The 288358-nt window shown below is 40.7% G+C and overlaps 10 protein-coding genes across 16 annotated transcripts; 5 read left to right on the top strand and 5 right to left on the bottom strand.

Moving 5' to 3' along the window:
• Positions 1–18030: 18030 nt before the first annotated feature.
• Positions 18031–35995, top strand: tshz3a (teashirt zinc finger homeobox 3a). The gene is made up of 2 exons (XM_042496294.1): positions 18031–18416; positions 31786–35995. The coding sequence occupies exons 1-2, from the start codon at positions 18377–18379 to the stop codon at positions 35088–35090; spliced, it is 3345 nt and encodes a 1114-aa protein (XP_042352228.1). The 5' UTR covers positions 18031–18376; the 3' UTR covers positions 35091–35995.
• Positions 35996–67516: 31521 nt separating this feature from the next.
• LOC121950162 lies at positions 67517–100348 on the bottom strand. Its single transcript, XM_042496080.1, has 5 exons — positions 100306–100348; positions 100032–100192; positions 87349–89008; positions 77988–78908; positions 67517–67925 (listed from the first exon to the last, which is right to left on the bottom strand). Exons 1-5 carry the CDS (start codon positions 100346–100348, stop codon positions 67690–67692), a joined length of 3021 nt encoding a protein of 1006 aa, XP_042352014.1. The 3' UTR covers positions 67517–67689.
• Positions 100349–104675: 4327 nt separating this feature from the next.
• Positions 104676–113579, bottom strand: uri1 (URI1 prefoldin like chaperone). Its single transcript, XM_042496600.1, has 11 exons — positions 113201–113579; positions 111517–111551; positions 108897–108975; positions 108495–108630; positions 107246–107337; positions 107085–107148; positions 106741–106936; positions 106411–106648; positions 106125–106276; positions 105775–106015; positions 104676–105388 (listed from the first exon to the last, which is right to left on the bottom strand). Exons 1-11 carry the CDS (start codon positions 113270–113272, stop codon positions 105200–105202), a joined length of 1494 nt encoding a protein of 497 aa, XP_042352534.1. The 5' UTR covers positions 113273–113579; the 3' UTR covers positions 104676–105199.
• A 2179-nt stretch (positions 113580–115758) lies between these two features.
• zgc:112052 (protein C19orf12 homolog) lies at positions 115759–117761 on the top strand. Of its 2 annotated transcripts, none has more exons than XM_042496631.1 (3): positions 115759–115872; positions 116551–116711; positions 116793–117761. In XM_042496631.1, the coding sequence occupies exons 2-3, from the start codon at positions 116552–116554 to the stop codon at positions 117056–117058; spliced, it is 426 nt and encodes a 141-aa protein (XP_042352565.1). In that variant the 5' UTR covers positions 115759–115872; position 116551; the 3' UTR covers positions 117059–117761. The 2 variants fall into 2 exon arrangements, with proteins under 2 accessions (XP_042352565.1, XP_042352564.1); XM_042496630.1 differs by lacking the exon at positions 115759–115872 and adding an exon at positions 115883–116015.
• Positions 117762–118674: 913 nt separating this feature from the next.
• On the bottom strand, positions 118675–120808 carry LOC121950490 (cytochrome b-c1 complex subunit Rieske, mitochondrial-like). The gene is made up of 2 exons (XM_042496506.1): positions 120596–120808; positions 118675–119399 (listed from the first exon to the last, which is right to left on the bottom strand). The coding sequence occupies exons 1-2, from the start codon at positions 120705–120707 to the stop codon at positions 118789–118791; spliced, it is 723 nt and encodes a 240-aa protein (XP_042352440.1). The 5' UTR covers positions 120708–120808; the 3' UTR covers positions 118675–118788.
• Positions 120809–121083: 275 nt separating this feature from the next.
• rxylt1 (ribitol xylosyltransferase 1) lies at positions 121084–124145 on the top strand. Its single transcript, XM_042496414.1, has 6 exons — positions 121084–121281; positions 121431–121613; positions 121711–121813; positions 121939–122253; positions 122382–122552; positions 123114–124145. Exons 1-6 carry the CDS (start codon positions 121131–121133, stop codon positions 123514–123516), a joined length of 1326 nt encoding a protein of 441 aa, XP_042352348.1. The 5' UTR covers positions 121084–121130; the 3' UTR covers positions 123517–124145.
• Positions 124146–125162: 1017 nt separating this feature from the next.
• Positions 125163–221936, top strand: srgap1a (SLIT-ROBO Rho GTPase activating protein 1a). 6 transcript variants are annotated; one of them, XM_042495666.1, is made up of 22 exons: positions 125163–125773; positions 161385–161580; positions 168814–168976; positions 175856–175918; positions 181175–181354; positions 182736–182864; positions 184602–184823; positions 185369–185470; positions 191596–191793; positions 192333–192417; positions 194706–194733; positions 197338–197371; positions 199179–199239; positions 200005–200082; positions 200221–200355; positions 203626–203731; positions 203909–204133; positions 206643–206722; positions 211531–211711; positions 213294–213431; positions 218074–218443; positions 219261–221936. In XM_042495666.1, the coding sequence occupies exons 1-22, from the start codon at positions 125710–125712 to the stop codon at positions 219666–219668; spliced, it is 3246 nt and encodes a 1081-aa protein (XP_042351600.1). In that variant the 5' UTR covers positions 125163–125709; the 3' UTR covers positions 219669–221936. The 6 variants fall into 6 exon arrangements, with proteins under 6 accessions (XP_042351600.1, XP_042351598.1, XP_042351597.1 ...); XM_042495664.1 differs by having other exon boundaries at positions 218071–218443; XM_042495663.1 differs by lacking the exon at positions 197338–197371 and adding an exon at positions 196593–196698.
• A 2871-nt stretch (positions 221937–224807) lies between these two features.
• On the bottom strand, positions 224808–256423 carry LOC121950716 (coiled-coil domain-containing protein 113-like). The gene is made up of 9 exons (XM_042496799.1): positions 256277–256423; positions 255554–255689; positions 227450–227605; positions 227198–227347; positions 226560–226670; positions 226310–226408; positions 226062–226169; positions 225657–225812; positions 224808–225540 (listed from the first exon to the last, which is right to left on the bottom strand). Exons 1-9 carry the CDS (start codon positions 256366–256368, stop codon positions 225415–225417), a joined length of 1134 nt encoding a protein of 377 aa, XP_042352733.1. The 5' UTR covers positions 256369–256423; the 3' UTR covers positions 224808–225414.
• Positions 256424–257402: 979 nt separating this feature from the next.
• parp12a (poly (ADP-ribose) polymerase family, member 12a) lies at positions 257403–264843 on the top strand. Its single transcript, XM_042495784.1, has 11 exons — positions 257403–257858; positions 259809–259944; positions 260061–260325; positions 260443–260583; positions 260677–260866; positions 261034–261208; positions 261354–261586; positions 261721–261808; positions 263297–263427; positions 263615–263766; positions 264044–264843. Exons 1-11 carry the CDS (start codon positions 257542–257544, stop codon positions 264298–264300), a joined length of 2085 nt encoding a protein of 694 aa, XP_042351718.1. The 5' UTR covers positions 257403–257541; the 3' UTR covers positions 264301–264843.
• On the bottom strand, positions 264667–274986 carry tbxas1 (thromboxane A synthase 1 (platelet)). Its single transcript, XM_042495785.1, has 14 exons — positions 274933–274986; positions 273581–273731; positions 273053–273146; positions 271014–271066; positions 270734–270830; positions 270498–270614; positions 269594–269682; positions 269362–269510; positions 268914–269044; positions 268450–268803; positions 268184–268272; positions 267839–267976; positions 266780–266942; positions 264667–266218 (listed from the first exon to the last, which is right to left on the bottom strand). Exons 2-14 carry the CDS (start codon positions 273679–273681, stop codon positions 266105–266107), a joined length of 1689 nt encoding a protein of 562 aa, XP_042351719.1. The 5' UTR covers positions 273682–273731; positions 274933–274986; the 3' UTR covers positions 264667–266104.
• Between the last annotated feature and the right edge of the window lie 13372 nt (positions 274987–288358).

The raw sequence follows: 288358 nt of genomic DNA, 5'->3' as shown, positions 1-288358 counted from the left end.
GCCACTTGATCAATGATCCCTGGATTCGATATTGTGCCGGGTGTGTGAGGCAGCTGCGTCTAAACTTCAAATACATATGGAGGGACAAAAGGTGTGTGTCTGTAAACTGTAACTGTCTTTGTGTGTGTGTGTGTGTGTGTGTGTGTGTGTGTGTGTGCAAAGCCAGAAAAGTAACTACCTTTACTCTCTCCAACCTTACCTCCCCTCTCTTCCTCTTTCTCCCTCTCTCAAATGGGTTATTCTGGCGATGGCCCTGACAGGCCATGGTTTGGATTTTGATTTATGTTCCTGTGAAGCTCAAATCAAAGATTCCATCTACTGCTGCTTTATGGCAGCTGGGATGATGAATGGTGCAGTCTCTCGGTCAAACCAAGCCTCTGTGTCTTTGCCCCACATTTTAATTGCTAAAGTAGCCAGTCATCGCTCAGCCCTCCTACCCTCTCCCTGCCTCCCAACCTCATCCTTTCTCTGCTTTTCAGCCCATTGTCTCTCACCCTCTCTCATTCACACTCAATAATGTACCTTTATCCCGTCAAAATGTCTGGACGCCATAACTTTCCTTAATATAACTTCAAATTTGCCCCCAAAGAGCAGCCACGTGAAGAAATTCTAATCACGCCCTCAGTTTATCCAGATATTTAGGCAGTGAAGTCTAACAGATATCCCTTAATATTTAGAAACAGCGTCTGTCTTTTCATCTCGCCTACATTATTTTACACCTCCAGCGTTAGTACATGATATACAGCAAACAAGTCTGATGAGGGGGAAAATTCATTCCTGCATCAACATAAAAAGCCACTTTATTTGGAGGAAGAATGCGGAGATGTCAAGCTCTGATAGAGTTTATGTTTTCTCACTATTTTTCAAAAGTAAACACATTCTGCGGTACATGACATTACTAAGTAGGTTAAGTATAGCCCCGGGCCATCATCCATCAGTACAGAATGAAGCGAGCATATTCTGCTCGATGAGAGGTGAAAGTTTTCCACTGTGCCACGATGACATTTAATTTTTCACATCTCCTGCGTGTTCCTGGGATGAATTTTGGCAGACCTGGTGCAATTTAGCTGCTTGGCAGTTTGAAATTGGGCGATGAATCACAACGTGGATTCAATGGGAGCCAGTCAGTGTACAATATTTTCTCTGTGTCAGAATGGAAAGAGAGAGAGAGAGAGATACAGAGGTAAAAAAAAGAAAGAGAGAGAGAGAGAGAGGGAGAGCTGCCGAGGCTTTAGATTGTGTTCTCCAATCATCTTCCGCTCACAAAGCCTATCATCCCTTCCTCCCCCTTCAAAAAACAAAGTGCAGCGAGTCGACCATTAGAAGAGGAGCCGTGTGTGGCTGCAGATGTCGAGCAATGGCGGAGGTCTTTAAGGTCTGCAGTTGGATATTTTGACAAAGAGCAGTGAAGAAAGAAATCAATAAAGTCAGGACTTTGCCAGTCACTGAGCAGAGCGGCGGAGAATGCAAAGCTCCACTCCAACCCCTAGACAAACTCAAAATGAGCAACCAATAGACTGACACTGCCTCTGACACAAGCCATTTATTAGCCTGGCAGCAGAATATGGTGGATTGCACAGCTGATGGTCTGTATCTGGGAGGACCACACCTGAGGAGGAGAGGACAGCTTGTGTGGTGGCACTGGACTGTGTGGTAATGACTAAAAGTGTGCAACACACCGTGGTAACCACACTTTATATGACATTTGTTAAACTAAAATAGCACGCTACAACATAATCCATATAACCAGTGAGCACTACGCACTTTTGTGTGACACGAGAGACTGTGCTCAAGCCCCGTGTTTGCATCATCTGCTCCACTGAGCACTGAAAAATTATCACCTCCAGTGGTGCTGTTGTGTGTGGGACTGTGCACTTTGACCTCCTCGTGGAAAGGGCAAGAAAAAGCAGCAGACCTTTTCTCCAGTGATCACACACATTTGAATGCTCCTTTGTCATGTGTGACAGATGTGAAGAGAAAAATAATCACAAGTAACGATAACTGTGCAAGTGAAATACAAGTCAATACAATATACAAGTCTGTCATTAAATCTAGCATGCAAAATAACTATAATATGAGTTATAATGGGTTGCATTATTATAGTACAATCAGCATGAACCAGGTGAAGCAAATAATGTTTTAATTAAAGAACACAGATTATTCAGATTATTCCTAAATTCCACATCTTGGTGCGAGAAAATGCCTGATCACTTTGTCTTTGGAAGATTCATCAAATTAAAGGGGAAAAAAGGAAAAAAATCTCACAAAGATATTGCTTATCAAAATAGAGAAGTCCCAATATATTAATGGTTTCTTTACTGCCTGTTAATGAAAAAAAAAATATCCTTATCACAACATAGTCTTAATTTAATTTAATTAGAACTCCACCAATGCCTAATGCCCTATTTTGCGGTGTTCACAAACGTGAAAAATGATTTATGTATCTGCCCCGTAATTCAGATCTGCTCCAGAATTTTTCCTTTGCTCATGCTACATCTTTTCAAATTTCATGAAAAAAGTGGTTTCTTTGTACTGACAAATCAACAGGCGAAGAAAACAAACTGAAAACATAACTCCTCAGTGAAAGTAAAAACTGCATTTGCAAAATTATTTCCTGCATATTTTTTTCTTTTTACATGACAAACACAACTTTTTTAGCAACAATTAATAGGCAGGCCTTTAAGGCCCAACATTTAAACGTGTATGCTCAGTCAGCTTCTTACTATGAGCGACAGTGTAAATCAACTTGATCTTTCTTGGTTAAATTGCCTCTGTTCTGGTTAGTTCTGGTACAAAGACTGTATTTGTGCTTTACTGTCCTCTTTTCACTGGTTTAAAGTGAGCTACATATGACACAGAACCAACTAAACTATCTCTATCTGTATCTGTACTCAGAATGGGCGGAGTCTAAACTGAAAGCATGCAGGGCTTAATGGGAAATAGAAGTTGTTATTTTAAGAGATTGATATAGGTTTATCAGAAGTTGCTATATTTATTATTCATTAAAAACAATTTACAGGGCTCAGATTATAACTCCAGTTATAAAAGGTCTTCTGCTTTTTCTTGCAGTTTTCATGTGGAGGTCAAAGGGCACCGTCCCATACACAACAGCACCACTGGAGGTGATAGTGTAAGATTATTTTGGATTACAAGAATAAGAAATTAAACACAGCTGCCCAGATTTTCCTTTATTATGAGTATGAATATTGAGTATTCGACTAGATCCTGTAAATCAAATCTGATTAAACCAAACCGTCACAGCCCTGATGTGAAGAGTTGATGTGTAGTATTTATGATGTATAGTATTTTGTTTCAGCTATTAAAAAAGTAATATCTTAGGATGTTTTTTTCCAAAACTTAAACTTTACATATCTAGTTGTGAATATCTAATTATGTAACAAAAAAACTGTCAGAGTTGAAACACAGTTTTCATGAGCTTTAATGCCCTTTATTCATAAGCTGTAGCAGTGTATGAAACTTTTTTTTAGAAGTTTTGAAGCAACAGATGTCACAAAAGAAAACATCGTTACTGCATGTTCGAGGTGGGAATAATGCCCCATTATGCTTCCCCCCCCCCGTACATGATGTAGTAACAACGCTGAAACAAGGTCTGTGTTAAATGTAAAGCCAGATAGGCGTGACTTTGGGTGTGGTGGGTGTGACGTGTTGACATGGTGTGCGACCCACCACGGGACATTTTAAAAGTAGCTGTTAGTGGTTAGTGGCTAGTTCAAAAATGAAGAACAGCCATAAATGTTCACATGTTGGGAAAACAATGAGGCCCAGGAGGTCCAGGAAGTCCAGGAGCATCTTACACCCCAAGCAGAGGACAAGTCAGCCGGCACATAACAGGACCAGTTAATGATAGTTTCTTACAGGTTAAAACCCTTGTTGTTGATTAGAAATTGCTGCTGACGCTTATGTTTTATGTCACACTTTAGGCAGACACTGTTGTGTACACGTCACACCCGTCACGCCTGTCGCGCCTCTTTCAATGCCGCAATACAAAGTATAATCACACACTGGAGTGAAAAGATGCCGCCGTCATTTGCGTCTGTGTAAAAATGCAAGGGAGGTGTAAGGGACCTCATAGCGGCCCTTTAGGATGGCTGTTGCCAACTCGTCACATGTTGCAGCTTTGTCAGTCGACTTCCGCCTCTACATTTTAGTTAAGTTAGGTATCCTTCTGCATCTATTGTTTAAACTCCGGGATGCCGCTATTGTGATGTCAAAAAATGCACATGGTGGGATGACGTGGCATGTGGTTGTGTTTAGGCAACAACTGCACATGCAAAACAGCACGAATGGTTGGTTTTAGGCGAAAAAGTCACAGATGGTGAAGTTTAGAGCAAGGAAGCACATGTAGAAAAAAACATCACACTCAAACGAGTGGCAAACACCGGACGTGGCAGGTGCCGTATGGCCGTCCGCCGATATATAATAACACTGCGCCCGGTTCTGTCCAGCTGCGTTGACAGGCGGTGTTCCACGCTCACGCTAAAGGTGCCTTTTAGAGCTGCACACTAACAGAGTGGCACTATTTGACGAGTTTGGAATGAGAATGACTATTGATACAGACACCAAACATAGCGTTCAGATTACTGAGAAGTATACGTGGTTTTTTTTTATCTCCTCCGGTTTTGACGTTGAATACAAAATATTGGGATGTTGCCGAATTTCTGAATAACTTTCTCAACTTCTTTCTAGACATAATTGTGCATTTGAATGGCTCAGTGAATTCTGTTGGAGGACCTCGGTGAGAACAGGAGCCACCACATTGTCTCTTATTTCTTGTGCACCTCTCAACGTGCTAGCCACATCTGGCCCGTCTGCTCAGCTCACTGATCCCCCAGTCCTGGATGTGTGAGAGCCCCTACTTCCACTGTGTAAAATCACATTACCCTAAAGGGGAAGGCGAATGAAAGGATGGTGCTGTGGAATGGCCATAGACCAGTGAGTTGTCAAAGCCATTTACGTTTGGGAGAAAAAGACAGAAAGGGAAAGCGAGGACGGAGAGGAGCAGAGTGAGCAGAGTTCTTTCAAACAGTGTGTTTTTGTGTTACAGATGTGCTCATCTTTCTAATTCAAAGACACCTGCTTTTATGTCTACCCCTTGAGTGCTCGTGTATCGATTGGCCATGTACACAGACACACACACACACACACACACACACACACACACACACACAAAGTGACCCTGTGTCTCCTCCCCACCTCTAGTAGCTGCATACTTTATATGACATCAGGCTGGAAAATGTGAAGTGAAATCTCATTGTGCGTGCATGTGTGTTTAGATGTGTTTGTGCGTGTCATTCGGCGTACACATCTGGGACGTGAGGATGATTCAAAGTGCCATTTCGTTGTGTGAGGACAGCCTTCACAAACACACTCGTCATGCAGAAGATGTTGTCATCCTCCGCCTCATTGTTTGTGTAAGTGATGTCTCCAATCATCATCAAACACGTGGAGGTTTCACCCTCCCTCTGTCACTCTCCTTCTCTGCCTTCTCCTTCGATTGTACAAATTGTCCCATCGTCCTTCGGCTCCTGCAGTCTCACATCTCTCCTATCGCTCACTGCTCAAGAGGTTTGACTGAAAGGGACTCAAAGACACACAATGTAAGGAGTGATGTTAAAATAAGTGCTGGGTCCAAGACGTTTACTGTGAATGTCTGTAGTGAAAGGCCTGTGAAACAGAGAAAGTTGAAGATATCATAAAAAGGAATATTTTGAGACTATTTGGGCCACGATGGCTGATATGAACATGAACATGAACATATGCACTATGACAGACTGTGAAATGAAACCAGGTGGACAAATTTCACACGGAAATTGCCGCATTCGAACCTCTTATGAAAACATACATATATTCAGATATTTACAACAATAACTGTGCCCTTTTTTCTAGAAATTATGTTTATATAAAACTAATCTGAAACTATACATTTTGAGGGAAACATAATGTAGTTCAAATTTCGTTTTCTATGAACATAATGAGGAAATGTTGCTAATGAACGTATCAGGTATGTTGTGAAAAAGTTGATACTGAATGTAGCAAAATTTTCACCGTCAACAGATTTAATTTATTTTCTGCGAGAACAGGCATCTTGCAATACACTTTCCACTTTTTTCCACTTTTGATCTTACCTTAATTAAACTAAATGGATTTTGTTGCCAAAACCTAAGACAGGAGTCTGGATGCAAACCCGAGGTTCTGGTGTCGTGGTCCTGCACCTCGTTTACTCACCCTCCTCCTCCCAAAGCCTTCTTTGTACATGAATATCGTGTTTCATGACTTGAAAGAAATGTTGTCTCTGAACATAAACCCGACAACAATTACGTTGCTACAACATTTTAACATTATACAAATGAAACTTCTAGGAGACATATACTAAACTAGCTGCTACTATATGATACATATATCATATAATAGTAGCTTTAACAGCTACAACATAAATGTGGTATTTTAACATTATTAAGTCTGTTATATAAACCCAATCCAATATATAAGAATGTAACATTGAGATTCCTCTTGTTCTGCTGTATATAAACCCACATATATTGCTCTGCATAAGTGGTCATTCTGTCTTTCTATGTGAAACTGAAAAGAAATATATTTTCTGTCTTTTAAGGATCATTTTAAAACATTGCTCTTGTCCCGTTTTGTGGACAAGGAAACCTGATAGCAACCTGTTAAGGCTTTGGTGTGGTCGTCATGCAATTTCAGACATTTGATTGTCATATTTTGAAAGTCTTGCTGGCACACTTCCCCATGTTTGTTACACATTACTTTAAAACTGGTGGAGAGCTGCTTGGCAGATATTGCCCAAAGCTTTTTGCTGGAGTTGCCAGCGTGTGCCTAGCAGCAGATATTCAAACATTTGTCTGATGTGTTGGCATTTTCATGTGGATGGCAGAATTCTAGATAGTAATTTGAAAATGCAGGTGTACACAGAAAACTTTGGACACATAAACATTGTTTTTAAATGTGTCCGCGTTAGTGAGGACAGCTTTAAATAGGACTGCGCTTAATTGGCATCGCAAACACATTTGCAGCAAAAAGGAGAAACATTCCAGTCGTATGCTGTTGATTTCACTGTAGCTGTTTTGTATCTCTGTATAGGTGAGTACTCCATTAGCGCTGTCTCTAGCTGTTATAATGGAGCCAGTGAAGGCTTTTGGCAGGCCCATTACAGCACCAGTCCCCCCCACTCCACACCCACCCACCCAAATATCTCTTCTCATTACCTGATCGACCTGTTAGCATTCGTTACCAAAAGCTGTAGCCGCTCCCCGCAGAGTACTTCAGATAGATTTCCCATTTTAGATCAGAGCAAAGTGGAGTCAGCTTCGATTGGAGCCGACATCGGAGGAGTTCTTCAGGGCAAACCAGCTGTGACTGGGCTGATGTGTAGCTGTCACTGTGTCGTGACATGATATAATATGAAATTATATTGAACAACGCCGGTTTGGCACTAAATTGTTAGCAGGGCTTCAGGTCTGACAGCAGCCAGTTTATGGCTTTAATCCCAAGGTCCTTTAAACCTTGTTTGACATAAATTGAGTTTGGCTTCTTGACGGAGGGAAAAAAGAGCAATGACAGAGGAAAACACTTTCCGTTCTTCCGTCTTGTTTGGTTCAAATGGAAAGTTTTTTCTGTCTGTGAAGTTGCATTTACTCATGTGCCACGGTAAATGTAGATGTTAACGTCAAAGCAGAGCAGCGGAATTTGGCATCGTTGCAATCTGACACAATTTTGACAGCATATAGGTCACATTACCATGTCACAGATCACATGCCTATATCCACATACTGCATCGCCCAGACCTTAAATTACAATACTGAAGCCAAACAGCTTTAGATGGTCATCTCATCTCATTGTTAGGCCGTTGACATCAGCTAGTGATCTGTGATAAATCTGCTATGTAAAGCTCAATGAAAACCCCGAACACAGGTCTGAGGGACCCGTTACCATGACTAATGCCCCGACTGACAGCGAAAGATAAGACTCATCCTTCACCTCAGCCGAGCCCATTTCTCAGCAATAATGTTCATAATGGAGTGCTCCGGTGTCGTTATTGTGTGAATAATTTAAATGGTGATTTAGGTTATTGGGCACCGAGGTCACAGCCACAACATAGCCTGATCCAGATGAGATACAGCTTGTACTGTACAGCATTGAGGGGGGACTTTACTATACACAAGCAAAATGGCTGGAGATGACCGAGAGGCAATGATTTGGTGTGTCGCTTAATTAGATGTTCCGGCGACATCTGTTTTTAAGGGGAAACTGCAACTCTGGCACATTAATTCACTTTGTAATGAATGACTGAATGTCAATGCAGGCCGTGAAATCACCAAGAGGGAAGTGTGTGTGTCTGTGTGTGTGCAACACAGTGATGCTTTTCCATCTGTTTGGCAAAAACATTCCCCCTCCAACACTGGCAACGACGCTGCGCAGTAGCCAGAACGAGGAGGGATTCAAGATGGCCTAATGCTGATTGGAATGCCTTTTGAATGGGAAAAATGAAACAAAGATGGAGTGGACATTATGCCGCTGAATCTTAGTTAAGGACGCTTCACAAGTATGTGACAGTGTCATTAATCTCATGAAATTACAGACAGAGAAACCAATACAACAGAATCAGAGGCTGCTAACTGAAAATGTACATAGAAAGACTTGCTTTTTGCTGCAGTGAAGTCCTTTAAAAATGCATGCAAAAGGATGTTCATACTGCCAACATATACATCACACGAATGGAGAAATATTACCATGAAATAGTCATTTTCATACCAAAGCGTTACGTTTTTTTTCAGCCGTAAAATTTTTATATCTCAGCTAGATATCGTGTTCTGTTTTGGTGATGGAGCTGAAAGAACCAGCCACGTTTTCCTCTCTAGCAGGATAAAAATGGGACGCTGCTTCATCCCTGAGTGACTGACCGCAGTCCAAGGAGACCACTTGGCACCTGGAGTGACAGGCTGCCATCAGCGTGTAAAGATGCTAATATGAATTCTGATCACTCACTCATATAGGCAAGGGAATTACTGCCCATCACCAGCGTCTAGTGATTTTCCACACATGGCAAAGTCAAGGGGCACGCTGTAAAACCCAGGTAAATGGAGTTGGCACGACAGTCAAAGCCAGATTCTGCTTGACACTTCCTTTCTAAGTGATAGTGCTACAAGATGTGCTCTGTAATGTAATAAATTGGGAGCTCTGCCCTCAAGATTTCAGGCTGATGAGAAATTTCGATGACAAATCCATCGCTTAAACTATCTCTGTCCTTCAATATTCACGCCTGCGTGAGCCCAGGCGGGTCAAAGGCTAATTACCAAACAGGATAAGAGGCAGAGGAGGAGAGAGACAGAACCTGCGCATTTTTAAAAGGTGTAAATTTATGCAGATTATTTCTCAGACTTGAATGTCTTTCAAGCGTAATTCAAGAGGAAGGGGCGCCTCGCAGAATGCTTCCACAGACGTGAATCATGTAAAGTTTAACACTCTGTTTTGAAGCTTACCTTTTGTATATACAGTGATGGGCAGTACTGCGTGACAGTAATAATGTTACTTTTCCCCGTAACAAGCAGTTTAACAAATTACCAATGACATTTCAGTAATAATAATACATTACAAAATAAACAATATGTTACAACATTTGCTTTTGCAGGCAACCCCCTACTGTATATATATCTAACAATGAATCAAAACCCAGGATACATTTTTATTAGTCTTGTGTTGCACTTGCACAAGGCAGCAAGCTAGTTTGGAAGATGGAAATGCTAACATTCAGCAGCTGAAAATATTCCCCTTATTTTGATTTTGTCCTGTGGAACGACGATGCGAACATTGTTGTTCCAGATAGTGGCACTAAGGCTCTTTATACTGCAAAATCACAAATTCCTCCTTAAACACCCACTACGACGGCACAACAATATAAAGCTTGTGAAAATACACCCCAACCAAGGTGAGCCCTCTTCGGCCATGGAGGACGTCTGTAGCCCTACACTGGCCTAAAAACCAAAACTGGATTTTAATCGTGGGCGGCTGCAGACAGGCATCAAAGAACTAATGACGCTTGTGGCTTGATGTGTGATAGATGAAATGTGGCTGATCCCCATGATTGTCTCTTTGTCTTTCACACAGATCCTTCGGAAAATACTGGTCAAAGACAAGAGAAGACCACCAGGTAAGAAAAACTTTCAAGCTATCTACCCTGAGCAGCTTTTACTGGAGATTTGCATGTGAACTTAATTTTGCTGAGAAAGGACACAGTTACCAATTTTGTAGGATGTAACAGATAAGTAATATAATGAGTAGTGTAACGAATAACTGCTAGCAGGGAGTATTCATTAAAGTTATAATATTACTGTCCAACAGTGTGTTGAGTAATGAGTAATACATTACATGTTAAGGACCACAGCACTGGGTATATCTAATGTAAGAGATAAATAAAACAAGGGAAAAATGTATCCAGAATATTACTGTATCATACCAACCCATCCATTGTTATAATATGCTGCCAAAGCAAGAGTTTGACTTTTGGGAATTACGCTCATTCACTTTTATTGGATGAGAAGATTGGTGCCACTTTGCACAATGAATATAAGGCTACAGTCAGCGGGCGCTTAGCTTGGCTTAGCCCAGGCTTCCTTAAAATCCTTAAAAATTCTTCAAAGGCATTGAATTCAGTAATCTAATAATAAGGCCTTGATTGGTATTCAAATGCCTTAAATACATCTGTCAAAAGTCTTAAAATGCAAAGATGCTTGGAAGCAGGATTTTCTATCTTTCTTTGTGATGTTGCATTGTAAAATTTAAAAAATAATTGGTAACGTCTTCTTTTTATATGTATAATTTAGCAAATGCCTTTTGCGTCAACGTCACACAGATCAGTACAGTTGAACCAACAATACTTGTTTTGCTCCTAAAGCAGTGGGAAAAACACAATGGCCAAGTCATGTCATATGTTACAATGCATATTTTGGACAAAATTGTCCCTAACTCTGAATAATTTATGTTGATTTGTGTGTGTGTGTGTGTGTGTGTGTGTGTGTGTGTGTGTTGGGGGGTGTTTTTATAAGTTTTAGTCATGGTAAAATTGGTCTTAAATTAATTTAAAAAGTCATAAATCTAACTTGCCTTGAGCCTGACTAAGTATAGAAGAAGTTATGTGTCAAACTATTTCCAGGAGCAGGGATCTCTTGCAGTCTTGCCTGGCAATCTCATTTGCATCCCATTTATTTGCGTTTTGTTTTTCCTAAGGATTAAAGAAACAATATAGGCCTGTAACGTGCTAGTTAGTGAACTTTAGAGGTGCTTGTAGGTGGATTTTGTTATTTTGGGACTAGCCATGCTAACTGTTTCCCCCTCTTTCCATTCTTTATGCTAAGCTAAGCTAACCACCTCTAGGCTTTAGCTTTAAAATTAGCCTCCAGACACAAGACTGGCATCATATTTCTCATCCAATTGTCTTGAAGAAAGCTAAGCCTATTATGTATTCTTTTAAGAGTGCTTCATGTGAGCATTAGTATCACTTTATATCAGTTTGGGATATTTTACTTTATTTTTACAAATAAAAACTTGCACGCAAATGGTAAAATTATACATGGAAATGCCTGACACTATTATTTATGTTAGTTCTGTTAGTTCTGTTAATAGATTATTTAACACATATATTAACAGAACTGTGAATGAGCAAGGTAGCGTATAGGTAACACAAGCAAGAGTGCAGGATAACAAAGAAAAAAGCCTAACCTGACACAAAAGTAAGGCCAACATGGCAGAGACGACGCCCGCTCTGCACCACTGTCCCTCCACTTCTCTCCTCCCCTGCGAATTCTTGCTTCACTCGGGAGAGTGATGATACTGTCTACTCTGCTAAGAGTCCCCCTGCTTGACATCTCGACACGGGGAGAAGGATGTTCCTGTCTGTCTCGTCACATCACAGCCGTCCTGATTCGGATCCCTCCCATCCAACACCCTGTGATGCTTCTCTTTAAAAAGCTGCCCGTCCATCATAAACATCCTCCCTTTTATGTTCCCCGCCTGAGAGGGAAGGGGAAAGAGAGAAATCAGCCCTCTCTCAAACACAAGCTGACAGCACTAAGCAGACTGACGTGACATCAGAGGAGCGATGTGCCAGACGTAGCTTTGAATTTCCATAACAAGGTAACACCACAATTATTAGTCACTCAGTGAGACCATAGCTCTGGAAACTTATTGAAATATTCCTGAATTTCCACAGAATTTGCAAATACGGGCAAAACGCTGCAAATCTTTAATAGTTACGACTGATCCTTAAACTTTTTTTTTCCCCTGAAAAGTGTTAATCATATAAATCATTGTTCCTTAATCAGTCTTCTAAATATTCTCAGCAGTTCTGCAAGAGTCTTAAATTAAATCCCTCACCTTGACTCCATATAAATGTAATACTGTCAATAAAGGAGATATAAATAGATAGGGGTGTAACCATTCATAATCTACCTGAATATTTTAAGAGGGTCTTTTGGGCAATGAGGCAGGGAAAGAGAAGAAGAGAGAGAGAGAGACTTGATCAATCGTCTGAGTTCTGCCTCTACAATCAGAAGTGCGCTAATTGAAACAGCGTGGAGTCATCTACCTCCCCTAAAGGATGAACTTTATAAGATTTTTCATAATAATTTACCACAAAATTATAAAAATCCTCTTTCGTTAAACACTTTGTCTCCCCTCTCCCGTCTGGACAATGATTGAGAAAGAGTTGCTTGTCTGTGGAGAGGCAGCGAGAAATGTTAAGGAGACCTTTTCAATGCCCGACCCATTCATTTTGTGAATGTTAATGTTATTTAATGAAGACATGAACTGAAAACTGAACTATACAGCTTGATAACAGGCGGAGAAGGGTTGAAAAGCGAGAGGAGAGTGACAACATTATAGCTGAAAAGTGATTTTTTTTTTTAATAGTGAGTGGTTCATGCTCAAGGGCACAAATGGCCCCAAAGAGAAATATGTAGCGTGTCAAAACCTTTAAAGAAAGATCATGAGTGTTTAAGGTGGATTGGTGGACATATTTTAAAGGTGCTTACTCTAAGCCTTCATCACATGTCCACCTTTCCCTGAGCTTTTTCTATTTTCAGTGTGAAGCTAATGAATTGGGATCTGGAAAAGGTTTCTCTGCAGGCTTACAATGAGAAATGATAAGAGATTATTTTAGAATGAAGATCAATGACAAAGTCCAAACGGTATGAGGAGGAGCAGCAGCAGGAGGAGGAGGAGGAGTAGCATGTGCCCTAATGTAAGATGAGTGTAATGTGCAACCCAAGGCCAAAGGCAAGAGCTTCATCTAACCAATTCTCTTTACAGGAGTGGAAATTACTCTGTGCCATACATAGCTGATTTACACAAATTAATGACTCGGGTTATTAATAGGCAGAGATGCATATATTAAACACTATGAGTAAAGGTAGCTTTAATTATGCATCCTTTATAAAACCTGTTTGACTTCAGCGCCTGCCGCGTAGGTGCTTCTTTTTTCTTTTCTTTTTTTCCAAAATTAATCCAATTTTGGAAAAATGAGCATTAGTACAGCAATCGTGCCTCCTTTTGAATGCCTCTAATATATCTATTCTATAAACTAAACATTGACAGTAAATTATGAAATTGTGTATTCACTTATTTATTTGTATGCCTTAGCTGCATTGTCAGCCAAAGCACTTGTAATAGTATTTTCTGCTTATTATTTATAGTGCGGATATTGTCTGAGCTTTACAGCATATTTACACAAATGCTGCTCACATTTCACCGGACACTTTGGGGCCACCGTATGAGCGAGAGTTCCTGCCCTGCCCCTTCTGTTGTCCGAGGGGACCGCTGCACTGACAATGGTGTCCCCCGCTCCCCCGGGGGGACACCTCCGAGTGATTTGTGGTCGGGGAAGACTGATGAACTGCTATTGCCACCCTGTTTCTTTGCAAGATCAATTCTACATGTAGGAGTGTGCTTTATGAATGATGGAGACCTCCTCAAACCATCCATACAGCTGCCCAAAGACACGGCCCTGGCCCCCATAGCACCTACATGGCAGGAATAAAGCAATCACTCTTCTCAACAGGGCCATGCATTACACACACACACACACACACATGAACTTACCCACATGAATACACAGATGAGACAACAAAGCAGAGACAAACACTTGTATGTGTTTGCAGGAAATAAATAGATTCAGTGTCATTTTGCTGCCTCTTATTATTGCCTTTATTCAGGAGCATTTTTAAAGAAAAACTTTTTAGGGATTATAAGGGATTGGTCCTTTGTTGCTGAATGAGACTCCTCTTGAGAAAAAAAAACTGTCAGTTTGCACTCTGACACTGCACTGCGCTGCCTTTCTGGACAGGCCCATAACTGGGCGCATGCCAATAAGAGCGATCTGATGGTATTGAGGGATCGTTTGCAGCACACATCTGAAGGTTGAATAGCATTGTGAATAGGAGCAGCATACATAGATGTCATGAGTCCTGCCTCCCGCAGTGAGGTTGAAAGCGAAAAGTAGAGCGCAATGAATACTTGAGTGTTCTGGAGGCTATGAAATTGAAAGGCCTCTCCCCCCTTTTTTTTGCCAAAAAGATTTCAATAGGAAAATAGAGGCAGCTCGTGCTTTTAATCGTAACTTTGAGATTGATTGGGCGAACTTGTGTGCAAATCAGTGCAGGCTTGACAGACGTTCCTCTTTTATGATAATCCTGGTGTCAAGCACAAAAAGAGGGGAATAATGCAGCAGGGCTACCTGATACAAGAGACAATCTCATAAAAAAATGAATATTTTTGTAAGAATATCCTCGCTTCCTATATTAAATTGCATTCCCTACAAAAATGGAGCAATCCACTCTGTAGGAATCGTATGACTTCTTTTTTGTTCTTTAATTAAAATTAGGGCTTTCAAATGGTTTATTTTTTTATTTTTTTAAGTCATGATTAATCGCAGAATTTCAATAGGTTATTAGCAATTAATTGCACTTTTCAGTCGTCTTTACAATTCCATTATTTTGCATTTCAAAACAGTTTTGTAGTCCATATTGACAAATTAAAGCAATTCTTGAAAGATTGTCTTGATTAGCAATCAAATGACAGAAATTAGAGCAATAGAATTCAAATACAGCCCTGATACAGCCTCTTAAAGACAGGAATGTTGGCCTGCAATTTAAAAAAAAAAATTAAGAAAAAACGTTATGTACGGCCCTTAATCGCATCGTGATTAACATGTCGATGCCGACAGCCCTAATAAAAATAAATTGAGTTTGACACTTTCATCAGCAGAATAATGGTAAAGCACTGGAAGCATCCAATTTGCATTTCACAAATTTTGTGCCTAATGTCCTGTTTTTCATGACGTGCTAAACACCAAACCAGGTAGCAGTCTGCTGATGTCGGGGTTTTAATGCACAGAGCAAAGCAAGACAGATGCACAGCTGAGATAACTTCCATTTACAGTGTAAGCCTGGGAGAGCCGCAGTGTAGAGGCCATATACTATTTATGGGTTAATCGATACAGTAGCTGGATGACACCATGTCCCCGCTACTTTCTGTCATGATGATGGCTCACTAATTTTGGAGCGGCTGCTTTCTCCTCCTGCCTTCAGCAGCCTGCAAGACGGTTTAATTTGGCTGTAAAAACGCCAATCACCGGGTTACTTCTTGTTCCAGGGGGAGGTCATGATGGGGGCAAGTCCATAGGAGGAAATATATTCACATAGTTCTCTTAGAGACACTGCTAACCCCTGACATCCCATTTGGGTTGTAATTTCATGTTGTTAAAGTGACAGGGACCCGGCCTCTGTGCTCTTAGAGACGGGGAGGCGGGGGCGAGTTCTGATCAGAGAGGTCTTTAATTCTTGTTCTCTGAGTGAGGACGCTTGTGTGTGTGCATGCATGTGCATGTGAGGGAAGGAAAAAGGAATAGGGTGTGCATATGTTGCCTTTTGTGCGTGCATAATGTTTAAGATTTGTATCTGAAAGAGTGAGCAGATCCTTGCACTCTCAGCTGTGTGTAATATGTGTGCAGCATTGAGCACCCACACACAGCATGTTTTGGTATTTGTATGTGTCTTTTTGCTGGCAGGGGTCAGAACACATCAGAGGCACAGGGGGAGACCCAGGACCATCCCACACTCTGCAGAGATACCGCTGGCTCGAGAAAAAAGCAAGCAAAGTGCTGAGGGAAAAAAACTCATTACCTTGGCACTAAGACTTAACACTGCTTCCTTGAACTGGCTTTGATCTCTACCTAATGTGGATATATGGTAGAAGTGATGCTTTTACTGTGATGAAAGCTAACATTTAACTGCTCACATTAAATTAGCGAGGAAAGGGCCCCAGGCATATGTTTGCATTTTGGGTAAGGGGGTTGCTTGACAAATTTTTGCACCAGTTATAAGATATATAGACTTATGTGAGCATGTTGTTTCCTCCCAACAAATAAAATTACAAAAATGAGCGAAGCAACATATATAAAGGCGATTCCACTATGGGGCTCATTACCTCCTGAATTAGCACTTCCTGTTATTGACTGTATATTAGACTAATTGCTTAACTCCTCATTATGGACTGTACATTTCACCTCTTTTTGCATTATTACAAACATGCTTGTTGTTTATAGGATTCGTTCTTCCGTATATACGGGTTTCTTTACACACTGTAATAGATACATCACAGCTTCCTACTCCACATGTTCTACAATAAGTTTTTTTTAGTAGGCTCAAGGTCAAAGGTTTCATTTCAAAATTGGTGGGGAACACATATTGGTTTGGGGCTCTTGCCAAGGAAGTTTTTAGCATCACATAATTTGCATCCTGGTGATTTTTTTTCCTGCTTCAGGTTATTGTGGAGATGTCTTAAATTTCCTCAGAATAAAAGTCTTAATAGAACTCAAAATATTGAGGGGGATGTGCCCCCTGTATCCCCCCAAAATCTACGCCTGTGTATAGGCTATATAAAAATCTATCCCCTCCTACAAACATGACACCAGTGGCTTCTGTGCATTTGTTTATCTTTAAATATATCTATATTAGGGTAACGGCAGTATCGTTTTCAAGTTATACCGTGGGATGAAAACTGACGGTTATCATACTGTGTAGATTTGCTGATCTAGGATATTGACAACAAAATGCAACTGGACGGAGAAGCTCGGCTTTTTCTTTTAGCAAGTTTCAAAGGATAGACTTACTCATAATTAATTTTTTTAAAAAGGTTTCAAGTTTCAATAATAGTACCATAAAACCTTTGTTTGACCAAAAATAACCCTTTTGTTTTCATTCCTTTAAGGTCATTCAGACTGTATAATGATAATTCCGTGACACCGTGATACTGTGAAACCGCGATGTTTTCTGAGACTGTTGTACTGTGAAACTCTCATACCATTGCAACTGTAATCTGTATGCATATTTGCTATCTGGTTGGATGCTGAACTGCAGTTGCTATGTGCAATGACAAAAAAATGCAATAACATTAAAATACAAAGAAATGTAAATTTATAACATCAGGATAAATAAATTAACTGTAATAAATACTTTCCGGTTTTCATTGCACCAAACAAGTCAAATCTAATTATCAGCTTTGGAAATGTGACATTTAATAAAATATTATTAGTGAGCGTGTGTAATTTGCATGTAGATATAAAGCCTGTAACGCTAATGCGTCGATTCTAATCACTTAAAATACCTTTAAAAAGCAGTCATTAAAAATAGGTAGTAAAGTCATGCATTTCTATATAAATAAAACCGTTACAGATGCAAACTAAAAAATGTGATTAAGGTTGAATTCAGCTATGGTGACATATCTGGGGACATTACCAGAATATTACTCTGCTTGTTTGTGGTTTTGTTGATCATAATCAGCCTGCTGTGTTGTAATAATCTACTAATAGCTCCTGAGCTGTGATTCACATGAAAGGCAGAGGTAGGAGGACACTCGTGCGAGGTGTCCGCCCCTCTCTGAGAAGTAAAGAGTTAACGGAGCGGTGGGTTTGCCCATTCTCCTGCTGTGAGTGACGCGATCATCTCTCTTATCCCTCAACTTTGCCTGTTGCCAGACCAGGCAGCCGAGGTGGACGCTGGCTATCACCGCTGACATTCTCAACGCGATCACAGCACCAAAAGAACCATCCCCCCTTCTACCTCGTTTATTTATTTTTTCCGCTGACTTTTCCCGCAAGCTGCTATTCCGTAACGATGATTTTTAGTTTTTCTTTCCATCGGACTCCCCGATGTTGTGCAGTCTACTACACGAAGGCGTGAATCTTTTTTGAGTAGAGGTGGATCTTCCCGGATACGGCGAGGGGGTATATTAAAAAAAAAAAAAGAAAGAAAGAAGAGTTTGACGGAAATCCCCACAAATAAAAATGCCGCGGAGGAAACAAGAAGCGCCCAAGCGCGCAGCAGGTATGTGTATCCATTTATATTGTGCGTAAAAAGATCAGATTTACTGTCATGAATCTGCGGATGTTACCTTTGCTTTGTAGAGCTCACTTTACAGTTACTGCATTTCCGTTTCCACTTTGTGTTTTTTTTTTCTTTCTCTCTCTCTCTCCAACGATCCGCTTTGTCACTCTTGGCTACTCTAGTAAGACCTCATAGAAAGTGTTACGCTTCATAAAAGCGGATGTACAGTTTGTATACAACAATCTGCGTTTTCGCTCTCCACGCTGCACAGCTACTGTCGTCCCGTCGGATGAGTTGCCTGCTGTAAACTTTCGCTTCCTATTGTTCCCAACTTGAATCCCTGACAGTGTACCGATCCCAACCGCTATCCACCTCTGATCAGTAAGAGTGGAAATAAGCAGTGTTTTCTTGGTGGTGAGTGCCCGAGGCGTGCCATAAGGGGGACATAAGGGCTTTGTGCGCATTTGATCCGAGCGCATAACTTCTTTACACAAGCTGTGGTGGAAAAAAAGCCCTACCTCTGAAGCTTTATCTTCTTTTCTTGGGATAAGATAAACAATTTGAGAGCAGACAATGGGGTTTCGTGGGCTGGAAGGAGCCATAATCGACAGTTGCCATGTCTGATTTGACGGTTGATTGATTGGCTGTCATGCGGCTTTGATCTGATCCTTCCCGATTTGCATCAGAAAATCACTTCCCACCATGTGCTGCAGGCCCCTGACGTCACGTTTAAACCACTTTGAAAGGCCCTGTGTACTTTTTACCCTCTCTCTCTAGCACACACACACACACACACACACACACACACTCGCTCTCTCACTGTGATGGTCAACTGACTCACGAAAAAGTGAAAGAAGGGGGGACAAAGTGGTTTCACAGTGAGACATCACACACACACAGACAGACACACACACTTCCAGCAGAGAACATCACACTCCTATGTGCACATGCTCACTTGTTCACTTTGAACACACACACACACACACACACACACAGAGTGGGTAGAGGAGGCGGGAGGAGTGGGTTAGAGGTTGTAAAAGGAGCCGTGTGCTATGTAATGGAGGGGAGGAATGGGTTTGCTCTGTCAGACCGGGCCGTCACAACGGCTTTGTTTCATGTTTGATTTAATTGTCTCTCCCCTGACAGGCCCATTCATCAATGGCTTTAATGGTCAATCAGAGACAGGCTGAGTGAGTGCTCCCATTCTGTTTAGCCATAAGCTGGCCTGGGCTTTTATTTCATCAAAATGCCCCAGCCTAATGTACATGCTCACTGGCTCAGAGTGGCCGCGGGGAGCACATAAAGAATGACTGAAAGCTTTCTGATTTCAGATCAGTGAGAAGGATGGGGTGTTTTTTTTTCATCTCCTCCTCTTCTCTCCCCTCCCTGCTTCACTGCTGTTTCTCTGTTGACGAAAGGGAATAAAAGGCTGTAATATAGATCGTTTTGTGTTTTTAGAAAACAACTTTTTCTTCCTGAAACCACGCTTCTTTGTTCATTCATTCATCTATTCATTTCTTCATTTTTTCATGCTCCCCTTCCACCCCTGTCAGTCAGCCCGTGCAGCTGCAAGTTATAAAGTTGTCAACTGTTCAGTGGCACACAAAGGGTGATGATGAATTGATTGCAGCACAGAGCATGGTGATAGAGAGAGCAAAGAAAAGGATGACAGATGATGGGCCTTGATTAGGGACTTAGGGGGAGAGTCAGCCCACTGCAACCTTGAGACTTGCATGAAAAATCTACCCCCCTCCCCTCCACATACACACACACACACCCTGCGTTGCTCTCTCATTGTCTCTCCAACACACACTCTGTCAGCTTCTCCCTCTCTTTCTTTCCTTCCTCTGTCTGAGAGGGGTTCTCTCTCCACAGTACAAAACTTGTTTTGCCTGCTTCATTAGCGTTGGTCCAATTAGCCGTGAGGCTGATGGAGTCCTGACAGGCCCTGTGATTGGAGATGACAAGCTCGGGGTGCCCAGCCCAATGAGGTTTGCCACCACTTTGATGTAATCAACTTGATATTACACAGAGCCGTTCGCCTTTGGTTGTGCTGTAACTCAATTTTCCGCTGCAGGTGACAAATGGGCCTGCCTACCTGGGTCAGGTCTGAGTGCTCTTAACAACCGAGGGCAGCTGGCCACGTAAACAGCCGAGCAAACATGAGAAACAGACTCTCCCAGCTGTGGAAATACAAACCTACTTCCCTTCGTGGCTGGCGATTAGCTGAACCGCAAAACCGAGGCCTGAAGCTATTGAAATGGCCGCAGAAAGTTGAAATACTCGGGCGACTTGATAGGAAGTCGACACCGGCTTTACAACATGCGGGCAAAGACGCGGCTATTTCACTGGAATGTGTAACATGTACAGTATGTCTTCAGTATCTGTTTACAATATCCGGAGTGTATCAGTGTGCCGTCAGGCCATGTCATAACCTGCCATCAGGTCATGTGTGTATAAGAGTGAGTCGCACACAGAGGGAGAGAGGTGGAGGGGGGGCTAGTCTGATTTGGACCTGGCTCCACAGCAACAGTCTCCTCTTTCTGCAGGGTCAGGATTATAGCTGCCAGACTGGCAGCCATCACTCACGTCCGTCTGTGAGTGTGTGTGTGTGTGTGCCCAAGTCGGTGGGCATGCACTTTCTGATTTGTTGGGTTTCAGTGTGTGTGCGTGCAGTTTAGCATGTGATAGTGATGAAAGGAATTGTAACTGTAGACCACCTGCTGGGGTCGGACCATAATTCTCTGAGCTCTTTAGGGCCGTCTGCGTTGCTCTTCTTCTCTTCCCTTCTCTCTGTCTTTGCACATGCATGTGTTGGTAAAGACACAAGCACACATTGCAGACACATGCGCACATGTTGCAACCACGTTGTAAACGCAGCAAGTGAAATGAAGTAAGCCGTTTTTATATCTGTCTGCCTTCCTGTTGTTTATGTGTGAAAAGCATGCCCTTACGGAAGCAGCGGGGGAGCTCAAGTTGGGACTTAATTGTTCGACCAACATACGGGCTCACAGCATTAGCGAGCCTTAACAACAATACGCCTCCGCTGGCGTTGTTTGCAGGTGTGAGCGCGGAAAATGTTTTGGCCTTGCAGGCCCCGTTGCTAATGAAAGTCCTGTGGCTGGATTCCGGTGAGGTTGAGTCACGTCTGTGATCTATGTGTCTGATAAGTGCATACCTAATGAGGCTGTGAGCACCAGTGGAAGGAGGAGGAGGAGGGAGCCTGACAGAGTGTTTCCCACAGGTATTGACAGATGCCTTTTTGTTTTTGCCATAGGCCCTGACTCCATAAATCCTGCCTGTGTAATGATAACAGTGCCACCCTGCCAGCAAGTGAGTGAAAGAGACAGTGTAAGAGAAAGAGGGCAGAGGGGGAGGAAGAGGAGGAGGCTCTGGTGGTGGTGGTGGTGGTGGTGGGGACGATGAGGAGAAGAGTGGGGGCGGTGAAGTGGGCCTTCTCTCCTTTTTAACACACACTTGGCAGATGTCAAGCCATAGGGTTGGGCTTCAGGAGAGAAAGAGGAGTGTAAGTGCTGTAGTAGTGTCACAAATAGAAAACCGTTAGCCATCCACTCTTCCCTTTCAGCTCTCAGCGTGCTTTCAGCCGAGGTTTTCAGCCTGGGACTGCTGTCTGGGCACTGAGTCGGAGGCTTTGTAAAAATAGTCCCACCGCTGTTGTGATAGATGCAGCTGCACTGTAGCGACAATTGGGACAGGCTGGATCCCTCCAACCCCACCTCCCACCCACCAACCCTCTCTCTCTCTCTCTCTCTCTCTCTCTCCCTTGTCTCCCACCCCTCCCAGTGGTAGAGAGCGTCAGAGCCTGGTGGGATGTGTGCTCTTTTCGGGGAAACTGAGCCGCTCCGGTCTTCAGGGGTCCTGAAACCCAATCCAGGAGGAGAATAGCCTGGCCATGCCAGAGAGCCGATTTCCTTTTCAACAGAGTCATTTATCACTGACCCACCCTTCGCTTCTGACACGGTGACGTGTGTCATTTATCAAACAGGCTTTACCAGACACACAGAGAGGGGAGGTGGATAGGGGGCAGAGAGGAAGAGAAAGAGAGAGTGAAAGAGGGGAAAACAAGACAGAGAGTGGACTGAGAGAAACAAAGAGGAGGAGAGGAATGGAGAATGAGGTGCAGAGTCAGTGGAGAGAGACAGAGGAATGGAGAGCTGGGAAAAGAGACTGTCGTTTGTGTGTGTGCGGGTCTGTGTGTGAGAGTTTTTCCAGGGAAGAGTGAGTTTTCCTGAAACCCTTGAGGAGAAGCGTTAGGGAGGGGAGATTTTTTGGAGATGACAGGGAGGATTGAGTTACACTGAGTTGTGTTTTGATGAGTGACAGAATGTTCCTCCATGACACGTCTCTGGATGTCTGAATGAAGCGGAGAAATATGCTTAGTGAGTACACATAGTCCGACAAGTGTGTTGGTGTTGTTTACTCATAATATATGCGCGAAGAACGCACGTAGGGGCGCTGTGGAGATGTGTGTGTGTGCGCGTGCATGTGTGGCCATATGGCGTCAATGTTTAATGCCGTACCAGTGTGTGTGTGTGTGTGTGTGTGTGTGTGTGTGTGTGTGTGTGCTGCTCCCTGATGAGCAGGGCTGACAGGTATCACTCATGCAGCAGCCTGGCCTTTAAATGAACCCGAGCTGCTCTGCTCCCCCGTGGCCCTAACAGGCTCTCTCCAAGATGGATGCTTCTTTAAAAATCAGATTAATGATGGATACCAGGCTTATAGTGCCATTTATCATGAAGAATATTATTTAGGCCGGCCGTGTATGGCTGTAACTGGAGAGCCAGGACGAGAAGAAGCAGGGTGGAAAGCCTTAGACAGACACTCACTGTGTGATGGATGGCTGAGCGCTCTCTCTGAGTGTTACTAGACACCAGTGCCGCAGCAGTAGGCCATAATCAGATAGCCCAGGGATGTTTATTCCGCAACTACACTACCCAGATTGCCTTGCCTGGAGGGTTGCTTTATGAAAGGTATCGTCTATCATTATTATCATCTTTAAAAAGTTAGTAGAATCATGAAAAAACTCGAGACACTGAAGGGCACGTAGACGCCTCAATGGAGTTTATTGCAGTTGTACATTATAAAATGATCCATTGGATTCAATCTAACTGACTGTAATGATTACCTAGAAGTTTCCATTAAGCTTTGCCCAGAAGAGTCCCCAGCCCCGCGTCATTCCCCGACAATCATGAATAAAAGAGTACAGTGGAGAGGTCAAGGCAAGGCCAGCTCTGCTACAGAAAGGGGGAAAAACTGTTGTTTTGTTTTTCATCGTCTTCTTGTTCCCTCTCCGTTTCTCTTACCTCCTCCTCCTCCTCCCACTCGCTACTGTGATTTATGGTGGCCATCCATCTTCAGGCTGCGTCCATCACCTCCTCGTTGCTAGGCAATCATGGCAGCAGCTGTGCGTTGTGAGAAGGGGTTTGCTCGTCTCACTCCCAAGCCCCGACTTTAGTCCCCTCACCCAGTGTTGTGTAAGTTCAGACTTCCCAGGAGCTAGCTCAAAGTTCAGTTCACACAGATTCAAGTGAACTAGTTCATGTTCATAATAAACTATTTCGAATTATGAACCAAGTTTCCAGAAACAACAAGTGAACAGGTTCACGTTCATTTCTTTGTTTTGGTTTTTTCAACTTGATGTGTCATTGTTATAAATTTGTTGTTGATGTGGCTGACTGGACTTTATTTGGACTTTTTTTTCAGACTTTGCGGTAACAATTTGCACAAAAATGAGAGTTTTTTTCCCATTGGAATCCGTACTGATTTGACACGGACTTGCTTCAGCCGTACTGGTAGCTCTTTTGTCGAAATTTCCAATTTTACTCGCGATGCAGGTGTTGTGTTCAAGTTTGAACACAACACAGTTTCAAATAATAAATGTGTAGCTCCCACCTCCGTGGTGAGGTAAAAGAAAATGCTTAGCTCAGATTTAGGTAAGTGGAAACACATATTGAAGAGGAAGCAATCTTTGACGTGACACCGGCATGCTGGGTGCCTTCAATCCGCGGGTGCGATAAAAGACAGAACTTAAGCGCTGTTTACAAGAGTTACTGATGCTCATGTTGATGTTCAATAGTTTCCCAATAGATATTTTCAGTTCACTGTTCACCAAAAACATGAGTCAGCAATTTAACCTAAAATCAAACAGTTGCATCTGAGGCTGAAAAATGAAGTCGATGCAGAAGTGTCAAAAACTGCATTTCATTGAATGGCCACTTGAGGCTGGCTCCAAAACAGACTAAATCCCCATAGACCTCCACAATAAAATTCCCAACTTTACAGCAGAAATACACGTACACAGCCTGATACAAAAAAGGTTTGGTCTCTATAGCTAATTTCAACCCCTCGCCCTCCACAGTTCAACTTCTTGTTCAAATATGGTCACTTCTGGCTCCAAAAATCCAAGAAGACAATGGCCAAAATGTTGAACTCAAGGCTGCAGAATGACAGTTCACAAACCAATGTGTGACATCAGCATAGCTACGTCCATTATTTTTATACAGTCTGTGCTTTAAGAACAGTCCCAGTTTTATTTCCAGCTACAAGCCACAGACTTAATCCCAGTTTAAGACCTGAACGCATCCCTCATTCTCAACCATAGCCCCAGTGACAGCATTCATACATTGGGTCTGACTTTAGACCTGTACTGAGCTGCCAAACTGCAGTAACACTTGTTTAAACCCTAACCTTAATTTCAGACCTACAGTAATGCAGGTTTACATTCAGTAGTTCAAGCACATGCAGTTCTGCAATGTAGTTGCAGGAATTTCGCTTTGCATGAATTTCACTGGGGTATTCAGTATATAGCGTTATCATTGTGCAGTATTTAGTCTACTTAATACACATTACAGTCAAGAGGTGTCAGCAAAAGTTACTAATCTTACACCTGCTTTCCTTATTAAAGAAAACGTAGAAAGACCATACAGTCACTTTTACCAAACTAAGACTAGCTTAATTGCCTTGTTAAATTATTGTAAAACACACTTCATGCGGGCTCAACAGAAACAAAGTAAAACTCACCAAAATTGTGTTGGTCAATCTTGATAGTCATCAAGTTAGTCACTCCATTGTTCTAACACTCAGCAACTATGGTTTTGGTCGAAATAGTAATAGTAATTCATTGGGTAAGATGTGAAAATAAGCTGTTTTTACTGTGGTTCCTCTGCTCTCTCTGTTGTTGTTGGCACAACACGGGCCCTCATTGACCGGCTGTTTGCAGTCTTATAACGTTCTTTACCCCACTTGCAGTCAGCTCAGCTGCCTGTTGCACCATACTGACCTCCAGAGGCACATGATGCGCACTACATGTGAAACATCCTCATTACAGCAGGACACGAGACCGTGGTTGACAGCACGAAGTTAATAGAAATATTAGGGTCTGTATCTTTGACAGAATTGAAAATCACCTTTGGGATTTTTAAAATCCCCTGATATTACCGTGATACTGCTCAAGCCTAGTTCACAAGAACAACAGACACTTCAAGTATATTCGGTCACGTTATGGTTAAAGCTGTATAAATCTTGTCTGATTCAGTGAAACTAGCGCTTGTAAGGCCATGTGTAGTGTTGCGTCAAACTTTAAACATCATTCTCATATGAGGCCTAAACAGTTCAAGGATTGGGCAAATAAACAGAAGTTCTGCTTCATGGAGCATTGCGTAAAGAAAAAGAAACAGAAAGCAAGAGGGAGAGATGTGGAATGGTTTAAGGAAGTCCACCTGACTACATATCATCAGACAAGACAGGCCTTGTGTGCACGTCGGACTGGAACGCCGCCTTCCCGTGGCATCTCGATCCTTATTACTGCCCTTGGTTCTGCACCTGGGGAAGCTGTGTGTGTTGCTCTTTTGTTTGTTTCCTTTTTTATCGCTTATTGTGGCTGTGTCAAGTTTGAAACTGGGACTGGAACTGTGAGTCACCTCGTTCTCTCCTACTTTGGAGTTAGTAACGGGAGGCCTTTATGTGTTTTCTGGCTCGTCTCATGCCAGATAAACGAGATGAATTTTCAGGTCTTGAAGGTCTGTACGTGCAGCTGGCAGCTTTGAGGTCCACTCATAACACAACAATCAGCCGAGGGTTAAATCTATTCTCTCACTCTCACTCCCTCTCTCTTTCTCTCAGCCTTATTTTGTCTTTGTCTCTCTTTCTCTCTCTCCTCTTACTATGTGCATTGACAAGGTTCAGCCCTAAGCTTTGCCTGAGGCCTGAATGATCTCTCTGTTTTTCCCATCTCCCATATCACACATCCTGCACTACAATCGGCGGACACAATGTATTCACAATGCCATCAGGGGGTAGAGAACACACACAAATAAAAAACTGACAGAGACATCCACAATCGCTTGTAACATGATAGCCTGCAGAAGCATAATGTACTGTAGCAGGCAGCAGAGTTATATAGTAAAAACCTAAAAAGACGGCCTTCTCCGGTCATATCCGAAAAAGCGAATTATGTCAGGACTTGTTAATTTTTCAAATGGCCGCAGATCACCTGTTACATATTTTCTCGTGGGACTTTGAGCCAGCCTGTTAGGATCAAAGGGAAAAGGAGGGAGAGAACTAAGTTTGATTGAGTGTGTTGCTTTGATAAATGTGTGCAACAGAAAGGCATTTTAGGTATGTTACTGATCTGCTGCTATTTTGACAGAATGGGGCTGTTTTGGACTAAATTATTCTAATCTATTTAAAGAGTTTTAGGCTGCTGGGAAACTTGAGTGAGTGAGTGGAAGTCGGTGGTTTGTGGGATTTTTTGTTTTTTTTGTTTTTGATTGAGTCTGAGGTGACATCCTGTCCTGTTGCGTTGTGGATCTGTTTCCTGTCAGCAAGAACCCCCTGCTGAGGGGCTATGTTGGTTTAAGGGCGTCGAGGTCCGGTTGAAATACTGTACACATGTCAAGAAACACTCTTCATGTTGTGACACAGTTTAACTCTCTCCTGTCTGAGCTCCCCCTATCTGATCACAGACTGACTTAGAATATCTCAACCAATACCTTCCTCCCTCTGTTCTTCAGCTGAATAATAAAAGTGATAATAATAATAAAAATAATGATAATAATAAAATGCATTTATATGTATTCTTTTATACAAGAAATTCAGCTCAGTGTCTATAGGATGAAATCCAATTATCATTCACTGCTGCATAATTTAATTAACCATAAACAATAGACAATAGCAAAATCAAGTTTTTTTTTTCCTGTTGCTTAATTTTATTTGTTGTCTTTGAACAATACCATAAAGCTTTTTTTAAGCTATAAGGGACCACCCATGTGGACAATTTCCTGTATCCTAGCTGTGTCTGTGCACGGTACAGTTCTCGATGTGTACAGTGATTAAATCATAAAGAGATCAAGCATTGAAACCCATAAAAACATTTCTTTTGCAACAGCGTTAGTTATCTGTTTTATTTTCTTAAAAATCCCCAAAAGATAGTAATTAAGCATTGTTTTTCCTCTCTTCTATCTGTGTAATGCACATAAATGTACCCATTGAATTTACATTATACAAGACACTGGTTTATGAAGTAGCTTGCACATTATTTCACGTTAGTAGCTTCATATGGATTTGAACAGATCCTGTTTTTACCATATATTTGCATTCAGGGAAAAAAAAGAAACAGATGGAATGTATTTTTAACAGTAATATACAGACATCTGCCGTCCATGCTATTTTTTAGTGTGAAAAAAAGCACGGATGAAATACTGTACTCGTAATGACCGCTCAAAGGACCCACCTTTTTTTTATATCAGGAAGCCTGTGGCAATGTTGGATGTTGTCCCTTTTTTTTCTCCATTTACAGAGACCAAGCAGTCATTTAAGAATGAGGGTCAGACTCAGGTAGAGTTTTTAATGACACATCCTGTTTACCCCGCTGCTGTTGGGTGTGATCTGACTCCCAGACTGTTTTCCCAGCTGTGGAGGCCAAAACCAAGAATATGCACTGTGGTCAACAAGGGGACAGATCTAAGAAAAGGGAGGTATAGGGTGAGATTTGAGGCAGCGATAATCTTGCAAAAAATGAGGTGCTAAGATTTCTACTTAAGAAACACATGATTAATTTTTTTTTGGTCCTCATATTATCACTCTTGCATATGATGCCTATTTAAAATGCAGCATCAAAAACAGAGTGCTTTCAGCAGCACTTGAGGAGAAATAGCCCATGGGACAGAGGGAAGGAGACAGAGCGATACAGACACTGAGAGGCTCTGCTTTAGAGGCAGCCACAGCACCTTCCTGCTTAATCACCCCCTGTCCCTGCCCTGTCTGTTGTTCCTGATCGTCAGAGCAGCACTGCAGTATTTCTATCAGATGATCTCTCCCTCCTCGTCTGCGGCCCTTATGTTTATGAAAATGATACTCCACAGGAATGCCTCCTGCATGCCAAGATGTCACTGTCTTTCCTCATCGCTTGCATTTACGTGCGTGTACGAGTATGTTTGTGTGTTTGAGAAGATTGGAAGGGGGGGGGGGGGGGGCTGGTGTCATAACTGACTGACTAGCTTTATTTATAATTACGTGGGGGTATATTTGATGTTCTCAAGGTGAAGTGTGCTTTTTGCACGTGAGACTTCCTTTCCGCAGCTTTTTGTGTTTGTGTGAACGTGTTATTCCTATTTCTGTGCGAGCCGTGACTGAGATGTTGATTGTGCGAAAGTGCACCTCCTACCCTTCTTACCCTGCCACCCCACCCTGAGGAATCAATCATGGAACCTAATGATTCTTGTCTTTCCCCCACATGGCATCAGCTCACTTTATCATAGCATGAACACACACACTCTTTCGCTCACACACGCTAGGAAAACTCATACATTGGCCCAACACCATATGCTCAGATATAGTTAAGACTGCAATCCAAGAGTATTTTTGTATTCATAATCCCCTTCTTTTTTTTTTATTCTAAGGGAGCCTCTATACTCCCATCACCTTTTATTAGCTTGATAAATCACCTCTGTTGTCAGTCAAGCCAGGGAGAATAATTGGATGTGGTTGTCGCCCAGTGTGATGGATTATCAGTCATTGGGGATTAAATTAACAGATAGTGCTCAGACATAATGGTTTTTGTTTTGCATTTTAAATTGCCTGGGAGCATGGCTAGACTCTGTAGGTTTTATAGCCGGTCCTTTTCGCCCCCCCTTTGTTATCTAATGACAAACGAACAATAACCTACAGGGCAGCAGTTCTATTAGTGTGAAATGTAAAACATTTACTAGCAAGTTAAGGCACAGAGAGAGCAGAGGGAAGGTTTGTGATAGCGTGACGTGAAATTGGATATGGCAATAGTTTGATGAAATAGCTAGACAATGTGAAGAAATATGTGGAATAAGAGAAAGGTGACCTGACAAGTTGGTCAAGCGGTGTGCCAGGCTCGCCTGATGCAAGCTGACATCCGTGACCAGCTAGTGAGGACACAAACACATTAACTACCTCATCCTGGCTGGATTTCCTCTTTGAAATGAGAGTCTGACACGAATATCTTCCAGAGGAGAAGCGGAAGAGAAAGTAAAGGAAAGAGGGTGTGGGCAGTCGCTTGGTCGCAGTGAGATATCTCCCTTGCGTGTTTGCCCGAGCATAAGCGATTTACCTCCTCGCCCCCTTCTCCATCCTCCCAGACCCCTCCCCTCCCCTCCACATCCACATTATCATAATTGTGTCCAGAACATGAGGGGCCGGGGAAGTGATCATGTCATTTTATTTACACCCTGCTTGGCCTTTTTTACAAACGACATGCCACTGACTGCCAAGCGGACTGGGGCCCGACGACATCTTTTGATCAGGGCTGTCGGGGCCTATCAGCGGAGAATGGCAGGTAATGGATACCCAGTGACAAACCAAATCTCCGGGAGGACGGAGAGTGGGCTGCACCTGCCAGGTCTCCATTAGGCTGGCCTCTCAGTGGGGCTGCCTGCTGACTGTGCCCCCAGGGCCCAAATCAGACCAGCGCCAGCCGCATGGCTGCCTAGAGATTGGCTGTTAGCACTGGAAATGAGAGTTATTTCAGCTATGACATTTTTGTTTAGACTGGACGTGAGTGCGTGGGGCGGTGGGGGGAATGAAGGATTTAGTCACAGTGTGTTTGTGTGTGTGTGTGTGTGTGTGCCTGTTTGTGTCCACATGCCCGAGCTCAACTGTATGAGTGCCTACTATTAAAGCTTACAGCGTCTTTCTGTGGCATTTGTCTTAGCTTACAATAATGTCCAAATGGCCGCAGACCTGTCCACAGGCCGTCAGCTATTTTCAGAGATTATTTGTTTTTCCTAAAGTTGAGCGGTTTCATGAGTGAGGTGGACAGGAAATGAGGGAGGGGGCATGGTGACACTGCAGAAGAAGGGAGTGAGCGGTGGGTGAGTCGGCGTTGGGTGGGTGGACACAGGAGTTTGTGCGTGGGACTTAGCAGTACACATAGACACAAACATGTGCACTCTTATCTTCTCTATTCGTGTAAACAGTGGGAGTCAACATGCAAAGTGACAGATCGCTTATGCATTGCCATCATGTTGACGCTCCTCATTCTCACCTTGTCCTCTCACCTCTGTCTCATTTTCTTCCTCCCTGTTCAGCTGTTTTTATGATCAGGGAAATGTATTTGTGTCATGTTTGCATGATATTCAGCACCTGTTTAGACCAGCTGAGATTCGCCTTTAAGAATGCAGCTTGAGTATTGACTATCCGCCACACATTAAGAAACTAATGAACTCACTTTTATCCAAATGACACCATAGGATCTCTGTTCAACATGTCAAAATTTCATCAGCAAAATCCTGACACCCCTTTCTTTAAATTCTCCAAGATATGCTCTTTGTCTCTGTGCGCATGTGTATGAGTGTGTGTCTGTATGTATGTGTGTGTAATCAGAGAAGAGGCAGATGAAGAGGCGTCAGACATATTAACTGACAGATGGAGGTTGATCCAACTCATTTATTACCCCAGAGGAGAATGCCACAGTGAGATTGGGCTTCATTAATTTCAGATTTAGTTTTCATTTCAAGCTGTTGCGCCCTGAGATAAATAAAATGGCGCATTATGTTTTTGCCAAGATATTTCTTTTTTGTTTTCCTCCAATAGAAGGAGTGAAAAGAGGGGAGGCATAAGTTCCGTGTGGCTGGGGTAGTATATAAATACAGGCTCGCCTAGAGGAAAATAACACCTCAACGGTTGATGAGGTGAAATGGGATGACTGTAATTTCTCAGCTCAGCTTTAAAGGCTCCCACACAGATGGCTCATTTATCCCTGGGAGTCCTCGGGCACACATAGCAGGGAAACTTTTTCTCCAGTTATTCTAACATAGCGTGTTCACTCCCTGCAATTTAACTCATCTCTTTCTTTCTTTCTTTGTCTCCATTCTCCTCGCAGCCTATTCTCCTGAGGAGCTGACAGAGCACACTGTGGAGGATGAGGAGGCGGAAGCAGACGACCTGCCCTCAGCCCCTCAGGATGACCTTCCCATGAAAGATGAGTTTGTGGAGCAGGGCGCAGGGCCTGCCAAGGAGCAGGCATGTGACCAGGAATCAGCTGGGGCTGCAGAGCTCTCGGGACAAGAGATGGACAGTGAGTCACATGTGAGTGAGACCAGTGACCGTCTGTCAGACTTTGAGAGCCCTTCCAGAAAAGCCGAGGGCAACTTGGTCACAGCACCTCTGAATGGTGGCACTAAAACACCTCCCATAGGCATGGACACCTTAGAACAAATGAAGGTTATCTACTCTAGCTTCCTGACCAGCCCCTTGTGGTCACCGCTGAACTTTAATTCCACAGCACCACAGGCGCAGACGTCGGCCTCTACAGAAAAGCCAGCTCGCAGCAACAGCACTAGTAGCAGTAGCAGCTGCAGCAGCGGCAGCTATGACTGGCACCAGTCTGCAGTAGCAAAGACACTACAACAGCACCCCCCCCAGAGTCGTCACCCTGCTCAGTCTGAGCCCAGCCTCTTTAGTACAGTCCAGCTCCACAGGCAAAACCCAAAGCTGTTTGGCTCAATCTTCACTGGGGCCAGTAAATTCCGCTGTAAGGGCTGTAGTGCTGCTTATGACACCCTGGTGGAGCTGACAGTTCACATGAATGATACAGGCCACTACCGTGATGACAACCAGGACAGGGCAGGCGGTGGCGCAAAACGCTGGTCTAAACCACGTAAGCGTTCCCTGATGGAGATGGAGGGGAAGGAGGATGCCCAGAAAGTTTTGAAGTGCATGTATTGTGGCCACTCGTTTGAATCGCTCCAGGACCTCAGTGTCCACATGATCAAGACCAAACACTACCAGAAAGTGCCTCTGAAGGAGCCCATGGCCCCTGTGGCAGCCAAAATCATGTCCTCTAAGAAAAGAGGACACGTGGGGTTGGACCTCACCGCCTCGCCACGTTCAAGAGAAGGAACCCCCAAATCTAAGAGCTTGCAAGCAGACCTGAGCGAACCCTCACAGAAACCCTCCTCCAGCCCCTACACCACCCCTAACAACCGCTACGGCCACCAGAACGGCGCCAGTTACACCTGGCAGTTTGAATCCCACAAATTGCAGATCCTCAAGTGTATGGAGTGCGGCAGTTCACATAATACACTGCAAGAGCTGAGAGCCCACATGATGGTGACAGGACACTTCCTGAGGGTGACCAGCTCTATGGGAAAGAGAATCAAAACGCTCCCCGAGGCCACTTCCCCCAACCCTGGGAGGGTTACCACACCTACTGAACAGAGGGTCCAGTCTGTCCCGCTCGCACCCTCCACCTTCTCTCCTCCGCCTCTTCAAACTACAACTACTCCCCCAGCCACCTCCCCTCCTCTTAAAGAGATCAAAAAGGAGGAGGTAGAGGAGGAGTGCACTACGCAAGAGGCTGTTGGAAATGAGAAGCAAGTTTCAGTTGGGAAGGAGGAGGATGCTGAGAAGGAGGAGAAATATGACATCTCAAAGTATAGCTATCTGACTGAAGAGGACCTGAAGGAGAGCCCTAAAGGGGGCTTTGATATTCTCAAATCACTGGAAAACACTGTGACGTCGGCCATCAACAAGGCGCAGAGTGGGAATCCAAGCTGGGGAGGCTATCCTAGCATCCATGCTGCCTACCAATTCCCCAGCGCCCTCAAGCTCCAGCAGGGCAGCATGGAAAAGAATTCCCCAATGAAGTTCTTGTTCAACGGAGGGGACGGAGCGTTGTCCTCCCTCGCCAAGAACCAGCCCCTCGTTTCCCCGCCTCTTAGTCAGTCCTCCCCCTTCCCTAGCAACAACTTCCAGGCGATGGAGGACTTAGTGAAAAAAGTGACTGAGAAAGTAGCAAAAGTAGAGCAAAGGGTGAAGCAGTTGTCTCCAAAGATGGAGAACCACCTCTCTCCCTGTAGTAGCGAGGCTGGAGAATCGCACAAGGGAGGAGACTCGCCTCGGGAATGGAGGGCAGTCACCCCGGCCAATAGCGACAGGGGAAGCCACAGCGACAGAGCATCCCCGGCAACAGAACCCAAGAGAGAGACAGCAGTCAAATCCCCGCTCGCCTCCACGCTGAGAAGCAGTACCGCCATTATCACTGGCCATACTCCTCCCGAGCAGCCCTTTGTCAACCCTCTAAGTGCTCTTCAGTCAGTAATGAACATTCATTTGGGGAAAGCAGCCAAGCCCTCATTGCCAAACCAAGATCCCCTGAGCCTGCTCTCCAGGCTCAGCCAGAGCATGGCTGAGAGGGCTGCTGTGGCTGCTCCTCCCTCACAGACCAAAAAGCCGGAAAGTGTAGTTGATAATAGCTTTTGCCAGCCGAGTGACGACCAGCCTATGGACCTCACAAAAGGGAAAAGCGATAGAGGAGGCTCAGTAGGCTCGGCCCCCCTAACCCCTTCATCCACGGCTTCCTCCATCTCCCCCTCCTCCCTCGTTACCCCTGCAAAGCTAACAGTTGTCTCTCCCTACACATCCAGCAGCCCCCTGCATGAAAACGCTTTGTCAGATATCTCAGACATGCTGAGGAACCTGACACAGTCCCACCATGTCCCGAAGCCTCCCTCGCGGTCCCGGGTCACAGACAAAGCCGAGATCGTAGGCTCGACTCACGACGACGACGACGCCACCCTGCACGGCCACAAGCGCAAAGGCCGTCACTCCAACTGGAACCCCCAGCACCTCCTCCTCCTGCAGGCACACTTTGCTTCTAGCCTGAGGCAGACATCAGAGGGAAAGTACATCATCAACGACCTCAGCCCACAGGAAAGAATGCACGTGTCTCGTTTCACAGGCCTCTCCATGACCACCATCAGCCACTGGCTGGCAAACGTCAAGTACCAGCTAAGGAGAACTGGCAGAACCAAGTTCCTCAAGAACCTGGATTCGGGTCAACCTATATTCTTCTGTAGCGACTGTGCCTCGCAGATCCGCACCCCAGCAGCGTACGTATGCCACCTGGAAGCCCACCTAGGGTTCAGAGTCAGGGACCTGGCCAAGCTGTCCCCCAAACAGACTGTCAGGGACTCCCACACTCTCACTGAGAAACTAGCGCCCCTGGAGTCCTTACTTTCTCCGCAATCACAAGACGACTGCAGTAGTAATGGGTCAGTGTACCGCTGCCAGCTCTGCGTCCGTAAATTTGCCACTAAGCACGCCATCAAGCTTCACCTCAGCAAGAGCCATGGGAAGTCTCCAGAGGACCATCTGCTGTATGTGAGCGAAGTAGAGAAACACTAAAGGACTCTAAGCAGTAGACATACCGGAAAACACATGTAGAATGGCTGTTAAAAACAAAAAAAAAAACATTTCAAAGTGTGGTAATGCACAAAGATGGCATGAACTACTGTTTAAAAAAATGTCAGCACAAAGTGTTTACATCTATTCGGCCTCTAAACATTTCTGATTTCTCTGTATTTCAAAAGACATTTATTTCACATCAAAATATACTGTAGGTCAAAGATATTCAGCCTGATTTGTCGTCTCCCTCACTCTGTGTACACCCACGCTAATGTGAGACAACAGGTTTTTTTAACGATCACGATGAATCTCCTGAATAGAAGGTCAGATAATAACTTGAAATGTATTAACTTTATTGTATTTATTTTTTTTTTTATTTTTGTGACTTTTGGTTTTGATTTGCTGGTAGACTGCATGTTCAACAAGTTTTCCTGTTACATTTTGTAAAGCCCTGTCCTGTCCAGATTTTAAAATCCCCTTTCAAACCGGTCATTTTTTAACACCTTAAAACAGCCAAATACCTGGAAAACGCTCCTTTAAAAGAATCTGCCAAACAGCAAAAGTTCCCTGCTTGTTTTTATAGTTTCCTCTGTACAGCCTATTGATTTTCTTGCTGATTGTAAAAGCCGCCTTGTTCTTTATCATTGAGTAAGGGGCACTTAAAATCCAGGTCTGTGTAAAAATGTATATAAAGTGTATAAGCTTACGACTTGCTGTTTAAATTATGCATACTTGTTATATTTCCTAATTTAAGAGGACTATGACTATCCACTGGTGCAGAGCCTTTGAAGAAGATTAAAAGGACATTGTTTTGCACAATAGTTTTATAAATGTTATTTGATAAGAAAAAAAAAGAATACAAATATGTTAATGCCTTGTGCTTCTATGATTAAATTGAATTAACTGCTGCATATAACATTTGTTTTCTTTCATATACATAAATCAGAGAAATATGTAGATCAAGGTGCAATTTGAAAAAACAATATTTGAACAAGCAGCTTTTCAAAGCTAGAGATAACTGACACGTCACAGCTTTGTCCAAAATGTAATTTCCAGGCTAATTTTTCACCTGGCTCACATGAAAACCATACATCTTAGTGGCAAAACTCCCCTCTCCCAGGTGCTGTCCCACAGTGTAATGACTAAGCACTTACAAATCAGCTGACAGATTACTCACAAGGGCTACATCTGCAGAAACACTGAGCAGAACTTAAAAAACCCTCAGCATTTTCATCTGCCGTTGTCTCCGCTGCCACAGTTTGTCTAGATATTCCTGGTGATTTCTGTGTCGTCGCGTTGTTGTTGGGGCGGACTCGAGAGGTGCGAGCGGTGCCACTGCCTGCGAGGCGTCTGGCAGGTGGTGTGTGCTGCATGTAAACCACCAGATGTTTCTGAAACGAGCCACTGGAGGAGGAGGAGGCAGGCGGGCTGCAACAGCAGGCAGAGTGGGCTGATTACCACGGGGGCTTGGATGCCATCAGGAGCCCTGGGCACAGACAGCAGATCTGGCACACACCTGGACTCCGAGACTGTCCCTTGGAAAAAATAAAGCGGATCCTATATACGCGCGCTGAGACAAGCTGACAGTGGTGCAGAATGCACAGACAGGTGCTATTCCCTCAAAGCAGGCTTTTGGATCTAACAATATTACTGGCAGGTGTTGATGCTATCAGAGTAGTCACAATTCAGGCTCAGTGCCATGTAATGAGAAAAAATTTTTTTAAAATGTTTTTCAGTATGCATGATAAAGCCTCAAACACACGCACACACACACACACACACACACAGACATCTCTGATTTTCTCCCATCTACCTTTGTCTTATTTGAAGATGCTCGGGGACACCATGTTCTCTCTGTTTGATGTTCCCAGGCTTTGCTTGTCATGACTGACTGACTGAGTGACTTGGGGCCGGGGAAGTTATCTGGTTACTATGGTGACGGCCATTTGCCCAGCCTCTAACCCTGCTCGCTCACTCAACAGAGGACAGCTCGAGTGCAGCACACCCATTTACTCTCTTAAATCTCATCATCTCGCTTCAGTTCCTCCCACCCGGGAACAGATTAATTAACACACACACACTGTGTCCTGACCCCGTCTTCTCACACAAACTCATTACCGCCTCAGACTTGCTCCCGGCCCTCCGACGTTTAGGATACATTGGTCTAACGTTGTGGGAGAACCCAGTGATGACTCACATCTGACAAGCAGAATAAAGCCCTTAACAAAGGATGATAATTGAAAGATGGGATTCAGACCGGTAGCCATTGATAATGCAAATGAAAAAGGCTGAGCTGCCTTATTGAATATGTTGTGAGTTTTTAAAGCTCAGAGTCCTTGCTGATATAAAATTATCTTTCAGACATGATCAATTTTTTTTCCCCCAACACTGTATGTGTTGATGAATGCTTTGGGCTCGGTGATGGACTCGGGGTGAGGATGGTTGGGGGAGTTAATGAGATAGTTGACACTTTGGGGGTTAATGAGGGGCTGGAGGGAGAGGGCTAAATGATTGGACTTCTGCTTGGATGAGCATTATAGTGGCTGCTAGAAGAGAGCAATGTAGAAGCTGTGGATCTGCTGTAGCCAATTATCTAACACGAAAGACACAAAACTCCTCTCAATTGTATTTTTCGGCGATAATAAAGAGGAGATTAGATGTGTTATCCATTGTTCTTTTGTCTTGACTATCCTTGAGGGCTGGGTAGTTATAGACGCCGATGCGCCTCAATGCTCCTAAAACAAAGTCAGCAGTGAAGGGGGAAGAAAGGAGGCGGACAGGACAGGGATAGGATAGGAGGAGAATGAGTCCCCCCACTCCTCCACTCCACAGATCTCCCATCAGCTCTTGTCATCCCTCTAATGAATATCAGTTAAATTGCTCTGTGGATCTGAGGAGTTTGGATGTCAATGTGATTTGTGTGAGTGTGGCGGATGGAGGGGCCCAGACTAATGAAAGGCGAGCCCAGCCTGACAGAGTGATGAGCATCAAGCCCATCAGACCAATCACACGAGAGTGGCTGACAGCACCGACAGACAGACAGCTGAGGAGGAGAGGCTATGTGTTTAGGAAAACAAAATGGCTGCCAAAATAGTGGCGGATGTCTTTAGAGCATGTTGATATATATCACTCCTGTCTCCCTGTGCTTGCGCAGTTGTGTCAGCTGATACAGGCAGCTGATATGTGGTTCTGAAAATACATAAATTGTGATTTCAGGAAGATTTATAGAAGGCGTCTCTCTCGAGTGTTTAAATGCTTCACGTTAATCAGAGAAAGTCTTAAAAATATCAACAGGTTAGGAGGATAAAATGGGTAAACTGCTATTAAAAAGGAACGACAAATCAAATGTTCCTCTGAGTGTCTCCGGCTTGACGTCCTAATTTGATAAACAACCGTGTCGTTGGCTGCAAATAAGCTTCCCTAAACCCTTGCATGCCAAGATGGAAGACAGTGTTAGAAGTGTTGTCCATTCTTGCAGCCTCCGTAGTTGGAGGTGACATGATGTCTTATGACAGCAGAGAAGGAGTCATGGGTAGAGCCAAGTTAGCTTCACCTTCGACCTCTGACCCCTGTCTCTAATTTATTTGAGCAGTCACACGCATCTATGACAGCCGTTATAAAGGTCATCCGCCTATTTTGCACCAGAACGAAAGTATTGCCTTTAAGGGGATAGTTAGGATTTTTTGAGGTGGGTTTGTATGCGATACTTATCTATAGTCAATTTATTGTGTACAGCAAATGTCAGTCAGCACGCCCCCTGTTTGGAGAAGCAGGCAGGAGTGCATCATGGAAGCTAAGCAAACTACTGCTGTGGAGGGGTAAGCGACAAAACATACTTTAGTCACCTAAAAAACACAAAAACACACAATATCAGTTTAAGTGTGACAGCCCGTTCAGACGAAGTTCCCCATCGATGCTCTTGTCAAAGCCACCGGACTCCATTGGCAAAAACATAGTTTTAGCTTGCTGAACAAGTGAACTGCTGGTCTACCGCTGCTTTGGTCAGTTAACTAGTTTGTGTTATCGTGTGACTTTGGTGAATCTGAACTAAGCCTTTTACATGCTAAAGTCACAAAATAACACAAACAAACTAAGCAACCAAGGCAGACCAGCAGCTAGTGTTCACATATGTTGAATTATTGTTTTACTCATGGGAGTCTGGTTTTGAAGAGAGCAATATAACAGACTCATTTTCGCCTTGGAAATCACTGTCTGACAGCAAGATAAAATGGTGAAAACACTCTCAATGAAACACACATTTAAACGGATATTAATTTTTTTTTAGGTGAGACTTTTTGAGGCAGCTAAAATACATTTTATTGCTGACCCCTCCACAGCAGACGCTTCGGACTCCAACCTGCAAACTGAGGATGTCGGCTGTCTATGAATAAGTATACGACCCCAATTCAAAAATATATGAACTATCTCTTTTATATAATTTATGTAATTGGCACAAATGATTTAAGCCAACAATAGAATGCAGAGATTTTTGAGAGAGCAAGTGGAAAAGAGATGCAGACAGAGACACAGAGAGGAAAAGACAGAGAGGTGAGTTTAAGGTGGTCTGATTTCCAAAAAGTGCCTTCACTAGTGAGCGCAGGTTTTCATGCTGCTGTGTTGCAGTGTGCTGCCGCTGCCTGAGATAGCTGTCAGAGGCATTTTGGTGTGATATCTGACAGATTTGCTAAAGACACTCGTCTCAGGGCACTACTCTATATATCGTTAGTTTAATGCACAATGACATGACCAATTATAGCGAGCTCCATGCTCAAATAGCATGTCAAAACCTGTGTATCAATCCATTAGATCCTGTCTCCCATCACATTAAGTGGTACCTTTAGCTATCTGTTCAGCACGTAAAGGAAAATGCTGACGGAATGGAAAATCTGCCTGTGCTGTTCACAGGGCGGATGTCTTTTGGAGAAGGAGGTTTGCCTCCCTCTCTCTCTCTCTCTCTCTCTGCTTCTTTGTCTCTCTGTCTCTCTTTGCCGCTCTCTCGCTCACTTGCTCATCCCAGCCACGGAGCGAAAAAATGCATAAACAATACATCTAGATAATGGCCTGCATTGTTTACTTAGCTCTGAAAATGTATTTGTGCAAAACTCTAAAATGCATTTAGGAGGAATCATTCACTCTGTGTAAAGCCTTGTTGACATTGGGGGTGCTCTAAAAAGCAGGGGAAGTGTCATAACAACATCATATATCACTGTATCAATTGGAATAAGAGGATGTGATGTGTATTACTCAGAACAAACCAGTAGATTCGACCAGTGGCTGCCTCCGCCTCGCCCAGTATTTCTGCATCCAACCTGCTTTGTCGGCCATGACAGTGGGTGGGAGGAGGTATGTGATTTAGTGCGGTTGGTCCTAACGACCTCTCTGTCCTTGTGACGAGGACACACAGCCTCGGGGCGCTGGCATGGAGGATGTGCCTTGGACCGCCTGGCACCTCGCCTGGCACCACGCGTGGCAACACGTCCACAGTCTGCCGCCGTTCTGATGGATTGGCCTGTCTCTGGTGCCACCTTCATGAAATCACTTTTTGATTTGTTGTCATGTTTTTCTCCCTTTTTTCCTGCTACTTGGGTTTTTTCACGGGTAAGAACACCCTCTGGTCAGGTATTACAAGAGTGATTAAATTAACCTTCAATAAATCAGCATAATAGAGCATTACCTGCAAGTGTGTGTGCGTGCCTGCCTGCCCGACGGTATGAAGGTGTGCGATCAGGAGGTCAACCTCAAATGTCCATCCATGACTACTGTATGAAACACAGTTGCCCCGTGGCTGAAGCTGCTCTTTCCAATGTGCCATTTCACAGGAAACACATCAATAAGGCGCGATTACAAGGCTGACAAAATTAATCTCAACTGTCATTTCATACAGCTCCGGTTTGAGAGTGCTCTGATCAAGTTACATTAGTGGGAAGCTACTGAATGATTTGGAGAGGAATCAAAATCCATTTGACTTCCTTTCTGTTTGCCAAGGGCTTATTATCATCATGAACCATTTCTTTTCAGAAACAAATGACATTTATGAGTGCATTTTAATCTAGGTTCCTAAATTTAATACATATAATGTTATAACTGTGGAGCTTTGTTTTGTCAGCTAGTGGGACTGACATTTGAGGCAGAAAATCAGTAACATGACTTTTTCCAGTGTGGGTGTGCACAGGCTTACAATGCAAAAAGTCCATTGTGCTTTAAAGGTCCAGTATGTAGGATTTGGGGAGATATATTGGCAGAACTTAAATATAATGTAATATAATAAGTATAGTTTCCTTGGTGTATAACCACCAGAAAATAGGAATCATTATGGGGGTTTTCAATACCTTAGAAGCAATTGTTTATGTTTAAATAGGGAGCAGGTCCTCATCTACAGAGATAGTCATGTTAACAGCTATGTGTCTACAGTAGCCCATAATGGACAAACCAAACTTTATTCTGATTTATTATGTGTATTTACTGATTTTAATCATCTGATCTGTTTGTTTTGCAGATATATTGGCTCTCAGTAAAAACTTCCTAAATGTCTGTATCAGCAAAAAGGTGAGCACATATAGCTGGGCGAGCAGCCCCACTGGGACATACCAAACAACATAAAAGAAACACTCATTTGTAACTGTAGACTGCTTTATTTTGAGTTTTTACTTCATTTCATCACATGATGTATTTCTTTTGGAAAATGAGACCTCTGCTGATAGTTCGGCTCTCGTTAAAAACCTCCTGAACAATGAACACTTCTGATCGGGAGAAGTTTCAGCTGGATGAAATCTGCACTCCTCACCACTAAATACCATTAAAAATCCCTAAATTTTAAACTCTGTTCCTTTGCAGGCAGAAGAGATATTGAAATGATCTTCCTATTTAAAAGTAGAAATACCAGAGTTAAACACCTGCATTCAATTATTTATTTAAAGTCATGACCCATAAAATTGTAATTAAAACAAATACTGTTTGTGATACTGTTCCTGGTCTACACTTTTTGAGCAACAGCCATTCAATTTATGATATATTCAATGATTGCTACTCAATATCATTTAATTGTTAGTGGCAGAGTCTGCAATTTCTGCACTGAATAAAAATGTCCTTCATGCTCAGGAGGTAGTGAGGAGTGTTTCACACTGTATTAAACTGCATTTTTACTACCAGTAATCACAGGTGTCACCAAATCGACCAGGATTACAATTTAAAGTATATGCTCAAGTACTCATTATGGCACCATTTCAATTGTTATATTACAATAAATATGACTGAAATACTTTCACTGATGTATTTATGGTAAGCAGCATCTTGATGTTGTCAAGAACACAACATTTCTGACAATTTTATAATTTAGTCTTTAATGCATCAAATTTTATAAAGTGGTGTTATGTTTACTAAAATCTCAATCTGAAAAGTTAAAAGTAACTATAGACATGTAACAAGTGACAACCTTAAGTACTTAACTACTGGCACCTTAATTAAAAATGTACATTAAAATGTACTGTTCTCAAATGTACTCCACCACTGGTTTTTAGTGTCATATATTTAAATTTGTAAATAAATTAATGTTTTTTTCCAATATTTGACTGGACTCATATTAAGCAGGGGGTCTGGGGGTCCAAGATATTTTGAGCGTCAACCACTTAATTTCTTACATTTTGATGATTTTTTTGTGTGCTAACGTGCCTTTTCTGCAATCATTTATGGTGGAATTGTCATGGTATGCTACTTCCTGCCTCACTTGCTTCATCTTCTTTTCATTTTAATACAGCCACCGCCTAATTTGCTGAATCCCTTTTTTAGCAGCCAGACAAAATACCTGTCCCCTGTCTACCCCCCAACCCCCAAAATTTACACCTATGAATATCATTGTGTAGATAATACACTAATAGATTAAGGTAGGTGGCTTGATATATTGAAAATGTGATGCCATATACAGAATAATTCTCAAAACAAGCTGAGTTGGCAGAACTGTTTCATGTAAAAGGAATATTTTTAAAAAGTGAGTGCTCAGCTGGGTGATTTGTTAAGATGAAAAAACCCTGTAACAGAGCTTCCAACACTATTTTCAACACAGACCTTACTGTTTCTCAACTGACAGAGAAACAAGCTAAACCTCAGACAACTCATTCTTTCCATCTGCGCTGTCTTCGGTGTCCTTCACGAGCAAATCTTGACAGCTCTGTCCAGAGGAGGAAGGCAAACTCAGGACATCTGCTTCTCTGCTTCACGGAGACATGGCAGGGATTTTGACACAAGGTGTCAGGGTAATCTGACAAGACAAGCCTCATGTTTTATCGGAGCGTTCAAAAAATGTGCCGCCGTCGCTCTGGCTCGTGTCTTCCGTACATCATTCTGTCTTCTCCTTGACTGTTATGCATTGCGTAGGTGGCATTGAAATGGAATGTCCTGTAAAACAGACGAAAGAGGGGTGAGAAGGAAAGAGAGGGACAGAGAGAGAGAGACGGAGAGAGAAAGAGAAAGAGAGAGAAAGAGGAGTCAGACCCGTGACCTCTTCGGCCGTGCGATGTGTCTGGAGCTGGCAGGGGACGCAATTGAGAGTGACACTCCTGGTTGGAGCTGCCAAACTGCCACTTCCTGTCCTCTTTATTCACACATAGCAGGAGTTTAAGCTGGACGTTTGAAGAGCAGAGAACAGACATGTGTCTCCTTGTACAGCATTGCTTCTGACTGTCATTATTGTGGTTCATGACCACTCCATCAACGTCACAGTCCAACACCCATGTGCCAGACTGGGACGGAAAAAATGGGGAAAATGAAAGGAAAGCAGTGTAATGGGTCAAGACATGAGTTTGTGTGTTGTTTTTTTCTTGTAATTGACTGAAATATAAAACTTTGGTTGTCAGCATAGCTCCCTTTGTTCAACTCTTCATGCCTCCTCTGGTGTATCATTGGATTTGGGAGTCCTCGGTGGCTCAGCACGATCAAATTGCCGAAGAATTGGAGAAATTGGACTCATAATTTTGATGTTTTGTGTTGAATAACCCTTTAACTTTGTTAGGATCAAGTTTGTCACTCTCCCTCTTCTGCTCTTTCCTTTAATGGCTTTGTTTTTCTCCTCTCCAGCATCCCTAATAATGCTTTCGCCTGAGATGGGTCACTTTCACCAATACAAATAAGATTCAAAGTCATGTGTCCAGCTCCAGGTTTTCATTGAATTCTGTCCCCTTAGGTCAAGTTTGTTTTATTTCTCTGATATTCTTGTCTTTCCTGCCTTTGTCTTACCACTATATCCATCTTTGTTTCTGCTCTTTTCTCTCTTTTTTTTCAGTCTCTCTCTCCGCACAGGCACACACTCTCTCACTCGCACACACGCATACACGCACACATTATCCTTGGGCTATTACCAGGATAAGTCAATTTGATCCATCCAAGGCAGTGGATGTCATTTTATTCATATATTTTCAAGCCTGGTGACTTTATTAAAGGCTACTGCTTCAATCTATCCTGAATGGATGAATGCACCCACTGATGAAACAGAGGAAAAAATGAGGCCCACACAGCCTGAAATGACCACAGCCAATCAGCCTGTCATTTTCAAACATGTTCTCAAATTCTGTGTTTTATATGCAATCGAAAACAGCTTGGTGATTCCAAAGCTTTTGGCACAATGTTTTCTATTCATCTGTGAGTGAAGAGACAGAGAGCTGCCTGCCCGCCTTCCAATGACAAGAGAATGGCTGTTGAGACTTCCAGCTTGGGGGAAAAAATGAGATGTTACAGTCAGTGGAGGCACGGAGCAGAGAAAGTTGGAGACGAGACAAAAATGTGTCTATTCATGCCAACTGGTGTCCTGACCCTCCTCCAGGCTGCCATTGCCTTCTGTCAGGAGAGGGAATTAAAGGGCCATTCACCAGACATGAAGACTTCCACTTCTTTCTATCCAGGCCTCATCCCATTCCCTTTCACCCTGCTCTTACTCCTTTTAGGTCAACTCTGATACCTAATAGGTGCTGAAAGAGGAAACTTCCCACTAAGGTTCATACAGGAGAAAAATGCGCAGGTTCTGTCTCTTTAAGGTGAGTATGGAGATGCCAGAGTGCACACAGCCAGCTAGTCTTCCAGAGCAGAGGGGAAGGTCATATGGAGTTCAGAGTGAGAGTGATGAGTGATGGCTGTAGAGGGACTCTGGTGTCTGCTGCTGCACCTCAAAGACCAGGCTTCACTGACTGTGAACAGGCCAGGCCGAGCTGGGACTGGACCAAGGACAGCCAGGGCTGAACTCGAAGTCTCAGTGCGTTCAGACTGCCATTAACTGGATCAACAACTCATGGAGAGCCTGTTCTTTCTCTGCTGAGACATCAACACCAAAAAGTTTTTGACATCAGCGAGCTTGTCAGCTGTAAGAAGTTGTACTTCTGGAGGATGCTGAGCATCCACAGTCAGATTTCATGTTCAAATATAGAAATAAAATAGATAATAATTTTGCAAACCAAAGACAATCCCCACCATTCTTTTTTAATTCATGTCTTAAGTCCCACGAGAAATGACAGGTGTCACGCCACTGTCCTAAAGGCTTAATTATCAGACACCCCATTACTCTGAAACTGGACCAAAAGCCCATTTCCCCAACAGGTCATTATCACAAAAGTAAATGGCCATTACTCTGAAGGCCTGTTGCTCAAAAAAATGCACACTTTCTTGAATTAGTTTCAGTTTCCCAGCAACATTTGAGCCACTGATCCAACATGTTTTGCAGCATTTCCAAGCGGCATTTCTACTGACCCTTTGTGGCATGTCCCAAGGGCATTTGAGCCACTGATTCTGGGTATATTTACCGACCCTTCGAGGCCTTTCTGTGCAGCATTTGAGCAACAGAACGCTGTTGTTTTTCACTGACCCTTCCCTGCTTTTCCACCAACTTTTCTGCCACTAAATGTAGCTGTTTTACTCCAAAAAAGATCTTTTCCTAACCATAACAAAGTGTTTTTTGTGAGCCTAAACTTTCACACATTCAGCACAGCTGGTTGACGAATGTAAAGTGTCTGCAGTTTATAAAAACGCACAATGCAAACATTTTTTTCAGGTGTTGGGTTGTTTTACTGCATGGAGTCTGTATTTTCAGAGCATAGAGAGCGATGGCTGTTTGTTCTGGGGAGAACAGACTGTTTTTATGTGTTTCCTTTTTACAGAAACACAATTTATCTTAAAATATGGACTGGCTCATTTGTTTCTGGTGTCTGATAACTTAAATACTGGGAGATTTAAAGTTTTGTAAGATGATGAAATATCCTATGTTTTGAGAAGCCCTTGAACGTCTCAGACCCTTTTTCTCACGTGTGGCAAAGTTTCAACTTAATCAGTGCCAATCACAGACTGCCATCTTCAGAGGAGGTGGCACTGAAAAAGAGGAAAACCAGTCAAAGAGTGAAGAAAGCCGGTGAAAGTACAGAGATATTAGGCGCTACTTTTAAGTTGAGCGCTGTCGTGGAGCCGTTTTAGTGCGATATTTTTTTTTTTTTTTTTTGACGCCAACGGCCTCGCTACGTGTGGGACTTTATCGGGCCTGGATATCCTGAAGGAGAAACCACCGAGTTTGTCACCGAGTTTCTGAGTGAGTATGGACAACGAGAGCTGTTAGGGTGTGCACATTTCTGTTTAAAAGTGTGGAGGTTCATTATTTTCTATGAATGTCTGGGTTAGTGTGCGTTGGTTGCTGCTGCAGTGGAGGTGCTCAGGACTGCATGCCGGAGGAGGCCGTGTTTTCTCACGCAGAGCCAGCGGAAGGGTTTCTCAGCGGAAGGGTTTCTCATGGCAAACATCACCGGTTTTAACAGACTGTCACCAACAGTGAGTACAGACAATGTTTTCCTTGCGGATTTCTGTGAGCTCCAACAAGCGCGCAAATGTTGTACCACAAGCTGAATTATAAAATTCTGGGTTTTTTTTTTTTTTTTTGCTTTATTTTCTTTGGGTCATGAGGCAGGTTGAAAGCTGTGTTATGGCTGTCACGGGATGAATATTTTCATTGTCATTTCATTACATCCTTCTGGTTTTAGGTTCATTCGTGTGTAAAATATGTTTGATAAGTGAGCTCATAATAACAGTATAGATTTCCAATAAGTCAGAGGTGTCTGAAAGTTTTTTTGAATGGCTGCTGGATTAGATCATGTGAATTTAACTGGGGCCAGCTGTTTTTGTTGTTGTTGTTGTTGTTGTTCGTTTTTCTGCATTATATGGATCATTTAAGGCAAAATCACATATAGATAAGACTAATGCAACAGGTTAATCTTTCATTGATTTTTTTTTCATCACTCCTAAAAGCAGCGGCCCTCACTGTCTATGCTTTTTGGCTTTGGTAATGTCCACCACCTACTAAGAAATCTGTGCTGTAAGATATCCGTATGTTTGCTTGTTTATCTTCTGATTATGAAAACACATTTGCTCTGCCTGCGTTGTTGCTATGTGGTGCATGTCTATGACCTGTATGATAGTCTTGCTATTGTGAAGCGTTGCACCTTCAAATCAGTATTTTGGCTGTAATGTCTGCAAACTTCCTGTGACTTTGCACATGAAATTTCATGTGCAATGTCACAAAGAAAGTGGTCATATATGAAGTTGCTTTGGTGACACTCAGGTCACACCTTTGCAAAAGTGGTGCTGTTACAATGAATAGCAATATTTGCAATGTGCACATGGCAGTTTGGTTAGATTGATGTGTGCTCCTCCAAGTTGCTTCAGGTCTGTATTTTGTAGCAGTGAACACAGGGTGATGGTTTGAGTTTGCAAGTTTCCAAACAGTAGAAAAATTACAGACGAGGCAGGTTCACACAGTTTAGCTTTCATCGGCCACAACTAGTGAGACTCACTAGTTGTGACTAATGGCTCTTCATGTTGACCAAAATATGAATAGCACTATAATATATCGTGGACATTTTGATAGAGTTAACTTCCAACACCAACTCAGATTAAAAGCACCAGAACCTGAAATTTCCATCTGTTTTCTGGATTCAGGAGACCCAGTGTGCTCTAACAGGTAGTCATATCCAGCAGACTGCTTCCTATTTTTCTGTTTGGGATGATTTCTAATGAGGTAAAGCTTTTTTAATGAAGCTGTAGTGGGCTTGCAATTGAATCCATATTTCACAAATCTTTAGATTGTGGTGATATGATGAAAGGTTTGGAGGAAAATATTTATTAATAATTTAGATAGGACGGCAATAATACATATTTTCAAATGACATGTAGGGCTCATACCTGACTAGTCCCGTAACCCCCTTCACGATCATGTTTGTGAGTTAAGACTTTGTTGCTACAAGAAAGAAAATGCACTGTAAGTGAACAAACAGGCAAGGAGTTGAGGGACATCACAAAGATTTTGCATCCTCCGGGTGACACAGATCACATCATGCTTTAACGACATCCTGTGGTCTTTCCAGTGCTTTCTGTTTGACTTAACCACACCAAGCGATAAACCAGAGGCTCCCACAGCTGTAGAGAAGAGAGATATGTGCGAGCGCATGTGTGTGACAGTTACGGAATCAAAATTCATCCCCTCTTGCCTCCGAAAGCCTCCCGCACCCCTCCACCGCCCCTCTCCACCCTCCTCAACTATCAGAGCTGTATCGTTTTGCAAACCTCTGCGGTGATGTTGTCAGGCTTCTTTCTGTGAAGTGGCCCCAGCCATAAAACAACAGTGACGTGAGTGATTGATCCAGCAATGAAGATGGCAATACTCCTCTGCATCAATATGAAGGCAGCCTGCGGGACTGGAGCCCTTTCAGACAGCTCTCTGTTTCTCCTCAGAGGAAAAATCCATACACAATTGATGGCAGTTCAAAGAGAGGCTTTATTGTGGGATATCAAATAAAACATCAGAGAACACAGAGAACGAGAGAGAGAGAGATAGAATGAAAGAGTGCATGTGAGAGAGTGAGAGAGTATGGGCGTGAAAAAGGGGGAGACAGAAAGAGCGATCTGCATTTTGCTTTATCTCCTTTTTGCACCTGAATGGTAATGAAGTGGCTTAGATGAAATGGAGAGACTTCGTTTCCAGAGGACTTGCAAACAGCAAGTGGATGTCAACAGTATCTATGGCACAATTACACTATATGATCCTACACAGAAACGGTATGCAGATACAGAGACCAGGTGATTGTGTGCGAATGAGGACAGCCTAGATAGGCCGGTAAAGGTGTTAAGTATTTATAGGGTTATTTCAGGGTATAAGGGAGAAGTATAAGTAAGAGGGAGAGATATCAGTCGTTTCCTGTCTGTTCTCTGCAGCCTGGCCTCCGGCAAACCCCGTTATGATTTCATCAGCACTGCTTCTAATCCACTTACTTAATGAAATACATAATTAACACAGCTTAATTGTGGTAGGGACAGTTTTGACTGAAATCATTTCCTGTGGCCACTGTTGCTGTAATTGAATGTGTTCTTCACACCCCATCGAGACCTTCTGGTTTCGGCAGAGGTTTGTTGGTTTTCTCATTGTTTAATTTGTGTCTGATTGTTTATCCGTAGTTCCACGTGCAACATATCAGTTCACCTCCAGGGATCAGATTTTGATTGACGTGTAGGTTTTGTGACATACAGTTATACTAATTAAAGCTGTAGCTGGCAGTGTTGTGTGTAACGTGTTACAAAGTAATGCATAGCATTTGTAATGCAGCGATGTAACTTTAGTGTTCTTAAGTCATTTTTTTTTTTGTATCTGATTGTAGTGATAACATTTTGAATCTTCAGCGCGTCTACTCAGTCAGGTTTTTATAGGTCTCTTTGACAAGCCCCTTAAAGTACAATCATTGGTCAAAGCTCCGACCTGAAAACTCCTAAAAGCTGCAGAGTAATTCCACATAAGTAGAGAGTTTATATTTTTAGTATTAAATTAAAAATAAGTCGCAGAGTTGAAAACACAAAAAGCTATTCAGCCCGAACTCATCCTCCCCTGATGCAACCAACTTTAAAGGATAGTTTAAAATTTTTTTTTTACAGTTACTAACCAAAAAGTACCATGGCTCTGTAGAGCAGCAGATTTGAGAATCTCCTCCTCCTGAGATGTAACTGCTGCTTTAGTGAGAAACACATCAAATAAGCTGGACAAGTTATGTACTTACGTTAGTTAGCCGCCTAGATCGCATAATACAACTACAAATGTGTACATTTTTGTCAGTATGGACATGCTACACATTGATAGCTCGATTAGATTCTCCATGTCAGTCATTCAGTTCATTTACTGAAATCATGAGCACTAAAATATAATTTATTTACCACAATACATCGTCATGGTAAACAACAGACACGAAAAAGGGGTGATTCCCGACCTCAGGTCATAAAGTCAAAACATACGTTCGTTCCTCAAGTATATTTTCCTTCACTATGTAAGGGTGCTCAATAAAGGAATCAAAACAGTTTTTCATATAAGATAATCTAAGTTGTGAATATTGTTTTATCAGGAAAAGGTTTTTTTTGTTGTGTGCTGGGTGCCATAAAACTGCCGTCTCTCTCTCTCTCTCTCTCTTATACTACTAATATTCATACTGATTTAAATAAACAATTTGATAGTGGCCTCTATTCCATCAAGTGACAGTATGTCTTAGGCAGTGTTGCAGAGTAATGTAACAAGTAGTATAACTAATTACGTTCCTCAGGGAGTAAATAAGTCAAGTAATGCATTACTCTTTTAAAAGTAATAAGTAATGGATAGAGCGACACCCCATATACGCAGGTTGTATCCTTGCCGCAGCAGCTGCGAGTTCAATTCCAGCCTCGACCCTTTGCTGCATGTCGCCCCCTTTCTCTCTCTCTCTTCCTTTCACGCTTAAACTGTCCTGTCCATTAAAGGCAATAAAAAGCCCAAAAAAATAATCGTAAAAGTAATGAATAATATAGAATACATTACTTTTTTGGAGAGTTAACCGCTGGTAGTTGGTCGCTTTTATAAATAATCTTTTTCATATTTGCTGAACCTGTCACTGTATTTACTCAGCACTAAAATGAGACGGATAATCTGTGAAAAAAAAAAACACATTCCTTTGCCTTTGCCTACTTTATGGCCTTGTGGCTCTTCTAATGGCCTTACCACATGTAAACGAAAACAACCAATCAGAGCTGAGGAGTCTATAAGACAGCTGTGAATCATGTCAGTCACTTCTTGCTGCGATCAAACTAGGCAGTGCTGATCAAAAATGAATCAAGACTCTGTAACAGCATAGCCTGTTTCCCACCTTTAAATGTTTTCAGAACATATTTTAGTGTACTGTTTGTTTAAGTGTAAGTTTGCTCGAGCCTGGTGGGCGGTGCTTGGTATCTCGGTCAACTACCAACATGTTGGCTGGATCACAAACCTTATAATTTTACAGCTAAACAGTACACTAAAATATGTTTCTTAAACATTCAGGTTAGAAATGTGCGGCAGTTACAGAATGTTTATGGAAAGTTCGACCTCAGTTCACGAGCTGCACTCCTTGGCTCTGATTGACTGTTTTTTGTGTGCAGTGGTCGATTCTTACGAATGTCCTTACAACATTTAGTAAGAGGAGAAGGGACATTGTTTTTTTTTTTGTTTTTTTTACACACATTACCTGTCTCATGTACTTTGTTCAGAGCAAAGTGACAGCTTTAGAAAATATGACGCAAAAATATTTTCATAAAAGTCATCAACTGTAGCTTTAATCAAGGGTGAGACATAGCTTTAATTTTCCATGCTGTTCTTTCTTATTTTTCCACAAACAGCTGATCAGATTTTGACGAAATTTTGCCAAACGATGCAATTAACTGCTTCAAATTCAGTCTGTTTTAATTATACTAAATAGTCCAGATGAGATGCCAAAATTACAAGTCAAAACGGGGGTGATACATTGAGTCGTAATTGGCTGTCTTTGATGTTGTTGTGGTTTGTTGTCATTCAGACTCTTCGTGCTCTCGCGCTCTCTTTCTCCGTCTCTCTTTTGCTCTTTGGCCATGATTGATCGATGTGTCAGGTATGATGGGGCATCATGGCGTTAGAGCGGGTTTGCAGCTCAGTCATGTGACTGCAGCAGATGGCACAGCTGAGTATTAGAGTGGGTTCACCTGCTGTTTGCTCTCCTGCTTCCTGCTTTACTGCTATCAAATACCACCTAGGGAGAGCAAAGGAGGGAGGGAGGTGAAGGAAAAGTTGCAAGCCAGCCAGGGAGGGAGAGCAGGTTTAAGAAAGTAAGAGAGTGAGAGAGAGGGTACAAATGTAAGGGATGAATAAAGAAAAAGATGAAAAGAGATGACGAGTTAGGATGAGGGAGGGAAGTGTGAACCGGCAAACAGAGGGGGTGAAAAAGAAGGAGGTGCAGAAGAGGTACTAAAAATGAATCCGTGATATTCTTTCTCTTAATTACCCTTTGCGTTGTGCCCCCTCTCCTTCTCTCACAGTCATAAGGCTCAAATCATAAGCTCATAATGACGGGATGCGGTCGAGGATCCATTCAACACTCGTTCCAGACCAGTGGATGAGTACAGATAGAGGGGCTTAAGAGACACACAAAGTAACTATGACTGATCGCAGAGCCTGGTGACTCCAAGGGACATCCTCTTTGTAATTCTTTTAGTGTAGCATAATATCATTTATCCCACAAATAGACGTATGACCCTGCAGTGCCCGTGTCACTCAGAGTTCAAGACTCTGGGAGTGCACTCGAAGGACAGAACAGGACACACACTCATAATTACACACAATGCGGTTAAAGCAGAAACACACTTCACGCACATGCCCGTGCTCGGCACAAATGGTGCCGCATGAGCACAAGCGCGCATAGACACAGATAAGAAAAAACATTCACGCGGATACACACATGCTCATTACATATGCATAACCAGCATACAGCGTCGCGGGCATTGCTGACTAATAGAAGCACTCTATGTGGCCTGCAAACACGAGCGTGTTATCAGTGATGAATTCCACCACACCTACCCACCTTGACAGCAGTCCAACCGACAGCCTCCTCGGCTGCTATCTGCCCTCTCCAGCCCTGCTTCTGGGCTGTTTGGGAGTGAGTGGCAGGTTTGTGTAAATGCTGGTGCCGATATGTCACAGGCACCAATCTGCAGTCCCACGGGGATCCTACTGGGAGTTCAGCCTGAGTATCACACCGCGGAGAAAACAATTTCTGCTGCCAATACTCCCGCGCAGATGAGAAATGTTTTAATATTTGCTGCTGCTTTATGGCCGCGGCTGTGACAGTGATGGAGAAAATGTCAGCTTTTTCCACCCTTAAATGCCACTCTTTGTCTCAGTCTGTTTCTTTTCATTGATCTCTGCCTCTGCCTCAGAATCAATAAGGTCCACCAAACAGTCGCTTGTCTGAGAATGCATTGCCGCTTTCCCCCTCTCAAACCTTTCAGCGAAACAGGATTTCGCACTTTACTTTCTTTGCCTAATTAGTTATCCAATACGGGGCCCAGCTTGTGTAAGGCAACATGTACAAAGGGAGAAATAGCATTGTAATTCCACAGCTTATTTAGTTGTCAGTCACTGGAAAGAATATGTGCCCCCCACCACCACTAGAGGATAGGCTAATGCAGACATTGTGTTTGGGGAAATTTGTATGCTCTTTACTTTCTTTGGCTCTGAGTTGTGTGTGTGTGTGTGTGTGTGTGTGTGTGTGTGTTTTGTCTAACTGCAGTAACATTTACCCCGGTAATAGCAGCCCAAAAAAAGGGACAACAATACTTGCCTTCTTCCCTCCAGCTACTCCAGAGCTCAGCAGAAGCCTGTCGATAGTAACTGACCCAAACTTGCACCCTCACGGGGTGAAGGGTAATTCAGTCAGTGTTGCCACTCAGCTGCAGTCCCTCTTCAGCTCTCCCCTCTGGTGCTGCCGCAAAGAGGAGAGAACAAAAGAGATAGAGCAGTCACAGTTTAAGGCTCGAACAGGATGGTGGATGTTCTCCATCGACCGTGGCCCTTAGGAGTAGACTGCAGCTGGAGCCCGTGTCAATCCAGATCAAATATCTGTGATGTCAGTTAAATAGACACAGGAAGTGATTTAAACAGATGTTTTTTTTTTTTCCCCTTCTTTTTAAGTCCCATACATATTTCATCAGATGACTGAAAGGTTAAGATTAAAACGTGAGCAACAATAGTTCCATTTAGCTGAATCGTTGATCCCGGGGTCATTCAGGGGACGTCAGGGAGAGTGATGATATAATATAACGCATCACTTCCCTTACATGTCGACAGGGCAGACAATTAAAGGTTTGTTCTCACAAGAAATGTCTTCCATTCCTGAGGGTTAAAGGAGGAGGAGGAAGAGGAGGGGACGTGAAACCGATCCCTCCTGGGACTTACCGGACAATGTATTGTCTTTATAGACATGTGTCGATACATGCACACACACTGTGTGACAAACACACGGTGAATTCGTGCTCATAAAATGTAACAATGGAGTTATGGTTAAGTCTTGTAATTCATCCTTCATTAAGAAAGGAAACAGACGTACAATACCTGGAAGCACCAAACTCTATGCATGCTGCAGACAGTTACAGGTTAATGTTTAAAGCAAACACACCACTTAAAGGGGTTTACAGCTCTCTTTAACAATTGGCATGATTTCCCCTATGGCCTGCTACAGTTCAATCAATAGTTACAGCACGAGCAGCTGTCTCCCAAACCTTTTTTTCTGACCTTTCATTTTATCTTGACAAGCAAACAAGCTGTACTCCTTCTGTACAATGAGGAGGAGAGAGCTTTTTAACAATAGATGGCTGACCGGTTTCAGCAATCCAAAGAGTTGCAGTGAGGTTTTACACCCAGTGAACATTGTTTTAAACCTTTAAAGGGATCATTCCACATTTTGGGGAAATACAGAAAAAATGCTCAGAAAATTGATGCCATTCTCATATCTGCCTGTGAAACATAGGCTAAAACTGCAGCCAGTAAACAGTTAGCCTAGCATAAAGACTGGAAACGGAGGGAAAAGCTAGCCTAGCTCTGTTCAAAAGTAAAAATCCTCCTACAGCACCTCCGAAGCTCACTCATTAACATGTTATATCTCTGTGTCTGTAATTCATGACCTGAAACTTTTCTGGTGTCAACAACACATTACTTCTGGTAGGTGCTGGTAGGTATATTTTTCCTCTTTTTATAAAAAAAAAAAAAAAAAAAAAAAAAAATCTTTGGACAGGCTAGCTGCTTCCCCATACTTCCAGTCTTTATGCTAAGCTAAACTTAGCTAACAGTCCCTGGCTGTGGTTTCATATTTGATGGACAGATATGAGAGTGGTATTGATCTAAGCATCTAACATTCTGCAACAACCCTATTTCCCCAAACTGTTCCCTTAAGACCTAGCCCTTTATAGAAACCCTGCTGTAAGGCTTCAGGAAGGGCTGCCTCTTAAATGTCTGAGATTAAATCAGTCGGAGGCCCCTTTGTTTACTGAGATTGTTTCAAGTCAAGCAATCGTTTTGTTTTTGTGAGTCAGTGTGCTTTGTAGTGTATTTCTGAGGACCTTTTGGTCCCCTGATTTTGGGGCAGAGTCAGCGCTTTTGACTTTCACACTACTCTTTGGTACAGGCTGCTGCAGAGATGCAGGCAGCGGCACAGAGGTAGAGCCCCCGCATCATAAGGCTCAGAGGAAATATTATTTTCTCTCTTCTGCTGAGAAGTGGTAAATTTCTGGCTAACAGCAACTTTAGACAACAGTCTCTGTTTTTTGTTTGACATCTAGAGTTGGAAAAAATTTTTTGCACATTTGTGATCTGTTGTTTGCCCTCTTAGCTTTTTTACAGTATGATGTGAATGCCACCGTCAGACTGAACGTCCCGCTGAGCCCCATTCAAACTTTGAAACTTTGTATGGGTTAAAAAAAAAAGGAATTGTTGAATATGTATGTATGTATAATTGTGAGTCAGTATGAGTCATTTTATGACAGGGCACAACTTTTTGGAAAATGGACACAATAAATGTAAAGCTAACAATACTTAAAATACACATGGAACTTCTCATAGTATTAGCAGGGAAAGTTATACAAACTGGCAGTGGGCTCGTGAAAGGTTAGTCCGCTTGGAAATTTAAATCTCAAATGGCAGGGACCCTTGTAGTCATCATTTTTATATATTTCTTGTAGATTTTTAATAGACCTACACCGACCCAGCCGCCAGAAATAATGTTGCCATTGTACATTTCTGCTAACAGTGGATATATTAATTTTGTGTGCTTCATATGTAGCAAATGTACTGACGCTTTACAATTCTTTATGTTTCAGTCTTCAGTGTTATGACTGACAATGCTGTGGTTAATGTGTGGTTAGGAATACGCTCAAAAACCACTTGGTTAGAGTCCAGAAAAGATCATGTGTTGGCTCAGTACTCAAAGTACTCAGTTTGGTTGCCACAAAGACAGCTGGAAATGTGTCATTAAAAAAACGCCCAGTTTTGTAGCAAGAGCACAGCTGGAAATGTCCCAGCATATCAGTAAAAATTAGGGGTCGACAGATTATCGGCCCGGCCAATTATTGGAGCTGATATTTTGATTTTGGCTGATTATCTGTATCAGTGTTTTATTTTAATGATCGCTAATAAAATTTATTGATTGATTAAAAAGTGCAAAGAAAGTGTCACCATGGGAGGAACTTTTACTTTGTATAATCTCAGTGACATATTTGTATTTATTCATTTTTATTTAAATTTCCACTTAACTTTATAAAAGAAAGTTGCTGGGAACTTGGGATTTGAAAATTTTTATTCAACATTTGCTAAAGGCATTTAAACAAAGTTATGTGTCGGAGTTTGTTAAATTCCAAATTCTAAATATTGACAGAAATTGTAAATGCATATCCAAATATTGATTATCTGTCTCATTAACTGCTAAAAATCTGCATAGGCCCTGAAAAAACATTATTGGTCGACCCTTAGTAGAAATACCTGCTTTTTTTGTTTGTCGGTCACAAACAGTAGTCTGCTGCTGTCCACAGCTGTTTGCCTTGTCACTTATTCACCATAACTTGAGCAACGTCACTTTAGAAATGTTGATATTCAATGTACAAATGTTACATATCTGTCCTTTGCAGAAATTAAGAATTCCAACATTTTATCTTTCAACTAGGAGAACGATTACTATTACTAGTTGAGGCAGAATTTCTCTGAACTTCATAAAGGTAGCTCATGTTTATTTTAACTCTATGATATTATTATTTTTTTTTCTAAAATGGACTACCTCGTAAATCTTTGAAATCAAAAATCGATATAAATCTTGTCTTGTTTTCAATGAAATTTTACACATGATCATCCATAAGAATTACCCTAAATGTTAAATGACTGAGAAAGCCCATTTTATTCCTAAAAGTCATTGATATTGTCTTTATCAGTACTTAATAATTCAGTAAAGTGAAACAAATAGCCACAGACACACACACTACATGAGGGAGGTCCTCGAGCAAACATGAGTAAGAGAAACTGATGGTGTGTGTACGCGAGGTCTCCAGAACGCTTCAGCTCAGGTGCTGCAGCCTGTCAAAGCAGCCCAGTGTCAGGTGACAAAGCATCACGCTGCCTCAGACAGAAATGGCCCAGTAATGTCCCAGCCGATGAACCAGGGGCCGCAGCTTTGTCCCTCCATCACAGCTGAGTCCAAACAGCAGCCTGCTGCTGTCACTGTCTGTTAATGTGTCTCCACATAAACACCTGCCTTAACCGCATCAATGCTTCACTTTCATGTGACCCGTTATCGTTATCGCTTCGTTTCAGCTCATTTTGGGACTGATTTTGGTCGAGTGCTGGTCAGCGCTAATGAGAATATTCTGCATTGTTTTGGGTCTATGTAGGAAGTGGAAAAAAAAACACATTTTAAAACTAAAATAATCATCATCTGCATGTCTTTTAGATGTGTAAATATACATTTAAAGAATAATTCCATGTTTTTGTGGTTTATGCCATTTTTGGTACCATTTCTATTTTTTTCTATTGGTAATAATAGCATTGTACTCCAGCAGTGAAATGTAACTAAGTACATTGACTCGAGTACTTTTTAAATTTTAAGGTATGCCTACTTGAATTTTATGCTACTTTACAGTGACACTTAAATATATTTATTATGTGACTTCATTTTTCTGACATTTATAGTGTATTCATAGTTCATACAAGGCGGCCTGCATAATATGATATATTATGTATGCGTGAGAGATTTTTGCTGTTAATGCGTACTTAATAAGATTTTGACTACATGACTTTTGCTTGCCATAGAGTATTTTTTGATTTGTAGTATTGCTACTTTTACTTTAGTTAAAAATCTGAATACTTCCTCCACCACTGATGTACTCATTATGCTAACTGCTTGAATTAACTTGGTGATATCGCTTTAAAGATGTCCACTGGGACAAGAAACACAAGCATTCAGACAACCAGATTTGAAACAAACCCCCAAGGTTAGAAGACGAGAACAAATCATAAATCATTACTTTAACTGCCTGTTATAAACATCCGTTACAGTTTACAGATGGGTTTCCTGGTTCAGCCATGACCTACTGTACTCACTGTAATTGTGCGTCGACCCAATTTTCCTAATAAATGAAGGATTTTGACTGACTCATCTTGCTTGTCATAGTCAGTCTTACTGTCTGACCACTTGTGGTTTTTGCTCTTTCTCACTTTGTTCTGGTCCTAGAGACAACGGACAAAACTATGACAGTTAGACTCTGGTTGTGATTAGCAGGAATTGTCCTTTAAGGACAATTGTAGGTGGTCCTTTAGGTAGGTGGTCAATTATAAACTGGCTTTAGTGTGTTTGCTTGACCGCTCCCACTCCCACAATAGCAAGCGCAGAATATGCCCAAATATAGTCCTGATCTCTGACTTGTGACAGTCTTTGACATTTTCATTGGCTTTCGCTCGACTATGAACGACAACATTTTTCCATTGATTTTTGCAACTAAGACAAAAGGAAACAATGGCAATCTAGTTGAATCTGATCGAGCAAACAAATCATCTCTCAGAGAAAAGACTAGTTGAATAGTGTTTGAATGCTGGTATTGTACAGCATGTTTTCCTCTGACACACATCTTCATAGTATTCTGCCTAATCCCCTTTTCCACAGTCTAGTCTGAAAAAGGCCTTTCACTCTGTGGCCTAAGGGACATGAATAATTGTTGATACAGAGGCTGTTTCATAAACTCCTAACACTGTAATCGCACTCTGACAGATGTAGGCCTACTACTAATATACACACACACACACACACACACACACACACACACACGTGCGCGCGCATACGCATACAGAATTAACCCCCTCTTTTCCTCTCTTTGGCCTCTGGTTCCCTCTTTCTTTTCCCAGTGACTCACTGCTCATATCAGCATAATGACCGCAGACTGATCCAGCCCACAGGGGCTGAGGGGTCGGAGCAACACTGGGTTCTGAATAAACAATGAATGACGTGCGAGGAGAGGCTGGATGTAGTCATAAACCAGTGTGCATTTCACAACGTAAAAGGATACTCATAGTCCACATACGCTAGACATACTGCACTGATTTCAAAACAGGCCTGCTGTTGATTGCAAGACACATCTGATTCCAGATAAAGCTTTTCACATGAAGGGTCTTCAGTCCCAGGCAGCATCTGTTCAGTCCTTCACGCCTCCCAAAACTTCACATTTTCTGTTATTGCAGCTGAAATGAATGACATTTGACCAAATGCAGAACAATAGCTCGCAGCCTAACCTTTTGTCCCTTGCTAAGTGGCAGTATCCTGGTATAGATTCCTGCGACGATGAAGCATGAATAGTAATTGTTTACCTGCAGTTGGTACAATGTCAACAGACTAATCCATCACATGCACCCTGTCTACTTATTTATAGACAAGGGGAATAAATCAGGCGAGTGGATGAAAGTTGAAAAGACAAACACAAGGACACAAATAGGAGTCCCATAGATAATCCTTTAAACATTTTTAATCAAGACGTCAGCAACAGGAAAGATGAATGAAGCATCCATCTATCTGTAATTAAACTTGTGCATCATCATAATGTAGATATAATGTGATAAACAGCCTGACGGTGATATACTGGTACTAATAGTGCGGTGAATGATTTGAGCTTCATCGTCGCTTGAGGTTTGCATTGTAATACTGAAGGTAAATAATTCGAGCTATATTGGCATTAGGGGTTTACATTGGGAAATTTTGTGCTGAAGCATACAAACTACTGTATGTGTTGGGTGTAATTTAGTGCAGCTGTTCGGATGATTTTGATCATCAACACAACTTGAACTTTCTGATGAAGCTCAAGCAAGCAGCTCCTGTAAATATAACAGGTAGGATAGGATTCCTTGCTGCAAATACGTCTGTAATTCCAGGGGTGGCTGGCACAAGTAAAAGCTCATTTACACTCCCTTTACGACGAAAATATACTAGTCTGTTTCAAGTGTTGTAAATGTTACTGCCCCTATAGTTCCATGTGTTCTTTAGCCCATAAATAGCCCTAGAGGGCAGAATCAAAAAAACAACAAATGAAGCGATGGTGGAGGAGGTTGTAATACTCTACCTTTAAACGGAGGCAGCGTTGTAGACAGCGGTGGTCTCTGCGACCATTATAAACATCGCAAGAGGTGGACAGAGACTTCTTTTCACTAATTTCACTATATGTTAGTATATGGACAATTGAAGTCAGTTTAATTTATAAAGCCCATAATCACAATTTGTCTCAGAGGGCTTTACAGCATATGAAATCACCCTGTCCCTGAACCCTCACAGTGGATAAGGAAACCTCTAAAAGGAGAAAAAACTCGTAGAAACCTTGAATTAACAAAGACTAACATATATATTATTATTATGTATTACCAATTTGTTCCGTCCCAACATTATTTTATTTCTTGCTCATCAGCTTTGATTGTGTCCTGCTTGACCTGCACTACACTTCCTCCATGACCTCCAGTGTTACTGCTCAGTTTCATCCGTATCTGTAAGCTCTCAGAAAATGTGTATAAATATGCATGTAATGAGCACAGAGTCGGGACAGACGGCTCCATCCATCTACGTCTGTAACGTTAGGCATAAATGAGCTCTAAGTTTCAAGTGTTTGCACTCCAATCCCAAGTCAAGTCCCAAGTCAAGACTGACAAGTCTTAAGTTGAATCCCAATCCTTAATCTTTGAGTCCTAAACGAGTCAGAATTCACTCTTCACCAAGTGTAATGCCGTTTTAACAACAGAGTAATAATATGTTAAATTTACAAAAGTTTGAATGATTTATTTATTTATTTTGCATACTGAAATTCAGTGTCGAGCAATGTGTAGTTTGTGTGAATGAACAAAATAAGCTTTGGCATAATTTTTTCCAACTGTTATCATAATGTTAGTTCTTCATGTTTCTCTCGTGCAACTTGATCGGATGCCGTCATATTGGTTTTAACAAAGTGGATTTGCAGAGTTAATTGTAAACTCCAGGGCATGTAATAGCGTTTTGTTTGTTTCGTGACACTTTATCTTTGGGCTTTTATCTTTGACTCTTTCAAGTCAAAAGTTAAAATCCAGATGAAGTCACAAGTTATTGGTCTTGAAGTCCAAGTTACAAGTCTTTTTTGTTTTTGCCAAGTTGAGTCTAAAGTCATCAAATTAATGACTCAAGTCTTGATCGAGTCCAAGTCATGAGACTCGAGTCCACACCAGCAAGAAAATTTCATTTAAAATATCAATATATCTACTCCATGTCTTCTTTTTTAATGTTTCTAATCATCTGACACTTCACTGGAAGACAGTGTTAGACAGGATTCTGCCGAAACGATTATGTGCTTGCAACATGTTAATCATCTGATCCTCTGATGGCTTCAACAGTATTGCTTTCACTGCTCTCACACCAGACGGCCCTCCATCATTTACTGAGAAAATTCCCCTCATTTGTTTATACATGAGAGATAAGGGCAGGAGTTCTTATGAGGAAATCGAAGCATGCGTCAGTATTTTCCACATGAGCCTCATTTTGAAATTTAAGAGAAATGCTCTGTGTCACTCTTTTTTGCGTCTCCCACACACTTTGGGATGTGCTGTCAGGAGGTGTTCTCTCCAATGTCTTTTTCATCAAATTCAAGGAACGGGAGACGGCACAACACCTTCAGACACTCAGACATGCGGTATGACGGCTGGAGAAGGAATGCAAAGAGGCAGGAAAACAAAAAAACCCACTGTTAATCTCTGCCAAGTGTGTTTCCTTCACAGCAGATTTAAGCTGATGGGCCTGATTCTATCTGCTCAAAAAACTCCTGGTACAATACTAACTTTCAATGTCATCGGATTTGTCTGCGTGTGAGGAGAAGGGCGGGGTTGGGGGTAGGGGTGTGGGTGTGGGAGGTGGAGGGGGCTGAGATTACAGTGAATGTCACCCTACCTCCTCTCTCAATCATCCACTTTCAATCCATCGCCGTCCCGGGGTTTGCGAGACAGCTTGGCGATGATGCCAGTAAAATGGGATCAATAGCATAGGGAAAAACGGACCAGACAATCTCTTACCCCCTTGAACTTCTGTACCCGTGATTGATTTGTCCCCTGCCACAGCAGAGGAGACATTAGAGACAAGGAACATGTGTGTGGCCGCACATGTGTGTGTGGGCCCGTGCACCTGTGTACGTGTGTTGAAAGCATGTTTTTGTAAAAGCGGGATGTCTGCGCGCGCGTGTGTGCGCTCGCTCCGTGATTGATGATCTGAAGCGCACACACATCATCAGCAAGGCATTTGCGAGGTGTGTGAGTCAGGAGCTGTCATCCCCCTCAGTCTCCCCAAGCAGAGGCCTCGGCTGCTGATTTATAGTAAATCATTAAAATCTGCTTATTATTGCAGCAGCTCATCACCCAACCCCCCCCCTCCCTCAGTCCCCATAACCAGCCCCTCCCCCACCAAAAACTTGCCACGCCACTGCAGAGACACACAGAGAGGAGATTCTCTGACCAGCTCAGCGACACTAACGTTTACACACACAGAGTGATGGTCAGCAGGTTCTGGCACATTAAATCCATTTTCTGTTAGAAAATAAATATACCAGATGTCTTGTTTCATAAACATCGGCTGAAGAAGCCAATGAAAGAATCTGGCTGCGTTCCTGAACAACAGCTGGAGCAGCGTGGAAGTATCTATCCACCAAATAAAAAGGGATGAAGAAACTTTCTTATGGGCACTCATGCTCACATGTGCATAAACACAAACACACACACACCTGCACACCTCTACTGTCTTCCGTCTATGAAACTGAAAATGTGATGTGACTTGAACAATGACAGGTGTGTTTGTCAAGGATGTGGCTGTCACTTCAAATCAGTGGACGGGAGCGTCTTCCCAGGGAGACTTTCCACTTCTTAGGGTTTGACTGGTTACACTGCGCCTCAGTGCAGGTTGGGAGAACAGTAAGTTGTCAAAGTGGCGTTTAGGGAGCCCCGCTTAGGTGTCATCAGATCAAAAAAATAATCCAAAAGTAGCTCATTTTAGCTTTTTATTTCATCAGCGATGCTGCTTATAGTTTCCAGTGGCCGTTATGTACTGACTCGTGGCAAAAAAAAAAAAAAAAAAAAAGGAAATCATTATCTGGGCGTCTATCCATCTGAAGATCGTTAGCATGAACAAATCCGAGAATCACTGTTTTAGAGACGCTCTGTTCGAGCAAGTTGTGCAGGGCACAGGATGAAATGATGATAATCATTTCCACTGAATAACTCAAGTGAGAATCACAGCTTGTCTATTGTCGCTTTGCGGTGCGTGGTTTGTCAAATGCTTTTCAATTACAGCCTTTAACTTGAGGCACTATCACATCCCCATGAAGTGATTTTAATGGAGTTTGGTGCAATTGTTTGTTATGCGAGACAGGTCTTTTCAGCAGAAAGCAAAGAGAAAGAGAGAGAGAGAGCGAAAGGCTTGAAACTGAAATGAACTTTGGGCGATAACACGACACGAGCGGCTGAGCAGGGGAGTAGCTGTGGGCTTAAATCTAGTCACTTCCTGTCACTGGTATTTAACTGAACATGTGTATTGTACGACACGAGGGGGGTGACTCTCCTACACATGCGCCTAAAACTCAAAACATGGGTGCAGGCATCTGATTTGGCAGATACAGCATTCTGGGGCCTGATTGCTGCCTCCAACACCCCCAATCAGTCTGTCCTGTCCCACTTTTCTCTCCAAACCCTCCCTGTTTTTCCCCTCCCTGACACATACAGTAGAACAGCCTCCTTTCCATTCTGTCTCTAAAGCTTCTGGATCCTCGGAGCACAGGTGCAGGACTGCGGGGCTACAGCCCACAGGCCCTGGATGCTGAAACAGGAGAGGCGAGCCGGCACACATGCAGAATTACAACGCCTCCATTTCTCACACTGACATAATCCCCATGTTTTATTTGTCCCCTTGTAATTCTTTTTATATCTTGGGCTTATGTTCTTTGGCATCCGTTCAATCCCAGCCTCGGGACACAGGGCTCTACCAGGCCCATATGTGTGCCTTGCTCCAGTTAACGCATATTAGTTCCTTTGTAACTGTGACTAAACTGGCACATCTCAGCTGGGAGATGCGCCGGCTTTGACTGACAGCCCATGTCTGGATCCTGTACTTTGAGTCTCACGCAGACTTGTCAAACACGGGCCCTGTCAAAGCATCCCTCACTCTGCTGTCAAGCGCAGGAACCACGGCGAGCTGCAGAGGGTTCGCAGCTCTGACCACATGTCTCTGAATTACCCTTCACTCTCTCTCTCTCTCTCTCTCTGTATATATATATATATGTGTGTGTGTGAGAGAGAGAGAGGTAAAGAACGAATATTATCTCGCACTCTGCTGTTCCTCGGTGTTACTTTTAGCAAAGCTGAGTCTCGGGAGCATGTTGCTGGCGTGTTCCTTTTTTTCCTCAGTAGAGAAAATCCTGAGGGATAAACTAAGTGAAACATTTTTCATGCTTGCGTTTTGGCAAGATTGCCTGCAAGAGAGGGAAAAAAAAGGGAGACTTGTATACCCTGATCAGATCAGTCACTAAAATTACATCGAGAAAGCTTTTCCAATAACAGCTTGATATTAGGACTTCAGCGCTGTGTTGATGTATGTTGTCGGCGGAGAAAATCTGTTAAGTCTGTGCCATGTGATGCCAACAGTCTTAAATATTGTTTTCACAACTGTGCAAGCTAATTACCTTTAATTTTTCATCTGTGCTCCAAGGGTTGTAAGAGACTGTGATTAGTGATTCATTACTTCTCATTACCTGGCCTGTCAAACTGTTTCCTTTACTTATTCAGGCTGATTAGCTGTACATGGCCCGCCTCTCTCAATGAGGCTGAGAAAGAGACCTCAAACATGGTCTGCAGATAAGCAAGTGTAAAGTGTAATGATGATAAGAGGGATAATGATGAGGTGCATGAAGAAAAGAGGAAAGCATGAAGAAAACTGGAGATAAAAATTATTGTTTTCATAATGCGGAGAAAAAGAAGGAAAGAGAGGAAAAAAGACAACTTTCACATCATCAATTAAAAAAGACACGATTCTGATCTGGGGTTAATAGATAAGCAGACATATGAGATGGCATGTCCACCTTTTCTCCAGAGAAGGGTTATTTATAAGTGTCAGAGAATGCGGATTGATTTACTGCAGGTAAACAGGATGTCATTCTCAGCAAAAGGTCAAGGTGAGCCAAAGCTTAGCTGGATAGAAAAAACAGGAAAACTTGGCTTCTGTGTATTTCACTTGTCTGTCAGGCCAATCAGGCCGTGAAGGCATGACAGAATCTGATCTGCCTTTTTAGATAAAGCGATGACACGATGAGTCCTTGACTTCAAACGTAAAACAACACTCGGAGCGATGGGAAAAAAAAAAATCAGCGCTGTATGCTAGAAAGATGAGCCCTGACAAAGCAGCAGAAAGCATGAGTATGACATTGACTATGGTTTGTGAGACGTTAACTAAAACATTCATCACCGTTAGGAGTAATTAACAAACTTCCGAAGCATTAATTAAAGGGCTCTGCTTTAAGGGAAACTGCGCTTAATTAGGAGGTTTGACAGGATGAGGCCTTAGGGGATGATCCATATCCAGAGGGCTGTTGGAGGGGTACAAGTGACAGAATTTTCGCAACGCTGTGATTGTTTGGAGCATTTCCTGCATTTGCCGCAAAACTCTGTGCCCTTGGTCAACTCACAAGATGGTCTGGTCCAGCCTGATCTGGCTTGGCATTGCTCTGAGAAACTATTGATAGGTATGACAGGTCTCCGATTAGCCAGTCAGCTGGAGGCCCAGACCTTGTCACCTGTCAGGCAGAGAGATGAAGGGTGAGTGAGCAGTGGAGGAAGAGGGCGGAGAGAGGAATTTAAGGGAAAAAGAGAAAGGACAGTGGTGTACAGCGCTGACGGGCGCTACACAAAAATACACGAAGCCAAACCACATGTATATCAGGCCTGAGTCACCTGCAGAAGTGTTTGTGAAGCACTCCATTACAAAAACCAGAGGGTTTGAGGATGACAAATGTGTACCCAAAGAATCTGTGATTGGATCGGGGATTAAGGGGCTGGCGTGTCTCTGAAGGGAAACAGGCAGGAGACGGACAGACAGAGAGCGGAAGAAAGAGAGAGAGATGGAAGGGGGACAGTAAACGAATGTCAGACTGCCCAGGCACGGAGACAGAGTGGCAGAGTGGGTGGGCTTTGACAGACACATCTCACACAGGCTGACAGCTCCGTCAATAGCCCCAGGATGGCCACCCTGATTGACAGCTAGCAGGTGGCGCATGAATGGAGTTGTCAGGCCGACTGTCAGTCAAAGTCACATCGCTGTGGCTACAAGGACCCGGCTGAACAGGCACACAGCTGCCCAAGGTGATCTCTGGGTGTGCAGGCAGACTTTTGGCACGGGAGGCTGAGGCAGCTCAGATCATGCTAAAATTACCATACATGGCAGTGGCAGCATACAATAACCGTGTTGATTGGGCTTATTTCATACTAGTGGGCAGATCTGGTATATACACACATGGGTGGTTCCACTCGATTTACAAAAAGAGTAGAAAAAAAGAAGGATTTGAATGTACTATCAATGCATCTCTGCAGTTTTTCCATTTCCTTGGTTCCCCTTAATTGAGCATTGTTCCAGCACGAGGGCATGAAGCAAAGGAGTTAATGGGCAATAATTATATGTGAGAGAGGCTTTCTCCCTGGAGTGGAATCCAGAACAAATGGAAGCTCCGATGTGCAACATTCTACTTCATTACATCTGCCGCGATTAAAGCCCGAACATCTGGCACCATATCCTGACAGATAGACAAGACTTCTGGACTGGAAGGGAAATCGAGCGATATTTACGAAAAATGTAACACAGGGTATTTACTGGATGAAAGAACAAGTGCTTTGGGCAGGCACGGTACATTCTCCCTATCAGACAAGTGTTGAACTGATAGATGCATGTAAACACTACTAAATCGTTTGGACACTTTTGACAAAATGAACGGCACTAAATACCCCCCGCTGCACTTTCACATCACAATGGACTTTATTATTATTATAGGCAGCTTCTTTGCTACAGATAAATACGTACTGTGGCTCTTCAAGTAAACACTGGAATGTACATCAAGGTTGGCTGTTAACTTCTTTTTTTCTTTTTTAACAATTTCAATCATCCTAACCCCCTTTGAGGTGAAGCTAAAACAATAATCATAACTGTCTGTATCTGCTGTTGCCATGACAACATCAAGTCCCACAGAGTGATGTCATGCTGATCTGGTCTCTCCCCTGTGTGCGATTGTCTCCCGTGATGTTCTGAGGCAGTCTGGAGGACCTCTGGGGCGCATGCGAGCGTCGGAGGCGGCGGTCGGGGTAGAGGCTGTTGTCAAAGGGCTTGCGGTGGACACAGAGGACGTGGGTCTTCAGGTTGCCCTTCTGGGAGGCGCTGTAGGGGCAGTACCTGCACTGGAATGGCTTCCGAGCTTGAAAAGACAAAGAAGGCAGAGAAAACAAACTTAATACAGTTACAGTACTCAAATCACAGTGAGGCATTAAAATGAAAGCAGACAGCTCTGGCTCCAAACAAAACTTCGCTAAATATTTCAAAACAGGTTTCTTTTCATGAAAAAGCTTTGTAAAAATGGGCAGGGTGAGATTAAGTTCTGTGAAGAATGTATGTTTATAATTCTGGATGTAAAATACAATATTATTTTTCCAGTATTGTAGACCAGATGTCGGCAGGTGAGAAGTTAAACTTTGACTGAGCCTCTGACATACCACAGAGGGAAATAACACATTGTGTTAGTCTCAATGGGGCTGAAATATTTTTCCTATTAGTATTGCTCGCTTAAAGGTATACTTCTTCTCTCACAACTTGACCATTTGTGTATCAGTTACTTACCTCATATTATGTTAAATTCATGAAGAAACGTGTGCGTTTCTTGTATATCTCAATGGTGAATGAAGAATCCAAAAATGGTGAACATTCTTTATGAATTGAAGTAAATGGGGCAACAGCAAAACTAATTTATATCCAAATATTCATTCACAGACTCTCACAATACTGCAGATGTATACTCAGTACCTCCAAAACACATGCAATTCTCCTCAAACCTTATTATATAAAACACTCTTGCATAAAGAGTTTCACTCAAGGACAAGTAGTGCAAGCACTTGCCCCGTTGTGCTACTTGTACTTATGTTTTTATTATTAATGTTCTAGCAAAAATGCATGTGTTTGGGAAGTACTGAAACTTGGATTATGTTGCACAAGTTGTGTAAGTTTGTAATTTGTTCTTCTGATTTAGCTGTTGTTTAACACAGTCCCCCTTTTACTCCAACTCATGGAGAGTGTTTGTTAGTTTTGGATTCCTTTTATAGTGAAGGCATCCTTCAAAATTCAACAGAACACAAGATGTGTAATTAATACACAAGTGGTCTTTTTGTGACATTTTCCTTGAAGTCACAGCAGAAAAATGTCAAAATAACAGTGTAAAAGTGTGAAATTCACATGGCCTCGTAATAACAATTTGTACTCTTTAACCCTCCAACTTTACCAAAACACAGACATTTTATGGACTGACAGGCTTTTAGAAAAAGTCCAGAAAAGTTGTAATTCATTGTAACATATTTCCTGCTCGAAACACAAATACAGCCCCTCACACACGCATACACACACAGACAAATAAACACACACACACACACACACACAAGTGTTGAGTAGAGGAATGACAGACGTCTGCAGCTGGGAGGCAAGGCATGCCAAAACTTCCTGTCTGTCCCCCTCTTTAGCGCCCGCTACATAACTCCACTACAAATAATGTGAACCTACATGACATTAGCACAGAGTGTACCTTTATGACACAAACAACAAAGCATAGCGTTAATAGCTTCCAGAAGTTTATCTGACCTCAATAAAAATCAGTATGACACCAAAGCCCCAAGGTGCAGCTAAGATCAAAACAAAAAGTGTGCTGGATGAGTCATTTACCTGTCTACCTAGACAGCCATGTGTCCTTGTTCACTGCTGTGCTATTTTTGAGATGTTACCTCATATAATGACTTTCTCTTTTCCCCTCTGTCTAACACTCTAATGTGTTTTTCTGTGATTCATGGTTACAGTAAACCATTATGTGCTGATGTCATTTGACATCACTTCCCAAAAACTGAGGGCTGTCTCAGCCTTTTCACCCCGCCCTCGCCTCTTCCTCTCTATCATGCTCCTCATCAGAGCCGAGACAGCTGTACGCAGCTGAACACTCACTTTCACATCTACATAAAAAAGGTGTTTTTGGGAGGGAAAAGTGGGAAAACTCACAGACGGTGTGAGCAATAAAAGGTAATGCTCCATCTGTTGGTGTATAATAACCTGATGGCCGTAAAGGACACACACACAGGCATTCACACACCAGTCAGAGAGAGGATAAGGCCTGACACATCTGAATATCATCAGGATGGCACAGAGGGGTGTGTGTGTGCAAGCGTGCGTGTGTGTGTGTGAGAAAGAGTTGGAGAGAGTACTCTTATTGAGGGAGGGAGGGAGGGGGAGCTGTCTGTGAGGAACAATAGTAAAAAAGAGCAGTTTGTGGTGTTAAACTCCACCTGTCTCACTTCAACTTCTCCAAGCCTCAGTCAGTAGAAGTGGAGAAACAGGAAATAGGAGAGCAAAAAATAAACGTCTTTGATTCTGTGCATTTCATAATCTCACTTATTTAAGGTAAAGTGTGTAAGATTTAGGGGATATTTTGGCAGAAATTGAATATAATTAAAGCTGCAAGCAGCGATGAACAAGCCCTTGCACCTCCACGGATGTCAGGGCTACTGGCATGACGCTGATTGATGCGGCTGTGTCTCTCAGTGAAGGGGGAACACTGTGAATCAGTGTTTTATCCATGTGGTACTGAAACTGGATAGGTGTCAGGTTGCTTCAGGAGGGGTGTCTGTGTGTGTGTGTGTGTGTTTGACATCAGAGCTTCTGGAGTGAGAGGTGTCAAAAAGGGGAGGAGCCAGCCTATAAGGTACAGTGTGTAGGATTTAGGAGATATCTTGGCAGAAAGGGAATATAATATATATGTATAATCACCTGAAAATTAAGAATCGTGTTTTCATTACCTTGAAATGAGCCACTTATATCTGGACTGGGAGCTGGCCCTCATCCGTGGAGATTGCCATGCTGCACCACCATGTTTCTAACGGTAGCCCAATATGGGCAAACCAAACCCTGGCTCTAGATAAGGCCTATCACGTTTTCGTGTTTTCATGATTTTGCAAGGTTTTTTGTGTCGAACCCTGCAGTCAAAATAGCACTGATTTGTATTGTCAAAATGGTTTATTAAGTATTTTCACCGGTTGAAATCACTGGGTCCGTTTGTTTTGTAGAGGAATAGACAAATGGTAAGCACACATTAGCATGCGCTGAGCTAGCATAGGCGAAACACTGATTTGTAACTCGAACCTGCTTTATTCAGTGTTTTTACCAGTTTGAAACACCTGGGCCCAGTTGTTCTAAAAAGATGTAATCTGGATCAGAATGATCCAGATTTGGAAATCCAGTGTTTTGCACTCCACTCCTAATCCATTTTTTGTATCAGTTTTTCAAAGCAACATTCAAGATTATCAGATCCTGATAATCTGTGCTCAAATAGGCCTACACATCATATTGTAGGCCGCTGACTATGTAAAGGACACCAGTTAATTCATAAAGAACATTAAGGTGTTTTTATTTGAAGAAAAAGTAAACAGCATCTGTTAGAAACCTACTGTGTTATTATAATCAATATGAGGTGATGAATGGAGGTTGAAATTATACTATTAATCTGAAGATTTTCATTCAACCAAATGTCTGTAAAGTCACTATCTGTCACTGAGTGAGGTAATACGATGACAATTGAACTTGCGGCCCACTGATGAGAGCCCTTGCATTTGTAGTATTATTCATTATTGCAACTGGAGATCATTTTTGTTTAATATTGGGTCCTGGTCCACTTGTTTTGGGGAGGAAGAGAAGACCTGAACATCTGTATCTTTAGTTAGCAAAGAAAAAAGGAAAGCACACGTAACAGGCGCTGGGTTAGCAACCCATCTGCGATTTGCCAAACACTGTAGAAGAGACACTGATTTGTAACATGAAACTGCTCTATTTAGTGTTTTTACCTGTTTTAACCACCTGGAGGAGACGTCTGTGCATAATTTAACTCCTGATAAAAACCCGAACAATGAACACTGAAGGGATTCGAACCAGAAGTTTAAGATGATTGCAATCTGCAATTCTCAACACTAAATGCCACTATATCCCCACTTTGCCAAATTTTTTACACATCATCACTAACTAGAGAGACCGAATACATTTCCCTCAATCTTGTTAAAATCTTGTAAATGCACTCGGACGATGTGAACAATCCCGTAGCCCATTACAGTTTCATAACGTGGCTTAATAATAAGCCAAAAGGTCTCGAGTCTACATCAGTCGCTTGTTGCCCTGATCGTCTCCCCGCTCTCTCTGCCTGTATCGCCTTCCTTTCTCTCCCTCCTCGACGTCTCCCTGGGTCTGCTGTTCTTTCTCCCCTCCCACCAGAGGAGAGGGGAGGTCCAAGAGAGGGCAACCTCCAAATAAGTTCCATTAATCACAGGCCACAGTCTAATGTAACTAATATTTTACAATTAGAGGAGACAGCAGTGGGCTCAGAGCCATCCATCTCTTCACCACATGATCCTCCATTCATAGGCTGCTCGAGCCACAGCTTCAGACCAGCCGCACACACTCAACAAATACACACACACACACGTACACATACACTGATGCACAAATAGACTGGACAGGAAATGAGAGGGGTGGGATTGTGTGGTGTTGAGAGAAAGAGTGAAGGAAGAAAAACAGAATGAGTGATTACTGACTTTGACTCTGTGTAGTACTGACATTGGACCGCATTAAAGGACAGTTCTGCTTTATTACAACTTTGGCCTCATGTAATTTTGGAAATTATTTGTATGTTATCATAACATTGTACTCACCAAAGTAATTGCTGAGATCTGGGAATGCGGCAACATCACTCTAATGAAGTCAGACAAGAAACACGGGCAGTCAGTCAGATTGTGAAAAAAGCTAACAATACAGCCAAATTTACTGAGGAAAATCACACAACCATAGCCAGCGTGCTGTAGGTCAAAGGTGAACCAGGAGGTCAGTCTATAAACTGCGTTGGATGTTTTCAAGGTGAAGTTTTGGTAATAATTCTATTGTTCACCTTATTGACCGAATTACTGTGGCGCTGCACTAACAAAAACAAACACTTGCACGCAGACAACTGAAAATAAGGAAACTTGATGGTCTGACTTTTTTTTTACATTTCTGCTGGGCGTACTTTATGTACTGTGTGGCTTCACCAGCACTTCTGGTAAACCAAATCTCTAATCTATCGTGGACGGGGCATGGCCACAGCAAAATGTATTTAAGCCACCAAAAAAGACCCACCGAAAAACAAAACTATCAATTGAAGTGAACACATTTAAATTATTTTCACAGCTTTAATTTACACACCATGCAATCAAGGCAGCAGGAGACCAGAATCTCCTGTGTTCTGCTTTATAAAATTAGTTGTTGTCAATGGAGTTTTGTGACTTTGAGATTACTGCTCTAGTTACTCGTTGGAAAGTGCTGACTGACTGTAAGGTGAAGTGGTGAAAATATTCTAAATACAGCACACACTTAAACTGACGCAGATTTTCTTCGGTGGAGCTTTTTTAGGAGGCAGCTTTTGTTCAGAAGCATTTCATGTAAAAGCGTGACACAGGGGTTTTCTGCCCAGAAGTTATAGTGAACAAACATTGTGATTCGGTCTATACTTTGTCTTCAAAAAAGTTAAGCTAACCTAGGATTTAGTTTAAAAGCTGTTTGATCATTTGATCATTTATTTGTGTTTTTAGTCTTCTTTTTTCACACAGCCCAGGCCCCAATTGCCAGAATAAAATGTTGCCATTGTGCGTTTTTAGAAATGTAGATACATATTTTTTCTGATTTGCAAGTGACTTAATTTAGATTTCATGCGTATAAGCTTGTTATGGTCTCTTGTATGAGTTTGTCCTCATGAGGAGGAGGGAATGGTGGACGGCGTGACACCCAGGCGAGATAGCTGCCAAGCAGCATACAGCAGCGGCAGCAGTGGACCACTCAAACAACAATAACGTTTTTTGTTTTTTTTTATGAAACATGTCAGACTATCCCTTTAAGTGACCAGAGGAGGAAGAAGTATTACAACTTTTTATCTAAGTAAAACTTGCAATACTGCAGTGCACAGTTCTTTTTCTACTAATTCAAAATCGTACTTAAGTGAAAAAACGCAATAGCATCTTTTTTTAAGTGCCAAAAGTAAAAGTTCTGATAATGCAAAATGACCAATTTGGAGTCGTATACTGTATAATATTGAATTACAACTCATGATGCATTCATATCACATGTTGCAGCTAATAAAGATGGGGATATTTTGATTATTTCAAATATTGCTGAGTGGCTTAATTTATGATATTATAACCCATTTGTTTATTTTTAAGTGAATGTGTTGTAAAGTACAATATTAGCCTCTCAGCTGTACGGTGTAGAGGTAGAGAGTAATAAAAAATGCCTCAAAGTACAAATGCCTCAAAAGTGTATTTAAATCCAGTACTTGAGTAAATGTAGGTCTACTTAGTTCCATTGTACCACTGCTGTGACTGACCGCAGTATCTTGTGGAAGCGTACTTACCGAAATGTGTCAGTAACACAGTCTGTAGTCAACAAACATTGCAGCATTGTTTCCTTTTTTGTATTCCTTAAACAGGGTTCCAGGGGATTCTTAAAAAGTCTTAAAAGGCATTGAATTCAAGGCCTTCAATTTTATTAAAATGTGTTAAATCAATCTTTCAGAGTCTTACAAATTGCTACAACATGGGGAGTAGAATTTTTTTTCTTTTTTAATTTTATCTTTTTTACTAATGTAGCATCTTAAAATTTCAAAATAATTGGTAACATTTATCATTATTATTAATACTAAATAATAAAAAAAATTGTATTTATTTATTTTTAAATATATAAAATTTACTAAATTCCCCTTTCACTAACATCACCAAAAAGGTCATATTTGCATTACAATGAATATTTCCTCAAAATTGTCCCCAGCCCTAAGTAATTGATGTTGATTCATGTTTTCTTTACTTTAGTTTTATTGTAAAATTGATCTTAAATTTAATTCTGAGAGGCATTAAAAAGTCTTAAATAGCCTTAAATCTAATCTGTCTTAACCTTTAGGAACCCCATTAAACAGATGTCTACTAATATTAATGGTAATAAATTTGCTTGATGTTTTTAATTTGCAAACTTAAGATTTTTATAAATTCAGCATTCTTGTATGTGTTGTGTTAAACCGACATTTAACTTTATTTTGATTGATGGAAAAAAACTATTTATATTTCTCAAAGTAAAAATTTCAAAAAAGTTTTGTTATGGTTTAAAACACTTATCTTGTATGGACACATGGACACGAGTATAAGAATATTTCAAACCATAATCTGCCCTACATAAGTTCGTATTTGCATGAGTTTGTACACAAGAACATGTTTGCACCTGCATGCATGTATTGCAGCGTGTGTGTGTGTGTGTGTGTGTGTGCGGTGGGAGTGTGTTGTGTGTCACAGGCTGAGATAATGACCATGATGACAGTGGCGGGGCCGACGGGGGCCAGAGGAGTTGAATAGTGACGGATGACACAGGGCTGAGCTCTGATGGCACACAGACAGTGAGTGATGACTGCACATCCTTCCCAGTGCTCCACCCTTCATTATCTCTATGGGGAGAAGCACGGCACAAAGGCAGGCCGCGCTGCCCTCTCGCTGCCCTCAAACGACATCTGCTCATGGAGACAGCCGCACTACCGCTCCTCTTTCACCTCGCTGTCGCTCCATCTATCTCCATCTATGGTGATCTTTCTCGTTCCTTTTTCTCGCTCCTTTTTCTCTCGCTCTCTGTCACCCTCTCCGCGGAGGGTACACAGAGGTCAGACAATGAGATAATGACTCAACCCTTTCAACCTTTCAAATCAGGGCCTTTTCTTTCTCTCCGTCCTCTTTCATTCTTGATCCTTTCTTTATCGATCTTCTCATATTCACGTGTTCTCATGAGTCTGAGGGGCCTGATCTGATGTCGCAGAAGACGCAGCTGGTTTGGTTAACCGCTTTAAAGTTAGATAACAGTCTAAACCTCAAGGCGCCACATGACTGTGTACTCAAAAATAGTTGTCCCAATTGTGCCTGTGAAAAATGAAAGCATACCTGGTACAGAAATATTTAGACGCGATACAGCCACTGTTAGAGTGGTAAATGTTGCCATCTAGTGGTTCAATGGAAGCAGCACAGAGACGAGAGTTTCTGTTTAAAAACACAAGGGAGGGCTCAGTGAGACTAATGAGAATGCAGACAGGTTCAACCAGAGGTCACCATCTGGCCAATTACCACTGCTGGCACATTGGAGCCGACCTGAACTGTCATCACAAACACATCACTCCATGTCCAAACTGCCCAGCAATATGTCACCATGCCACTCGACGTGCCATACAGTATGGAGAGGATGGGGCAACAGGAGACAACCCCCATGACAAAGCCACCTGGTCAGCACTGCAGACAGGACAGGCTGCCGGGCCACCTGCTTAGCTCGCTTTTAGAGGACACTCGATGGACTCTCAATGTCAGTTGCTCGTCTCAATGTCCAGTTTGACTGACAGGTGTTTATTGTGTCTCTGTGATCTACCTCCTCAGGGAGGAAGAAAAAAATATGGAGGATCAATCTGCGGCAAACAAAAGGCAATGGATGCTGGAAATAACTCCAAGCAGAAATTGATCAGATTGCCGAGAAACAAAAGCTACAGTCACAGTATAATTTGCTATATTTGAGATTTGAAATGGTTAATGATGATATTTAGATTGTTAACCCTTTGAAACCTGGGCAAATTGGTTTGATTACTGTCAGAAACATGGGGAGAGGGCAATGAGCAACCTAACAACACATTGCCCCAAAACTTGCAAGAAATATGAAATAGTTAAATAAGAAAATGACCTGAAAATAAGCAAAAAAGAAAAGTAAAAAAACAAACAAAAATACGAAAATGTCCTGAAAAAAGGGCAGAAAAAAAGAAATATAAATATATATATATATATATATATATATATATATTTTTTTTTTTTTTTCTGAACATAATATTTAATGTAAATTATAATAATTATAAATAGAGTTTTCTGGACATTAACCTTTAAAAAATGTATTATAAAAAGATCCCCTTCCCTTTTTAAAACAAATTTTCTTGTCATCTTTTACTAATTTATTGCAATTTAAGGGACATTTCTTGCCAAGTTGGTCACTGCCTTTTTTTTTTCATATTTTCAAAACAAATCAAACCATTTTGCTCAGGTTTAACGGGATTAAATAGCTTGTGAAAGGCGTCTGAACGCAGCACAAGAAAACCAATGTCGATCCAGGTTGCAAAGGGATGAAGCAACTGAAAACACGAGTTTGACTTTGAACGACCAGCTTCTCTATCTGCTATCTACTTTTGAAATTCAGACAGCATTATGCGCGATAAAAAACAAGAAAGAAACATGAACAGCACGATGGCCATGACAGGAGTTGTAGGAGAGGGGCGCTTTTCGGCATATTATAATAACCATCTGTACAATCAAATAGCAAACTACATCTTGCTGTTAGAATCATAAAGAAAGGGAACAGATGTTAATCCCTAATGGAGTTGACAGGCACTTTCCTGTCTTTCACATGAACATATTGAGTTTCTGAATAAGAGGGGGATCAGAGGGAAGGTGTATCATGTTGCACTCATAATACATGCATATCAAAGACCCCAGCTGTTGGATTCCCTCTCTTGAGAGACAGCATTATTAAATCTGCACTCAGCAAGCATATCACACCAGCACAAGAGCTTAAGCCTCTCCATCAGTGGGCTTCCATTGGCTCGGGTGATTTGTAACCTATCACACGAGGAGATTATATCATCCTTTAAAGTGTAGGGGTAATCAGTGGCACACACCTGTGTCTTCTTTAGCCCTTATTTGAGACCAAAGATAAGATCTAGAGAGAAGAATGGGAAAAAAAACCCTACAGTGCTATAAAAGAAGTGTGTTGTTTGTTATTTGCGTGATTTATTCACACAGTCACACTCTTCACACTTGCTCTGTCAGGTGATGAGGGCGGAAATACTGCCAAAAACTTTTTGGGGGATTTCTGTGGCAGTGTCCTTGTGGCTGACACATGCTAGTCATCCACTTATATTTAGATTTAAGTTAACCAGTTGTAGTATTTTTATCAGGCCATCTGCAGAGGTCTATCACATTCAGACGGGGTGGTAAAAAGCATCTGAAAGGAGAAAACAAGATGCTTAAAAAGAGAGAAGGGACCAGTCTTTGTCCACTAGGTGGCAATGTAGACCTTCAAATCTGAAGGCAGCCGAGGCTACATCCTGATAACACTGACAGCTGCATTTAACATACATGATGTATCAGCTGATGCTCACCAGATGCAACATCTTTCTCCATGGTCCCCCCATCGCTCAGACCAGCTTTGTGCGCGCTGGCAGGTGTACCGCTCAGGTTCCCCTGGGATCTGAGGAAGGAGAGCAGGCCGCCCTGGTGCTGGAGTTGATCTGCCTGTCCTGGAGTCAAGTTCTCCAGAGACGAGATGGGAGATTCAGCCACAGCTCTGCCGCCCCAAGGTGCTGGCTTGGTCTTCTCGCCAGGGCTTTGGAAATCAGCCTGTCCCAGCTCCTCTGGCTCGGGGATATTGTTTTTCGGCATCTTCCACTTGGCAGCATCACCGTTTTCATCCTCCCTCCCTTGCTCGGATTTCTCAAATTCACCTTCACCGTTGTGACCCGCGGAGCCGACATTCTGTGCGTTCATCTCTTCTTTTGTTCCCTGCACCAAAAGGTCACACTGATATGCAGGTTTCACACCGAGTTCAGCCGCGGCATTAGAGTAACTTTGTAGCCGGCGGGTAATGGAGGAGGAGAGACCATTGCTAAAAACTCCAGACATCTGTACCAGTACAGCTGGAGACATGCCTGAATGAGACATGACAGATTCAGGCCTAACTGACAAATCTAGAGGCTCATACTGGGACTTCCTGGTTTGAGCAGATAGAGAGCTGTCGACACCTCCGTCTTTTTCAGTGAGGTCGGGGTGCTTGTTGATGAGCAGGGAGTTTTCGCTGTGGTTCTCCAGACCCAGGTAGTGGGCTGGGCTCCAGTCTTCCCTGGATCTGGGTCTGATCTTGGGGTTGGGGCTGGAGCTGCTGCTGCTGGTGGGCTGCAGCGGAGAAGAGAGATCCCTGCTGTTTGGCCAGTGGGGGAAGTGGTAGCGATCCAGATGGAAGCCGAGGGAGGCTGTCTGTGCTGCGGTGTAGTCACTGGAGAGTGGACACCTGTAGACTTTTTCACCTAACACAGACAAGAGCAAGAGCAAAGACATAATACAATCCAAATCAAATAAGGAAACCATGTGTATATGAAGCACGCTAAGCTTTCTGTTTGTGAGAAAAGTATGTAGCCACAACCGTTGTCTAAACATGAAAAATGTTGCAATCCCACACCAGGCTGAGTTGAATGATTTAAGCGCTGCCCTGCAGTAAATCAAGCTTGTAATCAGCTTTCAGCTCCAGTGATCCATCATTTTACAGTATGGACGCCACCACCATGTGCAATAAATACACCCAAAGATGTTAACACCAAACAAGATTCTTCCAGAAATAATAAACAGTCAAATTCAAAGCAACTAGAACAAGGCAGATGTCGCAGACAAGAACCTCATTCCATCAAAACCAGTAAGTGGGTTCCCCAGTCAAAAATAACGAAGTCCAACATGTGAGCGGTTCTGATTAACCGCACCATGTACTGTAGCTGAGTTTGTTTTTGCTTCACACTTGAAAAATTGCGTGTTGGAACCATAATTCAAAAAGTACAAAGTGTATTATTGTGGAGAATGACAAAGGGTAATTTTTCTCCTTTTAGCCGGTGAAAAATATCCATCTGGAAACTAGATTTGATCCCGCTCACCATAACTTTTAATTAAAGGTAATTTAAATGTCCTCTTCCCTGTGTTTACCTACAGTTTAATCATTATAGCTATCACAGAAACTCCCTCCAGGGTTAAACACACTCCCTGTGACCATTTTGAGTTAGTGATTGTCTGAGACCTCAGCCTTGCACTGTCTTTAAACAGCCCAGCTGTTTCGCTGCCATTCCAATTACAGTAAAAGTCATCCGACGCCATTAAGCCACAAATATTGGCAGTTTATTGCCCAACACTCTCCTGGCATTTGAAGGTCAGGTCATACATTATACTGTGTCTTTTAGGGATGCGTCTGGGATAGGGAGATAAACCCACCACCATTAATTTAATTCTATGCATATTGATGCCTTATTGTTCTTCTTTAATGGACTAATATCTGAGTTACAACAGTGATTCATCCCCGCCAGAGAAATATCAATTTCATACACCTCAGGATCTGACCCTGAGGTAATTCTCTGAGGTAAATCTAAATCTAATGATCTGTAGTTGTTGCTTTACTTTGTTTCCAACTTTAATAGAAAAACCACCTTTGTGAGGTGAATGGTAGTAAAAGGGGGCTTTTTTTGGACTATTTCGAGTGTACAAAACCATAAAATAACACCCCTGTATTATCTAAATAGATCTGAAGCTAATGAAAATGAAAAATCACTGCTGAAATGGCAAATCTGTGCCCCTGAAGTGAAGGCAGTCACCCCTGTTTGTACTTTGTGTGTGTGTGTGTGTGAGAAAGTGTGTGTCAACATTATGTTTGATTTAATGTCTGCGTACATTGAATGCGCGTGGCGACGTGCGTGGGCGTGCAAGAGCGGGAAAGAGACTTCAACAGTGCCACACCCTTGTCTCCAGTAAGAGACAAAAAAAATCCAAACAGCTTAATGGAACTCTTTCAGACACGCCATATATCTCAATTATTCTGTGGCTTAAATTACGATGACATTACCGGCCAGCTCCAAATGCAGAAAACACATATATCTGACCTCATCTTTCAGCGTGGACCTTCCTAAACCCATTTGCCTGCCTACATGAGAGCTGTAAAACAATACAAAGAATGAAGAGTCTTGCCTTTTTTTTTTCTCTCTCTCTCTCTTCCTTTGGACGGGTGCCATCTTTGTGATTGCCTGGTTCATGCTAACTTAATCAGTTTAAGATTTACTTACACTGCCGAGGCTCACATTATGTGAGGGGAGTAATTTTAGAGCTTAGATTTATCAACCAAAACTCCAATTACTGCATCATTACAAACCCCAGCCTCTCTCACCTAACACAGAGCATCTAATGAAGTGATGCGTATGAGTTATCCGCCCTTACTGGATGTGCAAGGCGGAGGAAAAAGGTAAATAAATAAATAAATGCCTCAAGTGAGCCGTGTCTATGGAAAAAACATGCAGCTGGGCTTGGACGAGTGATTCATTTCATATGGAAATAGGCTTTAAGATTTACAACCATACATCACCGTCAATGCAATCACAGGCTCACATACTATATGCTTACACAGGCATTTGGCAGTTATACTGTAGATATCAAACTCCATATACACTGAGGTTTTTTGGCTGTTCTTTCTACAGTATATATGCAATCAAGCACCTGAAATGCAAAGCAGAAATACATGGTGGCTGGTTCGGTTTAAGATGAAACAGAGTGAGAGAGAGAGAGAGAGAGAGAGAGAGAGTCACACACAAGACTGGTGAGAAAAACAGGGGCACCAGATGTTCTTTGATGTTTATAATAGCATATATTATTAATATTAATTAGACCACATAGTCAATGACGCATTTGGGACGTTTCCAAGTCAATTAAGCCAAATGGCATTCAGGAGACGGTGGAACAATATTTCAAGGCAGGTGTTCAGAACTCCCTGGGTAAATCTTTTTATCTGCATGCTAGGAAAACAAGCATTTTGAGCTTAATTTGAGCCTCATATCTGCAATAATAATTAAAAAGAGGATTAAAAGACAGAAGTGAGAGGGAGACAGAAAAGCCAACAGGTAATCAGTTTAGACAAACCAGTCAGAGTGAGTGTGATATCGCAATAAGAGTTTGTTAAGCCAGACACAGGAGTTAGATAAGGTTTGGTTTAAAAGACGCCACTGTCAGCAATCACAAAGAATAGACCGATGTAACTGGAACAGCCGAACGGAAAGTGATACTGTGTACAGCAGCTTGCTTTATCTGTGTTTCTGGGTAAACCACTGCTCATATTACCAGTCACAGTTTTTACAGACGCTTATCATTTCTCTCGACGCTTACAGTAAAAGAAGTGTAAAAGCAAGGAATGAGGGACAAAACACATGTGGACGACATCATTACATGGTGTCTGCTTGCTGACCTTGAGGTTAAGAGTATTGAATGGGACTAATTAATAACTGTCAGAGCATTTTATGTTTGTTAGGCATGTTTTTATTCTGAGCCGGGATCTAACTGGTCCAATGTAGGTCAGAGGCCTGAAGCATGCACCCTTCATTAGTTTATCATTTTAAGAGGAGTCGTTAGTCTTAATCTGGGATTATAATTAAAGTCAAAGTGCATTTTCAAATCTGTCCTGATGAGACACTGAAAGAAGTAACACGCGCCTTCTATTGAAATCAAAGCGTGATTTCTAATTTGAGATAGTTAAAAATCTAAATCCAGCGCTGTATCTGGATGTATCGAGCAAAAAAGGAGCCGTCTCTCACTCTGACAGCCATGACTGTACTATATTTGCTATCCATATTGAGGACATCAATAACTTCATGACCACCATAGGCTGACTATGAATAATGCAGCCAGTAATTCTGGACTAATCAATGTTCCTCAAGCTGAACATCTGGCAGTGGTAATTCTTCCTCAGCATCTCCGCTCTCCTGAATTAGAAAACACTCGCTCTCTCCCTCTCTTCTTCCTCCACGTCCAACCGTCGAGGCAGACAGACTTGATCAGTTACAACCCCCCACCTCCGAAAAAACTTATCCCTGTTATTAAACCCTCATCAAGTGGTGCGTGTTCTCCATATGTGTAGGATTTACCTATCTGTCCCGCAGCAGACCTGTGTGTTGAGCCAGGGCCAGCAGCGTGTGATTGTGTTAATTAATCTGTCATTGTGAGCGCAGGGAGCAGCTGCAGAGGTCTCTGGGATATATTGTCAGAGCTAAACAATGCGGTGCTAAGCCCCCAGAGTGAGTCTACCATTACACAAGACTAAGAACAGAGAGGAGAGGAGGAGAGGGGGGGAGAGAGAGAGCCTGCCGGATCCATCATTGACTAAAGCAATGACGCCTGACCTTTACAATGAATTAGTTTCCATGCTTAATATTGACTGAAATTAGAGTCTGATACTGAATGTGCCATCCCAGAACTGTGTGCACTCAAATCCTCAGCTAGCCAGCTATCATAAATGTTTCTGGAAGTGACACCGTATGGTCTCGGAGATAGGGGAGAAGAGGGAAAGTAAAAACAACAGAGCTTGAATATGTTTCTTAAAGAGCAACCAGAGAGGGATTTGGCCATAAACGGGGAGCATTTACATGTAAATATGCAGATACCAGTATTTGTGTACAATATGGAAACAAAACATCTAATGAGATTAGACCTGATCCATTTATCTCTGCTATACGGCCATCATTTAAGAGGATGCTGGATCAAATCCCATAACAGCGCATCAGACTTGGACGTACATAACAGCAGCACTCCAGTGGAAAATAACCACAGTCGTAAGCTATGAGGCAACAGAACCAAAAGTTTGAATTTATTTTTCTGCTCTTAACAACGCTGTTATAGCAGTAATTTAGGCTCATGATAACATGTTAGCAGGATGCCATGACAAGAAAGGCATTTACCCAGAGAGCCGAATCATCCAAATCACCAGGTGGAACAGAAGACTATCAATAAAAATACCAGGTGGTAGATCAAATCATAAAAATCACTGGGTGGTATATATCAAATCATTAAAAACACCAGATGGCATGCATTAACATCTTGTGCCCCCGTAGGCAAGGGGTGGGGATGTGACGGATATAAAATAGAGGGTACTAATTATCCCTACAATTCAACATGATGCCATTATCTTTTAAAGGAAGACAAAGTCCTTGTGGATGACAGTAATATCCATGGTGGTGTTGCTGACCCTGCGCTTCATGTCCACCCACTTTAAGTGGGAAGAAAGATAAGGCCACAGCTGTCATTTAGCTACTGTAATTTTTTTAAGATATATATATATATAAAGTTTATATTCTAAGCTGATTTAATTAGAGCACTGTGATAAGGTCCGTCTGTAGGTCTGTCACCTTACCTACTATTAATTCTTAGAAAAGAAATGTGTTCCTGTTAAAAACTAACAAAATATGGTGTACTCCAGCAGTGGTGGGCAGAGTACTGAAAATATATATATAGTAAAAGTGCCATTACACCCATAAAAAAAATGACGCACACAAAAGTGAAAATTACCATTTGAGAATTTGAGAATTACCTTACTACTTAAGTAAAAGTTAAAAAAAAAAAGGTAGGTTGTGTGGGCAATTGCAAAATAATGAAAAAATATATAGCATTTGTTGATTTGTTGATTTGTTGATTTGATGAGTTTTTTTATGAAAGAGAGAAGGGAGGCTAATCAAAGAGATAAGGATAGAATTTAAAAAAAAAGAAAAGAAATATAATTGGAGAATAAAATTGAGATATGCACAATCTCCATTTTTTTTCCATCTAATCTCTTCCTCATTTATCCTTCTCTTTCTCTATTTCCATATCCATCCCAGAGTGGACAAATTAAATAACCTCACTCAAAGGTTCTGTGTGTAAATTGTACCGATTTTATCATTAATTGTTTTTATTGCCAATGTGTCAACAGGTTGTAACGTAACTAAAAAATTTAAAAATAATTCCCAGTCTTTCTCAGTTGACATTATAAATAATTGGACATAGCTAGTGTTACATCACCCATTGGTTAGTGGATTGCTAGTTTGAAGCCCTGATTTTAGCATTTTGGCCGTTGCCGTCTTTTTTTTTTCTGAAGCCAGAAGTGACCATATTTAGACTAGAGAGTGGAGTTTTGGAGTCGTGTTGAAGAGCAAGAGGTGGATCTGACTCACAGACTGCAGCGAAGCCTAGCAGACAGCCTGTCACTTTAGTGGCCCCAGCCTTAAAAAAAGTATTATTTTGGTCCTTAATAATTGTGAAGGGTTGTCATGATTGTTGAAATTAGCTACAGAAACCAGAACTGTTTTTTTGTATGGGATGTGAACATTATTACAATATTTCAGTTTTTGGCACATTCACATTGGCTTCATTTTTCAGCCTCAGAGGATGCCATTTGCTTCTCTGTAAAACACTCGAGTCAAATTTTTCCCTGAAAAACCTTAAGATGCGATGTCATGCACAATCTCATGCCTTGCCTCTCAGTGTGCAACAGTAGCTAATGGTAATGATGTCTGAGAATGTCAAGAAATTACTAGCACCCACCACAAAACAGAGTCCATACATGTTATTTATGTTATATACACTTTGCAGCGGCAGCCCAGCACAGACAGACCTTCACTTAGCGTCCTGTAGCAACTCAAATTCAGTCAAAGCAAGACCAAGCGCCCAAGCACCAGGGGTCTGATCTCGCTCTGAGTCCCTGCTGGGACAGAACACTTTGTTGCGTCTGCTGGCCACCAACCCACCATGAACCCTGTTGCTGCGGTTTGCGCTGACTGAAATCGAGTTGCTACAGTAGCGGTGAAGGTCTGAGCTGCCGTTCGCTCTTGTCCAGGGGAAGTAGTTTCCAAGATGCAGGGAGTGAGCAGGAGGGTCCATAGGCTGCTAGCTAGCTAAATAATAATGTAGCCAATGGTCCAAAGTAATTATAGGAACATAGCAGATAATGACATTATTCTAAATATGATTGAAATATATTTTCAAGCCTTCTATCAACGTGGCGATAGTCAATCACAGTCAGTCTTGTGTTTGTCACTGTTTTGGCCGATGCTGTGGTGTTCGCTCACGGCTACCAACAAGATGCTGACTGCAGTTCATTTAACGGCCTCAAAAAAAGGAGTCACTAATAACAGGGATTTTTGGAAAGATACATGCAGGACCTTAAAAATAATGTTAGTGAGCTAAATAACATTACATCTCCACCTACAGTATGTGCAACTTACTTCACTGTGTTTGCAGAGGTTAGGATAGGACCCTTTTTAAAAAAAAAAAAAAAAAAGCGGAGATCTCAGTGTTTTTCAGGAGGCACAGCGAGCACTGTTCCAACTGTTTTATTTTTTATATTTTGGTATAAAAATGTAGCCAGATGTGACCGGGGATTGTCGCCGGAAGCTGCCTTCTGGGTTTCACTCTGTCATCATTGCATCGTGGTCAAAAGACAGGTGGTGCTTCTTTTTTATTCAAGGTGGCTGGCAACTTGGCATCTGCAGTAGAGGTGCTCCTCGAATCCTCCCCACACACACTTGTACACACACTTAATCCCAGCACTTAGAGCAGACTAAACGTAACAAATGTATAAATGGCAAATGTGGTTAAGTATTAAGTCGATTACTAGCTCAAAAATATACTCAGGTAAAGAGTAGAAGTACAGTTTTTAAAAATGAACATGAAAGGTATTTCCATAAAGTTGGGGGACTTTCCTCACTCTCCCTGCATTTCTTGTCTGCCTCTCTACTGTCAATTAAAAGCAAAATGCCCAGAAAAATTTAGTCAAGAAAAGTATATGGTCGAAGCAGATATTCTGAATTTTAATTCCTAGTATGAGTCAAGCTCCATAAACCAATACAACTGGATGTTGCGATTTAACTTGATAGTGACCCTGATGACATCATCAAGGTAATTTTGTCAAACTTTGGAAAATTCACTCAAAGCTCACAACATAACACACAATCCTGCTATGGTCACAGGCTGTGCAGTAGTTCTCCAGTCAAGTTAACTCAACTGAAATATTGACCAAAATATGTGAACTTGCTCACTGAGTCTCCTCTTTAAAGGGATAGTTCAGATTTTTTGAAGTGGGGTTGTATTAGGTTCCTATCCATAGTCTGTGTATTACTCTCAGCAGGAAGGAACCTGTAACATAGTGGCAAGAATACTCTGTACACGTGTCACAATACAGTATATTCAATGGCCTCACAGGCCGCTCCCGTCTAGAACGTTACCTCTGTTAAAAGGTGCATTATAGAGTGCCTCATTTTTCTGTAGGCCAACCTGGAAGTTAGCGGCGCCCTGGGTCCCCTTGTCTAAAAATCTATGAGATTTTTCAATTTGATTTTGGATAATTGCAGAAAATAAGCTCTGTGGTAAACAAATAAGCAGTACAGTCGTGTTGCCACCGCCATTAGGCTGTAAAGCCGTGTTTAGCGAGGTTCGGCACGATGATGTTCTGTAGTCCAATTTAGCCACTTGTTAGCAATTGCTTTTTTAAGGCACATAAAAGCTTCAGAGTTTGCAGGTGGGGTATTTACTGAATTATTTTATGTTGTAGAACAAAACCTGAAAGTCTCTGAAGGTGGTGTTAGCCGCAGGCTTTATATCAGGCATCTAACCAAAAACCCATTGACTTGAGAAGATGGAACTGGAGGTGCTGAAATGCAAATTTATTTTTCAGGTTTTAGGACTCATTACTGATGTTCTCTATTATGACCTCCTCTCCCGTCACCACCTGTGTTGTTGTCAGAAACTTTTATAACCGCCCTTTAGTTTATTTGCTTTATCTATGCTAACATAAAGGACGCATGGACATATGTGGGCAGTGATTATTGCACTGTTTGAAATGAACATGTATTTTCATACGTAAAGAGAGTATTACTCAGCCTTAAAACAACATTCACAAAAAAAAGTTTTCCTTGACTGAATTACCTGTAGCTGGAGAAGAAGACTGTGGTCGATGGTCGAGGCCGCTGCTTGAGTGGGAGCTCCCTGTCTCCGTGATGATCTCTTTTGGCCCATGACGATTCAGGCTACTTGGACTACCAGGTCTACTGATTGCCTTGGCCTCTGGGTCGCTGAGACACACTTTTCCATCGTCTGATGGGAGACATCTCTCAGGCAGGTAGGAGGAGCACTGCTGCTGGTCTTTTGGGCCGAACATTTGCTGTTCAGCAGGCAGCCCTGGTGTCATGATCTGCCAGCCTGTGTAGCTGCTGCTGCTGTTAAGTGTGTCTCTGTTAGACATGACCTTCTGCAGATATTCCATGCTAGTGGAGCTCAGTGGAGGGTGGAGATGATTCAAACCTAGTAAAGAGGGGTTCTCTGCATCTGTCAAAGGGCCAGGACCTGAGGAAATCATCCTCCCTAACATCTCCCTAACCTTCATGTCAACGCCTGCTGTGGCAAGCATCTGGTTGTAGTCTTGATGGTCGGCTCTCTCAGCCGTGAGGAACCTGTTGTGAATTCGGGTGATGTACTGCGAGTAGAGGTTGCTCTGGTGGTCTTGTGTTAGGTTATTCATGTTAACCGCAGTGTCATGCTCCACAGGGAGATTATGCTTAGCAGCCAGCTTATTGAGATGGACCTTCATGTGGTTCTTCAGAAACCAGGGTTCTTTGAAACGACGGCCACAGATTTGACAGCAGTGCTCAAAAGAGTCCTTGTGTTTCCTCATGTGACCCTTCAGGAACCAGGCCTGACTGAAGGTCTGTCCGCACACCTCGCAGGGAAATTCGCCTGCAGGTTTCTTCTTGTCACCTGCACCCATTGTGGGCCTCTGCCCTGAGCCCGAGTCAGCAGTTATATGTGTTGTCTCGACATGGCTGATGAGTTCCTCCTCTTGCGAGGCAGCAAACTCGCACAAGGTGCATTTGTAGGGTTTATGTAGAATCCTGATGTGGCGCTCAAGCTCCTGCTGCTTCCTGAACTTTCCCTTACAGAAAGAGCAGCGGAAACCGGTGGGTTGGGGCTGGGTGGGATCATCTGGGATAGTAGTCGCCTTCGGAGATGTGGATGTGTGTGGCTGGCTCTCCGCAGCACCAGAGTTGGTTAAGAACAGGGGTTGTGTTGGTACAGTTTGTAACATTTGGGGCGGTTGAAGTTGGTTTATATTAGATGTTTGCTGTTGGTTGACATGACTAGCTCGCGTCTGCCTGTCCCTTAGTATTGCCCTTTCCTCAAGCTCATGAAGCAACCTATTCTCCTCCCTAATTCGCCCACGGCCTTTACCCAGAATGCCTTGCTTGTGAGTACGAAGGTGTATCTTCAGGTTGCCCTTCTGCGCGGCCCTATGGTCGCAGTAGGGGCACTTGAAGGGCTTCTCACCCGTGTGTGTGCGCATGTGAAGGGAAAGGATGCTGTTGAAGCGGAAGCGCTTCCCACACAATGGGCAGGGATACTTCCTGTTCTTGCGGCCGTCATCCTGGGTGGAATTTACCTGGGAGACGATGCTTTGATTGGTGACTCTCAGGAACTGGGAAAGCTCTGCTCTCCCGTTCATACTGCTGAGAATCCTTGCATCCATGATTTGATTGGCCAGAAGCGCCATCTGGCTCCTAATTGGGTGGGTGGATGGGGTAATGAAGCTGTCCTTTCAGGGACTGGCTGATGTTACAGTATGGTGGTCAGGGGAGCCTGTGTGAGACGGTCGGGGGGTTAGCAGTTAACTGAATGCTGACTGTTTGCACTTATTCAGTTGAAACAGGATGTGGATTCATGCTGTTGAGATGAGATGTCTGTTTGTTGTAGCTCAGACCTAAAGAGAAGAACAAAAGGAACATTAAATTCATTCTAATTCTGCCAAAACAAATAAGTTACTCAAATACATGAATCTGCAGCTCAGAAAGCCCAAGAACAGGTGAGAATAATGTCAGTGGGGCTCTGAGCTGTCAATTATGGGGGTGAATCTGTACGTTTGCAGCTGCTTTATGATGCCAGTGATGCACCACAAATAGGTCAGGAAATGGAGCAAAGTAGGTTCTGACTCTCGTCATCCTGTGTTAATGTATACCTGTGGTTTTAGATTATTGTTGGAGACCGTGAAAATGCTGATTAAGTCTAACCACAAAGGCTTCCTCAACAAATATCTCATCTTTACTAAAGGGCAAGGTGAAAATCTTTGTCTTGATCTCATTTTGTACTGACACACAATACTAAGGCAGCACAAACATCAAAGACTGTCTGCCTCTACTTACCCTTCTTTTGCATTTCACAAATCTGCACTTAAAAAAAAAAAAGATTAAAGTTAAGCTTTTTCAGCAGGTCTATTGCATATTTGAATAAAACCTTTACCAGGATAATTATGTCACAGGAGTACTAAGGGAAATAAACAACTTGATGATGCAAAAATGCAAACTAAAGTTGAAGGAAGAATATCCAAATAGAAAGCTAAAATATGCTTCACTTCTCCCCGGCCCAGTGCCGCCCCCCCCCCCCCCCCCCCCCCCCCCCCTCCACCCCCCCATCTTTTTTGATTCAACTGCAGCAGCAAAACAAAGCTTCAAATTCACATCGTGCTACAATGGTAGAGGTCACATAAGCGAGCCCTGCGCAGCTCTAGTGCAGCACCAAAGGGCACAGAACAAAGCCTGCACTGTCCACACTGAATTAACACAGGCTTACATCATCCTGGACTGCAACCTCAGTCAGTCATGAAAATGATGTACACAAAACCACACAGATAAAAAAGCTGGCAGGCTGGCAGCAGTAGTTGGTGTGAGCAGCGTGTCTGCTCTGAGCTGTAGATCAGACATCAATCTAACCATATGGTACTGACCTAATCATATCTGACAGGAAAAAGAGAGCCAATTCTATTATAATATGGCAGATCCACTTCATAACCTGGTATTCCTTAGCACTCATGCCAAAACAGAAGGGGAAGCAGAGGATGTTCAGCCTACCTCACACCCACTATCAAGGATTACAGTCATTTGAGCTTTTATCGCATTTGCCTCTATTAATGTCATTACTGTACTGTAGCCTTGGATGTGTAACATTGTACAGCGTATCTAATTTGAAGTCAAATCAATAAAACTGATAAAACTCGACTTCAAATGGCTATGCGTCTACAGCATCAAATAACTTCTGACTACTTTGTGTGCGTTTCTTTTATTACCTGGGTTTTCAACAAAGGGTCCACCAACCTTAGGGGGTCCGCAGAGTTACAGCAAGGGGGCGGTCAAATTACTGCTCGATCATTTTCAAATTTTAATTATTTTTTTTGGTCAAAATTAAAACATGCCTAAAAATACACATTAACAACTATAACATACTATTAATTAAAATAAATTGGTCTATTAATAAAAACCCATTTAATTTGCAGTACGCAACATTAATAACAGTTGCTGACTGTTGTACATGCTTTTAGCCTATTTTATCTTTACGACCCTTATTGTATTCTTTTGTTTTTGTAATGATTTGTATGAATGTGTCTCGTTTGTTTTTTTTGTTTTTTTTTTTTGCTCTTTCCCTCGTCCAAAAGCCAATGGGATTTTTTTCAATGGATTTTGGATTACCGCAGAAAATAAGCTCTGTGGCAAACTCACATTTATGATGCCTAATTTAAATGTTTTGTTCAGCAAGATAATCTCTACAGATGAACACCACTTTAATGGTTTTGATGCCTAAATGTAGTCGCTAGAAGTAATAAGCTAACGCTAGGCTATAAGCGAACTACACTATGGTCGCAACAAGGCTGTGAAGCTGCGTTCGGCAAGATGACGCTCTGTAGTCTCATTTGGCCACTTGGTAGTAATCATCTTTATTAAGACACATAAAAGCTTCATATTTACAAGTGGGATATTTACTGATTTTTATTTTATTTTAGGTAGTAGAACAGAATATAAGCCTCTTATGCTCCACAGACCTTATTTCAGGATTCTAACCAAAAATACATTTAAAAAAAAAAAACAAAAAAAAAAACAAAAAACATTGACTTCAAGATGAGGGAACTGAGGTCAATGTACTTTTTGGTTTTTGATTTTTTTCTTTCATAAAAATAAATGTAAAAAAACAAATATTAATTTGATTTTCTTTTCAAAATAATTCAAAAAATAACAAGAAAAAGAAAAACAAACCATGTTTAGTTTCCAGGTTCAGAAATGGAATATACAGAATAGAAATTCCCCCAATTTTTCTTTTTTTCCTATCCAAAAAATAAAATAATATCTTCCATTTATGGTGCACAATCTCCTGACAGGCTGGCAGAAAAAAAATGTGCAGAGATTTCTGTAGATGATAGACCTACTAATTTGATTTTTGCACCCATGCATTGAACAGTTTTTTTTCCCCCCTGGACCACTTCAGCTTTCAGTAAATGAAAAAATAAACCTGGGATTTTCTCTGTTTTCTCTGTATTTTTTTTACACTGTATATTCCATTTGTGACACAGAAAAAATATGGCTTGTTTTTCATTTTTGGATTTTAAGATGAAAATCAAATAACTATTTGTTTTTTGTTTGCTCATTTCTGTTTCTGAAAAGAGAATTCAAAGACCGAAAAGTACACTGACTGAGTGCTAAAATGCTAACTCATTTCTTGGTTTTGGGACTCACTCCTTGGGGACACTATTAGCTGTGTTTTTATTACCAAATGTACAGACGTTCTTCATGCACACTGTCAACCTCACAAACCGCTTGGCGAAAGTGCGGACGGTGAGGTTTACTCACCCAGCCATGCTACCACTGCTGCTGACTTAGCAGCAACAGGCAAGCACAAAAGAGAGAAGACGCAAAAAAATATCCAGAGAACTGTTTTTACAGTATATGTATCAAAGGGTCCGTGCTCTGTTTGTCTTTCAGCAAAGGGATCCTTGGCCTAAAAAATGTTAAAGACCTGTTTTACGAAGCAACGCCCCGTGCTCTTTCTTACCTGTCTGTCACAGTTAGTTAGCTGAAACCACGAGAGAGGCGAGTAATAACACAGCAAACTCAGCTTTACAACTTTACTCCAAACCAAAACACCAGATTTAATGTAAATAAAGGCCTTCAGAATAATATTTCTTACGAGTCTGAGCCACCTGCTGCTGCTGCTGCCTATGGTCCATAGAAACCAGTCAGTCAGTCATGAAAATGTTGTACACAAAACCACACAGATAAAGAGCTGGCGTGCCAGCAGCCTTGGCTGGTGTGAGCAGCCTGTCTGCTCTGCACTGAGATCAATGTAAGGATATGGGCCTGACCTAATCATATCTGACAGGAAGAAAGTGAGCGAATGATATTAGCATACACTAGATCCACTTCATATTTGTTAAAGTGGTATTCCTCTGATTAACTAAGCATAAGAAGGAGGCATAAAACCGTCATCACTTGTGTATGTGCGTGTGTGTGTGTGTGTGTGTAAGAATTGTTGGAGACGGTAGCGGTATGCAGAGCCATCAGGTGTTTCTCTGTCAGAGTGGATTAGACTCTTTTTGGAGCAGATTGAGAGAGTGCTTGATTGTTATTAAGCATCATGTCACACAGTAGCGCCTCTTAGGTGTGGCCGCGCGTAGACGAACAAGGAGCAGGTGTGATTTAGCACAGCCAATAAAAGGAAAAGAAATGTGACACATACACAATTAAACCCGCCATGGGAACTGTGCATTTTGGATGATTTTGGATCTAATGCTATCAAACATCATTAGTTCTTCTTTTCTTTTTTTTTAAACTGTATTCTTCTGTCTTTCAGTATTTAACCTACAGGAGGGTGGAAGTGTAATCTTTTTACTTTGTAGCTGCAGCATATTGTCAGCATGGATGGATGGACAATATAGTAAATCCATAAAGAGGTGACACTGGAATGAAATTTATAGATCAGAAGTGCATATTTCATATTTCTTTTTAGCAGCAGTTAAAAAGCATTAATAATTTATGCGCATGGTTGAGCTGAAAGCTGCAATGAATGCACCACATGAGCCTGCAACCAACCGGTACACTAACCTATCTAATGTAACCTAAAATATCAATAAAAGAGTAGAAGTGGAAAAACTAGTCGGCAAAGTGATAATATAAACAACACATCTGATGATAGTCAGACAGATAACACATCATGTATTGCCTCTGAATTGCACGTTATGATGATTTAGGAGCATCTGAGTATTTTCCATTAAACATGAAGACAAAATCCTGATATATTCTGGTGTCAAAAAACATAATGGCCATAGGGGTAGATTCTGAGGGGGGCACAGGGGACACCCCCTGCTCAATATTTAAAACATGGGCATTTGTCTCCACCAGTAAAAACATTCAAACCTCGATCTAACACTTGGGAAAGTAATCGAGGGAGTTTCTTATTTTAAATGATGCCTAGTATGAACAAAGACATTAAAAACAATCAATAATCAAGCAAATAACCAAATTACAAACCAGTTAAAACAGAAATGAAATAATATAAAACAATATAAACAATTACAGCAATAAATACAGTACAGTAAAATACAGGATAATAAGCATGCTTTGGAGTACATGTATTGTTAAAAGCATTTACTCAATTAAAACAAGATCTGAAATAAAGCATTTGAGCAGCTGTGATGGTGTCAGTGTCCAAAGAAGAAAGTAGCAGAGAACTTTTACTTTGACACAATCAAAGACATTAACATGACAAATTGATGCAGGAAAGGCAGAAATTGGTGGGGGAAAAAATCACAAAATATTAGAAAAATAAGTGTTTGACACTTCAAATTTTCTGGTGGAGGACCCCCCAACACTGAAACTAAATCTAAAACCTTGATACTGACTTTTTAGATTTGATGTTTGTTAAAGCTGGTCAATTTAGCTAGTTTACTATTTTGAAATACATACATTATTAATATTACAAATACAAATGTAACTTTTGGTAACACACTATAATAAAATGAAATGCTTTTTCAGTCCACTAGATTCATTTTGCTGCAATAAAAATTACTTTTTTAACTTTTTTTTTTTTTTTTTTTTTTTTTAACTTTTTCTTAATAACTTTATCTTAAACAGATGTTGACATTTTTTTCCTTTGGGGACATGATTTACAGTTGAAAAATAGGTAATAAATTGTGATACATCGCAATACATGTTATGGCAATAATCAGTATATTGCAAAACATTTAAAATCACAATAATATTGTGTCATGATAATAAAGTATTAAAGTATCATTTGGCCTGTGGTGGTTCCCACCTCAAATATTTATATTTATATTTATGTCTCTGTTTTTGCAGACTGAGGGTTGTTTGCAATACAGATGAAGTGATATGTGATGATATGCCCATGCAATACATATGGAATGAAACACACATATCCATACCTCATATACACTAACTAATTATACAGGAGGATGCTATACGTATTTGTAGATGTCCCAGATTCTTTGTAATCTATTTCTGCCGAATTCTAAATAACATAACAAGAGATCATGACTTTCAACATTCCTGGAATTCCCTGACTGTCCCAGTTTGCGTATAACAACAGTTTTATTCATCATTACAGAGCAGGCTTATGTGCAGACAGTAAAAGCCCCATGCCATGCATTATGCCCTCTGTGTCTCACTTCACCCACCACGCGCCCACCCGCCAAATCAGCCAGCCAACCACCCCGCCGACTGCCCTGTCAGGGGGGATGAAGAGCCAGTACAAGGAAGAGGGCAGTGGTAACACAGCTGCCCACCATGACCTGTACAAAAGATAGCACCCATATACTTTCTGACAGCCAGATTAATGAAACCCTATAGGAGCTTCTCTGTAGGCCCCCCCAAAAGCCTGACGGAGACAGAATAGTCTAACCAGCACCATTCATTACTGCGGGAGTACAGAGCACAGAAAGAGCACACACAGCACTGACAAACTAGCTCCTTGTGAGTAATAGCTAAAGAACTCATAAAGGAATACATACACATTTGTTGTGGATGCAGTAAATCTATGCCACTCCTTTTACAACTATCAAAAAATCTGGCTTGTGCCCCGTAAAAATAAATCTGCCGCGCATGTGGTGCAGCAGTGATGTGATGTTATTTGGGAGTCAGCTATTTCACATGTTCAGTGAAAGGAGGCTTTCGATTAATTTTGTTTGTCTCATTCACTAATGCAGATTAGTGGCATTGAATGCAACAGAGGGGAAATGAGAACCTTTGGCAACATAGTAAAAGCTACAGGGTATAGAACACCGCCAACAGCAGGTCTGCTCAGTGGTGACCAGCTGTGTTTGTACCTGTACGAGTTGCTGGAAAACCTTGCTTTTAATAAGGCTTGAAAGCGACAAAATGTTCTCAGATTGCATTTATGCAGTCGACAAAGATGTGGAAGTGTGTATTCTGTATCATAACCTCATTACAGTGTGTGTCACATATAAACATCACATTCATGAGATTCCCCTGATGCTTTCAATGGAAGGAAATATAAACACTGCTAAACTAGTCATGCACATGCGAAGACACCCACTCTCACATGCTGTCTCTAACACACACACACACACACACACACACATACGCAGGCACGTGCATATAGAATGTATTTTAAATCACTAATGTGTAAACAGTTGCTCTTGTTTGCACAGACCACCTGTTCTTTCTGGACACAAACAAAGCTTTGGCGTACGATGGGGTGTGTTAACAGTGTGGGGTGCGTAGGGGATGCCTTGCACAAGAGAAGCCTATCCACATGGTGTAGGCTGCATCAGATGGTTGGGCCCTGCAGGACGGCAGCCAGCTCCAACAGAACTCACACAGATCTGAAAGAATGGAGCTTCTTCAGTCCGCAACATACTGACATGTTTTGCTTTCTTGAAAAGTACAACTTCCCCCCCGGTGCAAGGGGAAGCAGGCTTGCCAATGCAAACTACTGTCACTATATCATTTAAAGAGACAGGATGGAAGATTTTTTTTGTCTCTTACATTGTTCAATATTTGCAAAACTGCACAGAGATGGCAAAAAAAAAAAATTGGGGCAAAACTACATGTGTCTACTTTGAGTTGCTAAAGCACTTGGAGGCACTAAAAACAAAAGTCATTAAACGAGTCATCACAAAATCACAGCAGGAGTCTGGTAATGCCACTTACAGTATCTCATTAAGCTATGGCATCTACAGGAAAAAAAAACTGACAAACAAAGAGCATAATCCAAGGCACATTAACTGGGCTGATAATTCAATGAACTCTCATTTGGCAGCCATCTTGCCCTTATGATGGTCTTTTTTTTTTTCAGCCGCAGCAGCAGAGCACAGACCCCTCGTGAAGTTCCTCACTCTCTCTCTCTCTCACACACACACACACACAGATATATATTCGTTCTCTCTCTCTCTCTCCCGCGCTCTCTAAAACAACAAAACATCCACCATTAGACAACGGGGTACCGGCGTAATTAGAAAATGACTTCCTTTGCAATCCTAGCTAAGTAGTTTACACACTGTAATTACAGGGACAAAATCATCTTTTCATCATTTCACTGATTGAGCTCATCAACCCAGTGGGATCCCAGGACTGTGCTCAGGCAACATCTGGGCTAAGAGAATTAGCCCTTAGTTTAGCAGGCCTTACACAGTGGCAAGCAACGCAGCATGAACACCGGACATGGCCGTGGCACACGTCTCCAGTTGAGACAGTTTTTTTGGATAATGTATCAAATTGGATGTTGGATCACAGGCCTTGTCAAACAGCCCTTGTTCACATTCAAGATGCACTCATTTTAAAACAATAAGGCACAATTCAAGAGGGAGGCAAGGTCACTGCGCAGCAACTATCTCTATTTCCCACACTTCCAAAAAATGCCATATCAAACTTTTCCTCCCCCTCAGCGCGCTCCTGTACTTGTGAGTTGAAGCATTGAAGATTGACCTTGGCGCACAACAACATGCCTTTTCATGGGGCGCTCTGTTTACTCTAATTCTCCGTGTGCCCTGAGCCTTGACTTTCTAACAAACACATGTGGTCGCGGTGTTGAAGGTGAAGTGCTTTCGTTTCGTCTCTGTCCTGTGGAAGGGCTCTGACTCTGTGTGTTGGCAACAGAGGCAAGTGTTTAATGTGGCAGCTGTTAGCCTCGTGGATTTTCACTAATCACTCTCTCCTGATTACTCTGATGAGTGTATGATGCTCTTAAATAATCAACCCGCAATGAAAAAAAAAAAAAAAAAAGAAAAATAATTATCATCATCTCCCTAAGTAGTGCAGCTGCACCCGCCTGCAATAATTACAACTAGAACAGGGCGCCTTCTCTCGTCACTTACAACCACTTATTATTAAAGATAACGCTAATTGGTGCGGTGGTGGGCGACAATTCTTCATGGGGTTCATCATAAAAAGCCAAACCTTGGAAGTTATGGCACATTAGAGGTCCTAAAGCCAAGGTACGGTATTAAACATGGCATGCTGAGGCATGCCGATAATCTGAGCCAGGGGAGTAGTAGACGTCCTATCAGTAGCCCCTTGGTTGCCTCCCTGCCTTGCCCTCACTCCACCCTTCCCCCACTCCTGGTATCAGCCTGGCAGACACAATTAACATTTTCATAAAAACAATTCCCTGCCTCCAATAGTCCAATGTAATTTGTTTTCCATCTCTGTTCATTAATCATTGTTTAAATCGGTGAGCCATCCCCTCCACTCTGCCATCTGCACTCAGCTGTGTTACAGATATGACACCTTCCCCCTTAATGGGAGCTGACAGCCAAGAGAGGAGGCCTGTGGAAAATAGCTTCCTGCATGTGCACTTCCACCTCACATACTGCCAGCAGGTGAGAGAGGGGTATTTAATGGCCTCTGATTAATCTCAAAGGCAAACAACATTACACTACAATATCAGGCGGTATGCGACGCTACAGTATACAACACAGCAGTGGGGAAAAAAGAGTGCAAAGCTACCCAAAAAAAACTCATGCAGACATTCTTCATAACAATGGCGATGCATTCCACATTTTGTCGAAGTTGTCGACTGTTTTTTTTTTTCTTCTCCCCTAGTTAAATTAGTGCAGTGTTCCTACAATATGCTATTGTTTTCCTGGAATTGGGAGCAAGGTTATTAATTATTCACTGTTGTGTTCTCATATGAGGGGGCTATGCTTTTCACTGTATTGCCTCATAGCTCAAATACTTAGGGCCATGGTACTCGGGCAAATTTCATGAGGCAACATCACAGAGATATTATTATCACAAGGCAGACACTTAGGAGATTAAAAGTTTCCTGAAGAGTTTTCAGTGATTGGAAAGGTTCAGATTTTTCTCTGATAAGATTTCAGCATTTCTGCCCCCCCCCTCCCTGCATGGGAAAGACAAATCAAATAACTTTTGCCTCATTTTTTTCCCTTTTCTTTCAAGGGATTTGAAGCCTAAGTCTAGGTTAGCTTAGGCATTTTTGAGGGGGGAGAAAATCCTACTCAATGTGGTGGTAAGAGGGTGCCAAAAAGTTCATCTGGCCTGTTGATTTCAGCATGGATTACAGATATTCAAATCATGAGCCTCATGTTCAAACAAGTGCCTCTATCAGGGGAGAAAGTTGCCAAGCAGAGCTTTGTCATGTAAGCTGTATGAATTTACTGCAGCATAATGAGAAAACGGCTGTGGCGCTACATTTAATACAGTTTCATCCACTCACCCTCCCTCTCTCTAATTTCCTCTCAGTTGTGATGATAATAATTCCAGATACCCCTCCAGCCTCCATACAAGCTTTAGTTTTTAAAAATGAAAAAAAGATGGTGTCACCTGAACATACACAGGCCCAATTTTTCATCAGGAACTGTGTCACGGGCGCACACATGGTCCCAGTTACAAAACGCTTCAGACAAACGCCCCAACTCTTTTTGGGGTGTTTCTAACAAGGACAGCAGCAGCAGCAGCAGCAGCAGCAGTAAATGATGTGTATATTCAAAGCTGAATATTTCATGTTGATTGATCGAACTGACTGCCACCCACCTGCTCCTCCTCCTGTCCCACCGGAGCTGGCATGAGGAGAATTCAGTAATTGAGAAGAGCAGAGCATGGTCTCTCTTTGCTCACATATGACAGATGGGGCATCATCGCTTCAAAGGAGAGCATTTGGAAACAGGAGGAAGGAAGGGGGGGGGCAGAGGGTGAGGGTGGCTTTGAAAGTAGCTGTGCCACTCTGTACAGGTGACAGTAAAAAAAAAAGGTTATCTAAAACATGCACTTAAAAAAAAGGTTAAAGCTGTAAAAGGTGTAAAAAATCATTTTAGTGCATTGCAATGTGCAGACACGTTGTATCATTATTCTTAGTCACACACAACTTCATTAGTCCTTATTTTGTATGAAATCGTCATATTTTTTAATTTGCGGCTCTAAATTATAATGAGACATTAATATGGAATTAAAAACAAGCCGTATGGCTTAAATATGACATGATAGGAGGTCGTATGAAAAACATTACGTGGAGCATGTTCACGGTCTAATGTACACACAACATATGTAAAACACAAAAAACACACACATTTGCTGTTTTCTACATAAATCTAACAGACTGTCGCTTTTTATTTACATTAACGCATCAAATTGAATTCCACAGTCGTCTTTTAGCCCTTCGCCATTACTTACTTTTTCACCCCCCAAAAAAAGAAACCAACAGTGGTAGCTCTGGCAAACGCGTCTGTCACAATCCGACATGTCAAGAAACTTAAACTCACTTTTCGCAAATGACTAAATGTGAATGGTGTGGATTATTTGTCTTACCTGGCTGCTTCGGAGGACACGAGGTGACAGCTGGAGTTCAGAGGAGAGTGATGTTGAACTGGATGACTGACTGCTGACTGACGGACTGTTCGCTTCACACGCTTTATCATAAACGCCCAGTCGGACCCAGATTTCCCCCCACTTGAACCGCCGCTTCCTCTCTTTAAACAACAAAAAAAGAAGAAATCTGTCTCACCAGACGAAGGCGGCGGTGCGCTTTGCTCTGTAGTATTTCCAGTTGAAGAAAGAGGTAATGAAATCTTTAAAAAATTACTCGGGATACTTCGACATGTCCCGAAGCCGTATGTCTCCCTCATCTGGCCGCTGGTGTGTAAGTGTAACAGACTGGCACCGTGCGTAAAATGTGCTCTGCCGTCTCCAGGACACAGACCTTGTCAATCCGTCTCCTGAGATGCATGCGTGTGAACGTGTAACGTGGTGTTATGTGTGTGTCAAATTTGGTACGGTGATTACCTGGAAGAGTTGTACTTTTATATTCTTTGAAAACTTCTCTAAAAGTATGATGGATACGCCTGTGATGGCATGAACTTGCTCTCTTTGTAGATAATATGCAGATTTTTTACACCGGTTGAGTGTGTGTGTGTGTGTGTGTGTGTGTGTGTGTGTGTGTGTGTGTGTGTGTGTGTGTGTGTGTGTGTGTGTGTGTGTGTGTTACAGCAATGTTGCCTTATGCACCCAAACTGTTTGTTGGCATACTGTGTAAGAGAACAAAGGATGACTAAACCTCAGTGATTCAGCATTTTAGTTGGTAAATGGCTCTATTAAGGAAGCTTAATTGGATGCTTGTAACATCCATCACATTTCTACCCATCCTGCTAACCTTCAATGTAGATTCGCCTCCAACAAAATGAGGGAGCGTTTTCTTTCTCTGACGGAGTGATTGCATTCCAGACATTTTGTCCTCCTCAAAGAAATCCTCGCACACAATCTTAAGTGCAGATATAAAAAGCAGAAAGAAAACATAAGGCGTATCAACACAGCAACAGGTCTTTGTTTATGATGTTGTGTTTTGATTTAATGTTTACTAAAAAAATGCAGCAGGTGCTTCTTCTTGTTTTTCTTGTATTGAAATTTAAAGCATATACAGGCCTCTAAAGGTAGTCATATAATGGTTGAAGTTGAAAAGGTTATTTTCAATATTTGCTTTAATAATTAATGAATTAAACAGGACCCTCTTCACAACTACTCTCCCCTCAAATCTACATACCAGCTCACTCACTTTAACTGCCTCAACTGCGTCTTATTTTATACCTATTTTAACTGATTGCCAACCTATTCTCTGTTTCTTATGATATGTTTTATTTATGTGACGTAAAGTGAGCTTTAGTGGCATTTTATTCTTTCTATTATCAATAAGAAAAAGCAAAACCACATGTCAAAGTGATCCTTTTATTTTGCTTTAAGCTGAACTCTGACTTTGAGGATGGAAACAGTAGTGTGAGAATCAAAGTGTCATGCAGCTGCAGAGCTGTAACATCACCCTGGATCACCTGAACGTTTATTTCTCTCCTGTGATTTCCGCCAGTTTCTCTTATAGAGTGTAAATGATGTTGGTACGAGACACTTTGTGGCTGGATCTTTGATATCATACGTTCAAACAGCGCTGACGCTGATATGCTGGCTGCTGTTTAATCCATTCCTCTGACATTTGGAGCTAAGTGCAGCTCTTCCTCTCCCTCCTCTCAGGCCCAAGCACCTGTCTGGACAACAATACCTGCTTGAATCCTTCATCACACAACTCTTAAAATCCCTTTTAATCCCTGAAATGTAGATCTTGTGTGTGTGTTCCAGCGCCGTTACATAGTTGGGATGCTAGATTTCTTTATAATGTAGTTCTGCTATGTTCCAGCATATACCTTCACAGCTTAACCTACATAAGACCATTGATCCGTGTCTCACCAATACAACTCCAGTATGTTAAGCATTGCCTAATCTGTCTCATGCTACCTGGATTTTCATATTGGAGAAATAATCCTGATGAAGAGAAAGGGGGGGCAGAGTCACCTCAGGACCTGTTTAAAAGCTTCTTATCAAAGACCTGCACTCCCACCATTTAACTAAAAGGGGAGTGATAGCCTTTCAACTCACAAGCCGCAGCTTTAATTAAAGCTGCTTGTGGGGGAGATGAAGTACAGTGGTGTGTATGAGTTGCCCCGCAAAAAAAGTCAAAATTACATCAAACAACACAGCTCAGTCCAGAGTGATTTTCAAATTCACTATTTAAGAAAAAATGGTTTGAAACATATTAATCCGGCCTGAAAACGGTTATTGTGCACAACTCCAAACATTCACAGAGCAAACCAAACTGTCAGCAGCCCGAGACAATAAATTATTAGTCAAACTATAAAAATGTAACAGTGTGTAAAAAAATTTAAAAATAATACAGATGTATGTATCACTCAGGGCAACTTTAAGTAAATATAAAACAAGAACTTAGATCTTTCTTTATAATTATTGTTTTGAATTTGTTTAGATTTTTTTTAACACTATCTTATTGATATTTTTCATTTTATCAGAGAAGACATTACCATAAACTGTAATCTCAAGATACCAATATGTACGGAAATGTAAAGAAGAATGGAAAGAGAAAAAAGAGAAACAGACTGGTCACAAAACAAAACAGAAAACAACACCAACAAAACACATGCATTATAGTGTTTATAGGTACATATAGGACAGACCAGTACAGTTCCAGGACAAGTAGACTATTCACATAGTTTATTAATGGGTCTCAGGTAACAATCATAAAGATCAACACCAGTAATATAACACAAAATAACAAACAACAATAAACAAGTAGATGTACCAGGGGTGGAGCTAGGCGTTTTAAACATTCGGGGCTCGGCCCAAACGTAGGGTGGCCGGGGGAATGATTCACCAGGAAGATTTTTTCATTCATGGCAGCTTTATGAACTATTGTTTAGTGCCTAAAAATCTATTCATCATTTGAGAAAAACATAATAACTGCCACATGGGGGAAAAATCTCATCTCAAAATCTAATTGTTCTCCAAAAGTCTTTATTATTCTGAATCCACAACGCAACAATAATTGAGGATGACTAGTTTTCACTCACGCCACCTTAAAAAAAAATACCAAAATTTTCTGACGTAGCTTTTTATTTATTTTTTAAACTATTTTTTTTAAAGTTTGGGGATTAGGATTTTACATAAACTGCATAACTAATAGAGAGGTAATTGAACTTATGCTCCATTGATTTCGCGGTCCAGTCAGAGAGACATAAAGCTGATGGCTTCTGAGAAAACATTTTGGGACTGTCGGCCCAGAAGTCCCCACCTTTTGTTGCCCCATTCCCCCAAGTACTGCATACTATGAGGCTTTACAATGAGGTATTTATACTTTTTTTTTTTTAAATGTCTTTTACTTTCTGCTTTTTAGTGTACTGCATATATTTGGCAGCTATAGGTATTTTAAATTGAAAATATAAATGATAAGTTCCTAAAATATAGCACATTATTTAAGATGATTAAAGCGTTTTGGCTTATTAACCATAAACTGTGTCTGGTTGGGGCTCCTTGTCATGTTTCAGTTGTCTATGAGTTGGAAGCAGTGCCAACAAAGAGACATTTCCCCTCTAGACTTCTCAGATGGTTTTATTTGATTGTTTGCTGTGCAAAGAGGAAAAGTTAAGCAGCATTTGACAAAAAGGCAAAAATTAGAGAAAAGTTCAAAATTTACATGGCAGAACATTTGTTTGTTTTTCTTTTCCCCACTAATCATCTCATGACCTTTCAGATTTATGAGGAACCACTATATGGGAGTCACTGGACTTAACTACCCACCTGTATATAAAGTAGTTAAAATAATCTACACCTCCATAAGCTACCACAGTAAATGGCTACTCATACATGGATAAATATGTGTTGAGTATAATTATGTAATATACAGTCAGCTGTTTTTACTTGCAGTACTTTTTAAGTACATTTTGCTGTTAATACTGAATAGGAGTTTAAACTCAAAACTTTAACTAGTAATGGAATATTTAAATGTTGGTACTTCTACTTAAGTGAAGGATCTGAGTGCTCGCCATCATCCAGCTGTTTGAACTCTAAATCAGACTTTTTTGCTGGTCCTTTTTTTCTGGTCCTCAGTAGTTACGTTTTGTTTTTGGGCTCATGCTAAACCTGATTTGTTGTCGGGGTGGTCGGCTCTCTCTCTCTCTCATTAGGGCTTCAGTTTGATTGTACTTTTGCTAACTGGAACAGGCATTTGGTGTTCAGTTTGCTATACTGCTTTGATGAAATGTTACTGCTCGCTTACAGAGTTTGGCTGCAATATGGCGTGGGGATGGTGCCTAACTTAGTTCTTCAAATTTGAATGCACAACAGGAAATTCACAGCGAGTAACAATAATTCATTAGAGACCATATTCGCTCAGTCAGTGTCTGGTAATAGCTGTTTAAAGACCAAAACAATTTGCACTAGGTATCAGGAGCGAAAATGTGTTACTATTAACATCATTATTACTATGCAGTGTGACAACAACAGGAAAATCTTTTCAAACTGATATTCAGATACAGAATAAAACCTGTCAGCAAACACAAATGAAATACAGACCTGGAACAAGATAATACTGTCTCTCAAGGAAGAAAGAGGAAACAAAACTCGTAGCCAAAATCATTTATTTTCCTTTTAGTTTCCATCAATATTCTTTTTTTGTCTTTACACAAAGCTCGTCACAAAGGAATACATACATTCGTTATGCAGGTCAAGTGAAGGTAAAATGAGAGCTGATTCTGTTTAATGATCAATACTTGGAAAAAGAAAGAAAAAGCAACTGATCCTAAGTGTAGCCCAGAGTTTTACATAAACCCACGATAGTATAGATCAACAGAGAAGCAGAAGACGGGTAAACTTATGACAGACAGCAATCGTTTTAATCAATCACAGAAAAATGGACATTTATTAATCGCCATTTATTCTGTGGGAGTGAATAGGCAAAAGAGACAGCGTAGCTAGTGTTTGGAGCTTCAACAGTCATAATAAATGACTGCATGTATGCATAGAAGTGAAAGACACGTTACAGAAAGGAGAGGATTGTTTGTGTCGGTTATCAGTTGTAGAAAAGAAGCAAAGGCTTAAAAAAAAACAACAGTTATTGTGAATTATGGATATTTGCTCGTTAACAGTCACTTCTGCTGCAGCCTGGCAGCTTTAAACTTTGACACCCTTTTCGGGGCTTCCTGGGGCGGGGCGACATCAGGCGCCACCTCCTCGTGTTTCCTCTCCAGTATTGTGGGCAGAGCTGGTGGAGCGATGGTCAGATGAGGGACAGCAGAAGGCATTGGGTCCTTTTCTACGACTGTACCCGAAAAGGCCTGGAGAAAAAAGAGAGGGAGTAAAATCATTAACTTAATGTGGTTTTACATGACTAATAGTGAGCGTTTGGGTCACAAAAGAGTTGACACTGTTTTCGTGCTGCGTTGTCTTGTTCATGATGCCTCTTGTGACAAACATTTCATGACTGTTCGACCATATGCAGCTCCCATTAGAAGTTAAAGAGGCTTCTGTGGGAGTTTTATATTCTCATTAAGGGATCTGAGGCTCAAAGGTGCCGTTTTCATAAACTGTTTCATAATATAAGCATATTCCTTCCCACTGTCACTGAGATGCAAGACTGTACAAAGAAACTTGACTGAGATCTATTCTGACAAAAAAAAAAAAAAGACAGTGAGGAGAACTGAACTGAAAGACAACCACCCACCTCAAATCTGGTTGCGGGGTGCAGTGGGACCGCCGTGGGACTGTCCTCCTCTGTTATGCCGTCACTGGTGTCGCTGTGCGTCGCCTCGTCGTGGCTGAAGCTGCGTCCTATCATGCGTCGCTCTTCAAAGTCTGCCGCGCTGCTCTCGCTCGTGTCGCTGCACACGCTGTTCTCTCGGCTACGAGACTTTAGGATAGACTTTCTGGGGATGGGTTCCCCGTTTTTCACATCCACAAACAACCTGGCAAAAACAGCAGACCAGTTTCACACACCTCGGGAAACAGATCTCAGAACTGCAACCGACTTTCAGTTTTTAAATGTGATGTGTCTGAATATAGTGCCGCGTTTACCTGTAGATGTCCGTTGGTGTTGTGATTTTGTAAAGTTCGTGATGAGAGTGTCCGTTATTGTGGCCGTTTTTCTTTTTCCTCTTCGAGTGTTCCTTTTGCTCTTTCCTTTCACTGAACTTCAGCATGGTGTTTTTTCCTGTGTTTATCCTCACCTGAAGCAAAAGACAGAGAGGGTAAAGAGAAAGTCACCAGAACAGAAATCAGCTGCAGAATTAAAAGAAAATAAAGAGAAGATATCTAATACAACATATCTGTAAAAAAAAATTCAGTTATTTATCTGTCTGACCTTCTTGGGTTCAGTTGTGTGTGAGAAATAGATGGTAGGCAAACAGCTGCCCTCCTCTTCCTCGTCGTCTTCTTCCGCCTTCCTGTCTGCGCTCGGCGGCGCTTTACTGTGAGGCGCAGACGTCCAGCTTGGCTTCAGACTCAGTCCGTTTACCGGAGGCGCAGCATCTCCCTCCTTCTCCTCCTCTGAGGAAAGGGATGATGTGTCCTCACCGTTCATGTCTGCATTATCGTATAATCTGGAGAAAAAAATTTCCGAAAGACATTTAAATTCACCCGAGGTTAGAAAATGTGCAATTATTAAGGCAACACCCTGAGTGTGTTCATCTACCTGTCCTGCTCATCTTGTAGCTCCTCCAGTTTCTCGAGTTCATCCAATCTAGCCCACAACTCCTCCTCAGTCATGGTGCCTTTTCTGCTCCCCCCGTCTCCGGCCTCTCCTTTATTTTCTTCATCCTCCTCTCTTAAATCCAAGACAGCGTCCAATTTGGGCTTAGAATTTGGTTTGTGAGCTATTCTGTGCTTCCCTTTAAAACAGAGGATATGGGGAAAGAAACTCCTTAACATTTTAGCCTAAATGTTAATCTGAGTTTGGTGCAGAATTAAGGTTTCGTTGCTTTTTGTAGCGAAAGATGAATAAACAAATGAGGGCAGGAGAAAGGCTAACAAAGATACCTTTGCTGACGACCACGTTGTTGTTTCCGGTCTCCTCTCTAATGTCAACATAGTCCCCTTTGCTCTAAAACAGAAGCAAAGTCAATACATTTGTCTTATCTTATGTACACTGCCTTATGCAATATCTCATCTGTAAGACGACTTTAAGTTGTGCAACATACGGATGACATGGTTTCCAAATCTTTCACAAGCCCAACTCTGGCCTCAAAGTTTTTCATCGTCTTCGACAGATCATCAAGCTCATGCTTCACATCTGCAGAAAAACAGGTACATTATCATCAAAATGTGCCTTCAGAGTCCAAAGCAGACTGACAATGTGAACAAAACTGGCTTCAGGCTAATAGAGATCTAAATAAATAATTTAATTGAACAATAGAAACCAGCTACTGAAGAGTTAAAAATCCTTAACAAGTTGGGGGGAAAAAATTGAAAAATGATGACACAAACAGTTCATAATATCTTCTGCCCTGAATACTACTCCGGATCATTAAATCTTGACAACAATTAAGCCCTTTTACTAATAGCGGCAGAGGGCCCTTGTTTCCATGGCGATCGGGAGCCCCTCCAGTCAGTGCATCAACTGGAAGTGAGGAAAGGTCAAACACAGAAGGCCTGACAACTCAGCCGCTGTCTGACACATTTCAGCCAGCTATGTTTGTATTACAGCACTTAGCTCTGTAATAGCGGGGTGGGCAGGGTCAGGAGATAGGAGGAGGGCGGGGGAGGGGGGCGGACGACTGCGGATGGGCTGTGGCAGCATGTTTCTGCTTCACTAAACACTCTAATAATGTTCACATCAGAGATCGTTACTCGGGCCCATTTGACTTGATATGAGATTTTCAATCCTAGAATGAGCAGCAGGGAAAACACATGAAAACATGGCTGAACAGGACCCATGTTAAAATAAACACTGTTTTTTGCTTGCACTCGATCAAACTAATAATGTTGCATTTGCAGGATTTCACCACTGGGTAAAAAAGGGTATGATTTGCTATCACAAGATTCAGGCAGTGACAACAGTGACACATCAACACGAGTGCAAGAGCAGCACAGCAAAGTGCTGCAAATGTGCTCTGCAGCTTGCAAACTTTTAACCACATGTGAAATTAAGTCCCCTGTGTATGAAAGAATCATGCATGCTTCAAGGTTTCAGCACAGTTACTAGAAGTGGCATTACAGTTCACTAAACACATCCTTAAAATAGACTCAATTCTACCACTATATCAAAAGTTTCTCCCCCAAATATTCTGGTAAATGACGGCTCAGTTGAAAGTAAAGTTTTTCATAGACAAATTTAATGCAGCGACGCCCTCTGCTGGACAAAGAAGAGCAGTGCTGAGCATTTGCAAATTTAGCAGTGCTGTCTTTCTAAGAAAGGACAATGAAAAGTCTTTTCAAAAACAGACTCACATTTCATCCTGTGATCAACAATTTTCTGAGCCTGCTTAGCAGAACACTTGGCGAACCAGTTGTCGCCGAGCAACGCTGTGACCTCGTTTGTGTGCACCAGCTTCCCTGGCATGAAGGCCAAAGGGCCAAAGGGAACCTGTTTTTAGCACAGAGGGCGGAAGAAAGAGCAGAAAGAGAAACAGTTAATAAAGCAGGTGGCAGAATGTGGACATGAAAGTATGAGAAACTAAGAAATACATCTCTGTCACAGCTGTAGACACATGCATCTACAGGGTCAGTTTCTGCAAAGTTAAGATCATCCTTGTAAAATGGTAAACTTTCTTTTTGCAAAAGCCACTCATTCAAAAACTAACCCACAATGCACTCGCTGTAACTGTGTGTTTAAACAAGGTCGGCGCTCACCATGATGTCGTAAGACAGCTGATCTGGAAGAGTTTTTAGGCGGTCATTCAGGGCTTCATAGTCACCTGACACCTTATTCCTGCAAAAGCATGGATTTACAGTGTAAGGCCAACAACTATTTAAAGTGTTTTATTTGAAGCCACCGATCTCCTCTGTGGCCATTGTTATCCACATTAGTTTGTTTAACTTATTTTGGGATGCTGAACAGAACAATGCGAAACAAAAGACAGCTATGGAGAAATGAGGAAGTGCCTATTTCTTCCTTAAGGAGCTCTTTTTTTTAACATCTTTTCCTAAAAAAACAAACAAAATATGAAATCAATCATTTTTTGTCTTAAGACCTCATGTAACCCTAGATGTTGTTGGTATTTATTTGTATATATTTGCCACTGTACGATGTAAAACTTCAGAGAAAAGCACGACAACAGTGACAGAAAGCAACTGCTACACTTTAGTGCCTTCTTCCATGCAGTAAAGAACACAGAAAGATGTGTGGTCGCTCCAAATGTTTAAAGTTTCACAATTTTAAAAATGTTCCAAGATGACCTACTTTCTCCAGTGAGAGTCACAACACCAGTTGTGTACGGGTTGTGACACATAGGAAGTTATGCAATGCTCTCTGCTTGTAAACAAAGCGTGTCATAGCCAGATGAAAGCAACGTGATTACAAAATACTGTATCGTTGACTTAATTGCATAAATTATCCTCAATAGTTACCAAATTGCAGTTTGCAGTAATAGTGTGGCGTGTTTTTGTTAACTCAAGCTTCAACCTTTAATGTAACTGCTACCATTAAATGACCTAATAAAGAGCTACAGAAGGAGGAAGAAGAGAACTTTTATAGGTTTTGTATTTGATTCAGTGTTTTAATAATATTGTTGACTTAAATTTGTTGTATGTTTGTTGTAAAGATACAAAAAAATTAGAATATCTCAATTTGTATCGTGAAAATTCACACGGTGTGTTCTGCCTGTGACTACAGACCGCAGGTGCACTGCACAAGGGTCTTACACATCCATGCAGGCGTTTTCAGTTAATCTGCTTTGTTAATCCTCTGTTCAGATTAAAGGTGGGTGGAACTACACTGTGAATTATGTGACATCACTGGACCTGACAGCTCCAACAAAAGTGGGAGAGTCGAAGAGATGTTGAGCACAGTGTGTAAACGGCCATGCAGTTCTGAGAAGAGCTCTAATTAACCATAAAGGTGTGTTTATGTGTGTGTGTGTGTGTGTGTGTGTGCGAGTGGCCTGGGCACCATGGCTGGGAAGGGCCTTTCAAGACTAATAGTAAGACTGCTGAATTGTGATTAAAGTGATACTTGTGACTGTTTTGCTCAACATTGAGATACTTTTTTTATATTTGACAAAGCATTTTATTGTCCTTAAATTGACAGGCAGCAGCCCTCATGTCCGCATAATACTAACTGTGTCTGCAATCAATACTACTAAGAACACCTGTTGGATATGTTTGGGTGGGAAAATGAACGTCATTTAAATGACCCTATATCAGGGAGATACTTTGACATGTCACCGTAGGAATGCCACACGTGAAAAACAACCAAATTAATGATGGTTGAATGCCATTTAGCTGCTCTGGTTCCTGGGTTTTGGTTTTGTGCATGTTGGCTCACTGTCACACTGTCATGGCTTACTGGGACACTTACATGTAACACGGCTTTTAATGTTCAAAGTAACACCTGTGTTTTTCCTACTGTGACAGGTCAAAATAGCTGCTGTGGAAAAAGGGGCCTGTTGGTACATTGAGTTCTCTGCTCCAACTTCAGCCTGAGCAGATTTATAATAGCGCTGACTAGAATGAAATACAACTTTTTTTTGTTCACAAGGTCAGAAAACTCCTTTTTTATTGGACAATCACACAGAATAACTGAAACCACTGTGTGTGTGTGTGTGTGTGTGTGCGCGCGCGCGCGCACACACACACACATGCAGAGCCTTCGAAGTTGTCCATGTACTCCTTGCTTCTGCAACTGTGTTTGGGGATCAGGAATAAATGGGCTAATTGCAGCATACTTGAAACAAATGCCTCTGATTGGTCAGGGAGTGTCTAATTTGTTGATTTTGACCAGAGCCGGCACTCTAGAAGCAGAGCATCAATATTGCACAGAATCATGCTTGATTAATTGAGGAAGCCAAACTCTCGGCTATTATTAGACAATAAATTATGCAGTTCTACTACCATGGAGCTGTACCAACTGTGTCTCGACTAATCCCAAACTTCTTGAAGAGAAATGAGTGGATAATAACAGAAGCTCAATTTATGGTTAAATATCCATTTAATTTTATTTTCAAATTGCTAGTGTTTGTAGAAATAGATCACTTAGAGATAAGTTGTGTGGCTGTGGCCGAGGTTTCCAATAATACAGCAAGAGTTATGCAGAGTAGGACTCGTTTTCTGAGTATATTCTACGAATGATCCTGCGTTTGAATATCTTTTCATTTCATAGATATACATGCTTTGTTATATCTTGTAGGAAGATTTTTGCTTCTTTGTGTCAGACGTTTTTTTTATAATGTCCTAAAAGTCAAGCAGACAAAAAAGAAAGAATGCTGTAATTATTCAATTGTTGAAATCATACATGAAATTTTCTCATACATACCAGTGCAGAATCCGACTTTCACAGTCTTTCACCACCTGTTTGTAGGACAGATAATTTCAAAACAAATCGCAATTAAAATCTATGCAACTCGCACCCTCATGTGTCAAAGCCTCAGTGGCCTAAAGAAGTTGTGGTAAAATAGCAACTGGGATTATTATCACAAGCAGATTCCCAACACATTTTCTGATCAGTACTTTAAACTCTGTGGTACTGCAAATACTGCTATGTAAACACAAAAATTATGAATATTTTGTCTAAATTAAAGAACCATCACACACAGGGAAAAAGACAAAATACCCAAACAGATGAAGGAAGCAGGAGAGGAAGACAAACACAGCTGTCAAAACGACATCCAAATGGTCAGGACATCTGCACAAACATCTCTCCTAATATACACAGTACACAGGCTACAGTTTATGCAAAACAAAGTTTGTTGCAGTGTGCATGGAAATAAGAACTTCTAATTTCAATGTCAAGTAGGGCTGGGCAATATACTGACACCAAAAAGACATTGTGATATGAGACTAGATATCATCGAAGATTTTGGATGTCCTAATATCATATGTTTTTTCTTTTCTTAATTTCAAAGACTGGAGTCATGTCTGAATTAACCAGACTGTTCTATTATTTGCAAGGGATGACAAAAATTAGTCGAGGATCAATTAATCAATCATTAAGAATTAAATCGAATGTGTGAAATTGAATCGATCAGTCAGTGCTGTCAAAGGGTATACAATATGTTGCTTTGAGCTTTGAGGAAAAAAACACATTTGGTATTGTTTAAAATAAGCAAAATTATTATGGATTTAAAAAAAAAAAAAAACAACAACCTTTTAATCCATTGTTTATTTGACCAATAACTGATAACGGTAAGTGCTTACAATTTGCAATCCTATCTTTGACCCACTTAGTGATTGTACCCACATTATTTGTCAAAAATTTCACTGCATAAATATTTTGTAAACGCACCAAAAATTAACTGTACAATATCGTTACAATGTCGATATTGAGTTATTTGGACAAAATCTTCTTGAACTATTGGCCTGTTAGTTTTTTTCCATATTTCCCAGCTCAATAAGGGTTTGTGCTATAGGCAAGCATAGTCTGATTAGGATTTCACTTTTCCCATAGTAAACTATAAAAAGATTTGTAATCCAAAAGTGAAACTTCTCTGATAGTACATTTGAAAGGGGGGGACTTCCTGACGGAGCATCTCCGGGGCGGTGTTGACGTGTTAGTTATTTAATAGCTATACCGTTAGCTAGCTGATCGAAAATGTCATTTAAATAACATTCAAAGTCAACTTCCCAGTGTCTGGAAGTCAACAAATAAGTGCTCAAACTGCAGTTATAGCCAGCAGTGCGAAGAAACGAAACCAAACACACCTCCCTGCAGGGCGACATTTATCTAACTACAACTTGAGCACGTGAGAGGCTGCAAGAGAGGAACCTTCTCGAAAATGGACAGTCAAAACAGTTAACTCATAACTTGCTAATGTGACACGTAGGTTAGTATAGATAGTGCACAACTGTGTGTGTTTTGTGCACAAAGCACTTCAGTAGATCCAGTCGTGGTTCAAAGACCGTGCTGATCCACCGCGTGGCCAGCAGCGGACTGAGGTTTGGCTAACGTTAGACTTTAGTTCCTAGCCAGCAAAATGTTTCGTGTCAACTCGTTAAATTACCTTCTCGTGTTCCTCTCGGAGCCTGACAACTCCGCCGAGATCCTCTATGTTCATTTTACCCTTTTCAGCCATCACCAAACCACGTGCACAACAGGAATAAGTGGTGTTTTTTGACCCCAAAACAAAGCTCAGGGGTTGTTGTGAGTCCTAAAGAAGTGTTTATGAATGCAGCAGCAGCTTTTCCTGAGACCCGTTCTGGTCGTATTCATCAATGGGGCAGTGATAATTATCCTCACTTTCGGAAGTGATACCATCTCACACTCTCATTTCAAGATTTCTGCATCATCTTCCGAAAAAATCCACGGTTTTAATATCCAAAGATAAGCAAATATTCCTGATCACTCTCGCTGCGACATGCACCTCGGTCCAACGGCAAGACACCAACAATAACAAAGGCACTTCCGGTCAGAATATTCAAAATAAAAGTTCACATTGATACGTCACTTTTCATTATAATGAAGTCCTTTCAAAAAATTAACAGTTTTGAAAACAGTATGCACAGTGGTCAATACAAAACACTTCAAGTTTAAATAATGAGAAAAGTGAGTACAAAGCAGACAGACGAAAATAAAATGAACACATAGCTTTGAATAAATTGATAGTTTTGGTTAGTTTTTTCATTACACAATTTCAAGTTTGATATTGTTTTAAGATATGTATCTAGATCTAATTTTCTAAAAGATGTACATGGGGGAAATTTCTTTAGAAATGCTATTTATGAAAGTTAAAACAAATAGCTAAAATAATGAGCAAATTCATAATATATTGTTTATTCTTGAAGAACTTTAGATTACAAAAAATAGTAGCAAATCAGGTTCTTTGAGCGAAATGTTTATAATAAAGTAAAAATATGAAGAAAATGCCACGTTTGAATGAATAAAAATGAATTGGTAAATTGTATTAAAAACAAACAAACAAACAAACAAACAAACACACACACATATGTATGCAGTAGTGGAACAAATATATCTAAATCTAAAATGTAGTGGAGTAGAAGAAGTAAAGGTGGCATAAGGTGGAAACGATCACGCAAAGAGCAAAAAGCTCAAATTTTTCTCTCCACCGTCTTCAATGCCGTTTCATACTTTTTTTTTTTTTGGCAGACAAAACATTGCCATTTCCGCTTTGCAGCCTCTTGAAGCTAACTTGACGCAGCTGCTCCTCTGTGTCTCCCGGTGTACTCTGGGTAAATGTGGATGGTTGCACAAATGTAAACAGTCGACATACTGAAGCCAGCAGAAATCCTGCTGCGCTGACCGACACATAGTAAAACCGCGACACGCACAGCCACTGTCAGAGATCAATCTGTAAAAAAGTAGCAGTGTGTTTCCTCCTCGACATATCTGCACGCAGCTGCACACACAGACTAGTTACAGACAATATTTAAACATAGATGTCCATATAATAGCCCATATAACTACCAGTGGCTATAAAGCAGGTCAGACAGATCAGTTAAAATAAACAAGTTTGGTTTCAGAAAATTAATATAACCCATCCATGGTTCCAGCCCCCTTCTTGTTGGACGCTCATTGGCTGTTTTTGTTGCATTTATCTGCTGTCGGAAATAACAGGTTTTCCAGTGATAATGGCAAAGGGTAAATTATGCACTGCGAATCAAGAATTAACAATTCCTTAAAAACATCATATAATCCACAATTTACTTACTCATGCTGGATATGGTTGCTAGAGGGCCCTTAATTTGTGCATTCATTGTAAAAGGCACACTATTTTATTTATTTAATTTTGAACTGTTTATGTATTCAGCTATGGAACAAAGGTGCAACATTTTAAATATGGTTTTCAACAAATGAATAATGTACTGTGTGTGACTTGTGGATGAATTTCCCCTCAAATTAGTTATTTATCTCAGATATTTGACTACTAACATTATCAGTTTGAGATGTTGTTAACCTATACAAGGCAGACACTAAATCTTTTACAACTCCCCTAATTCCAAAAAGCTTTGAACTTACAGATTTATCCTTTATTATAAATGTAAGATTATAGTAATGGTTTGAAGGGGTCCTGCTTGTTTTTAGTTGTTGTATTTAATCTTTATGTAACCAGGAATAGTCCCACTGTGAGTAAAAATCTCTTTTTCAAGGTAATCCTGGCTGATGAATTTCACATTAGAGAATAACAGACTAAAAACACAACAGCAAAAAGCTAAAAAAACAAACAACAAATGCCATACAGATTTTTACAAACAAAAACATATAAAAGACTTAAAGCAATCAGTCGATTTACAACAAACTACTAAAGCAGCAGCATTCAGTAAGCAGACAAGTGCATTCTGTGGTCAAGAAGTCCTTTAAAATCAAATGTTAATAATGTTAATAAAACGTTTTTGTTTTTTTTAAATCTGTAAATGTTTGATTAAAATTTCACTGCCTTATTGTCACAAATGTATAAAAGATTGTAATAACCTAAATGTAAAAATGTTGGTTGTGTGCACTTGTTGATTGTTTTCCGATCAAAAATTAGAGAATTCAGGATTTGCCGGATGACCCTGAACGCAGCATTTGTGGTTTTCCCATCAAACATTGCGGTGATAATCATGCAAGCCAAAAGAGTGACCAGCTGATCTGAACCATCTGTACATGGTTGATATCGTTTTGACATTTTAAATATACGCCCTCCAAATATTGATGAGGATTTAACAGTACAGCAAGGTAAGTGCATCATGTTCACTTTGGTCTTTACTGCAGGCTTTGCTGAACGGATCATACTGTGTTGAAGAGGACAATAGATGCTGTGTTAACCTTTGCCTTATGATGCTTTCTGATGCGATCACAGCTATCACACAACTACACAGGTATATTTGGATGACTGCACTAGAAAATGACGGTGACACAATATTCAGTGTATGTAGGGTCATATTTAGTTCTGCATTTTCTCTTAATTGTTTAGTATAAGTCAGTGCCTATTGTAATTTTGTAAATAGTGGATTTTTTAATTACCAATTAATGAGTAATTGTATTATGTAGTATTTTCCTGATTTCTTATTCTACGCTTAGTGTTAGAATATTAAGTACCTTACAGTTCTGTGTTGTTAGCTAAATCTGTATTGTGTGTATATATAGATTTGTATGTACTTTATATATTTTTGTATATACTTTATATATGTATATACTTTTTAAAATGCTGTTTTTTTCTGATATGCCACATTGCACATTGCACACTGTTTTTTTTTTTTTTTCGTCTTTTAATTTATTTTAGCTTTTGTGGCAAGTTTTTGACGTGTATGTTCCATGTTCAGATGTATCCAGTCCTAATGTTTGGTTATGAATGTATCTGCCATATAAAGTAATTACCTGTAAGGATAAATTGAGTATCTATCTGATCCACAGTATGTGTCATCGAATTGATGATATCATGAAGCTGTGTTGTGAGTTATCTGCCAATCAGCAAATCCAGACCACAGTGAAAGGCTCCGGGAAGGGCGCAGCAGCAGCTGGGGGACTGGCCTTCGCTGGAGGCTTAGTCGGGGGTCCTCTTGGCATTGCAGTCGGTAAGTGGAAAATGTCACTAACTGATAGAAATATTGAGCAAAATCATAATTTCGCAAGTTTGAAACCCTCACCCCTTGCAGGTGGTGCTGTCGGAGGCCTTCTGGGCTGCTGGCTGACCAGTGGACAGTTCAAACCTTTGCCTCAGATCATCATGGAGCTCAGTCCTCAGCAGCAGCAGAAGCTGTATGATGACCTCATGGCCATCCTGGGAGACATTCAGTGGACAGATGTGGCTCAGCTAACTGCTCTAGTGATGGGAAACGTCTCCCTGAAGCAGCAGCTTACAGCCGCCCTTCTCGGATACATCACCAAGGAGCTGCAAGCGGAGGTACACTATGTGGATTAGTGTCTGCGGAAAAATTGGGATAACCTGACTTGGGGCGCACATGCTCAGGAGGACGAAGTCCTTCAAAAGAATGTGAGTGATTTTATGAAGCTGAAGAGACTCTCTATCAAATGTGAAGTCACAAATTTTAGAATTGCACAGGTGCCATCACATTTCTGCAAACAGGTTTCACTGGATAATGAGCTTAGAAAAATATTGTAAAGCCAGCTATTATGTAAAGTGCACTCATTATTTGAAGGAATTATTTATTCGTGGTACGGATAAACATGGTTCAGCTGACTTTAATATTTAAATGCAAAGAAGTATACACTGAATGAGGGCCAACTGTGCAATTTAAAATATTTTGAATTTTTTAAAGTTTAAGAGAATACTTCAACAAAAATGACCTTTTATATATTTATTATTCATACCTTGAAATTGTGAAGAAAACTTAACTTAAGTAATTGGGGGCTATGTTTTAATAACAGCAAAAAAAAAAAAAAGACCAAAATGTTGTTTTACAAACACTTAGACAACTCATGCAGTATAATTCAAGTCTCAATGTTCAAGGTAATGCAACATATTTGGGAAGCACTGAGCAGCAAGCAGGTGAGAAAAGCAAAGTTTTCTCGATTATTTCAAGGTAACATGGCATGATGTATTTATGTATAAATGCTCATTTTATTTGTGAAGTATTCCTCACAGAATATGAGTTTACCAGACTCTGTGCACAGTATATTGTGTTTAATGATCACATAAAGCTCTGTGTATTTCATTGGTTCATTCAGCTTTTCATTGCACACTTTCTGGGATTTGAGTGTAATATAATAGTGATTTATCTTAATTTTTATTTCACACTCTTTGCTGCTGAAGTTACTGGTATAAAATTGTCATCTTTGTCACAAACCCATTAACAGGGAAAAAGGGTCCTGAGAACAAGCAATCTGCTGATTCTTAAGAGTCACATAGTGGCCATTGTCGAGAATTTGCCGAAGAAAAAAAAAACCTTGATCTCAATATAGTTCCTACAAGTTGTTAAACACATCTCTGAATCTGTTTATATCTTGTTGATACTTTTTGAGATTGTCAGTGTCATCTCATCCTAATTATTTTGCTCCTCTGGGTTCCCAGGGTTCTTGTAGTTCTTATGTGTATGAGCACTTATGAGAACTCAACTTTATTTTATCAACCACCACCTAAAAAAAAGGTAGAAAAGCACAAAACTACCATCAGATCTGGATGATCTAATAAATGCAACCCTTGCTTTTATTAATAACAGCTATCTATTAACTATTAACAGCTAATAGATGCATCACCCAAATGCCAGTGTTTAAAACTTGGGTTTAATTCACCTCTTGCTGCTGTGGATTCGGTCTTCCCCTCGTATGGTTTGACTGACATTTGCTCTATTTTGCATCCTTTTACTGAGAAGCACTCTGTAGCTTTGAAACTGTTTGATTTTTGTGTGCATCTGCAAAACACTAAAAGTAGTGTGGTATGTCAGAAATCTATAAAGTACTTCATGGACCCAAATATAAAATTGCAATGAATCAAAGACAATAATCTAAATTATGCAAATCAATAGACGACAAAAAACAACAACTTTTTGCCAGTGAAAAGATGCAATAGGTCAATAATAGAGTTAGAAATATGCCTTTATTAGTAAATACACATCTCCAACTCTCGCAAAGAATCATCTATCATCTAAAATATACATTTTACTGAGAGGAACTGAGACAGAGCTCCAGTATTTATCCCACCACCACCGTATCTTCATCTGGGAATTCATAGTACGGAACTTCCAGGTTCAGAGGAGCAGGTCCCTTTCTTATTCTTCCTGAAGCATCATAGTGAGAGCCGTGGCAAGGACAGTAGTAGCCTCCGAAGTCTCCGGCGTTGGCAATGGGGACACATCCCAGATGGGTGCACACGCCAAGGACAATGACCCAGCTGGGGTTAACCACTCGATCCTTGTCATGCTCAGGGTCACGCAGCTCCGCCAGATTCACAGCCTCTTCTGTGGCGATTTCCTTCTCTGTGCGGTGACGGACAAACAGGGGCTTTCCTCTCCACTTGAAGGTCATGTTCTTGCCTTCAGGGATGTCACTGAGCTTGATCTCAATCTTGGATAAGGCCAGGACATCTGCTGATGCACTCATTGAGGAGACAAACTGGGTGACCACTGTCTTGGCTGCATACACACCAACAACAGTGGTCGCTCCGGTGACGAGGTAAGAGAACGACCTTCTTGACTCACTGCTTTCCTGCGAGGACTTGTTGGGATCGATAACCTCGGGGCGACGGTAATCTGAGAAATCAGGGATCTTGACATCTGTGTGGACGAGGCGGATTCCCCCAGCAGCTGGAAAAGAGATATAAAATGCAGTTTTAAAAGACAAAAGCAGCTGATGGACCAATGGATTGTAGGCTAATTAGTATCTTACAAAAACATTAAAAAGTTATGCAACTCTCTGCCAGTAATTCAAAATACAGACTAATTGATGTCTGGTGCATTCACATAACCTTGGATTTAGAGACATGTAGCATGGTTTAAAAAAAATGTAAAACTCTAATTTCTGAATTAAAACAACATTGATTTATATTGTTCACTTAGATTAGCAAATATTCACATTTGATGAGCTGAAACCAGCGAATTCTTCTGCACAATAAGCAATAATAAGTTGTAATACACTTTGACTTAAGTAGACTGTACTAACATGCTGAAGCAAAAACCTTTAACCATGGTTACATACCACATGTTGATAATTGTTTTAACCCTTTAACACCTAGATCAGCATCACTTTTCTTGTGCTGCATTCAAATGCCTTTCAAAAGTATTTAATTCTTTGGGTTGGTTTGATTTAAGGCAATGGGCAACTTCGACAAGAAATGTCCTACAAATTGCAAGAAATTAGTCGATTTAGAAAGTTACATTTATAAAGCTAGGTTTTTTTTATTTATTTATTTTACATAAAACCTTATTGATAATCATCACTTTTATATTTAAAACTATGTTACAAATTTATAATTATTTTAAGCACTTTTTCAGGTCAATCCCTTGTTTGTTTATTTATCTACTTTACTTTTTGAAGTAATTACCTTGTAATATTTTTTTTTTTTTAGTAGTAGTTTTAAGCTTGTTGCTTTCTTCCCATTTTTCTTTTAAAGCAATTAAGCAAATTTGCTCACATGTACCTGGCAACACACATACAGGTTAATAACCATAACAAAAACTGTGGGACAGTGCCGTTAGTGTATAGCTGCGTTTTTGAGCTGTTTACATCTCATTTGTCTATATTTATAACTCCATTGTTGACCCTATGTCAGGTCTCAGATGTCATATAACATCTCGGCTATCTTCTGATAGCCACAGCAAGTTGTTAGCAGTAGCTCAGTTTTCAGACAAGAACGATACCAATGAGAAAATACTTAAAATGTACACGCTTTCTACACGAACCCGTTTACAAATCAGTAATAAGTCAGTTTGTTAAGTTGTCACGCAGCTCAACACCAGCGCAAACCAACATTAGCCACCCGGCGGCAGTCGCTCGGCCTTACCAGCAGCAGGCACCAAGTCCTTGGCTCCAGAGGACACCAGGCTTTTAACTGTGTGTTTTGTAGCCTGCAGGTACTGGGGAAAAGCCCCAGAACGAGCGGCTATGGACATCATTTTGTCCCAAAATAAGGGACCTTCACACCGCAGCTGGAGACACGACCTTTGCGTTTTAAATCTTACGTGCACTCCTGTGATCTGCTTTACCAGAAACTCGCTCCACCCACACGACGTTTCGCAATACGTCTAATCTGACCGAAGTGTCCCTTTCGTTTTTTCTAATTTGTCAAGTTATTATACCGTTTTACAATAACTTATTAATGCAAGCATTACACTTTGTATAATTTCTGTTGACACATGCCGATGGTTAGATAATAAATGTTGAGAAATCATTCATACATTTAAAAGAACAGCGAATTTTACACAGGCGTTATTCTCAGTAAGCTGTATCCAGGGGTCCTCGTGATGTAAACAAGGGTCCTCCCGCATAATAATGGAGACGAGCTACACAATGGTAACCTGAGAGAGAAAAAAAAGAAAATGAAAATGAAAATACCAAAAAGAAAATTATTCCTTCTAATTATTTTTGCGTATGTGGCATTTTCACTTTACGCTGCATACAATGTCTTCTTCAGCACCAAAGTGATCTCCCGTGTCCACAGGGTGGTGAAGAAAGACACCGCACTCTCGGGTAATTTCACGCAGCATCACCGTTACATCGCCCCGATTGCTATTGGGCCATAAATGTTCACAAATTGATAGTTAGAGCCGCTTTTCTTGTGGTGGATGAAAGAAATGCGTGCTTTTAAGATGGAAATAAACCGCTTGTTGTGCTTGCAGGTGGCGCCAGAGATGGCGGTGCTCCATTTTTAGCAGAGGACTGGAATCCGTGGGAGGATGAACAGGTGGATTACAATTCTGCTCTGAATAAAAAGAGGGAGGCCTTCAAACAACACATGGGTCGAATTGACAAGAACAAGCCCAAAAGATACAAAGTACAAATCTGGGGGAAAGCTGCCATAGGTAAGTCATGGTATAACTTTATGAAGTCAATCTGTCACTGTCTACAATTTGCATGTGTGCAATAGAAAATTGCACTAAACCGTTATTTTCTCCACAGGGCTTTACCTTTGGGAACATATTCTAGAGGGACCCCTCAACCCTACTGACAAGGTAGCACAATGGAGAGAGGGAGAGCTGCAGTCAGGGAAGATTGATTTCAGGTAATGGGTCAAGGATGTGAAACTGCCAAACTTGCTTTTGGGACTCTGAAATACACTGCAAAATATATAATACCTAACTAATAGGACAGAACCATCAAACTGATTTGTTGCCTCTCCATCTTTAGCTTCTACACCGGCCCTGCTGTGGTCCAGGGTCATGTCCCTCTGGATATGAACAGCCTTGTTCTGGTTTTGAACGGTCGTGAGCCGCAAAAGGTCTCGTACTCTACGCGGTGGCTGGAGCATGTCCAAACGCTGGTACAGTCCCACACGGTGTCACATGTGGCTGTGGTTCTGCTGGGCAATGAGCACTGTAACAACGACTTCATTGCCCCGTACTTAAAGAGAAATGGTGGCTTTGTGAACCTGCTGTTTGTAGTGTACGACAGCCCCTGGGTCAATGACAAAGATGTCTTCCAGTGGCCTCTTGGAGTCGCCACGTATGTATTTTCTCTCTACGTGTGCATGTGTACATCATTCGTGCTTAATACCAATGCATTAAACTGTGCATTGAATTTTAAATGAATAACATCTAACATGTTGCTCTTCTTTGCTCGACTCTATGCAGATACAGGCAGTTTCCTATGATCAGACCAAATGCCCAGCTGATTACCTCCAACAGGCCATACCTCTGCAATTTCTTAGGAACCGTTTACAAAAATTCCTCCAGAGAAACACTCATGCAAGTGCTGAAACAATCAGGTCTGGATAAGGATTGCATCACCACTGCCAGGGAGAAGTAAGTCAGGCATTTTTATGCGGACAGAGGACTGTGGATACTATATATACTTGAATATAAGCAGTTAGCAAATTTGGTTATTTTGTTGCTGTGGGTACTTTTATTTTTATTTCGTCTTTGACCAGGTGCCAGTCCTGTATGTGATACGTAATGCAGTTTGAATAAATATATATATACATATATATATATATATATATACACACACACACACATATATATATATATATATATATATATATATATATATATATATATATATACTCATGTTGTGTGGGAACCTGGTGTTATTCAAAGCTAAATCTGAAGCTACATTTAAAAAAAAAAAGCTATAATTCAGAATATATATATATATATATATATATATATATATATATATATATATATATATATATATATATATATATATATATATCTACAGAATATCTTTTTAAATTCTGAATGGAGATGCGTTATCTACAACATGAATTGAATTGTCTCGTTGGAACAGTACTGCATTATATCTTGCATAACTGTTACAGTGAACTATTACCTAAAGTATCCTTTCCTCCCTCCTTGTCTCAGGTGGCTCCCTCAGGAGACATCAGACAGTCTGAGACGCTATCAAACAGCTCTAGCTCAGAGTGAGCTCACTCTCTGCCCAGTCGGAATCAACACAGAGTGCTATCGCATCTACGAGGCTTGCTCTTATGGCTCAGTGCCCGTGGTTGAAGACGTACTGACACCTGGGACCTGTGCGGCCGGGCCCAGCTCCCCCTTACGTCTGCTCAAAGCTGCGGGAGCGCCCTTCATCTTCATCAGTGACTGGAAAGAACTGCCAGCCATCTTGGAGAGGGAGAGAGGGATGAGTCAGGAGCAGAAGGTGGACAGGAGGAGGAGGCTGCTGGAGTGGTACGCCAGCTTCCGTCAGCAGATGAGGGAGAGGTTCACTGAGGTCATCGAGGAGACTTTCTTCAAAAGCGTCTGACTGATGTGCTTAATTAGGAAACGTTTAAAAGATATGCAGGGGTAGACAGTCAATATTGTTTTAATTTATTTTGTGGTCTGTGGAGAAATGTGACATACTACTGGTGTTGTGAACCTGATGACGTTCAGTGTAATATTTTCGTGCGGGTTATTATAAAACTATTTGTGTATGTTGTAAAGCTGCCATTACTAGTCATTTAAGGACCCCATGACATTGCTGTATATTTATCATTTTAATGTTTACAATGGTGGAATGTCCAGGCGTTTAGAAATACTAAAAATGGTAAACTGCCTTTGCATTTTAAAGTCCTTATATTATTTCAGCCATGTTTTATATCCGTTTGTACGCAAATAATATTGTGATTTTTAGAAAACACTAAATATTAGAAGTAGAATGAGATAATGTGTTTTTAGGCCTTGTTTAAAAAATGGTACATAGAGCTTTTATTTTGTATTGTGAGCAGTTTGAACATGGATGTTGTTGCTATGGCATGCGTCACTTTTCTGATCAAATCGTAGAAAAGGATTTTATTCTTTGGTCTATTTATTTCAGTGATGTAATGCATGGATTTCAGAATGTGCAAGAAAATAAATTGGAGTGTTGTCCTTATCCTGGAGAGAAACAAGTGATGTACTTGTCCTGTGCTTTCTTTTATCCTGTAGATGGCGCTGTGGACCGGTTAATTTTCTTCACTGATCTCAGTTAAAAAAAAAAATTAAAAAAGGCGAAAGCTTTTTAAAGTTCTGAAAAACTCACAATATAATAAAGCAAAAATAGGGTATCTTCAAAGTTTGTTATACCAAGACAAATGATATTCACAATGTATTTTATTACTGTATTTTTGGAATATTCAGTGAATAACTTCTAAACAATAAAATATTACGTGTATAATATATTACCTTTATTAGCTTCTTTGTATGTGAGTGCATGGGTGCACCTAGAAAATATGTGACCCCTGAGAATAATTTACCACTAAGACACAAGTAGGCCTACATATGATCGTTATAACTGTGTTCAAATAAAGTTCAGGCTGGTCTGAGACTCTGCACAGTAAAGTATTGTGATAGTATTGTATGGTAGGGCCTCTGGTGATTGTCCAGCCCTAACTGCCACTAACAATTGCTTGTTTTGTCCAAATAATAGTCCAAAACTCATAGATATTTAGGCTGTTATTGCTAAAAAAAAAAAACCCCTAGCAAATATCCACATTTGTTGAGTTGGAATCAGTGAATATTGGACATTTCCACTGATTGATATCCTTGATTGGATAATCATAAGTACCATCCTTATCTGAGCATTTCTTCTGCACAATAAGCAATAATACGTGGTAATGCACGTACTCTTTGACCCACGTGGACTGTATTGGCATGCTGAAGTAAAAACTTTTTGGTTTCATAGCAAATCTTGATAGTTAAGGGTCATCTAAGACTCTGCACAGTAGGACCCACTGAATATTAAATAATGTTCCTTCAGCTTTCTTTAAAGAAAAAAAAAAAAGGAAAGACAGTCTTCAGATTTGGGTGCCGGAGTGTCAGTCCACTGGTGTCCACTAGCTGGATGTGAGTGCAGATCCCTCCCTCTCCTTCCTCTCCCCTCCTGCCTGGCTCCAGCTGCTGTGTGCTGCAGTCGGCCTGCCCTGTCTGCCTCTGAGCCTGCTGGGAGCTGTGGGGGGAGAAACCGTCGAGGGAGAGCCGAGCAAAGGGGGGAAGTGTGTGTGGGTCCCGAGCTGGAAACCACTACCAAAAAGCACACACCCGCACGACTCAAGTCGACTTTAAAGCCGCCCGGACGTGTTGTTGGCACTACTTTACACAGAGCTGTGCGTAAACCCGCCACGGAACCTCTGAAACTTGCGTGATTGTTTTTTTTTTTTCTTCTTCTGTGGTAGCAGCAGTGCTGTTGCGCCGACTGCTCAGTGTGGATTCATTGGTTGGAGCAGCATTGCGCATTGGACCCCGCTGCATTTCCACCGCTTATCCAAAGGGAAGAGGAACAATGAAAAACTAAACGTTTTCTTCTTGCTCCAAGTCGAGCTTGTTGCACAGTTTTTGATTTGGTCTCGCGCCTCTTCTTTTCCCTCGCGTTCATTTTTTTCCTCGTGTGATGCGTCGGCTGCTGTAGGATCCCTCTTGTTGACAAACATTTTTTTTTCTGCAAGAAGTTTACAACAAGCAGCGGACACGAGAACACAAAATGTCCACGCCGAGGTTCAAAAAGGATAAAGAAATCATCGCGGAGTACGAGAGTCAAGTCAAAGGTAAGGGAGAGTGGATGTTTGGCTCGGAAATGTTTGTTTGAAACGCTGGAAACTGTTAATTGGGACCAGGCTAACGTTGGTTCACTACCTGCATGAGTCACAGCTCATGGCGTGGTACATTTAAAAAGTTGGTAAAATATGGCGTGCTGTTGGGGTTTACTACGAGGCATTTAAACCAGAATATCTTCATATAACTTTGTTTTCTGTTAAATGAATCACAGGCCTGCTTTAAGTCAGAATTACAAGGGTGTAAACTTATTAGCAATATAAAAAGATTGGTAGTTGTGTTCAGGATTGGCTTGTAGTCTTTGTTTTGCGTGTGAAGACCCATGAAAGTGCTCAGCAGATTCACCACTTGGCCTAAAGTGGAGATCACTATCTTAAACAAATCTGGCCTACCATGAAATCTGTTGTGTTCAGGTTTTATGTGCAGTCAGGTTATCTGCTGAAACACATTTAACTTCTTGGTCTGGTGCATTTTATTATGTTGACGTGTTTAACAACCTGTTACTATCAGAGCTGGTGTGAGACCTTGTAGTTACCGCACTGTTCCCACAGTATTACTGCATGATAATGCAGCTGAGGACAGGAAGAGCACATGTTCAGACAGCACACCTGTGTTTAGAGTCAGTGTGTTGCTCAGGGGCACTTCAAAAGAGCTGGTTGCTTGTGCTCTGGTCCTTTCTTTATTTATTTATTTTACTATTTTGTACCTTTTCTGTCTCCTGCTGAATGTCACAAGCCTCACTCTTATGTGTCCTGATTTGGCATGTGATTTAGAGGTGTGCAAGACACCTAACTTGTCTCCTCTGTCTCCTTCAAGCCCCCCCCCCATGCATGCAGAGCAGAGTTAGTTTATTCCCAGAAAGACCAGCACAGGAAAGAGGCTGCTCCAGGGTAACCATGGGGATTTGGCCCCCAGCCAACCAGCTCTGTTCCTCAGTGCAGTTAGCATGCTGAAATACCACCTATCCACGTCCCCCGATCTCAAATGCAAAGAAAAAGGGAAGGTTAGCGGGGCTCGGAGGGGGGGTAGAGTCGGGAAGGGACCGGTGCTGGTTGAGGAATTACAAGATTGCATGTGGTTGAGCAAAAGCTCTCATTTGCAAGGAATGTTCAGCACCCTTTCGTCTCCCTGTGAGGATGACTAAGGGCTTTCAGCCTATAATAGAGGATGATGCTCAGTCATAGGGGATGCTGAACAAGAGATGCCGAAGCCTCCCATTTGTCATGCAGAACCTAGTCGGGTAATAACAACTACCTGATGCTGCTGTGAATAGCTGTTGCTAGATAGAACCACAGGAGCCAGTAAATCAGAGTTAACGCGTATTGTTTTGTGGAAGATGCAGAATTAAATTGTGAGGGTGATGCACCGAGGCTTGTCATGCATTGTAAATATTCCTGTGAGGATTTTTTATTTTAATCCTCACTGGTAGTGTCTAGCTATTTGCATAATGTACTGTACTTGTTCTTTTTGCATTGCAAATAGCTTGTGAGTTGCTTTATTCCTTCTCATTCAAATTGATTTTTTTTGGACAAAGACATTTTTTAGCATTGATTGGCAACATATCCCACTCGTATACAAACTCTACTCACTGCACCATGGAGAGATATTATGCTACATATTTTCATTACCGGCGTGTTCAGACATACAGTATCATCTCTATAAAATGTTTATGTTTATGCTTTGTTGTCAAGCATAACAATGAGCGTCTTTAGAAGGTCAGATGACTCCTGCAAATGCAGACCCTGTTTGTTCTGGGAAAATAGCTGCCAGGCTTGTTATGATATAAGTAGTTAGAAGTGGAAGAAAATGCATTCAGTCAACATTAAGTATTCCGTTTTAGAGCAGCTCCCGATTTTGCAGCTGTGAAGCGTTTTATGAGTTAAGAGTTTGCAGTGATAATGAGTGGGATCACATCTGCAGTGTAGCTGTGATAGCCAGAGGCAGACTCTGGTGAACAGACATTGATTACTCAAGAAGTAGAACAACAAGCAGCCCAGAAAACAGCCGGAGCTGATGTTTGATCTTTTGGCCTGCATCCTCTCTGTCTCACAGTTAGAAAATGTGTGTTAATTCTGACATTATTTTGACAAATATCTGGCAGCCAGTTTTGGCTCCTCTTACGTAACCACTTTGATCTGTGGTGTGAAGCGCCCTGTCCCGACGATTTTGACAAATGACACTGTGGTTGTCCGCAGCCATGTAGTTATTCAGCAGTTTTACAAGTTTATGTCAACGATTCCCTTTTTTTTAAAAAAAATCATCATTTATATGTCCATACATTTTCATTATTTTTTTCATGACAGCAAAAGTGTGCAGAGTGCCATTGTTATTCAAAGCAGTCTATGTTAGGTATTTAATGTAGTTTTCTCTGGTGATTGTCTGAAAGCCTCATTATGATGGCTGACACTTCTCAGGCCCGACTTGTCATTCAGCTGACATTCACTTCTTAAGTACCTCCAAACAGCCTTTTTTTCACCCTCCCACAGATGAAATGAAAATGGATGTCATTTTGGCAGTTCAAGGAAATTATCCTTTTATTGAAAAGGCTCTGTAGCATGGGGGTTTAATTTTTGCTAATTGTTAAAATCGTCATCTACATCAAGACTCAGCTTGTTTTGGAAAAACAAAAACATTAAGAAGATTGGGTTAAGACAGTGGAATTTGGTTGCGCTTTATGGAGCGCATCAGTTGGAGTCAATTTAAGTCATTTAAGGGAAGGTTGTGGGTACACTGGTATTCTCTGAGGGACTCTGTTTCTGTGGACTGGTGGATCAGGGCGTAGCAACAGTGCCGTGTTTTCTCTTGGGCAAAGTGTTGGTTTGATGTGAGGCTGTGGCTTGCTGTTTGGAGCCTGGGGGTCGTGACTCTGATGGCAGGACCCCTTGAGCCTTTGTCAGGGGTCCTCTCCCAGATCATCATAAAGGCTGCCCCCCTTGACCTGCCTTCACTGCTGTTTGAAATCAGAGCCCTGCCCCTCTGCGTGCTCAAGGAGAGTGGTCCCCCCGTGTTTGTATGCAGGAGGATTAAAGGCAGGAAGCTGCTCTGAGAAGGTGTGGTCTTCTAATTAATAGGATTTGGCTTGTGGTTTAAAGTCATTAGTTTATTTACATTAGTAATAGTGGGAGTCAATGGTGTCCAGTTGCGTGGCAGAGGGTGTACATGTCGATCACTGCCTATTACATCATCCAGATGTTGCACATATGTGACATGTGGATCATGCACAGTCAAAACTGTAATTTTGCTTTAAATCGGTCTTTCGTGGTTTTTGTGAAATAAATCCAGCATGTCACCAGACTTAGGCATGTTGTGATGTGGAGAGAGTGGTGTGCTGAAAATGCCTCCTCAAATCGGTGTCCTCACATTTCTTGTGAAGGCACTCTATTTTTAATTTTGTAAAACAGTGAAAAAATCATATTTGATACGCTGGAAACAGCTTTTTTACTTGATGATTACAAGTAAATTGAACTTGTTATGAATGGATATCTGTTGATTAAAAAATAACTAACTAACGGCCAGTTGTATTAAGTGATGTCTGTAATGGTCTTTGCTTTGGGTACAATAAGTCCTTATTTATGAATAGATGCACTTTGAGAATAACTCTGAAATTAGAACAGCTGTCGGACTTTGCTGGTGTCCTTATGTCACCTTTCTTGATGAGTAAATATTGTCAGTTGTGAGTTCGGGAGCATGAGCGGATCTGAAGCCAGCTGTTATTTTAACCTGACCTTTGGTGATGGTCAAATTTTTAACACCATGCCAGAGCCACACAAAGTGCTTCGCTGTACACTTAAAATCATCCAAAAATCTGCTAAGAGAATAAGATACCTGGAGGTGAATGTCAATTTGGGAACCAATGCTATAGTGGGAACTGAAATTTTGCACGTGATATTGGACTACAGGAATACAAAAAGCTCCAATTTACCTGAACTTTCCTCCACTTTTTTTCTGTCTTCTCGTTCTGGCCTTTACTTCATCTAAATAGCTGTAACATATTATTTCATGTAGATGTTGCCATTTTTTGTCACTGAAACTTTGCGCAGAAGTTAAGTTGTAGCTATTACTCCACTGTTGATCTGAGTGGATCTGTGCTGCTGCGTCCTCAGTTTCTCAGAGGTGTTACTGTGGGGTTAAAGGTTGAAAGACTAATGGCATCTTAACGCTCCCTGGAGCACTTCTCCACAACATCACACACTTACCATCTGTTTTTACTACCCTTCCTTTTATAACTGCGTGTGTGTCTGTCGTGTGTTTCCACCCGGTGGTATGGCATGGGGTGTGGCACTGGTGTGTGTTGGTGCATGAGCGTGCATTTGCATGGGTGGGTGAGTGGTTATTGACAGCACCATCTGTGGTCACTCACCCTTTTTGCAGTTTTAATAAACTGTGCTGAGCACAAGAATGGCTTCACTTTCCCTGCTGTGCTTTTCATTGTAAAAGCATAAAGGCCACCCGGACATTACTGCAGCCCCCCACTGACCCCTCACCTCCCCCTTAAAAAAATACAAACGGACTCCAATCCATGCCCCTGCATCCCCTAACCAAACAAAAAGGCTTCAGTTCAAGTGGCACTGTTGCAAATGTAGACAAAACAAGAAATCTAGTGCATTGTCTCTAGTTATAACCCACACTGACTGAACTTCTAACAAAAAAAAGGATCAAATCAAACCCACTGTAGCATGACACAGACTGGGGCTGTTCTACCTGTGAATGAATCGTACAGAAATTGAGTACCGGTCTTTTGACTAAGCTGCTGCACATGCCATATTCGGCTGCTAGTACCTCCTCTCTGTTGGTGGTGTTGGGGCATACAGCGGGACTGCTGCCTGGTAATGAGCTGGATGAGATTCAGTGAGTAGCTGTACTGCATTAGCTAATAGGAGGTACAGGGTGTTAATGGAATTGGACCGTGCTGAGTGAAAGTAAAAGAGGGGAATTAAAATTGAAGGGGGAGAAGTGAAATGAAAGGGAGAGAAGACGGGGGATTTAAAGAGATTTTGGCAACTTTCTGGACAACTTTAATTCCTTTGAACCACTGCTGGGGCCCAGCAGATGGACAGACAGGAAGCCAGACAGACACAGTTTGACCATCAGGCCATGCTGCTGTCTGCCACCCAGTAGGGCTGGATTAAGGGGAAGGAGTTTGGGGGATGGGAAGGGATGGTATGAGGTCAGTGCAGGAATAAGTGAAGACAGAGGTCATAAGCTCTGACTTGGTTGACTTGTTTTAATCTGCATTTGAGTGTGTTCAGCCCATTCATTTGCTGAAAGTAAGCCGTTTATGTGTTTAGCGGTGGCAAAAGCTTTTTAAGATGAGTGCCAACATGCTATAAATGAAGTCTTTGCTGATTGTTGTTTCCTGCGTTCACTGAAACAATGTGACATCTGCCACTTTGGCTTCCTCTTTTCCATGTCAAAGCTTTGAACGACCACTACAATCTGTTCACAAGCTGGACCTTGCGCCTTGGTGCAGGTATCCCAGTCTTATCAACCCTCTGGGAACTGAAGCGGAGTCCCAAGTCTTCTATCTACTCCCACTGTTAATGCCTCACCATGCTCAAGATGGTACCTCAACTCTATATGGGACTACTCTGTGCTGCATTTGCTTTGGATTTATGGATAGGGAGTTCTCAAAAAGCTGAAATGCCTTTATTTTAATTTCTACTTGATCTAAACTAGTGAGTCATTAAGTCATCGGATGAACTACTGATGTGCTCAGAGAGGAGTGTCACAAGTGGATGTCACACTGCTTTTACTCCTGCTCCACTAATTTGATTAAGACCCACGTAAGACACTTCTCCGATGATTGCAACAGGCATGTGTTAACACTTTAATCAGGTTATCCTGCTCACATTAAGTTTGTAATTGTAGTAAACTCAACTAGATTAACAACTCTTACTTATCAGTCCTTTAAATTACTATTGGCATCTTGTACAGCATAATCTGAGTTCACGACATAAAGTGGATACAGAGTTTTGGCTTTGAAGAAGCAGTGGTGTCGCTGTATGGCCAGTAGTGGTGGATAATATAGCTAGTATTTTTACGGAAATGGCTAAACCTCAAATTTTTATATTTCTGTTTGCTCTTGGCAGATTACCAAATAACCCTCCAGATATTAAAGGTGCCCAGAGGAGTTTTCTTGTAAACAAGCAAAAAATATGTTTAAGTTTACTGTCACTAAGTAAAAAAAATTATTGATCATGTCTAAGGTCTAACATAAGTATTGAATGCTTTTTCTTTCACATAAAACAAAGGCTTTTTCGTACAATAATTCCAACTGTTATCAGATCCTGATAGTGAAACAAGTAATTTTGCGAGATTGTGATGCTCAAAAAAATGTATTTGCTGATGTACTGATGTCTCCTTCGTCATGACGGCATCACGTGAATGTGTAATTAGACTGTTTTTCCACTTTAAAAAATGGCTTCAAAGCCTGGTGCACTTTCTGGGGCCACGATTCATTTTCATCAGCTAGCATTTTTTTTCTTCACTGCCTTTTGCTCCTTTCACACTACAGTTAGCACGTGCAAGCAGGTTTTTCAAACATGGGTAAACCCACTATGCTATAGGCTGCTTTCCCAGTTCCAGCAGAGCAGAGCTGTGTACACGGCGCTGCAGCAGACGAATATGTCTTTCTGTGTGTAGGTGAGTTGTTTTGGTGTATCTGTTTGACATCATGGGCGGACCGAAAAATAGGTAAACAGTAGATAGCAGAATGGATAGAGGTCTGTGTATAATTTATGGTGGTTACTTCTCTTTATATATCTCTGAAGTGCGTTCACCCAGGTGTTGTGTTCCCATCAATGCCGTTCTGAGCCTGAGGCGAGAAATACCTGTGACTGCAGAGTCATTTGATCGGATGTTAATGCAGATTGTACGCTTTCCCACTGCATTAAGAAAACAGATGTTAGAGGTTGTTAGCCATGCTTTTGTGCAGTGGGAATGAGGCTTTTGTATCGCTGAATATCTTAGCACATAGCTGTCATCTGTAGATCAGTAGAATAGTGTGAATCTCATTTGAGGGAATTTGTATTGCATTGCCCATGTGTATGAGTAAGATAAAAACAACGGGGATCCATAGAGAAACAGCTCGATAGTGTTACCAAAGGGGGAACACTCAGATTGGGACCTTCAGTCCAACTATCAACACTAGACTACAGTTGCTGAGTAATGATTGTGGAAAGCCTTGTTTGAAGCCCTCTTTAACTTTTACCATAATCTGGATATCAGCAGTTACTTATTTATGTGCATGCAACTCAGGTATAGAATACATTATATAAGAGAAACTACAGTTTATTACTGGCAGCTGCATTATAGTCTCATATCTAATAGGAGAGATGGCCAAACTAAGAAAATAAAACTTGTAATAAGCATATGTTTTCTTCAAAGAAATGGCCTCATTTCATTGCCACACTGAGGGCTTTTCCCCTTTGTTCCACTTTTTTGTCGGAAATGAGACAAGGTTCTGTGTAATATTTTGACTTCATTAGAGCAGTGAGACATAAACAATCCAAACCTCAAAGTGATAAGAAATGGCTTACATAGAAAATACAAGATGTACGGTCTCTTAGTAACAACTAAAGTGCTATTTTCACCTTATCTGATCCCAGGCATTTACTTGTGTCTGTATATCTCTCTACATTTGACTGCCTTCAGCTGGCATGCTTCCCAGCTTTCCCGAAATAATGCAGTTCAAAACAATCAAATGTTTGGAAGGAATGACAACTAAGCAGCTTTTATTGTGCAGACAAGTCAAGCCTTGTCTGCGTTCGTCAAATGACTAGTCATATTTCCTACACCTGACAAAGATGAGCCAAAATTACATTGGTGACTTGCTATGTTATAGAAAAACACATATTCTTATAGCATTCTAGCTATATGTTTAAATAATTATGTAGTAAAAATGTACACTTTTTGCATTAATAGCTTGCAATTTTGTCAGATTCATCAGTGTTTTAGTAACAAGTGTGCACACTGAAGGAATACCCCCCCAAAAAAGCAGTTTCTTGTCAGTATTACTTTGTGGCTAATTTTGAAACAAAGTTATGAGAACAAGTAAGACCAAATCATTCCCTGATTTCAGCAGTCTAACTTCTTATATGTGTTTTTTATATCCTTCGGGACTTTATCTCCACACAAGCTGCCTTGACAGGACGACCTTACGTCCAGGCAGCAATGTATAACCTCCAACATGCTTCTTTCAGTTTAACATTACCACAATTTCTTGCAAACTACATCTAATTTTGAAACACTACTCAGTATGTATACATGCACAGTTGAGTTGAGGTACAGTTAGCTTGATCAGGCCATGTAGTTGGACGACTGTCATTGTCCTAGTATGTAAGCACTGGGGGAGAATCAGTTTATTGATGTTCGTATATCCAACTCTGCCATGGATGGAGATAATATCCAGGTAATTGCTATAGACCAAATCACAATTACAACTGTTTATTTAGCATGAAATAACTTTGGGGCAGAAAATCGCTGCGTCACATAAATAAAATCAAATGGCACTGAGCAAACTCTGCCTTCATTGATTAGTTTTAAGCAGCCTAAAATATGGCCACTGAAAAACATCAACATCAGTTTAAGTATAAACTATATCTTGAATATTTTCACTGTTTCACCTTGCTGCAATGCCCCATTCCCACTGCAGAAAAAACGCCCGCTAACATCTGGCTTTTTAATGTAATGGGAATGCGTACGATCTGCATTTGTGGCTAAAATATGTTTTGCTGCAGCTCCGTCCGCAGCAGTACACCACTTAGCTTCTGTGCTGGTGTTGTGGGACTGTACTTAATTTGTCAGAGGAGGGGGGTCGCTGGGGTGTGACTTTTTTGTTTGAAATAAATACAAAATACTACCATATGAAGTTGTAATTTCCTTACCTAAGCTGACATTAAAAACACAAGTACCTTCTAATTGCGTAATTTAAAAAAAATGCATTATCCGTTTTGCACCAGCCCTTCCCCTCTTATAAATAACGAACAGTCCCTATCCCTAATCACAGAGGGAGGCCAGTTCCTCTGAGGTGTATACATGATGGAGCAGCTCGACTTTCAGTTGCATTATCTAGGTGCATTAGTCCGACTTTAAGAAATTCGATTGTAAATAAGTAACTAAGTCCAATTTTAGTCAGGCTAAGACAATAATTCAACTTTTTCTAACATCATGTAAACGCACTGACTGTAAATTCATTTCTGACCTCAATGTTCATACAAATACAAAAAAACACTCAAAGACTACAAGGTGAGGAGACAAATGCAATTTACATGAAGTGTAAAGTTTCACACCTCTCCCCCCCCCCCCCGTTGTAAACCCTGTTTCCCATCCACCCATAACACTGATGAACAGAAGTTTAATTTACTGATCACGCGACGCCTCCTCGTCCCCTCCCCCATTTTTTCCTTTATTCTACCTTGACCTCATGACCCAAGGGAAGCAGGCTTTGGGCTGGCTGCCCTCCCGATCAATAGGCAGAGACCACCCCTTGAGGCACGGCTGCCATGTTGGGCTGCTGCCCCGGGAAGAAGTTTGAGGGGGAAATATGTGTTATAAAAAGAAGCGGTCAATGAAATGTCAACTAAAGGCTTCATTCCCTTTGTGTATGCAAGCATGATTGATTATAAGCCGAGAAGCCAACCCTGTCTTTTATTTGAAAATATAATGCTGCGGACGTCCCAAAATGTCTACACCGTCTCATGTGGTAACTTCTCCCTCTGTCTCTGGTTCCCGCATTGCACTCGATCTGTTTTTAGTAGTGCTGAGAAGAGTTGGAAAGAGTTTCTCATGGTCTCAGCTCTTAGCTTATCAGCCTTACTATAAAGGCTCATTGTAGGTTGCAGCAGGAGGAGGCCCGAGCCGAGTGTGCAGCCGCGGCTGGTGTCAGAGCAGCCCCCAGGCAGGTCTTGTGAGCTCTGGCCTGAACTCTCCTCCACCCTCCCCTGAGATGGAAACTGGAGCCATAGCTGCGGTTCCTGCCACGGATATGTGGGGGTGCTTGGAAAAAAAAAAAAAGAGTAGCCATTTACGGATAAAGATCTGTCAGCCATGTTCCTCCACTGCTCATTGTGTCCCACTGCCAGCGGTCACACATGGAGAAAGTTTTAGTTCTCCTTTGGCTGGGTCATGTCCCGTTTCACTCGGTTAGTTCAGGGAGTTTCTTCACAGCTAACGACTCAAGTTAAACTAAAATACACTAAAGGTGAGAGATGAAGATGCGTATTTACATTTTTTTAAAAAATTGTTTGAAGGAGTTGTGAAACTTCTATATTCCCTGAAAACTCTCCGAGCTGAAACGTTGGTCAGCTATTTCTAAAAATAGCACAGTTATTTCATTGTCATGAGAGCCCATGTCCCGCGGTTATTATGCAATAGATGAAATAGCGTTCTTTGTATCTCCCTCTGGCACGTGGTTTACAGTCAGATGAAAGAAAGAAATCCAACTGAGTCATCAACTATTTCCAGCTCACTTACACATGCATACGCACAGCAGACTGATTCATATTGGAAGATGATAAGTAAAAAGATACTCACACACAACTCATCTGGTTTTCAGTTTCTATCTATGTCCCCTCGCTCACCCTCTGCTGGTGGAACTTCTGTCCAGGACAACTTGACCGTCTGGTCATCAAACCGCTGACCTCCGCTCCCTGACCTGAATCCGTGGACCAACGCTGTTTAATTAGAAGGGTGTGCCTGTCATGCTAATAGCAGGGATCAGGGATGCCAGTTGGCCGTTCAGACGAATAATTTATGAATTTACAATCCAGTGTTTTGCAGTTAGAGCTTTATGCTTTTATATGCAACATAACTGGCAAACCTGCTCCTGAAAATTATAGCTCCTGTTTGACCAAACTGTCCCAGGAAATCTGGAGCCTCAGGAACTAAACAAGACATTTAATCCCCCTTTGTGCGTTCCTGTTTGTGTTTCCACGGCATCTTCAGGACCGTGAAGGTTAGGCAAATTAGCCTGATAACACATCAAAAATGCTGTTATCTGCGTTTAATGTGGCACAACTCTGATGTTTGTATTAATGAAATAAACGGATGCTTAAGTTTGATGAAACAACCAGCGAATAAAGTTTTGTGCCATTTGTTTAGGAGATCAACTCTTCACCATTCATGCATGCTCTCATCTCTTCCACAACGCTCTTTTTTTTTGTTCCTACAGGGTCACAATGCTGACAACATAACATTAAAGTCCGGGTAAATTGAATTCAGAGATTTGTGTCAAAACACATTTTAAATGTTGGAAACTGATTGTTGAAAACATGTTACAAAGACCCTTTACTATATAGTATTAGTGGAGATAGATGACTGACTTTTTTCACCATTTTCTTGTTTTAAGATTATTTTGGTGGGCCTAAAACCATAGCTCGATGATGCACTGGAGCTATACTCAGCATAACCCCGCCCCTGACAGTGTAGCAGTATAAGAACAAAAAGCATAGTCCCGCGATTGGGCGTGGCCTCCGCTCCTCCAGCGGACCCGCCCCCAGCATTTCAGATCAGACAATACTGTGCATTTTTTCATGATTTTGAGACCTTCTTTTACATTTTTTTTTATTGGTAATTCGAATTTGGTCAGGTGTTTAATCCCACATCTTTCTGTGATGTGACAAACTCAGAACACATTATAATTATCACTTTACCCAGATTTTAAAGTTAGCATCATTCGTCATTACAGGTCTGTCCCTTGTTCTAGTTCAGTATTACGCAAACCAAAATCTAGTTCCCGGTTACTTAAATTATGTAAAGTTCTTAAGTTTCTTATGGTTTCTTTGGTGGCCATTCATGTTTTTCCAGAGTTGAGTGAGAAACAGGTCCTTGGCATAACAAATAAAGATTGTGTTACCACATTTCCATCTGCTCATTTTTATCATGTCGATATGAAGAAATCCGGTGAAGTAGCCGACCTGGCAGAACATGGTAGCGCAGCAAGTAGCTGCAACTTGAGTTCTTGGAAATCCTAGTCGTGTCATTTCTTTTTCCGGTGGATTTTTTTTAAGGTTAAGTTGAAGTGGAGCACATTGCTCTCTGCGAGAACTCCCTGTAGACTTTGGACAGCCCATTTTATCATAGTTTAATAGGAGTGGCATGAGCTGCAAAGCAAAGTTAGTTTTTTGGATCAGACTTGTCTTGAAATAGAACGAGCATGACACTGTCCTGGTCTGCCCCTTTTCTCATAACCCTAAGTAGAGCAAAGCCTATCTGACACAAATGATCATAAAGAAAATAATATGGAGGACACTTTTTATCTCCTCCTTAATTATAGATTGTGATGTGCTCTCGGAGCAGGATGACAGAAATTGCTGAAGCACCATTATATCGCGGGAAATAAGATTGTTTAGAACAATTTAAAAAATGTTGGCACAGTGTGTCTGTGTGTGTGTGTTTGTGTGTGTGTCTGTGCTCAGTCAGCTGCCCAGTGTGGACACAGACACTGTGGGCATGCCTCATACATCTTACTTTTTAATCAGGCAGTGTGGAGGAAGCTACCATCTCCACTGGGGTCCTGTGATTTGTCCTGGTTAATGGCGTGTCACGGGTGTGATGCATGGCAACCTGGCTGGATGTGTGGCACATGCATGACTGGACTGTGGTCTCTCCCTCACACACACACACACACACACACACACACACAGCCTCTATCTCCCGGCTCTGTGGGGGACAGAAAAGAGAAAGCCCCAGTCTTGCTCACTATAGTGTAGAGAAACAAAGAGCAGTGAAAGCTGATCTGTCTGTTCTTTTCTTCTTCCTCCCTCTTTGTCCCTCGCTCTCTCGCTCTGAGCAGCTGCCCTAAGGTCGATGACGTTCTCTGGCCGTGCTCGGCTCAGATCTTGTGCGGTAAAACATTGGGTGGATCTGTGTGGCGTTGCCCCCTGCAGGCAAAACTGGCATCCGATTTCACCTGTCCAGTCTTGCCTAGTTTGTGTTCACACTGGGACGGTGACAAAAGCTTTTAATGAGATATTGTGGCGGAGATTTTTTTCAGTGTAAGACGTGTCATCTCAGCGCCTGAGAGCCTGCTGACTCTCAGAATCAGCCAGTGGTACTTTAAAAAGTGGAAGAGGATTGGCAGTTAAAGTCTCCCTGAGGGTAGGTCGGAGGAGATAACAGCACCTAACTCTCTGTCACTTCCTCCATGTTGCTTCCACTGTAATTATCTGGAAATGAGGTCTTTGTGAAGCTCTTCATTCTGTGTGTGTGTGTGTGTGTGTGTGTGTGTGTGTGTGTGTGTGTGTGTGTATTGGAGCAGGTCATGTTAGCCTGTCTTGGCCTCCTGCGCCCTGTGACGAAGGGGGCTGTGTGTATGTGTGTGTGTGGAGGGGGTGTCATTGTGGACTTCCTCATTCTCCACGGCTTGGCTTTCACCAGAGATGCTTTGTGAGAAATCAGTCTCTGCCGGCTGAGACTGGGACTGTGACAAGGAGACTGATTGGGCCTCGGGCTTCAGTGCGGGATGTCGTGAGGGAGCTCAGTCTGAAACCGGAGCGAGGGGAAAGATTAGGATGAGATTTGAGCTACAGCTACATCTTTTTCAGCAATGCTGGTTACAGAGAAAAGAACTATGAATTATCAAACTACACACATTACAAGGGTCAGTAATTGTATGTGGTTTTGTATATTTCGTCATTTACTCAGGCCAGGTTGGAAAACAGAAAGCAGTTTTGGAAGTAATGATAGTAGCTCTTACAATAGCTCTTTTTACACAGAGGTCACACTATTGACCTGGAGTGTCAATCATTTTACAGGTGTTTGGTTGCAAGAATGAACCTGATTTGACCTGATAATGCTAGTATCCAGTAATCCAGTAATTTTGGAGACATCACACTAAAATCCAGTGGGTGCTGAGATATTTTAGTGAGGAGTGGTGAACCGACTTGTGTTGCCATCTTTAGCCATGCTGCCTGTACAGCTAAAAATGTAGGATTTGGACTTGAATTAATGCAGTGCTTGTTCACAGGGAAGTTGTGAGCACAAATTTTAAGTGTCAGGGAAACAACTAACCTTCATTTTTATCAAATGTTAGTACAACTGAGAGTTCCTCTTGAGAATCTTGCTCTGTTGCCCGTGTGCAGTCCTCAGTCTGACAGAAGCATGTAATTATCCTGCCTGCTTCTGCTCCCCCTCTTCTCAAGACTCCTTTGTCAGGTGGGGATCTCTAAGGTTGATCCGAAGATTTGAGAAGAGGAATGTGAAGCAAATATTTATTCGTACCACCAAACTCTACTGCACTGCGGTGAGCTGTCTCGATCAAGGCAGCCTCATTATTATGCCCTCGCAGTGCAGCTTTGGCCTTACAGATGTTGTTGCATCATATTGAGAGCAAAAAAAAAAAAAAAAAAAACCTTCAGATCCTCCAGTACAGAATTAAATTCCCTCTTTCTTTTAAAGTTTGCTTTGAGCTGTCAGTTTGGTTAGTCGCAGCTCATGAAACATGGGGTTCTTCTTAATATTATGTTCGATTCTGGGAACGTTTGAAACTTGCATGATAATAAAATGGTAATGATTGTAGGCTTTAGATGGTCCCCCTTTCCCGGGCTCTGATGTTTCGTTCACAGCCCTTAAACAGCCATTAAAAATGCACATGTGCATATTTGGTTGAAACTCTGGAGTGTATCATATCAGCATAATTATATCTCTTTGATTTTAGATTATGCTTTTGCTTTGAAGTTTGGCTCTTGGCAAAATTTCCGCAGCATTTTTCTGTGGCTGTAAAAGACCCTCCACAAATGTCTGTGTTGGTGGAAGATACTACTAAATATGCTACGTTTTTATTCGTTTTGTCATTGTTTGGCTTTTTTTTAGGCAACATCGACATTGCTAATTAAAGTGCCTTCAAAGAAAAAAAATCTGTTAATTTTGTTGTGAACCAGTGTTATGTATCCATTTGTCCATGGTATCATTATTCAGATCTGTTAATCAGATTTGGCTTTGTGCACGAGTTGATTCGCTGCCAGGGGAGTCCTTTCCTCTTCTGTATGTGAAATGATTCTTAAACCCTCGGCTCTTAGGCAAAGCCCCCACCACTATCCTCCACCTGCCCTTAATTCTCTACCCTCAATCTTCAATCCCAGCTTTAGCTCACCCAACCATGCACCTCATTACTCTAACCCCCCAACCTGCCCCTCTTAACCTCAGCCCCTGTGCCCTCAATCCCCACACCGGTCACCAGCCACACCGAAGGCTAAATACATACTGCTGCTCTTCTTCTGACATTCAGACCAAGTTCAAGCACCACCGGACCGGGTCATAGAGGTCATATGTGAGGCTCTTTAGTCTGTGATCAGGCCTGGTTTAGCTTGGATGGAGCAGCTGGTCAGGTCTGACACTTGAAGGTGTTCTGAAAGTCAAAACGTTTTCTCTGTGGACACCTGAAGATGGTTTAATGCCTAAAATGCTGCAAATATAAACCTCCCCATTGGAAATGAACAAGGGCACATGCCAAAGTGTCCCTCACTGCATTTGTGGGTTTTAGTTTGACAGTAACGAACTGTGCTGCTCCAACTCTGAGGTTCAATCTCTTAGCCCACTGGTGTCAAAATGTATCGTATCTTGTGGGAAATAAAACAAGTGTATTTTAGCATAGGATAGCGAAATGGGGGATTGTATAAACTTTTGCACATTTGCAGGATTTTTTGTCCATTTTGTATATATGGGTGGGTGATATATCTATAATACTCTATAAAGCGGTCTGTTTCATGTAAAACTAAAGATAGTTTTTGGGGTCCTTCTGTTGTAAAATGTTGTAGTGTTTCTTTAAATAGCATTTTAGGTGTATACATACCATGTAAGGGTAGGACATATGGTGTGTATGATTATAACTTTATAGGTGCATGTGTGTACGTAGATATACGTATGTAGTGTAATATTTAAATATATATATTCTTTTTTTATCATGTAAAATTATATAAAGATATAGTTTTTATTTTTTGTTGAAAATGTTGCATTAATTCCATTAAGGTCATGAACCCCAACCTTATATACACAATGACTATATCGTTGACATCAAGTATAAATTGTCACATGATTTTTTTAAGCCACCAGCATGAGACTTTCTTTGAACTTTCGGTTCTCTTGCCCTGACCGGTTCACTGATTTTGAAAGAAAAACAAAAGAGTCACAAACATGATATGTCACATACGTCTCTGCCCGACTTTATTAAAGTGGTCTTAAATTTGATTTATTAGAACAGTATTTTATTTACGCTTATTATTACATGAGCTGCTTTATTTAATGTTATTGTAACTGTAGTTTTGTATTTTAAAAGTGTATAGTAGTGTAGAAGAGATCTCCAAATATCGAGATAGGTATTATGAATCGCAATATCGCCTATAAATATCGCAATATGAAATCATTATACAAATATGATAATGAAATCACATTGCGCAGTATATTTTTAATCAAACAGAGGTGTAGTGTTATAACCAAACATACCAAAAAATGATAGAGAAAACTAAACAGAGAAAGTAGGAGGCAGACTTGATCTGACTCAGGCGGCTCCAGTTCTCCTCTTCTCCTCATGGGACGGCAGCTGTCCAGATACGTCAGGTGTGTGATCTGCCTTCACTCTGATCCTCACATCCCACCGAGCTGAAGTCATCGTCTGTGCACAGAGATGACCGCATCACTCTCAACTTAGGTAACCTCACTGGGAACAAATGTCGAAATAGTTTTCAGTTTAGTGATTCAGCCAGTTAAGCTCTGTTGTTGTAACTGACATTATTAATTGCATTCAGCAGGAGTTAGATGTGACATTTAACTACACCCAGGAAACAGAGGGCTGGGTGCTCTGACGCTGAGTGTGTGATTCACTGTGAACATTAGCAGGCAGACGGACTCTAACCTTGAGGCACTGTTGAGATTTAATTAGCTAAATTTTGACACATCTGTAAATGCTCTCAGTGTACTAGCACTGCTATTGCAGTTTGATTTATTATCATCTCAAAGCAACATTTATTCTCGCTCAGACGTCTCAAACAATCAGAGTTCAATGAAGACTGTATATTTTAGCACAGTTGAAAGACAACTCTTATATCACTCTGTCCTTCCTGCCAGAGATCAGACTCCACATTCCCCAAAGTGAATATGTTTACATGAGGCTGAAGCCGTCTCCAAGAGTGGATTATTTCAGCTGTCACAACGTTGAGCACCAGGTGGGAAAGATGAGCTGTTTTTCCTCAGAAGAGTTTGGGGGAAGTTTCTGCGTTTTGTACAATGTTTTCAGCCCATCCGCACCACAGAGAAGTTTAGAATAGGAAGGTAAATACGTCTCATTAAGGCTGGAGTGAATTTTTCCCTGTCCCTGTTGCCAGTCATAGCTCAACCAGAACTGGTAGCTGGATAAAACGCCCTTCATGGTCTGTAAAATAAAGTTGCAAGTTTAACAATTTACTTAATTTTGGCTCAGTTGACGTTACTGTCCTACATCAAAAATGTACTCTTATTAGCAAGTATGTGTTTGTGAACTTCTTTCGTGACCTGCAAATCCTTCATCAAATGTCCCATCATTAATTCCTACAGAAAGAATGAAGAGATGACAGATGGGAGTGTACAGACAGATACGAAGACAGACAAACGAGTCAGACGCACAAAACAAACATAAATACATCCTATTAACACTCACAGGGCTACAACACAAGACCGCTGTGTGCTACTTAGATTCTAATTTAAAGGCGTTACCCTCGAAATCAGTACTGGCTGTGTGTAGACACAGTGGGGGTTTTTAAAGAATTTTTCGAAAAGGCTGAATGTTTGTGTGTGTGTGTGTGTGTGTGTGTGTGTGTGTGTGTGTGTGTGTGTGTGTTGTGGTGTGTGTGTGTGTGTGTGTGTGTGGGTGTGTGTGTGTGTGTGTGTGTGTGTGTGTGTGTGTGTGTGTGTGTGTGTGTGTGTGTACATAGAGCATGCAAGATAGGACAAACTTTCAGCTTTGCTTTGTCTCAGCCAGCTGCTTTTTTGCAGATAAGATGTTTCATCCGTCTGTTTTGACCTTGAAAGTCACGTCCTCTCTTTAAACTTGTCCCATGAAGATCTGAGTAGGAAGCTGGAGCTGATTACAACCTTTGAAAGTCGTCTTCATGTGAACCGTCTTTGTGTTTTTTTTTCGAATGACTTTTTTTTTTGAAAATGTATGGCTTAAATGGACATTTTTTTCTAAAACTTTAGTTAGAAATGGAAGATGAGCACGACGAGGAATAGAGGGACAAGAAAGTCTACTAAAGCAACCCTCAGATTTTTAGATTAGCTAGAAGAGAGCAACAGATGGAGGCTTTTGTGTACAGCTGAAAAAAGAGCCCATTGTTTGTCATGGAGTGAACATTGTCGTGTGCTGTCCTGCTAACTTTCTGTTGAACTCTTTTCCCACCAATGAAAAAATCTTCATAGTGTATTTGCATTGACTTAATTTTTGGTGCACTGGTTGTTAGGGTCTGTGCACCATCCTGGAGCAACTGTAGATTATTTTAGCCAGTTTATTTAAAATATTATATTGAAGAAGTCACCTTAGAGTTAGTCTCACTGTGATGTTCTTAATCAGTAAAAAATATACATCATGCAGCTCAACAAATGTGCAACACAGTTCCTTTTTGTTTAACAGTTTAGTCGATCCCTCAGCCCTTACAAACCTTTCTCAACTTATAACTGGTCCCGTGCCATTCCTGCCTCCTCTCCCCCTCCCTCCTCAGTGGGCTTGCAGCACATATCCTTGCCTCTGGAATTACAGGCTGGTTTTGAATAGTAGGGTTGTTCCTCCTCAGTCTTGCAGCTCCACTGCTGGCTTAACCCTATCAAAGGCCCAGAAACCACACATCCTGCGAGGTGCTGTTTTTTGTGGCGGGTCGAGGGGAGGGGCGCAGCGAGGGGTGGTCAGTAACGAGAAGGAAAACACATGAGCGGAGCATGATGTTGTTTTTGCTGTTTAGTGGATACAGTACAAATCACGAAGGAATGGCTGATGTTTCCCATGTGGGCCTGTGCTCCGAATTCAGGGTATTTGTACTCCCCTCTGATGTCGGCTCTAATGTACTCCGCTGTGCAAGTTTGAGGTCGGCTGTCGCTCTTTCCGTCTCTGGCACACACGTGCTGGCTCGCAGTTTGCTGTCCAGAAGGTGACATCAATCACTGACCCAACCACAGAAAGAAATGTGTAGGACTCAAACAACATATCAGTGGAGGTAAATCTTTTCCCTCCCTACTGTAGGAAAATAACCGCATGCACAATGATTTACTCATTCATTTGACTGTTGTGGGCTTATGACCTTTTGGAAGAAATATACTCCATATATTTTTTGTCAGGAACTGTCCTATATAAAGTTACAGTGTGGACTTATTCAGATGTGTCCTTTTTTAATGAGCCAGCCAAGCTGCGTAGCTGTCTTTCTCTTAGCCTGTCCATCCACCACTTTGGACCAGACTGAAGTTATGAACATGTATTGCTGTATTTGCTCGTCATTGTTGAAGTATCCTTGTTCAAGATACTGAATCCCAAATTTCTTCTGATGGCTGTTCCATCAGTGTGTGTGATCATGTGAGTGTTTCAAAAACTGAGAAGCAGGTGGTACCTCGTACTGTAGCTTTGGCCACCAGTGTGTGTGTATGAATGTGTGTGTGAATGAGTTAATGTAACTTGTAATGTAAAATTACTTCATATATACTATACTTCAGGTCCATTTATCCAACTTCTACAGGTGGGATTGGCATCAAATTTGGAACGGACATTTGTGGCTCCAAAACAATGTAATCTTATGACAAAAGTTATTCCTCTGCCTTTAGCTTTAGAACAACCACGTGGTCGACTAATTAATGCAGCCACTCAGAAGTCACGTATGTCCGGTAACTTATGTGGACGGATATTAAAGGGATATTGTGGAATTTAAGTACTAACCAGGAACCACTGGGAAATGCTGTTTTTATCTGAATGACTCCAGTCTAAAGCCGACTGTGACTGCAGGACAAACCTCAATTAAAACTCAAACCATGAGAAGCTCACTTGTTGTTTGCTGTTTTGTGTTGTTTGTGTTTCTGTTTGTGTTCTTAAAGCCCAGGTTTGAACCTGCTCCTGCATTAACATACTTTTTGAAGTTCAGAGCCTCCCTTAATCTACTGATCTTTTCTTAGTCATTAAAAGACAGATTAAGCTAATCACGGGCCAGTCTTCTGCTGGTATTTGTTTTCATTAAGTCGAAAGATGAAATATTTGAGCATGAGAAGGAGAATGAAAAATAGCCCGCAGGTATGTTTCCCCTTTCTCTGCTGCTGTAATATGTAGAATTCATTTTAAGAGAGCTGTCCGCTACCCCTGAAGAGTCAGAGGGGGCACATCAAGTCATGTGTTTATGGAGATGGAACGTGTAATAAGGGGGACTGCGAGGCTTTAACAGAGATCACTATTAGACAGGAACCAGTTTCTCTAAGCTCCTGAGCCAGCAGGCTGTTTTAACCCGGATATTATCAAGCTCAGAAATACTGTAGATTATCCATCTCTTGTATCATCATTTGCTTTTTTGTGCTATATCAAAGAGATATGAGATGTATCAGCTGCATGAGACTCAGACAAAACACTGGAGGAAGCTCCTTGGCTTGGAATAATGGGATGCAGTTTTCTCTGGGTCAAAGTTCATAGAAAGTTGAATGCAACTCAACCACACACTCTGCCGTATCCAGTAATTGTTGTCCAGTGTGTGGCAACAAAAAGCAAAGCTTGTCACTTCAAATTAAGAGGTTACTTAAATTTGAGTTACGGAGTGCATTCCTTTTTCTTTTTTTTTGGTTGTATGTTGGCCGGGTGGTCCTGCTTTGTCAGTGACACCTTAGCTGTAGCTGTGTACAGTCATCTCCTCTCACCCCTATACTTTCCGCTGGCCCGTCGGTGCCACAGTGTCCCGACTGTGGGAACACGTCGTCAACCCAGGCTGGCAGCAGCTCCAGCTGGCTCTGGGCCATGGATCATGGTGTCCCTGCCCAGCTCTGGTGTCTCCACGCTACTGTGTGGGAAGACAGACAAAAGAACTGACCATTTAAAATAGAGGTATGCATACCATGAAGGAGGGCAGATGTACAAACACACTGGGGGACAGAGAGACAGACAGACAGATGGCAGCTATGTAGATCGTCTGGATAGAGGCAGACACGTGGGGTGTCAGCATGTTTGCAGGTAGACAGGATTACAGTGTGAAGACACACATACAATCAGGGATGTGTCAGAGCAGCAACATATTCACATTTGGTCTATTTTAGTGATAAAGTTTTATATTAAAGTACAAAAATTATGTTCTACAAGTAATTATTATTTTGCTGCTGTTAATGTTTTGTCAGTGACAGCAATCATACTTAAAGGTAAACTTGTATTTTTTTCAACCTGGACCCTATTATCCCAAGTTTTTGTATTTAAGTGGCTAATGGAGACAAAAATGTTTGAAATTACCCCACTGTTGAAGGAGACTGCTGTAGCCACACCGGCAAATCAGGCTGCAATGTAAATCCTACGGGCAGTTGTGCACCCTCAATTTACGTCAGTTAAATGTGTTTTTGCCACCTACAGGAAAAGGTTTTTCCTTAGCTTTCACTGGTCTGTTTTTTATTCTGACCAAGTTTTACTTAAGGAGAGGTCTCGTTCAGAAATCACAAAGAGAGAAGAGTTGTGTTCAGCTACAGGAAGCATATCCTAGTGTTATTTAAAAGATTTTCAATGTCGTGGCTGAATATTTAGATGAGTTCAAAAAGTTTGCAAGACTTCTCCGTGAGCAACACGTGGAGGTAAAAACATTTGATTCATCTGTAGGGTCCTTTGTGAAATAATGTCAAACTTCTAATGACAGCATGTCAGTGGGAAAAACAAGCACTTTTAATGGACGTGCATGGTGCAATTGCCAGTACGGATTATATTGCGGCCTGTTTCACCGTTACAGTTGCTCTTTCTCAACACTCGACCAATTTTATAAAAAGTTTTCATTATTAGTGACCTAGAAAAAAAAACGAAAAAATATGGCCCAGTTAATAAAATACTGGAGTTACCCTTTAAGCAACATTCTTAATTATATGACAATGAGGTTATTGATGTCTTAGTTTTTCAACAAAAAATACTTAAACACTTTGATGATAGATTTATCATGTAACAGATATCGATTTAGTTTATATGAATGATACGCTAAGATTAAGGTAGTTATTTACGCATGAAACATTTAGATTAGCTCATTATCTGGAGAATAAAAATAGACTGTAGATTTGTAAAATTGATTTTTCACTGTACAAGTTTTTTTTTAAAGAATATTGGTCATATAATAGTTTGTTACTTAAATTATTTTATGTACCTAATTTTTCTTTTTTGCTGATATCTGTAAAACTAGTACATGGCACTTGCTTTGAATTGTGATGGTGTCTTGTAAACCCATGTGGGGTGGGCCAGAAATGGCCTGAACCAGAAATACTACCTACCTACCTAACTAACTAACTAAATAACTAACTTCTCTTTTTGTCTTTGGGGTTTTGGATCTGAATCTGGAATAGGATAAATGCAGTTAATTGCACTTTAAGAGAGACACCGGCTAACAAACAGGCTTACAGACAGAAATAAGTAGCAGAATTGGAGGGCAGACCTTTGGCAGTTTTGAGGGCCGTCAGACGCCGGTCACGAACCTGACCTGAGACCAAACTGTCCAGTGTGCGGTGGAGGGAGACGGGTGGAGAGCAGAGGTCAGGAGATACACGGGAGAGTCGAGAACTGAGAGCAGGGAGCTTGTTGGTGACAGAGCTGTCAGATGGATTCACTGAAAATGTCTCAGCAGTGGAGTCTGCACACCAGCCATGTAATGCACTCAACCCCCACACAGGTGCACCCACTCCTCCTTACACATGTTTTGTGTGTGTGTGTGTGTGTGTTGAGATTGTATGCAGGTGCGTGGGTGAGGAGCCACATTGTGTGACTATTCATTTATATGCTCTCTCTGTCTCTTTCTCTCCTTCCCGCCTCCTTGGGGCCTATGAGGAGGGAATATACCCACAGTCTCTTAGAAACAACCCCACCTTCAAACGCTTATCACCGCAGGCCACATAACTGCGCTGCCATTCTTTAGGTTCGTCTTTCAGAGTTTATATTATTCAAGTCTCTGCCAGCATGCTTCAGTTTCCATTTGTTTACTGCGAGGGGAAGCAAATATGCCTATAGATGAAAGCCTGTGCGCCTCAGTTCCAGATGTTTCTCGTGCAAAACCGTCGTTAAAGGCATTTATCTCTCCGGCTGTCCGACCGCAGCATTTTCATTGTATTGTTATCCCAAACAAACATCCCAACTGTAAGAGCTGTAGACCTGCCCAGCCAAGTCTTTCGCCTCAGGTTAGCTTTGTTGAGAATGAGAGGCTGTATGGTTGCCTTGACATATGAGCTTTAGCACCTTTATCTCTCCCATCACTAATATCCCCAAACAAAAGGACAAAGGGAGGCCAGATACAAGGCGAGGTGTCATCTTTCATTTAGGAAAAAAGAAAAAGTGAGCACATCTGAGATGTAAACACTGCATGTCTACTGCAGTTTTTAAGATGTAGTCTTAAGACTGGTCTTTAAATTAGAACAAGAGGTTCCTTTGCCTGGACTGGTGTTCAGGGAACTGATTATCTGTGTTTCTTTTCTTTCTTTCACACACAAGTTCCCACGCTGGTCCCTTTAGGGCAGCAGACAGAGCAGCTGGGTATGGTTCTGGAGATGAATGAGAAAAGTGGGTGAGGTCTGGTCAAAAGGCTGAAAGAGATCAATGTATTTCTCACAGATTCTCTTTTCTCTGATGTTGAGCCACACAGATGTAACCGCTTCCCGTCCTTAGCGTTACTCGTCCACATTTTTATCATGCTCAGTGTTAAAGTGAAGCAGCATCAATCATTTTGTCACTCGTTCTGTTTGGGATATTCTGCCGAAAGTCTATTTTTTGAGTATCAAATTCTCGCTATGTGCAGACTCTGGAAAGTTTTTAGGGTGCTTCTTTGCAGAGGACAGCAGCTGTGGTCTGCTTTGATTCACAGCACTTACAAAAGGATTCCACTGGTGACCAAGAGCTACACAAAAAAAAGAAAGAAAGAAGAAGCAGCAAATTGTCTATGGAAAACTTCTCTAAAAGCTTCTGTTGGCCACACCAGAACCAGGGGATTTGTTTGTGTGAGCAAGGTACATTTACACAAACCTCTGATCTTAAATTCAACTTTTGGTGACTTTTGACATGCAAATTTGTGCCATTGACCAAAAGAAAGTGATGACAGTGCCGACCTCTGAGGAAATAGAAATGGAGGATGCTATATCAGCTGCATTGTACCTCTCACTTTTTTTTTTTAACGTCCTCTGTTGGAGGAAAAACCGCTCCACATCACAGGAATGTGCGCAGAAAGTTAAAAGAAAGGAGTTAATGGTATGCTTTTTGAATAAACTGTGTGAGCTAATAGTGACTGAGATAACGAACTTGCAAGCTCGTTAGCACAGAGAGCTTCCACCCTGCTGCTGCAGAGTCCCGAGAACAAAAATACCAAGCAGGAGAAAACAGCCAAATAAAGTTAGGATTTAGCCATCCAGCTAACTGCAGTGTAGTTCAGCAACATGCCCTGTCAGAGTAGTCCCGAGAGGAGAGAGTATGTGTGTGTGTATGTATATATATATATATATATATATACATACACACATATATATATATTTCTGAGGCAGATTCTGCTGTTCTACTTTCTATGATGAACAGAACCAAATAGAATTCTCTGCTTTTGATCCACAGACTCAATAAGTTCTCACATATCTTTGCATTGCCAAGAATTAATAAAACAAAACTCGCAAATCTTTACAGCTATGAGGAGGCCAAAGCACTGAATGTAAATATTCAGCTATATTGTGAAACATACTTCACCTATGGATCAAAGATGTGGACTATACAGCAGGAGTAATGTGAAGAGTTTCTGTGGATGTTTTGACGCTATTTTTATCGCAACTATCGGTCGCCGTTGTAATCCATCATCACCTATGTGAATCCGAACAGACTGCAGTTTCTGCTATTTGGGAGGCAGCAAGCTGTACACTTTTTAGACCCACCTCACAAGCCGACAGATGAAGCATTCCTTTGAGCACAAACACATATACATGTGTACATATCAGCACATTAACACACACAGGCAAACCTACACATAGGCAAACAGACACACAAATCTTGGCTGGTCTGTCTGACGGGCCAGACACACAGCAGACTGGTGTCCAGATCAAACAGAGTGTCTCGATGTTAACCAGCAGCTGAACAAACAGCTCTGCCTCTAAAGTGTGCTTACTTCTCCCAGCTTTCAGCCCCTCAATCTATTTTATTTGGATCAGAACGATGGTCCTCACAGGCCACCGTAATGTCAGTGACGATTGATCTCTCCCCTGTTCGTTGCAGGCCTCTTCTCTGCGGGGGCGTTGCCTTAGCAACCATGGCTTTTTGGCTCTTGTGCCATTTGGCAGAGCTGATTGTAATTGGTAGAGATGATTACATTTTAGTTATTGAAATTAAACATTTAAATATAACTTCTGTGAATAGAACTGACATAAATTTAAGCGTTTTTTTTTTTTTTTTTTTGTTGCTCCAATCAGAATCGTCTAGTCTAACATCTGTTTCTTGACTGCTGGAGCGTATTGTGTTTGAACAGTAAGAGCAGTTAGCCACCATGGCTGAGCTGTTTCTGAATCAGACTATAAAATCCAGAGGGCAGGAAGGAACCGGAGCTCCTCAGGTCTGCTGCCCACAATACTCCCGGGCTCAAGAGAAAACACAAGAACTCAAATCACCGCCACTACTGCATTTCCTGTGTGTGTGCTGGAATTGCTGAGAGAAGTGGCGCTTACGTGTATGTGCATGTCAAAGGAAATCATAATTTACGTGAGCTAATAGCAGCTCATGGGCTTCCTATCTTCAGCAGTCTGGATGTGTCAGAAATGGCCAACAAACCAAGCTGCCAGTGAAGATAAGCTGCTGTAAAACACACCTCTTGTAAGTCACTTCACATGAGTAGCACTGTACTTCTATTGGATCATAAAATGTCCCAAAGGACATTGGTTCAGCTCTCAGAGTTTGAAAGGAGCAGAGGATTATGGGCCGGGCTCTTTTCCACTCTGATTTAACAGTCATTCTCTGGATCACAGTAGTCCACTGGAGCTCTCTGTGGTTTTGGAAGCAGCTAACATGTCAGTTAGATGTTGTAATGGGGCCCACATTGCCTGTTCTGTAATATTTTGAGATAAAATGCTTTAGTAAAGCTGGCAGTATGCAGTGTGTAGTTTGGCTGTGCTTTTTGTGATCGGAGATAATCTTTTTCAGCCTTGTTGGCAAGTCTGTATCGTAACTGTGTCCCTGATAGCTTTATTTCAACCAGAAATGGGATTCGTCACCTTTTCAGTGGTTTATATGTTTCATCACACACAGAGCAGCCATTGCTGTACATCCTGGTAAATAGAAGACAACCTTGATATTAGTAATTTAATCTCATTGGTGATTTAATCTCAAATAAAACCACACAGGAATCAGTGACACGTTCCAGCAGTCATACCCAGATGTAAGACAGAGGGGCGGGAGGGTCAATGTCTGACATACCAAGCACATGATGAATTTCTTACTGGTTCCACCAAATGATGAAGTCCTTACCAGTCCTCCGTCACAAGGTTAAAGTGTGATTTCTTTAGCTTTAGTCACCGCACAATGCTTTTCACAAGTGTATTGTGGGTGACTCTGTGTAGTCATTTATTGGTCTTGATGAGTCAGGATGGCAATTGGAGAAACGTCTCTCATCTGGGAGACTCTTGAGGACACAGCAAGCATGTTATTGGTGAAATGACCTGTGTGATTAGTCTGGACAACTCTGGTGCCAGTAAGCTACTGGTGTGCTGTCATACAGGCTAGCATTGGCTAAGGGGCTTTCACATCATGGCCCGACCTAAATCTGATCCCTCTTGGGTCCCTAATTTTATAAGTGTAAACTCCGTGTACTGTACCCTGGTACTTTGCCTCGGCACGGTACGCTGATCCGTACTTGAGTCAAAATAAAGAGGTCGTCTCGAGTATGGTTCATGTATACTATGGTACGGTACGCAACAGATGTGAACTTCAGCTGTACCCAAACACGGAAGTGGACTGCTATTTAACACGACTGCAAGGAGTTTTTAACTGTTTCAATTCTAGAGCAGTTGTATTATCTGCTCCTTTGATGATCACTTAATCACCTAAACGTAGGGATGCACAGTACTGGATTTTTTTTTTACCAATACCTTATATGCCGGTATAAAAAATATAACTAACACCAGTATCCATATCCCCCCGCCCCACACACACACACATAATTTTAGTGATCATCATCAAGTCTCTTCTGTATGCATCCTCTTATCATGCTGACCCACCAGCAGATGGAGACATGAAATACAATGCTCTTCAGTGTATGTAATATTCAATTCAATTTAGGGTTGATGTTTTTACGCGTCCCCTCTGTCAGTAAAAAAAAAAAAAAAAAAGAATAAGGTTTTATTGATATCAGCAGAAATCAGCACGTTGGTCGATTCTGATATTTAATTTTAAAGCCCAAATTTGCCGATACTGATGATGTGCCGATATTATCGTGCATCTTTACCTAAAAGCCACTGTCTGCCTCCATCGGTCACACAACACCTGTCAGTGCTTGTCGTAGCAGTCCCTCAAGAGTCTCCCCATCTGGTCCAGAGCCTGGCCTGCCATGCTTTGATGATAAAACACTTCATGGCAGCCTGGTGGAACAGCGCTGGTTAAGAGTCAGTCACCCTGCGGGCCTTTAGTTCACATCCATCTGCCTTTCGTTAACAGAGTGGAGAGAGAAGGCAGAGTTTACGTTGGTTAGAGATGACGAGAGGTGGATGTGAGGTTTATAGTGCTTACAATTGTGTATTTTACATCTGGTAAAGCTAAGGAATGAACTTCATCGGTTTTCATCAGTGGGAATCTCTTGAACCCTGTGACTCAGCTGATTGTGCTGCCAGCTTCATTGGCACAGGTGTGTGCCACGTGCTGCCATAGGCATGAGTCCAATGTAATATCTCCCACATTTCTATCTACGATCCCTCCTGCATGTTTTTTCTCTTTAATATTTAATCTGTCAACCTTGGTTTTTTTTTAATCCAAGTCCTTTGTACTGGTGCATCAATGTATTAACAACAAGACAGGCAGGCAAATGAGTGTGTAGTCTATTATTTGAAAAGCTCCCAACTTAATATGTACAAACATTAGAAGGCAAACCAGATCAAACAACAGATCCCTGGTCACCACAAGACTCAACATAAAAACCAACTCACTGCAGAATGAGTCATGCCCATCGGAAATTAGCAACGCGGTGGGCCCGTCTTTTACCAGTCCAACTGCCTGGATGAAACTACATTTTGTTTAATCTGTGCCACATGGTATGCATTTATCAAAGAAGCAAGAACATGAATGATCACCCTGCTATAATTGAGTATGGCAGTAGAGCCTTGTTGGATTAGCGGAATACTCCAAAAATGTCAGAGGAAGAAGCGCTGTAGATGCTCAGCTCCTTTTGGCATCTGATCCCACTCCAGCTGTAATTGAAAGCTTGTGCTCTGTTAAAAACTGATCGGCCATTTCATAATTACCTTTGATGGTATTTATCCTGTCTTGTATCCAGCCTCCGAAAGAGGCACGGACAACTCCCCAAGTCCCAAACCCGAGATCTGAAGCAGATGGCGGGGCAGGGCGCCCCCCCTGTATCGTCCCTCCCCAGGCCTCAGCTGCTATTTCAGGTGCTGCTGATGAGCCACTCTGCATGTGGAAAAAAGCAGCCCTGGGACTGATGTGGTGCATGTCCCAGATAGTGGTTGGTGGAAACTGTAATCATCTCGGAGAAACTGTAGAAACTCTTAGAGTTTGTAGTCTTTTATGGTTCTCATAGAGGAATACGTTGCTGTACTCAGCAAAAGTAACAGATGCTTTTTAGACAGATTGATTCACAGTGAGGTTAATTAGGAGCATCATGGGAGAGCGTATTTATTGTTGGGTTCAAGAGAGAAAGAAAAAAAACGTATTTCTGTGGTGCTCTGACAGTGGGGAGTTGTTTTTACTGAAGCCCGGTTTCTCTCTCTGGAGGTCAACAATGTGGGTCAGTACCCATCCTGCTTACAAGGCAGTTTCTTTGACAATACAACGGGCCTATCTGGCAAATCAGACGCCATTCTGAACTGCCACTTTGGACATATTTGTCGCCATGAATGGGGTTATGGGAAGTATGCAATGTGGCCTCCAAAGGAGCAATTGGATAACATCCAGTTGAGAAACAAAAGGGCTTTGGTTCAAACTGACCACCACAAAGAGCCGAACAGCGCTCTCTCATTGTTCGTATCAGCATCATGTGCATCCAGAGCCACATTGACTGGATGTCCATCAGTCAGCTAGAATTATTGCTGACAACTTTATAGGCTCCGCTTTAATTCTGCAAGCCGCTATCCACTCATGTCAACATGTGCCTGAATATGGGTATAAAAGCCCATGAAGCTTCTGGAAAATGCTTATTACGTAGATATGGAAAGAAAAATAGGGCGACAGTTATTATTTTTTCGCAACATTACACTGTTACTTTCTGTATTCTGCAGTGTCTTTCCTGAACACAGTGCACAGGTGCTCTCATCTCCACTCAGCTCCCCAGTTTGAAAGGGATCACAGAGGGCTTTGATGCCCCCCCCCCATACACACACACTCCCCACACCCAAATCCCTCTGTGCAGAGGCCTCCACACGTGTTTACCATACAGATGACCTCAGAACGACAGGAATGCACCATGTAACACCAGCAACACTTGCTATGACAGTGAGATGGATTTAACTTGAGAAAAACTTTGGATTACAGTGGTTACACGTGCACGGTCCTGTGTGCCGGTCTGCTGATCATGTAAGAAACCAGTCAGACAGCTGAAGCTGCCTGAAGCAGGGGATTCAGATGAAGCTTCAGGGTGATTAAAGGGAACGGTTTGGCTGTCCTCAAACACTAAAGTGACTTAGTTATTCATGTTAAATATTTGCCTTTGGGATTAGATAACTTCTCTTCTGTCAATGCCAGACCATAAGGTCATGTCCACACTTGAGCCTGATTTATGGCAGGATGCTCAATACTAGTGACTGCCTCGACAGAAACAACATATTTTGACAAAAAAAAGTGTAGCTCAACATTTTTTTTAATATTGTGCACCAGGGGAATGGAAAAAAACCTTTTTGTGTTTGTGTCCCTTTGTGTCATTTTGTATCTCCTCTCTAAATTCTGAGGTTTTTGCGCGTCCATGAATGCAGTTCATGGACACACTGATCAGTCGATTAGTCGATCCTATCAGAGCAAATTGTTAGAGATAGTGCAATCAACCTTTACTGCACCTGACATTATACAGCTCCATCCATGCCCAGAGTATGCTCTGCGCCCAGAAAGTGTTTTGCAATGAATAACTGAACAACACATCAAATAAACAGTCCAACTGCCCCCAAAACAGAAAATCAATATTTGGTGCCAGATGTTGATATCATAGCAGGCAGCCACAAATAAATAAATGTGGGAAACCCTGGATGTGATCATGGCTCATAAATTTTAGCTTTTAACCATGGTGGTCTGTAATTCCTCAGTGACTGCAATGTAACCGTGGATTGAATCCCTATTTAAGATTAGTCAGACAGAAAACGAATGGATGACAACAGCTGAGTTTTGTGATTTACTGTTTTGAAATTCAAAATCAGCAATCACTGAGAGTTGCAGGTGACAGAAAGTTGCCCTCTCAACACACTGGTGCAAACATCTATGGAAAGCATTTTAGAAGGCATTGATTTGGGGTTAAAAAACACTCTTCATTATGGAAGGAAAGCAAAACTCGAGAGCTGCTTTACTGTGGTCCTGACCCTGTTTTGACTCTGCTGTCACAGCTGAGTTTTTCGAGTTTTCACTTTGCATCCTAGTTTCAGGAAAAGCTAAACCTGTATTTTTCTCTGACAGGTGGTTGCCTTTTAACATTAATTTCTTCATACTTCAAGTTGGTGCTACAGTTTCAATGGCCAGTGTTTGACTCGGAAAATGAATGATTTAATGAGTTTCCGTGTGCAGTCATGAATGTAATTGTGTTAAATGATCCAGTACGCTCCTTTGTGTCAGTGCCATGGTAGCTTTGTTTTAATCCCCACATCCTCTGGAGATGGAAGCAATTGCAAAGTTTACCCATTCATCAAAAAAGGCCTGGTGGGCTATAGTGCAGTCACATTTAAAACCAGCCTCCCTTTTAGTGCTCATTGGTGGTCTCCCAGTTTTGTCAATGCCCCCGATTTTAGAATTTGGAGTTCTCGATCGTCTGTTGTTGAAATCCCGTCGTTATTGTTGTTCCTGGCTCACTATGTTTGATTTTAACTGCCGTGATAAGCATTCATTCAGATTTAGTATAGCTGAAATGCCTCCCGTGTGTCCTGTCTCTCCCTATCTAAGTGGTTTATTTCCTCAAGAGTGCCAAAAGGACAGAGCTGCTACTTGGTAATGCAAAAAATAATCAACGGTTTCTAAAAGACTGAACGTAAATCGTTAATTTATCATGATTGTGAGAAGACTTAATGCTGATGAATGGAGCATAGCCTTTTGGTAATTTGATTAGTGCATTAAGGACACGTGGCCATGCATGCTCACACACACACACACACACACACACACACACACACACACACACACACACACACACACACACAATGCAGCTCTCACTCCTCTTTGACTGGAAGCTTTCTAATTGAGTCAGCAGTTGATTGGCCATTAAGTAGCTCGACGTATTGAACTATTGATGATATCCCATAAAGGCTCTTAAGGATCTTTTAGCTTTTTCACAAAGGCATTTATTGCTGTCCAATTGTTTCCTCAAATGCTTATCTTTGTTTCCGACCGCTTTACTTCCATATTAATGAGTGTATTCATTAAGCAGCAGGTTGGCAAGGTTCAAACTCAAGGCCAAGCATGCAATTTACAATTGCATCTCCCCTATATCAGTTTAGTTCAGTCTCTAATTCATGTGATGTTGACTACAGAAGCTGAGGTTCTCATGGAAAAAACAAACAAACAAAAAAACAGATATGTTTTCCTTTTCGTTTACAGCTCATAAGAGGGTCAGAGTGAGTGCTATTGCCAAGTATGCAGAGGTACACAATTAGGATTTCTAGAAGTGCTATTCGCATGGGACTAGTGTTACCCGGGGACCTCGTGATTCAGAAATTACTTTTTAAAGTATAAGTTTACATTTAACTTACATTTACTGACAATATGCCCTGGATAGTCATTTGTAACTCTGCTCTACACAACACAGAAACACCTTTTCTTTTAAATGCGAGTTAAACAAAACATCCAATTCTGCCACACATTGTCATCCATTTCATCATCTTTGGAGATTTTGCTCTTCTGATAGATTTGAACTTCTTATTTCTGCACGTGGGTCTCCATGCTGTGTAAAGGAATGAGCCTGCTGTACCCAAAATACTGTCAAAACTTTCATTTATAATTCCCAAAGAAGGCAGAAACGACACACAAGAGAAAACATGAAATCCTAAAAATGGCCTTGAAATCACCAAGATGCTGCAGTCTTGTAATACTGACCCCATATTCTATACAGTGTACTTTTCTGTTTGTAATTTTAATAGGAATCAAAATCAGATGGGGGCTGAATCTGATGTTCAGCTCCCACTTGAGGTCCTGGGTGTTGATTAATTTAATTTAATTACATTTTTATTTTTTTTTAGTTTATGGTGCTAATTTTCAAAATTAAATCTAATTAATTATATTTTGTGTTTCACCTACTCTTTTAGTCACATAAAATATTTTCATATGTACTGTAATTTTTGTGCTGTTGATGCTGTTGAATTTGTGAATGAATGATACAGTGAGGATGCAGCGCTGTTAGAGTAGAAACATTGAGAGTGGTGGATATATTGAAATTTTCCAATTGTACCTGTCATTTATTGTTATTACTTAAAATACTAATAAGAAACCTTGAGCAAAAAAACACAAAACACTGAAGTGCTGATATGCACAGGACTAACATTAACACCCAACCTCTGTGTCCTGCGAAATATAAAGGGTAATTTGTGGTGGAATATTTAGTTGAAAAATTACGGAAATGGCAGATCTGCACGGGGTTAAGATGAAAAACAACCCCCGCAGGTGTTACACATTTCTTAAGGTCCTCAGGTAATATGAGTCCTGTGAGGGTTAATGTTGAAATAACTTCAGTAAATCACAATTACAGAGACTGCTGCACAAGCAGATCATTTACAGTGAGATGGAAAGTGTATGTTGGACGCAGCATGTGTCCGCAGTGACAGATCCTACAGTCCTTATAGTAGAAAAAATAGTCAGTCTATGCCCAAATTACAGTCTGTTTGCCACAAAAGCAACCAAATTATCTTATGTGGCCAGTCAAACCCTCCTGCCAGGGACTGATAGACACTCAACAGGACAGTTCCTAAACGCTGACTAACGAAAAGCCAAACTGATACATCGTCACTTCCAGAATGCTGGTGATTGATTGATTATTCAGGATCTGGAAGGCGATATAAGAAGAGGGCTAATACCTCCATTTAACACGGTGTTATGATCATTTCTCTGAATCCCTCCCACTCATCCTGTTAAATAAATAGTTAACAGTATAAACTCTGGTTATATCCCTGCACTGCCCTAATTTTCTCTCTTAAGAAAAGTTACCAGTGCCTAAGAAAGCATAAGCACATATTTCAGAACGCTTCATTAAGCTTGAAGCTTTTCTCAAATATTGGCAGTACCCTCAGTTGAGTACTTAATCTATACATATTAGTGTTTGCATTATCGTAACCACATCAGCTTTAAGTGGGGACAATACAATGCACATTAAACTTTGCCCTGAAACAATTATCCTCGTCCTGCTCAGCTGATCTTATTACCATTATTTTCCAGATTTTGTCCGTGAGCCAAGAAATAGCCAGTAAGACCTTGCAAGCTGTTAACTTCGTAATGGCACCTAGTCCAGTGAGTTGTACAAATAATGTGTGAAGACATGTTGCAGCCTAGGTATTTTTTGCCTCTAATATGAGGGATCTCTTTGCGCCCCTCTCTGTTGGTGTCCGTGTGGCTCTAAATCACCTCATTAATCTGCTTCCTCTGCTGAAGACGTCTGGCTCAGGCTGCCTTCCATTAGGAGAAATCCATTATACATGGCCCTGGCCAGAGAGGACACACAGAGGAAACAATTTGTGTGTGTGTATGTGTGTGTGTGTGTGTTAGATCCCAGTTGTCATGTTGATGATGTAAATTTAAATGAGGGGCGCTCTGACAGGCGGGATTCCTCAGAAAGGACCTCAGAGGGTAATTTACCAGCACATCCACCTTGTTTAAGTGAGGCCTGCTGTCGCTCCTCTGCTTACTTAAGTGACTTTTTTTTTGTGTGTGTGTGTGTGTGTGTGTGTGTGTGTGGGGGTGTGTGTGTGTGTGTGTGTGTGTGTGTGTGTGTGTGTGTGTGTGTGTGTGTGTGTGTGTGTGTGTGTGTGTGTGTGTGTGTGTGTGTGTGTGTGTGTGTGTGTGTGTGTGTGTGTGTGTGTGTGTGTGTGTGTGTGTGTGTGGCCTGCACAACTCCAGGTGTGATGGGAATCAGGTTCTGTTCATCCTGGAGGTTTTTTCAGCCATAATGAAACACCTGAGACCAATTTTGCCAACCTCACATCTCTACAAACATTCACATGAGCCATAACTAAGAGATAATAGCTGCATTGGGCTGTTCTGTAGAACTGATGTGTACCTGTACTGCACTATACTGTACTGTACTGCACTGTACTGTAACTACAAGTGTTGTTGATTCTTTATCTTTTGTTTTTAGGAATTTTTGGGGGGCTTTTTGCCTTTGTTTGAGAAGACAGTTAAAGCGTAAAAGGGGGAGAGAGAGAGGGGTTGGCATGCATCACGGGGCCGAGGTTGGAATTGAAGGACGCAGCCTCTGTACATGGAGCATTTGCTCTACCATCTGAGCTACTCAGCGCCCCTCTTTGCTTTTTTTAAAAATAGATTTTAGATGTGCAATGTTTGCGTTCTTGTGCTTTGCAGTCTGGTTCGGTTTGAATCATGCAGACATACAGCAGACATTTTCCATACAGCAAAAAAGTATAATGCCAGAGAAATTGCCTTGATTTTTAACTTTGTAGGTTTCCCATTCACTCATTTATTTGTGGCGGCCCACCACGCTTTAAACATCTGCCGCCACATAATGATTTTATGTTTTTGAAGCTGGACCAGCAATACTTGAATATATTTACTGTTCGGTTAATGGTTGCACTAAAATCGTCTGAAACTTCATGATGAGTTGGCCAAACTGAAGCATTAACTATTGACTTTTTTTTCTAGTTGTCTGGTTTTGTGTGCTCTTTACTTCAGTCCTTCAAATTTATGAAACAAATGCAACCTTTCATTAAATATTGATACAGCACACTGTATTTCTATCATGTAAAACTTGAGGTTTTTCTTTTTTTAGCTCTGACGTTACCCATTTCCGGAATAATATACTCAGCTTTCCCATTTTGGCTCAGTCCTGATCTGTTTGTTCTTTCCCTTGGTCTCTGCAGAAATTCGGGCCCAGTTGGTGGAGCAGCAGAAATGTCTGGACCAGCAGACAGAGATGAGGGTCCAGCTGCTGCAAGACCTCCAGGACTTCTTCAGGAAGAAAGCAGAGATTGAGATGGAATACTCCAGAAACCTGGAAAAACTGGCCGAACGCTTCATGGCAAAGACTCGCAGCACGAAGGATCACCAGCAGTATAAGTAAGCAGACGCTGTCTTAGTGTTTGTCAGTGTCCACTTTGTTTGTGATGTCATCTACGTTCATTTATGGGCCTGAGAATGAAAATCTTCATTCTTAGTCTGCTGGGCTAATTTATGTCTAAAAAATGTTGTTTTATTGTGGCAGCCAGGCGGAAGTGATATAGGATTTTAGTGTAAGGTTATAATGTTGTAATCTCTGTGTTCTGTTGGGTTATTGTGCTGATGAGCATTTTTTATTTTATATTCAAAGCCAGTCAGATGAAGACTGGAAATGTTAATAATATGAAATTCTCGTGCTTGACTTGCTCTCTTTTTCTTGGTCTTCTTCTCCAGCATATATTAATCTCAAGTATTGCTTTGTTCCACATTATGCAATGTTTATCTTAAAGTCTGTGGTTTTAGCCCATTATGTCACACTGACATACCTGAGGAACTTTACGAATAATCCATGTTGAGAGTTTTTTGCGCCACAATACAGTACTGTATTGAGCACTGCAGTAGACTTTTCTGAGGAGAGTTTATGTTTTCTTTTTGACATACATTACATGCTGTGCCAGCCACTTAACTTACCCATATGCATGACGGTGTTAAATATGTGAAATACAAATATGATCTCCATCGATGATCTATTTTCTTAATACCAATTATGAAACGACAACACCAATTGTTCAATGTCTTTATTTAAGATTGCCAAAATATAACATGCAATGCAGTATGTATCTGTATATTTTAATACTTTATACCTCGGACATATATAAGTCAATACTGAAAGAGTATTAAGTCTCAATCCCACGCCCTACTTGTGCATAGTACAACAGCGTATAAAGTATAAGAAAAGCTGAAGACAAAACTTAACCTTTGTGGTGCATCACAGTTTGACTCAGAGCCTGTCGGAGGATCTTGACACAGTTAAGCGTGCTGTAGTTTTTGGCCTTATAACACTGCAGTAGTCTTCTCATGGAAAAAGCAGACATTAGCATATTGTTTGAACTTGTGGTGGGAACGAAAATAAAACGTATGTTTGTCCTCGCTGTCTGCAAATAGCCCCTGCGCTCTGTCTGAAGCCCCAATGGCTCTAGCAGCTGTGTGTGCCCATATGTGTAAATGGTGGAGGGACTCTGGTATGGCGCTCTGTGGTTTTCATCGCGTGATGTACAGTCTGGTCACTTCATTCACAGGGTAAACATTTGACAAGTGCCTAGGAGCATAGTTCTTGAGTAAATACAAAACGTCTGAATAACATTAAAACTCTTCCTGTGGGTTTTAAATCATTTGGCCTATATTTTTGTATTCACATAAACAACACACACACAGTAAGGCTTCTGTGCTCTCCATATTCTCTAGGTTGTTTTTATTGGATAGACTTGTCAGTATTGTGAAAAAATACATTTTTATTCTGTCTGCAGCCTTAAGCCAGTATCCATATGACAGGTTAGCTTGGCCAAGCTGCAAAATGCTAAAGCAGCATTAAAATGAGCAGCTAAATCTGTGGGTAATTAGTCTAGACAAGCAGCATTCAAAAGGGGGCCGCTGCTGTTGGCTGTCAGTGCAGACGCATTTTATAAATCTGGTTTACATAACTGATGTTAAGACAAGTTGACAAGATGTCATTCTTACAGTCAAAAGTACATTAATATGCACTTTGTGTGACATATTGATTTTTTTTGGAAGAATGCAGTTTCTCTGCCTCTCTCTCATTACACATGGACTATTTGCTTCAGCTGCCATGAAGAATCTTCACAAATAGGGCGTAACACAGGTGAGGGTGGATGCTATCCCTGCATGGTGCCACCTCTGTCCATACAGGCCATGTTGGTAATGACGCTACAAATACCTGATCCCAAACTGGCTTCCCATCAAGCTGCAAACACTACCATTTGTTGGTATTCTTAATCAAGCATGAGGCATTGGTACTGGAGATTGAAGCTGGGCATCTGCTGGTGGAGTGGAATTTTTTTCCCATTGCACCACCAATATTTAATGTCTTATACAGGCTTAAGTCTGCCACTCTCTCTCTCTCTTTTGCTCCTTCAAGCGAGAACAAAGTTTCGGCACAGTAGGAGTTCAGCCCAGAATCCTCTACAGGAGTAAAGTTAGTGTTGGACTGCTGGAGAGGAAGCCATCTAGCTTCAGGGGAAGTGCCCTTAGTAGAGCTGTCCTTTTGTGTCTTAAAAACTAGTGGCTGGCAACTAAGACAGCAGTGAAGGATGGATGATGCCAGCTCTTTAGGTAGACTTTTATTACTCTTATGTAAAAGTGAATGCTTTTAAAGACTAGGGCTGCCCCTTGAAAGTCGGAGATTTGGATTTGGGTTTCTTTTTCTTTCTTTTTTTGCTAGTCAGTGTGTTGTCAGGACATTTTTGTCCCCAGATTTTGCTGCAGAGTAACTGCTCTTGACTTCCACTTTACTTTTCGGTACAAGCAGTTGCGGACATGCAGGCAGTGGCACAGAGGGGGAGAGAGACTGCACTGTAAGGTGAAGAAGTGATGAGTTTACGAGTTAATACAATACAGTCGGTGGCTTTTGTTTTCTATCTAGTGTGTGTGAAAAATTTTGTTGCACATCTGTGATCTGTTTTCAGCGCTGTTAGCTTATTTACTATATTACATGAATGCTGCAATCAAACTGAACATCTCTCTGAGCCTGTTTTAACTTAAAAATAAATCAGCAACTTTTAACGTAAATCAGAATAAATCAGAATTGGGTACAGCCATTTTCAAGAAGCACTGTCATAATCAAGACTTCTATCTACATTTATAATAGTATTTTTACTTTAGCACACTTGTTTAAAGGGAGAAACTAACAGCAGATTAACAAACTGATTCCAATGTGGAGTGTTATGAGAATATAGAGAAAAAAGCTATTTTTATATAATATTAAGAATACTTATTTCTGAATATTGATTGCTGCACTGCTAGGTTTTCATAATTGTAAAAATACTTATTTTTTCACAGGCATACATAAGTTCAATAGTTCATTATAGTAGTTCATTATCTAAACACATTAGTGTCTTTGCCACAGTCAGAAGCTGCAGCTGCTTGTTTCACATTCTGAAAATCATAGTTTCCACTTGTTTGCAAAAACCAACGTAAACAGCCGCTAACACATCCAGCTCCCTTGAAAAACAAACAAACAAACAAACAAAATAAATCAGAAAAAGATCCTTTTTTCAAAGTAATATGTATAAGGCTATATGTTCTTATTGCTATGATTGTAATACAACACTACATTAACTAAAATTACATCAAAAATTGTTCTTTTTCTGCTGTATGTTGAGTTTTTCCTCTTCATTACCATTACAGCGTGCAGTAATGGAACAAACTGCAAAGAGTCCCAGTTAAACTTGATAATTAGGTGTTAGAGAGTTGAGTCAGGAACACACGCTGTTGTACATGGTGTATTATGTCGGTCAAAGCAGCAACATGTCTGCGTGAGCTGTTGATAGTGGCTTTTTGAACACAGTTGGAGCTCTTAGTATCCAGGATGTCAGGGCAATGCTACAGCAGAAAAGACTCTGACCGCCAGTGATTGTGGCAGGGACATTAAATATTTGTAATGTCCATTAATGATAATAAGGAAAATGTTCAATTCCACCAGTGTCGTCCTTTTTTTCTCCTGTTAGAAAACAAAACAACAGACCAACATTATTGTGTCCAGCCCCCAGCAACAGTCTGTGTGAGAGGCATTCAGGCCCGTCTCCCTCGTACATTTGTATTTCAGTCACTGTTTGGAGAACACACACAAATGAACAAATACAGGCAAACATTCTCCTCTGTTTCTCTGGCTCTTTTCTGAAACACACACACACACACACACACACACACACACACACACACACACCACACTCTCACATAACCAGATACTGTATTATGCAAAGTTTGTTCAGGGAGGGACATGGAGATGGTGAGCAGGGGGATCATTGAATTTTTTATATTGCCAAAGCCACAGCTGGGATCATCTTAAATAGGCGGCTTTTATACAGAATTAAACGTCTTGTTAAGAGACTTCCTCTTTTTGTCGGTGAGCATAAAAAGATGGTGTAGAACATGCTACGGCTGCATACTGCATATGTTGCCAGGTATGAATATCTGGATTAGTCTCAGCTTTTGTAGCAGAGAATAAAGCTGATGTTTGACACCATTAATTATTCACAGAAGGACTTCACTAGAATTATTAGTAAGGCTTTGGCACATGCATTTTTTAAAGCTTCAACCTTCGTTTTTGTGATAGGCTTTGTCCAAATTGGACTTGCAGTGATCACTATGCTTTGGTAGCAGCTGTATGCCTACATTGCAGGTGAATGCCACTCACTGTGCTGCGGCTCTAAAGGCCGCCACCGCAGTTCATTAATGAAAGATTTTATCAGCTGGGCACCAGAGGACTTTGTCATTTTGCTGCCGATAAGGGCTTCTGTTTGAATACCCTACATACTGAAGTGGTAATTATTCTCTATTGTCAGCATCCTGCTTCTGTATGAGAGTGCAAGTATGTTGACGGCGACTCAGTGACTCTTTTCTGACTTAATGAATGTGCAGAACGCACACATAAACACACATTGATAGGAGCCAGTAAGTTGCTAATGAGTTGTTTTGTTGTTTTTTTTGCATTCATCTCCTACCCTGCCTCTTGAAAATATTTCCCTTTCATACCTGTGTTTTAACTCTTCGGGGGCCGCCTATCTGTCTGCGAGTCTGTCTGACCCAGTTCCTGCCCGGGCTGAGGGGGAAATGATGACATTGAGAGATTTTCCTGCTATTATGTGAACTAAGCAACTCCCAGGGGTTATTTTGTTGTCACAGCCTGTGTCAGTCCCCTCCTCTCATTTTCTAGATCTGTCCTCTTTTCACTGCCGGCCTCCAGTTTGATTTAGTAGGTCAGGCCAATAACAAACACACAAGGTACTTAAAGAACTGTTGATGTGTTTGTTTGAACTCTAGGATAAGTCAATGACCTCTCCTTGAGTTGAGTAATTTTGTTAACTCCGATTTACAAAATTTACTTTAGTTTATTCTTTGGAGGTGTGTGTTGAATTCTGGGTCACCCCTGTGTTTGATGCAGCCCTTTATTTAAAAAAATAAATAAATAAATTTCATTTGAAGATTGACTTCATGTGAAGCAATGGTGCTGCTTTGTTGACTGTCTATTGTGTGAAATACTGGATTTTTAGACCTGTGCGTGTACTGATGCCGAATTAGGTCAAACTTTTCACACTGAGGAGTCCTGCTGTGCTTTGAGCAATAAGATGGGTTGGAGCAAAAAGGTGAAGGCAATTCAAGTCGTGACTGAAAATTCTCTGGCTAATCCTGCCATTCGGCTGCTTGCACTTGAGCTGTTTTGCATCCTCAACCAAATTATTTTCAGTTTTCCTCAGCTGGGGAACTAACGGTCACAGAGGGACATCAAGCCAAAATGTATGACTGCTTTGGAAATCTATGAGGTTATTTAGACACTTTTTCAGGGGCTCATGGTGTGCTACGTCCAGCTTCATGTCAGTGGCCACCTGGACATTATGTATCTGCACATGCAAAAGTGAGCATGAATTAATAAACACATACACATGCACGCAAATGTGCAGTCTTCACATATCTAGATTTAGTGCCATAGAGTGGAAGTATTGCACTCTGCTTATGCATAATGCAGAAAGGATTTATGGTAATTGGTCTTTGACTCTGTGTGTGTGTGTGTATGTGTGTGTGTGTGTGTATGATGCTGTCCAGCAGTCCTGCTGCAGTAGCTCTGGGACAGCTTCACTCTTTTTCTTTTTTCTTTTTTTTTTCATTTTCTAGCTTTCTCTTCCTTTGCACGTGTCCTGTAGCCCGGCATGTGGCATCAGTATACCACTCAGCTTTTAGCTAAATCAGTTTTTTCATTCACCGTCTTCCTGGTGTCTTTGAAAAATGACTGCGCTCTCGGATGTTTTTCATGTCAGCGTGTTTGGCTCTGCCTTTATCAAATGTAGTTTGCTTCCTGTTTTTGCAGTCTCTGGGAACATTTTCAGCTGGTTGGGAATGTTTGTTTCAGTTACTCATATGGAGAAATGCTTCATTTTTTTGCTCTTGCAGCAGATGTTGTGCCAGGTCTGAAGGGTAGTTCAGGGCTGGGTCACCTGACAGTGAGTGCAGAGTTTCACCTGTTGTGTTGACAAGTGCTGCCTGTCTATGCAAACTAATGTTGTAAAGGGAGTGCAGAGGGGAGTCTACATATGGTTCCTGTAAGACTTGACCCCAGACCCAGCCTTAAAACACACACATGCACAAACACACACACTCGTATTCTGTGCTGCTCAGAGCAGGCAGGAGGAATGTTATAGGTTAAGCCAGAGGAAGTTGGCCTGCAAGCCAGTGCTTATGCAGGGCCCCAGCTCGCTCTGGCCTGGACAATGTCCTACAGTGAGCTTGGAAGCAGCTTGGACACAGCACAGGAAACAGCTCTCATGCTCCACTATTTCACTCTTTTGCTTTTTTTTTTTACACCCAGATCTCTATCTTTTCACATTCTCTGCGACTTCTCTTCCCTTCCTTGTCTGTCTTGTGCTGTCAGGGTTCATACATAATACTACTTTTTCAACTTCACTTTAAAATACATCCGTGTCTTCTCCAACCTCATTCCACTAAGTGTAGTTAAAGCCTATGGCACTCTCTTCCTCAGTTGTAGGAAGCCAGCTTGGCTCAGTGCATTGCAAGAGCTCTGCCCCAGAAATGTCATTGAAACAAAGTATTTCTAACTTAACTGCACAGTCTATGTAATATATGAAGAGCTTTTTAGGCCCAGAACCAGCGGTATATGGGACATTTAACACCAAGGGAGGCCTATGACGCATTTCGCTTCTGCTTCTGTAACAAGCCCCACTGCACTTGAGGTGCTTGTAGACATCCTGCTAGTCGAGGAACTGCCACAATCTTTTTGCGAAAATGACAACTTTTGTCGAAAGATATTAGGGTTGAGACAGTGACATGGATGCAGATGCACAGGAAAAAGCTGAGATGCATTGAGACAAACCTTAAACACTTGTGCGTGCCTGCTTGCTCACCTTAGTTACACCGCTTATTATGAGTTTTCTTCCTAATTAATGTACAAGAAGAAATTGTAGACTCCTCAAAACATCCTACATAACCAATGTTTTCTACACACCGGTCCTTCCACTTTTGTAGTGAAGGACACTTGGATATTAATTTTCCACATGGATTTTTGACAGCTGATCTGACACCTAACTGTTTCCCTGATTTATTTAGGAAAGACCAGAACCTGCTGTCACCTGTCAACTGTTGGTACCTGCTGCTGAACCAGGTGAGGAGGGAGAGTAAGGACCACGCCACACTAAGCGACATCTACCTCAACAACGTCATCATGAGGTTCATGCAGATCAGTGAGGACTCAACACGGCTACTCAAGAAGGTGACACATACTCACATTTTGGTCATTGAATGGAGCTCTCTTTTACAGCCTTACAGGGCCACCAGAACAACAATGAAAGACTTTTGATGTTGCGGTATTTATAATGTAATCTTCTCAAATACAGTCAAAAATAGAGGTGCTTTATAGTTGGAGAGATTAAAAAATCTTTGCTGTAAAGTTTTAAGGTTGACGGGGAATCCAAAATAGTGAAGAGGCTGAAAAGAGATAAGGAAATATTTGAAATAAAAAAGCTGAAGACAAAAAATTGCACAGAAAGTTGGGAGAAATATAATATTGGCCGCGTTTCCACCAAAGGCTTTCGGTATATTACCTTTGGAACCAAAAGTGCCACCTATGAAGAGGTACATAGACCCATAGACAATTGTACCTTTTATAAAGAACAATGAGGTGGCATAATGGTGGCATACTGGCTCCTTGAACCAGGTACCGATTGTAAATGCAGCCTGATGTCAGTATGAATATCTGTTGAACAATTTCCTTGTATCTTATATGCCCCTGAGGTATCTCTCTCTTTTTTAAACGTAATTCTTTGGCCTTTTGTCTTTATTATAAAGCACAGCTTAAGTGGGAACGGGGGGGCGACATGCAGCAAGGGGATGCAGGTTGGAGCCAAATCTGTGGTCGCTGCAGCCCAGACAGAGTCTCTGTACATTGGGCACCCACTCTACCAGCTGAGCTAATGGGCGCCCCCTGAAGTCTCTGTTAAACTGCTACAACTTCCCTTACACTTTCCTTTTTTTACATTTCTACTGTACTGATATTTGACCTTGCATAGAGGAGGTCAGATGCAACTTTTCTTTGATCAGCAAACCAAAAGTTTGAACTCACCACTAACGCAATCCAGATTTTTCACGGCGGTCAGATCGGGCAGCGGTGTCTCCAGTCACTCATGCGATATAAACAGTCTTTCACTTTCAATTAACCCATTCATTTGACAGCAAAGTATATTTAGTGACATGATGTGCAGGATACATGCAGCATACTGTATATTCAGCTTTGATGGGACGAAACTCTGTTGGGCTCCTGTGGTTTACTTTTGTGAATCAGAGTAACGCAGAGGAACCTTGGTCACCACATTTTCAGATCAGTATCCCTTCACTCTCATCTGAAGACTGTGGCTTCATGGCTGAAACCGGGCCTCTGCTGCCTTTTCCACCGCAAAGATGACAACTCCCTAAAAGATTATGAGCTCCTATGCTGCAGGAGTCACATGAACTCACCACAGGCCTAAATTACAAAGTGGCTTTTCTTCAGAGGAGCGCCTTTGTGTCAGTTAAGCTTGTGCAACTTCTTTCTCTTCTTACTCCTCTTGTTTCTTTCTTTGCTCCTGGTCATCTAACCTCCAGATTAAAAAAAGTAAAAGTAAGGCTCATTTATTCAAAGTAATGAACGTCTCTTGATGGTTGCGGTTTCATCTGATTGTATGGGGGGAGTGGTCTTTAAATACTCACCCGAGCCCCTGACACACAAACAGGAAGCTGCAGCAGTCATTTCCTTTTGATAGTGCTCAAAGGTTTATGGTTCTACTAATGAGTCCAGATGTGAAACAGACAGTCATTTTTCAGATGTGACTCTCGTTGCCTCCCCTGACTCAAAACACTTTGATGATTGTAATGATAAACTGCCTTCAATGCTGATTTACATTTTTAGTGTAACTCTGAAGATGCTTTTGCCAAATCCTCACAATCTACAGGGCTACACGACTCCTATCATTGCTTCACCTGCATCATTATCTTTGTGGAATCTGCAATGTCTAACCACATTGTGTGATAGTCAGCCCTTTAAAGTTTGCAGTTTTTCAGTGAATCCAGGTGACATTGTGCAGACAAACAGCAGGCTGGTGGGAGGTCCAGGTTCATAGGAGACCCGAGACACGGCTCGCCCTCTAATTAAAGCTTCCCTGAGCCTTTGATCTCAGGAGAGCTTCAGTAACGAGGCACAAACAACAAGAGAAGTCCACCATGTTACGTGGGCTCCCTTGCAACTTTGAGGAGACAGCTGTACTGTTGTCATCCTTCCAGCACATCAAAGACCTGTGTTTTTATTTCCTTGTAGTATGTTCAGGTTTCACGCTGTGAGGTGGAACAGTAGAGGAGGACATCAGAGTAGCCCTGGTGTCTTTGTCAGTCAACATCCTCCATTTGGCACGGCATTAATTTCTTCAGGGCTGCACTGTGGTTACTTTTTAATACAACTACAGTCACAAATTCTTTTAGAAACACCCCTTTTGGCTTTTTTTGTTTGAGTTTAGGAGTAAAAAAGTGGTGCTCTCTTTCTTTCTTTACGCTTGGAAAGATCTTATCACATGCATTCAGTTTTCATTATTCATACAGCTCGCTCTTTGTTTTACTCTGCCCTGTTTTATTTATGGAAGTCACGTTCTGTAGCTGCAGCTTCAAGGTGGAGATCCTAGTGCCTGCAGCAGTTTTTAACTTTTTATCAGGCAAAGCATGCGCTACTGTAAGTCATATTTATTTTACAATAAGCCCATTTCACCTAAAGATATTTTTACATATCACAGTAGGAAAAGGAAAGATGTAAATGATAAAGTGAATGGTGACAAAATTGCATTTAGCTGCTTCATTTTCAGGATCCTGGCATTATGCAGAGACAATGGCATGAGTTGGACTTCATGGAAACATCAGTGCACAGTCAACCTAAAATAATTTGACAGTTCGCCACTTATTAGCATGCAGGTTGGCTAACGCTGTTAATTACAGTTTTCAGATGATTTGCAAACCTGATTTGTTATATGCCAGTTTTGGGGGTTTTTTTCGACACTGGACATTTTGGGAATCATTTTTACAAATTTTAAGACAATTTCAGACACTTGAGTTTTTCAAGATCAAGATCTAACTATCACTAACTAAAATGTCCTTGTCTGAGAAAAACTAATAATAACTTATGTTGATGCACAATGAATAATTTGGAATATTGTTTCTTAATTAATATCCTTTTTGGCATTTTGGGTGTAATGCAATTGAATACTGATTTGGCCATCGATTTACATGGCAGTAGTCAAAGCTTCAGAGCATTCGGTTCTGTGATATGAATAGTTCAACATTGTGTTTGGAGAGAGAGATGAGATAATAAATAGAAGTTTCATGTCTGCACTTTAAGTACATTACTTAAGTCATAATGTATTTAGCCTAGCTTAGCATAATGACTGGAAGTGGGGTAATCAGCTATCTTAGTCATGTCAATAGTGAAAAATATGACTATTAACGCCTCTAATGCCCACTAACTAACTTGTTTATTTTCTATATGAACAGAATTGTAAAAATGTCACTGTGGTTTTACAGGGAGTTTTGTGAAGGAGTTATTTCTTGCCAATCAAGAGGTGGGTGCATTGAATGTAAGCAGCCTTTTAAAGTCTATTTTTCATGGTGAGGTTTCCAGGTTTGTCATGGTTTTGCCTTATTGTCAAAACCCAAACCTGCGCTTGATGACCATATCTAGCGGTCTGCACCATACCCAGAGACGCTGCATAGAACTGCTGACAGATGGATAAACTGTAAACATGTAACCCTGCAACCACAAGTTGACATTGCTTTACATTACATTTGTGGGTTAAACTAACAAAATGTATTGTGTAAATAAGACAGCTTAAAGAGTTGTTTGTCTGTGCACAAACAACTCCTTAACAACTGATAACTGCTTCCCCCAGTTCCCAGTCTGAATGCTAAACTAAGAACTCCAGCTCTGTACTCACTGCACAAACATTAAACAGAGTAAACAAATAATCCCAAAAATGTTTAGCTGATATTTTTTGACATTTTAATGAAAGGCTCTATGTCATTTGGTCAAATCTTCTTTTTTTTTTTGTAAATGCATCAGCCTGGACCTTGTCAGAGAGCTTTTTCTGTGTATAACTGTGTTATAGTGACAAGACACTCAGATCTATGATGCTGAGCACCACACACGCACAGGCCCTGCAGGGTATACAACTGCCATCTCTATACCATGATTAATGTCACCAGCAATATGAAACCCACCCCTCCCCCAAGGCTGACAGGGTTTCTCCTCTGTGGGGTTGTTTCATCTTTCTAATGTGGTTGAAATACAGATGGTATGATCCTAAAAGGGGAAACCCATTCATAGGTTGTTTTTAATGAATTAGACCCCCTCGATTGAGATTCCTTTAAAATGAAAGAGGATAGCAAATTAAATCAAAGACTCTGGTTACACAACACAGTATTTAGTGAACAGCCCTTATATTTGAGGTATACTCTGTGTGTGTGTGTGTGTGTGTGTGTGTGTGTGTGTGTGTGTGTGTGTGTTACATTTAGAAACACTTTGAAACAAGATAATATTTCACAGAGTTCTTAAAAGTGTTAGGTGTAGCTTCTCTGGTGAATGCACTCTCAACATGTCTTGAATGTAATGCCTCTTTACTTTCATCTCCTGTCTTTACTTCTCTCACACACACTCTCGCAGCTCATGTGATCCCTGAGAAGGCTTTTCATTGAGCTCTGGATCACTTCCCAGCTTTCTCAATGGACATGAGCTGACGAGTGTTAGATCTGACAGATAGTCAAAGGTTCTGTCCTCTGAACTGACGGTCGCTAATAGGTTTTCCCACAGGAGAGGGCCTGTGTCTGTACAATCTTTATGAAATGCAAGGAAAGATGCACTTTATAGGTAGTTTACTTGAAATGTGACACTGTCATGTTTTGCAATTACAGATCTACTATAAATATAGGACCAAAACAACGTATAATTTCCCCAAAACTCGAGACTGTTCAACAGCTACCTTATCTACACTCATTCTCAAACATGCCTGAGTTTGACTCTTGCCAAGTTTGGTGCTTCTAAAGCTCTGGTTATCCTGGCTTACAGGCAGTTTGCACTCTGATTAGGTAAGAGCTACAAAACAGGGACCTGACAGACCAGGCGGTGGTTAGGAAGATGTTGCCAATCGGCCAGGTCACCCAGCACGACACTCTCTAATTTCAGACACCAGCCTGGCAGCCGGTAACTGAGAGTGTAATCCTCTTTGCTGTCTATTCACATGCTTGGACATCATGTAGCTTTACCTGTGAGTGATTTGTGAAGAGTGAGAGTTTGCGTGTTAGTGCACTGAAGTTTTCATAAAACTGCTCCTGCCCTGGTCTGTTGCGTAGTGACAGTTCAACAGAGTCCTTAAACAGCTGAAAGTTTGTGTAACTGTGCATCAGTTTGTAAACTCACCTGGATTACTGAGGTGTGTAACCTCAATAGAGCCTCTTACCTGTTGCTGGTCAAAAAAAAAAAAAAAGTAAAAAGGTCTCCCTTTTCGAAATAACAAAAATAAAAGTGAGATTCTTTGTCATGTTGCATTTTTTTCATACCATTGTATGCCTTTAAACTGGTTTAGCGCTGCAACCCCACGCTGCAGCAATAGAGTCAATCGGGGCACTCTTGATTGTGTAGCTGTAGAAGTTGCAGAGTATCCAGTATACACTGCACTTTAAAAAAGTTTTCCTCCTCATTTACCCCAGCTATAAACCACAGTGCACTCTCTGAGCACAACAACATCCCTTAAAAGTACCTGGTGGAATTTTCTTGTAAACAAAAAAAAGTTATGTTTACATTCAGTTAAGTAGTTCTTACCATTGTGTGTTTCCCTGAGAGCTAATAAGTGCTTTGAACACATTTCCCTCTTCATTTAACATTTGCAAAGTCAAATTTTTCACACTTAAAAACCAGTATTGTTTAAATCCCTGTTTACTAGCTTGTCGTCTTCTTTCTTGCCTTTGCTGGCACATTACTGCGTCTCCTGTATTTTGTCACCTGCCTGTTTGCATATATACATGACAACAATCAAACTTACAAAAATGTCACTCCATGACACTACTACTGGTCAGAAACTCCATGGGATACCTTGAACAATGACTGATTGGAATTGTAAATGCAGTTTATATTTGACCATCCTTCCTGTTTAAAAATGCAGTTCTCTCCATTTTTGATCAGAAGTACATCACCACTGTATCCTTCTACAGTAGGTGGTTCAGTACCCTCGAAGAACCATCTAGTCTTTTGCTGGGAGCGGCTCCCAGAATGAGATTTGTCTGAGGATAATCAGGTTACAGAAGGACCTGAAGTACGGGATGAGTCTGTAACATCCTCCAGGTAGCAGACCGTAGTATCAACTGTAGTAGAGAGATCAAAAATTCATTGTCATCATGACTCATAATCTCATAAACATGTGATACAGTATATGAGTCAGTGTGGAGGAAATATGGGAGCTCCACAGTTAAATTAATAGTGAAAGCCCCTCTAAATCCATCACAGCACTTCACTGTTAAACTGTATTCCACAACCTTGAGGTGCATTAATGTGGGCGTGTGTGTGTGTGAGATAGTATTACTGAGTCAGCCTCGCGGCTCAGTTGATTGAGTTAACATATTTGGGGGAAAAAATCTTTCACATTGAGACGTAGAAGCAAGATAATGTGTTGAGCATATGGATGGTGAAATTCGAGCTGTGTTCGATAATTCGAGTGGAAAAGCCGCCGTGACACCGACACCACTTTCACACAGAAGCCCTGTCTATGACACATGATGATAAATCCACTCTTCTGTTTTGTATCTGTGCTATTCAAACCACAGGTCAGTGTCTGGTCCTTGTCCACCACTCGCATAAAGCCTAACATACAGTGAACAGACTTGTCAAGTTTCAGCTCAGTAAAAGTAGGCGCAGTGTTTTAAAAGGGATTCTTTGCATACAATTACTGACAAAGTGATGCCACTTTTTTTTTAGTTTTAACAGGGTATTAACTATAATTTTTGTGTAGGAAAATCCTTTGAGTATTTAATTGTTTCAATTCGCTGATTTGTTGTAATGGTCTCAATGTTTGTTCCTTTGTTTCTTTTTCAGAGCAAGGAAATAGCCTTTCAGCTCCAGGAAGATTTAATGAAGGTCCTAAATGAGCTATACACAGTAAGTAGTAATTATTGCCCTTTTTTAACTAATGCACTTAAGTACATTAGTCTTTGCTGTGGTTGAGACTGGTTTATAGCAATGTGTGAACTAACTTGTATTTGTAACCACTTGAAAACTTTAACCCTGTATCTTAATGATGTCTGGTAGTAGCCTGAATATTAAATATTTCATCCCTCAAAGTGATTGCTTAAACTGTAGGGAAAGTCTAATTTCTTTTGCAGAGCATTGTGAAACACAATCTCTTTTACTCTGATAAACTGGCAGTTCAAACTGTGAAGTATCAACATTATGTTCTCTTGACTCATTAGAGTTCATAATCTCTGTTTTTAATGGCTCTTCTGAGCTTAGTTTTCTTGCTCCTCAAAACAAGTTCATGCATAGCCACACCAGGGGGTTGGAGCCAAATAGCACGTGGATACATTTTCTCACTTTAAAAAAAAAGAAAGATCATTTCTTTTTGACATTGTTGCCTTCGTTTAAAAGTTGACAGAGACTGATTGGAGGAGATAGGGAGAGAGATTACATGTATCAAAAGTCTCTAGTCAGAATCAAATCCGAAACCATTTTCTCATATGAATGTCTGAGAATCAGTAATGGATATTGTCTGCATTTTCCATTTCACACATGTAGCACACAACAGGAGACTGTCAGTTTCAGAAGCAGTCTCACCGACTGGAAATACTCTGTATGGTGTAGGTGAGGGGTGTCACTATGATAGAGCAGGAGACAGGATATGTCATTTATTACACAGCGGTCACATAGCCTGTTTGTGATTTGGTGAAAGCATCTCTTGCAGTTTTTTAATTTGTCTGATGATTCTGACTTTTGTCCTCAATGACAGAAGTTCCCGAATCTTGACATCTCGCCAGTTAGACATTTTCATTGCTCTCTTTGTTTAAATGCCCCTTCCTCTTCACCTTCGGACATTTGTTTTCTTTCAGTTTGCTCGAGCGCCCTGATAGAAACATCATCAACACGCTCATTCACTCTCTGTTAATTCTCTAGATTATTACCTGCTCTAATCACATATGGGCTCAATCAGACATTAAACAGACTTTGTACCAGGGAGCTGGAGAATAAAATAGGTTAAATGTCCGATCCAACTGAATCGGACATTTGGGTTCTCACATACAGCTCCTTCGGACAATGTCTACGTAAGTGCAGTCCATGTGTAAATGAGGCTGGGTATATTGCAATTACATGGTATGTGTGTCTTATGCTGGGTTCACACTGCATGCCGAAGCACACCAATATGTTTATTGTCGCACAGCCACCTATCAGCCGCCGCCTAGCCTTTCACATCAGGAGAGCATTTCTCCATGTTGGTCAAAAGCGTTTCTCTTTCTCTACTCCTTTCCAATCACACGAAGAGCTCTATCCCTGTCCCTCTGTCCTTGATTGCTTGTGTGTCTCTAGGCTCTGTGTTTGAGTATGTGTGTGTGCGTTTCTGTGTGCCTGTCTGTCTCTGTGTGTCAGCTCGTCTCTCTCCCTCTCTGATTGGACACAACGGACGAGCACTGTGGAAGCACTGGATGCATATTTGTTTATATATTATCATTTATCATAAAAAGGTCATGTATATCATATCTATTAAATACTTTATATTGTTCACAATAGAGTATTTATTGTGTTTTCATGTCAGATTCACTCATGGGAAAAAAAAGACACCACACACGGAAACTATTGCTGCAGATGTGAGCCTGCTGCAGAGCTCAGGTGCCGTGTTGCGTCCAGTTTAAATGGTCTGATGGCTCAACATAGGCGCCTAAAGCAAGCAGCCGGTGCTACATGGAAAACTGGTGCGTTTCACAGCAGTTTTGCGTCCAGTGTGAACCCGGCTATAGACCACTAGCTTACAGGGGCATCCACCAAATATATTTTCAGAACTCCAAATAGTAAATGAAGCAGTGACTTCAGAACTTTTAACCTAGAAGTTGAATTTGGGGCCTAGTAACATTTCAGCAGACCATTTAACTTCATCAAACAAGCCGCACAGCTGCAGTCTAGTTTTTATAATATGCATTTCATCTCTTCTGTTCAATGACTAGTAAGTAGTTGATCATGTGTTGCTCTGCCCTTTGTGGAAAAGCTTAGTTTAATGCCCTACACATGTTGTTTGAAAGTAAGATGATTGTGCATTCTTTGACAGGACAACTGGATATAATCAAGGCCATGTTGTCAAGATAGGATTGTTATGGGTTTATAGTGTCATATAAGGTCATTCACAGGCATTAACAATGACAAGCATGACATTACAGGATAATGTATTTAAGAAAAAAATTCAAAAGAATACAACCATATGGTTAATCTGTGTGTTTTTGTGTCATCAATCATGTCATTTCTCCCTAACAATCAATGGGACTTTGTTTAGCCTCCTAATAGATTACCATGGTAACCTGGGATGTACATAGATGGAGTTACAAGTTGAGCCAGTCGTTGTTGCTTCCCAAGAGATGAAGTGAAAATCAGCTCAGTTTGCTGGTGCAGTCTCCAGTTTCTCACTGTAGAAATTACAGCTGCATTTCCAGTCAATGGCCGCACTGCTCCAAACACAACAAAAGTGTTACTCCAAACACAATGTGTGTCACTCTCACCACAGTCCACACTCAAGATTTGACCTGCCTTAGCCCCTGTGGGAGTATACCCACACACACACACACACACACACACACACACACACACACACACACTCACACGCACGCACACACACACACACAGGCACACACACATGCACACACAGTGTAGCTATTGCATCAGACAGCCACAGTCCCGATGTCGGCTGCTGCCAATGAAATAACAGGTCTGCTCCGTCTCTAAATATGTCCCTCTAAAAGAAACACCAAAGTAAACACAGGCAGTGGCAGACTCCAGACCAGTAAGTGAGGAGTACAGGGCCCAAGGTCAGTCACCCATCTCTAAACTGGTTCCAGTTAGGCCAAACCCCACCGAAGGCTACGGGCTCCAGACAAACCAGGCTTTGCTTCGTTGTTCCACTCGTACAGAAATAGCTCAGTTTGGGGGAACGATGTTTAGATTTGGAGATGGGTGAGTCTCTATTTGTGTTGCAGTTGAGGTTTTGAGCATAGAAGTGTATCACATACACAGGTTGTGGAGCTGTAATTTTCTGGAGTTGGTTCATTCCAGGTTAAACCACCGGTGCTCCATATTGCTGCCTTTGTTTTCATTTCAATACATTTTGGCCGGCTACCACGAACCCATGTAGCTTTACAGAAGATTGATGAACTTTATGACTAAGTGTAACACCTGATGTGAAATTCACACCATAGAGTTTATTTGTTGTATTTTCTATGTAAGCATACAAAGAAAAATGTTTACAATTTATCTATTTTTAATGTTCAAATAATTATTTGAGAATATTTAATGATAGATCTTTAAGAATAGAGTATAAACGCCTCTCCCTTCTTGTCCTTTCCTCTCCTCTCCTCCTACACTCATGGTTCTATGACCTCTTTAAGGACTGAATAAGCTTGTATTTTTTATTTGCAAGTTGGCAGCTCCACAAGGTTTAACAGTTGGTGGATGCAGTTTTCTCTTTTTGTTTCTATGCTTGCATTCCCAACATCAAAATTCTGTTTTGGATAATAATTTGCAGTCTCTAGGTGGCAGGGGATGGGACGCTACTTTCTACTGCAGTCTGTTAACTTGTTTTACAAAAAAATCACTAATAATACTGTAAATGATAGTCTTCATTTTCATGCATTTGTGAGGGTCAGTGAGTTCTTTTGCTGATGACTTCATGTCAGCATCATGGACTCAATATTTCGCAGCCAGTGATTCATTTGCACTCTCCTCAAAGCCCCCACGTGTGTAAGTTCTCCTGACGACGTAAACCAGTGTTAATAAGACTTTTCAAATCTCTCAGCTCTCTTCAAGAAGTCATTGCTTGTGTTTTGTGGTTTACCTGCTACTTAACTATTGAGTCACTGCCTAATGGATTCATGGAGTTTGTATGAGTAATGCTCGCACTCCAACTGTCCCTGAAGACGATGATTCAAACTTTAGGAAACAGTGTATCAGCTGTTCATCAAGATAATGCATTTCCCTTGTACTAAATAGCTACAGTGTGACACAGGAGGCGGAAGGCTTCAAATTGTTTGTCATTTGCAAAACATTAGCATTCAGAGGATGATGTATTTCTATTTAGCTCTTTCAACAAGCTACATTTTTTACAGAAATAAATGTCAATATTTAGAGCCAGCAAGGTGCAACACAGGTCTGTCCTTTTAATGACTGAGGCGTTATATCTTTAGGTCTGTTTGTCCCATTCTCATGAACACGATCTGTGCCAAATATGCAGAAATTTGAAATGTCTTCAAATTTGGCACAAACGTCCACTAGGATGTGGCAATAAACTGATTGAATTTTGGTGGTCACTGGTCAAAGGTTAAGATCATTGTGACCTCTTCTGTCCGATATCTCGAGAACCGCATGCGGAGGCTCCCTCAAGTTAGGCACAAATGTCCACAGGAACTCGAAATAACTCGAAATAAATTATTTGCATTTTGTAGTTAAAGGTTAAAGGTCAAGGTCACCGTGACCTTGCACCTGTCTCATTCTCGAAAGCGCACTCAAGAAGGCCTTAAGGAGGTTTCCTCAAATTTGTAATTGTTTGCTGCAAGTACAATTTGACTGGATTGTGGAGGCAAACAACCAGGAGGTGGGAATTCTAGCTTTAGTGTGTTGTTTATCCCATATACTCGTTTTGACTTTATTTGTATTAACTGCAAAAACCAGAGCTGAATTGTCACTCGTAGAGCGGTCAACCTCCCTTTAATAACCTCAAGTGTAAACCAGAGGGCGAACCCAAATCCTCTTCCTGTGTGTATTTTTTTTGAAACACAGATCAATGAAGGCAGCATGTTCGATTTAGCTGCGGTGATTTGTGGCGGTCGTGGTCGTATGAGGGCCTCTTAAAAAAGGCTGGAGAGAATCTGTCTTTAGTTTGTGGTTTTAGGGAGAGACGAACCGCCTGCTGTGTGATGAGTTGAATCAATTTGTGATGAATGAGCGGCTCAAAGGATGGAAGCCTTAGTTGTGGGTTTTAAAAGGTTGGACTTGACTATATGAAGATGGATTATTCTGACCTTTGACCTTACATAAACTGACCTGAAACTCACACTAACACAGCACGGTTTTAGGATATTGCCTTTTGCCAATTTTAAAAAGGAAAATAACTAATAGGCCTTAAAAATCTTGCATTATCAGCTGACTGACACCTTTGTTTGTCTCCAGGTGATGAAGACGTACCACATGTACCACTCGGAGAGCATCAGTGCCGAGAGCAAGCTGAAGGAGGCTGAGAAGCAAGAGGAGAAGCAGATCGGTAGGGGAGATCCCGTCTTTAGCATCCGAATGGAGGACAAATACCAGAGGCGCAGCTCTGTGAAGAAAATCGAGAAGATGAAAGAGAAGGTAAATCACCAGGGAAGCCCTTAACAACTTTAATCCAATTTAAACTTATTTAGTAGTCAAACCATTCACTTGTTTTCTGTTAGTAGTTTGAACGTAACAAAATATCGGATTGGAGAACTCTTTTTTTTTCCCAACCAAAATTACTTTCAACTTTGAACTGATGTATCTGTATAGACTGGAGGAACTTGAATGAAGAAAAAACGATAAATACCTGCTAAGAATATATGAAATCCCTCACCAAGAAGTGGCTGACAAAAGAAATATCCAGTATTAATGAAAGGATTGGTGTGATGTTCAGCATTTATGTAATGGAGAGAATAACTTTTAATGTAAGAACCCAGAAGGACGCCTTTATTAAAAACTGGACATGTATTAAACCTAACTTTGTGTGAACAAGTATCAGGCACACATTGTAATATAACTAGTAGCCACCCATTGTCTTCATGTGTGGCTTTTGATTTATAACCCTTGTCTTCAGAACAGTTTTGTTTGTTTGTTTGCTCAACTTATTTTCTACCTCTATTCTGTTTTCCTGATTTTATCTATTTAATTATCCCCCTGTTTCTTTTTTCTTTCTTCCCCACCTATTTATTTGTTCATTGCTATTTTTATATTTATTTATCTTTTTATTTCATTTCTTTATTTATCAACTTATTTATTTACCTTTTTTCCCCCTTTTTTACATACTTGAAAGGTCTTTGTGTTCATTTGGTTGTGTATTTTGTTTCTGTGTGTTCATATGAACCAAAAAAAAGAGAATAACAAGAAGAAAAAAAACTCTTTTAAGCCACAGCATGGCTGTGCTTCAGAAGCCCTGCTGACCTGAGTAAAGGAAAACACACTGACAGCCGAAGAGCAGGCTTTGTAGTCTTAGGACAGGCATGCTTTCTGTTAAAATTAAACAATTCAATGGCTCTTTTAATACAACTCTTCCTGAAATGTATTTGGGAAGTGTTAAAATATGAACGATTATTTGGAAGTGTCTGAGTCAGAGCCCATTGGTCAGTGGAGGGGTGACTAACAGCCTTGTATGTGTCTGCTGGAGAGGAAGTGTAGAATAAAGACAGATGGCTCACACTGAGGTATCGTAGTTGAAGTGAAGGACACAGGCTGTTTTTAGTTTAGGCTTTTCTTTTTTTTGTTCTTGTTCCCTTTTTCTTTGCTATTTTTAACATAATTTAACTTATTTTTCCTCTAATGTTTATTGAAGCTGTTGTTTTTGCCAGTAATCCCGCCTCAGCTCTGAGATGTGCAGAGCGTGCTGAGACATAAAAGCACAATCACTTGTCAAAAAGGCAATTCTCGACTCATTAAATTCATCCTCCCTCGTTCACTCTGTTGCTGTCTGTTTCTCATTCTGTGCCTCTAATTCTCTCATCAGCGTCAAGCCAAGTACTCCGAGAACAAGCTGAAGTCGATCAAAGCACGGAACGAGTACCTACTGACACTGGAAGCGTCAAACTCCTCCATTTTCAAATACTACATACATGACTTGTCGGACTTAATTGATGTAAGTATAAAACCGCACACTTTTGTCAGCCCTGTTTTGAGACGACTTCATCCTCAGCACAAACGTGTTTGTCTCTGCGTGGCAGGGGAAAGTTTCGCTGAGGACAGTCTGACATAAACAGAACACACACTTTGCATTCATCTCTCTATTGGCTGATTTCCCTCCACCAAAGGTAGATGAGTTTCTTTGTGCTCCTAATGCAGAAGAACCATTGCTATTCAGGGTTTTCTTTTCAGACTTTTAGAGCCGATTTAAAATTATGATCAGAAGAGAGACTGATGACTTTAGCAGCTGTGCCTGATATAAAAGAGATCTTAGGACACCAGATTGTGGGATGGAAGTTACGGGCGCAGGACTGAATTAAAGCAGCTTATTAACTTTTGTAATGAAAACTATTCTTTCCTCTTTTCATGTCATTATTAAAAACCCACATATTACATTCAGCTCTACTGTGTTTTCCTGACATTTTGTCACTGTTTTGAAGTGTTTCCACATCTTTCAGGCTGTCTATATGGACCCTGACCCTCAAACCTAATGTTTGTTTTTGTCATGTACAGTTATGAGTCATCCAGTAAAGCACTCACGTCTCTCTTCTCTGCCTTGCCAGCATTTTGCTTGTTTGACCTTTTTGTACCCGTAAACATGACTTATTTACTTATTATTGTTTGGTTGGAGAAATAAAGTTACTGTACCATTTTCTTTGGCCTTTCTAAGGAAATGGAAGAGGGCCAGGTTTAAAGCGAGCATTTTTGGGGTTTTATATTCCAGACAGGACTGAAGGAGAAGAGAAATGCAACCTCTATTCAGCGGCATGCTGTGCGCTGAAATTACCCCTCTCCCCGCTTTGCTCACAAGCCTTCACATCGCACCAGGGTGTGTGTGTGTGTGTGTGTGTGTGTGTGTGTGTGATGCGCTCTGCGTGAGTTGTATGTGCAAGCTCACACACATTTGTTTATTGATGAAGGAGACTTTTTATAGTCGAAAACAAAACATGTACACGCTTGCTGATGGTGGTATTGTATGTTTGCCTATCACTCAGGCCATGTTGTGTGTGTGTGTGTGTGTGTGTGTGTGTGTGAGAGAGGTGTCCCTGGGGCTAGCGTGTCTTCCCAGGAGAGACCTTGGCCAAGGCTGTAGTTATTAAAAATCAGCATTAGCTCCTGGAGGTAACATTTGTTAATATTGAGGTAACATTGTGTAACACTGAGGCAACACTGCTGACTCAAAGTCCTGGACTAGTTTACGAGAGAAAAGTGTCTTTTTTAGACATCTCTATGGTTTGTTATGCTTTTACATATATTATTTAGTAAGAGGTATATTAACTGATTTCATTCTAAGAAATATGTTATGTTGTTGTAAACTGAAAATGAATTGGCTACTATTTTAAAAACCATTTGTCATTTTTTGTAAGTAAAAACACCAAAAATTCTTCAGCTTCTCACATATGAAATTTGATAGTTTTTATTGATCTTATGTGATAATATATCCATGATTTTTGGGTTGTGGACAAAACAAGCTGTCTAAGGACGTTAACTTGGGCTTTAGGGAATTGGAAATTATAACAGGCATTTTTTACTTCTCTTACAGCTCACATACTGCATAATTCACTGAAAAATAATCAGCAGGGAGTCAATAAAAATAGTAAAAATAACTGTCAGGTTGCCAGCCTAGTCTTGTACTTGTGAATTATGAGGCCTGTAGGATCACGCTGACCTTCTTTTTTCCCCTCTCTTCCAGTGCTGTGATTTGGGGTACCACGCCAGTCTAAACCGGGCCCTAAGGACCTACTTATCAGCCGAATACAACCTTGAAACATCACGCCATGAAGGTTTGGACATCATAGAGAACGCTGTGGACAGTCTGGACCCACGAAGTGACCGACAGAGGTTCATGGAGATGTACCCAACGGCCTTCTGCCCACCGGCAAAATTTGAGTTCCAGTCTCATATGGGAGACGAGGTACATCGTTCAGTCTGTAATGATAACCTGAACTACAAAACTGTCTTTGGAAAGAGAAAAACAGCAAAAATACAATGTTTGAAACATCTACTGAATGTTCTGCATTGCAGATATACTGAACAACAAGGAAGTGAATTTGGATTTGTTAAAAAAAAAAGAGTCAGATTTAATGAGGTCTGATTTTAGTGGCTTAAGTGCAGTGTTTTACTGCGTCTGGGCTGCCAGATCAGGTTTTATGGGGCACTGAATTTGACAAATCACGTGTTAATTCTCCCCCTGCAGTCATGTAGCTCAACATGTGTTAAGCGTTTTACTCCTTGGCTGGCACTACCAACGCTGATATCATGTCTGTTTACTAGCTGCTGTTGTGTGGATGACTGCGTTCAGTTGGCAAACGTCACTGCGGTTTGCTCTGCAATTGAAGAAGAATTTGGATGCCTGTGTCTTGTTAAAACCACAGATTACATTGCCTCCTTGTTCCGTCAGCTGGTTGCAATTTCAGGTTCCTGATCACTGACAGTGTATTTCCTCTTTTTTCCCCCCAGGTGTGTCATATCTCAGTGCAGCCACCGGTGAACGGAGAGCTCATCCTGAGGTTCCAGCAGCTCCAGTCTCGCCTGGCCACTCTGAAGATCGAGAACGAAGAGGTAAAACAGTGCAGACAAATTCATCTCATTACACAGGTATTAGCGGCGTGTGGGTTTTAGATATATCAAACATGTCAAAACTTTTCTCCACTGTATCGTTTTCTGCCCGAGATGCAGAGGTTTCGTCATGCTGATATTTTGTCGGTTGCAAGATGCTGACAGCTGCAGAGCGCTCAAGCTACTAAAGAAAGTTAACTTTAGCCAGAAGTCATCCAAGGTGAAACAGAGAAATAGTTGCTGATGATCTCTGAAGAATCAAAGTTTTTTTTGTTGCATACACACACCACACACACACACACGCACACACACTCTATATTTTCCTCTCTCTTATGCCCTGCAGGTAGCCATCAAACCCTCTCTGTGAAGCCTCCATTTTTTGCTCCCACTGGTAGAATTCACTGTCTGGCTTTTATTTGCACGAACCTGTCCTGCGCTGCTCTGTTTTTACATTGGCGGTGCATCTCTGCTTCCCAGGCTATATGTTTTAATCTGTCTGCAGCATGCTTGAGTAATGTGACATTTTTAAAATAAAACAAAAGCCAGTGGGGGAGAAATACCATGACTGCCACAGTTTCACAGAGTGCAATCACGTCCACTATGCTGGCTTTAGTATCACGTCTGACCTGCCTCCTCACTATGAGCTCTCACTGCCATCTGTTTTTATCCTCTTCGTTTTTCTTTCTCCTTCCACATTGTTGCACTTTCTTTCTTTCTTTTCTCCTGCTACAAAGAGACACATGAGCGTGTCACTCAGCTTCCTTACATCCACTGTGACTTCAGATTCCTTTTGATCATATCGTCAACACTTTGTAGAATTGACTGAAAATACATTACTGGAATAAACGATGATAGATGGGATGGCTGTATTTTTGGGGTTATTTGAGTGTGCTAAATACTACATGTGAAGCAACTTGATTAATTTATAGTTAAAAGGACTGAATATAAAAATTGGCAGAAGTGCTTAATATTTGCTGGTTTCAGCCTGTCCGATGTAAGGGCTTGCTGCTTTAAATTTAATGTTCTATTTTTTTTTTTTTTTTTTTTTTAATTTTATAATCTTAACGATTAACTGATTAATAGAAAACAATAATCAGATGAACTAATTATAGAAAAAAGCCATAGTTGCAGCCCTACTAAGTGTCATTCAGAGTCAGTGTTGTTTTATGTTGTGTATCAGTGCTGGTCAGGGTCCTGTTGTTGTCATCACGCTGCCTGAAGTATGTACACTAACTCTGCAACAGGACACACACATACACTCCTGTGTGTGATTGTGTTTGTGCGAGGGTCTGATGAAAAGCCGTGGTTGCTTCATGTCCTTGTCCGCCTGCCTCGCTGAAGCGGATGTCCTGGTGGGTCAGAATTGGAGGGCGCTGCTGCCTTGTGTTAGGATCACCAGATGGCCTCTCTTCCCGGGCACAGCGTGCCAGATACATCCTTGAAAAATGAACTTTCAAAGCACTGTGACGACCTACAAGCACGACTGTCAAATGAACAAGGGAGAAAAAGAGTCTGTCTTTATCCGGCCAGGAAAGGCTGCAGGGCAGTGCTTAATAGAAGTGCAGCTGTTTCCTCAGTCCTCTTTGACTCCCGTGAAACAGTGAAAGAAAACATTGCTGAATAATTTACTCTGCATCAGTGGTGGGTGGGGTGGAACGTGGGGAGAAAACTCTGGATCTCACTGTTACTAAAGAGTTGGGGTTCGCATATCCCTGCTGGGTGCCTCGCTGCAGAAATTACAATTGAATTTTTGTTCATTAAAAAGCCTGTTCTCTGAGGACGGCGTTCGTTTCAGCTCCTAAACCAGCCAGCGTGGTTCATCTCTTTTTCAGATTTAATATTCTGGCCATTTAGATCTCGTTTGCCTCCGTATGAATCAGAGCTCACACGGGCTGATTTTCCTCACTTTCGTATTCTCAAGACATTTCACACTAAACTCTGGCAATCTAATACCATCTCCTTTGTAGGGAGTGTTTGTTTTTCCTCAGATAACTCTCAGGGAGGCACATCAAAGCCTCTGTTTGTGTGTGTGTGTGTGTGCGCGCGCGCGTGCGGCTTGCATGTGCGCGTGTGTGCGTTTGCATGCTGATAGTGTGATGATCAGCATATTACACACTTTCTACGTAGTCTGTTGAACGATATGGACAGCAGTCTGCCTTTTGAGCTGTGATGACAGATGTTGTAATAACTGTTAGTGATGCTCCTGCCCTGCAGTGTAACATGATTTTAAAGTGCAGTAAATTAAATTATTCTGAATTTTTACGGTGCGGGAGAATGACGACTAAATAAAATGGACCGATACTTAGCTCCTCATATTGGTTTTGGCTTGTAGCAACGTGGGAATAAATGAATCATTGTTAGGGGTGTAACCGTACACAGAAGTCATGGTTTAGTTTAGGAGTCATGGTTCGGTGCGAGTTCGGAACAGCGGTAAAACAAATATATGTATCTTTCTTTTTCATTCATTTTAAACTAGTGCCAGCAACAGACAAAAATCTCATGCTTGGGACTGAGAGGATTTTGCACACTGGTAACTTCAGTAAACTATTTCCAAAAAATAAAGAACATTTCAAACACACAGCAGGCTATAAAACTGAAAAACAACTCTTATGCTATGAAGTTAAAAATACAAAATACATAGACTAATAAAATATAAATGTATTAGGAGGAGTGTTTCAATTAATTCCATCTTGCCAATATTTACACAATCAAAGCACCCAAACATTTATTATCATGGTGATCTGCATATCTGGATGATGAAGTCAGGTATGTGTTAGCAGGTTTGTTGTGTTTCCATTCACATCACCTGTAACAATGAAATAAAGCCGACACACCGTCTTTGTCTTATACACAACTTTTTTTTTGGTTACTGCCTCGCATGCCAACCTGCCATGGATGTATAAAGAGAACTGGATACAGTGTCGGAGGCTGGGCCCTGTTCATTCCTATAAAAACTGGCGTATGAAGCCACAGAAGTTTGACTGGCTTTCCTGCATCTAACAGTTCCAGTAGGAATCCACCTCCTTCTCTTGTTAGTACTGAAGTCAGACTCCGTTAATACCTAAGAAATGGGGTCACTACCTTTAATTGGGGGTCCTCCTGACCATTAAGAATAATTAGGAGGACTACCAGCTGTGTCTCACTCAGGGATGTGTAGACCTGTGGTGTAAACATCATTTGGCCAATAGAGCAAGTGCACTAGAGACTTCGCCCACCGAGCAGCTACTCCTGGTTAACCCCTACACTCATTGAATGTGGGTAAAATGATTTAATCGTCTGTTTCTTCCAGGCTTTGGAAACACTAACAGGTTAAATGGATATAGTGAAACAAATCATTTTGTGGGGCTCGTGAAACTCAAAAATGTAACATGAATGACCTGGAAGTTGTAGTTTAACAATGCTTCAAACAATGATGCTGTCCCTGAGGGCCTGCAATCTGCTTGTTGTGCAAACCATAACATATGTGGGTAATGATGTACAGCTTAAAGTTTACTCACGCTGGGGAACTTTGGTTCCCTGTTACCTGCATCAGTCTACGTGCCCTATGTTCTGCGTGCAGCTGCATGCTCTGTACCATGACTCCTCATACTGTGATGTTTTGATACACAAACAGTTAGAGCCCTGCCCATGGTTCTTTATTGAAAACCAACAAACTAAATGTGATCCCAGAGACTTCCTCCAGGTCTGTTGTGCAGCTACACGGGCTAATGGGCATATTCACCAAGTCCCTCTAAGAGCTTTGTTGTAATTGAGCCCAGCAGTGAACACTGGTAACTATTCGTCTGCTGAATAATGGATAAACTCAACAGCTTTTTCACTGGGAGCGATTTTCTCGCATGCATGGGTCCTGTCTTCATGATGACAGCTGGGCCTCTCGCCTCCACGGGGGCCACCCTGGATGAGCCTGCCAGGGACTCGGAGAGAGAGAGAGAGGCCAGCACACTCAGAGTGTGTAACTAATGGCTGTATGTTGTAGTAACTTACCTATTTTAGGCACCTGCTGCGGTTGAAGCTACAGTGCAGACATGTGAAGTGATGGTGGAGGTGCAGACTTCTAAGTTTTTTCTTCCTATTAATGGCAGCAGGTTATTTTGTAGTTGTGTCCAAAAAAAAAATCTCCTTTGATCACCAAATGATGATCCTCTTCTGTTGTCACAAGACAGAGTGATGTTTTTTGCGAAGTTTTACGATCCCAGAATCCCCCATTTCCTTTTCTACACTGTCATTAGTCGTGTTTAAACCTGCAGTATGTTTATGCTTCACACTGGGATGGATGACACTCTAACTACATCCACATTGTGTGCCTGAGCCTGTGTGTCAGCACTGTAATCCATCAGTGTAACGCATCAAAGAGACAAAGTTCACCTTGCTTTTTTTTTATTTTCTTTTTGAAGGCTACATGAGTCACAGGTCAAACTGCTAAAAAAAACAACTAATCCATGGTTTTCTTAAAGTTTCTAGCAGTTACAAGAGGAATCCACCTTGTTCGCTCATTAACACTGAGGTCAGACTCACTTAATAACTAAAAAATAGGGTCATTACCTTTGAGTTAGGGACCTCCTGACCATTAAGAATAATTAGGAGGCGTCCAGCTGTGTGTCACTCAGGACAGCGTTGACCACACCACAGGGTGCACACACAAAACCCTCACACAGTCGAGCTGCGGTGGTCACATAGTGCCTCCTTGGTATGAAGAGGAGTGTTTTGCTGAATTTTTTCTTTTTGTTGGTGTTTCTGCATCGGTGTGGCCCCTTTTTTTCCGCAGCTTTTCCACATCAGTGATTCATGCTCACATGCTTGACAGTCTCTAGACTCTTCCTCCTTGTCTGTTTGTCTTCTTTTATCTCTCTTTCGATTCCTACTTCTCCTTGTTCTGCTATTGTTCTTAGCCTATATGCATCTATATCGATACTATTCTGGGAAACTGGTGGACAAAACTGGGTTAGGCAAAGAATTTGAAAGCGTAAACATCAGACAGAATGGTCTCTGTGTTGACCCTTGACTGACCCTTGGTTTAAATAAATGTCTTTCTACAACGTAGATCATACAGGTAATTACAATAAATGAGAAAAATTTGTATTCTCACGAATAATGCATTTAAATCTTTATCTTAATCTTTGTAACACTATGACATTTTTTTCAGAATTACAACGTAATTCTCATAATATTATGACTTAAATTATAAAATCAAAGATTTTTTACCCTAATCGTCTTTCACACCATCGAGTGCCATTAACAGATCACACGTTTTATTTGTTCATGATACAGTCTGTGTTTAGTCATAAAACCATATATGTTTTAGTCCCAAATATTGACTGTTGTAAGACTGTTTTTTGTAAACTTTCACTTTTTTCACAAAATATAACTATTTCTTCTAAAAAGTTATTCCCATAATATTATTATACTTCATCAAATTGTGATGTTATTCTTGTAGCATCATAATTTTTTACCTCTAAATAGGAGGACTGTATTTTTAAAGTCTCTGTTTTACCCAATATTGGGACTAATACTCCATTGTACCATCATGTCTGTGAACTACAAGTTCTCCATTTATAGTCTTTACACTCAATTAGCATCAGCTTTGATCTCTTTAACTATGGAGCTGTTACAAGCTCATTTGCACTTTAGTTCCTTCCTCACATCCTCTGTCATCTTATGCCATGGTATACTGGATGCTGTCATGGCCTGCAGCACTTGCACTGGCCGTAGTAAGAAGAGGGGCACGGCTGGCAAAGTCCTGACATTTATAAGCTTCAGCAGAAGCACTATTGTTGACAGTGAAGAGGCGGTTATGGAAATGAACCTTAAAAGCCTGCGACTGAATGTACCATCTCCAGCAGACACTGTTCACCTCTGGCCCCTCTGAGTGCATGCAAATTGATTGCCTTGGCTGGGAATGGTGCTCAGGGGCTGGTGGATTCTTTGAAACTTGCGTCTTGTCTGAAAACACCTGAATTTTTCAGAGTGTCATGGGATAGCGAGAGAGGTTTTAAGGGAGTGCGATGATACAAGACGCTAGATATGCCGTGATGGTAACATCGTGATAGTGAAGAGATGACATAAAGCTTTTAAGATGGCTTGTTTTCACAACTCTTCAACTCTTCCTCACCTTCTCTTCATCGCTTCAGATCAAAAAGACGTCGGAGGCCACCCTGACCACCATCCAGGACATGGTGACCATTGAAGACTATGACGTGTCTGAGTGTTTCCACCACAGCCGATCCACAGAGTCAGTCAAGTCCACTGTGTCGGAGACGTACCTAAGCAAACCCAGCATTGCCAAGAGGAGGGCCAACCAGCAGGAGACAGAGCAGTTCTACTTTATGGTGAGTGGAGATGTGTGGCTTCAGAGAAGAATAAGCAAATACAAAGGGAAAAGACTTCAGAGGCCTCTTTTATTTCTGTATGAAAACAGAAATAAATCTCTCTTTGAGGACTTGGTTTGCTTTCTATCTTAGATGTTTCAAAAGAAGAAAAGTGCTGGATTTTTCTTGTCTGATTACATTTTCTGCCTAATATCTGCTCCAAAATGAATCTGAGAATATGAACTCAGAGCTTTTATCTGGACTTTAAAAAGCTTAATCTGTGCATGTAACTTCTATCGGACATTAAAGTATGAATCTTCAAGCCTCTTTGAAACTTTTGATCAGCTTGCAAAGGGGTAGCACTCCCAAAATATTTCCATTTTGTGAGGCTAACTGCTATCGTGTTCCAGTCTGAAGATGGACATGCTCTGATAAAGGCTTTAAAAAGACTCTCAGCGTGTCCTTTGCCCTTGGCTTTCTTATCGTAGATTGCTGTCTTAAGAGCGGGTGCTCTGGCTGGCACTCCGGGCCGCCGTGTAATTACTCTCAATTCTCCACAGAAATTCCGTGAGTTTCTGGAGGGCAGTAATCTCATCTCCAAACTGCAGGCCAAACATGACTTGCTGAAGAGGAGCCTTGGTGAAGGTACAGTCACAGTCCCTTTATTTTTATACCCTAATAGCTCCCACTGTACTTCTCAATGTCAAATCCACTTTCAGCAGTTTGTGCGTTGCCTTCTTCCAGCCAATATGAGGGTATATTAATCTTTTCACACAGAAGCTACATTCACACTGCCTGTTCAAGGCGGGAATACCACACTATTATACCGCCTTGGCGTTCTGTATATAATGTCTGACAGCGGAAAGGAGGGACAGAGTTTTCTGTCCTCTGAGCCAGGAATGGAGGTCCGTCTGAAAGCCTGAAAGAAATGACCATGGCTGTGATGTTTCAAGGGTGTGTTTATGTGTGTGATGCACCGCGGGAGATTTAAAAAGCAGCTGTTAGCATAGCAGTAATACAAAGGAGAAGAACAGTAGCCGTAAACGTCTGCAAACTGGGAAAACAATGAGATTCAGGAGCTCCTTACGTTCCGCGGGGGACGAGATCAGCTGCCATATAACAGAGATGGTAAATGATTGTGATTTAGATGGTATGCCTTTGTTATTGTTTAGAAAGTGCTGCTGACGCATTTATTATTTGTCATGCTAGAGGTGGACGCTCATGTGTTAAACGTCATGCCCATCATGCCTCCTCTGATTGTGAGATCCTGTGACACAGTGTATAATCACACACAGGAGCGGCATGATGCTGCCATCGTTAAGTTCTGTGTAAACGCTGGAGCGGCATGAAGGGGGGACTTTGTTGTGACCCGATTGCACGATCTCTGTGAAAAAGCGGCTTAAGATTGCACTATAGGGCCACCACAAAGTCCCTTCTTTATATATAGCATGACATATAACATGCATTGACAGCCTTTTCTGAGCAATAACAATGGCATTAATGTGTAAATAACAATCATTTACTGTCCCTGTTATATGGCGGATGATCTCATCTTCTGCTTGGACAGTAAGGAGTATGGGACATCATTGGTTTTCTAACTGTGGACATTTTAGGTTGCTTTTCTTCTTTTTTGAGTTGGCCGCTAACTACTGCATGCCGTTTTTTAATTTTCCTGTGGTGGGTGACATACATAACACAAAAATGTGATACCTTTCCCACCCATGGTCCTGTCCTGACGGCTGTCCTTTATACACAATTGCCAAATTGGCACTGTAACTACCTCTGTTACCGACTTGAAGTCAAAACAACACTGTCCCCTCATTTTGCGATTCTACCTTGTATACAGATTTGCGAAGCAGCATAACAATTCCTGCCTTAAACAAGGGATGTAACCATTACATTTCATTACTTTGTGTATCGCCTTCTTTCAGCCAAAATGAGGGTGTATTAGTGCTAATCAGTGTCCAAACAGCGAACATAGCTAATGATTAGTTATTGAATTTTGTCTTTTTTGTTTTGTGAAGTCTTGCTCAAGCAACTTCATCCCTTTTCTGTGGCAAATTTCCAAATTTTTGCCTGCTTTTCCCACTACTCAGAGCTCCTAGATGGTAATCTGGGTCTTAGCCAGGCGAGCCAGAGCTGAGGGGGATTGTGAACTTGTATTATCCGTCTTAGTGATTGATTTACTCCCAAGTTAATGGACTGCCTTGTATTAGAGGGGTGGCGGTCATTACAACGGTCTCTCCTTGGTCTACATTGGTGGTATCTCCTTGAGGCCTCAGCTAATTTACCATCGAGTGTCAGTCATTGTTGTAACCAGCTGTCCTGGTGGTCTCAGTTAGACTGTTCACCTAATAATGGAGTAATAGAGCCGTGTGCTAACGAGGAAGAGAGGAGCCTCCTGCTTCTCCCACACGCTCCTTAGTCATAATGTAGTCAATGAGCTGGAGTACAGTATGAGTCACACAGACAGGTCAGATCCTGTTCACGGGAACAGATGGCCACACACACGAAACTACTCTTGTTCTCCAAAACCATTTGGAAGCTATTTTCTGCTTAATCTTACTCCGCCTGTCCAAACTTGTATCTCTGTGTATTTCTATAATGATTATTGTGTCTGTGCACTACGTCAGTTGTAAACTGTTCCTGGTGGATGTTTGTGCCATAATTGTAATGCAGCAAAATTGTTGCCTTTTTTAGTCTCTGTGTATGCTATGAGCTATGAGCTTTTTTATGTGTGTTTGTATGCGTAGATGTGTGTACAGGTTTTGTTTGTGCCGCTCAAGAGGCCAGTGGTTGCGGCAGATGGCAGGCTTCAAATGCTTCACTAGCCCTATGCAAAATGCACCGCAGGGACCTCAGAGACAGGTCCTGGCATGTCCACACTTCTAACTTCCTCTCACATCTCTTCTCTTTTCTCTCTTCACCCGCAGGCCACAGAGCTGACTACATGACCACAAGGTAAAGCGCACACACACACACACACACACACACACACACACACACACACACACTTCAGGACCTGTGTATATTCAAGACACACATCCAGTCCTCTTTTCTTTCAGCAGTGACAGAAACATTGGTGACGTGTTGCAGGTCATCAAGGCTAGGACAGTTTGCCTCAGGGTATTCTTATGTGAAGTCCTCTGTGACCATGAAAGCAGAGGAGTTCATAGTTCGACAGATGTGCCAGCCTCCATGTTTTGGAGGCGTTACTGTACTTGCTTTTCCAGACAGTGCCGTAGAGAGAATCCAAACTGGGTAAAGTGGAGAAGGATCAACCTAAGAAAGGATGAAAAGAGAGGAGAGGAGAAACAATTTGCATGAAATTTAAATGTTTTATTCAGTTTTAAAGAACAATAAATGAAGAGTGAAGAGGACCAGATGGGTCAGTTGAAACTTCAGTCTAACTTTTGCATCTTTGAAAACAGATCATGTTGCGCTGCATAATTCACTCTTATTTCGAAGCTTTTTATGAGCAGAGTAAACTTAACAGCTACAGATCCACAGAAGTGACTGGCCGATCAGCAACTCCTTTCATAAATGAGTTCATCATTAAGTTCGTTTTTTAAGCAAAAATCGAAAATAATCCCTACCTTTAACTTCCTAATTGTCACAATTTTTACATTTCTTTGTTTTATATTCTTGTAATCTGAATATCTTTTGGATTTGGACCTTGAGGTCTGTGATGACAATTTTACAGTTTGTCCCACATTTTATACGCTAAAAAGTCTATTGAGAAAATTACTGGAAGAACAAGTGATAATGAAAACAATTTTTAGTTGGAGCCAACCGCTAACCACCGATGCAGAAGGGCCAAAAACTGCAGTTCATCATATGGCCACTTTTGATGAACAGCAGAAATAAACATGTTAAAAGCCTGGTATAAAAACTTCAACATCTGTGACAAGTTTATTGATGCATGTTTATACAACTCACCCGTTTACATTTTACTGAGGCACAAAGTTATGCATATTTAAGGGCGGGGCCTCATAATTGACAGGCTGTCTGTGAGGCGTCACTACAGTCTGTAAATCAGATCCACTCCTCCCTCCTCCACAGCTCCAACCTCTTGTCTGAATTTGCTCAATTCTTGCTCCAAAAAAACAAGATGACGATGGCTGAAATGCCAAACTCAGGCTCTTGGATACTGCAGTCCTCAAACCAACGGGTGATTTCACAGTAGCTGTGTCCGTTCTTTTATACAGTCTATGGTTGCAGTCCTGCTCTTGAAGAGATTAACACGAGTGTAAAATGTCAGTAAAGAAAGTTCAGGGGTGGTTTTGCCTAATAACAGCTTAATTCAAATTGCAAATACTTCATTTCTTGTGTATGCACGATCAGATATTTAAAACGCCTTAAGGCTTTTCTTGCAGAATAATTTTGTCACTATGATGGAGAAAGGACTAAAGTCCTGGACTCTTTTAATCTCAGTCACACAGGTCGCAGGAAGCCAAATCACACACACACACACACAGAGACAAGGCAAGGCGAGGCAAACCCCTGCAGGGTCTGTCATGAGGTGGATGCTGACACATATGATGCTCCCAGCGGGTCTGATATTTCACTGGCCTCTGATATCTCATGTAGAAAGAAAAGTCGGGATTATAAAAGAACAAGTTCATTCACGGGTTTCAGCAGTGTCTGAAAATACCCTCATTCACCTGTCCATCATCTTGAGTCGAAGGGTTTTAAAGATTAGTCAGCCTCAACTTCAGTTAAAGTCTTTGAAGGACATGAAGGTTATTGGAGAAAAGATAAACCACTCTAAAAAGAAAACTGCACTGTTTACTTCTTCTAATGCATTCTTTGTATTCTAGACATCCCAACGGGCCATTCAAAACCCACACCGGCACCCGGCGGGCTAGACCCCGCTCTGTTTTTAATGTTAGGTTATTTAATGGCAATTTGGAGTCATTTATCAAGGTACTGATTACCAGTCTGCCCGCTTGACATTGCTCCTCCTCCTATCTATTTTCTGTCTTGCTCTGGCTTTCTGGCCATTTCGGTGGGTTCCCCCAAAAGCATTTCAGCTTTGATTTATCTCTTACCAACAAAAAACAAACAACAACATAGCTGTTGGATTCTGGAAACCTTCCACATGAGTCAGTGAGCTCTGGCGGTCTGCGTCTGGGATGTATGGGCGGCTCTGATAGATTTGGAGGGCTGAAGGAGGAGAGGAATGACAGTTGGAGGGATAAGTGTTTGTCTCAGTCAGCTCCCCTGACACACTGCTGACCTGGCATCACTGAGCCGCTCTGGCAGAGATATTCCCTCCTCCTCCTCCTCCAGAGCGAGAGCAAAGGCCAGTGAAAACAGCAGGATAAATGGCGGTCAGGGAGCGGATGCCTGACTGATAAGGTGTGCTGCCTCCCTCCTCGGCCTCTTCACTGCCTCTCACCGGTGGCCGGTCCTGTCCACTTCCCATTGTTTCCTGTTGATACTAGCACAGATTGGAATGAGGGTGCGCTCTTAGTGAAAGCTTTGGTGGGCAGCTGCTGTGGTCTTAATCTGGGTCTTGCTTTTTTCTCTCTCTTTCTGTTTCTCTGCGACACTTCTCTGTAGCCGTGGACGACGGAACTCACACACTCGACATCAGGTAGACACCTTGAGGCATCTTGGGGGGCCCATGCTGCTTGCCTGCGCTCATTTCCTTAATCTGTCCTGTCCTTACAGGGAAATGTGTTTGTCTGTGTCTTGTGTTCGTTACCTAACTTCTGTGAGAAGACTGAGACACACTGAATCAATGGTTTTCGCCTTAAACAGAGATGTTTCGGCAAATTGTATCTTTGGTTTCAATTGTGTTTCCCGGCACGAAGCACTTCCCTGCTTCAAAATTGGTATTGAATTTATGTGATACAAAGCAGTCATCCCCAGTCTCACATATCCAAATAGATAATATTACATAATGCTGCTGCATCAGACTGTTGCCTCAACCCTTACGGCTCCACTCCAACAATAGATAGTCGATTTTGGCATGGCTGCCGTGTTTGGTCCGTGCGTATACCCCTGAGCGCTGTAAACAGCTCCACTGTATCATTAAAAGCATGTACTGAGTCCCTGTCCAGCACTGAGCCGCAGGAGCAGCTGGCACCGAGAGCAGAACAAGAGTGCAGTCCACATCTAAGTACGTGAGAGGAATGTGTTTTCTCTGAAGGAGATGGTGCTGCTTCTCTCATCTCACCACTTCTGCCCCGAGCTCCATATTGAGTGTGTGGCCCTTTAGATAAGCTCTCCTTAATTTAAACACAGGGTGCTCTTGATTGCCAGCATAACAAGACACAAAGTATATTTAGCAACACCGGAGGCCAATTGAAATGTGTTGACAACAGGTTTGTTTATGCTTGTCACTGTAGATTTTCAGTGATTTTTGTATATTTTCTGATATTTCATGAGTTATTACAGGAGACTGGGCATGATTAGTCAAATAGCATGAAAGTTGGTTCAGTCGGTCTCAGTAAGATCTCAAACAGGTAACCTTCACTTTGTATGTACACCAACTACACTAACACTGGGTGTGCATGCTTATATACATCTAACATCACGTTAACTAGTTTCTGTTAGAGCTCGACCGACACGTCAGCAGGCCGACATCATTGGTCTATTCATTAGATACAAGGATATTGACCTGTATGTTTTCAAATAAACAAAAAGGAATTGCAAAGAAATAAACTGCTGTACTAATTATATAATATCATAATATTATCTACACTTGATGCTGCACACTTACATTAAGTTTAGTTTCGCATGTCTCTATTTATAATTATTTAAATAAAGATAAATTTGAACTACATAGTCTTATATTTACTGGTCTTGTTTATGTTTGTTAAACAAGTTTATTGTAGAACTAATTTCCTACCTTGTATCTTTATTTTGACATTTCTTTATCACAGAATTACTATATTTTTTTATGCAGTGGTGGGAAGTAAATAATGTGTAATTAATGTTATTTTATACCTCTGCTACAGTTCAGAGAGAAATAGTGTACTTTTTACTCTACTACATTTATTTGATAACTTTAATTTCTAGCTACTTTACAGATTCATATTATTAATACAGAATATTATCAAAAAATTAAATATGAAATATTGTTACAGAGTAAACTTCTTGGCAGCATTCAAAGTAATTTACCCCACATATATATCAGATGAAACTTTCAAGAATAAGTAGTATCTATCAATAATTATAATCCAGTGATGTAATTTTTTTCTGAAATGGCTCATATATATATTGATATTAATATATATAAATATATTATTAGATTTGTTGTTTTAGTCTCAATTATCAATGTTTAGTGTTCTCTAAATTCCAGTATCTGTCGGGCTCTAATTCTTATATGTATAATAAAAACAGCAAATTATACATGATCTGACATTTGGGTGTTTTTGTTTACTTTGCTTTCTAAGGACTCTGGACAAGCTATTCCCCGTGTGGTTGAAAGCTGTATTCGCTACATAAATTTGTATGGTGAGTTGGTTATTTTTTGCGCACAGACATTTTGTCACATCGGTTGAGCAATCATAACTCAATGACTGTATTTATATTTTCTTTGTTGAATTCTCCTCATAAACAAACTGGAACCTGCTTCATCTCTGTGTCTATCTGACTTAGGTTAAAAGTTGCAGTGCTTTCCAGGCATTAATTGTTTTGGGTGTGTGCATAATTTTTCATGTTGGGGTTTCAGTCATGGGAAAATGCAGTTTCCATCCTGTTTACAGCGGTGCAGCTTTTTTTACACCCAGTTTCCCAAACATATCGTGACTCAAGTGATGAGTTACAATATCTGTTTTAAACCAGACTGAAAAAGACACTGAAAGAATGTAAACTCTGAAGCATTCAAGATGTGACAGAAGGGAGATGTAATGATTTGCAGGCTCGTCTACTGCAAGTTATCCAGCAGCTGATGACGGACAAATCTAAAAGAGACTAATCATGCTTCGTCCTGACCCTTGACCTCTCCCCTTATTAAGTCCTAATCCCATCTGGAAGACAATTTAGTAAAGCTTGATTGTGGCCTCCCTGACTCATTAATTATCTTTAATTAGAAAAGTGAAGGGGCTTAACGAACAGGATGTGCCTTTTAGGAATGAATAAAGTAGGCTTTATTTGCTGACTGAGGGAGTTTTGCTCTGTGACCATCAGAGTGGTCTTATGAGCATATTGAGAGTGTCTGTCCTTTACCCTCTGTTTCTCCTTTTTTCTCACCCTCTGTTTTTGTTCGTCTTTGTGCAGGCCTCCAACATCAAGGAATATTTCGTGTGTCTGGATCCCAGCTGGAAGTCAATGACATCAAGAACTCATTTGAAAGAGGTACATGATGTCTGTAATATTGGCCACAATTAACCAGCAGACTCTTTGAATTGTTATTTAGGTATATTTTACATAAAATCCTGTGCATTTTTAGTAATAATGATGTCCGACTGACCTGCTCGCTTGTCTGTGTCTTAGGAAACGACCCCCTGACGGACGAGGAGAACAATCATGACATCAACTCGGTGGCTGGCGTTCTAAAACTCTACTTCCGTGGTCTGGAGAACCCACTTTTCCCGAAAGAGAGGTTCAATGATCTGCTGTCCTGCATCAGTAAGAACAGACACATTTTGATTTAGTATCTGTAGTTTTATTTTATTTTGAGCACGTTTTCCAAAGTCATGAAATTCCTGGAAAAGTTATGAAAGGCCCACAGATAGTTTGGCATTGCCAGTCTTGGAAAAGTTTAAAAAATTTACATTATTTTGGCTATTGTTTAAAGTATGTTATGCATCAAACTCCCAAAACATGTCTATGTGAAATATGTTCCTTGTACTGCAAATGTAAAAACTAGTGCTGTGCTGTGGGACCATTCAAACATCACCAGTATCAAGTGATACACACAGATCAAGTACATCCTTGAGTGCCAAGGCCACGCCCCCTTTTGGAGGATAGAAAAACACTGTCATAAAAGGAGAGAAATTGGAGAATAATAAAAAGCTGCTGGGTAGCAGCTGAGCCGAGGCTTACATACGTAAATATTCACCGTCAGTGTGGTAAATTGCTAAATGATTCTGGTGACAGTTTCTACTGATGGATAGCCAACATTAGTTTGTGTGGGAGGCTGCTGCAGCACAGTCACAGTGTAGCAGCATTAGACTGTCTGCTTAAAACAAATCTCAGTCTGTAGATCAAACAGTTGGCTGTTAACCGGTTGGTTATTTAGAGACAACACCTAGTCCGTGGATATTTGATTAAATCACCAGATATCATGATCAGGACATCTATGCATGCATAGATGTCCTGATAAGCAATATTGGCCACTGCATTGTGTCACTGATCCACTTGGACGGTGACCATAATTACCATAACCATAATTTATTGAGCTCAGTTTCAGGCAAGGCCACAAAATAATAATTAGACATGACCATAAATAAATGTTTGTTTAACAAGAAATAAATGCATGCAAACTTTATACTCCAAATGCCTTGGAAATGCATGTTTGATAACGTGTGACTGTATTGCTGTATGGGCGTAACAACACAGTGTTTTCCGTTTAACCTTTCAGGTGTTGAAAGAATTTTGGAGGGAAGTTAGTCTCACTCAAATGGGATGCAGATCCTCATGACTTTTTACGTTTGTCAAATTAATATTATATTGTACAGCTCATATGAAAATACATTTACAGAAACTGTTTATGCTTTAAAAAAAAATCACTTAACTTGCATTGTTCTTCTCCCTTATATCATGTTTTATTTCCCAGATTACCTCTACATTAGAGCAGTTTTGATTTACTGGTCAGCAGCATGCTATGTAGGCTTTTTTTTAAAAGCTGGAAACTTTGTATAAACATTTAGAAAATTATAACAAAGAAAATGTTGCACTTTTAATAGTCAGCCTAAAGCATAAAACCCTACAACTACAGGACTACATTATACTGTGGTCAAAAAATTCAATGTGAGGCTGTAAAGATTAGTTTATATTGAAAATGTCTGATAATTGTTTACTTGTAAGTTTTTGCTATTGCTTTTCCTGGATATGTTTTATTATGTGACTGAAGCACTGGCTCAAGTCTCATTATTATTATTTGTCAGTTTCCACTATGATTTCAGGATCTATAGTAATAACTTTATTAGTTATCATAATTAGCAGCATTCACACAGTGTGTATTTTTCATCAAATATAGTCCTCAGATGAAACAGTTAAATTTACCGTTTTGTAATCAGAGTGGCTATGACTTGTCTCTGACACTTTGTGGTTGTGCTCCTCTCTGGTATTTGGTCAAGTACTGAGAAGGATATTATCTGTCGTAAATGGCACAGAGCTGGCCACCCTTACAAGATTGTAGTGGAATGTTAAATGTCCGCAGCACTGAGCAGCATTTGAATCCAGAACTGAATCTGCACTCAAGTCCTCATAAGAATAGTCACATTGTCATTTTGCAGTGAGTCAGTCTACAGATCAGTCAGCTCTTTGTGTGGCTTTTTCTGATCTTTTAAGACATTACATGGGGGTCTCTTAGCCTCTGTTGAAGCACAATTGAACATGCGCAGAGTCACATGCGCACAATGTGTGCTGTAATGCCTTGTGCAGCTTTGAGCGTGCCATTTGTGTGTGTTTTTATGTTTATGCAGGCTTTTGTGTGTACTTGCGAGTGTGTGAAGTGTGTCTGTGTGTGTTTCTTGGGTGTACTTTTACACATTTGTGCAGGATGAGTGATGGGGATTCCCTGTTTACATTCCCCAGCTCAACATGCCAGTGATTGCAGTGTGGGCTGAATGCCCAGCAGGCTCCATATTAAAAACCCTCTGCTTATTCCATATGGAGCAGCTCAGACCAGCTACAGGATCACTTTTCCAGTTAACTGCTCACAGTTGACAGTTTTTTTTCCTCACCACAGCGGCATACTGCGGCAACAGATTTCTTTCATTTTGGAATTTGCAGTAGGGATGTTTTGCGTGGGTGTTCTCATATGTGTGTTTGTAGGTGATGTGTAAGCGTGCATTGGAGTAGATCTCTGAATAGTAGCTTCTGAAGTGCTCGGGAACCTTGCAGAATCCTAGTTAGGTATTCATGAAAAATGAAATACATCACAAGTATCCCAGAAGCCCAAATCCCAGATGGCACAAAGTGGCTGGAGGGTGACAAGGCTATTTTTAGCAGCCAGCCGAGCCCCAGCTCAGCCAAATAAAATAGGCTGCTTCAAGTGCCACAGCGGAACAAATGAGATAGTAATGAAAGACACAAAGGTTGGCAGTCGAGCGTGTTGATAAAGCACAATAGGATTTTAATGCTTTGTTTTTGTTTAAAGTTAGGAAAATGTTCTCGTACTAAATACGTTTGAGACAAAGTTCCTCCTTTATCTGTAATGTCCTCAATTCTGCATAACAGAAGAAGAGAGTGACATAATAGATAATGCAATAAATTGGTCTTAGAAAGACGCTGTTTTCATTTAGGAAAGGAAAAACTACTGAGCGTGCTTGTCATCAGGTGCTAACGATGAGTGCTGACTTCCTTCTCTTCTGCCTCTCTGGTCAGCAGGACAAACACAGACTGAGGTGAAGGTCACCACCACGGAGCTGATACATTTCCCGTGGCCTCTATACACACACATTTTCCATATCACTGCATTAGTTAATTTTTGCTGGTCCTCCAGAGACTCACAGTAATTCTGATAAGTAATTGGCTCAGCTTAAATATGCTCAAATATTTATATGCTGGGATGTGGTGATGTGATAATCAATATGTGATTAGATAGATGAGGGGTTGCATTTGGCATGCAGCAGACATGAATGGACTGAAACAAAGCATTTTTTGTTAATTGAACCATACTTTTCTTTTTTTCTATATTAACATAATAATCTTTTTTTTTTTCTGCTCTAGGAATAGACAACCTGTATGAGAGAGCGCTGTACATCCGTAAGATCCTCCTGACCATTCCCAGATCAGTCCTCATCGTCATGCGCTACCTCTTTGCCTTCTTAAACCAGTAAGTTAATAGACACTAGCCAGTAAATGATTAAGATTGCCTCCTTTTTATGAAATGCCATTCTTAGTGAATGAGAGAATAGAGAATCCATTGCTGAAATACTTTCCTCAGTGCTGTGTCCTTTATCACTCAGCCTTAACTCCTTGTCCCCATCTCTCCTTTCCTTCCTCCCTCAAGCCTGTCCCAGTACAGTGATGAGAACATGATGGACCCGTACAACCTGGCCATATGCTTCGGCCCCACACTCATGCCCACACCAGACAGCCAGGACCAGGTCTCCTGCCAGGCCCATGTCAACGAGATTGTCAAGACCATCATCATCCACCATGAGATCATCTTTCCTGATGCCAAAGAACTGGATGGGCCCATCTATGAGAAGTGCATGGCTGGAGGAGACTATTGGTGAGGATAACGCATTTAGCTGCTGTCAGCCATCAGTCACTGGAGCCCATCATCCTGATTTAAAAGCACCCAGTCCTCCACCCACTGTCCAACCCTCATCTGTCCATCAACACCAATAAGAGGGAATGCATTGCTGTAGCGCTTAAAAGTGGTACAGTTTTAGTGGCCAAGTTTGTTGCTGCCATTGTGAAGGTTTTCCGCTATCACTGATTAGTGTCCACTTACATCTGCTCAGCAGACAGCTCTTTTATTCCTCCGTACCAGCAACGGCAGTGGTGGAAGCCACTACATTTTCAGGTGGTCCGTCTAAACGTCGGTATGTCCCATCCTCGTGAACACAATATCTCAAAAACGTCTTGGGGGGATTTCTTCAAATTTGGTACAAACATCAACTTGGACTTAAGAATCAGCTGATTAGAATTTGGTGGTCAAATATCAAGGTCACCTCACAAAATATGTTTTGTCATAAGTGGCACAAAGGCGAGGCGGTAATTCCATTTTTTTTCTTCTTTAAAATCAATACAGAAGTCAGGTCAAAAAGTGTCAAAACAGCATGAAGTTATGAATTACTTACATAAACATTGAGTGCAAAAATCAACCTTGTACCTTCCCTCTCTGTCACTCACACTCTCAAACACACACACTCACACACACACACACAGCAACACTCAGTCCTTTGTTCATTGGTGTTACTGTGTGGACATTGTTAAAATCCACTTCACTAGACATGGCCCAACCCTATTTGCTATGGATTACTTATCCATAGATTAAGCATACATTGAGTAATTCTTCAGGTCATGGTTCAGTTTCATGTTAAAAATGGGTTTGAGTTATGAGACTCACACTTGCTGCTTGGCCACTCTGTCGCTGGTGTCTGAACGTCAAGTTGTGGGTTATTCACGATAAAACAGGAAAATGGAAACCATTCTGATGAGATCACTTCATGCAGCTGCAAGGATTTCCTAAACGACATGTAGGTTTGAGAGTGGGACAGACACCGGTGGATTACTTCTCTTACCATGAATGGAAAGAGGCACGCAGCCAAATCTCTTTCATTAGGGACTCACTCAACATGCAGGTATGCGTGTGCTCTCAGTGCTGCAGCTGTGTCAGTAGTATGTCAGTGGAGTTGATTCGAATAATTACACTCACCAATTATGTGTCTGTGGTTAAGGAACATGACGAGGTAGCGCATGTTTCACTGCTGACTTTAAATGGTGGACTCTTTTCTAGGTGAGACAGGCTGAAACAATCACTTTAATAACCCTGATCACGGCAGAAGGAAAAAGAAAGGTCACCCGGCAGGGAAAGGATGATTAGGTGAATTGCAGCACAAACTGGAGTCAAATAGATCAAACCTGAAGCTGTTTGAAAGCTCCACATCTGTAAGCAGTGCTTATCACTTGTTTAGTCCTCTCTTTATCTGTCTCTATTTCTTCTTCTCTATGCCCTTACGTCACCACAGGCTGACAGGGATTTATCCCGGGCCAGAGCTAACCATCCATCTCAGCACGACCGTGTCCCCCACCAGCAACGCACATGAAGCCCTGGGGAGATTTGTTGTCTTGGCTGCCTCCCCTTCATGGAGAAGAGGAGGCGGCTGGTGACATGCTAGCATGGGGAGGAGTCACTCAGTTCCTGGCAGGGTTAATCTGTGTGTGGCATTACCACCAGCTCTCAGCATGATGCCAGAAGAAGACCATTTAGAAAAAGAGGCCCAACCACAGACAGAGGATTTAAGCCTCACACAGAATAATGGCCACTATTTGAACTTCCTCTTGGTCTTAATAATTATAAAAAAAAAACCTCTCTTCCTCCGTGTCATATTCACTGAAATGAAATGTGACTGTCGGGGTTAAAGCAAAAGTCTTATGTTTTCAAGCTGAATTAGGAGATAAACAAACAACTTAAATTTCTCAAAAGAAAAAAAGTGAAAGACAACATTCATGCTTTTTTTTCTATTCTGAAACAGTCCCTTGACTCCTGATCCTGCCGAAAGCTGTGCCAGTTTGCATGTTGTCCCCAAGCTGTAATTTAAAACCGTAACTTAAAAATGAAGCCAGCATGGAAGTGCAGTTCCTTGAATGGCCACTTGAGGCTGGCTGCAGAAGTGAGTCAATTTCCCTAGACATCCATGTTAAAATGCCCAACTTTACAACAGAAATAAACATGTAATTGTACAGGGGGTGAATTTTTAGATGACTCACCCGTTTACATTTTATTAAGGCTTAAGTTATATATAATTAAAGGCATGGCTGCTTTAAGTAGCTAGTTGGCTGCAAGGCATCACTACAGTCTATGATCAGATCCACCCTTTTTTCCTCCACAGCTCAAACCTCTGGACCCAATATGGTCACTTTTGGCACAAAATAAACAAGATGGCAATGGCCAAAATGCCAAACTCAAGGCTTTAAAACAGGAATCCAAAAACCAATGAATGATGTCACAATAACAACACCATATTTTATATAAATTATATATTTACACAGTCTTTGGTTGTCCCCCACAGTGAGAGCCCCTACAGTGAGCATGGAGCCCTGGAGGAAGTAGAAAACGAGGGAGGGACAGAGACACACACCAGTGAGGACGGTAAGTAACTATACAAACTGAATGTAAGAATGTAGTGCATAATAACACAAATGGGTTGTATTTGTGCATTGGTCCACTTTGCACTATATTTTACCAACTAAACACCATTTTTAAACAATACCATACACTGAACATTGAGTTAAACTTAACAATAACACCATAACACACACTCATTGGTAAAGCAAAATGCTGTACTCTCCTCTCCATACACTGTGCCTGTATTGAAGCTTTCCCTTGTGTCTGTGGTACTTTGAGGGTTGAGTCCAGCTCTCCACAGCTAATCCTGCCTTTCAGCCTGTTAAATGCAGTAACCTTGAAGGGCCAGGGATCTGGGCACACAGTGATGGACGGCTATTCATATTCTAATGATTTCCTTCTCCCTCAAGTCCTCGGGACACTTCCACATCCCCCTTTTACAAATTCCAGGGTGGTCCATACCAACTGGACCCCTTTGAGAGAGAAATCGTGTTTTCTAAAGCTCCCAGTCTTGGGTTTAAATGTTCAATTCCCTTCCTTTTTTATGTGTATGTATAATAATAGAAAATGTATAGAGGGAGTTTCAAAAGTGTCAAGTTTTAATAGCTTTCCAAATATTATATGGTCTGTGTTTTCTCAATATTAAACTACATTTCCATGTGTCCAAGAGAAATATGAAGTTTTTTTTTTTAAAAAAACCAACAGGCTCATGTAGACACTGGAGGATATAACAGACTTCTCTCAGACACGGTGGGATACTGTAGATTTGTGTGATCAAACACGTGGTCCTTTGTTCAAGTGAAATGAATACCAGTTGGTCTGGTCCAAATCAAATAGTGAGGGAGTTAGCTGAAACCAAAATATCAGCTGGGGTCAGACGTCGCTGTTAACGTCCAGTGAAAAAGCAGAAAAAGACAATAAAACTTCCAGGTCATTAAAAAGTGATAAATATCCGTGACAGAGAGCTGACCAGATGTAGACAGTTTGAGCCAGAAAGACTTTGTATCTTACCTTAGTAACAGTCTTCCCCAAACCTGTTTCCATGGTGACAACTGCCCCAATCCTGTCTCCTTTTCACACCCAGAGATGATTTTAGGAGCTCCCTGTCACCACTCGTCATCAGTCTCCGCAGAGAGACTATGGGGATGTGGAAGATCTCCTCGTCAGCTGTTAATCACCCTGCTTCTAAATGAAATTCGTCATCTGGATGTCCTTTATAAATAAAAAGGACATCTGATCATATAAGAAAACTTCCCTCTGTGAGGTTTCACACTGTAAAACACAGATGGCAGCTATCAACTCTTTGAGTAATTAATGGAAGATTATGTTTTCCAGAAATCCCTTGCTGCCATGGTTTTGTTCCAAAATCTGGGAGGATGTCCTCACTAACTTGAGTCCCTCCCTGCTGAGTCTTGAACTGTGGTCAAGTTATTGTCGTCAGTTATTTTTAAATCCCCATGACCTCATTTGGATTTCAGACATAAAAGCAAACCTATTTTCCTGTTTGCTTACACTTGATTCTGCAGACTGAAAATAGTTTATGTTTACTCTCTTCTCAAGGACTCAAAATGTGTTTGACCTCTTTGCCCTCAGAGTAAGTGAACACGAGACAGACGGGGAGAGGAGTGAAAGTCATTCCACATGTTGGCATAAGGCAACATTTCCACTGCATGGTTTGATTTAACTCATTTTTTGGTACAAGGTGCTTTTCTATATTTAGTTTTCCATTGTAGATAGTGCCCCCTCAGCACGACAAGCAGAGGAACGTCTGTACTTCATCACTTATAAGGTGCAGTGTACTGCCAAGTTTCGTGGCCTTCCATTTTTTTTTTAATCTCGGTCGAGTGACCCAAACCATCATAGTTCCCTAACCTTAACGAAGAAACCCCTTTACTGCAGAAAGCCCTCAAGGCAGTATTCTCCCAACAGCCAATTTACAATAGCGTGGCAATTTAAAGAATGGCCGGTTTGTATAGGATGTTTCATGTTACGCAATAGACAATCCTTGAGACGATTCTCTTTAACCAATCAGGGGTCTGCTGTGTTTTAACTCCGCCTTCTAGTATCGGCTAAGCTAGTTTAGAGGTGTTAAAAAATGACCAGGCACTATCCACATCTTTAATGAATGACAAACTTTGGAAGGAGAACCCTACCACACTATGCTAGCTGTGTTGTCTTGTCTCGTTGGTGCAGCCCCTTACCCCAGGGTGTTTTACGATGATTAGGACACATATATAGATGATCTGTCCAGATTTACACACAGAAAGTAAGGCCAAGTGATTGTTGCCTAAATCACACTAAACACTAAAAATGCAACCAATTAGTCAATATGTTTCAAAATAACATAAATGTTAGCTAACTCGCTCACATCACCGTTATGGAAAGGTGCCGTTCGATAGAAAACAAACAAACAAAAAAAAAAAGGTGCAGCAAATCGATTTGCTCATTATTATGCTTAAAGTTGTGCAATGTAAATTAAACAGGTTTTGTTAACGGGCCAGTTTATCTTCGCTAATAATATGTGAATATTATGGTATATATATGGTGAAACAAAACACTTAAAACTTCAATGAAATGATCAAGCAATAATTTGCCGCCACCCTCACCCCTGCAGTAACTCTTTAAGTTAAATAACTTAAATGTTAACTTATAAGTGTAAGTTAACCAACTTATTTTCTCTGGTTGTCTCATTCTTATAAGTTAACCAGTAGCCAGTAAAAACAGTTTAAGTATACTTTATAAATATCAGCATGTTGTCATTGCTCTCGCATGTTTCTGCTCTGGGCGGACACACTTGACGTGGCTGTCATGCCTGGAGATTAACGGCCTGATTTAGAGTGGCACTTCTCGCACATCATCAATACATTGATGTTCTATCTGCTGGTAAATCTGCTACAAGGTCAAAGGTGAACTAACTGCTACATTGATTGTATATCACTTTGCAGGAGTGTAGCAGGGTGGCCTTGTTGTCAAGGGCCTGAGGCATACTTTATATTGTAAAGGGTAGTGTATTTTACTGTGGACAGAGGGTCATCCATTTACCCATAAATAGTTGCATCTAACCCACTTTCATCCTTTCAAGTCCAGCATGAGTCTCCTGCTCTGTTTGTAGCCGCAAGTACCTGCTGTTAATATTATTCTTTAAGAAAAAGGGTAAATTGGAGAGAAAAAGGAAGAAAAAAGTGTTTTATACCCTCTCCTATTACACTGATCCTTACCATATTACACACAAGGCTCCTGCTCTCCTATTTCTATGTATGAACATGAATGTAGAGCAACATCCAGCCTGACTCCGCTCCACTGGCTTGTGTAAGACGTCTGACAGTTCGTATCTCTTACACCACAGGCCTCCAGCTCTCATGGTTCAACATTTCTTTAACTCCAGTCGCAGTGTGAGTGTGTGTGTGTAACCTCGGGTGGTTGGGTCTGAAGCGATTCTGAGTTATAATTGCACAACATGACAGAGGGGATCCTTTACCGCACCAAGATTTGTGCTTTCAGCAGCGGCCACGTCATTGCAGAGTTGGTGTGTGTGTGTGTGTGTGACTTGCATAAACATTTGCAGACCAGAGGAGAATGGGTGGACAGATGGATGGATAGGTCAAAGTGAGAGAAAGACTTGGAGAAAATGAAGAGGAAGAGAAATCCCCTGCACCGATAAAGGTCCTGTCAACTTTATTAACACCCTTGTCCGCTGCAGTGCAGCCCAATTAATTCAGACAGTAAAGTCCTGCTTGTCACATTTTATTGGAGCCACGTCACATCCACCCTGTCAATCCTGACAACCAAGTGAAGCAAGGAAGGTGGCAAGTTAAAGGTTTGGAGAAAAATGGAATAGAAGTAGATGGAATAGGATGCTGAGAGAATTGAAGAAACCTCCTCTGTGTTTCCTCTCTCACGTGGCTTCTCTGCTCCTCCGGGAATTACTTTCAAGCCTCTGTGAAAGATATACCATGATGGCTTTTCACAGCTGATACAAGCTTTAGCCATTTACTCTGTTCCCGGTGTATAGAGCCTGTGTGAGGGTGAGGCTGTGTCTGTCCAGGGGGTCTGTCTGACTTAAAGTGAGATGGGAGCAGGGCAGAGGTAGCAGTGAGGGAGGAATAACAAAGCTATTTTTAGACCCGTGTTGCTGTAGTGCATGCATATTGGCTCCGAGACGTGTATCTTTCTGAATAGGAGAGATGAATGTAGCAGTTGTTCAGCACACAGATGTTTTCTTCGGGATAAACATAACTTTAAGACTGATGAAAAAATGCAGTGCAAATAAATCAAAATAAAGTACAATGTGACTGCTCTATCTACCCCCAGTTATAACTGTCTGTAATAACTTTTCCTGGTATTCCTCATGTTCATTGCCCACATCACTGATAAAGGACTGTACTTGTACAGTTATTGAATAGGTATCAACCCAGTCTAATGATCCATGCAGAGAGTGACATGCCCCTGAGTCATATAGATCTCCTCTCAACAGCTTCTATAAATATCCGACTAAAGCTCCTCAGGGCCTGTTGTTGCCCCGGCCTGGTGTTGTGGTGCCGGGTTACTATTGACTACAACCAAAATACCCAACTGGCTCAGCACACTTGAGCTCCATGTGCACAAACTGTTACACATGAGCATCCTCGTGCACAAGCATGCCAGTATTAAACCTGACTAGACTCTCCTGCATCAGAGCCAACATATTTTTAAGTTAAGATTTTTATTTCATAGGACCGCACCACTTGTATCAGTCATTACAAATGTCTGCACATGCGATAAAAGCTGTCTCTATTTAATGTCTTTTCCCTGTCTGACATACCTGACCTGTCTAATCCTTTCTCTGTTGACAGAGGGCGAGCCCATTGAAGCCATTGCCAAGTTTGACTACGTTGGGCGCTCTTCCCGAGAGTTGTCCTTCAAGAAGGGCGCCTCCCTGCTGCTGTATCAGCGGGCGTCAGAAGACTGGTGGGAGGGACGGCACAACGGCATCGATGGCCTGGTGCCGCACCAGTATATCGTGGTCCAAGACATGTGAGTTATTTTCAATGAGCATAATTTTAGATATGACCAACTCATGCATCAATGTACCAATTAATGTCAAACTTATGAGAGTAGATTATGGCTGAACGACATCAGATTATTCATACTGATAACAGAATTAAAAAGTGATAATTAATCTTGTTTTAAACTGCTCAGATCACGTTTAAAGAGGTAGTCTCTTTTTGAGGGAGGTTATGAATTTTTAGACTATACATTTTCGAGAAAAAAAATCCAGTGTGATACACACATGTACTAACATGCAGAGAAGCTTAGATTACAACACAGAGCTGTAGCCTGACTTTTTTCTCTTTTCAGGATGCCATTACTCCACTATCTTAATATAGCAAATAGTAGTTTGCTGTTGTATTAATGTTATGAATGTCGCATACAGAACCTTTAAAGCAAAACTTGTGTTTTTAGCCTCACTAGCAGCATGCCTCCATAGATAGCAATGTCTGTGTGTTGATTGGTCAAATAATTTGGCTAAAATATATCAGCAACTACTTCATAGATTGCCCGCTCTGTGGAGAATACTTCATTTTCATTCTCAGTCTTCAGGTTCCTCAACCAGCCCTTCTTTCACTGTCTCCCATACTCAGCACTAACAAGCACACACTCTTCCATGGTGACTATTGGTGCCTAATGGACTGGATTCACTGTCTCGTTAGGACAGAAAAGAATCACTCCAATCACTTAGTAGCTGGCCGACAAAATGGCTATTTAAAATGCCTTCCCCTCCTTCCTCTCCTGTTCTTTCCCCTGATGTTGTCCCGTCACTGTGCCTCTATCAATAATTCACAAGGAGGGGCACTGCTGATGGGGTGTCCTCTTAGTTAATGAAAGAGCAGGGGAATTTACAGCTGTACGGGTTGTCCCCAAGCGTAGTAACATCCTGCTCTCTGCTTAAACAGAGCAGGCTGAGGAGTGTAACAGCACACAGGGTTGTGATCTTCACTTCTCCCATAAAAGAGCCCAAAATAAAGCATTCAGAGAGGCGTCTGAGAGTCCACATCAGCACAGGATGTCTATCTCAAGGCTCGATTGTCCAGGTGTTCAAACTTTCTCGTGTCTGTCTGTAAATTTTGTTTACTGCTGCGTCTGCTGTGGAGAGGTGCTCGTCCTTGCTCTGTCTCTGTCTGTGTGCATTCATGTGGACACACTAAATAAGTGACAGTGTTTTATATCGGATAATACACATCATCAGAGGCAGCCGTGCAGCTCAGCAGCTCTGATTACTGCCACCTGACAGGCACCAACTGTAAGCAGTATCCAGTCACACACCTCACTGAAACCCATACAGCTGGTTTATGTGTGTGCGTGTCACCACCACAATACATCACGGAAATACAGAGAGGCCGAGGAATATGACTCATCTGACTCTCTGGACCTTGGGGGGGTGGGGTGTAGACATGCTGACTCACAGGAAACTGATATCAAATACTGTCATCGTAGAATGGTGCAAACATGAAAGATCGACTGATTTGCTGATTTCTCCTCTTTTTGTCTGTCTGTTTTTCTGTCACTTCCTCTTGCTCATTTCATGTCTCAATGTCACCCCGTCTCTGTGTCCCAGAGATGACAACTTCTCAGACACTCTGAGTCAGAAGGCTGACAGCGAGGCCAGCAGCGGCCACGCTGGAGATGATAAATGCTCAGGAAAAGACATCGGCTCGCCCTCTGACACTAGGATCTCTGAGGCCTATATTACCAGGTGAGTTCCCACACAGCTGTATGGCTGAACTATTGCACTGCTGTATCTCATGTACAGTTTCTATAAAGGATCTGGAAATTTAAAGTCTTTGCATTCTCCATACAGTTCACACAATTCAGTTGGAGTTTTTCCCAGAAAAAAAAATGCTCTAGTGTATTAAAATTTATGTGTGTCATGTGTTTGTGTGCACTGTACAGCTGTTCTAAAAAGGGAACATTAGCATGAGAAATTAAAGACAGTGCTGCTGACCAGATAACGAGCAACCTTTAGACACTTCATGAAATGGATATCCAAAAGAAAAGATGTTAAATGACAAAAAGATCTTTACCAAAGGCATAAAGGTTATTGCAGTATTCTACAATAACTGTGTTCATTATAAATATGGGTATTTATTGCACTCAACAGTGCAGGAGATATTTTAAGGCACGCTTTTTTTTTTTTTTTTTTTTCAATCAAGCGTCCCTCTGTGTTAATTAGTGCCGGTCCTCCTGACTCCACGGTGACCAATATATGACCACAACACATCTTGGACTTCACATCGGCTTTATCTAATGAAAGACGGCCAATCCAATAATGACCAACCGTCCAGCAGCATGTCTGGAACAACTTCAGTGTTGCATCATCTAAGATGCTTAAATAGCTCAGGGTGTGAATACTAACACGCACACACAAACTCCAGACACTTGGAAAATGAACAAACTCTTTTTTTCATCGAGAGACTGGGACTTGGACAATTGAAAATAATCGTCATTTTCAAGCTTATCCTTCAATGGAAGCTAACATTGCCAGATGTGTGAGAATTGTCATATTTGTGCAATCATTTTGCCCTTGTTGTGTTTTACTGTGGGCCTCTTATAATCCCCCCACAGTAAAAAATCAGAAATAAACCAATACAGGGTAGCCACCTTTTAAACCTATAAATAGATAGTCATTTAGAACCATAACTAATGTTGATTAGGCTATTTTAGAGTTAGAAGATAGTGTTTCTTTCATTATAAGTCCAAATATGTTTTGCACATTCTGATCAGGTAGTGATTGATTTGGACTGAGCCATGCTAGTTTTAAAAAACTGATAAACCAAACTGATGTGGTCAGATTTGTAGCCACGTCAAAAAGTCATTGAAACACACATTTTTACGCCTGTCCATTGTAATGGTTTTTCCTCAAAATACAATCATTTTAAGCCTCTGGTATGGTGGTTTAACATTTCCCATCTGGCAAAAAGCTCGCGTTGAGAACAATTTAACAGCATGAATCTGATTTGCCTGTTACACGAGCAAGACTGAATGAAGCAGGAGAGACCTGCAGTGTTACATATGCTGCTTCCTCCTGTCAGTCTGTATCCTCAGCTCACCTCTGTCAGCTTAGTGGCTGCTGGAGGAATCGATTTCTTCCACTCTCTTTTATTATGATATGATAGTATGAGTATTAAATACCTGCAGCCATCAGCTGGTCACCCAGGAACATACTGTATAAACACATGCACAGGGAGGGATGGCACACAGAGACGAGACACACACATATCCAGTCACACCTCAGACTTTTTGGCAGCGTCTGCTGGCTATGGGCCAGAATTTTAGTCACCCCGCTCTTCTCTCCAGTGCTGCATTTCTGGTGGTGGAGTAAGCGACCTTGAAGCGCCTGTTACTCGCTCTTGCCAAACACATGAACAAATGCGATTTTATTCAGAGCCACACTCGCTCCCCTCTACCTCACTGTTGAAATGTTGATTCATCCTAGAGGCAATATTTACACCTCTGCAGGTATTTGTATGCGAATGGAAAATATATTTGAATGAATCATCTTTTTCACATCAGCCGTAATGAAGCTCTGCTGCAACACTCTCTACCTGTCACCAGCCTCCCAGGTGACCGCCACCTCTCTATTCATCTTCTGTCTATCCCCACCACTCACTTTTCTACTCTTCCATTCTGACAATCCTCATATGTGTTGAATCATTTATATACTGAGCTTTATTTAGATATTTCTCCTCTCCTGGTGTTCTCAATCAACAACACACTCACCAGATGGGACCTCTAGTCGAGTCTGGCATCATGAGTGTCAGTAAACAACACAATTAAGTTGGTGTTTCTTTAAATAGAGAGGATGCACATTTACAGCATCATACTAAGTATCACAGCTGCTCCGTTTTCTGTTTTGAGGGTGACAAACTCCTGGAATGCTGTGTTATTTACATTATTATTATTAACTAAGGCCACATTAATAAGGGGTGACAGGTGTCAGTGTGGTGACAGCTTGCAGAGAAAGTTGCAGTGTCTGTTGTTGTAGACTCTTTGGTCCCAGAGGGTTGCTGGTGTTATGAATGTAGACTGCTCCCCCTGCAGGTTGTCAGTGGTTCTTGCACTTGTTTACTAATCCACATTTCTCACTGCAGTCAGAAAAAAAAAAAAATCTTTCCAGGCACACAAGCCCACACCGCTTCACCAATGAGTCTTAATTTTTCATTAATTGAATTATCATCAGCAGCTATTAATACTCTCAAGTTTGTTTGTTTTTGAGCGCATGGATTCATATTTATTTTGTTCACACCCCAGTGTTTTGCAGTGTGTGAGCAGGATTCACAGTCTTACATAAACACACATTTCCGTTCAGATTGAGACTTTCTAGTTTATCTAGACGAGTCTGCGATGAAATGATGCGATCAGGGAGATGAACTGCAATACAGTGGCTGTACGCGAAGAACTGCAATTACATTCTTTGAGACCCTCACGGTCCTTCATATCCGTCCTCATTATTGCTTTTTGTTTAGCGCAATGATGAAGCTGCCTGTAAATCTTAACGAAAATGGCTGAGACAGCCTTCATTAGGCAGACGTAAACTCTCAAATGAAGCTGTTTGCCTCTGAGAAGTGATTAAAGGATGAGTAATTCACTGTGTGTTCATTATCACAAAGAACCAATAATGCAGAATTAAAATGGTTAATCTGGCACCTATCAGCTTTCAGATGTTATTGATTTAATATTTCAAGTTGTTGCCGCTTCAGAAAATGTCTTACCAACTAAAAAAACTTTTTTTCTTTAAATGAGATGACATGCAATAAATATAAGGTAACTATAATATTGAATTCTTTAGATTAAATTCAAGTGCTTTGCCAGCAGTCACACTCAGATATCTTTTTTAGTCATCTAGCTGTGAGACTGAAAGTGATGATAACTGCTTTGATTAAACATTACAGCTCTTGACTCAGACTGGCTCTTGCTACTGTAGCGCTTATAGTCATAAATATGCAGAGCAGAGCCTATTAGAGGCACACTGAGCAGGATGTGCTGCTCTATTGGCCTTTTATGGAGCTAAAGAACCACTTCAAGGAAGGAGATGTTACTGTGGAGAAACATCATGCATAACTCAGCAAACACGCATCTCTGTGAAGGAGTGTGTGCCTGATTACACACGTGCATTCATGTCATGCTCCATCCCTCCATGTTTCAAATGTATGTGCCATGTCAGGTGTGTATGGTGCTGTGCTGGTCCAGGTTCAGACAGAGGACAGCTGTACTGCTGAGGCGGTAGCTTCTCCCAGGGAGCCAGTTTTGTTGCTCTGACAAAACACAGAACTCCCTCTTCTGGCTGCTCGCCAGGTCCACTCTACCTACTGTTAGGATTTCTCTTACACTAGAGAGGAACCGAATGCAATTTTCTTGACAGCTGATACTGATTTCTAATTTTTTAAAAGTCGGACCGTTAAGTTTTGGCCTGTTACAGTTTTCTGTCATTTTAAGAACTACATTTTTGTAGCTTTTTTGGGTTGAAAATTCAATACTGTATTCATAATAAAACACTGACTGTATATTGACTTACATTATCTCCCATATTGTAGGGAGTTACAGGACCTTCTCAAACTCAAAACAGAAAGTGCTCCATGTTACTAGACAGAACTTTTATGCACATGAAATCCAACTGTTGTTTATTTTGGTTTTCTAACTTAAACAACTCAAAAACATACAAGAAAAACACTAATAATAATAATACTTCATATAAATATACAATCTATTCATATACAGACAATGGGGCTCATAACTGAGTTTTATATTTCTTTATCATCTTATTTTTTATCTATATTTCTTTTGTATGTTTTGTATGTAATCATGAATCCATTAATTGCTATCTATTAACATGATTATAAAGGTGTGGGTACAGTAGGCTTTCTAACTCCCAGTGCTGCAGCGACACTGTGCACGACTCAAGAGGAGAAAGAAAGGAACAGAGAGACCCCCCGCGCTGCTGGCAGAGGAGCCGGTCTCTATGATTACTCTGAAGAGCCTGCATAGAATGGATTACGTCTTTAAAAGTTATTATCATGGCAGATCAAGTTAAAACATTTCCAATTCAGTGCATCTTTAACTTACACCACTGATGATGTATAGTTTTTTCCCACAGTGGCAAATGTTTGATGAGAATGCGTGCCCACATATTGGATTATAGAGAACTTGTGCATCCAGTTTGGAGGCTTTTCATGTCTGAAGGGTGACTGTGATAACAGAGTGAGACCCAAATGAAGCCCTTGAATAAATGCAATAATTTAAAGCTTTAATTGTTGAAGACAAAGCAGCTAATCCAAATAGACTTTGTTGTAATTTGCTTTGTTGTTTTCTCTCTCTGCCCCACTCTTTTGTTCCAGCAGGCATAAGAAAAGATCAGACCCACCATCTCGACGGCCGCCTGCCCGCCCGAGTGATGTTCACTGCATGGTGCATCCCTCCCAGCATGGGCATGGAGGACATGGAGGCACCCCGGAGATGGGCTCCCCAGTTCTTGGCCACTTCAGTCCACGAGACATGCTGCGGAGTCGCAACCACATGCCCATGGACAGCCCTGAACGCCGGCGCCGCACTGGCCACGGAAGTCTGACTAACATCAGCCGCCACGAGTCGCTGAAGAAGATGGAGAGCCCCCCGATCCGCCGCTCTACCTCTTCAGGCCAGTACACAGGCTTCACTGATGCCCACCACCACCACGGCGGCAAGTCCCTGGATCCGGAGACCATCGCACAGGTCAGCGCGGGACGAGCGGCGACCCGACCGCAGCTCCCTCCACCATCAAAGCCCTGCCCTGCCCTGTAAAAACATAGTCAGTCCCTGTCTTCTGCTTCCTCTGGCTGCAACTGTGTCTGTGTGCTAATTACACGCAAAAGACTAGCTTCACAGGCAGACAGCAGGGAGCATAGCTCGACACTGGGACTCATCGCGGTATTTCTACTGTAGTCTTGCTTGTGTGCAAAACAACGAAATATGAAACACTAATAAAAAAAATATCCTTGCCTTATATTTAAAAGCAGACATCCATTTTGTGTCACTGCTGATTGGAAGGCTGTGGCTCTAATTTGTTATCACATACATAGTTGAATAGTAAAGTAAGTCACAGAGAGCACTTTAAACTGTGCTGAGCTGTCTGTCTGCCTACTGGGAGCATGCTCAGACGAACATATCTTGTCATCTCTGCATCTCCTTCGCTACCAGAGACATTAGCATGCAGAGGGAGAGGTGCTGGTGCAAAGTAATACTCTAACTCTCTGCATGTATAATGCATGCTTGGTGTTTTCTCGAAAAACTGTCACTATGGTCCTCTGTTAACATCGGTTTTTAAGTTTCCTACCTAACTGTACTCTACTTTCTCAATCTCTAACATCTTTGCTGTTCATATCACCTCTTATTTCATTCTCACTTGTTTAAATTCTCCTTCTTATCTTCTCTTTTAGTTTCATTTTTAACTCAACCTTACTGTCTAATGCTCCTCTCTTTCTCCGGTGTTATAATCGTCCTTCAGTATCACCCCCCTCTTTGCTTACACTCCTCTCTCTGTCTCCTGCAGGACATAGAAGAAACTATGAACACTGCTCTGAACGAGCTGCGTGAGCTGGAGCGGCAGAGCTCAGCCAAGCACGCCCCTGACGTGGTGCTGGACACACTGGAGCAGCGGCAGACTTCTGCCGGCAGCGGTGGAGGTCCCACACCAGCCAGCTCCAGCGAGTCCCTCAGCCCCATCCACGGCGTCATGCTGCGGTCCACCGTCAACACCGAGCCACCCATCCGCCGCAGCACCAGCTCCTCCAGTGATACTATGAGCACCTTCAAGCCTCTGGTAGCGCCCCGCATGGGGGTGCAACTCAAACCCCCTGCCTTGAGGCCCAAGCCCATGGTGCTGCCCAAGTCCAGCCAGGCCTCGCAGCCTCCAGCTACAGCTGCTCAGGACCCCTTGGACAAGTCCTGCACCATGTAACTGACAGGGATGTAAAACAAAAACCCTCAATCAACTTCAAGGGGGCTGCAAGATGCCAGTGTGTAGTCTTCATAGACACAACAACAATTACTAGCTAAGAGCGTGTAATATATATGGACCTGTACAGGAAATTATGCTTCCTCGTGGAATGATGAAGCAAGATCATAAAGAGGACTTTGACAGGATCAGAGAAACTCATGTAGGAGTGTGACAGATTTGTCAGTTGTGCAGTCTCACTATGTGCACAGTTAAGTGTTAATATACCTAGGTTAATGTTATCTAAGAAATGTCTTTTTCTAAAAAAGAAACTCAAACAACAAATCACAAAGGCTTCCTTCAAGGTTTTAGAAAATGTGTACTAGTTAGTTTACAGACATTTATGAACAAAACACGCTGCATGTAGCTCCTCTGTTTACCACTGAACCTAAAATGGAGCTTGGTGAGAACTGTAGTGACCACAGTGGCATTCTCACACATAAACTTTTTATTTTGTTTTGCTATGAAGTAGGAGGGCCACTGAAGGTGACTGGTTGAAAGGCCTTATTGACTTTGAGATGTAAGAGATTTCACGTGTTAAATATTCTAAAGGTGCTGTGACTGCCTGGATGGAAACAGTTTGAAGGTTGGACTGATTACGGGCCTGAAGAGCCCTTAACAACTAACGGTACTTTTTTAAATAGATAATAGTGCTGATAGCATTGTGCTTTCTTTACTAGCGTGTAAAGTCTGCAACTTTTTTTTGGCAAGGCAAACCGTCTGTTGTGTCTCAGAAATGTACAAAGATCACCTCTGTGCTGGATTCACTCAAATTTATTAACACATTTCCATATTGCCTGGGATAAGATATGACTATTGGATAAAACCACTACTTTAATATGAACTCTGTTTGAATTTGATGCAGTGTTGAAATCTTGCATCAATAACTCATGATGCAGGCTTAAAATATGCCTAATAATAACTTATGCCTTTGCATCTGTATAATAAATAGAGAGCAGTGTTGAAAAAAATCATCTCCTGCCTACAGTATATATAACACATATGCTATTATACAGTGTGGAAGCTTCTTTATGCCTTGCTTGGCTTTATCTACCCAAAGACATGACTGTACAAGTTCAAAGCATGGATTCTGACCCTCCATATGATGTAGTAGGCATTCTTCATATTGACTCGTGTATAGACTCATGGCAGCGCCATGTGGGAGCGCTGCCGGTAGCCATGGACCTAATGACTGTTAGTGTGAAAGCCTCCTAAAATCCCGCTTTCCTGTGCTTCTGTAAGTACAGCAGCTTGCTTCGTGTCCCTACAGTCCGTTTTATTTTTGGTGAGAATGTCAGTAACGTGTTTTTGTATTGCTCTCTGACTGATTTTGGCACTCTCTTCTTTGATTCTACGCCTTTGAGGATAATGACACTCTAAATGCCAGGTGGAAAACAGGAAGAAGTCTCACACAATCAGTGATGAACAGCTTGTGTATGTCCAGATCGAGTAATAATTTCAAACGCAATACCCCCAAAAGCTGTATATTTGTCATGTCATTGTTTCATAATAACCTCAGCACTGTAGGAATAACAGAACTGGGTGCATGTCCTGGGAGTGTTTGGCTCACATAATAACACAAAGAAAAGACTTCGTTTTGAATAAGCAATGCGCTCTAACAGCAGGTTTACACTTGACTTGACAGATATTGTGTGTATAAATAATCAAAAAGATGATTAATTTCTGAATTACTAACTTTCATTATTTTTATAATCATTTTTGTTGCGTTTCTGGGTAGAAATGACTTAGAACAAATGATGTAGAATAAGATGTCCAGAGATACAGTATGAAGCCAGTTGTAAAAATATAAAGGTGTGCTTTTGTCACTATGTTAACATAAACAGTAGGACTCAGTGATGCTGTCTGTAGGCTTTAAGCTACTTTGTGGTGTTCTGTACATCTGTAGTATGTACTTGTGAAAGTGCCTTTGAAGATGTTTTAGAGGAACTTCAGACATTCTATACTGTTGCATTTTCATGTCAGGTGCTGTGTTTGTTTATTTTTTTCTTTTAAGAAAATGCAGTGCAGGAAGAAGACACATGAATAAGTAACAATGCCATTTTCCAAACAGTTATATGACAGAATGGATAATAAATAAACATCTTACCCATTGTGACATTGCACTTTGATGTAAATAACTGTATATATGACATGTAACATCATACCGTGTAGGGTTCTTTGAGGGCTTATACCTCGAGGAATTTCTTTCTAATAAAGGAAATAGTTTGTCGAGTCTGGGGTGGATTTTTTTTCCCCCTTCTTTTCATATTGAGTAACTTCAACTGCATTTATAATCAATGGTGGCAGAAGTATTCAGATCATTTTCCTTTGGTAAAAGTAGGAATACCACAGTGAAACACTCCATCCATCCATCCATCCATCCATCGCTGTCCACTTATATCAGCAGGCTGAGTAAAGCACTCTAGCAACACTTTCTAGCTTCTCCCAGGGGACCCCTTGCATTACCAAGCCAGATGAGATATATAATCTCCCCAGTGTGTTCGGGGTTGGCCACAGGGCCTCTCACCAGTTGGACGTGCCCAGAACACTGCTGGCATCCTGATCAGACGCCTAAACCACCTCAGCTGGCCCCTTCAACGTGAAGTAGCAGCGGCTCTACTCTGAGCTTCTCCCTGATATCTGAGCTCCTCACTCTATCTCTAAGGCTCAGCCCAGCTGCCCTCCGGAGGAAACTCATTTCAGCCACTTCTACCTGCAATCTCATTTTTCGGTCCCTACCCAGGGCTCATGACCATAGGTGAGGGTGGAAACGTAGACGGCCTGGTAAATTGAAAGCTGTGCCTTCCAGTTTAGCTCCTTCTTCGGCACAACAGTCAATGTGCAACTTGCACATCAGTGTAGATGTCGCATCAAACCGTCTGTCCATGTCACGCTTCATTCTAGCCTCACTCGTAAACAAGACCCCGAGATACTTGAACTCCTTCGCTTGGGGCAGCAACTCTCTTCCTACCCAGAAAGGGCAATCCACTGCATTTGGCCACAGAACCATGGCCCCATATTAGGAGGTTCTGACTCTCATCCTGACTGCTTCATACTTGGCAGCAAACCACCCCAGTGCATGCTGGAGGTCACGGTGTGATGAGGCCAACAGAGCCACATCATCTGCAAAGAGCAGAGATGTAATTCTGAGATCTGTAAACCGGGACCCTTCCTTCTGCCAGCTGCGCATCATAACAGGATCTGTGACAAGTGACACACCTTTAGCGGAGGCCAACACCCACCGGAAACTTGTTTGATTTTACACCGAGTACTTAGACACAGATCTAACTTTGGTTATATGGGGACTGGATGGCTCATAGCAACGACCCTGGCACCCCGTATTTCCTGAGTACACCCCACAGGACTCTTTGAGGGACACCATCATAAGCCTTCTCCAAGTCCACAAAACACTCGCAGACTGGATGGGTTAACTCCCACGACTGCTTCAGCAGCCTCGCAAGGGTATAGAAGTGGTCCACTGTTCCACAAACTGGACGGAACCCGCATTGTTCCTCCTGAATCCGAGGTTCGATGATTGGTCGGAGCATCCTTTCCAGCAACCTAGAGTAAACTTTCTCAGGGAGGCTGAGCAGTGTGATAACTGGAGCACACCCTCTGGTCCCCTTTTTTAAAAATGGGAACCACCACCCTGATTTGCCACTCCACAGGCACCTTACCCAACCTCCATGTGAAATTGTCCAAAAATGTCCAGAGCCTTCAGCATCTCAGCAAATCGAATCCACACCTGGCGCCTTGCCACAGAGGAGTTTTTTGACTACCTCAGCAACCTCTACCAAGGAAATGGAAGAGGGTTCACCAGAGTTTTCAGACTCTGCCTTCTCCATGGAGGACCTGATGGCCGGGTTCAGGGGTTCCTCAAAGTGTTACTTCCACCGCTCAACAGTCCAGATCAGTAGTTCTCCCCCTCTGATAATCACAGCCTGAGACAGGCCCTGCTTCCTCTTCTGGAGACGTCTCACGGTTTGCCAGAACTTGAGACTGAAAGAGATCTTTTGCCAATGAAGCTCTGGTACCAATCACACTTATGAACGTCCCAATGCTTAAACATGGTGTTCATTATGGATGATCCATGACAAGCACAGAAGTCCAGTAACAAAACATCACTCGGGTCGGATCCAGGTTTCTCCATCGTTGCCCCTGTGAGCATTTAAGTCCCCCAGAAGAACTATTGAGTCTGCGGCTGCCCCCCCCCTCCAGAACACCGGCCAGAGACTCCAAGAAGGCCAGGTACCGTCTATCAGTGGAGACCTCCTTTTAGCAACGTGCAGTCCCATCTACGTGACCTGCTTGCTCCCGGCAGAAAACTCCAATACAGTGGCGCACAGCAGGGGGTTTGTGAGTATGTGTAAACTGCTACATGCAAACGTACACCAACATAATCATCACAGTTAAAAATATGTTAATAAATATCAGGCACTCTATGGCTTAAGGGAAGTTAGTACTTAATGCTGCTAGGAATGAAATATAAGACCACTTTAACAATGACAAAAATTTAATTAAAAAAAAAAATCATGAACTGACATCAGTTACTTAGGATTAAGGCCAATCTTGCCCAAACGTTTATTGCAACATAAAACATGTTACATGATCAGGGTTCTTCAAATGTTGAAAAGAATTTAACATTTTCTGGAGTGGAACACATAGAAAACAATGACCCAGTGTATTATCATAAAAGTATCTTTTTGGTTTACCTTGAAAAAAGAATTTAAGTTGTCATTTGATTAGATGTAGATGTAGATGTACGAGTGATGTGCATGATATCAGTGAGAGAGGCATTCCTTAAGTTATTTTAAAAAATAGAAGATAATTATTTTGAGATTGTGCAATTCAACCTGAAAAAAAAAGCCTGATTCATAATATTCTATTCTCCTTATCTTGGCATTTTTAAGAGAAAGCTTTTATTACAAACACGAAGTTCAAATGCCTCAAGATTTTCTGGTTATTTAAAGAACTGTTAAAATAGCCAACATCAAGAGAGCATAAACTACATAATTTCTATGGCATAAGTACACCATAGTGATGGTTCAGCAGACAATTTAGTTTTATGAATCATATTATTTTTAATATATAAACAATCAGTTAACAGGGCTGGATGGAGCTAGGCTTAACATTTACTATAAATTTTATTCTTCATAATGCTGCATGGTAAAAATCTCCCAAGGACACAGTGAATGAGTGAAAAAAAAACTGAGACATGATAAGAATTCAAGCTTCAAGGCTACAGTACACTGTTTTCTCTCTACATTTCTCAACAAGCGTTACAAAGTATCGTATCGATTTGTGAAAAATCATTACTTGTTGGATGTATCTAACATGGACATGAATAAACTGTTCATGATTGGGTTTTTGGAGTATCTTGTTTATGTATTTGAGCAGGTGAACACTAGATTCCATTTATGGGAAACACAAATATGCTATCTGGTGTGATCTGAAAGAACTGGCATGTATATGCAGAATATGAATAACATGATTTGTCTGTGCTCATGTAAACGTATCTGAGAACATATCATAACTGTGGTAAGCCTCAGAAACAGGTTGTTCATGTGCGTGTAACAGCACTGACTGTGAAACTGGGCATTTGCAATCGTAGTTTAAGTTTCCTTTCCACTGCACATTATTGTTTTTGGTTGTTGTTTTTTTCTAAATCCAGTAGGCTTTTTGAGTCTGTCTCTCTATCTGCTGTGGTCTGCTATGTATGGGAGAGTTTTACTGGGACTTGATGCTCTCCAGATCGTGTTCCAGCCTCAGCTCTGCGTGCAGGGGCAAGAGTGGCTCTATGTGTGCTCCAGACTTTAGTGTGGGTCTTCAAGGCCATCTGGAAAACAGAGAGGGGAGAGTTTGTAGTTTTGGACACTGTCTTCAGCTGGATGCAGGCTTGTATTATATGATAAAAGTGGAGCTGGTTGTGTTTGGGGAACTAATGTGATTTACCGCAGTGATCCCGACCTTCCGCTCCCAAATGTGAATGCTCTGCTGCAGCTTCTTGTGTTTGTCCTTGGCACACATGTACTCAGTAACATCAGGAGCCTGATAATTTGTAATTTGACGGCGCAGATGTTGGTTGAGGGCCTCTGCCTTTAAATGCTCCTGAGGAGAGAGAAAAGGAAGTAGAAGGGATAAAGCACACAAAGGAATTAGTTTAAAGAGCAGGAGATAAGTATGCTTTAAAAAAGAAAGAGAGGAGGTGAAGTTGAGTGTTATCTGACTTTTGCAACCTCCATACTTTAATGCAAAATACTCTGCTACTCTTTGGCAAACATGAAATGACAAATCACTGGAGGAATTACTTAAAGTTGCGTCCTTAAAGTTGAAGTAATTTTTGGACTAATGACAAACCTCCTCAGCACGCTGTATCTCCTCCTCGATTTTTGCCAGCATCTGCTTCCTGTTGGAGATTTCGTTGCTCAGCTCCTTGGACTCTTGCGTCACACACTGCAGCTTCTCCTGTTGACACATATGTATACACACACATATATTTAAAAAGCTTAAACTGGGGTCAAGCTTTACAAGCAAAAGTGGTTTCATACATCTACTCTAAATTATATGGAGACAGTTCTCTTACATGCACATTTATAATGACTAACCTTCTGTGAACTGAGGACACGTTGAACTTTCAAATTGTGGACTTGAAGTTCCTCCAGGTTTTTGTCAATTCTCTGCTCGCTGTACTCCTGGAAAATATCCTAAAATAAATAATGCAAAAAGAGAGAGTTTTAAGGATTGGCTATGATTCTCTGTTCTCTTGCTTAACAGTCTAACTGACAAACTACACAGTCTACTTTCCCAACGTTCTTTGCAGTTCTGGATGTATACCCTCACACTTTCACTTACTACCTCGTGCTCTGCTTTTCCCATCTCTTTTTTCTGGTGAAGCTGCTGCTGGAGCTTCTTCATGTGGGCCTTCAGTGCCTGGTTTTTCAGATTATAATTCTCCAATTTGGTGGCCTGTTGGAGTTTTTGGACAGAGCAGATAATGTGGGCAAAGAGAGGAAGATGAAGATTGTGGGGCTGAGGTTGCATCAATACTGTAGATGACAAAAAACATACTTAAAAAACACCTTATATTACAGAAACCCTGTGGGGGAAGCGAGAATTCTTTTTTTTTCTGGTGGTCCATTTTAAGTCCAAAATTTGCAGCAGTAGTTACAGTGCACTGCGTTTGTGTTGTCTTATGTTTTATCTTCAAAATTCAAAATGCAAAATCTAACATCAACAGTAGTAGTTACCAGTAGTCTCCAGCAGGGGGAGCATTCAACTGTTTCAGCATTCAAAACACAGAATATTTTTTACTTAGAAAAAGGACCACCAGAAAATGAAATTTTCTCGCTTGCCCCTCAGGGCTTCCGTATTATATGAAAGCAAATTGTAAAACATGTTTGAACTATGAGAAGTTCATTAGAACCATTTAAATTTTGGTCATTTTTATTGCTACATTGCACCTGTTGATGTCATTAGACAGAACTATTTTTTACCATTGACTTGTCTTTGATGTACTGGAGCAACTTCTCTGGCTCCTTCATGTCCAACCTATTGTCCTTCATAGGTTTGAGAAATCTTCGTTCAAACTCGTTTTTAGCCTTTCTGATTTCTGCAAGACGAAATTCTGCTTCTTGCAGGGAGGCCTGGAAAGACAAGCAGAATCAAAGAGAAAAAAGTGGGTGGAGGCGAAGATCCATTGTATAAGTAAGTGTGCATGGGGGGGGGGGTGAAGAATGTGTTGTAACCTTGTAGTTGTCCTGAATTCTCTCATATCTTTGTTTGAGTTCATCCTGGTCCTGTCGTGTCTCTGCTACTTCTCTCTGTGCCAAACAAAGTTTTTGTCCCAAGGTCAGCTCCTGGAGGCGATCTGATATGTTGGATCTCCGCCTCCTCCCACAAACCTGACAAGGCACACAAACACAAACAAAAAGATGTGGAGCTTAAAGGAGTCGGGTGCAGAGACATCATCTGTCCGGGGAACTCAATTAGAATCAGAATTGTCTCTTAGATTGTGGTATATCACACAAAAGGTCATTAATATGCAGCATATGTTTGAGTTCATCCCTTTCAGATTGTGTTTGGCATTTTTTTCCCTGTATTGTCACTTTAAGCAAGAGGTGGATAGAGAGCACCCCATATGTAGAGGTAGTATCCTCGCCGCAGCAGCCGCAGGTTTGATTCTGGGCCTTGACCCTTCGCTGCACACTCAAACTGTCCTGTCGATTAAAGACAATAAAAGTCCCCCCAAAAAATTATTCAAAAAAGCATCATAGTATACAATTACAAAAAATAACAAAAATAAGTCTTTATTTAGCAAGTCGCAAATATGGTACAGTATATTTTATAAGAAACTAAATAAATAAATAAATGCAAATTATAGTATAATCTGTTCTAAAAAGGTCTAATAAAAATTGTCAAGAGTGTCATGTAAAATCATAAAAATGTCATGTTGTAGTATGTAAAAAAAATAGTATAACATCTAATAAAAAAGTCATAAAAACTTCAAAATACAGTATGTCATAAGAAGTCACAATGTAGACCGTTAAAAAAAAGGTCATGGTATAGGAAGTAATAAAAAATATACCATAGTATAGTCTATATGAAAAGAAAAATGTATTGTATTGTATTATGTCCTCCTAAAAATGATAAAAATGTCAAAGTAGAGATTAATTTCAAAAATGAATAAAAAGTCAGAGCACAGTATGTTGTTAAAAAAAATCTTAAAATGCCATAATAAAATATGTTGTGAAAGATATTGTTAAAGTATAGTAGATTGTAAAAAATCATAAGAATGTCTTTGTATAGATTGTGTTTTAAAGAATCATGATATTCTTATGGTGTTTTGGGCCAATTTGCGACATTCTATGCTATGGCGTGTCTCAGCATGCTATTTTATACAGTTTTCAGCTGTTTTAGGGACATGCCATATTTTGACGTTTTTTACCATACTATAGCACTGGTGTTTTCAGTGTTTTTTCGACATGCTATATCGTGGTGTTTTTGGCCATTTTTGCAACTTTCTCCGCTATGACATGTCTTTGCACACTAATGTAAGTGCTTTCCAGCGTTTTTTTGTGACGTCATATTTTGTCGCCATTCTATAGTATGCGATTTTTGGCCATTTCTTGGCCTTTGTTTCCACTTTGTATACTATGATGCGTCTCTACAAGCTATAGTATGTCATTTTCAGCCATGTTTGGGACAAAAACTCAGGTGAAGAAGAGAGGCAGCTGAGCTGTCAACCGATCACCACCTGGTGGTGAGTTAGCTCTGATGGTGGGGAAGGACGCCGGTCAGACCTGGCAGACCCAAACGCATTGTGAGGGTCTGCTGGGAACGTCTGGCAGAGTCTCCCGTCAGAAGGAGTTCAACTCCCACCTCCGAGAGAGCTACGACCATGTCCAGAGGGAGGTGGGGGACATTGAGTCCAAGAGGGCCATGTTCCGTGCCGTGTTGTTGAGGTGGCTGATCAGTGCTGTGGCCGTAAGGTGGTCGGTGCCTGTCGTGACGGCAACACCTGAACCTGTTGGTGTGGACACCAGTGGTGAGGGATGCCGACAAGCTGAAGAAGGAGTCCTATCGGGCCAAGCGGAGTGCAGCTAGAACGACTTCCGGACGGCTTTGAAGAGGTTCTGGACCACCATCTGGCGTCTCAGGAGGGGGAAGCAGTGCTCTGTCAACACTGTGTATAGTGGGGACGGTGCGCAGCTGACCTCGACTCAGGACTAATGGATCGGTGGAAGGAATACTTCTAAGACCTCCTCAATCCCATTGACATGCCCTCAGGTGAGGAAGCAGGGCCTGGGGACTCAGGAGTGGGCTCTCCCATCTCTGGGGCTGAGGTTGCCAAGGTGGTCAAAAAGCTCCTCTTGGTGGCAGGGCCCCGGGGGTGGATGAGATCTGCCCAGAGTTCCTTAAGGCCCTGGATGTTTTGGGGCTGTCATGGTTGACATGACTCTGCAGCATTGCATGGACATCGGGGGCAGTGCCTCTGGACTGGCAGACCGGGGTGGCGGTCGCTTTTTTCAAGAAGGGCGACCGAAGGATGTGTTCCAACTATAGGGGGATCGCACTCCTCAGCCTCCCTGGTAAGGTCTACTCAGGGGTTCTGGAGAGGAGGGTCCGCCGTTTTTACCAGTCGATCTTCGTTCCTACCCTCACCTATGGTCACGAGCTTTGAGGAGTGACTGAAAGAACAAGATTGTGGGTACAAGCGGCCGAAATGAGTTTCCTCATGTGAGAAGCTCGGTCATCCGGGAGGAGCTCGGAGTAGAGCCCCTGCTCCTCCGCGTTGAGTAGAGCCAGATGAGGTGGCTCGGGTATCTAATTAGGATGCCTCCAGGAAGCCTCCCTGGTGAGGTGTTTAGGGCATGTCCCACCAGTAGGAGACCCTGGGGAAGACCCAGGACACGCTGGAGAGACTGTGTCTCCCAGCTGACCTGGAAATGCCTCGGGATCCCCTGGGAAGAGCTGGATGAAGTGGCCAGAGAGAGGGAAGTCTGGGCTTCCCTTCTTAGGCTGCTGCCCCCATGACCCGACCCTGAATAAACAATAGAAAAGGGATGGATAGTATAGTATGCGATTTTTCGTCATTTTTTCAACATGCTTAATTATGAAGTTTTTGGCCTTCTTTGGCCTTTGTTTCCACTTGGTATACTGTGACGCGTCTTTACAAGCTATAATCTGTCATTTTTAACTATTTTGGGTACATGTCAAAATTTGACATTTTTGCCATAGTATAGTATGATTTTTTCGCCATTTTTTCAACATGCCAAAATATGACGTTTTTGGCCTTTTTTGGCCTTTGTTTCAACTTTGTATACTATAATGCGTATCTACAAACTATAACAAGTAGTTTTTAGCTATTTTTGGGACATGTCAAATTTTGACATTTTTGCCATTGTATAGTATGCGATTTTTCGCCATTTTTTCGACATGCCAAATTATGACTTTTTTGGCTTTGTTTCGACTTTGTATAATATGATGCACCTCTACAACCTATAATAGGTCGTTTTTAGCCTTTTTTGGGACATGAAAAAAATTTGATATTTTTAGTATAGTATAGTCTGCGATCGTCTTTCTGGCTGTGCTTCCTCTCTTCTTTCTGGCTTTGCTTCCACTCTCTGTCATTCTTTCTATTACTGCTCTCTGGCATTTGTATTTAAGTCGTAATTGCTGATTAGTGACTCTAGGATCCTCATTGAGTGCTTATCCTTTTTAGTGCTCACCACCTTGGTTCTGTTGAACTGCACTACGCTTATCCCATTGCCTCTCCGGAGCATTCGTGCTCTCTTGTTTTCTAGATTTCCTGGATTCTGGCCGCAACCCCGGCTGTACCTGATCGTGGTGATAACTGTGCTGGCGCTGTGTCCATACCTTTGGTTGTGCTTGTGTTGTGGCTGCACTGATACTATACCCCTGCTCACCCTGATCGTCGTCTTGGTCCTGGTTGCAGCTTGCTGTGATCATGCCTTTGGACAACTCCATATTAATATGCATGAGACTCTTCTCAACACCCACAATATCATCATAGAGTGCATTTGATAATTTCACACCTATCATTATTGTAATATGACATGCATCTGTTTCCACTATTGCTGTGCCTTCTCCCCCTCTCTCCCCCTCCCCCCTCTCTCTTTTTCTCTCCTTTTTGCCACAATTGTGTTTCATTTGTTATTTACAACATCTATTGCACATCATGTCCATCCTGGAAGAGGGATCCCTCATCATCCTCTGCCGCACCTCCTGAGGGTTTTTTTTTTTTTTTGTCCCTGTTACAGGACTTCTTTTTCGTGAGTTTTTCCTTGAGTGATGTGAGGGTCTCGGGGCAGAGGAATGTCGAACACTGTAAAGCCCTCTGAGGCAAACCATGTTTTGTGAAAATGGGCTCAAAAAATAAACTTGACTTGAATTGACTTGACTTGATTTTGGCCATTTTTTCAAAATGCAAAAATGATGACGTTTTTGGCCTTTTTTTTTTTCCACTTTGTATACTATGACGCACGCCTATACAAGCTACAATAAGTAGTTTTTAGCCATTTTTGGGAGATGTCAAAATTTGACATTTTTGCCATAGTATAGTATGCGATTTTTCGTCATTTTTTCAACATGCTAAAATATGACGTTTTTGTCTTTTTTTGACCTTTCTTTCCACTTTGTATACTATAACGTGTCTCCATGAGCTTTAATAAGTAGTTTTTAGCCATTTTTGGGAGATGTCAAAATTTGACATTTTTTGCCATAGTATAGTATGCGATTTTTCGCCATTTTTTCAACATGCCAAAATATGACGTTTTTGGCCTTTTTTTGGCCTTTGTTTCCACTTTGTATACTACGACGCGCCTCTAAGAGCTTTAATTAGTAGTTTTTAGCCATTTTTGGGAGATGTCAAAATTTGACATTTTTGCCATAGTATAGTATGCGATATTTCGTCATTTTTTCAACATGCTAAAATGTGACGTTTTTGTCCTTTTTTGACCTTTCTTTCCACTTTGTACACTATAACGCGTCTCCATGAGCTTTAATAAGTAGTTTTTAGCCATTTTTTGGGACATGTCAAAATTTGACATTTTTGCCATAGTATAGTATGCGATTTTTCGTCATTTTTTCAACATGCCAAAATATGACGTTTTTGGCCTTTTTTGGCCTTTGTTTCCACTTTGTATACTACGACGCGTCTCTAAGAGCTTTAATAAGTAGTTTTTAGCCGTTTTTGGGAGATGTCAAAATTTGACATTTTTGCCATAGTATAGTATGCGATTTTTCGTCCATTTTTTCAACATGCTAAAATGTGACGTTTTTTGTCCTTTTTTGACCTTTCTTTCCACTTTGTATACTATAACGCGTCTCCATGAGCTTTAATAAGTAGTTTTTTTAGCCATTTTTGGGACATGTCAAAATTTGACATTTTTGCCATAGTATAGTATGCGATTTTTCGCCATTTTTTCAACATGCCAAAATATGACGTTTTTGGCCTTTTTTGGCCTTTGTTTCCACTTTGTATACTACGACGCGCCTCTAAGAGCTTTAATTAGTAGTTTTTAGCCATTTTTGGGAGATGTCAAAATTTGACATTTTTGCCATAGTATAGTATGCGATTTTTTCGCCATTTTTTCGCCATTTTTTCAACATGCTAAAATGTGACGTTTTTGTCCTTTTTTGACCTTTCTTTCCACTTTGTATACTATAACGCGTCTCCATGAGCTTTAATAAGTAGTTTTTAGCCATTTTTGGGACATGTCAAAATTTGACATTTTTGCCATAGTATAGTATGCGATTTTTCGCCATTTTTTCAACATGCCAAAATATGACGTTTTTGGCCTTTTTTGGCCTTTCTTTCCACTTTGTATACTACGACGCGTCTCTAAGAGCTTTAATTAGTAGTTTTTAGCCATTTTTGGGAGATGTCAAAATTTGACATTTTTGCCATAGTATAGTATGCGATTTTTTCGCCATTTTTTCAACATGCTAAAATGTGACGTTTTTGTCCTTTTTTGACCTTTCTTTCCACTTTGTATACTATACGCGTCTCCATGAGCTTTAATTAGTAGTTTTTAGCCATTTTTGGGAGATGTCAAAATTTGACATTTTTGCCATAGTATAGTATGCGATTTTTTTCGCCATTTTTTCAACATGCTAAAATGTGACATTTTTGTCCTTTTTTGACCTTTCTTTCCACTTTGTATACTATAACGCGTCTCCATGAGCTTTAATAATAAGTATTTTTTAGCCATTTTTGGGAGATGTCAAAATTTGACATTTTTGCCATAGTATAGTATGCGATTTTTCGCCATTTTTTCAACATGCCAAAATATGACGTTTTTGGCCTTTTTTGGCCTTTGTTTCCACTTTGTATACTACGACGCGTCTCTAAGAGCTTTAATAAGTAGTTTTTAGCCATTTTTGGGACATGTCAAAATTTGACATTTTTGCCATAGTATAGTATGCGATTTTTTGCCATTTTTTCAACATGCCAAAATATGACGTTTTTGGCCTTTTTTGGCCTTTGTTTCCACTTTGTATACTACGACGTCTCCAAGAGCTTTAATAAGTAGTTTTTAGCCATTTTTGGGGGATGTCAAAATTTGACATTTTTGCCATAGTATAGTATGCGATTTTTCGCCATTTTTTCAACATGCCAAAATATGACGTTTTTGGCCTTTTTGGCCTTTGTTTCCACTTTGTATACTACGACGCGTCTCTAAGAGCTTTAATTAAGTAGTTTTTAGCCATTTTTGGGAGAGATGTCAAAATTTGACATTTTTGCCATAGTATAGTAAATGCGATTTTTTCGCCATTTTTTCAACATGCTAAAATGTGACGTTTTTGTCCTTTTTTGACCTTTCTTTCCACTTTGTATACTATAACGCGTCTCCATGAGCTTTAATAAGTAGTTTTTAGCCATTTTTGGGACATGTCAAAATTTGACATTTTTGCCATAGTATAGTATGCGATTTTTCGCCATTTTTTCAACGTGCCAAAATATGACGTTTTTGGCCTTTTTTGGCCTTTCTTTCCACTTTGTATACTACGACGCGTCTCTAAGAGCTTTAATTAGTAGTTTTTAGCCATTTTTGGGAGATGTCAAAATTTGACATTTTTGCCATAGTATAGTATGCGATTTTTCGCCATTTTTTCAACATGCTAAAATGTGACGTTTTTGTCCTTTTTTGACCTTTCTTTCCACTTTGTATACTATAACGCGTCTCCATGAGCTTTAATTAGTAGTTTTTAGCCATTTTTGGGAGATGTCAAAATTTGACATTTTTGCCATATAGTATAGTATGCGATTTTTCGCCATTTTTTCAACATGCTAAAATGTGACATTTTTGTCCTTTTTTGACCTTTCTTTCCACTTTGTATACTATAACGCGTCTCCATGAGCTTTAATAAGTATTTTTTAGCCATTTTTGGGAGATGTCAAAATTTGACATTTTTGCCATAGTATAGTATGCGATTTTTCGCCATTTTTTCAACATGCCAAAATATGACGTTTTTGGCCTTTTTTGGCCTTTGTTTCCACTTTGTATACTACGACGCGTCTCTAAGAGCTTTAATAAGTAGTTTTTAGCCATTTTTGGGAGATGTCAAAATTTGACATTTTTGCCATAGTATAGTATGCGATTTTTCGTCATTTTTTCAACATGCTAAAAATGTGACGTTTTTGTCCTTTTTTGACCTTTCTTTCCACTTTGTATACTATAACGCGTCTCCATGAGCTTAAATAAGTAGTTTTTAGCCATTTTTGGGACATGTCAAAATTTGACATTTTTGCCATAGTATAGTATGCGATTTTTCGCCATTTTTTCAACATGCCAAAATATGACGTTTTTGGCCTTTTTTGGTCTTTGTTTCCACTTTGTATACTACGACGCGCCTCTAAGAGCTTTAATTATAAGTAGTTTTTAGCCATTTTTGGGAGATGTCAAAATTTGACATTTTTGCCATAGTATAGTATGCGATTTTTTCGCCATTTTTTCAACATGCTAAAATGTGACGTTTTTGTCCTTTTTTGACCTTTCTTTCCACTTTGTATACTACGACGCGTCTCTAAGAGCTTTAATAAGTAGTTTTTAGCCATTTTTGGGAGATGTCAAAATTTGACATTTTTGCCATAGTATAGTATATGCGATTTTTTCGCCATTTTTTCAAACATGCTAAAATGTGACGTTTTTGTCCTTTTTTGACCTTTCTTTCCACTTTGTATACTATAACGCGTCTCCATGAGCTTTAATAAGTAGTTTTTAGCCATTTTGGGAGATGTCAAAATTTGACATTTTTGCCATAGTATAGTATGCGATTTTTCGCCATTTTTTCAACATGCCAAAATATGACGTTTTTGGCCTTTTTTGGCCTTTGTTTCCACTTTGTATACTACGACGCGTCTCTAAGAGCTTTAATAAGTAGTTTTTAGCCATTTTTGGGACATGTCAAAATTTGACATTTTTGCCATAGTATAGTATGCGATTTTTTTCGCCATTTTTTCAACACGCTAAAATGTGACGTTTTTGTCCTTTTTTGACCTTTCTTTCCACTTTGTATACTATAACGCGTCTCTAAGAGCTTTAATAAGTAGTTTTTAGCCATTTTTGGGAGATGTCAAAATTTGACATTTTTGCCATAGTATAGTATGCGATTTTTCGCCATTTTTTCAACATGCCAAAATATGACGTTTTTGGCCTTTTTTGGCCTTTGTTTCCACTTTGTATACTACGACGCGTCTCTAAGAGCTTTAATAAGTAGTTTTTAGCCATTTTTGGGGACATGTCAAAATTTGACATTTTTGCCATAGTATAGTATGCGATTTTTTCGCCATTTTTTCAACACGCTAAAATGTGACGTTTTTTGTCCTTTTTTGACCTTTGTTTCCACTTTGTATACTATAACGCGTCTCCATGAGCTTTAATAAGTAGTTTTTAGCCATTTTTGGGACATGTCAAAATTTGACATTTTTGCCATAGTATAGTATGCGATTTTTTCGCCATTTTTTCAACATGCTAAAATGTGACGTTTTTGTCCTTTTTTGACCTTTCTTTCCACTTTGTATACTATAACGCGTCTCCATGAGCTTTAATAAGTAGTTTTTAGCCATTTTTGGGACATGTCAAAATTTGACATTTTTGCCATAGTATAGTATGCGATTTTTCGCCATTTTTTCAACATGCCAAAATATGACGTTTTTGGCCTTTTTTGGCCTTTCTTTCCACTTTGTATACTACTACGACGCGTCTCTAAGAGCTTTAATTAGTAGTTTTTAGCCATTTTTGGGAGATGTCAAAATTTGACATTTTTGCCATAGTATAGTATGCGATTTTTTCGCCATTTTTTCAACATGCTAAAATGTGACGTTTTTGTCCTTTTTTGACCTTTCTTTCCACTTTGTATATACTATAACGCGTCTCCATGAGCTTTAATAAGTAGTTTTTAGCCATTTTTGGGAGATGTCAAAATTTGACATTTTTGCCATAGTATAGTATGCGATTTTTCGCCATTTTTTCAACATGCCAAAATATGACGTTTTTGGCCTTTTTTGGCCTTTCTTTCCACTTTGTATACTACGACGCGTCTCTAAGAGCTTTAATAAGTAGTTTTTAGCCATTTTTGGGAGATGTCAAAATTTGACATTTTTGCCATAGTATAGTATGCGATTTTTCGCCATTTTTTCAACATGCCAAAATATGACGTTTTTGTCCTTTTTTGGCCTTTGTTTCCACTTTGTATACTACGACGCGTCTCTAAGAGCTTTAATAAGTAGTTTTTAGCCATTTTTGGGGACATGTCAAAATTTGACATTTTTGCCATAGTATAGTATGCGATTTTTCGCCATTTTTTCAACATGCCAAAATATGACGTTTTTGGCCTTTTTTGGCCTTTGTTTCCACTTTGTATACTACGACGCGCCTCTAAGAGCTTTAATTAGTAGTTTTTAGCCATTTTTGGGAGATGTCAAAATTTGACATTTTTGCCATAGTATAGTATGCGATTTTTCGTCATTTTTTCAACATGCTAAAATATGACGTTTTTGTCCTTTTTTGACCTTTCTTTCCACTTTGTATACTATAATGCGTCTCCATGAGCTTTAATAAGTAGTTTTTAGCCATTTTTGGGACATGTCAAAATTTGACATTTTTGCCATAGTATAGTATGCGATTTTTCGTCATTTTTTCAACATGCTAAAATGTGACGTTTTTGTCCTTTTTTGACCTTTCTTTCCACTTTGTATACTATAACGCATCTCCATGAGCTTTAATAATAGTTTTTTAGCCATTTTTGGGACATGTCAAAATTTGACATTTTTGCCATAGTATAGTATGCGATTTTTCGTCATTTTTTCAACATGCCAAAATATGACGTTTTTGGCCTTTTTTGGCCTTTGTTTCCACTTTGTATACTACGACGCGCCTCTAAGAGCTTTAATTAGTAGTTTTTAGCCATTTTTGGGAGATGTCAAAATTTGACATTTTTGCCATAGTATAGTATGCGATTTTTTCGCCATTTTTTCAACATGCTAAAATGTGACGTTTTTGTCCTTTTTTGACCTTTCTTTCCACTTTGTATACTATAACGCGTCTCCATGAGCTTTAATAAGTAGTTTTTAGCCATTTTTGGGACATGTCAAAATTTGACATTTTTGCCATAGTATAGTATGCGATTTTTCGCCATTTTTTCAACATGCCAAAATATGACGTTTTTGGCCTTTTTTGGCCTTTCTTTCCACTTTGTATACTACGACGCGTCTCTAAGAGCTTTAATTAGTAGTTTTTAGCCATTTTTGGGAGATGTCAAAATTTGACATTTTTGCCATAGTATAGTATGCGATTTTTTCGCCATTTTTTCAACATGCTAAAATGTGACGTTTTTGTCCTTTTTTGACCTTTCTTTCCACTTTGTATACTATAACGCGTCTCCATGAGCTTTATTAGTAGTTTTTTTAGCCATTTTTGGGAGATGTCACAATTTGACATTTTTGCCATAGTATAGTATAGTATGCGATTTTTTCGCCATTTTTTCAACATGCTAAAATGTGACGTTTTTGTCCTTTTTTGACCTTTCTTTCCACTTTGTATACTATAACGCGTCTCCATGAGCTTTAATAAGTAGTTTTTAGCCATTTTTGGGACATGTCAAAATTTGACATTTTTGCCATAGTATAGTATGCGATTTTTCGCCATTTTTTCAACATGCCAAAATATGACGTTTTTGGCCTTTTTTGGCCTTTGTTTCCACTTTGTATACTACGACGCGTCTCTAAGAGCTTTAATAAGTAGTTTTTAGCCATTTTTGGGAGATGTCAAAATTTGACATTTTTGCCATAGTATAGTATGCGATTTTTCGTCATTTTTTCAACATGCCAAAATATGACGTTTTTGGCCTTTTTTGGCCTTTGTTTCCACTTTGTATACTACGACGCGCCTCTAAGAGCTTTAATTAGTAGTTTTTAGCCATTTTTGGGAGATGTCAAAATTTGACATTTTTGCCATAGTATAGTATGCGATTTTTTCGCCATTTTTTCAACATGCTAAAATGTGATGTTTTTGTCCTTTTTTGACCTTTCTTTCCACTTTGTATACTATAACGCGTCTCCATGAGCTTTAATAAGTAGTTTTTAGCCATTTTTGGGACATGTCAAAATTTGACATTTTTGCCATAGTATAGTATGCGATTTTTCGCCATTTTTTCAACATGCCAAAATATGACGTTTTTGGCCTTTTTTGGCCTTTCTTTCCACTTTGTATACTACACGCGTCTCTAAGAGCTTTAATTAGTAGTTTTTAGCCATTTTTGGGAGATGTCAAAATTTGACATTTTTGCCATAGTATAGTATGCGATTTTTTCGCCATTTTTTCAACATGCTAAAATGTGACGTTTTTGTCCTTTTTTGACCTTTCTTTCCACTTTGTATACTATAACGCGTCTCCATGAGCTTTAATTAGTAGTTTTTAGCCATTTTTGGGAGATGTCAAAATTTGACATTTTTGCCATAGTATAGTATGCGATTTTTTCGCCATTTTTTCAACATGCTAAAATGTGACATTTTTGTCCTTTTTTGACCTTTCTTTCCACTTTGTATACTATAACGCGTCTCCATGAGCTTTAATAAGTATTTTTTAGCCATTTTTGGGAGATGTCAAAATTTGACATTTTTGCCATAGTATAGTATGCGATTTTTCGCCATTTTTTCAACATGCCAAAATATGACGTTTTTGGCCTTTTTTGGCCTTTGTTTCCACTTTGTATACTACGACGCGTCTCTAAGAGCTTTAATAAGTAGTTTTTAGCCATTTTTGGGACATGTCAAAATTTGACATTTTTGCCATAGTATAGTATGCGATTTTTTGCCATTTTTTCAACATGCCAAAATATGACGTTTTTGGCCTTTTTTGGCCTTTGTTTCCACTTTGTATACTACGACGCGTCTCCAAGAGCTTTAATAAGTAGTTTTTAGCCATTTTTGGGGGATGTCAAAATTTGACATTTTTGCCATAGTATAGTATGCGATTTTTCGCCATTTTTTCAACATGCCAAAATATGACGTTTTTGGCCTTTTTTGGCCTTTGTTTCCACTTTGTATACTACGACGCGTTTTTAAGAGCTTTAATTAGTAGTTTTTAGCCATTTTTGGGAGATGTCAAAATTTGACATTTTTGCCATAGTATAGTATGCGATTTTTTCGCCATTTTTTCAACATGCTAAAATGTGATGTTTTTGTCCTTTTTTGACCTTTCTTTCCACTTTGTATACTACGACGCGCCTCCATGAGCTTTAATAAGTAGTTTTTAGCCATTTTTGGGACATGTCAAAATTTGACATTTTTGCCATAGTATAGTATGCGATTTTTTCGCCATTTTTTCAACATGCCAAAATATGACGTTTTTGGCCTTTTTTGGCCTTTGTTTCCACTTTGTATACTACGACGCGCCTCTAAGAGCTTTAATAGTAGTTTTTAGCCATTTTTGGGAGATGTCAAAATTTGACATTTTTGCCATAGTATAGTATGCGATTTTTCGTCATTTTTTCAACATGCTAAAATATGACGTTTTTGTCCTTTTTTGACCTTTCTTTCCACTTTGTATACTATAACGTGTCTCCATGAGCTTTAATAAGTAGTTTTTAGCCATTTTTGGGAGATGTCAAAATTTGACATTTTTGCCATAGTATAGTATGCGATTTTTCGCCATTTTTTCAACATGCCAAAATATGACGTTTTTGGCCTTTTTTGGCCTTTGTTTCCACACTTTGTATACTACGACGCGCCTCTAAGAGCTTTAATTAGTAGTTTTTAGCCATTTTTGGGAGATGTCAAAATTTGACATTTTTGCCATAGTATAGTATGCGATTTTTTCGCCATTTTTTCAACATGCTAAAATGTGACGTTTTTGTCCTTTTTTGACCTTTCTTTCCACTTTGTATACTACGACGCACGTCTCTAAGAGCTTTAATAAGTAGTTTTTAGCCATTTTTGGGAGATGTCAAAATTTGACATTTTTGCCATAGTATAGTATGCGATTTTTCGTCATTTTTTCAACATGCCAAAATATGACATTTTTGGCCTTTTTTGGCCTTTGTTTCCACTTTGTATATACGACGACGTCTCTAAGAGCTTTAATTAGTAGTTTTTAGCCATTTTTGGGAGATGTCAAAATTTGACATTTTTGCCATAGTATAGTATGCGATTTTTCGTCATTTTTTCAACATGCTAAAATATGACGTTTTTGTCCTTTTTTGACCTTGTTTCCACTTTGTATACTATAACGCGTCTCCATGAGCTTTAATAAGTAGTTTTTAGCCATTTTTGGGACATGTCAAAATTTGACATTTTTGCCATAGTATAGTATGCGATTTTTCGTCATTTTTTCAACATGCTAAATTATGACGTTTTTGTCCTTTTTTGACCTTTCTTTCCACTTTGTATACTATAACGCGTCTCCATGAGCTTTAATAAGTAGTTTTTAGCCATTTTTGGGACATGTCAAAATTTGACATTTTTGCCATAGTATAGTATGCGATTTTTCGCCATTTTTTCAACATGCCAAAATATGACGTTTTTGGCCTTTTTTGGCCTTTGTTTCCACTTTGTATACTACGACGCGTCTCTAAGAGCTTTAATAAGTAGTTTTTAGCCATTTTTGGGACATGTCAAAATTTGACATTTTTGCCATAGTATAGTATGCGATTTTTCGTCATTTTTTCAACATGCTAAAATATGATGTTTTTGTCCTTTTTTGACTTTTCTTTCCACTTTGTATACTACATGAGAACACGTCTCCATGAGCTTTTTAATAAGTAGTTTTTTAGCCATTTTTGGGAGATGTCAAAATTTGACATTTTTGCCATAGTATAGTATGCGATTTTTCGCCATTTTTTCAACATGCCAAAATATGACCTTTTTTGGCCTTTTTTGGCCTTTGTTTCCACTTTGTATACTACGACGCGTCTCTAAGAGCTTTAATAAGTAGTTTTTAGCCATTTTTGGGAGATGTCAAAATTTGACATTTTTGCCATAGTATAGTATGCGATTTTTTCGCCATTTTTTCAACATGCTAAAATGTGACGTTTTTGTCCTTTTTTGACTTTTTCTTTCCACTTTGTATACTATAACGCGTCTCCATGAGCTTTAAATAGTAGTTTTTAGCCAGCCATTTTTGGGACATGTCAAAATTTGACATTTTTGCCATAGTATAGTATGCGATTTTTTTCGCCATTTTTTCAACATGCTAAAATGTGACGTTTTTGTCCTTTTTGACCTTTCTTTCCACTTTGTATACTATAACGCGTCTCCATGAGCTTTAATAAGTAGTTTTTAGCCATTTTTGGGACATGTCAAAATTTGACATTTTTGCCATAGTGTAGTATGCGATTTTTCGCCATTTTTTCAACATGCCAAAATATGACGTTTTTGGCCTTTTTTGGCCTTTGTTTCCACTTTGTATACTACGACGCGTCTCTAAGAGCTTTAATAAGTAGTTTTTAGCCATTTTTGGGAGATGTCAAAATTTGACATTTTTGCCATAGTATAGTATGCGATTTTTCGTCATTTTTTCAACATGCTAAAATATGACGTTTTTGTCCTTTTTTGACCTTTGTTTCCACTTTGTATACTATAACGCGTCTCCATGAGCTTTAATAAGTAGTTTTTAGCCATTTTTGGGACATGTCAAAATTTGACATTTTTGCCATAGTATAGTATGCGATTTTTTCGCCATTTTTTTCAACATGCTAAAATGTGATGTTTTTGTCCTTTTTTGACCTTTCTTTCCACTTTGTATACTATAACGCGTCTCTAAGAGCTTTAATAAGTAGTTTTTAGCCATTTTTGGGACATGTCAAAATTTGACATTTTTGCCATAGTATAGTATGCGATTTTTCGTCATTTTTTTTCAACATGCCAAAATGTGACGTTTTTGTCCTTTTTTGACCTTTCTTTCCACTTTGTATACTATAACACGTCTCCATGAGCTTTAATAAGTAGTTTTTAGCCATTTTTGGGAGATGTCAAAATTTGACATTTTTGCCATAGTATAGTATGCGATTTTTCGCCATTTTTTCAACATGCAAAATATGACGTTTTTGGCCTTTTTTGGCCTTTGTTTCCACGTTGTATACTACGACGCGCGCCTCTAAGAGCTTTAATTAGTAGTTTTTAGCCATTTTTGGGAGATGTCAAAATTTGACATTTTTGCCATAGTATAGTATGCGATTTTTCGTCATTTTTTCACATGCCAAAAATATGACGTTTTTGGCCTTTTTTGGCCTTTGTTTCCACTTTGTATACTACGACGCGTCTCTAAGAGCTTTAATAAGTAGTTTTTAGCCATTTTTGGGAGATGTCAAAATTTGACATTTTTGCCATAGTATAGTATGCGATTTTTCGTCATTTTTTCAACATGCTAAAATGTGACGTTTTTGTCCTTTTTTGACCTTTCTTTCCACTTTGTATACTATAAACGTCTCTAAGAGCTTTAATAAGTAGTTTTTAGCCATTTTTGGGAGATGTCAAAATTTGACATTTTTGCCATAGTATAGTATGCGATTTTTCGCCATTTTTTCAACATGCTAAAATGTGACGTTTTTGTCCTTTTTTGACCTTTCTTTCCACTTTGTATACTATAACGCGTCTCCATGAGCTTTAATAAGTAGTTTTTAGCCATTTTTGGGACATGTCAAAATTTGACATTTTTGCCATAGTATAGTATGCGATTTTTCGCCATTTTTTCAACATGCCAAAATATGACCTTTTTTGGCCTTTTTTGGCCTTTGTTTCCACTTTGTATACTACGACGCGTCTCTAAGAGCTTTAATAAGTAGTTTTTAGCCATTTTTGGGAGATGTCAAAATTTGACATTTTTGCCATAGTATAGTATGCGATTTTTTCGCCATTTTTTCAACATGCTAAAATGTGACGTTTTTGTCCTTTTTTGACCTTTCTTTCCACTTTGTATACTATAACGCGTCTCCATGAGCTTTAATAAGTAGTTTTTAGCCATTTTTGGGACATGTCAAAATTTGACATTTTTGCCATAGTATAGTATGCGATTTTTTCGCCATTTTTTCAACATGCTAAAATGTGACGTTTTTGTCCTTTTTTGACCTTTCTTTCCACTTTGTATACTATAACGCGTCTCCATGAGCTTTAATAAGTAGTTTTTAGCCATTTTTGGGACATGTCAAAATTTGACATTTTTGCCATAGTATAGTATGCGATTTTTCGCCATTTTTTCAACATGCCAAAATATGACGTTTTTGGCCTTTTTTGGCCTTTGTTTCCACTTTGTATACTACGACGCGTCTCTAAGAGCTTTAATAAGTAGTTTTTAGCCATTTTTGGGAGATGTCAAAATTTGACATTTTTGCCATAGTATAGTATGCGATTTTTCGTCATTTTTTCAACATGCTAAAATGTGACGTTTTTGTCCTTTTTTGACCTTTCTTTCCACTTTGTATACTATAACGCGTCTCTAAGAGCTTTAATAAGTAGTTTTTAGCCATTTTTGGGACATGTCAAAATTTGACATTTTTGCCATAGTATAGTATGCGATTTTTTCGCCATTTTTTCAACATGCTAAAATGTGACGTTTTTGTCCTTTTTTGACCTTTCTTTCCACTTTGTATACTATAACGCGTCTCCATGAGCTTTAATAAGTAGTTTTTAGCCATTTTTGGGACATGTCAAAATTTGACATTTTTGCCATAGTATAGTATGCGATTTTTCGCCATTTTTTCAACATGCCAAAATATGACGTTTTTGGCCTTTTTTGGCCTTTCTTTCCACTTTGTATACTACGACGCGTCTCTAAGAGCTTTAATTAGTAGTTTTTAGCCATTTTTGGGAGATGTCAAAATTTGACATTTTTGCCATAGTATAGTATGCGATTTTTCGTCATTTTTTCAACATGCCAAAATATGACATTTTTGGCCTTTTTTGGCCTTTGTTTCCACTTTGTATACTACGACGCGCCTCTAAGAGCTTTAATAAGTAGTAGTTTTTAGCCATTTTTGGGAGATGTCAAAATTTGACATTTTTGCCATAGTATAGTATGCGATTTTTCGTCATTTTTTCAACATGCTAAAATATGACGTTTTTGTCCTTTTTTGACCTTTGTTTCCACTTTGTATACTATAACGCGTCTCCATGAGCTTTAAAGTAGTTTTTAGCCATTTTTGGGAGATGTCAAAATTTGACATTTTTGCCATAGTATAGTATGCGATTTTTTCGCCATTTTTTCAACATGCTAAAATGTGATGTTTTTGTCCTTTTTTGACCTTTCTTTCCACTTTGTATACTATAACGCGTCTCTAAGAGCTTTAATAAGTAGTTTTTAGCCATTTTTGGGACATGTCAAAATTTGACATTTTTGCCATAGTATAGTATGCGATTTTTCGTCATTTTTTCAACATGCTAAAATGTGACGTTTTTCCTTTTTTGACCTTTCTTTCCACTTTGTATACTATAACACGTCTCCATGAGCTTTAATAAGTAGTTTTTAGCCATTTTTGGGAGATGTCAAAATTTGACATTTTTGCCATAGTATAGTATGCGATTTTTCGCCATTTTTTCAACATGCCAAAATATGACGTTTTTGGCCTTTTTTGGCCTTTGTTTCCACGTTGTATACTACGACGCGCCTCTAAGAGCTTTAATTAGTAGTTTTTAGCCATTTTTGGGAGATGTCAAAATTTGACATTTTTGCCATAGTATAGTATGCGATTTTTCGTCATTTTTTCAACATGCCAAAATATGACGTTTTTGGCCTTTTTTGGCCTTTGTTTCCACTTTGTATACTACGACGCGTCTCTAAGAGCTTTAATAAGTAGTTTTTAGCCATTTTTGGGAGATGTCAAAATTTGACATTTTTGCCATAGTATAGTATGCGATTTTTCGTCATTTTTTCAACATGCTAAAATATGACGTTTTTGTCCTTTTTTGACCTTTCTTTCCACTTTGTATACTATAACGCGTCTCCATGAGCTTTAATAAGTAGTTTTTAGCCATTTTTGGGAGATGTCAAAATTTGACATTTTTGCCATAGTATAGTATGCGATATTTCGTCATTTTTTCAACATGCTAAAATGTGACGTTTTTGTCCTTTTTTGACCTTTCTTTCCACTTTGTATACTATAACGCGTCTCCATGAGCTTTAATAAGTAGTTTTTAGCCATTTTTGGGACATGTCAAAATTTGACATTTTTGCCATAGTATAGTATGCGATTTTTTCGCCATTTTTTCAACATGCTAAAATGTGACGTTTTTGTCCTTTTTTGGCCTTTGTTTCCACGTTGTATACTATAACGCGTCTCTAAGAGCTTTAATAAGTAGTTTTTAGCCATTTTTGGGAGATGTCAAAATTTGACATTTTTGCCATAGTATAGTATGCGATTTTTCGTCATTTTTTCAACATGCCAAAATATGACATTTTTGGCCTTTTTTGGCCTTTGTTTCCACTTTGTATACTACGACGCGTCTCTAAGAGCTTTAATAAGTAGTTTTTAGCCATTTTTGGGAGATGTCAAAATTTGACATTTTTGCCATAGTATAGTATGCGATTTTTCGTCATTTTTTCAACATGCTAAAATGTGACGTTTTTGTCCTTTTTTGACCTTTCTTTCCACGTTGTATACTACGACGACGTCTCCATGAGCTTTAATAAGTAGTTTTTAGCCATTTTTGGGACATGTCAAAATTTGCCATTTTTGCCATAGTATAGTATGCGATTTTTCGCCATTTTTTCAACATGCCAAAATATGACGTTTTTGGCCTTTTTTGTCCTTTTTGCCTTTTTCTACTTTGTATACTACGACGCGTCTCTACAAGCTATATCAAGTGGTTTTCTAGCCATGTTTGGGACAAATTTGACATTTTTGCCATAGTATAGTATGCGATTTTTTTGACCATTTTTTTAACATGTTAAATGATGTATTACATATTTTGGCATTTTCTGTCTTTTTTTCGACATGCTATATTACGGTGTTTTGGGCTGTTTTTGCAACATTTTATACTATGCCGATGTTTTCACATTATTTCATGTGGTCTTAAGCTGTTTTTGGGCCAAGAGAATTCAATGCATGGAAGTGGCAAAAAAACAACCAAAAACACCCTCAAATAGTATTTCAAAAAACATTACTCAAAATGGCATACTATAGTATCGCGAAAAAAGAGATAACGTCCAAAAAACAGCTCAAAACAAATAAAATAGCCTGCCGAGACAAGTCATAGCATGGAATGTCTCAAAAATCGCCAAAAACACAATATTATAGCATGTAAAAAAAATGACCTATTAACATTGTAGTAACATAGTATCTTGTAAAAAAAACATCATAGCATAGTGTGGCGACTATCAGGCTTTCAGAAGTTAGCTGCTGAGAGGCTGAGCAGAGGAACACTAACCTGCTGGACGCTCTGGCTGCCACTGAATGAGTGAGACGACTCAGATGACTGTGTTTCTCTGGATTTATTGTAGAAAACAGTTGCATCAAACATTCCAGAGCAAGTTCCACTTCAAAAAAGTGACAAAATGTATCAAGCAAAATGCGCTCAGCAAAAAATTAGGGCTTCCTCTGTCACCCCCTCTCCTCCATTCATTCACAAAAACTGACTGACTGCCAGCAGTGATATCTGTGTTCCAGCACTATGTGACCCAATCACCTGATGTGACGACATAAGGTGTATAATTACAATACAAATATAATCTGGCACCTACATTCCGGCTGCTAATTATTACAGTCACAACACAGTAATAATTACAAATATATTACACATAGGTGAAAGCATAATAAGGGTTAGTATAGTCCATATGGAGTTTATGTTGACATCTTTCTTCTCAAGGTCAGAGGTTACTAGCACATGACCTTTAGGAGAGAGTGATCTTTACCACCACTCTTAACCAACGTCAGCACAAAAAACATCCAAAACATTGCGATCCAAACCGCAATCAGGATTCTGGTGACTCTTGCAGAAGGCAGATCTTGGGTACAGGCCTGTAGATACTGCCGGTCTGAGACTTGATCTGGATTTCTCGTACCAGTTCCCTTCTTTCTGGAATTGCTTCGATGATCCTGCCAATGATCCAGCCGATGATCCAGGATTCTATGAGAACGACATCTATGTGGTTAGCATTCTTTCATCCACCTTTTCCAGAATAGATCTGACATATTTTGAACGTGCTTCGAATGTTGGCGTGCATAGATGTCCTCCCTCTGAAACAGACAAGGTGGTAAACTTGGGTTGGTTCTGAGAAGTAGAAGGTGGTTGGGTGTAAAGCCTCCAAGTCGTTTGGATCTATGGATTCCTTGGTGATGGGTCTGCTGTTGAAGATTGATTCCACCTCACAGAAAACAGTGTGGAGTCCTTCCTCATCCCGATTTTGTGTCCTCAGAGTCGAGTTGAGAGCCTTTCTGATGGAGTGAATCAACCTCTCTCATACTCCTTTGTGATGTGATCCAGTGGGAGAATTGAGGGTCCACTTGATTCCCTTCACCGAAAGTGCATCATTGATCTTTTCCAGATTCCATCCTTCAATAGCTCGTTTCAGCTCACGTTCTGCAACAATAAAGTTGGTGCCATTGTCTCAGCATAGCCCCCGTACTTATCCTCCTTTTGCAATGAAGCATTGTGAGGCATTAATAAAGGAATCTGTGTCCAGCAATAGAGCCCTCAAGATGTATAGCCCTTATCGCTTAACATGTGAAGATTACTCCATACCTCTTGACATGGCTCCTCCCACACTTGATATCAAATGGGCCGATATAGTCCACTCCAACATAACTGAAGGGAGGTTATTCTGAAGAAACTCTATCTGCAGGCAAGTCCGCCATTTGCTGTTGACCTGTAGCTCCATGAAGCTAACGACAGGTGACACATCTTCCATATAGAACCACTGGCGCCAAGGATCCAGTATTTTTGGCGTGGTCTTGACAGCACATGATTTCTGTCACCAATCCTACCTCTTGAATCTGTTGTAGGATGAGGTCAGAGATGTGAAGATCTTTGGCTAGTATGGTAGGATGCTTGGATTCTTGAGGCATGGCAGCCTTACTAACTTGCCCTCCAACTCTCAACACACTATCCTCCAACTTCAGATTGAGTCTGTTTCCCCTTTGGAGAAAACTCCTATGAGAATCTTTTCCTGTGGCAGAATCTGATTATCTCTATTTCAGCTTCCTTTATCTCTCGCAATGAAGGATAACCACAACACAACTCATTATTGGGAGTATGCATGTCCTTCTTTCTTCTGAGATGCGAAAGCAAACTCTTGAGTCTTAGAATCTAGGCCAGCACCCTCGTGAGGCATGTCCAGGATGCAGTACCGTTGATCAAGGACATTGCAGCATCATCAACATATGTTGCTGCTGACGCTGCAATTGCTGCTGATACCTTGACCTCCGGGTCTCCAGGTGGAAGCTCTTGTGAGTGATCTGGGTTAACAGGCCACTCTTCTACTGGCGCAGCTGATATTGCCCTGAACAAACAAACAAGAATTCTGTACTTGCTTACACACTGACTGAAATCTCCACTGTGCCACCACAGAAATCGCAACAGGTCTGCATCTTTCTCTGGCACTCGAACCTGATGAAACATGGCATTTATGTCAGACATCAGGACCACAGGCTCTTTCCTGAATCTGATCAGGACTCCAGTCAATGTACTTGTAAAGTCAGGTCCATTCAGTGTGAGGTCATCGTACTCTAATGTAGAAAACACGTGACTGCCAATCCAAACTCTCTGGGGTCTGCATGTGAGGAAGTCCAGTATCTAGTTGCAGAGTGTTGTACTCTGTAGCCCAGAGAGTTAAGTTTTCCAATCAGCTTTATGGGAGAGATTGTGTCGAATGCTGAGCTGAAGTCAACAAACAACATCTTGATGTTGCTGTTCTTATTCTCCAGGTGAGTGAAGACTAAGTGAAGAGCAGTAGATATGGCATCGTCTGTGGATCTGTTGCTTCTTAAAGCATACTGGTGAGGGTCCAGGCTGGCAGGGATGTTGTCTTTAATGTACTGGAGAACCAGTTTCCCAAAGCACTTCATCAGGATGGGGCTAAGAGCCACAGGGTGGTAGTCATTAAGACTAGACACAGCAGACCTTTTAGGTACAGGAGCAATGATGGCTGTCTTGAGGCCGGATTGAACAGTCACTCTGTGAGAGTGAGATGTTAAAAATGTCAGTTATAACATTAACAAGCTGATCAGCACAAGTTTTTAGTACATGTCCAGGAATGTTGTCGGGGCCGGCGGACTTGTTTCTATTCACCCTCAGCACGAGTTTTCTCACATCTGTTGTGGTCACAGAGAGTGGCCGGTCCTCTGGAGGTGGAGTAGACTTCATAGCTGAGTCCCTAATGAGGAGGTCAAAGCGAGCGTGTGTTCAGCTCGTCCAGCAGCGTGGCTTCACATATGATGGGGGCACTCCTGCTTTTGTAGCCTGTGACATTTTGAATCACCTGCCACATATCTTTAGTGCTGTTGCTGTTGAAGTCTCTCTCCAGTCTCTGCTGATGTTTCCTCTTAGCCTTGATGCCAGCTCTCAGTCGTGCTCTGGCGATGATGTATGCCTCCTTGTCCCCTGACTGAAAGGCAGCTTTTGCTCCAAGAAGAGTCTTCACCTCCCCATTCATCCAGGCTTTCTGGTTGCGGAATGATCCCACAGTCTTTGTGATCACCACGTCATCAACACATTTGATGATATATGATATAAGATGTCACAGAAGATGAATATTCTTCAAGATTGATCTCATTATCTTGAGTGGCAGCATCTTTGAACATTTGCCAATCTGTGCACTCAAAACAGTCCTGTAGAGCTGCTGTGGCTTCATCTGTCCACACTTTAACAGTTTTAATGGTTGGTTTGAGAAGGAGCAGAGAGATATGATCTGACAGGCCAAAGTCAGGGTATGGGAGGGCTTTGTAGCCATCAAGAATATTTGTTTACACCTGATCCAGGAAACTTCTTCCTCTGGTGGGGATCTGGACATGCTGATGGAATTTAGGTAAGACACATTTGACTTTATGGCATATGGCCCGTCGTCCCCCATCCGGATGACTTCCAATGGTTCCAAAGCTTAAGGCACATTCAGGCCTAACAACACATTTGCATCTATCTCGTAATGGTCCACGTTTCAAATGAGGCCATTTTTGCGGATTTTGTTGACGTGGGATGTTACTCCTACTAATGGGCATTCTACATTGCAAGAAGACATCCGACATGTCGCACCACCAATCGCTGTCCCGTCCAGCCACCTCTAAGTTTGACACAACAAATCCATCAACAAATTTTTCTTGGCCCATGGTATGTAAAATAATCTGTGTTTCTCCCAGAAAGATTCAGTCTATCCATCAGACCTGTAGTGCAGAAAGATGCTGAGCTTCGTTGGTTCAAAAAGGTGTAGGTTTCCACTGTCCTTTGACCTTTCTTTGATTTTACCTTCACTGGTACGATGGCGAGCTTGCAGTCTCGTTCAAATACATCTGGCCCCAGTGAGACCACTGGTTTGAAATGCAACCAGAGAACTGTCCACTACACCCTCTGAGTTGCTCTTGCCTTATCTGCATCTGCTCTCTTGTCCTTGATGTGAAGCATGTTAGGGTGTTTTAAACCACACATTTTGCAAGCGAGACATTTCCTGCACTCCTTACTGATGTGCCCTGTGCACACAAACAGCCAAAGCAAACTTGTTCTTTTTCAATAGAGGGCACCACTCAAGCATGTGTCCACCCTTGCAGTAGAAGCAAACCTCTTCCAATGACTGACCGTCTTCGAGATTGTTTTCAGTTTAAGTCTTTCCTTCCACCAAAGTAACAGTAGTGGCAAAACTACTTCCTTTTGCTCTTGAGCGAGAAAGGCAGTTTCTTAATTATCATGAGCATACTAACAGGTATATTCAATTTACACAGACCTTCAATCTCCTCCATCACATTGCAACATCCACGCAGGAACAGAATATATGCCTGTAAAGCCTTTCCATACTCTGATTTGACTGAGGGCCACGAAGTGACTTCTCCAAATATGCAGATGTGTGTTTGTGCAGTAAAGCCTTTGCCTTCAGATATCCAGTGCCATCAGTCATGTGTTGACAGTTTTGAATCAGTTCTTTGGGCTGCCCCCTGGTGTACTGCTCCAGGAAGTGCAGGCAATCTTCAGGATTATCAGTTTTGGTCTCAATTATTTGTTCAAATGTCAGCATGAAGGTGGTGAACTGTAGGGGATTACCATCAAATATTTGGATCTCTCTCATTCGCAATGACGCAAGACACTGTTGATGTACCAGCATTGTGGTAATTTTACTTTGTTTTTCCATTATGGACAGTATGTTACTCTGGTCACTACTGCTGTTCATAGAAAAGGGTGTGTGGACATCTCTGTGATGAGCTGCAGGAGGCGCTGTTGCATGGGAAACTGTGCTCTGTCTTATGGGCTCTGAGGGCCCCTGGTGGAGATGCATGATAGTGTGTGTTTCCCTTTGTGTTGAGCTCCTCAAATGTGACTCAGTATTTCCAGTTACTGTTTTACTTTCCTTTAGGTGTTTATGAGGGACAAAAGTCTCATTGTCAACATTCAGAGGTTCAGCAGTTTTGCCACTTTTCTCAAAATATGACTCCATGTCGTTGGTTCATCGGGAAGCAGCACTGCCAACACGAGATCTCGAGGCTCTTAAAACCTTCACTTTCGCTTCAGATGCGGCTATACCAGACTCCAGCTGAAGCTGTTCCTTCCGTTTTCTTAATCATTCTTCCCCCTCTTCAAGAGCATGTTTTTCTCTCAGTAGTTTTTGACGGGCAAGCAAGGCAGCCATTTCAGCTTCTGCTCTGATACTTGCAGATGAGGTTGAGCAAAACTCTTCATTTTGACCCCTGCTTTCTGCTGCTTATGTTTGATATGCTGTTACATGACAATATGTCATCCTGTTCATCCTATTTAAATGTTTGAGGCTCCTTTTCCTCAGTCATATCCACTTGAGCTCTGTCTCCCTCCACTGGCAGAGGCTTGTATTGCGATTTCCCAGTTTCTGTAAGCCACACTTTAACATCCTCAATAAATCCTTGGTTGTACCCAGTGATGCTCAGTAACCATGTGTTTTGTCTTTCCTGTTCATCAGGTGGAAATAAAGGCAACAGAGATTTGTGCAATGCAGTGGCATTTTCAAGCTGCAGCAAAACATCCAACCGTGCTTTAACGTGTGAAACGTTGTCATAATCTTTTATGAGCTCTTTGAGAGACAATATTTGACTCTTTATTTTGTTCACTTTCCTTTTTCCGTTCCTTTTGTAATTACGTGATTTTGATTTCAGAGCCTTTTCAGTCAGAGTGATTGTTCTTTTTTCCTTTCCAGGTTTTCCACCAGTTGAATCCACATGTGATCCACTCATTTTGAACACACACAGAAATGACTGTCACAGAAAGAATCCAATATGAAGCCAGCAACAACAAAAGCCACAGCGTGCAGAGCAAGCACGCAATCCACATACACGCGCACAGAGCCCAAACCACACACAAAAACCTAGACCTTCCACTGCTGTCAAGCCAGCCCCCACGACATTTTGCGTTGTACGAGTAGAGAAGACATTATGATAAGAGTGTGAAACAACTGATTTGCAAATGAAAGCCTGCTGCTGGCGTAACTGTCATTGATGAAGTGTAGGCTGGTTTAACAGCAAGTCAATAACTGGATACTGGAATGTAACATTTCAAAATAAAAGCCATTTGAAATATCAGAAATAATAAATGGTTGCAACTAAAAGAGGATTTATACTAAAACTTTGTTTCCACAGACTCGACTGAACATGAGGTTCAGACTCATAGGAGACCACCCCACAACATGACCGACCCAATATCAGGGCAATATGATGTGGAATTTCAAAATAAAAGCAATCTCAAATATGAAAAGTCAACTAGACTTGAGGCCTATTTTAATCTGAGATTAAATATAAACTCCCTATTTCCACAGATTAATTTTGGTTTAGCCTCATAGGAGACCACCCCACAATCTGACTGACCCGATATCAGGGCAATTTGATTTTGAATTTCAAAATAAAAGCCATCTCAAATATGAAAAAATGAGCTGTATTTCTGGCATATTTTAATTTGGAGACTAAAAATAAACTCCTTATTTCCACAGACTCATTTTGGTTTAGACTCATAGGAGACCACTCCACAATGTGACTGACCCAATGTCAGGGCAATAAATAATCAATAAGCAATAAACAGAAACCTGCGCGTCACCATGGTAAGTTTAAAATATGTCAGCATAACCATATACATGTATGTTGTACAAACATCACTCATATCTATTCTATGTAATTATAAATTTTACATATAAAATTATATATATATATTATAGATTTAATATATTTTGTACATTAATCCTCAGATATTAGCAAGTTTTACAATAAAAAACAATATAGTAATTAAACTACATATGATGCGCTCCATCGATATTGTAAATCAATGCAGTTATTGACTGCTATTTCGCAAAAATCCGAGTTTTGTCTCTCTTTATTATGTATTTAAATGGCCCGCCAGAAACTTCCGGATCTAAAGGAAGCCTCCATTAGTCATGTGACGCCCGAGCATTTTGAACTTCCCTTGTCTATTATAGTGCACTACATCCTCGCCCTGATATAGGGTCAGTCATGTTGTGGGGTGGTTTCCCATGAGTCTGAGTAACAATGAGTCTATGGAAACAGGGAGTTTCTTTTTAAACTCAAATTAAAATAGGCCAGAAATCTTGCTGATTTTCAAATTTGAAATGGCTTTTTAATTTTTTTTAATTCCACATCAGATTGTCCTCATATTTGGTCCAGTCTGTGGAAACAAAGTTTTTGTATGAATCCTCATTTAGCTGCAACCATTAATTACTTCTGATATTTCAAATGGCTTTTATTTTGAAATGTTACGTCCCAGTATACGGTCATTGACTTGCTGTTAAATCAGTTACGCCAGCAGCGGGCTTTCATTTGCAAATCAGTGTTCCACGCTATAACCGTGTGCAACGCAAAATGTCCTGGGTGCTGGCTTGACCGCAGTGGCCCTCCGCCTCTCAGACACATGACAAGACGCTCAGCGGCGACCCGACGCCCCGACAACTACACACACCTCTCAGGCTTTAAAAGTGAGCCGCCGAGAGGCTGAGCAGAGGAACACTAACCTGCCGGAGACGCTGGATGTCACTGAATGAGTGAGACGACCCCGATTACTGCGTTTCTCTGGATTTATAGTAAAAAACAGTTGCAGGAACAGGTGCAGGAACAGGTGTGCAACAACGTAGCAAACAGCGATCAAAAAAGTGACAAAATGTATAAAGCAAAATGTGGTCAGCAAAAAATTAGAACTTCCCCTGTCAACCCCTCTCCTCCATTCATTCACAAAAACTGACTGTCAGCGGTGTTCCAGCACCACGTGACACAATCACCTGACGTGACGACATAAGGTGTATAATAACAATAATAATAATAATAATCTGGCACCTACACATAGTATGCCCCTCAAAAAACAACAAAACATCATACTGTATTACGTTTCTTAAAAAAACAGAGTAAAACTTAATAATCTAGTATGTCCTTCTAAAAAAATCACAAAACGTCACAGTACAGTATTTGGTTCAAAAACATTTACGTCATAATGCAGAATGATCTTACCGTCAAAAAAATGTCATAGTATTGTATATCTCTAAAAAGTAGAGACAGTAGGCTACATCATAAAAAGTCATAAAAAAAACGTCATATGGTCATGTATAAAATCCTAAACAGTCATGTTTAGATTTAGTATGTCAGGAAAAACGACCAAAGTATAGTATGTAATAAAACGTTTTAATATATGTCATAGTTTAGTAGGTCTACATTAAAAAAAAATGCCATGTACTCACCCCACTCTCCAGCTGGTGGGCTCCTGCCTGATACAGACCGTCTCCCCCAGCCTGGGTCACCAAGTCCTGAGGGTCCATGCGTCCGATGAAACGCTCAAACATGTCGATCTCTGCCAGGAGTACTGCATTGGAGCATCTTGGGTGGAAATGAATATCAACAACTTTAATGCAGAAAATGTTTGAAGCTAAAAGTTTGTTTTCTTACGTTTGAATGGTGAACCCAACACCTGTGAAATTTAATCTCACCTCTGATAATTTCTTTGGGAAAACATATGGTTATTATGAAAACAGGTTACTGAGGGGTATGGTTACAGAGGTGATATTAAAATGCAAACGACCTCAACAAATATTTTAATATAACACTTGAGTCTTAATGTAAATTAACTGAGTTTAGAGTATGTAGTAATACTTCTTTTCTCTACTCATATGGCTCGCGGATAGAAACAGAACGAAAATCTATTCCTAGAAGACATACAAATAGAGTAAAATTATGTTTCTATGGGTTAAATCATAGGCTTTAGGGTACTTATTTTTTAGCAACAATCATTTTAGTGATATGATTATGTAGGCTAATATTTAATTGCTAAACAACGGCTAGTGTAAGCTATAGCTTTAATGGCTAACGTTAGCAAGTTGCACAAAAAAGTGGGCTAATAAAGCCATCTTTATGTACACAAACTTCACGGGTGAGCTAGAATATTGTGGAATATTTATTTCCATTACCTAAGTTCCTGGACTTGCTTGTAGAGAAGCTCTTTTTGTTCTTGTGTGACCTCTTTTCCCTTTTCTTCCACCAAAGAAGACTCATCCTCCATGGTTGCTAAGGTACACTGAACCTCTACAGTGGTTGCTAGGGCTAGTGTTGCCTTCACGTGCCCGCGTAAATCTCTAAATTCTGCAAAGAAGAAAGGCAGCAAAGAAAAAGTGATTAATGATTATGACATCCATTATATAATTCATTTGAAGACTATATAGTGGTTATGAGATTTAACGTATAACAATCTTATGAAACCACCAACTATCAGGGCCGTGGGAAGACCTTTCTAGTTGGGAGTGCTGTGATAAGAGCAGCATTTTGTGCGTGAATATAATCAATAGGTGACGATTTTAACGAGTTTTTTCTAAAGGCATATCTTGTGAAAAATCCCTTTATACTGTCACATTCTACTATAATATGCGCTACTGCAATATGGATCAAACATATGTCACCACACCCCGCTGCACATAGTGAACGAGAACAAACAGATTACTCATAATTTTACAAGTCCAGTCAATCAGAGCACTGCACACATATCCAACATATTTAAACCATCAGCCGCGCACGCAGAGACAAACAAACAAACAAACAAACACACAAATCATCAATGGCATATTCACTGAAACCAGAAAAAAGTGTGCCAGTCTATTATGAGCCTGCTTAGGAAAATGCGCTTTTTCAAGCAATCCAAAAGAACAACTTGCACAGCACAAAACAACATACCAACAGGCAATTAAAAAAAAAAATCTTTATTTTTAAATTTTCAAGAGCGTTGGGATTTTTGGCCTTTTCCAGCAGGGGTGCACCCCTACTTCCCACTGCCATGCCAACTATAGAAAAACAAACAAACAAACAAACAAACAAACAAACAAACAGACACTGTTGTGTGCTCCAGTTGTTCCGCTGATCCTAAAAACCAGTACCACAAACTCAGCGTCTGAAATATGAATAGTATGGAGAAAGATTTGCCTAACTGGTATTTGCATAAAGAGACTGACGATATGGAGTCTGTAAACACAGCCTAAAAACGTCAACAAATGCAAATGCAAATGCAAATGCAAAAAAAAAAAACCATAAAAAAAATACCCCGACATATCAAAGACCTTGCACTTCGCTTTCGTTTGTTTTGTTTTCTGGGGTTTCAGTTTCATTTCCCTATAACCAGGCCATAAAAACTGACTCCGCCCAGCTCTAACATCAGTGCAGAGTTCTTTTCGAAAGTGGACTCAGGATGACTTCAGTCATCTCTAAATTTGTCACCTCGACCCTGTGCGACCACCAGGGATGTTTGGACTTCAAGCGCCTGGAAGAGACGCTCGCACAGCATTTCACTGTAGAGGAATCTCTCCTGCGGAGGGTCCTGTTGGACCACGATAAAATAGCCATTCAAGAAGGCAGACAGAAGGTCGTCGGTAAAGTAATCAGCCCGGACAGTCTGGTGGTGGCTAAAACCGGTCTGCGGATCTGTCAGAAAAAGCCAGGAGAGTGTCTACAGTGCGATGGGTTACATCTGTGCAGGTTCTATGTCTGCGGAAACTGTACGTTCGGGTAAGTTGTCTTCCGGAGAATTGCACTGCAAGGCTAAACGATCAAAAATTGGCAAAGCAATCGGTTACTGTTGAAATTTAAAGGCTACACGCTTTAATCAGTGAAAGTAGGTTAAAGATTTTTTTTTAACTTTAAAGCAGTACACAGAGAGATAAGACAGATAGAGAGAGAGTGTGTGTTTTCATTTTTGATTCCTATTAGACCTGTTTGTCCGGGCTATCTGGGCGTGTTTCCTGATAGTTTTGTGTTTATTACATAAGGACAACTCATCTCTTCATCACGTTGCCGCAGATGACCTCACTTAACTCCTATTAAAGCTCCACACAACTTCAGCCTTAACACAGATCCAATAGAGAAAATGAAAACACCTACTGAGTGACTTGCTGTGACAACAGTAGAGTACCCTATGGCCTGTGAAAACAGGACCTTTGACCTTTGTATGTCTGTGGTCATATAACTATTTAAGTGTGTGTTTTCATTTTTGATTCCTATTAGACCTGTTTGTCCGGGCTATCTGGGCGTGTTTCCTGATAGTTTTGTGTTTATTACATAAGGACAACTCATCTCTTCATCACGTTGCCGCAGATGACCTCACTTAACTCCTATTAAAGCTCCACACAACTTCAGCCTTAACACAGATCCAATAGAGAAAATGAAAACACCTACTGAGTGACTTGCTGTGACAACAGTAGAGTACCCTATGGCCTGTGAAAACAGGACCTTTGACCTTTGTATGTCTGTGGTCATATAACTATTTAATTTTGCTTAAAATAAACAAATAAATAAACATTATAAGAAAGAAATGAATCCAATCATAAAATGGTAATTTTATGTCACCATTTTATGAAGCATTATACAGCTCGACAGTCTGTTTGGGCCTCTATGGACAACAAAATGAACTTGAAAATGAATATGTGCTCTCCTGCAAGATCAGCAGAAATTGCATAATTGCAATGATTAGTTGTAGGTCCTTTATTGGACCAGAAGATGGCAGTAATGTACATCATATTATGACCCCGAATCACCCACATAAATAGTGTACTGTAGACACTCTTGGTAAACAATTACAAAGTACTGATGAGTGCAGTTGTTCACAATCAAAGTGTATGTGTGCACTACATGGGTAGGTGCATACATACACTGTACGTAAACATATCAGCCACAACATAAAAACCACTGACAGGTAAAATAACATTGATCACAATGTTACAATGCAATGTTCTGCTAGGAAACTTTGGTTCCAAGCATTTGTGTGGATGCAACCCACCTACCCAAATATCTTGCAGACTAAGTACATCACTTCATGGGAACAGCAGAACCCGATTGCAGTGACCGTCCCAGCAGGACCAAGTGTCAAGCCACATCGCAAAAATGCTTAGAAATGGTCTGAGGTGGTCTCTAATCAAGCATCTGTGGGATGTGCTTGTACCCCCAGAGCCAAGTCCAATCCACAGTGGTGCCTCCGTGGATTGGACATGGCTCTGACCTGTAAAGGCATGGACACAGGACCTCTGGGGGTGATCTGTGGTCTCTGGTACCAGGGCATTTGCAGCAGATCCTTTCAGTCCTGTGCAATGCAAGGTGGGGTACTAGCACATACACACAGATGTGTGATCAAATTTCATTCCCTTCACCTTAAGTGGTTTTTATGTTATGGATGGTCCATGTGACTGTAGACTGAAGCCACATTTCACATGTGAGGAAAAGTTTGTTTTTAAAACTAGGTCGCTACGAGTAGGAAACACTCATAAGATGTGTTAGATTGCAACCTAAATCTAATATTATTACAACACATGAGAAAGACCTCAAATGTGTACATTTTTACATATCTCGAGAACTGTATATTGACAGAAATCGTAGTGGATATTTTAAATTCTTTTTCAGCGGCTGATTCTGTAAAACTGAAAAGACTCACTGAAGTAATATTTCGGTCATTTTGTTATTTTTCAGACACAAATGTAAAAACCCCCATAGCCTGACATCTCCATACAATGCTGAGCATTTGAAAAGATACGGTCTGCACGATTTGACGGAGAAACAGCTTTTCCAGCTGTTGCTGCAGAATGATCCGTATCTGCTTCCTGAGGTAGGTCACACTGGTAACGGTAGGACACTGAGGTGGAAATTCAGAATCTTGTGCTATTGGGTAGAAAATTCTGTTCATTTTTGAATGAATGACTGTCCTACGTTTATGTTGAGCAGATCTGCCCACATTACAATAAGGGCACTGGTGTGCATGGTTCTTGCAAGTTCACCACTTCCTGCCACAAGCTTCACGTCTGCCAGCACTATCTGCAGGGTGACTGCAAGTTTGGCTTTTCGTGTAAGAGAACCCATAATGTTGACGCTCAGGGAACGAAGATCCTCCAAGGATTCAGTCAGGACAATATCAGGAACCTTCTTGAGATCTACAGAAATAAATTCATCATCACGGGTCAAAAGGAGAGAAGAGCTCCTGCTGTTCCTGGTAAAGAACAAAGAGAAGAGAAGAATTAACTCTTAAAGAGAAAACATTTTGAACTTCGTTATAAACGAGTGGCACTCTGCACTAAACATTAGATATATGTATGCGTGTCTCTTGCAGTTCTGCCAGAGGTGAGCGGCCCCACACAAAAGCCTCTCCCTGGATCCCCTGCTGGTTCTGCGTGTCCATCTAAACCCGTGAGCGATGCGGAGAAGAATGAAATCTGCCTCTTCTTCATTCGCAGACACTGCAGCTTCAAAGGTAACACAGAAACTAGTCATCTTCTTAATACGTGAAGTGAAGAGGATATCTACTACTGTTAAAGTGCCTCTGTTGTATTGCTTTTTTTCCCAGATAAGTGCGCCCGCGTCCATTGGCACCTGCCTTACAGATGGCAGGTGTTAGGCAGCGATGGTGTGACCTGGAAGGACCTGCCAAATATGGAGGACATTGAGAAGGCCTACTGTGACCCAGAACATGACACAAGCTGCACTGATCTACCATCGTCCTACTTGGGGATTTTCAAATATCTGGCTCTTCAAAGGTGACTGGGATGAATTAAGAAACAGGCCACAGAGGCGCTCAAACACTTCTCTGATTTATAAAAGTATTCTAGAGCAACAAATGGGTTCTTTTTAAAAATATTTACATTAGTTTAAGTCTCTAGAAATTTACACTCTGCTTGACTTACTTTTACTGCTTTGGTTTCAGCTCTGCATCTCCTGCCGTGCAGTCAGTTGACTTCATGACAATGACGCAGGGAGGGTCTCAAGTTCGCCGCCTGTCCACATCCTCATCCATCTTAAAGCCCCCTCACTTCATTCTTACAACACAGTGGCTGTGGTACTGGAAGGATGAAAGCGGGAAATGGCTGGAGTTTGGACAGGTAAGACAAACATGTACAATAAAGCAGCTATATGTATCCTTTGTTGTACCTGTTTGAGGGAATAAGAAGATTTTGATTTGCTAAATACCTCTTTTCACTCTTAACTCATGAACATCTGCTCTGTTTTTGGTTTTATTTTCTGTAGGGTGATAGTGACACGGCATCTGTCACTTCTCAAACTCTGGAGAATGTGTACCTGGCAGACAGAGAGACAGAGATTCCTTTTAGTGCAGGCAAACAGCAGTATGTCCTCTACTTCAAAGGTGCAGCAGGAACACAGCAGATGTATCAGCAGAATGTAAAATACAAAACCAAGAGAGAGGTCAGGAGGAGGCCTCGCTTTGTTTCTGCTCAGGATGTGGAGGTGAAGTTAAAGAGGTAATTCTATTTAGGTATAGATGGAGATTTCTTTTATAGATAATCCTTGCAATTTTGACATTGTTGTTTTGGGTTTCTCTGTGTCTCAAGTGACTTCACTTAGCATACAGTTTCTCTGTTTGTCTCCTCTGTAGTGCAACATCACACAGCTCAAGCTCCTCCACAGCTGAAAGTTGCCCATCTCACTGGGACAAGAATGCCCTGCCGGATTTTGGATACAGGGTATGTGTCTAATTTCAATTTATTTGATGAATTATTATCAATCAAGTAATAGAAATAAAACAAGCTTATTTGATGTGGTTGTTTTATCATGTTTTCAAGGGTTTATGATCTGTTAAACGGGATTTGTCCTGTTGTTTGTATGCAGTGTCTTTGTTGTTGTTTTGCATGACATATTGGTAGATCATCTGTTCAAACAGGCTTGATGATAATCGTCTTTTAGCAGAAAAGGGGTGAGTCCTGTAAGATGTAACATAAAGGCTAAGACTGTTCTGCAGTAAATGATATTCTGTTACATTTGGTGTGCTCATTGGTATGCAAGACTGCCCATAGATGATGTCAGCAGTAAATCAGTATTACATTAAAGAGTTACTTCTGTAAGTTTCTAGATGTAACCTATTTCACCTTGTTTTTATGTCTAATTGACAAACGAAAACAACAATTTTTGAAACTTGAGTACTGAGTGAGAGCGCTGCAGCCGGCAACTGAAAAAACATGCTGCAATGTAAAGATTAGGGACATTTGTGCTCCCTCACTGTTCGTCCAATAAAAGTTCTTGTTTTTGTCACTGACAGGCTCAAATTATTACAAGTGTCTGACAACATTATGGAAAGGATAATTAGTTTAACTTGGGACAGCCCTGCAATAACTATTACCAGAATCACCAGACTACATTTAAATACACTGTTAGCATGTACAGAGCCTACATACTTTCACACCTAACTGAGTGAATTAAGGATTTATTTCAACCCAACCAGAGATTGTAATTGTTGGAAAAGTGGAAAGACAAACCAAGACATTCTGTGTACATTTAACTTTGTTCCTGTCGACTGTAAATAAAGTGTGTTTTAAGATGATTAAATTACAGATTATTTAAATTGAGTCTGGTGGCTGTGGCAACAGCAATTTTGGCAGAATCTGGTTAAACAAAAATTATCTTACAAAAATATAAATCTCTGCAGAAATCCTTTCCATAATGCTGTCAGGAAATAACACGAACAGTCTTAGCCTGCTAGAGGCAAAAATAACCAACGTTAAAGGATGTAAACTGACAGAGTGCATCTGAACCGAGTAGCTACATCGCTGTCTGTTCCATGGCTGGAGCTCATGTGCTTAATACTTGACCAATAAAAAAAAAAAATTCTCAAATTTCTCTTTTATGGGTTGTTAGTGGTTTTGTTTTGATGTGGATGCTTGCTCCCGGTTTAGCTCACCCTGTACATTGGGCAACAGCTTACTTTGAATCTACATTGGTTTTGCTTCAGCCTAATTTCCATTTTTTGTTCATTCACCTTTTTTTATTTACGTCTCCTTGTTGACATGCTTCCTCAACATCTCTTTAAAAGTTTTCCAGTGCCAAGCAACTTTATCTGCCTTTATTTGGGATGGTGGGGGTGTTTAATGTTTCTTTTTTTTCTTGTTTTAATTATAATATATATTTAAACCTACCATTAATGACCTGTTAAACTGCAATGCACTCTTATCTTTCAGATGGTACTTCTCTCCAAATCTGCTAAGGAGTATAATATGATAGAGAAGCTGTTTAAAAACACCATGCCCCAGAGTACAATTAACAGCATCAAGAGGATCCAGAACCTGTCTCTGTGGAAAGTCTTTCAGTGGTAAATAATAGATTGGACTTTTTGGTTTAAAGCAGCAATAATTGCTATTTAAAAAAAAACAATGTATCAAGTGACAATATGAAGGCAATGTGAATGGGGTCGCTCATTTGTAGGGATACATTTGCAGAGAATTATCACGCGATTCGGAGCTGTCATCACATTTATGGTTTTTGTGTTGTGCGTTCAGGCAGAAAGAGCAGATGAAGGTGAGGAATGGAGGGAATTCTGTGAATGAGCAGTACTTGTTTCATGGGACAGATGAGTCCTTGATTGAAGCCATCTGTGAGCAAAACTTTGATTGGAGGATGTGTGGAGTCCATGGCACGGCCTACGGCAAAGGTACAGTATAGCTGCTTCAGCAGCCATTACAGTATTTTTGATGAATATAAGCTACAGTATGCAATATAGACAAGCCACAAAAGAAATATCCTCCAATTTACTGTGTTGTTATACTTTTCTATGATTTGGAGCCATAAACTCTGTAATTCCAGTTTTATCAGGTATTTAGAAGTGAAAAAAAGCAGCATAGTTTTTGATAGCAATAGAAAAGAAACAAACACACTTTAGTCTTTTGGACTGTTTTAGTTATAACGCTCTGTTATCTTTTATCTTTTAGGGAGTTACTTTGCCAGAGACGCATCCTACTCAGACAGATATGCCAAGATCAAAGGGAGCTTGAGCAAGATTATGTTTGTTGCTCTGGTGTTGGTGGGGGACTACACCAGGGGAAGCAGTGCCTACGTCCGGCCCCCACCAAAGAGTAACAGCAAAACCCTCTACGACAGTTGTGTTGACTGCGAGAGTAACCCCAGCATTTATGTTATCTTTGAGAAACAACAGATTTATCCAGAGTATGTTATCAACTACTCATAAGTCACAATGCTGTTTCCTGTGCTGAAGACTCTGGTCAGGGGTGAAACACTATAATGTGGTGCTCTTTACTTTGACTGGAGGCACATAGTAGCTTTGTTAAAGGTTTGTGGGGTTTCAATAGTGGTGGAAGAAGTATTCAGATCTTTTACTTTGGTAAATGTGGTAATACCACAATGAAAGTCCTTCATACAAAATCTTAAGATAAAACATCATTTTATAAACTGGAAAATGTTAATAAAAAAATAAATATTTTCCTCTGAAGTGTGAAAAAATAGAAAATGGAATGCTTGGTGGATTTTTTTCCTCTACAGTTAAAACAGTGCATCTTTGTTGATTCATAAATTGTCAGAAAATACTTTTTGTAGAAAGCATTCCAATAGAAAATGCTTGTCTTGTGATTGGTGTCTATGTTGTTGTGATAAGACTGTCTGCTACAGGTCATTAATGCAAGCCGAAAAGAAAGATGCAGAGGCCGACATCATCAGGTGTTCAGATGTAGAATGAAATTGACTGTTGTATAATAAACACATTACAAACTGCAAATAAAGAAGTTGGTGTAATTTATATAACAAATAAACCAGAAAAAGAGCAATCTCATCATGTGTTCAAATTTAATTTCACACAAGTGGCATTTGACCCATTTTAGTGCACATCAAACAGGCACATTTAGTCCTCTGCCTGTAGTCACAGCAGCTGAAATCTATGTTCTTTCATAGACACATTTGAATGAATCATCAATAAATCACTCTCATTGTATTCAGGGCTGCAATTGTCAAGCATCTCTGAAAAACTCAAACGCTATTAAAATTCAGAGTCACTTATTTACCTAATATAACATTTTCATTTTAATAAGGTGTAAATGTTCTTTGTAAAGACTAATGAATGATATTCTCAAGGGAAAAGCGATTAAATGCTTTTACTCCTAGGGCTAGTAAGGAACATTTTTTTATACTGAGATATTGATAAAAGCTGACTATATAAGGTAATCAGAAACAAGATACAATAGAAACAACGATGATTTCTTTCCACAAACCACTTCTTTCACTCTAAAAATGGCCGGTTTCTGCTCAAATTTTCGGAGGCAGAAACATGGCTGCACTGTATCGGGAATCATGAAGCAAAGTCTTCATTCAAATATAATCAGTAAAATGTTGCCAGAAATTGACCTCTGTGACTGCGTGACAGTAAAATATTAATCAATATTCATGGGCAAAAAACAACCGCAAAGGGAACGGCTCAGTTAAACAACAGGCTGTCCAATTGGTGAAGGAATGTGCAAACTTTCAGGTTTAGCTGGCAGTTTTGTCATCAGCATCATCATCATCATTATTATTATTATTCTTTTTTAAAACACACTATACAATATTCAATTTCTGTTCACTGAATTAACAGTAGTAACTTGTCAAAATCATAGAAGTTTAAATAATTAAATGCACTTTCAAATTAATAAAAGAATCCTAATTCTACAGTACAATGGATAAAGAAATGGTAAAGTGAAATGAAAACTGTTCAAATTAATGAAACAATACTTTCCCTAAATAACGTTTATGACCTTCAGCAACGTTGTAGCATGTTCAAAATGTATTTGAAAAAAAAAAAAAAATAGATTGCTATATACTGAAAGGTTCCTCATTTCTAGTTCACTCCCTAAAGCAGCACGGTAACTGAGGTAGACAGCGTATTGTAACTTATAATATACTTGATCATGTTTACCTATGGAAGTATTGACAGTATATGACACTGTGCATCATGTCATAATGTGTCAACAATCTATAGGATTTTTTTTACCATTCATGATGAGCTTCTAACTGTACGATGGAGAATTTACTTGACCTTCTCCCATGTCTCTTCTTTTAATTTTCACAAATATGCCGTTTTTAGGTCCGAGGGTGCTCGACGACTTCAACTCAAGAGGAACCTAAGCAAAGAAAAGAAGATGTAACACGAACATCTTCCATCAGTTTTGCTTGTATATTAAATGTAGGATTACATTCATAACTATACATGTAAATAGCTGACAGATGTGTCTTGAATTCTGACCTTTATATGATTATTCACTGATTAATTCGAGCAAATTACAGCAATGTTTGCTGACAAGAAAAAAAAATTAAATTAATATTGTCGCTGAGAATATTAACGCTGAGAGTGAAACGGTTACACATTCACTTTCTGTACAGGCAGTGCTTTGACTTTTTGGATTGTCATGTTGCTAAAACCCGAAAGCAGCTACAATAAGTGAACAGAACATGTGTGACTAAACTCTCTCTGATCCTTTATTTCTTGTTGGAATTAGCCTATTTACACAGATGGTTTAATATTTTCATTTATTTTGAGTGGTAGGGTACACGGCTACTTCGGTTTTTCTTTTCAGTGAACATGCGTAGTGTTTAAATGTGTCCTCTGTGTGTGCAAATCATTTCTAAGACTATAACTTTGAACAACATAATGTTGTTTTTAGTGTTTAAACTGTCAGACATACCTTGGTCTCAGAGCAGGCCACAATGCTGAACCTGTGGAACAGACGCACCAGAGCCATTTTGATTTCCAGTTGGGCAAGCCTCATTCCCACACAGTTTCGGGGACCGGCCCCAAACGGCAGGTATACAAATGGATGTCGACTGGCTTTGGCCTCTGGTGTGAATCTGGAGAACAACCACAAGTCATATTACTGGATGAATTAGGAGCAGAGGGAGTACATGAGAAAATGAGTCAGTTATTATTAAAATAGTGTTTCATTTAGTTTCAGGAGGATGTATAATGTACATGTTAATGCTGAAGACTTCGACTGGTGTAACAAGACGGAAAAATAAAATAACTGGATGCACAGGTACACTGAATGTTGCATAAGGTTAATTATTTTCATGGTACATAAAAGTGAAATTAATTTTGTCAGCCATTCATGTCAACACCAGTTTAGACAACACCAGCTATAGGTTTTCAGTATGTCATTACTATTTACCGCAATGACATCATATTGATCCACAAATATAAGCTTTTTTTTCAGCAGCAGACATGTCTTGACTTGTAAAAGTAGGGAGAGCTCAGGTGTTAATAAAAACATTAAGGATAGCAATACTCTATTCAATGGTCCCTGTAAGCTGCGACAGAGAGCCAGCATGCACAACGCCAGGACCTGAAACAGAAGCAGCTAAACTGAATTCAGTCGTCATTCATTTCATTATTTACACCTGTACTTTTCCAACTGCAACATGTTAAAATGTCTCTGTGAAAAAGGACTATTTAATCACAATCTGTGTTTTTTGGGGGTCCAAACACTACAGTGTTTTTAGTTTTAAGGTATTTGAGTAATATATGTCTGTAACTTATGTGACATAATATCAATATTTTGTTTAGCTGCTGCATTCTTCCTTTCAGCTAATTGCAGGTAGTGACAGATTGTGCAATTTTAATGACATTAGTTTACAATGGCATAAATTTGTCAGTTAATACAAATAAGAAATCTACTATTCAGATGGTAATAAAAGACAAGCTACAGGCACTATGGTTTTGTTTATTTACTATAAAAACAGCATCCTACCGCTCAGGGATAAACCTCTCAGGCTCTGGCCAATGCTCGGGGTCGTAGTGGAGGAATCCTGCTGGAATCTCCAGCGTTGCTCCTTTAGGAAGGAACTGGCCGTTCAACACACAGTCCTGGTCGATGTCTCTTGCAAACCTTTAAGGGGGCAAAATGCGATGGATGCATGTTTCGTGCAACTTTTTGTTTCTTTATTCTATGTGATTCCTGCACAATTTTGATTAGTATAAATATAACTAAATATGAACTGTATGTATGTCCAGAAAAAAGGGAACTTTCTCCACGTGACAGCACAAAATACAAGAAAAATGGATCTTTTATCCTCATTTCATGTTCTTAATTTACCTGAATCCAGGGGGGTAGAGGCGCAGTGCTTCACATATAACCATGTCTAAATACTTCAGCTCCTGGACATTTGTGTAATTTGGTGACTCCTACAGCAAAAGAAAAAATAAGCTAAATTCAGCATAATTCAGTAAAAAAAAACAACAACCAAAAAAACAAGTCTGTGAGCACCGAATTTGTCTCGTTGCCTGTCCACTGCTAAAATTGTATGTCCTAACTAGCTAAAGAAAATGAGATCGGATCAAACTGTAACTCAACACACTCACATGTCTGGTGAAGAAATCATCCACCTCTTCCTGTACTTTGCACTGACATTCAGGGTGAATAGCCAGGAGGTAGCAGGTGAAGGCCAACGTGTTGCTGCTGGTTTCGTAGCCTGCCAGTAAAAAGACAAAAGCCTGACCCACAATCTCATCCTCAGTTATCATCTTTTTCTGCAGACGCCTGGTGGGGGGCTCCTGTGAGTGAAGACGGTCCTCCTGATCAGAGGCCGACTGCTGCGTCTGTTGGTTTCTGTCATCCAGCTCGCCAGCAGCGTTTGCTGTGTCAAAGTGCTCTAAGGACACACTCTCTTTACTGGTGCGTGCATCCAACATCAGCTGAAGGAAGTCTCTACGCCTCTACATGCCAAAAAACAACAAGCAAACAATAAATGCAGTTAAAAATGATGTAAAAAACTATATAAGAAATCAGTGTTTTTTTAAGGTTATCAAACGGGCATCAGATTCACCTGCTCAGGAGGCTGCTCCTCTCTTTGCTTGATGATCTTCTGGATGCTGTTGATGAAGAACCCATTCATCTGGTCTCGTCTTTTGTTGGGGATGAGTTTTGCCAGAGGAGCCATGATGAACGGAAAAGAAACTGGACACACAAACCAAATTTGTTGATGTAATTCAAGATGCAAGGCCAACTTCACACACTGCACATTAATTGTGCGTTTGTTTGAGTTTTTTTTCAGATCTTTTTATGCTTAATTGTCTTCAAATTTATTGTGTAATTCAGAAATTACCTGGTGATGTGATCTACATAACAGACGATAGTAAACCCTCCCGTTTCAGGTTCATGTTCTAATAATATTTTAACCTTCAGCCATCATTCCTTTATAAATGTCCTATGTAAATGTCTTAAATGTACTATTTCAAATGCATTAATAACAATACAAATAGATTTGTACTGACTGAAAAACAGCATGATGGGCCTGAAGAAAGAAAAGGAGAAGAACATCTGTGCATGGCGGACAAATGGGTCATCTGGGTTGTTCTGAGAGTCCACCTGAGTTGCAAATGCAACACTTGCAATAACATCCATAGTGAAGCAACCAAAACACCTGCAAAACACACACAAACAAGAATATGAGGACAGAAAATGACACCATGATACTGAAAACCTGTGTTCATTGTGTGTGATTACTTGTGGATGTCAAAGGCCTCTCCTGACTCAGCAGAGATGTTCAAGTTGCTCATCAGGGCATCAATGGCTGTGTTGATGAGTGGAACCATCTGCAGGAAAATATAAAAGACAGTGATACTTGTCAGAGCTGCTGAGACTTTTGGGAAAAGGAAAGGAAACCCTGAAAAACCTGTCCCTTAATAGAAAACAAATTAAGAAAACAAAAACAAAAAGTTAAAAAAATGTCAATGTCACCCTGCATGTTCCACTGAGCCCCATTCAAACTCTCAAACTTTATGGGAAAAAAAGAACAAGTTAAATATTCACATTGACCAGCCAAAATCTGATTTGACTGACATAATTTTGAGTCAGATACAAACCTAGTGTTTTCACAGAAAAGGGACTTTGAACTTAAACAATGGATATAAACTCAATGTGCTTTGGAAAAATCCCCTTTTTCAATAAAAAAAGTCCTTCAAGTCCTCTGGACTGAGCAGCTGTCTCTAAAGTGATGCAGAGTTCATATTTACTGCAGCTGAAAGCAGCAGCGCTGTGCTGCCATAAATTCATTAAAGCTGTATATTAGCAGTACCAGCCAGGCCACTTTGGGGGAGTTTTTCCTTAGACGATGTGAGGGTCTAAGGGCAGAGGGATGTTGTATGCTGTAAAGCCCTCTTAGGCAAACTGTGTTTTGTGATAATTGGCTTTAGAAATAAAACTGACTTGACTTGACTTGACTTGACCTGTGGCAGACAGTAACTTACTGGGCAAAATAAAGTTCCCTCAGATTTCTGTGAGCTTTATCACGCAGACATTTATAATCAGCTTTTCTAATTGGCAAATCAAGGCCATAAATTACATTCCTTATAATGAATTGTTTCTGATTCTAACTGGCACCCACTTGATGAGCACATTCATATCTCACCTCTTTCATCTTGGCTGCACTGAAGGATGGGGTCAAGATGCTCCGCACTCTCTTCCAGCGTTCATTCCTGAGCATGAGCAGACAGTCAGTCATGGGTTTGGTGGCAAAGCGAACAGTCTGCACAGAGAGACGGCACAGACTCAATCATCTGTTATTGTTACATCAATGAAGCTTACGTTACAATCATGATCATCATCATCATCATACAGTGTGCATGCTTTGGTTCATGTCCTCACCATTCTGTTTGGGAAGCTGCTGAAGTCCCTGACCATCACTTGTCTGAGCATGTCAGGATCAGCAATGACCACCACCGCTCTCCGGCCCAAATAGTACCTGAAATATACCAAGAGTCTCGGTAAAAAAAGTCAAACAACAATCTTAATGCTGCCAATACAGGATTTTACCAAGCAAGTGTTTTTTAATTTTATTTTAGGATGTGGAGGAATTCAAATCAACACAATGATCAGACAATCATTTTTATCAGATGCTGATGTAGAAAGTATTTCTTCTACTTGCCCACAAACTCTGCCATGTGTCTTTATGAGATCATTGATCGGGTTGAAAAAACCCTAAAAAGAAAATAAAAACCAACAGATTAAAAAAGTAGCCTTCAGATAGATTAGACAAAACAATCTGCACTGGAGAGATTCAAGGATGGATTTTGTTATTTAGCATGTTTATTCAACACTGGGCTGTCATGTGAGAAGGAAAATTGACAATGATGTAATATAACTAATTAATTATACTCAGTTACAGTACTAGTTACAGTAACTACAGTTTATATTTTTCTGTCAACTTTCACTTTTACTCGACTACATTTCCTAAATAAAATATATGCTTTTACTTCACTACATTTCCCCAAAATTACAAAATACAGGAGGAAGGGAGGAGAGAGGAAAGGAAGGACAGACAAAGAAAGAAATGGGAGGGAAGGAAAACCTGGATTTTGTTTTCTAAATGCTTTAAGTTGTAAAAAATTATTTGTTTTTCTTCAAGTGTAATGTGGGCACCATTATTTAGGTGGTCTACATGTTTCAACGAAATAAATGTCATAATTCTCAAAATTCAGACCGCATGCCATGGAATTACTCTTGATACTTTAGTACAGTAAATATCAGATACTTAAAGACTTTTACTCAAGTAATATTCTATTACTTTAAGTTTTACCAGAGTCGTTTTCTGGAAAGAAATCTGCATGTTTATTTAATTATGGCTTTCATGTACTTCAGCCAACACTGCAAAAATGATTATGGATGTGCAATTCATAACAATAAGTGCATCTATTGAGACAGTGGTAATCAATACTCTGCCAAGCCAGTAGAGGTCACTAGTTAGTCAAGCCAGTGATGGTAGACAAGAGAACAGCCCACACTATTTGTACAGAGCAAATGCACTATCTTAAAATCAGTGATACGTTTGCTAGAATTTTTACTTCAACAGCCAGTAGCATATATATATATATACTGTAAACAGACAAATAATCATGAACACAATCTGTCACAGCCTGAGCTCTCCACGGTGCCACTTTGTATTTTAGTTTATTCTTTAGTTCACTTTATATTTTGCCACTTTTTTGCAGCAATAAGTAAGAGACCATGCTTAAAATAATTCTGCAAAACAAAACTTGCTCAGTTAGCCAAGCACAAGTGGCACATCTTCACAATATATATATATATACACTGTATATATAGTGCATCTTGTGATGGGATCACCTTAGCTGCGATACAACCAGCCAGTCCCCATGCTCAGACATCCGACAGACTAATGTACTTTTTAATCAGAAAACTGACAGGCATCTTTGTCAGAACTGTTCTACTGTCTGCCATCGTCTGTTTAATTTGATTCGGTGTCTTCGATGTAGTGAGTAAACACAAGATAAGAACTCTCATCTCCTTTGGCCTGTTATTGTCAATCCTTGTTAAGTGAGAATGCAAAATATAACTGGAGTAAATCTCCTCATTTCAAGATGATGAAACTTGTTTTAAAAAAAGTCCACAGTGGGAGCTACAGGGGCCCTGGCAACCTTGTCTGAAAACCGTATTTATAACTAACCACAGGACCTGCTGTGCAGAGAGGAGACACATCTGTATACCATAAATCCTGTTAATATTATGTAAAAACAGAGTGCATATCCACCTTAACTAAGGAGTGTTTCTCTTTCAGCTTTCTTTTTTTAGCAAAGAAGTGATAACAGCACAGATATTTTTCATCCAAAGCCGGATATATTAATCAAGTAGCAACATTACAATCCCCTGCAGTAATGCACAGTACCAAGCAATCCTGATAACCTTGTCACTAAAGAGATTCAAAGGCTGAGATGAAAAAGAAAAAGAAAAAAAATGAAATAATAAATCAACCAGTTTGGGGGTTACACAGTACATAAAATATTGTTGCTTTTCAGTATTCCTCAGTGCAGAAATCTGACAAAGTGCAGTCATATGTTTGAAGAAAGATTTTCTTACATGAGTAATTGTTTCACAGATTGTAACAGAGATTAAAGAAAAAAAAAACAACAAAAAAACAATGTATCTCAGTTTGAAAACTGCATTTCTTACCTGGCGAAACAGGAATATGTTGCCAAAAAAAGGTACTGGCTTTGGATGTTTGATGCCACATCGAGAAAGGACTGAAAAGGGGTAAACTGAGTACCTAAAAGACAAAGCACGAGAGTGATGAGGATGACTAATAAATCAAAATAATAAAAGCAAACGCAGTGAAGATTAAAGACCAACTTTCCCCCAAATAACCAGCCCACTGATTTGTTACTACAGTCTTTCGCCCTGTCAGCTGTGCAACTCCTGCCTAAAGTGTGCATGTCTTAGTCGATGTTTTTGTTGGAGCATGATCAACCCTCTGTTATTTCATCTTATGACTGGTTTACTTTATTTTGAGGGGTTCCTTTAAGAGCTTCTATATGAATGAGCAATCAGAAAACTTGCAAACATCAGAGCTGATTAATGAGGAGGAGTATGAATATCTAAAAAGCTGTAGAGTTTTAAGTGTGTGCTTTATGTTACTACTAGGTTACTAACCTGACTTTCCACATCATCACAAGCAGACAGAGGTTTGAAGCATTCACTTACCAGTACAGAAGGCCAAGAAAAATAAGAAAGAGGCTGAGTGTCACCGACAATCCACTGGCCTCGATGTGGAATACATTCAGGAAGTTAACTACAGCCTCCATGGTGGAAAAACTCTTCTCACTTATCTACTGTCGACATTACATCAAGGTTCCTGAGAAAAACATAAGGAAAACAGTAAAAGATTAGGTCAGTGTAAAAGCTGATTACTAGAAGATTATAACACTGCTCATCAGTGCAAGCTATAAGTTAACCCTTTGAAACCTGGACTGACATCGGTTTTCTTGTGCCGCGTCCAGACATCTTTCATATAAATTCAAACCTTTTGAAACCTGAAATTGTTTTCTTTTGAAAACATGGCTAAAGAGGCAATGAGGAGCCTGGCAAGAGATGTCCCACAAATTAGGAGAAGGTAATGAGAAAATGTCCTGAAATAAGGTTATAAGTTAATACTAATAAAAATAGAAAGACTGTCCACAAAATATATATGCTTTACTTTTCTTTGAAATTTTCTTACAATATGTAATTTTCTTCTAATATTAATATCGACATAACTATTTTATCCATTATTTATACGTTTTATCGTTTGCTTGTTTCACCATTTCAACCTTTATTATTACTAGTGCTATTAGTACCTTTATAATGATTATTAATTTACCTTTTTAACTTTCTTGCAATTCATTAATTGTAAGTTGTTCCTGTGTTTTTGAAAGAAATCAAGTCAATTTACCAAGGTTTTAAAGGGTTACGCGTAAGCCTTTTCCGTCTGAAGACATTGTGCCATTTCTCTAAGTCTTGACTGTGCTGAGTGCAGCACATCTTAAAAGTCATATACTTCTACAAAAGAAGAAAAGCACATGACACAGTGTCAGCGCATTTCTTTGTGCACTTTGCTCTGGTTCCTTTCCCAGACAACTAGTTAATTATTTGTTTGAGCTGCTTTGTCTGAAGCCCTGAATGTGCTCACCTTTTCGTCTATATTTTTAACAATAGGTGCATGTCTGAGCCTCCCTAGCTCACCTCTGTTTGGCAAAAAATGCTGCGTTTGAAACCTCTTAACACGCCACAGTTTAATGGAAAATAAACTACAAATATCAGTTATTCCTATAGAGCATCCCCTTTAGGCTAACCACACGACCTAGCTTTGTTTAAGTTGAATTACAGCGTTTTAAACCCCGACGTCACACTGTTTGTCGTTTGTGATGCTAGGCTACATACCTCATAAATCTCTCTGCTGCGCGTCGTGTGACATTTCCATGTACCACGTGAGCACTATAACTATATCTAGAGAGTCCGCGCTCTTATGTTCAAATTTTGGCAAAAACGGACGCGTGTATATTATGGTCCAAACTCACCTGATATTCCTCCATGGATGTCACTCGTCAATATTATGAAAGTCCTCTTCGTCCTGCCAATAGGTCGCAACTCAACACGCAGCAGAGGTGCATACCGCCCCCCACTGTCCGGGAGCATATAGCATTCAACACGAGTTTATTATAAGAAATCAAAAATCATGCAGAAAGAAGACGAAACAAAGGAAAATAAATAACTAAACAACGCTACTACAAAATAAACCAAAAGGCCTACTCGATATCCCACTGAAGGTGCTTCTTTTGTTTCCTTGGGACTATAATAACAAAAATCAATGTTTATTTTTTAACAGACGCCATAGTTTTTTGGTTTTTTTTGTTTTTTTATATAGGCCTCCATCAAACGATTGAGATTCAGCCATTCATGGTAATGGTAAAGTAGAGATATAAAAAAAAAAATCCAAATTACAAATTATTTACTGATATAATGCTTGTAATATGTTAGTTTACCAACATATATCAATTTGTGACCATGGAATGAGTAATATTACCAGTACCAGGAAGTATTGTAAAGCCTATTTACCATGAAAGTACTTCAAAAATGTCTCAAAAGTTGTGAAAAAAAAATACACTGATAGAATTTCTTTCATCAAATATACAATGAACTAACATAAATTATATGATATTAACAACAGTGAAATTATATCCTTTTTTAGCATCACTACTTTTAAAGGCCAATTCAACAATTTAGTTAAACATGGTTTTAGACGGCAAAAAAAAAAAAAAAAAAAGAAAACAAAAATAAAATTTTTTCAATGTATATCTAACAGATAACATTAATTGTATCATTTAACAAAATGAATAATCAGAAGTTCATTTATATCATAGTAAGTAGTCAATTTTAACTTCTTTACCATAGCTTTACCACCTTTACCATTAAAGGCCATATCAGCTGCTTGGTAGAGCACGTTTTCATTAAATTACTTCAACCCTTTGAAGGAGGCAAACTTGAAAGGCAGACTATTTCAAGACACAGCAACATCTAGGGGATTTTTTTATGCATAATAACCTTAACCGAGTGGTAGAGGTAGATCAGTCAGGTTGAGTTGAATTAAACACATTTTTCATTAAGATGTAGTGACTCAAAATGTGTTCTACCAAATGGTTGTTAAAGGGATATGCAGCATGAGTCATTCCAGAATAACATATTTCCAGTTATATACCTAGTGAATTTTCCATCCCGCTCAGTAAAGTCGTATTATAACTTATAATATTACATCTTCATTTGCTGATTATATTTTGTATGTTAATCTGAATGTGCAGAGTAACTAGTAACTAAAGTTGTCAAATAAATGTAGTTGGTGGAGTAAAAAGTAAAACATTTGCCTTTGGGTACATTAACATGTTAATTCTAAGACAAAAGCAACAGTGTGGCTTCAAATAATAAATGTCTGCATACAGAACTTCCCCAAATATATTCATTTTATTTTTATTATAGAAAAGGCAAAATTTAATACAAAAATATGTTTTTCTATTGTAAGTGATAAACGCAAGGCAGTCTGTTGTAGTTCCTCTAAGTGCCTCTAGAGTGCATTCACACACTGTATTATTAATATACTGATAATCACCCAATTGACAAACATGGGCAATGATATCGGCTACAGTGTTTACAAAGGGTCCCTTATTATACTAAAGATCACATATAAACACATCAATTAAAACTATGGTAACAAGCCAATTCCAACATAAATCTTCGCAATTTTTAAACAGATAGTTGAAACTTTCTGCCACTGATTAAAAACGAAACGCTCCTGTCTGCAGGAGCAAAACATCTTTATTTTTGCATTGGTGCATGACACAAACTTTCATTCTCACTGACTGTGTAACATACTCATAACAGGCCACATGAAACTCACTTTATCAATCATTTTTGTTGACTGAGTTGTAAACATCGTCATCTGGATCAGTTTTATCAGGAAAGAGGAAAACAAAGATTGCATGTCACTTGCAGTCAGTGTGGCCTTTATGTCTCCCCACTCAACCACTCAAAAAATGGAGAAAAATGTGAAGGCTTTTTGTATATACTCTGCATTACAGCTGCTAGGATTAATTGACTAGTTGTGAATTAATTAAATTAATTAAATTAATTGCCAACTAATTTGATTATCAACTAACTGGTTTCAGTATAAGGTAGAAAAGACCTCAAAATTGAAACTGAATATCTTTGGGTTGTGTTAAAACACAACATTTGACTTTAGGGACACATAAGGACATGCCCCCTTAACCATTTGCAACATGTGCATTTGTCCCCCGCCCCCAATAAAATTATGAAAGCAAAGGACTTTTATTTTGGTGAAACAAAAAAAATCCACTATGACTTGGTGTGGAAAAGGCAAAAAAAAAATGCATAAAAATTAACCAGACTGCATGAAATACAGTGTTTGACACTCAAAATTTCATGGGGGAGGATCCCAACCCGCCCTTTGCATATGTGTCCTCTTTAAATGTTGAAATGAAACCTACGCCCTTGCACTTGAGGATGTCATCTTGGGCTTTGGAACAGGCCCTTTGATGGACAGTTTGTAGACTGAACAATTGTTAACCAAAAAATGAGTCAACGTGTTAATGCGATGAAAATAATCCTCAGTTGCAGCCTTACAACACAGACTGTCAATGGGAAAAAGCTAATCTACTCATTAAGTGTCGACAGTGTTAGAACAACAGAATATTTATTTACAGGAACGTTTCATCTATCTATTTTTTCACATTTGAAGAAAAATGTTTTCAAGGCAAAACAAAGTTAGCAAACAGTGCTCCTCTTTCTGTGACTTACTACTGATGTGCACAGTTGATATTCTCCTGAGTGTGGCTTTTAGGGAAAACGACAGATCACCAGGGCAACTGGGCTATTTGAATTCAGATGACGTATTGTCCTAATTATGCAGACTCAATGACAGTTACTTATCCAAATCCTTAAAGGTGTTAAACAAAGCTGAGTCTACAAGTTTATAGTGTGTATGTGCATTTGATGAAGTAAATCGATCAGCACCTCTATGCATGGAAAGGCATGTCATGGCGTACATGGTGTGCAAAGATTTCTGTGTGAATTTTTGCATGTTGGCTGTTTAACTAAACAAATTAATACACACACACCAATTCTTTCCAAACTCTACCTTTGGCCTCAATAATAAAGCTTCTGCACAGAGATCATAGAGGGCCAGAGAAAAGGTCAAAGTGAGCTACAAAGATAAACAAAGTTATAGAATTTAAGAGGATTGAGAGGAGGTTTTCTCTCAAAGTTCATTCTCCCAAAGCAGAGATGCACAATATTTCTGGTCTGATAAACATGTGACATCCTTTGCGCAGCATGCAGCCAGGCAAGAATAACAATGGGAGCTGGAGCGGCACTAAGCTATTAATAGAGAGACTAGCTGAGGAAGAAATAAGGAGTTGGGTATCGCCTGCTCTGAAGACCGCCAGAGGGCACTGGGAGCCTAAAATGAAACATGATGAAGACCCTTCTCCCCCTTTTCTGCCAGTCTATACCACTCGGTGCCTAAAGCCAGTGGGAGTCAAAGTTTGACATATGGCTGAATGCAGTCTGAGAGCAATATTGCAGAGATGATGCCCAGTTAGTGGTGCAAATAGGCAATTATGTGCGGTATACCAGTTTCTCTTTCAGCAAGTGTTGACTTACGTCTCTTCCCTCCCTCCCCTCCCTCCTCACCTGTGGAAATGTGGACCTTTTCAGAGACCTTCAGACCCTTTTAAACCATTCAGCCCATCTTTGCAGACTCCATCAGGGCTCAGTCTGTAGGATAACCTTTAAAAGGGCAAAACACCTGCATCATACACAAAATCATAGCCTGCTGTTATATCACTCAGTTATTTTATTGCCAGTTTTTGTTCAGATAAGAAAGAATTCAATTAGTTCATTTGCAATTCAGACAAAACATGTCTAACAAGACAGTCAAATAATCTCTCAAGACTAGAAATTTCATAGTTTCATCGCTCATTTTAAAAAAAACATAAGAGAAAATGTTTATGCAGCGCAGCACTTCAGCGGATTCTATATAAAATCTGTATGCCCAAGCTCGTATAAGACACAGACGCTCAAATTTATAATTCATGAGAAAGACCTATTTGTGTGTTTTTAGCATACTCACACGGCTGTTCAGGTTCATAAATACTGACTGATTCAAGACCTCAAGTAGTACATCTGGATTCTAATTCAAGGCAGAATTTCCTTGCAGGAAGAAAAGAGAAGAAAAATAAAGAATTTACACACTTTGAGCCCTTTACATCTCTATTAAAGAGGTCCAAAAGAAATTCTTAATAGGTTTCAATTTAAGCTCTTGGGCGAGAAATACATTACTTTCACCCTTTGACTTTGCTGCACATTTCTGCACAAAGCAAGAGAAGCCACCTTTTTTTTTTTTTTTGCTGGGACTAAATACTCAGTTTAAGACAAATGTGCACAATCAAAAGAAGAGGATTTTTAGGGCACAAGAATGAATCTCTCAGCTTTGGAGGTTATTCAGAGAGGGCAGACCTTGGCATAGTAATAGCCTGAACGCTGGCAGAACAGTCCCTCTGATGTGTCATGTCTGATTCTTAATGAGTGCAGGTAAAATGTTTGCTGTGAGACAGGGGCAAGGGAGCTAATGAAATCCGTACCACCCTGCGTTCAAAAGCAATTACCTCAAAATAAACATTAACCACCGGATGACGTGTCAAATAAAGTCTAACAGCTCAAACCGCAAATGCGACATTGCAGCAAAAATTCACAGAAATCCCATGAATATTTCTGTATTCATAGGAGCATCCCAAAAACTTCAAGGGGACATTCCAGCATTGCCAAGCAAGCCTCTGTATGCTTATATTAGCCTCTCTTCTGTGAAATGAGGTTAAGTAATGAAGGCATTTTAAAAAAGAAGAAGAAGCTTGGGATGCAGTGCAATCTCTTATCAGTGGTCTGCCTCCTAAAGAGCCAAAGTGTCCGTATTTCTATTTTATTTCCATTCATTAACAGGCCCCATTTGATGGAAACAAAAACAACCAATTACTGAGCAAATAATGTCAGCTATGGTGGCCCTCCCTTTGATGCCTGATTTGTCTTTGTGTTCGGGCCTCCGTGTTCCTTTGTCTCGCCTCCCGTTCCAGTCAGTGCCTGCCTGGCTTCCTGGCCCTGGCTGCTCTCACCCTGGCTTATTTACATTATATTACACCCTATTTGAATGAGGTCTGCTGAGAGATGAGTAGAGACGTAGACAGACACGGGACACACGCAGTGCAGAGAAAAGCAAAGCGATCTCACAGGATCAATTTAGCTTTGTCACCATCGCATTCATGTATGGTCACCATGGAAACCAGGTTATTGATGAAGATGTGTACAGTACAGGTTGAAACAATGAGCTGTGGGAAATGCAAATAAATTGCAGATGCAGAGGGGAAGACACTTTCACTGGAAATATGGATGTTAATGTAGGATCCTACACAACAAGAAGGGACTGTGAAAACAAACCTGATTACTATGACCAGCTGTGTTGGTTATTTCAAAAAACTTTAAGCATCTTTAATCAATATTAGCGGTTAAAATGGAGAATACTGTGAAAGTTGTTTGCTTATAGTTATAAACCTACTGACAACACCAAGAATCAACCAATTTTGCCTTTTTACTCCCTGTGAAACACTTTTGGCATGTTTTAGCTCATTTGTTTTTGTGGTTCCATTTTTATGTTTTTATTTCAGTTTTTTGATGCTATCCTCATCAAGCTAGTTTCCAACCACAGCATACATTTGCAGGAAAAACAAGCTCAAAAAACTCACCTTCCCTGCTAAGCACCAAATGGCATAGAGACAAAGCTACTGACTAGCTGGTAAACACAGTGGTATATCTAGCACCTAAAGAACCAAATATTTATCCTAGGAGTGGGAAGAGACCAAGCTTCTAGTCTGAAAAGTGAAGCCAAGACGGAAGTGCCTTAAACCTGCATTATTTCTACCTGTCAGAAGGGGGCGACTCCAGTGGTTTCAAAAAGAAGGCTGATTATGTTCAAGTCTATAGCCCTTTATGCACTGCTTGTTCATTGCGGGAATATTAGATCGAGGCCTATGTAAAAGGACAGCTGGCAGGAGGGGACCATTGATATATGTTTGACATTTTGACAACATCTTGTGTTTGCAACCCACTGTGAAAGATGTAAAAAGCAGCTGGTAACAGTTAGCGGCCAACTTAAAAATGAAGAACAGCAATTGTAAATGCACACAAAGTGCGAAAACAAAGATCTCCAGGAGCTTCTTACCCTCCAAGCAGAATTTGAGATCAAATAGCAGGGATGGTTACAACAATGTTATGCAATTGTTATTATTTAGAAAAGGCTGCCAATACGTATGCTATATGTCACACTAGAGGCAGATGCTGTTGTGCTAAAAGTCACACCTCTTTTACTTCCATGATGCCGACATGCTATCTAAAATCACACACTGGAGCGACATGATGCCACTGTTGTTTTGTGGTAAGATGCAAAGGCAGCGAAAAAAAGGAGGGACTTTATACTGTCCTTATAGCAGAAACTCTGTGTAAAACGGTTTATGAGAAAACGCCCCTTCTTCTTAGTTGATTTATTAGCTCAGAAAACATTTTGATGGTGAGTTTACAGTTTCAAGTGCTTGTTTCAAGTCTTCTTCAATACAACATGATATTCATTTTGTAAATTATGGTTATAGTAAAATACAAAATAAAGCAGGGTCTGCTTTAGGGTGTAGCTACCTTGTGATCGTGCTGTTACCACGGCAGTGAGCTCAGGTTATTAGTCAGATCCACCCCACGTTCCTACACAGCTCCACCCTCTCATCCAAATATAGTCACCTCTGTCCACCACCAAGACAGGAAAAGCCAACATGCCAAACCAGAGGCTTTAAAACTGAAGTATCCATACCAATTGGCTACATCCCCTTCCTTTTTTACACCCTATAGCAGAGTCCAAAAAAAGATGAAGATAAAGAATGTATCTTTGACTTTCATTTGCCAGATTGCATGACTAGTAAATGAATTCTATTTTTTGCTGAATATCTTCTGGATTTGCAAATATGCAATTGCTTGCTTTCCCCCAAGTTCCTAATATCAATGTAATAGATAATAATATGTCAGTGTTATGTGTTTACAGCTTGTTTCCGCCACCCCAAGTGGCCACAAAGCAGTTAAAGGTGCAGGTTTAATGAAGAGTTAGAACTCCTGCAGTGTTGAGGAGGAGGATAAATCTACATCTATCTGATGATCAAATACTAACGAAAAAATGTAAGGGAGCAAGAATAACGACAAAACTAAACACTCAAGTGTGCCTTTCTGCTTTACTAGAGGTAATTATTCCAATGGCCAAACTGTTAATTAGTTTGAGTAATTGCTTAAGGTGTGTGTTGGGAGCAAGGGAGGGGGGTTGATTGTATTATTGTCTGGCAAGAGACCAGAAAGAGGAAGAAGCAGTGAAAAAAGAGCTGGTCACTGTGAGTTGGTTGTTCAGGTTCACTTGCCAGCCACCCTTAAGCCATCAAAGCAATGCAAAGCAATTAAGATAATGATTTGGATGACAAAAACACAAAGCTACCTGTCTGGCATACAGTACAAATAACACCACATTTGCCTATCAGGCCTTATGCCAAACAGAAGCAGAGGGAAACAAAGAACAGACGATGAGAGCTGCTCTGGGAAAATAAATTAATTCAATTTAATTTTTTTTTTTTTTTTTTTAGAAAGACGAAGTTCCAGTGAAACTCATTTATGCAAACACTTATTCATAGACATTCACTGCTACACATGTACACCTACACTCACCCACACACTGTCCTCATAATGGTAAAATAGTGAAGAGCTATTGAAGGCGTACACACTGAATCTAAGGAAAGAATTTTCACAATCTATTAGCATATCAGAGCTAAGCCTTTACTGATGTGGACTGAAAACTAAGAGGACTGGAGAGAGGGAAGATGCAGAACTACACTCAGACTGAAAGAACGTACACACTCCACATTATCTGTGCACAGAAACCAAACTTACTCTCCTACGACTGAATTGTGAATGATTCAGCCAATGACTTCTGATGGGACGATTTTCTCCCTGTTCATTATCCAATAAGGCCTGGGATCTTTGGTTGAGCACAGGTCATCATCCTGTATCAGAAAATTACCATTTCAATTACCGTGTAAGTGGAGGCAGCTGATGGCTGCGGTATACATCCATCAGATGCCTTTCTTCTCAACCCCACATTTATATACAATAAGTCGAGGATCATGGGAAGGGATGGGGGCAGAAATGACACGGATAATGAATAACCATTACCCGAAGGTGATAAAAAATGAGCCCTTTGTGTTCTGCTTCAAGACTCGGACAAAATTGTAACCGTAGCGCCAGAAATCAGAAATATATTTACTGAAAAAATAAGCATCAGCGTGAATAAATATTGCTGTTTATGGTAATGATGGTATGGATAATATTTACATGTGATCACATGGTATAGCTCTGGAAAGCATCGTCTTCATTATATCAACAAAAACATATGGGTAATTGGTACAAAAAAAAAAAAAAGAGCCTGATCTATTGACAGCAATGAGAAACTCCCGTTGTGAGTGACATGAAACTGTGTAGGAGCCCCGAAACAGTTGGGTTTCCCTGCCAGACCAGCAGGGGGTCTTGTTGTGAGCAGTACACATACAGGTAGCTGGACAGTCATTAAACATCTAAACAAGAGTTCAGTTTATAATGCACATGAATAAAAAATACCAAGAGTACTGAGGAGTCAGAGACCTATTATACACATGGAAGTGGAAGACTAAAAGTGGGTGCAAAAAAGATAGAAATGAGACTAAAATCGCACTTTTTGAAGCTGCTATAACAAACATTTGTACATCAATAACGGATCAGACTACACATATTGTGGGATTTATCAACCAACTCTGCAACTCCCCTCAGCTCTATGGATTGTTTTAGCGTCTGTCACTATCTTAAGCTTCTTGTTTTGTTTTATGGACTGCAATTCAACTGTTTTGATTCACTCTAATTGCTCTCAGCAGCGTCATTTTCAGACGCAGCGGGAAGACGTCTTAAGTTAAGAAGCTCTAAAAAGAGAAAAAGTTAGTGAACATTGTGAAGAATTTAGCAGCTAAAGAGACCACTATTCTTTGAGAATTTGCAAAGAGAAAAAACAGAGCTAATAAATATACAAAGCGAATATTGGTCTTAAATTCGTCAGGTGGCCAAAAATGCCACAAACTCCAAATGAATGCTCATGCGGCTCTGTTTCGATTGTGTGTGTTCCTTTAGCAACAGCCAAACGGTAAGATACCAAAAATATTGATACGTTTTTGTTTTGAAGAACAATTCTTACTCCTGTAGGATTGATACTAAAATAGGGATCAGTTTTTCTTTTCTGCGTTGTACATATTTGTATTAGTGAGTAAAAGTGTTTTTGTAAATAATGCTCTGTTCTCAAACAAATATCCTGGACTATTGTAGTGAAATTAATATTTTTGTCAAAATTGGTTACTGTTACATTTTTCCCTACATTTAAGCCACTAATAATAATAAAAAACATCAGGATTGGTATCAATATTGGTGATTCTGGCACTGTATTTCTTGTTATCCCATCAAAACCAACTTTTTGGTATCACCCACCCCACTATAGTGGTAACAGTGAGAGTTCTGTACTGTCCAGTATTTACAGCCTGTCACTTCTGGTGACATTAAGAAGGTAGTGTCCATGCTCATGAAATTCATCTGGACTGCCATACTTCAGAAGAGGAACACACATAACGTCAACTGGGAGAGGCTGTCAAGACACTGACTTTTTTTTGCCTTAGTGCTTTGGCTATAAGCTGCTAAAAAGCATTTTGCATGTCTGTCTTCCAGCTGCTCAATCCACAGCAAAATCTGATGCTCATGATGATGATTTCTCTGGTCTTGTGAGATGAATTACATCCTTGCATCGCAAGATCGTTTTTTGGGAGACACTACAGAGGTGGAACTGTAGTCTGGTAGGCACTTTTGGCTTTCTCGTTACTGTCTAAATTGTTTCAAAGACAGAAAACAATCTACGCTTGACACTGACGTAAAATTTAAATGAGTTCAATTAGAGGTATCATGGATCTCCTCACCATGAAATCACCAAATGTCAGCTATTTTGACCTGGTGAAGATCGAAATCAGTCTAGAATAGTTGCTTTTATGGAACAATAATCAAGGTGTGACAGCAGAGCTAATGTATCATCCACTGCTACACCTGAGATCTACTGGTTTTGAGAAAGGAAAGAAATATCTGGGATTTGCTGCTGATCAAACACGATTGATCTCCTTGCTTCAGAAAACAAAACTGTCTTCATTTAATTTCTTCTATAGATAAAAACGGCAGGTTTGGACTACCAGGAAAATCTACTATAGATCACACAAATATGTTTTTTATTTGTTTTAGAGTTCTGTATCCCTGCTCATATTCAAATAAATACAAATAATAGGGGGTCCAAATGATTACCTTTGTCGTGAAAGAACAAATCAACACTTTAGCTTCAAGAAACTGACATGCATTTATACAATTCATGTAATCTTTGTTTTGTTTTTGTAAATCATTGAAGGCTGGAATAGCTAAAACTTCAGATCAAAGGCAAAACTGAGATGAGCCAATTTCATCTAACTTATATTGAGCTCGCCCTCTGTGAGCGGATCACAGAGGACCCCTAAGGGGTAATCTCTGCCGTGTTTGGGAAGGAAGAGCAACATTTACTCCAAATAGCTGAATCCGATACACAAAGAGAAAGCGGCCTTTGCTCTTGTTCTCTCCACATCTCAAGATCCAGCTGGAATGTAAATCACGGCTACACCAACATATAAACATGGATCAAAGCCCTACATGAATTTAGATACTGAAATAAAAGCATGTGTTTTGTTGTGTTGTGTTAAAACCCCCAAAATGTGGAGATGACAGCATGTGTAGTAAAAAAAAAAAATTATATGTGTTTTGCATTTGTGTTTACATATGAGATTATACAGACAAAAACCTTAATTGTGAATATAGAGGCCCAATTTAGGTGGAAGGTAGTCACAGTCTCGCGAGATCAAGAGTTAAGCGTTATAGATGGTGATCATAGATACAATAAATGTGGCTTCGTGCAAAATTAAATTCAACCACCTAATTCAAAATTCAGTCCAGCTTGGAACTGGAGGAAAGACAAGTTGTCATGGGTTTACAGGGAATATGGTGTGACTGTCAGCGTAACCCTGAAGCACTTTCCATACCAAGATCCGTGGTTATCTGGTGAGTTCAGCCTTATACCTGTGACAGTTTTTAACACTGATTTGCGTTTTGGCTATATGAAAATCTGTACGGCAAAACTAGTGGAGTCGGCAGTAGTGATTTAACTTGGGTTTAGGAGTTACATTGTGGCATTTTGGTAGAATTAATCTGTTTTTGAACTCCATGCAATGCGAAGATGCAATTTGCCTCCAGAAGCAAATGTTTTATTAGCCCATCTGCTCGCACTGAATTAAAGTGAACCGCAGGCAAATATTCACCGCTGCTAATTTAACCGTACATGTGATTGCACTATTATGGTTGGAGATTGTATAAGCATTTTTATGATGTTTTTTTGTGTGTTTTTGTGATCTGTTGTTGTATCATAAGACAGGTTGTTAAGCACAATCTTGTATTAGCAATTCTTCTTATCAAGTATTGGCATTTTTACCACGTTTCCAACAATGTTTAAAGTATGGATGCCCTGTAAAAAATTTAAGGCGTCATTCATACTTTTCTTAAGTTCACTTTTTGTTAAAGCAATTAGGGAATATTTCATTAAGAGCTTATTTTTATTCTAATATTTTTGCACTCCTTTCCTGCACTGAAATGGCAGGCATCAGCAACATATGAATCATCCACACGGCTTTATGGGAGTGGGTCTATTGTCTTTGGAAACTGTTGTGATGAAGAGAACAAATAGCCTTATAGTTGAGAATGACCGCTCACTATCACAGTCATCAGGGACAGGGAGAAGAACTTCAGCACAATAAACCATGCATGAGCAAAAATGTAAACTGAGAGACAAGGGATCTCTCTCATTTATACCCTAAATGAGTATTGCATTTAAGGATAGAGAGAATGTGTTTTATTCTATATTCAATAAGTGTGTGTGTGTGTGTGTGTGTGTGTGGTTCAGCTTCCCAAGGGCTCAGTCAAAAAAAGACAGCTTATCTGAAAATGTGCGCTGCATGACAGCTGTTGACATTCAAAACATCAGTCTGAAATCCACCACTGAATAACTCCACATTATGTTTAGGAACATTCAAGACACACATACTGAAGCCTTCGCAAGAAAGACCCCTCTTCATCTCTGTTGTCCGTTATTTGATTCCATAATTCAACATTTAATACAGAATGCCACAAAAAAATAAAGTAAATACTAGGGCTGTTAGAGTTAATGTGTTAATCACAATACAATTAAGGTCCATACATAACATGTTTTGTTTTTTTTCAACTGCGTTCATTAGTGGCTGAAATTAAGAGGCTGTAACCAGGTTGAATTTTAAAGCAACCACGCCATCCTAGCTTCTCAGGAGGGCTCAGGCTTAATAACGCTTCAAAGTTAGGATAAATTTTGGTGATGGAAAACAGCATGGTAGATCCACAGGAGTCCCTTGACCTCTGACCTCATGATATCTGAATGAAAATGGGTTATATGGTAGTATCATGGTAGTGCCATGCAGATTTTTCTGTTATCTTTAATCTGGTAGGAATTGCTTCCCCTTGTCAATATGGTCTTCAAAACTGTTTTGAATAGCAAAAATAATGGAACTGAAAACGTGATTAAAAAAATGCCATTAATAGTAATTAACTATTGAAATTCTGTGATTAATCACGATTTTAAAAAAATCTCATTTGACAGCCCTAGTAAGATACTCAGTTTTGCATCTGTATGCAAAACTGAATAAAACTGTTTATAGATATTTCAAAATAGTAACACATCAGGACAAACAAGTCACCATGCAATCCAAATCAGCAGTGTTAATCAAAAAGGGTGAAGCCACAGCTTTTGTATGCTTTTCGAGTTTATTCATCCACTGAGGCAGGGGTGATAGTGGCTTTGCCCTGCTGAGATAAGATCTGTCTCGGTTGATGCTGCTTGTGTGAATAATGCATTAGACATGATGACCCCTCTCTGACCAAGAGATGGACAGAAATAACACTGACGTCAGCCCACGAGCCTCGTGGTACCAGGCAGCACAGAGAGAGGATATAGTGGGGGATATTAAGCCTGCAGTGCTTCTCAGGGATCAGCTACACCTCTCAATCTGCCTGTCTCTCCGTCAGGGGGGATGCATCTGTGTCAGGCTCTCCCTCTCCCTTGTCTTTTCACAGTGACGTGACAGGCATCTGTGAACAGCAGGGAGCAGAGAGGAGAGGCCACTCGCCGGGATGAAATGGGACTGCAGA

The sequence above is a fragment of the Plectropomus leopardus genome, chromosome 11 (genome assembly GCF_008729295.1).
Source record: "Plectropomus leopardus isolate mb chromosome 11, YSFRI_Pleo_2.0, whole genome shotgun sequence".
In the NCBI taxonomy this organism is placed as follows: domain Eukaryota; kingdom Metazoa; phylum Chordata; class Actinopteri; order Perciformes; family Serranidae; genus Plectropomus; species Plectropomus leopardus.
This window is presented reverse-complemented; position numbering and strand designations above follow the sequence as displayed.

Coding starts and splice junctions, on each gene's coding strand:
- tshz3a (XM_042496294.1), top strand. CDS start 18,377: ATGCCGCGGAGGAAACAAGAAGCGCCCAAGCGCGCAGCAG. Junction 18,417..31,785: donor AGCGCCCAAGCGCGCAGCAG/GTATGTGTATCC, acceptor TTCTCCTCGCAG/CCTATTCTCCTGAGGAGCTG.
- LOC121950162 (XM_042496080.1), bottom strand. CDS start 100,348: ATGAGGGAGACATACGGCTTCGGGACATGTCGAAGTATCCCGA. Junction 100,193..100,305: donor GACATGTCGAAGTATCCCGA/GTAATTTTTTAA, acceptor TGTTGTTTAAAG/AGAGGAAGCGGCGGTTCAAG. Junction 89,009..100,031: donor GTGTCCTCCGAAGCAGCCAG/GTAAGACAAATA, acceptor AGTCCCTGAAAG/GACAGCTTCATTACCCCATC.
- uri1 (XM_042496600.1), bottom strand. CDS start 113,272: ATGGCTGAAAAGGGTAAAATGAACATAGAGGATCTCGGCGGAGTTGTC. Junction 108,631..108,896: donor AGCTGTCTTACGACATCATG/GTGAGCGCCGAC, acceptor TGCTAAAAACAG/GTTCCCTTTGGCCCTTTGGC. Junction 105,389..105,774: donor ACCCCGCAACCAGATTTGAG/GTGGGTGGTTGT, acceptor TTTTTTCTCCAG/GCCTTTTCGGGTACAGTCGT.
- zgc:112052 (XM_042496630.1), top strand. CDS start 115,972: ATGATGCTTTCTGATGCGATCACAGCTATCACACAACTACACAG. Junction 116,016..116,550: donor GCTATCACACAACTACACAG/GTATATTTGGAT, acceptor TCTGATCCACAG/TATGTGTCATCGAATTGATG. Junction 116,712..116,792: donor TCCTCTTGGCATTGCAGTCG/GTAAGTGGAAAA, acceptor CACCCCTTGCAG/GTGGTGCTGTCGGAGGCCTT.
- LOC121950490 (XM_042496506.1), bottom strand. CDS start 120,707: ATGATGTCCATAGCCGCTCGTTCTGGGGCTTTTCCCCAGTACCTGCAG. Junction 119,400..120,595: donor GGACTTGGTGCCTGCTGCTG/GTAAGGCCGAGC, acceptor TCTCTTTTCCAG/CTGCTGGGGGAATCCGCCTC.
- rxylt1 (XM_042496414.1), top strand. CDS start 121,131: ATGAAAATGAAAATACCAAAAAGAAAATTATTCCTTCTAATTATTTTT. Junction 121,282..121,430: donor GAAAGACACCGCACTCTCGG/GTAATTTCACGC, acceptor TTGTGCTTGCAG/GTGGCGCCAGAGATGGCGGT. Junction 122,553..123,113: donor ATCACCACTGCCAGGGAGAA/GTAAGTCAGGCA, acceptor TCCTTGTCTCAG/GTGGCTCCCTCAGGAGACAT.
- srgap1a (XM_042495662.1), top strand. CDS start 125,710: ATGTCCACGCCGAGGTTCAAAAAGGATAAAGAAATCATCGCGGAGTAC. Junction 203,732..203,908: donor CTCTTTGCCTTCTTAAACCA/GTAAGTTAATAG, acceptor TCCTCCCTCAAG/CCTGTCCCAGTACAGTGATG. Junction 213,432..218,070: donor TCTGAGGCCTATATTACCAG/GTGAGTTCCCAC, acceptor CTTTTGTTCCAG/CAGGCATAAGAAAAGATCAG.
- LOC121950716 (XM_042496799.1), bottom strand. CDS start 256,368: ATGGAGGATGAGTCTTCTTTGGTGGAAGAAAAGGGAAAAGAGGTCACA. Junction 225,813..226,061: donor AGATACAGCGTGCTGAGGAG/GTTTGTCATTAG, acceptor CTCTCTCCTCAG/GAGCATTTAAAGGCAGAGGC. Junction 225,541..225,656: donor GGAAGGTCGGGATCACTGCG/GTAAATCACATT, acceptor TCTGTTTTCCAG/ATGGCCTTGAAGACCCACAC.
- parp12a (XM_042495784.1), top strand. CDS start 257,542: ATGACTTCAGTCATCTCTAAATTTGTCACCTCGACCCTGTGCGACCAC. Junction 260,326..260,442: donor AAGAGCTCCTGCTGTTCCTG/GTAAAGAACAAA, acceptor TGTCTCTTGCAG/TTCTGCCAGAGGTGAGCGGC. Junction 260,867..261,033: donor AAATATCTGGCTCTTCAAAG/GTGACTGGGATG, acceptor CTTTGGTTTCAG/CTCTGCATCTCCTGCCGTGC.
- tbxas1 (XM_042495785.1), bottom strand. CDS start 273,681: ATGGAGGCTGTAGTTAACTTCCTGAATGTATTCCACATCGAGGCCAGT. Junction 273,147..273,580: donor TTTCTTGGCCTTCTGTACTG/GTAAGTGAATGC, acceptor TTTGTCTTTTAG/GTACTCAGTTTACCCCTTTT. Junction 269,683..270,497: donor GTGCAGCCAAGATGAAAGAG/GTGAGATATGAA, acceptor ATTTTCCTGCAG/ATGGTTCCACTCATCAACAC.